This window comes from Felis catus, chromosome B2, assembly GCF_018350175.1.
Source record: "Felis catus isolate Fca126 chromosome B2, F.catus_Fca126_mat1.0, whole genome shotgun sequence".
Taxonomy (NCBI): Eukaryota; Metazoa; Chordata; class Mammalia; order Carnivora; family Felidae; genus Felis; species Felis catus.
In genome coordinates this window covers 41,366,752-41,593,493 of record NC_058372.1, presented here as the reverse complement: position 1 = coordinate 41,593,493, position 226,742 = coordinate 41,366,752, and the positions used below count along the sequence as shown (strand labels likewise).

The following is a 226,742-nucleotide window of genomic DNA, read 5'->3' as shown; positions in this document are numbered from 1 at the left end:
TATAAGTAGAAATGATGTGTGCTACCGACAAAGATGTGTCCTTAAAGGAAGGGCATGCCCTTCTCCCTCTTCTTTTCTCCTTCCCACTGACTGGACTGTGGGCATAATTGTTGGGGTTCAGCAGCCATTTAGGACCATGAGATGGAAGCTGTGTATTTGACAATGGTAGCATGACATCATTAGATAGAAGGCTGGATCCTCGATGGTTATGGGGATGCCCTACCAGCCCTGAATGACCTAGCTCTGAGTTTCATTTATGTCGGAGAAAACTAAACTTGTATCTTGTTTACACCACCATTATTTGTTGAATTTTTCTGTCACTCACAGCTGAACCTGACCCTAACACACTATTCTCATCCTATATGTCTCAGCTGAAATGTCATTTCAATGTCATTTCCTCAGAGAAGTCTTCCCCAATCACACAGACCCAGAGAGGCTCTTTCCCTTAAAGTTCTGGGATCATCTGCTCACCACAGCCAAGTTGGCCCTAACAGGTCTCAGGATTCCAGCTCAGCAAACAGGCTACTGTCTTGCTAGAAGTCTCCAGCAAGGAGGAAGATGGCACCCACCATCCTCCTCCCACTCAGGCACTGGCCCAGGCAGATGTCAAAAGGGTTCCAGGGTCAGGTGCATCTGCTGTGGGGCCTACTGTCTCCAGATCCCACTCTTGCTTCTTGCTCTGGTGCCCCCAGATCTACTCTGATCTCCAGACCCCAGAGAATCCCTCTGTCCACCTCTGTCCCCTACCTTTAGGGATCCTCCAAAGGCATGAGGGTGTGGCTAAGTGATAACGTATGGAGAGTAAGGAATGAGGAACTGATTTGGGCTCCTCAGGGCAGGAATCAAGCTTTATCCCCGTCTTCTTGCACCTGGCGTGGCACCTGGCACATAGTGGGCACTTAGCAAATCTACTGGATAAATAGAAAGGCTCTCCAGGGTGTGGTTTGGAGGGGAAGAAAGGGCTTAGTGCACAAGGAGGATAATTTGAGATGCTGCCCACTGGGTGTTCTGAGGACTGGAGAAGAGAAGGATGGAAGGGTAGTGAGAGCCAAGGGTCTGACCCTATCCCTACCACTGCCTTTGTGGAGGTGAGCACAGTCAGAGGAGGCTGGTGGGAATCAGATGCCAGCAGACCCTCTTCCTGCCCCCACCGCACACCCAGATGGGGGTCTGGGTAAGTGAGCAAATTTGGCCAATGTCTCTGATCTGTGACGTTGCTGCTCCTCTTGCTAGAAAAGAATTAAAGAGGCAGCCACCACAGGGACACACAAGAGCTGTCCAGACACATAGGTCTTTCAGGCCATTGTCTTCTCCTCAACTCCCAGCTGTTCCCAGGGGGCCAGGATGATCCCAGGGAGGCCCGACAAACAGGAGTTCCAAGCTAGGGGGGCACAATTCCAGGTGGCACCTGCAAGGTCCTTCAGGAAGCAGCAGGTTCAGTGCAAGGCCCGCACAGGGCAGATAAGGGAACTGAGGCCAGAGAACAAGGACTGGCCCACAGCCACACAGCATGCTAGAGGTCCAAGACCCCAAGGCTCCTGGCTCCCAATTCTGTGCTGTTTGCCACACCAGGTGGGACGCTGGGGAAGAGGAAGGGGTCTGCAGGTTTAGAGTAGGGACTCAGGACTTCGCAGGACATCTACCCCCACCCCAACATGGAGCAGAGAAGAGCATGAGCTCTGGAGTTCAGATGGAATGAGCCAAATCTTAGGCTCACTTCTCATCAACACTATAACCTTCAGCAAACATCAGAACATATCTGTGCCTCAGTTTCCTCAACTGTAAAATACAGATAACACTAATGGTATTAATCTTACAGAGATACCGGGGCGGGGAGGGGGGTGGGGATTAAATGAGTTGATATGCACTTGGAATGGCACTGCTATATAGTAAGTGCCCAATAAACACCTGCTGTCGCTATTGTGTGGCCATCAAAAGGTCCTCGTGACCTGCCAAAGTCTTTCCTGACTTAGCAAAAGGCCTTCCCCTGAGGAGTGATTTGCAGTGACGAGTGGGAGGTGGTTCGGCCACACCCATTTCTCAGGGTCCGGGGCAAGCCGAGGCCCCTCCCCAGTGCTTACTGACCGAGACCTCCAGTCTCTGGGACTCAGTGGCCCCTCGGCCCCCCTCCAGTCGCCAGCCTGTCTGCCGGGCTTTCACGCCTGATGCAGAGATAAACACATCCCACGATAGCATTGTTCCCCACTTCCCGAAGTTCTCAAGTACAATCCTAGAGGGTGGGATTAGCTTGGCATTTGGGCCGCTCAAGGGTCTGGAAGGATTGAGAGAGGCTGTTCCCAGAGCCATCCAGTCCCATCCATAAAGGTGGTGGAGGTGGCTGGGCATACAGGGAAGGGGCAAGGGAAGCAGCTGTGGCTTGAGCTTCTGGAAATTCTGCCACACCCTCATCACACACGTGAGCATTCACGCACACGCACGCGTGCGTGCACCCACACTTGGCTTAAGGTAGAAGGAGGGGTTGCACACCTGAGTAGAGAAATGAGACACCTGTCTCCCATAGTCAATTCTCTCTCTGCCCCCATATCAGAGCTGTCTGGTCCCTGCACTCCCTCAGGTGGCTGAACTGAATAGCCAGGTATCTCTGGGAGAGAGTAACTCAGAGCCCATAGCACTGCAGAGCTTATGAGGAGCCAGGCAGGCAGAGGGGAGGGGAGTCGGGGGGGATGGAGCATCAAAATGTGCTTACTTCATCATTTTGGGTAGAGTCAGCCTGGGGAGAGAGGCCTCCTTCCTCTCCCAGCCAGGGCGGGCCCCTTCCTCCTGTCCCCACTCCCCAGTGCTCCCAGTACAACCACTCGCATGACCTCACTGCCACGGCCAGGCCAGGCTGATGGCCAGGAGCCAGGGCCCCGCCAAAATCCACATCCCCAGAGACCGGCACGAGCCAGGCAGGGCCTGAATATGTCACTCAAGCAACCTCCACCCGCTGAACCCACGCCTGTGAAGACAGCCTGTCCCACTAAGTGTTTACTCCGGCCAGGCAGGCTCACCTCCTCTCTCAACAAGGCTGAACTCAGAGCAGTCTTCTACCCCTGATGGCGTCTGTCAGCCAGACCCATCCTGACTCTGACTTCTCCCCTGCTAAATCCCGCTCAGCTGCCCCATCACAGGACAGCCCCCCTGTGTCCCCTGGCCCACCTCTGGCCTCTCTGTTGTCTCACAAAGCCAAGGCAGCGGTGGCAGGGGTCGAGCAGAAGGGATGGGGGTGGCTCCCGGGACGTGGCAGTGCGGCTCTGACAGTGGCTCCAGCAGTTTCGGTGGCACTGATGGTGGTCATGGTACCAGCGATTACGGTGGGGGAGGATTGTTGGTGACAGTGGGGCTGGTGATGGTGACGGCAGTGGAGGCAGTGCGGCTGGGCAAGTAGGGGTGTGTCCCTCCCCTCCCTGAGGCTTAGGGACGTGAACAGACCATCACAAGGGTCCCTGAGGGCTACAGGAACAGGGGTGAGTAAGAAGATCCAGTCACAGAAGGCCCCCGGAACAATGGGGTAATGACCCCTGGCCCCGTTCTGCAGTGAGGCCTAATATGTTCCCCCTCCTGGACCTCTAGAGACCCTCCCCGCCACCCCAACCCGAAGCACATATCATCTGACCTAGAAGCCCCCAGAGCTCCCCTTGAGAGAAAGTGGGAAGAGGCCAGGCTTGGGAGACAGAGGATGCAATACTGGAATCCCAACTATTAGAGAACAAACTTGGGCCTGAACTTCACCAAAGAATGGGAATCATAATTCTTACTGGCAGGATCATTGTAAGAACTGAGATAAGTATCTCTAAAAGTGCCTGGCACAGAATAGTAGCACAATAAATAATAAATCTTTTTCATTCTATTTTCCAGGCCCTGTTCCCACATGCCTCCCTATACCAGTTTTCTGGAGGCGCTGTAGCAAACTGCCACAAACCCGGTGGCAACAGAAATGTATTCTCTTGTAGTTCTGGAAGCCAGAAGTCTGCAACCAAGGTTTCAGCAGGGTCATGCTCCCTCCAGGCGCCCGAGGGGAGAATCCTCCCTCGTCTTGTCCTGCTTCCGAGCAAGGCGTACCCTGGCTTGGAGCTCCAGCCTCGGCCTCTGTCTTCATGCGGATCTTCTTCACATGGCCTTCTCCCCTGGGTTTCTGTATGTTCCTTCCTGTTTCTTACAAGGATGCTTTCACGAGATTTAGGGCCCACCCTGATCCAGCACGATCTCATCTCAATCCTTACCTTAATTACACCTGCAAAGACCCTAGTTCCAACTAAGATCACACTCAGGGGTTTCAGGTGGATATAAATTTGGGGCGGGGGGGGACTATTCAACCGCTACACCCCCTCCTCAACCTCTGAGTGAGCCGAACCTAATTCCCCAACCACCACCCCCACCCCCCGCCACATGGCACAGTCACGGCCCCCGGCCCTCTATCCCTCCCCAAGCCTGATCCTGGACACCCCTACGCCACCCCGACCCCCATAGCATCCCAGGTCCTCAGACCTGGGCCCCGGGCTCCCTGGTGCCATGCGTGCATGTCTGTATGCATGTGTACAGATTCTCTTTTTCACTTGGCGATGATAAAGGGGGATTCTAGGCTTGAGTCGGAGTCCACAGGGGCCTCTCTGCTCGGAAATGCTTCTTCCTCTCCCCCTGGCAGCTGTTTGGTTTGGCGGGGGCCCAGCTGGCAGGCTCTGCAGCCAAGGAGCCCTGGGGGGCAGGGGGAGGGAATGGTGGGGGGCAGGCAGCTCCCTCCTCAGGCCCAGGCCCTGGGAGCTGGGCCAATCGCAGGCCTCCGTGCTGGCCAGCTCCAGCCCCCCTCACTCTTGGTTTTCCTCCTCCCTGCTCTCCTGTGCTCCCCATATGACAAAGGGGAATTCTGGAGACCCTCCACTACCCCGCCCCAGCCAAGGGGAAGACGTGCAGAAAAGGAGCAGCCACTGGCAACGCTAGAAACACACACTGAGAGAGAGATCGGTCAGCGGACCCTGGCGCTTTGCTCAGGGGGGGCTCTGGGTACTCTTTGAGGCCACCCCAGGACAGTCTGGACTCCTTCCAGCCTCTGGATACCCTGTCCTCTGTCCCTCCCACGGTTCTGAAATCTCCTGTTCTTAGTACCCTGCTCTAGGGCACCTGCCTTTTCCTTCCGGGGCCCCCTCTGGACCCCCAAACTGTTGCCAGCTTTTCTGAATCAGTCTTCTCTTCAGATAAGCGGGAATGAAAATGATTGCCTCCCAGTCCTCAGCAGGTCCTACAGCTTTTTACCACTGATGGAAAAATAGTAAAGAGGGGCGCCTGGGTGGCTCCGTCGGTTAAGCCCCTGACTCTTGATTTCGGCTCAGGTGATGATCTCACGGTTTGTGTTTGTGCGTTCGAGCCCCGCGTCAGGCTCTGCGCTGACAGCTCAGAGCCTGCTTGGGATTCTCACTTCCTCCCTCTCTCTCTGCCCCTCCTCTGCTCACGCGCTCTCTCTCTTTCTCTCAAAGTAAATAAATAAAGTTTAAAAAAATTTTTTTTTTTTAAATAGTAAAGAAACACAGGGAGGGACACAGGATCCTGAGCCCAGGTTTTAAGGTCTAACTGGCCTGGCTTTATGTCAAAGCCTTGCACTTAACACGTGTGTGACCCCGGACAGATAATTTACCTCTCTGAGCCTTGATTTCCTCTCATAAAAATGGGGGTACTCGTAGGTAACTTCCAGGTTGCAAGGATAAAATGGCAAAGCTTCTGAAACAAGGAAGGTGTCCTCTAAACGGTACTAACTTACCACATGCCAGGCACTGCGTTTAAGTGCTTTGCATAGACTATCACATTTAGCCCTGAGAATAACTTCAAGAAGTAGAAATTGTTGGAGCGCCTGGGTGGCGCAGTCGGTTAGGCGTCCGACTTCAGCCAGGTCGCGATCTCGCGGTCCTTGAGTTCGAGCCCCGCGTCGGCCTCTGGGCTGATGGCTCGGAGGCTGGAGCCTGTTTCCGATTCTGTGTCTCCCTCTCTCTCTGCCCCTCCCCCGTTCATGCTCCGTTCATGCTCTGTCTCTCTCTGTCCCAAAAATAAAATAAATAAATAAATCGTTGAAAAAAAAAAGAAGTAGAAACCGTTTCACGGCTAAGGGAGCTGGGCACTTTACCTTGAGTGTCGGAGCTGGAGAGCGGCTGGGGGGGGGGGGGGACCCGGCCCTGGGGCCCTGGGGCCCTGAGCTCTAAGCCACCGGGCTCTGTGCCTCCACCCCTGGTGGGATGGCCAAGGTAGACAGTGTTACTATTAATATCGTTGGGGAAAATGTGTATTTTATGTACGTTTTGGAAGGAATCTGTGAGAAGAGCATGATTTTACCCTTATTTCGGCTTCATTTTAAAACTTCTGGAGCGCCTGGGTGACTCCGTCGGTTACACGGCTGACTCTTGACTTCGGCTCAGGTCATGATCTCACAGTGAGTTCGAGCCCCTCATCAGGCTCTGTGCCGTCAGCACCAAGGCCTGCTTCGGGTCCTGTCTCCCTCTCTCTGCCCCTCCCCCCACCTCTCAACAATAAACGTTTGAAAACAATTAAAACTTTTTTTTAACCCGGCGACGTCACTTGGTTTGCTAGCCTCGGAGAAGAGGTCTGAATTTTTGACGGGGGCTAAAGGTTCAGTGTTGCCATGGCTTGTGCCGGCCCACGGTGCCACAGTCCCCCGTCGGAGATGAACCGTGACCCCAGCGCACATTCTTCCTTGTCAGTCCCGAACCCAAGATGTCACCAATCCTAGTTATTTGTCCCCGCGTAATTGGTGTTGATTGGCAACTTTCCCTGAAATGGGGCAGAACTGCTTGGTTGTCTCTTCCAGGCAGCTTAAGTGTAGTAATATAAATAAAACAATAGTTGAATGTTAAAAACGAAAAACAGAAAAAAAAAAACAAAAGCAGACCACAGAAAGCAGCTGGGCCACAGGGGTTTTCCCACAGGCCCCTGCAGGTGCAACACGAAGGTCTCCTTCCCTCTGCGCACATGGATTTGCATGCAGTTTTCGAGTAGGGGATCTGCCCAGCTGCCTTGGCAATTCTGAAGTCCTGGTCGCGGGGCCCAGCCCATCCCAGCCTCCCAGCCACGGCAGGAGACCATGGGGCTGGAGGCTCCCTTGGCTCTCATGCCCTGGCACATCTGGAAGCTGTTAGCTTCCATCCCTTCTCTCACTTCCCCCTCCCTTCTCCAGCTGTTCCTGGTGGCTGATTCTGGGAAGTACCCCTCAGTTGTGGACGCTTGCAGAGGACGGGGTGGGGGAGGGGGGTCCTCACCGCCGTGTTGGTGGGTGGGAGGGAGGTGGGCAGGCTGTAGAGGGTTCATGTGAGTCACCCAGAAGAGTTGGTCTCCTCCTCCCCTGGCCCTGCGGACAGCTGGTAGGGTTACTAGGGGTTGAGTAATGAGGAGGGGAAGACAGGGAGGAGGCAGGGGTGCGTGTGGAGAGAGACCAGGGAGCAGAGACCGAGAGAATGTTTCTGCCGGAAGAGATGGCCAAAGGGTCATCTGATAGCGTCCATTCCCCTGCTGCCTGGGGGTCACGACGACCGCGTAGTGGACAGAAGGCAGCCTTTGTGGTTGAACAGAGCTGGGTCACGAACCTAGCTGCATCGCCGTCGGTCTACGTGATCTTGAGCAAAGCCCTTATGCTCTCCAGGCCTGAGCAGCCTCCTCGGCGCAATGGACGGACGGCACCTCCCTGGCAGGCGGGTTCCGTGGCCCGGCCCACATTCAGTGTTTACTCAGTCCCTCCTAAGTACTGCCGGAAGTTGCACCAGCCACCTTCCCCACTCTCTAGTGCCTCCAGCCCACACCTGGACCCGCTCTGAAAGCCGCACCCTCCCCAGATGGAGTCTCACTCCCCCTCCCCTCGGCTCGGCTCTGCCCTCCTCACTTCCCAAACTTGTGGAAGTTGCCTTCCCGAGGGAGACTGCCCCCGAATCTCCCTCTACCTCATGGCACCCGTGGCCTTGGGGAAGCTCCTGAACACCTCGCCGAGACCCGATTATCCCAGAGGTTAGATGTCATCACTGCTGCAAAGATGTCTCCCTATGTGCTTTCGTGTGCCATCTTCCCAGCCATTCTGGGACACGGATTTCTCAGCCGCCCTCTTGGACATGTGGAGGGAAGGACGGATGCTAGCGCTCACTGAAGGCTTGCTATATACCAGGCCATGTGCCGGGCCTGAATGAAACCCTAGCTTCTCCCCTTAGACCACATGTGCTTTCAAGAGCCAAGGACTGGTTAACAGCTCCTACGGGTATTACTGCAAAGGGGCAGTGCCCCCAGGTGACCAGACAGCCTGCCGCTCATCATCCTGGCTGGGACACTCAGAGAACGGTCACTCGGTCCCAACCCAAGGAGCTGGTCTGTCAGCTGCAGTTAGGTGCCCTCTATGAGCCTAGCATGGAGGGCAATTATCTGGTTGCCACAGATTATTCCAGAGCGGCTCCCCTTGCTGCTGTCCCACAAGCTCCAGTCCCCTGGAACGATGAAGTCACACCACCCTGCTCCAGCCTCATTCTTGGCCCTTTCTCTCCTAGCCCTTCCCGGTCCACACCCCTTCCACCCATCCGAAGATTGACCTGCAGGAGTCAATCCACGTTGGTTCCTTGTTACATCGTCACTACCGTTCAAGTGCTTCTTTTGTGCCAGGCACTGTGCTAAATGCTTCACGGCTACTGTGTCATTCAATTCCCCACAACAACCCCCAAAATGAGTATTATTGAACAAATCTTGCCAAAAATGAAACCGAGCCTTAGAAATAGGGCCACCCAGGGCACCTGCATGGCTCAGTCAGTTGAGCGTCCGACTCTCGATTTCAGCTCAGGTCATGATCTCATGGTTCGTGACTTTGAGCCCCGTGTTGGGCTCTGCGCTGATAGTGTGGAGCCTGCTTGGGATTCTCTCTCTCCCTCTCTTTCTCTCTGTCTCTGTCTCTGTCTCTCTCTCTCTGCCTCTCTCTCTCATAACAAATAAACTTTTAAAAATGTGAAAAAGAAAGGAGAAAAGAAAAGAAAAGAAAAGAAAAGAAAAGAAAAGAAAAGAAAACAGGGCCACCCCATACGCCGTGCAGTCTCAGTCTATGGGAACAGCACCCTCTCTGCCCATCAGCAGCCCTGCACAGGTGTTCAAGAGCAAACTCGAGTCCACGCATAGCAAGGGATTCTAGGCCTGAATAATTAACTGCCTGTGTGCATCAGTGTCACCTTGTCCCCACTAGACTGCTCAAGTTCACATGTCCAAAACCAAACCCCTGATCTTTCCCTCTAGATGTACTTCACTCACAGCTTCCCCATTGCTCCTAATAGCAGCTCCATCCTTCCAACTCCCAGGGCCAGAAATCTTGGAGCCTCCATTGACGCACGTCCCCAAGATCTCACCTTCAAACATCTGAAAGCCTTGTTGGCTCTACCCTCAAAATATGTTCAGAACCCACTACTCCCAATCACTGCTTGCACCACCTGCCCCCTGCTCTCACTGGACGACTTCAATGCCCTCTCATAGCTCTCGCTTCTTCTGCCATTGGGCCCTACTGTCTACACAGTAACCAGAGTTAGAGTTGACCTTTTAAGCCAACCCATCCCTCTGCTCAACACCTTCCAGTGTTACTTCCCACTCAGAGTAAAAACCAGGGTCTCACAATGGCCTCCAGGACCCAGACCATCTGACCTCTGCCCTCTCCCCCCGACTCTGCCCTCTGTTCCAGCCTCGCTGGCCTCAAACACTCCAGGATACACTCCTGCCTCAGGGCCTTTTCTTCAGCTGTTTTCCTTGCCTTGAATGCCCTTCTCCCAAATATCTACATGACTCACTCCTTCACCTCCCTCAGTTTTCAATCCTAACTCTCATCTCTCAATTAGGTCTACTCTGACCAAGCCATTTTTTCCTGTAACTATCTCTCCCTCAATACTCTCAATCTTCTTCCCTTATCCTGTTCAACTTGATTTCCAAAGCCTTTATGGGTTTCAAATATACCTATGATTTACCTATTTTTCTTTTTAAAATTTTTCTAATGTTTATTTTGAGAGAAAGAGAGAGAGAGACAGAGAGAGAGAGAGAGAAAGCGCACATACACACAAGCAGAGGAGAGGCAGAGAGCGGGAGAGAGAGAATCCCAAGCAGGCTCTGTGCTGTCAGCACAGAGCTCGATGTGGGGCTGAGATCATGACCCGAGCTAAAATCAAGAGTTGGATGCTTAACTGACTGAGCCACCCAGGTGCCCCTATGATTTACTTATTTTTGTTTTCTTCTTTATGATGTCTCTTGCCCACTGGAATTTCAGCTCCACGTGGGCAGGCAAATCTGTTTTGTTCACTGCTGCATCCCAAGTACCTAGAATTATGATTGGCGCATAGTAGGTGCTTAATATTTCTTGAATGAATGAGGCAACTGAGCTGCTATATATCCTCAAGTCACCTTTGGGACAGCACATCTTGGGGGATTCAGGTAAATCCATTCTTTTGGTCAACACTTTTGGAGGGCAGCCATGTGTCAGGTCCTGTGCTAAGTCCACGAAAGTGATCAGGGACAGATGTAGTCCCTGCTTTGGAGACTCTTTATCCAGAAGAGGATACAAGTACCACTTCCATTATCTCTAACAATGGGGTGCTGCGGGGGGAAGGGCGGCCATTCAACTTAATGCAAACAGTAATCGTTGAGCACACAGCATACATAAGGCTTCTTGCTTAGACATCAGTTTTACTTTGCCCTTAAAATACATTTCACAATTGAAAACACCTTCATATCCATATCTCTTGGGATCCTCACTATCACTACCACTGTATCACCCCCCACATTCTTCCTTCCATCCTGCCTTCCTTCCTTCCTTCCTTCCTTCCTTCCTTCCTTCTTTCCTTTCTTCCAGAACACTTCCCAAGCACCTGCTCCTTCCACAACACAGCAAGGTGCGGGTTGTAGGCTACCAATGTGGTTCCAGAGCCTAGGAGATTTAGAACTTCGCCCACAACAATTTCAGTAACAAGACTAAGCTGTTAGATGAGGAACAAGAGAAGCTGTAGCCCTCAAGAGAAAGTAGGCTTGATCAAAGATACAGGAAGTTCTCGTGGAGAAAATCCATCTGAGGCAGATCTTTTAAAAAAGGATTTTCAGATATTCCAATGTTGAAAGGAGGAAGGAAAAGGATGCCAGGTGAAAGGCAGAGCTTGAACAAAGGTTTGGAGAAAAGAATGAACCTAGCATGGAGGGCAATAATCTGGTTGCCACAGCAAAGTCATCTGAGGGGTGGTGGGATTCAAGGAGCACTTTGCCCAAATGATGAATGGGAAGGCCAGCAGGTTGGCTGGATTTGCAGCAGGGATGGTGTGCAGACCTGGGTTCAAATCCTGACCATGCTCCTAGGGCAAGTGGCTTTCTCTCTGTCTTGGATTTCTTGCCTCTAAAATAGAGACGATAATTCCCTGCTCACACAGCATTTGTGAGGATTAAATGAGGTGACATATATGAAAACCTCTGGCATGGCGCTTTGTAGATGCTTTTTTTTTTTTTAATGTTTACCTAATTTTGGAGAGAGAGAGTGCAATTAGGGGAGGGGCGGGGGGGTACAGAGGATCCAAAGTGGGCTCCACGCTGACAGCAGCGAGCCCAAAGAGGGGCTCGAACTCACGAACAGTGAGATCAGGACCTGAGCTGAAGTCAGACGCTCAACCAACTGAGCCACCCAGGCGCCCCTGTAGATGCTTTTTTTTTTTTTGATGTTTTTGAATCTGAGAAAATTAAGGCAGTGGGTGTGAACCCTCATTCAAGAAGTTTAGTCACGAAAAGAGGGAAACATATTGCACAATGGCCACAGAGTGCAGAGCACGGTCAAGTGAAAATTTTTTTTTCTTTTCTTTTTTTTTTTAAGTTGAGGAAGACCTGCGGGTGTTGGGAAGCTGAGGAGGGTGGGTGCTGCCAAAAGACGGGCTGGTGATGAAAATGCTCTAAAACTGATTGTGGTGACGGTTGCACAATTCTGCCACTAGACTAAAAACCACTGGATTGTCACTTTCGGTGGGTGAATTGTATGGCATGTGATTTACATCTCAATAGACCTTTAAAGAAAAGGCGGGCTGGATAGAACCACAAGCTCCTTTGGGACTCAGGAAGGGGCGGGGCGGGGGGGGGTGGTACTCAGCAGGGGCCAGACTTAGAGAACAGAGGGGGAGATGCAGCATTCCTCGGAGACGCAGTGGCAGGCTGGTGGACTCACTAGTCACTTCCGTGGGCTTTAATGAGTGCCTACTAAGTGCCAGGCACCGTGGCAGGGGCTGGGAGAACTCAGATGCCCTCAAGTTGCTCACAGTGCTTGGGTGAATCCGACATAAGCAGAGCTGTGAAAGGGCACTTGGAGTGTGCTGGGAGCAGGAGGATCAGGTGGGAGCAGAGCGAGGATGGCTTCTCTACCCCAGGTCACAGTCTTCACCCATCGGAATGGGCTTGATCTCTCAATCACAGATAGACTTGCAGGTGGTCTCAGAGCTGCAGCAGACAGATGCTTGGGCTGTGACTGGGGGTCAGGGACCAGTAAGGCGGGGAGCTCCATAGCCTAACTGGGAGAGTTGTTGGAAGTGCCCCAATCTGAAGAGGTCAGACAGTCCTGAAGCCATCACCTCCAATTCCCAAGTCACTTCCATTAGCCCTTTTAAGGGGGGGGGGGGGCCTGAGAACATTTAGGAGTGCTCATGATGTATACAGTTCTAACCTGCGTGTGGTTTCTTTGTTTCCTTGAATAAAGGCTGCCCCCCACCAAAATCGCTATGGGGTCTGCTTATGTGGTAAAGCGATTCCACTGATGATAGGTGGGTAGAGAGGGACCTGGTGGGTTTGGGAACAGGGCAAGGAGCCAGTGTGGGCCACAGAGAAGCCACCAAGTGGACAAACTACGGTTGGGAGAGCACCGAGAGTCAGATATATCTCTTGAACCAACAGCAAGGGTCTTTGGGACACACCCCAGACCAACCTGTAATGTTCAGCATGACCCCGAGCACCAGGATGTCCCCATGATCACCACCCGGAACTAATCACAGCCTTTCTCTTCATCCTCACAGACCCGCACCCCTGTTGGCCCTTTCCCTACAGTTCATCAGGCAAACTGAGGCAGTGTGCTGGAGAGAGGGGGTTCCCAAAAGGGATCCTGGATTCTAGACCCCCTGGCTCTGCCCTCAGCTTGCTGTGCGGCGTCCTCCCTGGGCGCCGTCTCCTCACCCGTGTAAGAGGTAGAATGCGGAGAGGTTCAGAGCCTGGGTTCCACACCAGACTCCCGGGTTTGGATTTCCAGCTCTTCGCTTACTAGCTTTGTGAACTTCAGAATGTTGGGGCGCCTGGGTGGCGCAGTCGGTTAAGCGTCCGACTTCAGCCAGGTCACGATCTCGCGGTCCGTGAGTTCGAGCCCCATGTCGGGCTCTGGGCTGATGGCTCAGAGCCTGGAGCCTGTTTCCGATTCTGTGTCTCCCTCTCTCTCTGACCCTCCCCCGTTCATGCTCTGTCTCTCTCTGTCCCAAAAATAAATAATAAATGTTGAAGAAAAAAAAAAAAAAGAATGTGACGTATCCTCTTTGTATCTCATTTTCTGTATCTAAAATGGGGATAGTAGCCACCTCAGAGATTAGTGTGACGATTAAATGGGTTAATCAATATAAAGCACTTGGAATGCTGCCTGGCGCAGAGAAAAGTCTCAATACCTGTTAGGTATTTGTGTTATTATGACCGTGAGGGAAGAGTGCTCAGTGTTCTCCAAGGATCCTTCTAGCTCTGGCATTCTATGACCTTGAGATTCTGCCTGTACGTTCATATTTGTCCACATTTCTAATTCTGTTGCCATTATTTGAGTAACCCGGGCATCTCGAACCTGACTGATTACTTGACCTTGGGCTTCCTTGACTTACCTTTTCCTATAAACATCCCCTAGGATGCCTTGGGCCCCCATCCACATGCTGTGGGAAGTCAGGGCCTTTCCCCGAACCCCTGAGGGCTGGGATTGGGGTGTTCTCCGAAACCTTTCCTCGCGAAGGCCTCAGCTGTGTGGTGATCTGCTCCTCAGCCTCACCAGGCCCACATCTGTGGGGCAGACTTTCCTGAAGGTCCAAGTGTACAGTGGGAAATTACAGCACAGAGCAGGAAGCAACTTGAACGTCAAGGGGAGGCCATAGGAATCTGGGTGAATAAACCTCGGTGTGCAAACCATGCAGCTGTCAAAAAGTGAGAAAACTCTGCTGCTCGTGGACTAATCAGTAAGCAAACACTAAGCTAAACAAATGCTGAGTAAATACAAAGCTGGGTGCAGGATACGGTGAAAGACGTATTTGCGAAAGAAAGGTGGAGAAGGGGGAAGGAAGATATGTTTATGTACATTTGCCCTATATACATAGAATATCTCTGGGAAGCCACATAAGAAACTGGGGGAACCTTAGTGGCCAGGGGCAGGGGGAGAAGGAGACTTTTCATTATAGGCATACACCTCTGTGCTCTGAAATTTTTGAAATATGTAAATATATTATCTACTAACAAAAAATAATTTTTTAAAAAAAATCAAGACGAGACTTACTTCTACCTAGAGATTTCTTCACTGGTCCTCAACCGCTGGCCCTCTTTCGAGGGCCCTACCCACAGCCCTCTCTACCCAGCTGCCTCAGACTTGTCAGTTTCCTGACCGCTTCAGGTTATGCAAAACTTTCATTCTGCCTGAACCTTCATCTTCACCCATTGAGGCCATGCCTTTCTCACCCAAAGGGCCCATCGCTGTGTTTTCCCCACAAAAGAACCACTTCCCCAAGATGAAACATACTGCATTCCTAGAAAGCAGAAAGAACAGCAGTCACTCCTGCGTTAGACGGCCCCTTAGTTTCTCTGCCGGATCCATTTCCATGCCAGCCTCCCGTCTGGACTGTGAGTTTCTTTGTTTTTAATGTTTGTTTATTTTTGAGACAGAGAGAGACAGAGCATGAGCATGGGAGGGGCAGAAAGAAAGAGGGAGACACAGAATCCAAAGCAGGCTCCAGGCTCTGAGCTGTCCGCACAGAGCCCGGTTGGGGGGCTCGAACCCACGAACCACGAGCTCATGACCTGAGCCGAAGTCGGACGCTCAACCAACTGAGCCACCCAGGAGCCCCTGGACTATGAGTTTCTTGAGGGCAGAAACCTGTCCTGTTCACCCCCTATCGCCAGCATCACAAGTGCTCGCATGCACACCACGTCAGGTCTCCGGGAAGACAGTTGCCGTGGAATAAGAACAGCTCACACTTATTGAGTTTTTTACTCCGAACTGGGTACTCCTCTACATGCCTTTGGCGCATTAACTCCTTCGGTCTTCAGAACAACCCTAACATCAGCCCTATTACCATCCCCCTTGTATAGATAAGAAAACTGAGACACAGAAGATTAAGGAACTTAACCCAACATCACCGCTAATAAGTGGCAGAGCTGGGATTTGAACCCAGTCTGAGCCCAGAATATATGTTCCCGATTCCTCAGATCATCTCACGTGACCACAGTATGAGCCATATGCTATCCAGAGAGAGGCTCTCCTGGCGGGGCCACCACACAGATGAGTCCCAGCCAGAACCTAAGACTGAGAAGTGGGGAAAAGGTCTCATGGAGTCTCCTTCTCCAGAGACTTTTGAAGGGAAGGGCGGACCCCTCTCAGTCTCATCCTGCCTGGAGGCAGAAAGCTGGACAAGATCCCCTTCCAAGGTTTTCAGCATCTTCTGATTCTCACCTACGCTGAAGGCCCTAAGAGACGCCTGTATGCTGCGTCCGTCACTGGGTACCGCATGGAGCGGCCACCAATGCCAGAGGTTAAAGGTAGGGAGCAACACAGCTCCTGAGAAAAGACAAATGTTGGTCTGGTCCCAAACCCGTGCTTAGCAGAGACCCCAATGAGGCTACCAGGAAGCAGGCAGGGGGCAGAAAAAGGCTGGCCTTCCAGCTCCCAAACTGCCAACCCCTAAGTGGCCCGACGCCCTTCCCCAATGCCCACACTCTCAAGTGTGTGCTCACAGAGGTCCCGGCCCAAGCAGATGTGCCCCACATCCCCTGAGGGTGCAACACCCCTCAGCTTTGACATGAATCAGTGAGTACATGGGCCAAGAAATCCATGCCTCCCTCCATGCTTCATTTCACAAGTTTCCGCTGGGCTCGCAAGGGCGCAAGCCCCACGTAAGGCACCAGGGAGGCGGGCCCACGTAGAGGTCACCTGTCTAGTGGAGAAAAGCATCACCTGAACAAGGAAGCAGACTAAAGGTCCCCATCGGCTGGACGGCTAGAAAGGGAATAGGTGAGCCCAGTGATGCAGGAGCCCACAAAGACTTCTTTTTTTTTTTTAAATTTTTTTTAACGTTTATTTATTATTGAGAGACAGAAAGAGACAGAGCATGAGTATAGGAGGAGCAGACACAGAATCCGAAGCAGGCTCCAGGCTGTCAGCACAGAGCCCGGCGCGGGGCTCGAACTTACAAACAGTGAGATCATGACCTGAGCATAAAGCGAGAGTCAGATGCTTAACCGACTGAGCCACCCAGGCGCCCCCGCACAAAGGCTTCTTAAAGGAAGCAACGTTTGTGCTGAGCCTTAAAAGAAAAGTGAATGAGGGCAGGGGAGCAGGGGTGGGGATGAGCTTCCCAGCAGCAGCTGGAGCCCATCTCTGTCTGGATGGAATATGCTTCATATTGTGGGAGACTGAGGGCCAGCTGGGGAGGGTAGATCATCTGGGGCGACGGGCATGTGGAGCCCAAGAGTAACAGCCACACACAAGATGGAGAGGGGAGGGAAACAGAAGGCTGGGAGCCACGCAGGCCCTACAGGGTCCTGGGCTGATGCTGCCAGAAACAGTGAACTGTGGAGGGGCGGTAAGCAAGGGGGTGACATGGCCTCCTTTCTGGCTTAGAAAAACCATTCTGGCAGGGCAAACAAGGATACGAAGGGGGAGAACTCTGGGCCTTATGAGTCAGCCTCACGGTCTACAGGCCCCTCCTGCCCTTCACACCAAGCAGGACTCTGTCCACATGCGTGTGAGCCATGTTTTCATCCACAAGCGTGTTAAGGGAAAGGAAGATGGCCCCATACATGGCTGGTCCGGGCACTGTCTTGGGCCCCAGAAGTGCGCAATGCTGGATCCAGCTGGTCTCCAGCAGCAGCTGTAACCCCAGCAGGGGCTCAGAGGAGAGCAAGAGTGAGCCTTTCATGGGGGAGGTGGGGCTGGAAAAGGTTAGAGGTTTAAGACGGCAGCAAACACTTACTGAGGGCTCAGCATGTGCTAGGCACTGTCTCAAGACTTTATACATATTAATCCTATGAAGTAGGTTCAATTGCCGTCCCCATGTTGCAGAACAAAGCAAGCAAAGCACAGAAAGGGCCCGCACTGTCTCCCGTGGGGATTCAAACCCAGAGTCTGGCTCCTTTGGTTTGGTCAGTAAATACTTACTGAGCATCTACTATGTGCCAGGCACTGTCTAAGCCCTTAGAACACACTGGTAGATACATAGTGAATTTCCGAACGGGCCACACAGTCCACAACTCTGCTGTGCTACCTCCCTGGGGTGTCATGAACAGCAGCGAGGGTCATTCCTCATGGTCGACGAGACTGCTCAGTACCCCAGGGCATTATTGGCCCCGTTACCAATGAAAAAGAGTAACCGCTCTACTGAGAGGCTGGTGGTCTCCGGGGTTCACGACCCTGTCTGCTAGCTAGGCTACTAGACAGAGGACCCAGGGCTGGGGCCCTGTGGCACCCTCACCACTGGAAAGAGTGCCCCTCCGACCGCCTCTTGGGGCCGTGCCCAGGCTCTTGGAGGCCACCAGGGAGAGTCAGGGAGTGAGACAGGCAGAGAGCAGTTTGTTAGACTTCCTAGAGGAAACAGGGGTGACTCAGTTTCTCGCTCCCCCAGTCTGCTCCTGACCCCGTAATTCAGGGGGCCTCTCTCAAGTAGGCAGGGGGAAATGGCAGGACACTGGGGCAACTGGGCTGCTCTCCTGCCTGGGTGATCGGTAGCTACCTCTGCAACGGTCATGAGTGGCTGGCTGCTGAAGGAGGCGCACGGGAGACAGGGCTTCAGTGCCGCAATCGTGCGCCAGCTGCTCCAGGCAGGCGGGCTGGGGGCCAAGTCAGCCTCAATTATTCAGCAATCTGAATTTCCTGACTTCATAAGCCAAGGGCAAGAAAGACATTGTCCGAGTTTGTATTCCTGCCGCAGGCTCCAGAGAGCCCCCGCCCATGCCCTTCTCCCAACCGGTTCCTTTCTTCCCTCCCTGTGCCCGAGAACCTCTCTGAAATGCTGCCTCCTCCAAGAAGCCTTCCTGAACCGACAGGAGTTAATGCTTCCCCTTGCCGCTGATCCATGTGCTGATGCGTAGCCTGACTCAGGGCTTCTCCAGTGTTTTGCTCAAACTGTCAGGAAGTATGACCCACTGTCCATGCGTGGGCCCATGAGTCCTGACACGATGACCACACCGTGACATCTGATCTTTTTCTACCTTCCAATATACGTGAGCTTTGCATTCTACTCCGGGATATAGCCGTATCTCTTATCAGATTTTCAAAACTACCTTAGGTTTCTTAAGATGTGAAGCATGATTTTTCTCCTAAAATCTTCCGAGAAATTGATGCTCCAAGACGATGTCCCCTGTTCAACCTGTAACTTTGTAAACCACCTGGGACGTCAGCAGGACCATCACGTATGCCTCAGCTGGAGGACCAGTGAGGCAATAAACAGCCAGAAGGACATAAGGGTGTCTTGCTGGTACAGAGACATTTAAGCCCCACCGTTCTCAGGGGCAGCTGGGGCCCCCTCTGTTGTCACCTCTGTTGACAGGGCTGTCCAAATACAGTCTCGTTCTAGGGGTGCCATGACGTGACTGGGGTCAGGAAGCAGTTCTCGAGAACACTGCTTCTCCAACTTGACTGTAAATTCGAATCACCTGAGGATCCTCTAAATGCCCCCCCCCACCGCACCCCCCCCCCGCCCCTGATGCCCAGGCCACAGCCTCTACCAGTTAAATCGGCATCTCTGAGGATGAAAACAAGAGTAGTTTTTAAAGCCCTCCAAAGGATTCCAATGTGCGGCTGAGTTTGAGAACCAGCGATCTGAGCCAACCCCTTTATAATGCAGATGGGCTGCTGAGACCCAGGGAGGAGAATCGCCCAAGGTAACACAGCATGGCAGTGACTAAACTGTCTTCCAGTGCCCAGGGCAGGCCTCCTTCTGCCATGCCCCCACCCCGACCCTGCATGTTGCCCTGGGAACTGAGCCGACCTACGGCAACTCCCACTCGGACCTGACCGTGGAGTGTTTGGCTCAAGTGTAGCTCAGAGGGAGGAATCCAGGAGAGGCTGACAGAGCCCCCTCACCCCAATGTGCTCTCCTTCAAGCAGTCCCGAGGCTGGTTACCTTAGGGCAGAGCCCAGCTTGGAAATTCTCCAAGCCTTGACACCAACCTGGATTTAACGGGCCATCAGGGAGACTGGAGGATAGGGGAGGAGGGGTGGGAACGGGTGGGACTTGGGGCAGGGACACCAAAGAGAGATGGGCTATGACCACAGGCAAAAGCTGGGGGTGGGAATGGATGATGACTTCGCTGACCCCACCCTGTGGGGCCCTACTACTCCCCACTCCCCACCCTCTTAATGACGTCCTGACCCGTGCCCTCCACCTCACTACCTTCACCCCCCGTTTGGGGAGGTGACCAAAATGCCGGCAGCCTGAAGGCTGTCAACAACTGTTTTCATTCCAAGGTTTGGCTGGGCTTGGCAGGTCCATCCAGGGCCCCACAGCCCCCTGCGTCTAGGCTGCGGGGCACACACCCACGAAATAGAACCCCTGGAAACAGAGGAGGAGGCATTCCGGGGGTTCTGGGCCACTGGACTTGGGGCATTCATGACCCTCGGGGAGGGGGGGATTTGCAGGGGAAAATAAAGACCTTCTGTCCCCTTCCTCTCCTGTCTGCTAACCCTGCGATTCTCAACCCTGACAACACAGAGAAGCACCTGAGGAAATTTTTTTTTTCAACGTTTATTTATTTTTGGGACAGAGAGAGACAGAGCATGAACGGGGGGGGGGGGGGGGGGGGACAGAGAGAGAGGGAGACACAGAATCGGAAACAGGCTCCAGGCTCCGAGCCATCAGCCCAGAGCCTGACGCGGGGCTCGAACTCACGGACCGCGAGATCGTGACCTGGCTGAAGTCGGACACTTAACCGACTGCGCCACCCAGGCGCCCCTGAGGAAATTTTTTAAATGCGGGCGCCTGGGTTCCAGCCCCAAGGGAGTTCAGTTTAACTGCTGAACTCAACTCTGGGGAGAAGTTGGGGCATCTTCTGCTTTTAAAGCTCTGCACGTGAGGGGCACCTGGGTGGCTCAGTTGGTTAAGCGTCCGACTTCGGCTCAGGTCATGATCTCACAGTTCGTGATTTCGAGCCCCGCCTCAGACTCTATGCTGAAAGCTAGCTCAGAGCCTGGAGCCTGTCTACTGATTCTGTCTCTCTCTCTGACCCTCCCTCACTCATGCTCTGTCTCTCTGTCTCGTCTCATCTCTCTCTCTCTCTCTAATATATATAAAACATTAAACAACGTTAAAAAAAGAAATCAGTGCTCTTTAAAAACCACAGAATTAACTTAAAAAAAATTTAAAGCTCTGCAGGTGATTCTAATGTGCAGCCAGCAGCAAGAACCCCTGCCTGATGGAACCATGATGGAACCATGATGGAACCATGATGGAACCATGATGGAACCATGCAGACAGGAGGATGGATGCTCTCACTGGGCAGAGGGTCAAGGAAACAGTCTGCTCTTTCTGGGGCTGCAGGGCAGGTAATAGACCCTGAGACTCCTTCTTCAAGTCCACTGTAAGAGGTTGGGCCTAGAGCACGGGCAGGTGCTGGTCCTTGCTCCCCCTTGCCTTGCCTTGGGCAATCTGGCTTCTCAGGACCTCAATTTCCTCATCCGTAAAACAGAACAGTTGCCACCCGGCAGGTACTTGTGATAATGAAGTGATTCAGCCTACACACTCCTGAGCATAGAGTAAGCACCAATAAAAGGTAGGCTTTGATTATGAAAAAATACAAGCCGATGTGCACACCGGTGTTCACAGCAGCTTTCGTCACATTAGCTAAAACATGGAAGCAACCCAAACGTCCACGACAGATGAGCGGATGAGCAAAAGGTGGTATATAATACCCAGAATATCGTTCAGCCCTAAAAAGGAAGGAAATCCTAACTTCCACGGCACCACGGAGGAGCACTGAGGGCATTATGCTAAGTGAAATAAGCCGGTCACAAAAAAAGACAAATATTGCTGTGTGATTCCACTCATACGAGCTACTTGGAGTAGTCAAATCAGAGAGGCAGAGAGTCGAATGCGGTTACCAGGGGCGGGGACGAGAGTCAAACGGGGAATTCGTATTTATGGGGCCAGAGTTTCAGTTTTACAAGACGAGAAGATCTCTGGAGATGGACGGTGGCGATGCTCGCACAACACGAGGAATGTGTGGGGCACAGCTGGGCTTCACGCTTCAAAATGCGTCCGACGTTGAAGTTTCTATTGTGCGTGCTTTACCGCCGTGAAACAAAACGTGGCGAAGAGAGAAAATCGAAGCCGGAATCGGCGATTACGGCTGAGTACTGGTCTGAGTGCGAGTGAGGCCGTTCCCAGGGAAGAGCAGACACAGAGCCCTGCCTTCGGGCCTCCCCTTCTGAGATAGATGGAGCAGGACAGATGCGCAATGAACGAACCCAGGATTTACACCACTAATAAACAGGAACTAATACATGGGTTTAAATATTTACACGGCACGCAGGCTTCTGGGCAAGGACATTCTCGGGGCGGGCAGAGAAGAAGAGGGGGAGGAAGGGGCAGGAGATAGAAGAATGGAAGGCCTCGGGGGGAAAAAGTGGGGGTTGAAGCTGCCCAAACGCGTTTCCAGTGCACCCGGGAAAAGAGGGACAGCTACAGGAGGGGGAAACCCCTGTCCAGACCCAGGGGAGTATGACAGAAGCCTGGGCCATGCTGTTCCTTCCTTCTGTGGAGATCCTTGTTTACCCCGAGAGGCTGGAAGAGAATGTAATCAAATTATGACTCGTTATTCTAAATTACTGTCTCCAGTGGGAAAGACAGGCAGGCAGGAAGCCTGGAAAGGGGAGACAAGTTGTTTTCTAGGACATTGTTTGTTTGCTCATTCTCTGGCTCCCTCTGTCCCCAAGCCCTTTCCCTCCCTTTCTGCCTTCCCCCATCCTGGCCTCTCCCTCCCTCCTTCCTGAGCTCTGCTCCCTACCCCACCCCCACCCCCAGCTCTGGGGCTGACTCAGGGTGGGGGGTGGGCAGAGCAGACACTCCTTAGTCTCAGCAAGTGACCCTGGGTAGGACCACAGGAATATCCTGTCCCCCAGGACTACAGGACCAGCCAAACAGAAATTTTTCCAGCCTCCCCCACCTCCCGACCAAGGAGAACAAATACCGAATCTCTCTCTTTCTAGATGGGCAGGTCAGTTGGTTGACCAGGACTCTGTCTCTGATTTGCTGTGTCACCATAGGCAAGTCATTTGTCCTCTCTGGAGCTGAGAGGTCATTCCAGAAAGGGGACCACCCTCTCTGCCTGCCACTTCTTGCCTTCCAGGACCCGTGTAAGACAGGGGGTGACTCCCTCACCCGGAGACCCTGGGAGCCTGGAAGACTGAGGCAGATGACATGCACAGGCCTTCAGGGACAGGGACAGCTGGGGTCATAGAATGGCCTGTGCCCTGGCCCCCACAGAGATGCCAGGACCAAGCTCCCCTGGAAGCCACGAGCTCGATGCCCCTTGTAGGGAGCACCCCGCCTATCTCCTTGCCTCCACTCAGGCCTGCAGGCAGATTCTCAGAGAGCGGGTAGAAGAACAGATGTCCCACTGAGAGGTCAGATGGGCTAGAAAGGGGAAAGGAGAGAAAGCACTCCCCTCTCCCTCTGCTCACTGCCTTCTGGTCGTTGGGATTCTGTGTCTCCCTCTCCTCTCTGCCTCCCCCACTCGTGCTCTGACTCTCTCTCTCTCTCTCTCTCTCAAAAGCAAATAAACATTAAAAAAATTTAATAGGGGCGCCTGGGTGGCTCAGTTGTTTAAGCGTCCGACTTCGGCTCAGGTCACGATCTCGCTGTCCATGAGTTCGAGCCCCGCGTCGGGCTCTGGGCTGACTGCTCAGAGCCCGGAGCCTGTTTCCGATTCTGTGTCTCCCTCTCTCTCTGACCCTCCCCCGTTCATGCTCTGTCTCTCTCTGTCTCAAAAATAAATAAATGTTAAAAATTTTTTTAATTTAATAAATAAATAAAATAAATTCACCCTGAAACTATCAGATCCAAAGGTCACCCAGAAGTTGCCACGAGCCAGGAAGGACGATGTTGAGGGAGTCTCCTCACCTCCCCCATCTCCCTCCACCCCCAACCCCACCCCCACCCACCCCCTTCCAAAGCCTGTCTCCTGGAGTGCCCGAAAAGGCCTCTGCCGGAACAGCAGGGCCAGCATGAAGGAAAAGAGAAGGAAGCTTACTCCCCTGCTCCCAGCCTCTCCCTTCAGCCCATCCTAACCCCAGCAGCCGAAGAGCAAAGGAAGGACTTTAGCTCCAGAGTGATCAAGCCACAAAGTGAGAGATGAGCTCAGAGACTTCCTACCCGACCTCACTCTTCGGGGGAGGTCACAGGAGTCCAGAGCAGTCCAGGGACACCCCCCTGGTCACATGGCCAGTCAGGGGCAGGCCCGTCACCCAGACCCAGGTCTCCTGACTCTACTCCTCAACAGTGCCTCCCAGGTATTCTTCAGCTGCGCCCTTCCTCGCCTCCTACCACCACTGCCCTCGTCAGCCCCGCCTGCTGCCTTACGGCTTCACACACAGACATTCATTTCTCACAGTTCTGAAGGCTGGGAAGCCCAAGATCAAGGTGCCGACAGATTCGGCTCTTGGTGAGGGTATGCTTCTTGGCTTGTGGATGGCCCCATTCTCGCCAGGTCCCCACAAGGCAGAGAGAGAAAGCCCTGGTGCCTCTTCTTCTTATAAGGGTGCTAATCTCACCATTGGGGATCCACCTTCATGACCCATGGAAACCGAATCAGCTCCCAAAGGCCTCGCCTCCTAATACCATCACACTGAGGGTGAGTGCTCCAACATATGAAATGGGGGGGGGGCACAAATATTCAGTCCTTGACAACCACTCTGTGACTTTTGTCCCCCACCAGTCCTGTCTAGGACTCTGAGGAAAACCATTCCAAACAGTAAAGCTCCCAGGGACCCTTGCCGGCCGGTCCCTCAGGCTGCCCCCCTCTCACCTAGATGCCCACCCCTGGCCTGGGACCCTAGTGACCTCCGGGCCCTCTGATAACTCCCACAGTAAACCAGATAAAGCTGGAGATCATGGGAGGGTGTGGGAGTTACCTGCAGACTCAGAGCAGGTCGTTTAGCAGAGCTCCTACCACAGCTGGATCATGGCCCACGCTCAGCCCATCCCACCTGGTGACTCCCCCGACATCATTCTTTATGGGAAGAGAATCTGAGGCTCTGTAAGGTGAAAGGACTGGCCCAGGCTCACCCAGCAGAGCCCCCAGGTCTTCCACTCTGTGGTAGATGCCGTGATGCATTGTTCGGACCCCGTTTTAGGAACAAAGGACCTATTTTTCCAGCTGCTTAGAGTGCTGAAGGCAGAAACCCCTGAGCTGCCAATTCCTATCTGGCTGAAGAGGGACCCACACCGATGGCTGATCATCATCAGGACAGGAAGACCTGGCCATCTTGTCCCTACTTGAGACAATCCTGAAGGATCATCTCGGCTTCAGGGCTCCCTGTGGGAGACTGGGACATTTCACTGAGGCCCCACTGCAGCTTGACCCCTCCCTATGTCCAATCCTCCTTCCTTCCCTCCCTTTAGGGCAGACATCGGTCCTAAGAGCACTCCCTAAAAAAAAAAAAAAAAAAAAACCATGCCATGCTCTCCAATTGAGAGAAGGTTGGATGAAACAAAGTGATGGATCATCTATAGCTTTCCAAACCTATCTGTCTTGACACCAGTTCTGCTAATTTGATTATGTCATCATTTCTTAGAGTCTTTGTTAGACAAATAAAAATATTTTCTTTGGTAAACAAACAAACATTGCACGCTACCCTCCGTCTCAGAGGCCACTTCTAAGGAACCAAATCTGCAACATACTCTGAAGCCAGGGTGTTTTCCATTGCTCCGAGAGGCCCCATGCCTTACTTAGGGAAATAAGCTTACCCAAAGGAAGACAAAAAATAAGCAGCTCCGGGGGGGGGCATGGAAGATGGCTCCTGACCTGGCAGAAGTCAGAAGGAAAAGCAAATCTACCAGCTGACAATGAAGGCATTAAGGGAAGGCTCCACAAGAGCAAGACGGGCAACTGGCATAGACACTTGTAAAGACCAACTGTGTTGGCACAAAAACAGACACATAGACCAATGGAATAGAATAGAAACCCCAGAACTAGACCCACAAACGTATGGCCAACTCATCTTTGACAAAGCAGGAAAGAACATCCAATGGAAAAAAGCCTCTTTAACAAATGGTGCTGGGAGAACTGGACAGCAACATGCAGAAGGTTGAAACTAGACCACTTTCTCACACCATTCACAAAAATAAACTCAAAATGGATAAAGGACCTAAATGTGAGACAGGAAACCATCAAAACCTTAGAGGAGAAAGCAGGAAAAGACCTCTCTGACCTCAGCCGTAGCAATCTCTTACTCGACACATCCCCAAAGGCAAGGGAATTGAAAGCAAAAGTGAATTACTGGGACCTTATGAAGATAAAAAGCTTCTGCACAGCAAAGGAAACAACCAACAAAACTAAAAGGCGACCAACGGAATGGGAAAAGATATTCGCAAATGACATATCAGACAAAGGGCTAGTATCCAAAATCTATAAAGAGCTCACCAAACTCCACACCCGAAAAACAAATAACCCAGTGAAGAAATGGGCAGAAAACATGAATAGACACTTCTCTAAAGAGGACATCCGGATGGCCAACAGGCACATGAAAAGATGTTCAGCGTCGCTCCTTATCAGGGAAATACAAATCAAAACCACACTCAGGTATCACCTCACGCCAGTCAGAGTGGCCAAAATGAACAAATCAGGAGACTATAGATGCTGGAGAGGATGTGGAGAAACGGGAACCCTCTTGCACTGTTGGTGGGAATGCAAATTGGTGCAGCCGCTCTGGAAAGCAGTGTGGAGGTTCCTCAGAAAATTAAAAATAGACCTACCCTATGACCCAGCAATAGCACTGCTAGGAATTTATCCAAGGGATACAGGAGTACTGATACATAGGGCCACTTGTACCCCAATGTTCATAGCAGCACTCTCAACAATAGCCAAATTATGGAAAGAGCCTAAATGTCCATCAACTGATGAATGGATAAAGAAATTTTGGTTTATATACACAATGGAATATTACGTGGCAATGAGAAAAAATGAAATATGGCCTTTTGTAGCAACGTGGATGGAACTGGAGAGTGTGATGCTAAGTGAAATAAGCCATACAGAGAAAGACAGATACCATATGGTTTCACTCGTATGTGGATCCTGAGAAACTTAACAGGAACCCATGGGGGAGGGGAAGGAAAAAAAAAAAAAAAAAACAGGTTAGAGTGGGAGAGAGCCAAAGCATAAGAGACTCTTAAAAACTGAGAACAAACTGAGGGTTGATGGGGGGTGGGAGGGGGGAGAGGGTGGGTGATGGGTATTGAGGAGGGCACCTTTTGGGATGAGCACTGGGTGTTGTATGGAAACCAATTTGTCAATAAATTTCATAAAAAAAATAAATAAAAAATAAATAAAGACCAACTGTGGGGTCAGCCTGGCAGAGGAGCAGGGTACAGAGTGTGAGCATCACGGCACCATGATGACCACAAGAGGGTAAGTGTGAGGACAGCCAGCCAGCAACAAGCCCATCAGACACGAGATAGCACCTTCTCTGTCAATCTTGATGGATTGGCACGTTGACGGATGTAGCGTGTTGAGATGGGGCTTTACCAAAAGCCCAATTACATCCTCTACAGGTCACACGACATCTGGGACACGGGGCCCAGCTTAAGGAGTCACATTTTTAAGGAAGATACTGACCACTTTTTTTTTTTTTTTTTTTGAGACAGGGAGAGACAGAGCATGAACAGGGGAGGGTCAGAGAGAGGGAGACACAGAATCTGAAACAGGCTCCAGGCTCTGAGCGGTCAGCACAGAGCCCGACGCGGGGCTCGAACCCCCGGACCGCGAGATCATGACCTGAGCCGAAGTCAGCCGCTCAACCGACTGAGCCACCCAGGCGCCGCTGACCACTTTTTTAAAAAAAGGAAAAAAAAAAGGGGGGGGCCAGGGGAGGCACCTGGGTGGCTCAGTTGGTTAAGCGTCCAAGTTCAGCTCAGGTCATGATCTCCCGATTTATGAGTTCAAGCCCTGCATCGGGCTCTGCTGTCAGCACAGAGCCCACTTTGGATCTCTGTCCCTCTCTCTCTCTCTGCCCCTCTCCCGCTCGCTCGCTCGCTCACTCACTCTCTCAAAATAAATAAACTTAAAAAGAAGAAGGAAAGAAAGAAGAAAGAAAGAAAGAAAGAAAGAAAGAAAGAAAGAAAGAAAGAAAGAAAGAAAGAAAGAAAGAAAGAAAAATACTGACCAGCCTCAGCTGCACACCAGGGTACTGAGGTCTGGAACTTACGAGAGAAAAACAGAAGATAAGGATAATTGGAGCAAAACTTCCTTGGGTGCCAGTGCTGTCTTCTAAAAATTTAAAGGCCATAGTGTGGAAAAGAGTTAGAGGGCAGAGCAAGGACCAGCAGGTAGAAGTCAGAGCAGGGCAGATTTGAACTGTCCCAAAAACGGAGCAAGTCGCCTTGCGTAGCAATTTGTTCCCCGTCAGCTGGAAATGCACCCTCAAAGCACGTCATGGATTATGGTCATGGCACAGGCTGCTAATTGTCCAACGCCCATTCCATCCTTCTTCCTCAGCGCGTGACAGCACCTCTGTTTTTCAGCCGTGCCTATGGCTGCCCAGAATTAAGGCATTTCTCAGAAGCCCTTACTGCCAGGTATAGTTACATGTCTAAGTTCTGGCAATATGAGGGCTAGAAGCTGCAATGTGTACAACTTCCGGAAGGCGTCTTAAAGGATGGCGGGTCAGGCCATCCTTCGTGTATTTCTCCCGTCCTCTCCCTAGACTGTATGGGCAGAGTGGCTGGTGTTCAGGCAGTCTTCTAGAACTATGGCAGAGCAGCAAGCTAGAGGGAGCCTCTCTCCCCGGAGCCTCCTTTGCATCTTATTTAAGTCACTGTTCTTTGGGGTTTCCTGTCATGCATGGCTGACCCGACTCCTAACTAGCACAGTTAGCGTGACAAGTAGGTGATCATTGGTTAATTTTTCTGTCCAGCATTTTTCCTTTTTTTCTCATTTTTGTTTTATTTTGAGAGAGAGGCGGGGGGGGGGGGGGGACAGAGGATCTGAGGCGGGCTCTGTGCTGACAGCAGCGAGCCCAATGTGGGGCTTGAACTCACGAACTGCAAGGTCATAGCCTGAGCCAAAGTCAGACGCTTTAACCGACTGAGCCAGTCGGTTAAACAGTACTTCTCCTTCTCTGGGGAAATGTCCCCTCTTTTGCCTTTCCTGCAGTTTTTCCATACAGTTCCCCCGGGGCCTGCCAATCTTAATATCTCCACCCCTATGTCAAGGCTAGGAACCTCTGGCAGCCTTATGGAGAAAGAATGAGTGAATAAAGCCACAAAGCAGAGAGAAACAGAGACCAGAGAAGGAGGCGATGGGCCTGGTGTTTCTGAGTTTCTGGCTCCAGTTGCCCCAAGGCCCCACGGAACCGTGCCCATCCTGGGTCGGTTATAAGAGGTAGCACGTGTCCTCCTGCAGGCTTGATGACCGTTACGTACAACCCAGAGAGTCCTGGCTCATGTGGAATAGCGTGTAATCGAGTAGCCAGAGGTAGGAGCAGCCCAGCACTAGAGTGGCCGGTAGGCAAGGGAGAACACCCAGACAGAAAGATCAAATGCAGGAAGTCCTGACAAAGGAGGGGAGAAGTGGGCTGGGCCTTGAAAGCAGGGGAAGCGCCCCTGAAGAGGAACATGGTTGAGTTCAGGGTGGAGGTGGGGGAGGAAAATGGGCACAGGGTGGGCTTTGAGGATCCATGCGGGAGAAGGGGGAGGAAGTGGGGAAGGTGGCAGGGCCACACTGCAGAAGGAAGGCCCCGTATGTCAAGCTGCAGAGTTGGCCTTATAGTTCTCAGACTTTAGTATCCCAGGACTTCTTGAAAAAGGCAGATTCGGGGGCACCTGGGTGGCTCAGTCGGTTAAGCGTCCAACTTTGGCTCAGGTCAGATCTCGCCGTTCGTGAGTTCGAGCCCCGTGTCAGGCTCTGTGCTGACAGCTCGCAGCCTGGAGCCTGCTTGGAATTCGGTGTCTCCTTCTCTCTCTGACCTTCCCCCGCTTGCACTCTCTCTCTCTCTCTCTCTCTCTCTCTCTCTCTCTCTCTCTCTCTCTCTCAAAAATAAATAAACATTTAAAATTAAAAAAAGAAAAGCACACAGATTCAGAGGCCAGCTGTGGATAATAAGATGCCATCAAGCAGGGAAGTGGCCAAGCATGTTTGGGAAAATTAGACGGGGACAGTCGAGTAGACTGGAAAGGGGGAAACTGAGGGCAATAGGCAAACAGGGGTTTTGGAAAATGACAGATATGGAGATGGTGAAGGAGGGGAAATCAGAGTGTAACTGTGACATTTGCGAAACGAACGAAAACATTGGAAACTGGATGGGAGCAAGTAGATGGTGACTGTGCCAGTGACAGGGGGACTTCGAGCATTGCTGGCATTTATCAGGAAGACGGCGGTGGCCCTACTTAGGCACAGCGCACGCTTAAGCTCTTCCAGAAGAACGAAATAGAAATTTCTATAGACAGTTGGAGATGGAGGCTGGGGCTCAGAAGAGCATGGCTCTGGATGTGGGGCTGACCAGCATGGAGGGGGACACTAGGGTGAAAGTGAGGTCTCTGAAGGGGAGCAGAGTGGGGAGGGGGAAGCTGAGGACTGGACTCCCCTGCTCTGTGTCTTTATGGAATCAGAATCCTAGAACCAGGCGGGACTCCTGAGGGGGAAACTGAGGCCCAAACACATAAGTGACTTAAGGTGGCCAATGGGGAGAGCAGAGGTTCACTTTCAGTCTGCAGCTCTTCCCCTTCTGTATGTGTCCCCATGTGTGAGCAGGGGACAGCATCTGCCTAGGGTGCCATTTTGGTTTTTTGTTGTTGTTGTTGTTGTTGTTGTTTTAACGTTTATTTAGTTTTGAGACAGAGAGAGACAGAGCATGAACGGGGGAGGGTCAGAGAGAGAGGGAGACACAGAATCGGAAACAGGCTCCAGGCTCTGAGCTGTCAGCACAGAGCCCGACGCGGGGCTCGAACTCACAGACCGCGAGATCATGACCTGAGCCGAAGTCGGACGCTTAACCGACTGAGCCACCCAGGCGCCCCTAGGGTGCCATTTTGTACCTAGTAGAAACAATGTGCCAACAATCCCAAAGTGCTCTGAAAGGTAAAATTCTCCTTACGCAAGAATTGAATTCAGGCACCAAGAAAAAGAAATCTGATGAGTTCCTCAGTGTGACAGGGACACGAAGACCCTTTCAAAAGGGGCATCCGGCCCTCTGCAGAAATGTCCAGCCACAGCCAGGACTGCTTGTGGTCCAGCCTAGAAATGAATCGATTTTGCCTTATGATGACTCTGTTATATGGGACATTTACGTTTTATGTGCTTTTGCTGTTTTTTAAGCTTTTTAAAAATGTTTATGTCTTTTTGAGAGAATGCGGCAGGGCGGGGGGGGGGGGGGTGGTGCGCAGAAGGAGAGGGAGACAAAGGATGCCAAACAGGCTCCGTGCCGACAGCAGAGAGCCCGAAGCAGGCCTTGAACTCTCAAACCACAAGATCATGACCTGAGCCAAAGTTGGACGCTTAAGCGACTGAGCTACCCAGGCGCCCAAGCTTTTTTTCTTTTAAGTTTATTTATTTATTTAAGTAATCTCTACACCCAACGTGGGACTCGAACTCACGACCCCAGATCAAGAGTCGCGTGCTCTTCCAACTGAGCCAGCTAGGTACCTCTTATGTGCTTTTTCTGAACGTATTTTATTTTCGAGAAAAAAAAACATGCTTTTTAAAAAGTGGGGGAGGGGGAGAAAAAGCAAATAGATCCCAGGGCAATCATCTAGAAACAAAATAGTTCTTTGTCAGACAAGAGCTTTCACCTCAGGAGAGTATCCCCTGGTGCATGTAATCATTTGTTTTCAAAAGGCACATAGTAGCTCCTCAATTGATACTTGCCGGCCAGAGGAATCAATGATATAATCGAGGGGATCCGGTGACTAACTTGGACAGCCTGAGAGTCCCAGTGAGGAAGAGAAACAACTCTGAAAAATGGATAGGCAACACTGAATTACCCAGGACTCTACACATAGCCTAATAGTTCCTGGGCCCATTGAGTCAAACAGGGGACACCTGTGGAGAGGCTCCCACCAAGCCAAGGGGTTTTCTGTCCAAGGTCTCCTCGCCCACCCCTTTTCTACCTGTGGAGGCAGCAGCCCAGACAAGCAAGAAACTGCCCTTTTTTTGAAGGTCATGGGAAACACGGGTGAGCAGCCAAGGGAGCCCAAAGCAAGCAGCCCCTGGCTGTCCCCCCAACCTCTCATGCTCTCCATTGAGGTGCCGTCCCTTCCCCTCATCTGCACAAAGCCAGTTGGGGAGGAGGGGCAGTGACTACAAATGAAACCAAACCTTTCTTGGGAGGCTCACAGCCTCAGCTCCTGGCCTGCGCAGGCCAGGCCATGTGTTGTTATGGTTGAGTCAACCAGCTGGGAATCAGCAGGGGTTTGTAAGGAAACCACGTTAATTAAGAGAAAGCAAACAGGACAGTCATTCACTCTGTCAGGCCTTTCTTCTGACTTCTCTTGCAGCCTCCTCCCACCTTGGTCTCTATCAGCTCAGCTCTCTCCACCTTCCCATGCCTTTTCTCTGCCTCTGTCATTGTCATTCACAGGGAACATCTGTGTGGCTCTTGGCTCTGATCCACTCTTCCTGGGCGAGGTGGGAGGAAGGCTGAAAGAGCATCTTCATCCACAGCTGGGACCAGAACTTCCTCAGCCCCGAAGCCATAGACAGGCTGACCCACCCGTGGCTTCCCAGCTTTTGCCTTTGCTCTGGCCTCAGCTGGTTGGCCTGGTGCCTGGCAGCAAGTCTTCAAACCAGATCATTTCTGCCGCGAGTTTAAGTTTCTCTTGGCAAAATGAGCATTTCTGGGCTCATCCCTCGTGAATGTTTCCCCAAACATTTCATTAGGACAGTTTTCTCGGGACTTGAGTTATCTCCAGATTTTAGATATAGGGTCCAGAACAAGTAATGGACAAAAGAAGGAAGATATCCCTGGCAAATGGGGTAGAATTGAGGGGGCTGGGCTCCTCAGAAGAAGGGGTGGAGGGGCCCCTGGCTGGCTCAGTCCCTTAAGCGTCTGACTTTGGCTCAGATCATGATCTCACGGTCTGTGCATTGGAGCCCGCGTCGGGCTCTGTGCTGACAGTTCAGAGCCTGGAGCCTGCTTCAGGTTCTGTGTCTCCTTCTCTCTCTGCCCCTCCCCCTTCTCAAAAATAAACAAACATTTAAAAAAAGAGGGGGTGGATAGGAAATTTTGTCAGGATAAGGAGAGGTTCGTCAGTCTTCCTTCTCTCATGTATGTGCATACGAGGTCACTGCTGCTCTTCGAGTTCCAGAATTGCAACCGCAGCTGGAAACAGTTCACCCCATGCAGGAGAATGACTCGGCCAACAGCCCAGAAACTCTGGCTCTTGAAAAGACCCTTCCTTTGCATAGTAGCTACCATTCTACAGCCCCGAAGAGAAGGGTCCTCACTCCCTCTTATTCCACAGCACAGTTTTACTTAAAAAAAAAAAAAAAATCCACAACATACTGAGGGATAGGTAAGACTCACCAATGAAATAGAAGATGCTATTTTTGAAGCAGGGAGATCAGTCTTAGAAAATACGTTTAAATTAAAAGCAACTTAAATGTCTAGCAATTGGGGATTGGTTGAGTAAGTTATGACACTTCCAGACAATGAAATAGTATACAGCTATTTAAAATAATGTTAAAGATGGGGCACCTGGGTGGCTCAGTTGGTGGAGCATGTGACCCTTGATCTCGGGGTTGTAAGTTAGAGCCCCACATTGAGTGCAGAGATTACTTAAAAATAAAATCTTAAGGGGCGCCTGGGTGGCTCAGTCGGTTAAGTGTCTGACTCTTGATTTCAGCTCAGTCATGATCTCAAGGTTCTTGAGATTGAGCCTTCCATTGGGGTTCCCCACTGACAGCCCTGTGTGGGGCTCTCTGCTGACAGCATGGAGCCTGCTTGGGATCTTGGGATTCTCTCTCTCTCTCTCTCTCTCTCTCTCTCTCTCTCTGCCCCTCCCCTGCATGTGTGCATGTATGTTCTCCTTCTTTCTCTCAAAATGAATACACTAAAAACTAAAAAAATAACATTTTAATTAATTAATTAACTAATTAATATAATGCTAAGGGATAGAAAAAGAGATCAAAGAGAAATTCCAGGAACAGATCTACACCAGATAAAATGCAATGGAGGAATATATGATGCTTTTTTTTTTTTAATTTTTTTTTAATGTTTTTATTTATTTTTGAGACAGGGAGAGACAGAGCATGAACGGGGGAGGGTCAGAGAGAGGGAGACACAGAATCTGAAACAGGCTCCGGGCTCTGAGCTGTCAGCACAGAGCCCGACACGGGGCTTGAACTCATGGACCGCGAGATCATGACCTGAGCCGAAGTCGTCCGCTTAACCGACTGAGCCACCCAGGCGCCCCTATGATGCTTTTAATAAATGATGCCCAGTCAGTTAAATATTGCTATGAGAAAAAAAAAAATGAATCTTAATCCCAATCTCAGATCATATAATAAAATTCCAGGTGAGTTTTGATCTAATGTAAAAGGTAAAACAATAAAGTTTTTAGAAGAAAACATAAAAGAACATCTTCATGATTTTGAAGAGGACAAATTTTTAAATAAGGAGGGGTAGAAAAAAAAAGGGGGAGGACACCTGGGTGGCTCCGTCGGTTAAGCGTCCGACTTTGGCTCAGGTCATGATCTCACAGTTCATGAGTTCAAGCCCTGCACTGGGCTCTGTGCTGACAGCTCAGAGCCTGGAGCCTGCTTCGGATTCTGTGTCTCCCTCTCTCTCTGCCCCTCCCCTGCTCACACTCTGTCTCTATGTCTCTCAAAAATAAATAAACGTGAACAAATTTTTTTAAAAAAAGAAGAAGGGGTAGGGGCCTCGCTGGCTCAGTTGGTAGAGGGTGCAACTCTTGATCTCAGAGTCATGAGTTCAAACCCCCACGTTGGGCATGGAACCTACTTAAAATACCAAAAATGCCAACTACAAAAGAAAAAACTGATAAATTACACTGTATTAAAAAATTTTTTAATGTTTATTTATTTTTGACAGAGAGAGAGAGACAGAGCATGAGCAGGGGAGGGACAGAGAGAGAGGGAGACACAGAATCCAAAGCAAGCTCCAAGCTGTCAGCACAGAGCCTGACGCGGGGCTCGAACTCACGGACCGCAAGATCATGACCTGAGCCGAAGTCGGACGCTCAACTGACTGAGCCACCCAGGCACCCCTGTATTAAAAAAATTTTAATATTGCTTATCAGAAAAATATACTATAGAAGGCAACTCAGAAAGGAAGATGACATTTGCAGTACTTATAGCCAACAAAAAACAAGCATCCAGAATATACAAAGAACTTGTACAAACCAAGAAGAAAAAGACGGGCAACCTAATGCAAAATGGGCCAAAGACTTGAACAGACATTTTACAAAAGAAACTATCTAAATGGCTTACAAACATATGAAAAGTGACTCGTCTTCATTAGGCATAAGGGAAATGTAAATTAAATGCCCAGTGAAATCCTACCACATACTCACCAGAATGGCCAAGGTGAAAAGTACAAAAAATATCAAATATCGATAAGGAAGTGGAGCAACTAGAACTCTTATACACAAGTGGTACCAGAATAAAGTGTTTGGTAGTATCCACTATCTAGTATCTAAGTATATACACACCCTATGACCCAACGGTTCCACTGCTAGATCTATTCCTGAGAGAAGTTTGTTCTTGTGCTCACCAAAAATCATACAGAAGAATGTTCATCACAGCACATTTTGCAGTAGTCCCAACTGGAAACTATCCAAATTCTATTAACAAAAGAAAGGATGAATAAAGGACAGTATAACCACAGTAGAACATTATATAGCAATGAGAATGAACAGATGACAAGTGTACATAACACTTGGGATTAATCTCACAAATATGCTGTTGGTGAGTAGATGAAAGCAGACCCAAAAGTGTACATGTTACGTAAGATTCTGTTCATACCAAGTTCAAATGCAGGAAAAAGTAGTTTATGATGCCAAAAGTTAGGGTAATGATTACCCTTGAAGGGGGGATAGTGTCTGGAAGGGGACACCAAGGGGTCTTCTGAACTGCTATTAATGTTCTTTTATTTTATTTTATTTTTTAGTTTATTTATTTTGAGAGAGAGAGCACACGTGAGCCGAGGAGGGGCAGAGAGAGAGGGAGAGAGAAAATCCCAAGCAGGCTCCGTGCCATCAGTGCAGAGCCCAGCATGGGACTCAAACTCATGAAACTGTGAGATCATGACCTGAGCATAAACCGAGAGTCAGACGCTGAACCGACTGAGCCACCCAAGTGCCCCATGAACTGCTGTCAATGTTCTACTTGTTGGTGTGGGTAGTGTATTCCCTTTGTGAAAATTCATCAAGCTGCACACTGATAATTTGTGTACTTTCTCATACAGGTTATTGTTTAATTAAAAAAAAAATTTAAGCTAGTCTCCTGAGCAAAATAGGGTCTCAAAGAATTTTTTTTCATGTAGCAACTAATAACAAATGGATTCAGAAAAATATATATATTACCAAAAAAAGTATTATTTCATTTTGCTAAATGTACATAATGTTTATCTCTGGATTATGAGTGATATGTATTTCGTTTTTACCTTACTGTTTTATTTTTTCTATAATAATCACATTACTCAGCATTATATAAAATACAATTTAGGGGCGCCTGGGTGGCGCAGTCGGTTAAGCGTCCAACTTCAGCCAGGTCACGATCTCGCAGTCCGTGAGTTCGAGCCCCGCGTCAGGCTCTGAGCTGATGGCTCGGAGCCTGGAGCCTTTCTGATTCTGTGTCTCCCTCTCTCTCTGCCCTTCCCCTGTTCATGCTCTGTCTCTCTCTGTCCCAAAAATAAAAATAAACGTTGAAAAAAAATTTTAAATACAATTTGTTTTTTAAATATTTATTTTGATAGAGATAGAGAGTGTGAGGGGGGGGAGGGGGAAGGAGAGAATCCTAAGCAGGCTTTCACCGTCAGCACAGAGCCTGATGCAGGGCTTGAACTCATGAACCATGAGATCATGTTCCAAGTCAAATTCAGATGCTTAACCAACTGAGCCATCCAGGTGTCCCACAAGTTGTTTTTTAAAATAAAATTTGATTATAAGAAGTCAGGATAAGATAATGAGGAGAGGGTTGGCACTCAAAAACTTTAGCTCACTGTGCCCCAAAGACAGGGCTGTCTTACTGCCCTGGTTGTGACTGGATCCCCAGAAGCTGGAGACTTGTAAAGAAATGGGAAACAGGGATGCCTGGGTGGCTCAGTCGGTTAAGTGTCTAACATCAGCTCAGGTCATGATCTCTCAGTCCATGAGTTCGAGCCCTGCGTTGGGCTCTGTGCTGACAGCTCGGAGCCTGGAGCCTGCTTCAGATTCTGTGTCTCCTTCCCTCTCTCTCTGTTCCTCCCCCACTTGTATTCTGTCTCTCTCTCCCTCTCTCTCTCAAAAATAAATAACGATTTAAAGAAAAAAAGAAAAGAAATGGGAAACAGTACAAGCAGGAAGGGCTCAAGGTCAACATACAGAAGAAATGTGGAAGTTATAGGGAGAGGCCAAGGCTTTCCTGATCCTGGCCAGGACATTTCGACATACACCCCACCAAAACCTTCTCCTCCACTCCTAATCCATGTGTCTCACTCACTCTTACGGACCTTTCTCTCCAGGATCTGCCTTTGCCGAATGCAATGTTTTATGGTAACCCAATGCCACATTTCTACTGTTCTCCTTGTCCATGGTGGTATCACTCAAGCTCCCCATGGAGCAGCTGTTCTGCATCTCCCTAGTCCACCAGGGGTGACAGTCCCAACTGGAAGATGGATTCCTTCCCTCCCCTTGGTCAGGAAACATGCTCTGCCATTTAATGAGCTTGGTTCTCCCATTTATGAGTCAGAGTAGGAAAACTATAAAATCCCCCTTTCAGGTTAATTATGGAGAGTGGGAGAGGAATATCCTAGCCACCAAGTGGAAGAATTGAGCTGTGTGTGTTTCTTATGTAGCTCTAGGGGAGCATATTATTTATCCTGCAAATCCAAAAGAGAGAAAACCGGCCGTTGTGGTTTAAGTACTGCAAGCTTGCTCATTATGCAAGTACATCAAACTTATGTAAAGTACCTAGCACGTGGGCCATCTCAGTAACTGCCTTATAGTTAGCTTCTGTTTATTGAGCACTTAGGTCTTATCTAATCTTCGCAACCCTCTAAAATAGATTCTACTCATTCATTATTCAACAACTATACATTGCATTTATTATGTGTCAGCACTGCGCTAATTGCTGGAGATAGAAGTCAAAACAACAACAACAACAACAACAACAACAACAAAACAATATCCCTGCCTTCGTGGAGCTTACAGTTTGGTGGAGAGACAATATTATACAAATAGATGTAAAACCGCGTCTGTGCCAAGTACTAAAATGGAGTTATCCAGCGCTGAGAGCCAGTAATCCCTGTTAAGGAAGACTCTAATGTGGAAGTGAATTATGAGCAGGAGAAATAAGCAGGAGTTTTACCAGGGGGCCAAAGAGCAGGCAGAAGAAATAGCTATACGAAGGCTCTGAGGCCAAAGGGAAGTGTTAAATATAGGAGAATGAAAGGCAAGTGTGTATTGGGGTTGGAGGAGAGATTGATGGAGAAGGGAGGAATTAATTCTATGCCAGATCTACCTGATACCTGATGTTCCAGAACCGGAGTCCTAACCATTTCAACCTCTATTGTACAGGCCTACCCCCACCCACAAGGAGCAAAAAAATCCGCATATGAATTTTAAAAGCTTTAAGGAAATAGGTGTAGTGTATGTGATTTTACAACGAAAACCTGTCAGGGAACGAAAGAGACCTTGAGACTTCGAGGACTGGCATATGAGAACTAGAACACCTGCCCAGGACCCTCGGAATGACTCAGACTTCACACAGGGCTCCAGGCTTAGCCCCAAGCCGGAGAGGCGAGGAAGCTAGAAATTCAAGGCTACCGGGGCGAGACTCCCACAGCCGCACACTTCCTGCTCACCATTGCGGCTGCGCGCGCGCCGTTCCGGAAGCGGAAGTGCACTAGCGGTCACCGTTAATTTTCAAGATGGCGGCTCTCAATGTGCTGGTGTATCCTTGTGGACGGCTGCTCCGAGGGCTCCTGGCTGCTCCAGTCGCGACCTGCTGGGCTCGGCCTCCAGCTCGCGGGTTCAGGGAAGGTGAGTCCTGGGTCCCGGCTACCTTCCAACGTTGAGGGAAAGAGCGGGGGAGGTTGCTTCCCTCAGCCTCCATACGCCCCTCCCTCCCTTTCCTTAGCGCGGTTCTGAAACGCGGGAGATGCAGGCGCTCTGGGGGTGTTTGGAAACACTTTCCAGACCCTGAGGCTATTATCTTGACTTCCCACTGCTCGCAAGTGTTCTCACTAGTAGGGGAGGACGGGGGGGAGGACGGAAAGAAAGGCCTGCTTAGTTAGCAGGGCAGGAAGAAACCTGTCCCGGGGTTCAGAAAAGTTTTCGGTAAACGTCTGCATGTTAGTTTTGATTTCCGTATTCTCCCAGCTGCTGCCTCCCTCGTTTAAAAAAAAAAAAAATCCCTGAACCATGAGCGAAGGACATGTGGCTACCCTCCCCAGTTTCTCATCCGAAAATGCTGTGTTCTGATGGCGGCTTTTTCCGCCCTGGCCGCTAGTCTCCCAGAGAAGTGGAAGCTAAGGTGGAAAAGCCACCGATCAGCTGAAGCAGGCACATGCTACATGGTGGTTCTCCTTTTCTATAATCGTTAAGTCTGGAAAGGCAGCCTGCGTCCAGCATTGAACGGAGAGCTTACAGAAGGCCAAGTACTGGACTTCAAATTGTCAAGGGATTCTGTCTGGAAAAAGAAAAGATACAGCCCCTTTCCTGAGAAGTTAGGTTCTAATGAGATGATATGTATATGCTCCAACAAATGCAAGTTTTTACATGACTAAATATAGGGAGATTTGGTTACTAGAAACAGAAACCCAATTGAAAGTTTTACTGAGGGGAATGTGTCTTGAACAGGCTTTGTAAAAAAAAGGATGGACTGGCAGAGCGTGAAAAGGTCTTTTGGGACATAGCCTTCCTTTGTGCATTGCTGGAAGCAGGAAAGGAGGAGTGGCGTGCAAAAGAAGTGATAACTGGTTTTTGTTTTTGTTTTTTAAGATTCTGGCATACTATTGGCCAGCGTATCCTTCAAAGCTGAAAGGTATCCAGAGGGAAAGGGTAATCCTTATTGTCAGAGGGAACAGAAAAGTCCAAAAAGAAGAACCAAATGAAGCGTCCATTGGATTTGTCTCAGAAAGGGTCTCTTTTTAGCTTTCAGACAGCAGTGGCAGACCGGGCTCCTGGTAGGCCTGGCCCCAGCTAGCTGGGCTTGGCCTCCAGCTCGCAGATTCAGGGGAGGTGAGGGGGGTCCCGGTTTGGGGAAATCAAAGAGAGATCTCATGAAGAAACAGAAATAGGTATGTTAGAAGAACTTAGCTGTGAAGGGAAAATGGAACATTTACTAGAAAGAACAACATAATTCAGACTAATCCATTAATAAAGAAAGGTACCAAAGAGATCATGCTGATGACAGAAGGACTTGGTAAGATGTTTCATCTCTACCCATGCTGCACAATAAGCATATACCCATAAGATTTTTGAGGGTGTCTACCAAGCATCAGGCTCTAATAGCTGCTGTTTACATATCCATTGTGAAATTGAAAGTTGAAAACAGTTTTTTGCCATGTTTCCAGAGAATGCACGAGAGGAATCAGGGTTTCCTGATTCCTGATCAGAGTTTGTTTGTTTGTTTACAAAAGAGTAATTGAGATTCAAATTTTTTCAGCTGGAGATTTTGTGAAATGATGGACTGTATAATCAGATTGGTCTTTGAACTCTTTCTCTCCGTAAATATCTGGGTTGGTAACTCTTTGGTGTTACTCGCCGTCAGACCTAAAAGCTAAATCATTGAATCATGTGACCTTACATAAAGGCATTACCATATTTTTTATTCTGCTTGAGAACCACCTGTCTTCAAAGCCTTTAAATGAAACCACTTTGTCTTGATACACTATTTAAAGTTGTGGGGAGGAAGCTGGGTGTTTTGCTGAAAATACTCATCCTACTTTTTAGAGTATCAGACAGTACTCCCTAATTATAGGCAGAGTTCATGAACACCCAACACTTGCCTGTAAAGACTCTCAGGCTAAAGCAGTGGTTCTCAACCAGGGGTAGTTTTGTCCCCCAGGGAACATTTGGCAATGTCTAGAAACACTTTTGGTTGTCACAACTGGTAGTCCTGGCATTTGGTGGGTAGAGGCCAGGGATGCTGCGAAACATCCAGTGCACAGGATGGCATCCCCAGCAAAGGACAGCCTGGGCTGAAATGTTAGTTGTGCTGCTGGTTTAAGGTTGATAAGAGGGACACAAAAAAAGCAAAAAAGATCCTGGAAAAAGCAAAAGTGAAGAAAGATAAAAATGGAAATTGTGGTTTAGTATGCAACCTGCTGCAAGCACTGTGCTAGGTTTTCCACATACATTTATTCAGTCTTCTCAATTTTTTTTTTTAATGTTTATTCTTGAGAGAGACAGAGACAGAGTGCAAGAAGGAAGAAGCAGAGAGAGATGGAGACACAGAACCCAAAGCAAGCTCCAGGCTCTGACCGTCAGCACAGAGCCTGACACAGGGCTCTAAATCACAAGCCATGAGATCATGACCTGAGCCGAAGTCGGACACTTAACCGACTGAGCCACCCAGGCACCCCCTTCTCAACAGTTCTTACAGGTGGATATTACTGACATTTTTACAATGAGAAAATCTGGCCCAGAGGAGTTCAGTAGCTGCCCAAGATCACACAGCTAGTAAGTGATGGCCTCGAAGTAGAGCCAGCACTCTTCCCTCTCCACCATTAATATCACTGGGCTACTCGACAGAAGGGCTTCCCTGTGGTTCTCCCCCAGTGAAAACTCTCATCACTTAACTCACCGAGGACCATTAGTACTTTTTATGGGAAAGATTGTGTTAGATCTCATTCCTGCCTTATCACTCTTGGGAAGGAAATGTATTTAAATTTTTTTTTTATTTTAAGTTTATTTATTTTTGAGAGAAAGAGCGAGTGGGGGAGAGGCAGAGAGAGAGAAGGTGAGAGAGAATCCCAAGGAGGCTCCGCACTGTCAGCATGGAGCCCAATGCAGGGCTCGAACCCCACAAACCGTGATACCATGACCTGAGCTGAAACCTAGAGTTGGGCACTCAACTGACTGAGCCACCCAGGCGCCCCGTGGGAAGGAAATGTATTTAAAAGAAGAAAAATAAACAGACGTGACTATCTGAATGAATAATAATCATCTATCAGAAACCAGTGCAGAGTATGTTGAAATGAGTAAAGGCTGAGGGAATTTTCTTCATCTTTTCCAGTTAGCTAAGGGGTTTTCTGGAGGACTTAGCAATTCAGACAAGGATGTGCATGTCAAGTGGACATCTCTATAGCTAAAAGCTTTAAGAGACGAGTGTGTGAGTTGGGGGCTTTCCAGACTTGAAGGGACATAGTCCAGAGTAGCCTGCTAGTGGAAAAAGCATAGTAAAGTGTAATACACAGGGACATTCCCATCGGAGGTCCAAGGGAAAAGAACAGGCTAGGTGATTAGGGAATCAGAAAACTTTGGTAACAGGGGCACCTGGGTGGCTCAGTCGGTTAAGCGTCCGACTTCAGCTCAAGTCACGATCTCGTGGTCTGTGGGTTTGAGCCCCGCGTCGGGCTCTGGGCTGATGGCTCGGAGCCTGGAGCCTGCTTCCGATTCTGTGTCTCCCTCTCTCTCTGCCCCTCCCCCGTTCATGCTCTGTTTCTCTCTGTCTCAAAAATAAATAAAACGTTTAAAAAAAATCTATAAATAAAAAATAAAAAAAAGAAAAAGAAAACTTTGGTAACAGAACTAAAGATGAACAAAAGGGAGTGGGGAAGGAGTTTGAGAAAAGTAGTCAATAGCCAGAAGTGCTGCCACACATCCCAAACCCCCACTCGACTCCCTGGCCCTGCCCTAAGACTTGTAAGTGCCGCCTATTAGCCATCAGTGACTCCGTTCTGTAATACTGTGCTTGGGACTTGGTTTCCATGGATCCTGTCCAAGAAGGACTTGGTCTCTGGGCACTTGCTGTGGCAGCGCCCTCCACATCATTCATGGGTCCTCCTTCCAACTTTACTAAACAGTTGAGTCTTTATACTGCCGCAGTTCACTGTGTCTGTGTTTATGTGGCCATCAAGGTCTTTCTGCGTTCACTGCAATCTCACCACAGCGCTGTTTGCTCTCGACTGTTATAATTCAGTTATCTTGGATTCCATCCTAGGCGAGTATTTATTGAAGTACTCAAAGGACCTCTTTACAAGGCATGGACTTTTATTGTAGTGAAGTTCCCATACTTGGTTTCATTCCTTTTTCTCCTCTAGGCCAAAGACTGTCTTCCTGTTCTGTTCTAATTCTCCACAGTAGGTAGAGCAGGGCTGTACCCTCCACAGGTGCTCAGCGACTTGTGTTGCCTCACTCACATGGGACGGATGATTTGATGTGTATGAGAAGTGCCTATCTTAGAAGATTCGACCCCTAATTCCAGTTTAGAAAACTGCTTCATGTCTTTCCTTAGTTTACTTGATAATAGCCACACCTCAGAGCACAAGGGTGATTCCATCTTTTTCTAAACAAGTTTTCCGTTAGTACCTGAACTTCTTAGTCCAGCTTTTCATGGCCATCCCCATCTTGAACGGACAGGAGGTCAGGGACAAAATGGATCTTAGGGTTTGTTTGGTTTTGACTTGTTTTTGTATGCACACTGAAAATCAATACTATTTTGATTCCTATCTCCTGTTTTCAGAGGCTTAAAATCTGCTAGGGGCCTCTTCAGGCTCCAGCCAGGCCTCCTGCCCCTGCACTGAGACACAGCCCTGATCGCTCTCAATCCTGCAAGAGTTCTCGGGTCATTCCTTCTGGTTTGACAAGTTGTCTGCATAAGATAAGCATCTGCCTATTGTTTTACCCACTGGATTATAGTAAGATGATTCACTGGCTCAGGGTTGCTGTGTGGGGAGCTGGCCACAGGCTTTTGATCTCTCTTCCAGGGGCCAATGAGATGACTTCAGGGTTTGGTACTCTGCCGGGAGTGATGTGTGTTCTGTTAGATTTGTTTACCTCATGGTTAGGACCCAAGTGCCTCCACAGAGAGGGGAACCACATGTTTATCCGCTTCATGTTTCAAGACATCGTTCTCCTGCTGGCTTGAGTGTACCAGAATGTGTCTCTCCTTTTGTTTCCTACCGGGATTATTAAAAACTTGCCCCTCACCTGTTGCTGCTTAGATTTGGTTGCTCTCTGCCCCTCTCCCAAGTTGGTTTTTGCAAAGTTTCCGGGGCGCCTGGAAGCCCTGCTGAGCTGGGGCTGAGTCCTTTTTCTGCTCCCCCCGCGTTTGTACATTGACACGTTCCAGTGACCGTCTCCCTGCAGCTGTGCTGGCCTCCTGACTGAGCATCAGTCTGAGTCTCACCCACATCCCGCTTAGGCTGGTCTCTGTTCTGAACAAGTAGATCCGTGTGTGGGGTGACGCATTTTCTTTTACAGGGAGAAAACTAGTTTGTCTTTGAATGGATTAGTAACTACAGTGTTCTGGAGGAAGCCTCAGGGCCTTTCTGGCCATCATTACTTCTTTGTGTATCTGGAGCGGGAACATTGAGGGGCTCTCAGGTTGGTCGTTTTGGAGTAATGAGTCTTTCTGAATGGTCTTGCCCAAAAAACAAATGGGGGACAATTCCAGACAGTCTGTGTCCAATTAGGTGTTGGTCACAGAACTCAGTGATCACAGATGCTGCCCTGGGCCTCCAGTTGAGTTAGAATTGCCTCATTTTTTTCTTAGACATTCTCTTTCTCTCTTTTTCTTGTTTATTATTTATTGCAAAAGCAGTACGTGTTTATTTTAGAAACTTTAGAAAATACGGACAGGCATAAAGAGAATAAATTCCCACCACTGAATGAAAACAGCATTACCATTTGGGTACACAGCTTCAGGGGTCTGAGCCTCCTGAAGTCTACGTCTGATTGTATGCTCATCAGCGTGTTTCCAGGAAAAGATCCATAATTTTCACTAGATTTTTTTTTTAATGTTTATTTTTGAGAGAGACAGAGCAGGAGTGGGGGAGGGGGAGAGAGAGAGAGGGAGACACAGAACCTGAAGCAGGCTCCAGGATCTGAGCTGTCAGCACAGAGCCTGGTGTCGGGCTCAAACCCGCCAACCGCAAGATCATGACCTGAGCCGAAGTCGGACACTTAACCGACTGAGCCACCCAAGCGACCCTTCACTAGATTCTTAACATGAAGAACAACCTTAGGCTCTCTCTAATCTGCACTACTCCTTGCCTTGGCTGAAGCTGAGTAAAACTCATTATGGTAGCCAAGCTGCGGTTAAAATCCAGTTTTAGTATTTAGGGAGACAATTTGCAGTCTAGCTAAGTGGACCAAAGTTTTCAGTGACAGTAATTAGCAGCCAGAAGGGAACCATGACAAGTACTTCGTGGTCTTGATGCTAGCTAGCATTTATTGAGCATGTGCTGTGTACCAGTTCCTATGCTAATGGCAATGGTTTCTCTCTTTCTAAAGAAACTGGGAGAACAAGGAAGAATCTCCAAGAACTTTTTTTTAATTTTTTTTTTTTTAATGTTTGTTTATTTTTGAGAGAGAGACAGTGTGAGCAGGGAAGGGGCAGAGAGAGGGAGACACAGAATCCAAAGCAGGCTCCAGGTGCCGACCTGTCAGCACAGAGCCCGATGCGGGGCTTGAACTCCTGAACCACGAGATCATGACCTGAGCCGAAGAAGTCGGAGGCTTAACCGACTGAGCCACCCAGGCGCCCCTCCAAGAACTTTGTTTGATCATGTTTGCCGAACATGCACCATGGGCTTGGTTCTTCTTTGAATATTGTTGAAGTTGTCATTCTGCATCCTGGTTGAGTACACCAGGAGTAAATACATACAGCCTGATGGTGTGTGTGTGACTTACTGTCTTGCCCTCGAGTTTTCTTCTGACTGCCTCAGACCTTAACAGGTGGAGAGCTCTGTCTGGAATTGCAGTGCTCTCCTGAAAACTCAGCCTGGACCAGCATCTGCAGGGCCCTCTCCCCCCCCCACCCTCTCCAGTGTACATGCAGCAAAGGTGCAACCCTGCAGGAGAGGAGTGGAGAAGGACAGAGGAGTTAAGTCACACCGCTGCCTCATACAGCTGTAACCCGGCTTCCCAGGCTGAGTTCTGGGAGTGCCATCTGCTTGTCTGCTGTGGGGCCGCTGGCACAGCATTAGTTCAGTCCTGTGTCTGAAACGTCAGGGTCAGAAGCCATGTTTGTCTGATTCTTGTCATGAAAGGACACATGCAGTAGGTACTTTTGAAGACCTTTTAGATGCTTCTGTCCCCACCCCCACCTCACCTCTGAGGTCACATCGCTAGGCATGGTAGGGTAGGATCTTGCCAATTCCCCTGGTTTAGAACCAAGATGAATTTTGGCTCAGAACAACAAAAACAATGTGGAGACCCTTAATCCCAGAGAGATGATATTACTTGGGGACCTAGGCTTGTCCCCACCTAGCCTCAAGGGCATAGAGCCTTGGCACTTGGAGGTGAACCCTGTACCCTTTTCTCTTCCAGGTGGGGATAGTGGGAGAGTGCAGACTGAAAGCTCCGTTTTTCTGCATGTGTAGAATTTGAGCTATTATTTGAAACTCCCTGTTCCTTATTAAATGGCTGACCTAATTTTTCCCCTTTATCTCTGTAGTGGTGGAGATCCAAGAAGGGAAGACAACTATAGTAAGTATCATTGAGCTGGCCACTACAGCCTCTTTAATGCTTGTAGCTGCCTGGGAGGGACAGATGGACGGAGGCCCAAACTGGACTCCTGGCTTCAGGAGCAGCTCCCTCTGTCATCATGAATCCCACAGTCTACCATTTTTCAAGCTGTGCACTGTAGTGGTTGAATCAGAAACGGTCACTGTGCCTGGACTGAGGCCTCTGTTATTTGATTAAAGTGGCATTTTGTATGACAAGGTCTCAGAGGTCTTTGTTGATACGTTCTTTGGTGGGTGATTAATCAGTTTTCTAAAGGGGAAACTAAGGCAGTGGTGAGACTGGAAAGCCCAAATAAGCTGGCCCATGGTGGGGAGCCTGGATCTCAGTCCCTTTCTTTCCTGCCTAGAATGACCAAGCTACTTCTTAAGTGACACAGTTAAAAGGTGACACTGTCTGGGCCCTGGGCTCTCTAGCTAGTGCGCTGGCTTGTCTTTTGGTTAAGTAGTTAGAATGATTCTTCATCCACCTACTCCCCCCTTTCCCTCAGTGGGCCCATCTCACCTCCCTTCCTCGGGGAGTCATGGGGCCTAGATTATCCTATAATCCCTAAAAGACAACGTTGTTTTCACATGGCCTGCCATGCTTCCAAGAAACCCTCAACTACTCCACAGAGCTCCCAGAAGCCTCTAACTTCCATGTCAACCAGGGATTTAACCCTTCTGGCAGCCAGCCACGCTTGATCCTCCTCAAGGCAGTCTTATCCCCAGGACAAGCCCTCTTTGGGTTCCCTCTTTGGGTCTTCCCCAGAATACTTCCTCCAGCTTTTCACTGGTTAACCTCAAAACAGTTCTTTTTAGGGGGCTCCCACCCCTCTGAGCACCTCTTTTGGTTCCCTTATTCAAAGCCAAAAACAAGCATTCACCCTAGAAACTCCATGCTGGTGGAGAAAAATATATCTGACCTTTGAATATGGAGTGTTTTTCCATATGGAGCGTGAATTTGCTATTTGCAAAATAAACGTGGAGACATTGTGGCACTGTGAGATCCCTGGCTAACTTTGGGTACTGCTCACTTTCTGGGTCTCACTGTCTTCATCTATAAAATAATATTATGATGCTTCCCTCACTAGGTCATAGGGGTGAAATGGGGTGATACATGTGAACCATCATTAGCACAGAGCCAGGCATACAGTGGGGAGTCAATAAATGTTAGCTCTCTCCCCCGTCAGGTCCGCCTTAACTTTCTCCCAAGACCTACCATGCGTCTCCACGTTTTCCCCAATGCACTTCTCCATTTCTGGCATGGCTGTGGTAGCCTTGGTAGAAAGTTAGGTAGCAGTGCCCGCACAGCCTTGCATTGCATCCAACCCCCTTTCCCTTTTGCCAGTTCTCCCCCAGGAGACAGTATTGCTTTCCTCCCAGAGCCCAGCCTCGCTCTCATAATCCATGGCCTCAATCAGCAAGGTTTTCTAAACTCCCCCTCTTGTAATCAGAGCTGCCTCCCAGATCATTGGCTTATTAATTCCAAGGCTGTGTCACAGGATACAGCAGCAATGGCGGAGGTCATTGCACACGTGGCCTCAGCAGGATTTGAAAGGTGGCATCCAAAATGATGAAAGCAAGGAGGAAGGCGGGGGAGTGTATCTTCCCACGTGTGTTTTAAAAAGAGAGAGAAAAAGCAGGAGGGTACACGATACCTGCTTGTAGAGGCATAGATCAGGCTTTCTCAGCCTCAGTGCTGTTGGCATTTGGGGCTGGCTGAATCTGTTGTGGGGGCTGTTCTGTGCCTTGTAGCACAGTTAGCAGCTTCCCAGCTAGATGCCAGTAGCACCCCATCCCCCAGCTGTGGCAATCTAAAATGTCTCAGACGTTGTCCCACATCCCCTGGGGGACAAAATCCTGCCTGGTGGAGAACCACTGGCATAGACTTACCTCTGTAAGATGAAACTGGAAATGGCACTTTCCTCTGAGAAGGATATGTGGGATGGGAGGAAGACTTCCTTTTAACTGTGTATCCCTGCACAGTTTGAAACTTCTTAGCATATGCATTTATTACTTTTTCCCAAAGCACGAAACATGATGTTCTGGTGTTTTCTTTTGCTTTGTTTTGTTTGAGGAAGGGAAGATGGTGTTCAGCTGATAAAGCAAACCCCTCCCTCTTGCCATCAACATTAAGTCTAATTGCCACTACTCTTACATGCCACCGTGTGTCTCTGGCCACTCCTAAGGCCCAGTATACAAAAGCTGCAGAACCACCAGCACAGTTCGGGTGGAGAGACCTATCAGCCGCTCCCACAGGTCCCCAGAGATGAACTTTCCCCAGCAGCTCACCATTTTGGGGGTTGCTCAAGGATCTGAAGCCCCATGTGGCCTTCTCCTCACTGGCTCTCTTTCTCTGCCTCCTAGATTGAAGGCCGGATGACAGGGACTCCCAAGGAAAGTCCAAACCCCCCTAACCCCACTGGCCAGTGCCCCATCTGCCGGTGGAACCTGAAACACAAGTATGGCTATGAGGTGAGTCTACTCAGACACTCGGTTATGCATGTCATGGAGGTCATGGTCCCTGGTTCACTTAAGCAGCATCCCCACTCCCCAACCCCAACCCGACCCGCCAGCCACTGCATCTCATGGAGCCACCAAAGACAGGAGCATTTTGTTCAATGGCTCTCAACCCTGGCTGTGCCAGGGAGCTTAAAAAAAAAAAAAAAACCAGCCCCGCCCCAGACACTGATTCCATTGGTCTGGGGTGGAGCCTGGCCATCATGATTTTTTAAAGCTCCCAGGGTGATCCTAATGTGTAGCCAGGGTTGAGAGTCACTAACTTAGATCATGGTCTGGTTGCATACAGTTCAGACCACCAGGGCCCTGTAACCCAGTCTTGCAGGGCGTGTTCCCAAGGGGATGAAATCAGGATCTAGATTTGACTTTTTGCCTTTTCTTAGGAGGGTATATTTGGAGAGTCCTCACTATGCTCTGGGGACACATTACTGTCTCTTTCCATACAAAGCTATAAAGGCTCATGTTCGCTCCAGCTCTTCTAGAGCTGTTGTCTCCACGGAAAGGTGATAATGGTGAATAACAACAAGATGTAACCCGCACTGAGTGCAGGCTCCATGTCAGGCACTGTTGTAAGCATTTACATGTCTTAATTCACTTAGCTTTCACAATATCCCTGTGAAATAGGTATTTTTTTCACCCTTGTTTTCTAGATGAGGAAATTCGAGGCATGAAAAAGTTGATGAATTTGCCTCAGTTCACCCAGCTAGTATCAGAGCCAGGATATAAACTCTAGGGATACAAAACCCAGGCAGAGCCTACTATCCTGACTGCTGTTTGCCATCCTCTCTAGAAACAGGGAGGTCTTGGGGGAAGGGACGCAGCCCTAGAAAAATCCATACTTGTCCTTCAGAGTTCTATTGGTGACATTAAGCACCCTATTTTTAGCTTTCAGGTGATTCAGGCTCTGGGCCAATTTGACCTACAAGTTGTCCCTGTGCCCCTCTGTGGAATGGGATGACTAAGGGCAGAGATCCTGGTCAGGTGGTAAGAGCAGGAGAGGCCACATGCCCATGGGATCTGAACAGAATGACCCGACTAATCTCCTGGGCCGGGAGCCTTGGCTCCGGGCCACCCAGCAGGGAGGGGGGCTCCTTTCACTCTGCCCCGGGCCCTTCTGCTCATAACTGCCTGAAGTAATCGGAAGCCTGCAGGTCACGGAGCAGTGTTGACAGCTTCTTGTGACATGAAGTTAGTGGGGTTGTGTCCATACTTAGAATCCCAGCTGAAAATGGGGAAGTGAAGCCCACACCTGCCTAACCACCATGGGGCACTCTTTCTACCAGCCGTTTCCAGGAAATGGATTTGGCTGTGTTTATCCAGCAGAAGAAATCCAATCCCCTCCGAGGTAAAGGCTAAAGTTGTTTTCCTTTTACCCCTTTCCACTCAGGACAATGTTAGCCTGAGCTGCACAAAGCTGTCGGCTTGCTTGGCAGCCTGCAGTGAGGGGGGGGGGCTGGGGCTGTGGGCCCAGTTTATTAGTCCTGGATAATCTAATCCAAGTTCTTTTCACCAGATTCTAAAGATTACAGGGGTGGGAATTGGGGGCTCGGGTCCCTGAGGAGCTGTCCAGTGATTAAAACAAATCTGCGGTTATACAGTGAGGCGCCTGCCAGGGCAGCAAGTCCGTTTGTGGAACATGACTGCTGAGACTGGCATGCCAGGCCCCTCAGGTGGGCGGGGCTGCCATCTCCATCGGGAAGTAATAGCTTTTATTTAACCCCCTCAGCCACCCTCTGAAAGTTGGAAGGGGAACTCAACTCTGGTCTTGATTTTGGCTCTGTTTGTCCTTGTTTCCTTCACTTGTCCAAAGCGGTCTCACAGTCCAAAGGAAGCCTGAGGATCCATTCACATCTGCTCACAGGGGGCTTAAGAAGATGTGGCATTCAACTTCACAACCGTGGTCCCCTCCCACTCGGCTCATATGCTGCCTCGCACTTCCAAGGGAAGAGCATAGGTTGGAGGGGCGGTCTGTGTGTATTCTGGTCCCATGGCATGTAGGCTTTGGGGTAGAAATGGTACCCATTTTCCCACTTTCCCTCTTGTGTGGAAATCTGTGACGTGCCCCCTATCTCACCCAAGGAGAATAATAGACGTTTCATTACCAGAAAAGATGCTGCTGGTGCTCGAAAGATTAATGCACTTTTTTTTTTTTTTTTTTTTAAGAGCAAGCAGGGGAGGGCAGAGGGAGAGAGAAAATCTTAAGCAGGCTCCACGCTCAGCACAGAACCCAACATGGGGCTCAGTCTCACAAACCGTAAGATCATGACCTGAGCTGAATCCAGAGTCCAATGCTCAACAAATTGAGCCACCCAGGTGCCCCGAGATTAACCCTTCTTGAAGAGTTTGTTTTCTAATCTATCAAAGATTCTTATGGAGGAGCTGAGAGCCTTTGGAGTTGGTTATGGGTTGGAAAATCTTATCAAGTTGGGATTTAACTTTTGTTAGGGTAAAGGTGGAACAGTGTGCAAAGCTCTATATAGAAGGTGTGGTATCAGGTTGGTTCCTGAGGGAGACCTCAACCCCCTGGAGTGCTGGGGTGGGACGGCCTCCCCTGTAGGCCACAAGGCCCTGGTTCCCTATATCAAACACCTACCAGCTGAGTGTCTGCAGTTTTCCCTTTCCACCAGGATGTTCTGCTGCTCAGTCAGTTCATCCGGCCTTGCGGGGGCATGCTGCCTCGAAGGATCACAGGCTTGTGCCAGGAGGAGCACCGCAAGATTGAGGAGTGTGTGAAGATGGCACACCGGGCAGGTAGAATGCCCTCTCGGGGCTAAGAGGGGCAGAGGGCTGTAGGTGCCATCCCCCCGATCCCACCCCTCGCTGGCCACCCCATGTTCCAGCCCCTCCTGGAAGAGAAATGGACATCCAGAGTCTTCATTATACCCGCCACCTGGTGCCAACTTCCTGCCCCCCTGGGCTTTCCCTCTAGCACCCGAGAGCTGCAAAGGGAGCTACAAGACCATCCCACATGTGCTCTTGCTTCCACTCAGGTCTGTTCCCAAATCACAGGCCTCGGCTTCCTGAAGGATTTGTTCCGAAGAGCAAACCCCAGCTCAATCGGTAAGCAAACCTGGGTGTCAGCACCAGGAGCATTTGGCAGGCCCTCGGCTCTCACTGTATTCCACTGGGGAAGCCATTTACTGGAGCTCGTCCCACAGCTCTGAAAGCTAGAGGGCTGCTTGGCTGTCCGTTCCATCCCTCCCAGCATGAGCACCCACCGCCGCCACGGTTGACGCCGTGCACACTTCTGTGAGCCTCCCCTGCTGGCCTCAGCCTCTCTCCTCTTCCCTCCCCAGCTGGGCACTTAGCATAGGGGCAAAGAGGGTAAGAAGGTCTGCTGGTTGGGCATTAGAATGTGCTAATCCCCTGTTTATGACATCATACGAGTTGCTATGGGAATGTCAGAGCACTTCTACAAACTTCGGTATCCCAGCACTAGGGTTACTAAAGGGCAAAATGAGGCCTTAGAAATGGGAGGGCTCTTTGGGGTAGGGCCACTGTGCATGTCCTACACTACAGAGCTTTAGCATCCACATAGACCAGATTGCAAATGGCGCTCCCTAGAGTCCTACAGTTAACCTGCAAGGCTGTTCATGGCAGCCTGGGAGGTCCTGAGCTTATGTAGAGGAGAGGAAGGCCCCTAGATCCTGGAATCAATCAGTCTGCCTTTCAGCCTAAGCAGGGTGGCCCCCTCTGGTATAGAAACACATTCCTGTCTCACACTCCCAGACAGCTCCTTTACCATACTCATGTCTTCCTAGATCTGTAATACCCCCTTGTTGAGAGTAGATCTGGGTTTATAAATTTGATTTTGGTCTTCCTTCTTGTCCCCCCCCCCCCCCCCCCATCAGCAGCCCCTGCCCTCCGCAGTCTGTCCAGCTGCTACTATAACTGCTGTCTGTAGGGGACCAAAGATGGTTGAAGCAGAGCAAGACACCGCACCCACAGCGAACCTCTAAGGCTGATCCCCAACAAAATGGCAGACACAGAAGGTGGGAGGCCAGGCAGCGGACCGGGGATGCAGGGCCAGAGCTGGGTCTTCACTGACACCTCACCAGCACCCTGGCCCCATGCCCATCTCCACCTGTACCTCCCACGTTGCTAGCTGTGTCATTTGCCCGCAGCCCTGGGGGAGCAGATCATATTAACCTCTTCCTGCCTTTCCTGGACCATTTGGGGGTTGAGCCTACCCTCCCTTCTGACTTGTAAAGAGACAGCAGCCGGCCTGAGGACACAATCCATCCTGCCCTCAGGCCTTTGAAGCAAGGCCAGGCTCCCTCCCATATATCCGGTGTCCTTTAACGTGACACGGGATTGATGATGTGTGGGGGCTCTTGAGTTGCAAAAGGCCACTCTGGGGGGGGGGGGGGAGGGGAAGTCCTGACTACGAGGGAGTTTGATTCCCTTGCAAGGGACTTTATGATTCCATCCAGAGGTCCTTGAGCTGTCATATACTGGCCCAGGCTCTGCTGGGCCCTGGGGAGCTATACTTCCCTCTTCCCTGGCCCCTTCAGGAGAGATAGAAAGGAGCCTCAGTTCTTCCTAAAGCTGGAGTGTTCCCCAGAGAGCTAACTGGAGGCCACCTAGGCACTCCCCCCTGCCAGCTGGCTGTTCTATGTGGCACAGGCATCAGGCCCAGGGCTAGCCAAAGCCCGGCTTCCTGCTGGTCTCTCCAGGGCAGGGGGAAAACGGCCTTAGGGTAGCAGCTCTGAAGAACCTGGTCAGCCTCAAGATTTTCTGGGGTCCTTGATCCCAATGAGCATTCCTTTTGGGGAGCCTGTTCCCATACTACATCTCTTCACCCCTTCTGAAAACTGGGAGATGGCAGCTCGGGGACCTGCCGGGTGTTCCCCTCCCTTTACCTTTACTCTTCTGCTGTCCCAGCACCACCAGCCATAGACAGGCCATCCCTGGGCCCCACCTACTACACAGAAGTCTCCCTGATGGGGGCACTGACATTGACAGTATACTGGAGAGCCCTTCCCTCCCTGCCCATACTTGGAGTGTAGGCCAGCACTTCCCACAGCTTTTTACTTCCTCTCAGAGCTGATCCCTTTGCACGAGGCTAAGAGCAGGAAACCAAGGTCCGGGGGAGTTCAGCTGAAATGTATAAATCAGCAATCTTTTTTTTTTTTTTTTTTTCCAGTTTTATCCAAAAATTTTCAACCAAGGTGATTAATTTTTTTTAATGAAAAAGTTTCTCATATGAGGGTCTCTAGAGGTGGCTGGGTTGAGCCCCAGCCTCGAGTGGAGGCAGGGGAGGAGCCTGGCTTTGCCATAGCTGAGCTTTCAGGACGAAGGGTGGGCCTCTCTGGACAAGATCCAGGTTTCATTCTGGATGGAGTAAACCCCAGTCCCAGCCGGCATGAGCCACTTTTCCGGGAACTGTCAGGGCCCTGGCCATCCCCAAAGGAGGCCAAAGGACTGTGGGCGGCAGCCATCTTTCCCCACCCCCCTCCTGCTTACAGGAAGCTTCCTGGGCTAGGTCTGTGCCACAGGCCCTCACCCTTGACTCCCATCATGGGTTGGGTGAGGGGCAAGGGTCCTACACCAGTATGGCTGCCCAAGGGAGCTCCCGGAAGGCTGGGTTGGCAGAGGGAGCCAAGTGGGGAAGAGGGAAGGATTCCTCCAGGCCTTACATCAGCCTCTCCTCTCCCCATGACTGAGGCCAGAGAGGAATGATCTGCTCTCTGGGCAACCTCTTCCCCCGCCTCCTCCCCCAGCAAGTATACACACAAACACTGACAACTCATAAAGATCAAGGGAGCGCGTGGCCCTGGGCTGCCTGACCCTGGCCACACACACTTGAGGCAGCAAGAGCCCAGCCCATCTGTTTACAGCACACTCAGTCATTGCTCCCAGGAAAAGCCCCTGCTCCTCAAGAAGAGAAACTGGTGAAAGGCTCTGGCCTGAGGAGACAGTACCCACTCTCCCAGCTCTAGCATGGGCCACTGCCCTCACAGCCACCTCCCTACCCTCCCTCCACAGGTACCTGACCCGCTGGTCTCCCCGCTCCGTCAAGCCCATCTATAATAAAGGCCACCGCTGGAACAAAGTGCGCATGGCTGTGGGGTCACCCCTCCTGAAAGACAACATCTCCTACTCAAGAAAGCCTTTGGTGCTGTATCACTGACGGGGCAGAGCTTCCTGAGAACGTGACCAGAGCTCCTGTACTCTGGCCCAGCTCCTCCAATGGGCACGGCAGGCACAGGAGGCAATGGACCAACTTCAGTGCCCTCACCCTGCCTGGTGACAGCACTGGGAGGGTGGCGGGGTCCCTGAGCAGCAGTTGTGGTCCTATAACTGGCAGTTCTCCCAAAAAAGCATATCATAAACCAGGCTCATGGACTCCACCACTGGTTATGTGTGCTCACTGCCTGGGAAGTGCAGGGGCCTTGAACCCATTTCTAGCCAGTTACTGAACGTCGAGTCACTAATCCCTTGTGATAGGCCAAGATGGTTCCCTAGCCCTGTGTTGACCGCCTTCAGCTCTTCACCCTGCAGGGCTTCGAGGAAATAAGTTGAGCTGCCTTCCTCGGAAGGCTCCTGGCTGTCCCCTCCCCTCCCCCACTCCCAGTAGTTTCCACCCACCATCATCTCTCCATCTCTCTCTCCTCTCCTCTCTCTCTCTCTCCCTCCCCCTCCCTCGTTGGCACATTCCAGCCCTCTGCCACTTGCTCCAGAGCTGGGTCTCCCAGCGCAGTGGCCTCTCCTCAGAGTCTGGCCACCAGATGAAGGTGGAGGTGTGGAGAAGCAGCAAAACAGAACAGACAGAGCAAATCCACTGCAATTTATGAAAATAATGTTCAGACTCTACATAAACCCTCCAGGCTGACACCCCTGCCCCCCCTAGAGCATGAAGGGGAGGTCTATGTTCTTCTCACCGGTACCCACGTAGATGTAGCCACAGTTCTTGGTGCGGGGAGCATGGAAGAAGGTGAGGCCTGGCCAGAGCAGGCTGCGCAGCACCACCAGTGCGTTGCCCCTCTCCATCTGGATGCTCCAGGACCCTGGGAAGAAGCGGGCAGGAGGGGAGACCTTGGATGCCATGGAGCCAGAGCCCTACCCTGTGTGCAAAGGCCCTCAGTTCCTAGGCAGCCTGGCCTGGGTGCTAAGGTTCCGCTGGGAAAAGGGAAGACAATTTAATTATCTGGCGCTTTCCTCCTCCTGATTGCCTTTTAGCCATTTTGCTGCTCATTAAAACCACTTCCAGAGGGAGGGCAAAGGAAATGAAAAGAGGTGAAGCACACCCTAGTCCATTTTGTTCCTGTCAGCAAGTCTAGTTAAAGGTTGAGTGGGGGAGGAAGTGGAGTCTGCAGGCCGGGGAGATGGGGCCCAGCTCGGGGAGGCTTTCCCAGGCTTCCTCGCCCTATTTGAGAGGTAGTCACCAGTGGCCTGCAGTCCTGGTGCAGTCTGTCCTCTTAGCCACTTTGCTTTCTCTTCCGCAGCCCCAGAAGCCTCTGCTCCGGGACGGATTAGACCTGACCGGGGACGCACAGAAGTTGGGCTGTTTCGGGCCTCCCAGCTCAATAGCCCTTCCTGGCAGCTGGGAGCCTGGGAGCCATGCTTGGCAGGAGGGGACTTGGGCTGCAGCTGATGAGCCTTTGTGTGTGCTGGGTTCTGCCCTGGATTTTTGCTCCCCAGACAGAAGCGGCCCAGCCCGGGGCTGAGTTGTGCAGCCATGAGGACTTGGCGGGAAGGGCCTGATCCAGCTCCAGAACCAAGGGAGGGAGCCCCTGTGTGGGAGGAAGGAGCCTGGGAAAATCGCCTCTGGATGCAGATCTGGAGCTTCTATTCCCCTGCGCACTGAGGCCTCTCCCCGGCCCAGCCACAGCTCTGCTCCGGGCCCTGCCAGAAAGGCAAATGCTTTGAAGGTTTTGGTGTTGGACCAGCCAGTGATGCACTGAGAGCTGCGCTGAGGCCTTCATCGGCTGCCAGCTCAGCCCGGCTGCTTGGCTCCCACCACCCCAGCTTCCCACAGGCCTCCTCCAGCCACGGCCCACCCTGGTCACTCCACACCCAACAGCCTCACGGCTCAGTCCGCACCCACCAGGGGCCACCCTGTGTCTGAGAGACCTGGCCACCGGGAGCCCCTGGGCCCAACGGCGGCTCAACCCTGCTCAGGGGGCCATCACCTTCCCCAGGTCAAAGCCAGAGCTTTCCCCGGGTGCATGTAGGTCAGCTGGCACAGGCCTGCTCAGGAGAGGCCGCCGGCTCAGAGCCCAGCTGAGCACTGCAGCAGCCTGCGCCAGGTGCCACCACCCCTTCAGGAGAAGGTGAAGTAGGAGCCACAGTGTGGGCTTCACTCCACTCCCCCAAGCCCACACGGTGCTGGCCAGCGGCGTCGAGAAGGAAGAGGGCCCCTGGGTTACCAGCCCCGACTGGGGCACTGGCTGGCCAGAAAAGGGGGTAGTAGTTCCCCTAGCTCCTACAACTTTCCTGTCTGGGCACCTGAGGTTCTCTGCCTCCCAGACCTGCCCTCAGAGTTCGAGAGGCCCTAGCCTGCTGCTTTCCCAGTCACTCGTTACAGAAAACAGGTTGCCTGAGGGTAATGAGAGCAAGGGTGTGACAGAACAAAGTGTCCCAGCGCACCGTATTCAGCTTTTGGCCAGAAGCACAGACCCCAGGAAGGTACGTTCCCTAACCACCCCCCCACCCAATCCAGTCACACACAGTACCCAGAGCATCATCTGGGGACAGTCCCTGCCCTTGGAGCCCACAGTCCCACAGCTTTCTTGAACTGAAAAGGGTCAGGCTCTGCCTCACTTGTCTCTGCCCACCCAGGAGGGCAGCTTACAGCCTGCCTGAGCCAAATGCCCTGGACAAATGAAATCCTGGAGTCCCCCAGCCTAGACTGCTCTCAGTTCACAGTTGCCAGCCCTTTGACACACCCTGGCAGGGGCCGGCTCCTGACCTTCCCTTGCACAAGGCTGCCCACCTACAGTTTGGCCCCCTACCTCCTGCTCCCCAGTAGATGAAGGGGCCCCACCCCCACCAAGAGCAAGGGGAAAGATGGCAGCGATGCTAGAGAAATGCAGTGCCCCCACTGGGGTAAGGGGGCAGTGCCAAGCAGGCTGCAGGGTGCTGATGGAGAACGGAAGTGGCGTGTGTTGGCCCGGCCAGCCAACAGCACTGCCTCCCTCCCTCCCTTGCATTCCTGTCACACTCCTGTCCTCCTTGTCCCTGGCTCAGCTGGTCGCCCAGGAAACACAGACTCTCAACGTGCCAGGAGTCACGTAGCGTCTACCTGGAGAGCCAGGCACTTGCTGTCACCTTCACCCACTTTTATTGCAAATGCTGGAAAGGCTGGACCCAGCCACTGCCACCATGTCCTCTCAGACTCCAGAGGAAGCAGCCTCCTATGGTCCTGGTCTCTCCCAAGTCCCCAAAACGCGCGTCCTGCTCCCTGGCAGCCAGCCAGTCCTCTACAAGCTGTTTTTTGAGGATGTGTTGGGGGGCAAGTTAGTAAATCGGGAATGGAGCCTCTTGGCAGGAAGTCCTCCTGGGTTGCCCCAGGGTCAGGGGTCTCACTTTGCTAGTGGAAGCCTCAGTCTAGGGTACGTGTCATAATTACATTCTCCTGCCCTCCTGGAAAAAAGGGTAGCAAAGCTCTGAGATTACATTTGAGGGGGAGAGTGGGCCAGACTAGGGAACAGGGCTCTCCAGCCACAGCAGATGGTTTTAAACTTTCTCCTCAAATCAGCCCCACACTTCTCACACACACAGAAATAGCCATGGGTCCCTTTTCTCAGAGCAGCCGCTCCCCCCACACCAGGGCCACAAGTTATGGGCAAGCCCCCTGGTCCAGAAGCACCCATCAGCCAGGCTTCCAAGGGACTGGGTGGAAGGAGCCACCTGCACACAAACCCCCAAGAGAAAGCTGATCTGGGCACTGTGTTCCTCACCTGTCTTCAGCATTCCTGACTCCTGTCCCCTGCCTCCTCCCCAACCAAGGCCACGTTTGAAAGGTAGTTCTCCTGGCAAGCAGGCATCTTGCTGCCCTCTGCTGCCCGAACTGGGCGTTGCTGCCTGGCTCGCAAGTGCTGGAGCCCAAGCGGTCCGGCACCTGGCAGTTTCCTGAGATCTGTGGGCTCCAGCCTTCAAGTGGGGTAAGGAGAGGAGCCCTGCTCCCCAGGGCACCGGTGACCTTTTGTGTGAGGCACCTTCTATTTTACATTTTCACTACCCGTCCAGTTTCATTTGATCTTTCAAAACTCTGCGAGGCAAAGACTGTGTCGTCTCGGGCACGACGGCATCCTGCAGCCTGGCACACGGCACCTGCTCAGTGGCTATCTGCTCAGTGGAAGGTTAAGGAGCACTGAACGGCAGAGTGCTGCCGAGAAGTCTGGCCTGACCTGGTGCTCCATCTGTCCCGCCTGACTGCAGCCCAAGTTCCGAGAACCCTCGGCTGCTGCCCTTCATGCACAAGGAGGAAGGCTGCCCCCAAAGCTACCCACTCCCACAAAACTCTGCAGACCCCAGGGCACAGCAGGACAGCCAGGGAGGGTAGTGGTGGCACCAGGCAACGTCCCTCCCTCCCCATCCTCTCTTCAGCCAGGGCTTGCCCAGGAACAAGCTGCTGAGCTGGCCCTACCTCCACAGGCACAGAGAGCAGGAGTCCTGGGGACAGGCCCAACCTAAACCATACCTGCTAACGGGTGACAGAGTCCCCTAAACAGTCACCTCAGTCCCAGAAAGGAAACTGATCCTACCTGGGCAGAAAGCGACTGCCCAAATCCATTCCTCCAGCCAGTGCTGACGTCCCAGGGAAGAACTCCTGGGCCCCACTTAGCAGCCAGGCCCTGTGGCCGCTATCTGCCTTGCAGACAGCCTCCCAGCACCCTCTCCTCCCTCCCTGGCAGGTAAGGGAGTCTGGGAGCAAAATCAGAGTGTCTGCTTTTCCCCTGACCCCCCACACTTCCACCCCCCACACCATGGGCCCCTTTCTAAGCTCTGGGAGGTTTGACTCGGGTACCCCCGTGTGGCAGCGGCCAGAGTGGCCATTCCTTGCTGGCAGCCCTTACCCACTTGGGACCATCACTGGCCCCTGGGGTGCTTCAGTAGCCATGAAATGGCCTCCAGATCCTTGTGTGGCCCTATTTCATCCCTCCACGCACCAGTGCCTTATTGTCACAGACCTGTTCACGAGCCGCTGGCAGCTCCTGCCGCCTTGCCCTAGGCCTCCTACCCCTTGGCCTTCTCCATCCTCCCTGGCCTGCCCCAACTCCCCTCTAAGGCCTTTTTGCTGCTCAAAATAGCACTAATAGAATTCCTGATTTTCATTTGAGTCCCTACTGTGTGTGAGGCACTGCTATAAGCATTTTGTGTGCGCACTAACTCAGTTCTCACGACAACCCAATGAGGTAGAAAAGGACAGTATTCCCTTGGGGGAATGAGGAAATGGAGGCACGGGGAGACTGAGGAGCTTGCCCGAGATTACACAGCGAGTAAGTGGCAGATTCGGAATCCCAGCCCAGAGCCCTTGCCTCTGCCATCCCGCTCTCACCCTGACTGGGAGTGGCCGTGGCTCCTCAGAAGTGTTTCCCCTGTGTGGTGGGCGTGGGTGTTGTCCTGCTGTTCCCACTACCTGCTTAGAAGGAAACACTAATCTACTTGACACCACAGTTCATGCCAGAGGCCTGGAGTCTAAGGCTCTAACATTTGCTGTGTCGTGGACTTTAGCCCTGTTTCTTCACCTGTAAAATGGGGACAACAACGGTCTCTACCTCCCAGGTTGGCTGTGACGATAAGGGATGGAGAGGGCTGAGTGTAACGCCTGGCACACAAGTAGTGCCGTTGCTTTTATGCGTCGTCATTACTATCCTTATCGCTGTCCCTAGCGTTGCCATCATCAACAGCAGGTCCCTCAGGTTGGAGAAACACCAAACACGGGGAGGAAAAGAGGCAGGGGTGCTGCATCAGCACCTTGAGTCTGGCCCCCAGTTGCCCAGAGCCTGGCAACTGTCTTGGGCTAGGGCATCCGAGCAAGAGCGTCTTCCCAGGGCTTGCGAAGCTCAGAGGAAGGAAATGGGGTCTCTGTGACCCCATCCCCCAAACTCTGGGTGTGTGCCTGGGCCAGGTGGGCCCTGAAGAACGGGAAGACCTCGGAGGCTGCACGTCTTAAGATTAAAAAGTACCACACACATAGCAGGAAGCAAATGTACAGAACTCATTTCCTTAGCAGGTGGTTTGCCCTTCGGTCGGTCAGCAGCCACTCACGGAGCACCAGCTATGTGATAAGCACCGGATCTAACCGCAGAACTTACAACGGAGATGGATGTGTGGCTGGTATTTTCAGGGATCTTTTCAGAGATGGTTGGGGGAGGATTCTCAACCTGCCTCCTTCAAGACCAATAATGGAAATCAGAAGAGGCACCGAGGGACTTCCTTTCTGTGGAAGACAGTACTTCCTTTTGTCTGCAGACACGTACCGTCTGTTTATTATGAGCTGAGCCTGTATTGGGCCCTGGGGAAGCCCCCACCCTCAAGGACCTCCAGTGAGCCACCCGTTCCCACTCGGGCCCTTGGTTCCAATCTCAGAGGAGAATGGCAGATAGCACGGCGCACTGCTCTGACCTGGGGGCGGACCCAGTGTCCTCAAGGTAACGGGCTACTACCTTTGGGGATGTCATGCTCTAAGGAGTCCATGAAGTCCAGGGAGGGATCCAGGTCAGCCTTCTCAAGCAAGGTCTTGTTCTTCAGCTGAACAGGCTCCCTGAAGTGGAAGTAGGAACTGAGCTTCTTGGCTTCAGACAAGGAGAGTCCTAAAAGAAGGTGGTATGGTCAGCCCCAAACCACACAGCACCCCCTTTCTCCACGCACAGGGACCACATGGAGGGGCCTGCAAACGACTGAGTCAGAGACTGACCGAGAACTAAAGGGAAAAAAAGGAGTAGTGTTCTGTCAGCCAAAGCTTGCCCCAGGCCCTGCGATGAGGAGAGATCAAGGAGGAAGAAGGTGGGAAAGGCAGGGAGCCCAGACCCACGCAAAGCCTGGGACCCAGGTAGGAGAACCCTCAGGCAGAAAAGAGTGGGGTCCAGTGACTGGGCAGCCCATGCCAACCACCGATGCCAGGCCATTGGGCACATCTTTCCAAGTGATATGGCCACAGCTGTTCTTTCTCTGAGGAAGTGAACAGTTTCCCCAGAATTCTCAGAACGTATCCGACTATGCTTGGAAAGAGATGCTTTCCTGCCCTTGAGAGGGGCCCTGGAGAACTCACCTTCAAAAGTCCGATTGACATGGATAGGTCCAAAAGGGGTCTTAAAAAGGGCTCCTCGGGGGATGATAGCCACAGCCTTGTCAATCTGGTCGATGATAGACACCAAGCGGGTCTCTTCCTTGATCTGGACCTAAGGAGACGGGATGAGCCATCCTGCCAGAGTACTGTGCCCACTCACCACTGGTGCAAAGGCCCTCTGTATGACCATCCGACCTGGGTCACCACAGTGTAATGCCAACTCCATGGAAAATCATGCTGGGCAAGCCCTCGCCTTCCCTCCGCTCAAGATTTTCTTCCGTTCGTTCTTCCTTCCTTCCCTCCCTCCCTCTTTTTTAAATTGTTAATACAGACTGGTCGTGCAATATTCAAAACTACTATAAAAAAGTAGTCTCTCTTGCCCCATCCCTAGCCCCCCAACTGCCTTCACTGGAGACAACCACCATTAACAGCTTCTTATATTTTCTTCCAGAAACATATCATATTTAAATGTTCTTATTTTGCCTTTTTAAAATACAAAAGCAATCATGCTTGTTGTAGAATATTAGGTAATATAGAAATCATTTATTAAATACTTAAAGGAGGGGTGCCTGACTGGCTCAGTCGTTAACCAGCCAACTCTTGGTTTCTTTTGGTTCAGTTCATGATCTTGTGGTTCATGAGTTCAAACCCCACATCAGACTCTGGGCTGATGGTGCAGAGCCTGCTTGGGATTCTCTCTCTCCCTCTCTCTGTGCCCCTCTCAACTCTCTCTCTTCTCTCAAAATAATAAACTTTAAAAAATAAATAAAATACTTGAATTAAAACCACTTAAAATCCCACCTCCTAAAGAGAATCACTAATAACATATTGGTATATTTCTATATATATATAGAGTCACAGTTCATATTGTTTCAGATCCTGCTCTTTAAGTTAACATTATTTCTCAAGCATCACCTCATAACATTTTTATGCAGATGAAATTTGGTTACAATCAATATCAAGGGCCACCCTGAATAAAAGGACTTCATAGAGGTGTCTGTGGGAAAAGCAGCACTTGACAGGGAAAATGTGTCACCAGGGACCCTGAGAGTCACTCAGCCACCTATTTCCCATGAGCTGCCAACAAGAAATTTTATAAATTAGATAGAAACTAAGACTCAGTATGTGGCCAGGCCAGGGGCTTCAACTGTGTCACCTCATGTAATATGCACAAGCCTACAAAGTAGTTATAATTATCCCAATTTTACAGGAATAAGACTCAGGGGGGTTAAGTTTGTCAGGGGGAAAGGGGAAGAGGAGTGGGGATGCCAGGTGAGGCATCACAGGCCTAGACCTAGACTTTTGGTATCATCCAGGTACAAGGGCAAAGACTGTGTTTTGAATTCCAGGTTTGTCGAGTTTCAATATGTTGAGCTCCTTATGTTTTGACCTAGCAATTCCATTTGTAGGAATTGAACCTTCAGAGAGCGTGCACATAAAATGGAAATGACGTTATGTACACGGTCATTCACTGTGCCCCTGCTTGTCAGAGCTAAAACTTGGAGACTTGCATTTCATGAATAAGACTCGTGAAATTTGGTACATTCATGCAATGGTAAAAAGAATGGGGAGGCTCTTTAGAGCACTGACATAGAAAGACCCCCAAAATATATTAGGTAAAAAAAAAAAAAAAAAAGCAAGGTGCAGAGCTGTGTTCATAATATGCTGCCACTTGTTTTCTCTTAAGATAAACAGAGAATATGTAGAGGTAAGGTATTTGCCGAGGCTTGCATTTGCATAAAGTGCCTCGGAAGTTGAGCTTCTGAAACTTTAATGTGTATTCGAATCCCCTTGGAATGTGTTAAAATTCAGATCCTGATCCCAGCCCAAGATTGTACATTCCTAACTTGCAAGACATGATGATGCTTCTGATCCAGACTGCAATTTGTGTAGCAAGATTTGGACACGCGCGTGCACATACACATACAATGGTTACATTGATGCCCCCCCCTCCCAGAAAGTGGGCCTGGGTGACAGGTAGACAGGGATGAGAGGGACATTTTCGCTAAATTCCTTTTTGTCTTTGAATTTTGAGCCATGTGGATATATTATCTAGAAAAATAAAAACATATAAAAAGATACAAGAGGCTATGCACATCCCAGTGCCCCAGAGCGCAACACAGACCCCCCTCTCCCCGCCCCTGCCCAGAGCCAGGTGGCTGACAGAGTGGCTCATCCACTCTCCCCCGTGTCGCTCAGGAGCTGAGTGGGGTTATGCTGATGCCCCCACAATTTCTATTGGGCTGGGTTCTGGATAGCCCAGGCTTTCTTTGTCCTCCTCCTCTTGTCTTCACTTACCACCACTTCCTCTTCAAAGACCTTTCCGCCCTCGTTTATCTTCTGCAGCTCAGTGTGTTCATACTCATGTGAGGGGTCCCCCATGAAGCGGCCCTTCACCACAGACGTCTGTGCCATCATCTCCTCCGTGGCAGGGGGCAAGAGGCTCCACTCCATGCAGTTCAGGCTGCCAACAACATCCCCACGGACCTGGTTCCCAACTACCCCTCTCACTCAGGCTTCCTGCCACTGCCCCTTCTCTTGAGGGATGAAGCTCAAGAAAAGAGTCAGTCACAGCTCTGCCCTTGGAAGGTGTACCCCACCCCCACACGTGATGCAAATTCCATTTTATTTTGTAAAAGTTCACAAAAGCTTCATGTATGCCAAAATTCCAAAAACTTCTTCCTAGATATCTGCACTGTGAGATTCCTGATGAGTTTCTAGAACCTCAATTACAGGCAACTCCGCTTTGCTGAGCCCCAAATTCATGCTCAGCCTGCCTACTGAACCAACAGCATGGCTGTCTTCCCGCATTTCTCAGGGAAGCCAGCTCAGGCCGCAGGGCCCATCCTCTGAGGTCTCCAGCGCTGACCAGCCAGATGCTTCTTTCCCCTCCCACCAGGAGAGGGCATCCTCCCCTCCACTCTAACCCACTTGGCCTGTGTCGCAGGCTGCTCATCTTTCTGCCCTTCCCTCTCTGCTGGCTCCTTTCTCAACATCAAAACTTCTCAGCTTCCCAAATCAACACCCCCCAAGTCCATGGCCTGCTAAAAAATATCCTCTTCCTGTCCCCCTCTCCTCTCTCTCCAGCTCTGAATAATCATCTCAGAACAGGGGTGCCTGGCTGGCTCAGTCCGTAGAGTATATGCTACTTGATGTCAGAGTCATGAGTTCAAGCCCCACGTTGGATGGGAGGCCTACTTTAAAAAAAAAACAAAAACAAAAAACAAAACAAAAAACACCTCAGGGGCACGTTGGTGGCTCAGCCGGTTGAGCATCTGACTCCTATTTTTGGCTTAGGTCATGATCCTGGGGTTGTGGGATTCAGTCTACTTGGGATTCTCTTTCTCCCTCTGCCCCTCTCCCCCATGCTCGCTCTCTAAATAAATATCCCAAAACAACTTGCTCTGTGAAAGCCTTTCTTCCCCTCCCCTTCACTCTGCCCACTACATGGTCATTTCTGCCCCCACCATCCCCAAAAAATGGCTTAGGAGGTCATTCATGGGACCTAAAAACCAACAAATGCATTCCATTTCTGTTTCCTTTGACATCTCCCTTCTCCCTCCTTCACTGCCCTAAATATTCCCAGGGATCTATTCTTGCCCCTCTTTTTCTCTCTGCAGGCTGGCCCACCTGACTGTTAAGAGACTTAGGTACTGTCTAGTTGGTATCCAGAATCCAACCACCTCTTACCACTCCACTGTTCCCCACTGGTCCAAGCCCCTATCTACTCTTACCTAGATATTACAGTAGCCTCCTAACTGGTCTCCCCAATTCCATGCCTGCTCCCCTTTCAGTCTCATTCCCACCCAACTGCTAGATCATGTCTCCGTGCACAAGCTTCCCACACTTCCCATGAAGCCCACTCCTTGCAATGCCCACAAAGCCCTGCAAGATTGTCCTCGGTCCCTTACCTCTCTGACCTCATGTCTTACAATGCTCCTGCTCACTTACTCCTCTCCAGCCGCACTAGCTTCTATGGGGTTCCACCAACACTAAACACACATCTGCCTTGAGCCCTTTTCACTTGCCTGGAATTCTCTTCCTTCAGATAAACACATAGCTCACTTTCTCAGTTGCTTCAGGCCTCTTCACAAATGTTACCTTATCAGAGAGACTGTCTCTGACCGCCCTATTTAAAACAGTACCCCATCCTGTATTCTCTATCCCTCTCGGCACTGCGCACCAGCAGACATGCAATGTATGTGTGTTTATATATTGTTTCTCACACACACACACACACACACACACACACACACACACACACACACTATAATGTAAACTCTATAAAGGCAAGGGCTTTGTCTCATTTACTACTGAATTCCTGGTGCCTAGATCAATGCCTGGCACATAGTAGGTGCTGAAGAGATAAAATCTTATGGAACAAAATGAGTCCCAAATCTTTATCTTCAGTCCAGATAAAAAAATCTGGACTTCAGCTTTGTACTTTAATATGCCTCCTTATGACCCTGCTCCCCAGTCACCTCATATCAAGTTCACTGGGGCTTCCCTAGTCCTGCTTCCGGATTTCTGTCCCTGTGGGTGGCACCAGCACTTACCCAACTGCCTTAGCTGGAAGGAGGGTCAACCTTGACCTCTTCTTCACCTGCCCCATTCAGACCCAAGTCCTGACAGTGCTACCGTCTACATCTTTCCCACCCATCTCCTCCCCTATTCCCTCAGCTACCTCTTCCTTTCAGTCTCCTTCATCCTGACACTGCAACACACTCCTGAATGCTCACCCACTTCCAGGCTGGCATGCCCACTCAGATATAAACAGGCTCTTGTTGCTCAAGGCCCCTCAATGGCTCCCCATAGCCTACAAACAAAGTTCAACCACCCCCTCCCCGAGCCTCTCCACCCAGTCTGCATAAACACCCTTGCCCGCCACTATCATATTTACCTACCTGCTGTTCTCCCAAACACTCCAAGTCCATTGCAGCCAAGATTGCAGAACCATTCCCTCTAACTGGCATGCCTTTCCCTCACACCTTCCTGAGGAACTCATCAGCTTTCAGATCTCAACAGATCTCTTACTCCCTTAGCAGTCTTGTTTAATTGCTCTCTAGAAGGCCTTGGTCCCCCTTTGTATACATTTCTGTTCAGGTGTTAACACACTTTGCTGTAATTGCAGGGTTATGTGTCAGTCTTCCTTCCTAGGATGTGAATAACTTGGAGACTGGTGAGACTTGGCCATCTTTGTAACCCTGTCTACACAGAACGCATCCAATCAATGTTGCATTGATGCACGACAGATACATGAAGTCTCCAACTCCCTGCGGCCTGAAAGGGTTGTTTTGTAAGGTGGTGAGCTTCCCAGCATCGCTGCGGGTAGTCAAGACTGGCAGGATGGCCCTGTATGGTAGCGTCCAGTGAATTTTCCCCAGTTTGATATCCCTCTTCTGCTATTCTGCATTGGTTCTCTACTTCCTAGACTGCCTCCTTTTGTGAGCCAACTCCTACTCCACCAAAGATGCTCCTGCATCCCCTTCTAAACAGCACCTCATTACCCTCCAGGGCTTCTAACCCTTTCCAAACTGCCCTCAATACCAGGACGTACCTAGCGTCCACTCCAGGTCTCCACTGTCCAGGAACTTTCACCTTGCTCTGCCTACGTTCTTAGCCCGGCCTCTATTATAAACCCACCAGCCTCCAAATTGTTCTCCTCCCCCTGTCCCGCCCCTGCTCTGCGCTGTTCTCATGCCCCCCACCCCCACCCCACCTTGCCCTATAGGCCTCGCTCCTTTCGATTCCATCCACACCCACCCCATCCCAGCCTCCTAGTGGCGCCCCCTTCAGTAGCCCGGGGCCTCTGCCTCCACCTGTAGAGGGTCTTGCGTGGTGCGAGCTGGTCCTCACTCAGGCCCTGCGCGATGTAATAATCCGCGACAAGGCCGAGGATGCGGCCCCAGAAGAGGACCCGATCATAGCGGTAGTCGCGTTTCACCAGCGGAAGAGAGGTAAGTAGAGAGGCCCGACGGTCCGGGCTGAGGCCCTGCCCACTGCCGGACGCCAGCTCTAGCGACAGCAGGAGGCTCTCTGCGTCCATCGTGCCCAAGGCTCGGCTCAACGCCTGCCAGGTTGCTAGGAGAAGCTGTCTCCGTGGAGACCAAAGCCCTGCCCTCCGTAGGGCAGTAAGGATTCCACTCACCGCCTGTGGGCCCCGCCCTCTTAGAGCCTCAGGCCAGCCCTGCTCCCCACCCAGCCCTTCAGAAAAGCTGGGTCGCACACTAGCTCCCATACTTTCCTTCTTGCGTTGGGGACCTCATGTGTTCAGCTGTGACAGTAATGGCGTAGTTTCCCCTAACATAGGTAGGCTACAGTGTGGGATTGAAGGTCCCCAGTTCCATAGATATTTTTGCCTTTCCCTGAGCCCTTCAAATAGTTATTTATTGAGTCCTCATTCTATATGGAATGGGGGCTTGGGAAGAAAACAGAACAGTGACATTAGCCGTATTATTTCACTCCAGTTGTGTCCCTTCTTAGCCTCAGAATTGTGTAAAGAATTTGTGATCCTCCTGGCTCTAAAAGTCTAAGAATCTGGAGCACCTACGTGGCTCAGTGGGTTAAGCACCCAACTCTTGATTTCCACGCAGGTCATGATCTCGCAGTTTGTGAGTTCAAGCCCCCCATTCCGCTCAGTGCTCACAGCGCAGAGCCTATTTCGGATCCTCTGTCTCCCACTTTCTGCCCCTCCCCTGTGCATGCTCTCTCCCTCAAAAATAAACAAACATTGAAATAATAATCCCCCTGCCCCCACCCCCAAGTCCTACAGAATGGGGTCCATCGTTCCATTCTCTTCAGTCTTCATGAGATGTCTATTTACTCCTTCCATAGGACTATTCCACCCAAGTGACAAATGGAAACCTAGGCACTGGGGCAAGGTACAGAGCTACACCTTGGGAAAACAGGATGTGAAGAGAAATACAAAAAGGATGACATTTACAAAAAGGATGACATCACTTGCCACCTACATTTAGCTATCTCGGGCACCACAACAGTTGCCTTTAGGCCCAAATGGTAGCAACACATGAAAGGCCAGAACCCCACTGCAGCTGGGGCTCTTCACTCCCTGGGCTAGAGAGACTACTTCACACCCACCTCTGGAGTCCCCAGCCAAGGTCAAACAGATGAACAGATGCCTACAGCAAGCTTGTTGTCAGGGAAGGAGATTGGACTTGTTAATATTAACTGATCTCATTTCTGGATTCCTTTGGAGAGGACTCATGGAATTAGAATGACCTGAGCCCCAGTGCCAAGCCAAGAGAGAAATAAGTGTCTAAATTACCCAGATAATTACTTTGTTTTGATTATCTGGACATTGTTTATAAAGACTTTTAAAATTTGAGGGAGCTGATGGTCTAATGTGTCTTCCATCTCAAAAAACAATTTGTAACTCCCCTGTTGAAAACTCTCCCTCTGCTCAGACCCTTTGGTCTATCCATTCCCAAGTGGGAGGTATGGCCCCGTTCCTTTTGTAAGGCAACATCCTCAGATAGAAAACTAGCAGAAATTCTAACTGGTGAAATAGGCTTCAATTGGTCATAGCCCTGAAAGTAACTCAGACCTTTTGTTCTCATTGATTCCAGATTTACTTACCACTTATTAATGGCAGGTGCCTTGTCAGGAACCATTGTGAAGCCAGAAAAGGAAGTCCTGAGGCCTTCCGGTGCTACCACTTTTGGCAGACTGAATCAGGTTAACTATTTCAGAGTAAGACCACACAGTACTAAGCCTCTGGAGCCAAGTGGACTGGGTTAGAATCCAGGTTTCACCATGTAGGCAAGTTGTTCAATTTCCCCAAGCCTCATCTATAAACTGGGAACAATACGTACTATGGAAGGTTGTTACGTGAGATAATGTATGTAAAGTGCTTAAAATGTAATATACAATATAAACTATTTTTTTCTTAAAAGACAAAAACATTCTTCTTAAAAATAAAAAATAGTAAATATTTATATTGTCCCCATTTACACACACACACACACACACACACACACACACACACACACACACACACCTACCTACCTACCTATCTCCAACACCAGCAAGGTAAGGATTCTGTCTTCAATTCGCTTCCAAGAAATAAGCAGGTGTTCTCAGGAACTAAGAGCATCAGTGCTTAGCAGTCAGGACACCATCAAGCCGGAGAGAACAGCAAGGATCAGGAGGGCCAATTCAGAGGTGCAGCTGAGGAGGAACTGCCACAGGCAGGAGAGCGGGGTTTGCCTAAGGACAATACTGCCAACAGTAACTGCCAGCGGTGACCACACAGCTGCAATGCAGACAGGCTAGGCAGAATCCCCAAAAGGCCATTTGGCCTCAGGAGCAGATCCCACAGGCTTTACAAAGACTCTCTCTTAGCCCAGTCTCTCAGCCCCCTTCCCCTGTGTGACCTGGGGCACACATACTTTAATGATCACAAATACCAGTATGTGACAAGGAAAAAATGCCAGGCTAGGAGTCAGCTGATGAGGACTCTAGTCCCAACTCTGACATCAAAGTGTTATAGAACTTTGGCCAAGTCACTTAACTTCCCAGATCGGCCTGGGGCTGATAAAGAGAAAGAACTGCAGTCGGAAAAAATCCTAGAAGCCCTGGAGCATAAGAGACCAAGGAGAAAGATAAAATATTCCATCTGAACCCTGGAAATCTTTAAAACAAGAGTCTCAGATAATTTAATATGGATCCATTCATTTTTACATTTAAGTTCATTATGTCCCTGGTAAAAATTCTGAAAGGCCACAGCAAAAAGCCACTTCCATAAGAGTGTCTGTCTATGGACTCATACTTGTTTTCCATCCCTGAACAGAAATGCCTCACCCAGCACCTTCTGGGAAAATCAACCTTTGATTCAAAGAGATGTTGTTCAATGATAATTATGACAGCCACAGCCATACAATCAGCCCACCAGGAAGTCTGAGGAAGGGAGGCAGGCAGCCGGAAGAACAGAACATTCCTCTCACCAGGAAACAACTCTAGCTCTAAGCAAAAGATGGGTGACCTGGTGCCAGAGGGGGGAAGATAACTGAAGCCATTGTGTTCATGATTAAGAAGCACCCCCGTTCACTCATGGAAGCCTTTAAGTGTCACTGGTGCCTGGAACCAAACGTAGTCCTCCCAGGCTGTGGTTGGGATAGAGGGCCTGCCACAGGACAGGGTCACAGTCAGTTTGTGACCCCGGGTAGGCACTCGGTAGTTGAGCTTGGGTTGAAACCAATCTTCTCCACAGTCACGGTGCCCCTGTGCCATGACAATGGTGCCCATGAGTGGAGGAGCCTGTAGCTCACTGAAGGCATCAGCCATGAAAATGGCTCGGAAGAGACGGCGCAAACAAGCTGCTGTGCTCAGGCTCTGGTCCATGCTGTTGGGGGCCAACCGGGACAAGTCAAGCTCGTAGAACTCCTTGGGATTTAGGGCACTGCCGCCAAGGAGGATTAGCACTCGGGGTACTAGTGTCCGGGCAAAGAGACCCTCTAGGTGGCTGAGGACACTCTCCAGTTCTGCCAGGGATTGTTGGCATTTCCTGCTGCTCACCTCAACAGTGGCCCGAGGTTTCTTCTTCATCACCTCTTCTGCCTGTGAGGACAAAGAATGGTGAAAGGGAAGGACAAGATGGGGGAAGCCATTGCCCTCTGAAGATACCTGTTGGGATGCAGTAGACTTCTGGGACTGGGCTTCCACAGCAAAGATGCTGGATTTTATCAGAGGGCAATAAATCAAAAAGGAAAATGTATTCTTTGTACAAAACCATATTTTTTCCCACATTTAGAACAGAAAGACAGGTAGGAATACAAACTGGTGCAGCCACCCTGGAAAACAATATGGAGATTCCTCAAAAAATTAAAAATAGAACTACCCTATGACTCACCAATTGCACTACTAGGTATTTATCCAAACAATACAGGTGTGCTGTTTTGAAGTGACACATGCACCCCAATGTTTACAGCAGCACTATCAACAATAGCCAAAGTATGGAAAGAGCCCAAATGTCCATCGACAGATGAATAAAGAAGATGTGGTATATAAATACAATGGAGTATGACTCAGCAATCAAAAAGAATGAAATCTTGACATTAGCAACTACGTGGATAGAACTAGAGGGTATTATGCTAAACAAGATTAGTCAGAGAAAGACAAAATCATATGACTTCACTCATATGAGGACTTTTAAGACACAAAACAGATGAGCATAAGGGAAGGGAAGCAAAAATAATATAAAAACAGGGAGGGAGAGGGGCGCCTGGGTGGCTCAGATGGTTAAGCATCCGACTTCAGCTCAGGTCATGATCTCGTGGTCCTTGAGTTCAAGCCCCGTGTTGGGCTCTGTGCTGACAGCTCAGAGCCTGGAGCCTGCTTCTGATTCTGTGTCTCCCTCTCTCTCTTTCTGACCCTCCCCCATTCATGCTCTGTCTCTGTCTCAGGGTAATTAAAAAAAAAAAAAAAAAAAAAAAAAAAAAACAGGGAGGGAAACAAAAACATAAGAGACTCAAATATGGAGAACAAACAGAGGGTTCCTGTAGGGGTTGTGGGCTACAGAGGTAAGGGGGCATTAAGGAATCTACTCCTGAAATCATTGTTGCACTATATGCTAACTTGGATGTAAATTAAAAAAAGAAATAAAAAGAACAGAAAGACAGTACTCTGAAGCAGGAGAGCATCCGGAAATAAGCAACTAAAATAGTCAAGGAGATCTGGTGGCATGGCAAGTAGCAAATTTTGCTGTGCCATGAGTGACAACAGGAAATGGGGATAATGTGGCTTGAGAAAGGTGATTCTGCAGTTGGTCTTCCAGTTAAACATGAGAAATTGAACACATGCTTATTTGTGGTCCCATCTGAAATACTAAATGAGGGGAAAAGGAAGGGGAAAAAGGAAGGGGAAAAAGGAAGGGGAAAAAGGAAGGGGAAAAAGGAAGGGGAAAAAGGAAGGGAGGGAGGGGGGGAAGAAAGAATTCCCAAGGGCAAAGAGAACTGGGAAACAGACAAAAGCAACAACAAATTTTTGGAAAACAGAAGGCACATGGAAGAGTTCAAGGGAGCTTATTACCAAGCGCTAACAGATGGAAGGCCCATGAAAGCAAAATGATTCATACTGCAGAACCCCAGAAAGGCTTAGGAACTGGCAATTCAGTCATCACAGAAGAATGAAAAGAGGGGGACTGCATGAAAACCTCTGTGAGGACCCTTAGATCACCTGCCAATTTCCTCCACCCAGTCTTCTCCAGAGAGAAGACTTTCCAATACTGATGTTTTAGAGTCCTCCAAAGAGACCACGAGATTCCTACCCAGTATCCTTGAAGTGAAGTCTATCAGCTCACAAGGCCCAGCCAGGCATACAGAGCTTTCACCAATTTATGGTTTTTTTTTTTAAATGTTTATTTAGGGGCACCTGGGTGGCTTAGTCGGTTAAGTGTCCGACTTCAGCTTAGGTCATGATCTCACAGTCCGTGAGTTTGAGCCCTGCGTTGGGCTCTGTGCTAACAGCTTGGAGCCTGGAGCCTGCTTCAGATTCTGTGTTTCCCTCTCTCTCTCTGCCCCTCCCCTGCTCATGCTCTGTCTCTGTCTCAAAAATAAATTTAAAAAAACATTAAAAAAAAATTTTTTTAAATAAAAAATGTTTGTTTATTTTTGAGAGAGAGAGAGAGAGCAAGAGAGAGAAAGGGGCAGAGAGGGAGACACAATCTGAAGCAGGCTCCAGGCTCTGAGCTGTCGGCACAGAGCCCGATGTAGGGCTGGAACCCATGAACATGAGATCATGACTTGAGCCAGTCGGACACTCAACTGACTGAGCCATCCAGGTATCCCTCACCAGAGACAGAATAAAAGCCTCTAACATGACCGAGACCAAAACAGGAAAATGAATCTAAAAGAAACTGAAAGGAACAGAGGACAACTTCAAAAATACAGCAATTAATATTCTCAAGTAAAAGAAAATCATATAGATGTGAAACAACAGGATGCTATTTAAAAAAGAAACATGATGGGGCACCTGGGTGGCTCAGTCGGTTAAGCTTCCGACTTCAGCTCAGGTCATGATCTCACAGTCTGTGAGTTCAAGCCCCACGTCGGGCTCTGTGCTGACAGCTCAGAGCCCAGAGCCTGTTTCAGATTCTGTGTCTCCCTCTTTCTCTCTCCTCCCCGGCTCATGCTCTGTCTCTCTCTTCTCAAAAACAAACAAATGTTAAAATTTTTTTTTTTTTTTTTTTTTTAAGAAACATGAGAGGCATCTGGGTGGCTCAGTTGGTTAAGCATCCAACTCTTGATTTCCACTCAGGTCATGATCTCACAGTTTGTAGGTTTGAGCCCCGTGTCAGTCTCTGTGCTGGCAGCATGGAGCCTGCTTGGGATTCTCTCCCCCTCTATCTCTGCCCCTACCCCGCTTGTGCACGCACGCTCTCTCTCAAAATAAATAAATAAGCTTAAAAAAAAAAAAAAAAAAAGAAACATGAAAAAGAGCTCTTAAGACTATGATTTCCAAAAAAGAAAAAAATTATAGAAGAGTCAGAATATCAAGTCAAGGAAGTCCCCCATAAAGTAAAACATAAAAACAAAGAGATGAAAATTTGGGGAGATGGGGTGCCTGGGTGGCTCAGTCAGTTAAGTGTCTGACTTGATTTTGGCTCAGGTCATGATCTCACAGTTTGGGAGTTCCAGCCCCAAGTCAGGCTCTGTGCTGACCCTGCCAAGCCTGCTTCCCTCTTTCTCTCTCTCTGCCTCTCCCCTGCTTGCATGCTCTCTCTCTCAAAATAAATAAACTCAAAAAAATATTAAAAAAAAAAAAAAACTGGGGGAGAAAAAACACTAAAACTACAGGGCCAGTTCATGAAGCCAAAATGCAACACAATAGCAGTTTTCCAAAAAAGAAAATGAGAAAATGCGAGAGGGGTTAGGCTATCAATATCAAAGACTGGGGTGAGGAGAAACTAACTAAAGTCCTGGGGCTGAAACACATTCCTTACAGCTGCTTAGGCTGACAGGCCCTGAAGACTCTTCAGAACCCCTTTACAGCTGTTTACGGTCTAATCATCACAGTCTCCCCACCAGCTTTCTCCCAAAGCCTGTGCCTACCTGGGGAGAAGGTTTTCGGTAGAAGTGCTTAAGCTGTTCATAGGGCAGAGGCAGTTGTTGGCGTTGGTACATGATATGCTTTAGAAGTTCACAAGTAAACCGACAGCAGCCTTCCTGGCTCACAGGCCCGGGAAACACCACTGGCACCATGCAGTCTCTGGGGCGAAAGGGCTCCGAAAGGTTGGAAGGTTCTTGAGCGGAGGTAGTCTCAAGTAGTTCTATCTGGGGGGCGTGGGTTTCCTCTGACTTCTCATACCATTCCAATTCTAGTAGGTGCGCAGAGGAACAAGGCAGACACTTGAAAAACTTAAAAGCCAAAGTCAGTCTTCTCATTCCCTTGTACTGCGGAGGGAACAGCCCGACACATTCCCTCCGCAAACTCCTGTGTGGGTGGCGGCTAGGAGACTCCCGACCCCAAACGCTTACGGGGATTTAAGTGACGCCGGATGGAAGCTGGGGGAAAGGAGAATTTCAGACACCGTGACCAGGCCTCCGCTCAGAAAGTGGAATCGCTGATCTGGGGAAATTAGTTTACTGTAACTGTAATCAAGCGGGGTCCAGAGTGCCGCCCAGAGGAAGACAACAGTGGGGACCAACCAGTGGGATCCAGGACCGAGGGGGCGATGGAGTCCGTGGGGCCGGGCGGGAGCCAGGAAATGGGGACAAGGAAGAAGGGCCAGAGAAAGGGTCATGGGCTAAAAGGCTGGAGAGCGGTGTAGAGAAGAAACAGGTCCCCAAGGCTCCCCGAGCTCCGGACCCCAGTCCTTACCAGGTACTGTGGCCGGACACAGCACTTCCGGCTCCGGAGCCGCCATCACTACCTCCTCCCTCTTCTCCGTGCGGTTTGAACAGGCGCCCCGCGAGGTATCATGGGAAGCCCACGCCTCCACTTCCGCTTCGGCGGTGGAGGGGCGGGGGCACTGCACCGCTGCAGTAATGGAGGCTGGGCCGAGCTAGGTTTTGATCCCTGTGCTCCCTAGCAACACTCCCTCACAGGTACGCCGAGCCCTAACTGTACAGAGAACCCACGCTGTCTCAGACACTAAGTTCTGCCTTCCAGAGGACCCTCGCCCTCACGCATTCTCTCCTGCGTTCACTATTCGCTGGGCACCTACTTCGTGCCAGGCCCTGTCCTAGGTGCTGGAGACTGTGGCAAACAAACAGGAGGCAGTCGCTGTCCTCAAGGGGTTTGAAACCTATAAATACGATCCCACGTGATGAATTATACACAGTACGGTGTGCACGGGCTGTGGATGCGAAGAACCGAGTGCCTAACCTAGCTGATGTGGAAGAGAGGGGTGGTCCCAGAGGAAATGTGCCCAAGAAACTGTGATCTATAGAATGAGTAAAGGTAAAGAGGAGGACCTACCTATCCTGGAGACCTTGAGAGACAAGAGCATCCTTCATCCAAGGAATGAAAAGGGTTCACATTATAAAGAGTTAAGCCTGTGGTAGACAAACAGGATCCAGATTATGGCAACGCTTTATAAGCCATGTTAAAAAAGTTTAAACTTGATCCTGTAGGGGGATGAGGAAGCTTTGAAAGCTTTAAGTAGGGGAGTGACATGATTAAATTTATAAATTTAATCTCTACACTGGCTGCAGTGGATAGATTATATTACAGGGAGGATGAGAGAGGAAGCAGGAATACCAATGAAAGCTAGTGACTGCGGTTACCCAAGTGCATTGATAAAAGAGGCCTGAACTATGGCAGTCACGGTAGGGTGGAGAGAACTGGGTGAACCCTAGAGATATTTAGGATGTCCAATGACCATGACTTGGTGGTTGTCCCCAGGAAGAGGAGAAGGGATAGAGACTACTAAGACAAGCAGGTTTTTTAAGATGAACAACTATATGGCCAGTTGTGCCATTCAATGAAGGGAGAACACTAAAGGAAGACCAGGTTTACTGGTGTGTAGGTATGGAGAAAAGATGAGTTCCATTTTTTACATAGTGAGTTTCCTGTTCCAGTGGACAGTAAAGAGATATTTAGGAACACTATTGATAATAGAGATGTGTTTGAGAGTCATCAGTATAGGTGTGTATAAGATCACCCAGGGAAGGCAAGTAGAATAAGGATGAGCTAGGATCCTGAAGACACTAATATTTAGGGGATGAGCAGAGAGAGAAGAGACTGTGGAGGGGAGTAAGGAGTAGCCAGAGAGGTATAATGAAGAATAAACAAGTGTGTCATGGAGGCCAGGAGGGGTGTGTCTCAGGAAGTAAGGAGCAGAAATCAAAACATACTATAAAAGTACAATGATTAAAATACTGTGGTGTTGGATCAGGAATAAACAAACAAATAATAAGACAGGAGAGAGTCCAGAATCAGATCCATGTGTATGTAGATCTTAGTGTATGATGAGGGTGACTTTTTAAAACAGGTAACTTGAGACAGCTCCCTATCTGTTTAGAAGGGAAAAAAATCAAATTAGTTCATACATAAGGATAAATTCCACATGGATTAAAGATCTAAACATAAAAATAAACCTCGGGGCTCCTGGGGGGCTCAGTCAGTTAAGCATCTGACTCTTGATTTAGGCCCAGGTCATGATCTCACAGTTTCTGAGTTTGAGCCTCACATCGGCTCTGTGCTGGTGGTGCAGAGCCTGCTTGGGATTCTCATTGTCTCTCCCTCTCTCTCTGCCCCTCCTCTGCTCGTGTGCTCTCTAAATAAATAAATAAATAAATAAATAAATAAATAAATAAATAGCTTAATTAAAAAATTGGGATGGAGGAAGTGTGTGTTGGGTGGCTGAAAGACCCAGGAAGATGAGAGGACAAGTGTTATCAGGTGAGTGCAGCAGGCCCTGGTTATCAAGAGAGCCCAGAGCTGGTGGTGGTGAGAATGTTGGGGGAATGGACTTGGCTCTCCCAACCCCCATCCTTCTTGAGATCTCTTCCTGAGTTCCTCAGTCTCAGCCTCTATTAGCAGTTTCCCTGGAGGGGTTGTGCCACTGGCTGGAGTTGACCTCTGCAGTATAACCTTCCTTCAGTGGAACAGAGTCGAGAAGAGAGAAGTCATGTGTGCTTTCGACCACTGAAGACCACAAAATTGGCTGGATCTGCTAGGCCCTTTTACAGATTTTGGTCCTTCTACTCCCACTGCTTTGGGGAGTTATGCCACGTGGACAGCAACCACCCTGCCTCCCTCCTTGTGGTCGAGGGGAAGCCAAGGACTCCACCAGGTCTGAACTCCTGAAAGGATCACCAGAGGTGAGCCACTGCTGCTGCTGCTGCTTCTAGTTTTCCAGGAAAAACTGAGATCTGGAGGGAAGGGCCTTTTTACTTCTTGGCTGTGTGAGAGCATCTCGATGTTTGTGAAAGAGGGGAAGTGGGCACAGGGTGAATGGTGAATCATGAGACAGCCATGGGGCTAGGAATTGAACCTTGGCGTCCTGACTCCCAGCGCAGCAACGTGCTTCTCCACTTTGCCTTTCTCGTGTCTTGTACACTGGTTTCTGTCGCTGTGTTTCCTCTTTGCCGACTGCAAGAGCCCTAAAAAGCAAGAGAGATAGCTTGGCAGGAAAGTCAAAAGTCAATAATCCCCTGGGCCCTTGGCCAAGTTTCTATTACCTGCTACTTCCCCCCAGCCACAACCTTAGCAGTGGCTGACGTAACCGGAGCCCCAGCCCCGCCCCAAGTGGGGGCCAGGCCCCTCCCACAGCCCTGGTTATTTTAAAACTAAACTCGCTGTGCCGGGATTGGTTCTACTTCAAAACAAAGGGGAGGGGTAATTCTCGCTGTGGGCATCCATGTAGCCCTCAGGCTGCAAGGCTGGTTTACGGGTTTGGGCCTCGTGTCGATGGCACCGCGGTGTCTCGGGTTGCTAAAACCAGCCCCCGGAGGGTGCCAGCCTGGTAATAAAGCAGTGACTACTGTGTAAAGGTGGCATAATCATCGCAACAATAACAGCCGTAATTAGGCTAACCACCATCTGCCTCCGCCCTGGCATTCGCCCTGACTCACCCCGACGGCACGCCAGCAGTCGGGGAAGAAATTGAGGCGGGGTGGAGCCAGCCGGCTGGAGGGATCAGTCTCCGTGAATTTTGCAGCTCTTCAGGTCCAAAACCTGTTGTCTGGGATCTCGCTAAGGGCCCAAACCCTGGAGCGCCCACAAAGCTCGATTCTGATGTAAGCCCTCGGTTTCGGGTGACTGTCCCACCTCCAGGCCGCCGGGCTCCTAAACTTCCCCTTAAAGAGGCCCTAAGAAAAGACCCACTCACAGCACCGAGATTGAAAACCAGACTACAGCTCCCCTAGGCCTTTGCGCGCAAAGGCTCGCTCCTTGCCTGCGCCCCAAAGCCGCCCTACGGCCCCTTGAGCCGCAATGCCTCCTGGGAGCTGTAGGGCAGCAGGCAGCTCATTTAATGGAGATCCCAGACTTGAGGACTCTATCTCCCGTGGTGCCCCGCGGCTGTTTCTGACGCGACCCGGGGCCAGAGAAGGGTGGGGGCGTGGCCTGCGCAGGGCCCCACCCCGCTCTCCTCTGGCTGGCCGGACGCGGCGGTGGCAGTAGGGGCGGCGGCGGCAGCGGCGGCGGCGGCGGCGGCGGCGGTGGTGGTGGCGGGGGGGGAGGGGCCGGGCGGGGGGCTGGCGGCAGCGGCGGATGGACTCGCGGGTATCGGAGCTGTTCGGCGGCTGCTGCCGGCCCGGAGGAGGCCCGGCCGTGGGCGGAACCCTTAAGGCAAGGGGGGCCGGCGGCAGCAGCGGCTGCGGGGGCCCGAAGGGGAAAAAGAAGAACGGAAGGAACAGAGGAGGCAAAGCCAACAACCCTCCGTACCTGCCCCCCGAGGTGAGCTCCATAAGAAGTGGCGGGTGAGAGGAAACCACTCTTTCCGGTCCCGGTACTCCAGGGAGGCGGGACAGAGGGAATTGATACCCCCTTCCGGTGTCAGAACACGGAGGGGAGAGGAGAACCCTTCCTTCCGGTCCTAGGACCCCAGGGAGTACCTTCCCTCTGGTCAGACAGACCCCAGCGAGGAAGAGTGGGGAGGGAAGATCCCTCCCATTCTGGTCCAGTAACCTCAGGAAGAGTAGTGGGGAAAGATGATCCCACTTTTAACCCCTTGGAAAGAGCGGAGTAGAATACCCGCGCTTCATCCTTGTGAAGGGAGGGAGATTCAATCCTGGGATGAGGAGAGAGTTTTCTAAACTTGTTCCACAGGGGAGTACTGGGGAAAAGAACAATATGTTCCGTCTGTATCGTTGAGTACACAGTATAAAAACAGACAACAGTCAGGCTTAGGTCTTCCCGCCCTTTATCCTATGAGGAAATAGGGACAGCTTCCACATTCTTGCTCCATCTATCCCTAAGGCAGAGAGTAACTGCTATTTCGTCCCTCTTAGGAAAGGAGGACTGAGGGGAAGAGCTGAGCCAGTGGTTATCAAATTTTAGCATGTATCAGAATCCCCTGGATTGCTACCTCACCCCTGGAGTTTCTGATTCAGTAGGTCAGAGGTGGGCCTGATACTCTGCATTTCTTACAAGTTCCCAGGCAGTGCTAATGCTACCTGGTCCTGGGACCACACTTTGAGAACTATTGGCCTAGACCGTCATCCTTCTACCACTATTCTGCAGCCACCCATCCTAATTTTTCATTTTTAGCAAGATGATAAAAAGGAAGGTCTTTGCTAATGGGAAAAGATCTCCCTTATATTCCATGAAGTAGAGATTATGGGTGAAGACCTGTGAGAGCCTGGAAGTCAGAAGGCGTTGGGAGAGATGGAATGATGACAGGAAGGAAAAAAAAAAAAAAGAAATGGCCAGGGAGCAGTGCCAAAATGCAGGACAGGCAGAACAAGCAAATCTCTTACCCCGTTGCTCCCTAGAGGGGAAGGCTCAGGCAACAGGTTGCTTCTCTGGTGGGTCACCTGATAGAGGGAAGAGGTAGAGGAAATTATGTGGGTGGATTCGGGATTTCATCATCTGAGGCATGTGAGTCTGGTTGGTGGAGTCTGTCCCCTTTATTGCATTTTCTGAGTTTCTTCTCTTCATCTCAGCCCCAGCTTTGGAGCCCTGCCCCTCATTTTACCTGGGCTCCTCTCTCATCAGGCTTATAGTGACCAGTACTGAGCTCCCGCTTTGGCCCTGATCCAGAACCTCTTGCAGCCTCTTACTCTTGAGGACATCAGCGGGGAGGGGTGGGCAGGAAGGAAATGGTGTCTTCCAGACCAGTAGCAAAGAAGGACCTCAGCAGCCTGAACACGGAAGAGATCTAGACCCCTGGGGACAAAACTTTGAGGCCCCAGGGGAAAGGAGGGGGTGAACTTGTGTCTAGGAAGAATGTACCACCATTGATCAAAGAAAGGAGGGGCTAAGGGTTCGGTTTCTGGCTTAGATGGGTGACTCAGTATTCTTAGAGGCCTTTCCTTCAGAGAGGTCCACTGGGGCTGAGTAGAGGGTTTGTCTGCCAATGACCTTTGGCAGGCACCTGTCTAAGCAGGTGCCACTGAGCTTCCTGCTCTCTCAAGTTAGCTGCCTGGGCCCCAGCAAGAATCAAAGGGAAGCAGAAGTTGGGTCAGGACAACGTGTGGTAACTGTTCTCTCTTTCTTTTCAGGCTGAAGATGGAAACATCGAATATAAAGTGAGTCTTAGGCTCGGGTGTGTGTGTGTGGGGGGGGGGTTGCGTGATTTTTCTGAGATCCTTTCAATTTCATTATCTATAGCAGTTTAGGAATAGGATTCAGGGTAAGGGCCCTGCACCTCATTCTGATGGAGGGGGACTGACTGTTAGAGGAGGCCAGGGATGGGGGGCGGTTAAGGAGGAAGGGAAGGTCTTGGTCCTTGGAGCAGGACAGGTGGGAAGCACGTGGGTTTAGGAGGAGTATCTCTGACCTTATTTTCTTACGATACCTCACCTGTCCTAAGCTGAAGCTGGTGAATCCATCCCAGTACCGCTTTGAGCACCTGGTGACACAGATGAAGTGGCGGCTCCAGGAGGGCCGCGGTGAGGCTGTCTACCAGATTGGGGTAGAGGACAATGGGCTGCTGGTGGGGCTGGCCGAGGAGGAGATGCGGGCATCCCTCAAGACCCTACACCGGATGGCAGAGAAGTATGCTTCCCATTCTCCCTCGGTTCTCCTCACCAGCCTCTGGAGAAGACCTGTGAATACCCAGTTATCTTGGGCCCGAGGGGCCAAGGAGGGACTTTCCCTCTGCTGCCTACTCTTGACAAAAGGCTAAAGTAGGGAAGGCTAGTGTTCTGGGCTCCTCCATGTTGGACCTAGGCTTTTTTGCTCCTTGATTTAAGATTTGTTTGTTTCAAAGGATGTAGGATAGATTGAAGGGTGATAAGAAGTGAAGTAGGGTGTTTGGGAGGTGTGGGAAGGCCATTTGGTCCAGAGGGCGGAAGGTGGGGGGCAGGAGAATAAAGTTGAGGTGTGGCAGTATGGCTTTGTGATGACAGGGTCGGGGCAGACATCACTGTTCTCCGGGAGCGAGAAGTGGATTATGACAGCGACATGCCCCGGAAGATTACCGAGGTGCTGGTACGAAAGGTCCCTGACAACCAACAGGTGAGCACACACCCTTCCCTATCTCTCACGCCCACGCTCCCAGGAGGGCCTCTGGTGGCAGGTTGTTCACTGGCCCGGGAACCTGGGGGTGTCCAGGTCATTATTTGGTCCCCAGGGAGTGTCACTGCCCTTAACTCAACCATCCATGGAGCGATGTAAGGGATTGGAGCCCTTACCTCTGGCAATTCATCCACAGTTCCTAGACCTCCGTGTGGCCGTCCTGGGCAATGTGGACTCAGGGAAGTCGACTCTGCTTGGAGTCCTGACCCAGGGAGAGCTGGACAATGGGCGGGGCCGGGCTCGACTCAACCTTTTCCGCCACCTGCATGAGATTCAGTCTGGCCGAACCTCCAGCATCAGCTTCGAGATCCTGGGCTTTAACAGCAAGGGAGAGGTGCATGAAATCAGCGGGACCCAGTGGGGCCAGACTCTGAGGATGGGATGGTAGTGGTGAAGGACAGAGTCCGAGGGCAGAGTGTGGAGACTTGTCGGAGTAGTGTAGAAGACGACCCTGAGGGCACTGAACAAGCTCTGTCTCCTTAGATAACAAATGGGGAATCAGCTGGATCAAATCAGATATGGGGTTCAGGGTTAAGAGGCAGGGTCACCCAGCGACCGGTTTAGGTCCTGGCAACTCTTAAAGGGTTGGGGAGGCTGGCAGGGGGCACTGAGAGCCCTGGGCTCTGGGCCAGGTGGTGAATTACAGTGACTCACGGACGGCAGAAGAGATCTGTGAAAGCAGCTCCAAGATGATCACCTTCATCGACCTGGCAGGCCACCACAAGTACCTACACACCACCATCTTTGGCCTCACCTCATACTGCCCTGACTGCGCCCTGCTCCTCGTCAGTGCTAACACTGGGATTGGTACGAGGCATCGGGGCAGGGACGGGGCTGGAGGGGGTGCTGACTCTCCTACCCTGGGCCTCCTCAAATCTGGGAGCCAGACAAACTCTCCTGTTCCCTCTGCTCCCTCCCATGTTCTCACCCTTTTCTCCTACTGCCTGCCTTCCTTCTCTGAGGCAGCTGGCACCACAAGGGAACATCTGGGGCTAGCCCTGGCCCTGAAAGTGCCCTTCTTCATCGTGGTCAGCAAGGTGGACCTGTGTGCCAAGACCACAGTGGAGAGGACGGTACGACAGCTAGAGCGGGTCCTCAAGCAGCCTGGCTGCCACAAGGTCCCCATGCTGGTCACCTCCGAGGATGATGCTGTCACGGCTGCCCAACAGTTTGCCCAGTCACCCAAGTAAGCCTTTCTCACCCCAGAGCCCTGATCCACAGGGAAGGCTGCCATGGGGCCCCAGAGTGTGGTGTCCCACCCCAGGTCCAGACCAGTTCTGGCTCAGTTCTGTGGTTTTTCTGGTTGGCATTGTGGGAGGGAGTCTGTGGTAGCCAGCCTGGAGCTTTGCTAGTGCCTGGAACCCAGGAGACAAAATGCTATGCCAGGCATTCACTGTTTCCCTTGGTCCCTGAGATAAACCTCATGAGCTACACTCCTTGGCTGGCTCACAGAGGACTCAGCTCCTGAAAAGGTGAGCAGATAGGAGAGAGGTACCCCTGCCCCCCACCCCTGCCCCAGAAGCTCACTTTTGCACGCATGGAGCTCTAGCCTCTGCTTCCTGTTAGAAGTTTCCTTATCTGTCCATTTGCTGCCTTCCTTTACAGTGTCACTCCTATCTTCACACTGTCCAGCGTGTCTGGAGAGAGTCTGGACCTGCTCAAAGTCTTTCTGAATATCTTGCCACCACTTACCAACAGCAAGGAGCAGGAGGAACTCATGCAGCAGCTGACAGAGTTTCAGGTAATTGGCCACCTGAACAGGCAGTGAGCTGAGGAACTTGGGGGCGGGGGGGACTGTTTATTTTTATTTTTGAGAAAGCATGCATGTGAGGAGGGGAGGGGCAGAGGGAGTGGGGGAGGACAGAGGATCTGAAGCAGGCTCTGTGCTGACAGCAGAGACCCTGATGTGGGGCTTGAACTCGTGAACAGTGAAATCATGACCCAAGCGGAGGTCAGACGCTAACTGACTGAGCCACCCAGGCGCCCCTGGGAGGGACTATTTCTGACTGAGCCCTGAGCCTGTTTTGAGATTTTGGGCTTGGCTGGTTGTTGATAGCATTTTCTTTGGCTTCAGGTGGATGAAATCTACACAGTACCAGAGGTGGGGACTGTTGTTGGAGGAACACTTTCCAGGTGAATTGCTTTGATTTGCTTGCTGCCTACCCCATTCAGCCCTCACATACCCATATGCTGGGTCATGGCCTTAAGGACCCTGGAGTTGAACAGAGCCCTTCAAACTGTGTGCTTGTTTCTGGATTGGGCTGTCACAATGAGAAGAGCTAGAAAAAGCTAGTCTGTTGGTTCACGAGGGAACAAGCAGTATTGCTGCTCACTGGGCATCTCCCGGCCCCTGAGGGAGAAATGTGGGTCTTGAGCCCCAGATGTATTCAACTGACTTCATTTGCATGTAGGGAAATAAAAGATCCCTTAAGACTCTTTTCAAAGCAGAGAGTGAAACCCAAGGGAATAATTTGCTCTTTCAGAGACCGGGTACTCAGTGTCAAAGCAGCAGGTATCTCTCTAGCCATCACTACTGGCCTTTCCAGGTATTAGCCTTCAGAGTCTGAACCTTGAACTGGGCCTCTCCCCTGCCTACATGCCAGAGTTTAGGGTCTTTCCCCCCCACCTGAGGGAGTCAGCCTTAGAAGGGAAAGAATGTTCTGGGTGACCCTCACAGAGAAGCAGGTTGGTGGGGGGGGGGGGGGCCTAGGCTGATGCTGTGCCACCTGCCCTCTGGGCTACAGTGGGATTTGCCGTGAGGGAGACCAGCTGGTAGTGGGCCCCACGGACGATGGCTGCTTCCTGGAGCTGAGAGTATGCAGCATCCAACGCAACCGCTCTGCCTGTCGTGTGCTGCGAGCTGGTCAGGCTGCTACGTTGGCCCTCGGGGACTTTGACCGTGCACTTCTTCGCAAGGTGAGGTGGGAGGATGGGTTGCAGAGGGAACACAGAGAAGTGCCTGGGACACTGGCTGCTTGAATGAGAAGCACCTAAGATGCTTCAGAGGAACTCAAAGGAAACACAGTCTCTAACCCAAGAAGCTGGTTCCACAGACTGTTTGAAAAAGGCTTAGAATACTCAGGATACTTAAATATGGATCGTTGTCGTGCAACCTGAATATCCAGGACCTTGCAAATACTAAACATTAGCAGAAGGATTAGAGGACGTGGGAGGGATAAGGAGGGGTTTTAAGTGGAGAGTTTTGAATATTGTCTGTTGATGTCTTTGTGTTTGAAGTCCTAGAGGAAGAGGAAATTCAGGAGCTGGAAAGGGTGTGAGGGTGGTGGGGGAGGGAGAGACTAATGCAAGGTCTGCCCTTGGTCTGGGGGCTGTGCCTCCCCAGGGCATGGTGATGGTGAGCCCCGAGATGAATCCCACCATCTGCTCAGTGTTCGAGGCAGAGATAGTTCTACTGTTCCATGCCACCACGTTCCGGCGAGGCTTCCAGGTGACAGTACATGTGGGCAACGTACGTCAGACAGCAGTGGTGGAAAAGATCCATGCCAAGGTGAGAGGGACCCAGCCATGCTGTTTTTCCAGGGGAAAGTCATAATTCTTCTGCCTCCAGAAAGGAAGGAGGCCTGGCCCCAGACTCCTAGAGAATTCCCTGATCCCGTAAAGGGGACAAAGCCCCACTCTGGGTGGGTAGAAGCCTGATAGGCCCCTGAGGGTGGAGAGCCAAGGCTGGTAGAGAATGGGATGGGAGGTACTGCCCAGGACCCGTGACGGCATATCTGCTGCAGGACAAGCTGCGGACAGGGGAGAAGGCAGTGGTACGTTTCCGCTTCCTGAAACACCCAGAGTACCTGAAGGTGGGCGCCAAGCTGCTGTTCCGGGAGGGTGTCACCAAGGGCATCGGCCATGTCACTGATGTGCAAGCCATTGCAGCAGGAGAGGCCCAGGCCAACATGGGCTTCTGAACTCCTCCAGGCAGGCACAGCTCTACTGCCGTCCCCACAATATATAAGGTGACTTTTGGCCATGCTGCCCCCGCTGTTGGCGGCTCTGTGTGTTAATAGGCTAGGGAGAGACCGGTGCTCTCTGCCCCTTGCTCCCTGCCACCTTTCTGGAGAGGTGCCAAGCTTGTTGTGGCCAGGGAGGGGCAGTCCTGAGGTTCTCAAGAAGACAGGAGAATTCAGGGCAGTGCTCAGCAGCTTTGTGTCCACCTGGTTGGCTCATCAACCCTGGGAACTCCACGGCCTGTCTACCGGAGGGAGCTGACCACCACCACCTTGGCCCCACTGTCTGGACTGGGCATGATCCGCCTGTGTGGTCCCTGCACTTCAGGAATTGTCACAACAACTGGGGGTGGTCCTCGAAAGCACTCCTTTTTGTATACCTCTTCTCAAGGCCATGTAAGTTGCCCATCTCTACTTGACTGTGGACAAAAGACAGCTGCTCCCGGGTCTGAAGCTGGCCTAGCTGGCCCAGCTGGCCCAGAGTCTGAAGAAATGGCACAGGGGCAGTGCTCCCACCTTGTGCTGAGACATGAGGTCTTGGCCCAGAGTCTGAAGAAATGGCACAGGGGCAGTGCTCCCACCTTGTGCTGAGAGACATGAGGTCTGTTCCTCAGCTTTGTCTCCCTTCCCTTCACTCAAGGGCCATTCTCCATTTTTCTGCTCATAGGCCCCACAGGTGCTATTTGTTGTGCTGGCCCAGGAGTGGGGCTGCCGAGCTGAGGCTTGGCATACCGAAGGTCAGCTGCATGTCAATCAGTCTCGTCCCTTCCTCTGCAGTGATTTGTTGGTTTTAATGCTGGATCAAACAGTGTTTTACTTTCCCAGACTAGTGACTGGGGACCTGACCCACAGCTCCCCATCCTGCCATCCTTTACCCCCTCCACCCTTGCTGCTCCCATGTTAAATCCTCCCTCTGTTGCAGGGAGCCTGGGGGAAAGGGAAAGATGTTGCCATATTTCCTACACTTTAGGGCATGGACTCCTTCCTTTCCCTTTGTTAATGTCCTGGGTTCCCCGGACTCAGGGATTTGTTGGTTCAGGTTTCTCTGCATATACATATATATATATAAATATAAATATAAATATATACATACATATATATATTTAAATACACACATATATATTGTACAGAATAAAAATGTTTTATTGAATACACTGTGCTTATGCTTAAGATACGGGCTCAGCTTCCAGAGCTAGATTCCTCTTCAGGATTAGAGACAAGTGAAACCCTAGCACCACTGAGCCCTGGATGGAGAAAAGAGCCCATCTGGTATCATTTACCATTCTCCCTTTCCTGTCCCTCCCATGCGATCAGCGTTCCAGTATTGTGACCTGGCTATTCTGGCTTATTTGCATTGCTCTTGAGCAAGCAGAATAGAAAGTGAAACCGCTGCCTTTTCAGCTGAGACAGGTAACCAGCCCGCACTTGAGGAGTTGGCCACTTGCTACGGTCACAGTGATGAGGAGCCCACTTCTGTGCCATGTCAGAGATGTGGAGATTAGCCTGTGAGCTACTTAATGAAGAGTGGAATTTAAGAGTCACGTTAATCTGGCCCTCACGCTCTCCCTAGCAATGCAGAAAAGCTCGAAGTGAGGTTTACATAGCCTAAATTGGCTTCTTGGAACCACCTGGCCACACCTTAGTCGTTTCTTCGTGTTTCTGTGTTCAGAGTACCTGATGGTCATGTTTTATGGGACTGCGTTTTGAGCAGTGATCCTTGCAAAAGAAATTTAATGATAAATGTGGCCCAATGTCCAGCGAGGCATTCTGTCTCCAGGGTATTAAAGTAAAAGCTTCCTTAACTATTCAAGCTTTGCTGCTTTTAAAATTACCACCGGCTTGACTGGCTACTGTAAGTAGCCTGTGGTTGAAGAACTTCCTCCTGTGTCGGGGACTAAGAGTGGTTCGTTTCCGTCTGTACAGTTGCTGATAAACGGCTATGAGAAAAGCTTGTGTTCAGCAAAAAGGTACTATAGCTTTCAACCAACACTGACCTTTGCATGTCCGTCTGCTCGTACCTCCATGGGCTTATTGCCACTATGCTGGGGCAGGGTTGGCATTTCCAAGAAAATAGGTGTGCTGCTTGTATTGTTGTTACTGGTTACTCACTACTCCCGCCCATCTTGGCCTCTTATAAGTCCAGTGAAACTAAAGTTTCTACTCACAATTTCTCTTTCCAATCAAGCAAAGTGTTAAAAATTTGTTTCACTTGATCTGTACAGTACCCAAAGGAGAGTATTGCTTCTTTAGGCTTTAAAAAACAAAAGAAAACAAACTTTTCACTGGATTAAGAAAGGAAATTTTAGAAAATGATCTCAGTATTTAATGAGATATCTTCAGGAACCACTGAGCTATACCTTGCTACATCAATGGAATGTTTAGGAGGATAAAAAGATGTGTAAGGCAGCCCCTCACCCCCATCAGCTGTATGTACATTTTTACTGTTCCAGTTCTGGTAATCATCTAAAATTGCTTACTTCATATGTTTCATCCAATGAATATCAAGTACCTATTATGTGCAAGAATTCTTGCCTTCAGGAAACTATAAATCTAGCAGGGAAAGGGCCATGGTACACAGCATTCAACTACCTCAAAAGAGGAAGATAGTTTTGAAGAGAGTTTCCTGCTAGACTCAGGGTTTTCAAATGCTCCCCACTTTCTTCAAACTACATACAGACCCCTAATTTATAAACAAGCTTTAAAAACAGTTGATTTTTGTGTACATATGAGAGATGGGATGTGTACACCATTCTTCCTACCCACTTCCCCCAACACACCACCTAATTCAGCTCATCTTCGGTTGGGTTCTCTGTGTGACTCAAGGTTTCCTATATCAAAAAAGCTGACTTCCCACATATAAGAACAGAGATTAAGAATACAGTACTGTAAGGGCACCTGGGTGGCTCAGTTGGCTGAGCGTCTGACTCTTGATTTCGACTCAGGTCATGATACCAGGGTCGCGGGATTGAGTCCTGCGACAGGCTCCGTGCTGAGCATAAAGCCTGCTTAAGATATTCTCTCTCCCTCTATCCCCCCACCTCTACCCTGCTCGCGCACTCTCTAAAACCAAGAAAAAGAAAAGAAAATGGAACTATCAGCATGGACAAGTGCAGAAAGCTACGATAAGCCCTAAGCTAAATATTCAAACATCAAAAGGAAAGAGATGAACATGCCAGTGACCCTGAAAGCCAAGCACTACCTCACATTTGTACTTTAGGGTTTAAGGAAATGTCATGGCCCTCTACAAACCTGGCTTGCCATTGGCATCTTCTAGATCAGTAGTCCTCAAACACCCTGGAGAATCTTTAGTATACAGATTCTGGGTCAGTAAGGGTGAAGGTGAGGCTGAGACAATTTCTTAGAAGTTCCCTGATAATGCTGATGCTCCTGCTCCTCAAAATCACACTCAGACCAGCAAGATAATTTTTTTTTAAGATTTTAGTTTTAAGTAATCTCTACACCCAACACGGGCTCGAACTCACAACCCTGAGATCAGGAGTCACCAGCTGAGCCACCTAGGTGCCCTAACTAGCAAGATCCCAGAGAGGATCTAGTTCTGATCATGACTTACCCGACCTAAACAGAGTTCCTGAACTAGTCCACGAACACTCTCATTCTACGTTAGACCAAACACAAGAGATAGAAGGACCAGTGGCTAAAATTGTGGTCATAATAGGGTTTACTTGTATGAAATTCAGTATTTATTGAGTAGGTTCTGTGTATAGAGCCCTGCCCTCAACTAGTTACCACTTTAGGGTTTCAGGCCTTTACCTCACGTTCTCAACCTCACATTTGGTCAAAGCGTTATCTAAACTGCCCCTGTCGCAGAGCTTGAGGAAAAATCTTTTTAAAACGTTTTTTCTCCGTTACTTTTCTGTTCCAATCTTTAAGCTACAGACTTTAAGTACCTTGTCTTTGATTTCCAATAATCAGTAAGGTATATCAGTTTTACAGATGAAAAATAAAGTGCCTCTCGTGGGCTTCAAGGCCCACACATTTTACCGACACTGCGTCCCTAAACTTTAATGATTAAAAACTCCGAGCAGTTGTATCTCTGCAAGATAAGTCAGTTTTTACATCTCTGTCAGCAATGGAATTAGAATCCATGCCCGTGAAGAGATGGGGGTCTTAACTCAGCATCTAACTGGATTATTTTTCTTGTATAAAAGTTACAGGTTTCCTTGAGAAGTAAACACGTTTCCATCTCCTAGTTTACAGGTAAAATATTAAAACCCTGCAGCAAGCCTGAGGGCAGCACTAGTGTGTTAACGGCTTGAAAAATGATTCCAATGTCTGCATGCCCTCAGGCCTAGGGCGTTTATTACTGGAGGCTGAAGGGCTCTTGGGATTTCTTTTGCCCTGAGGAGAACTGGCAGGAACCACCTGTGAGTTTGAGGAGCGGGACTGCATAAAGGATTTCTGTAACTCCAATGCAAAATGATAGTCCGTATGTTCTGGCATTTCCCATACAGGCACCAGAGAGCCACACTTCTCACAGGGCACTTGGTCCTCAGCTGCCACAGGACTTGGGGTAGTAGTTGACTTCTGAGCCACCTCCGGAGCAGACTTGGAAGTTACAGAAGCAAGACTGCTGGGGCTATTCTGGGCCAAATCCATCCCTGCAGGAGTTGTTTTAGAGGATCCCACCTTCAATACTGCTTGACAGATGGGGGTGCAATCTGGATATTCTGTTGGAAAAGAGTTTGTTAACTTTTTAGGGCTGGACTGGGGATTTTGTGGAGGGAAGACGGCTGGAGGATTATTAAGCTGTTTCTGCTTTAGAAGTAGACTCTTCTGCTTAAAGAAGGGCTCGGTTCCTGTAGCATGACTGGTTTGGAAAGGTAACGAGGGCTTGGATGGTGAATTGCTCGTGGGGGCCTGGGTAGTGGCAGTAAGAGATGACACTGAAGCTTCTTTGACTTTCTGCTTTTCTGCGGCTTTTTGGAAGAATGATTCCAGAGAAGTGGCTGCTTTCTTAGTGGCTGTCCCTGCCAGGCCACATTCCTGGGTCTTAGCTTCTGAACTGGTAGCTGGCACCTTTGGCAGAGAACTTGGGTCACTGCTCAAGAAGGTGGTGATGTCTGTGCAAGATGAAGGGGCAGAGGCAGAGAATTTGGTAGCACAGAGGAAAAGCATTGTGAGGGGAGGAGACCTGTATAGAAAGTAAAGGAACAAGATTAGCACCAGGTCACAGATTCAGTTTGTAAGTGACTGGGATTATGGTTCTAGGATTTATGGTTCTTAAATATTAGGGTATCAGATTAATACTGATTCAGTAGACCTGGGATAGGCACTCTTCACAAGTTCCTGGGTGATGTGGATATTGCTGGCCTACGACCACATCTTGAGAACTGCTGATTTGGTGAACATCCAACCAGGTCAGACATAGAAACTGGATCCTCTGACTGCTAGGTATTCATAAGGTATGTCATAACATATGTAAAAACAGCTATAATCCTGGGTTGAGGCAAGAAATTTTATTCAGGGCAATAAAAAAGCTTTAGAGTATTCAGACTGGAAAGTCTCTTGAAAAAATCCTCTTAGCCATTCCATTCTGTTTTTAAAGAGGACACCATCTAACCCTAATTTTGACAGACTTTCAACTCAAATTTCTAGAGCATGAAATCCCACAACTGGGATTACCTATCTTAGTCTCAGAAACATTTCAAGAAATTCCTGTCACAAAGTTACTCATTTTGTTTACTCAAATACATTTTCACATGAGTTGAATTTCAGAAGATAAAATGTGCTTTTATAAACAGATTAATCCCTCGACGAGGTAAGGAGTAAGTGCTGTTTTAAAATTATTATAACAGTATATCACTATCCTCTGGTTTCATGCTCTGGACAGTCTTACAATCGGATCATTTTGATGCTTCCCTGTCAATAGGTTTCACACTCCTGGTAAGTGTTAGAGTCTGTTAATTTATAAGGTTTCATATGAACATAGTATCATAATTTATCATTTGGTTCAGTGAAACTGTTCAAAATTTGAAAATAAACATATATATAAGGAAGTATAAGTTAAATCATTCCAAATAAAGAACAAAGGACTCCAGCTTTAGAGACCCCACCGTATTGTAGGTCTGCACAAACAACAGTAGTATCCACATGTTTAGATAAGCAATAACTTAGGTGTTCAATGAAACCTTTTTTTTTCTTTTCTTTCCTTTATTATTTTTTACAATCTCTAGTATAGATCTATAAGTAAACAACCAATTTATGTTTCCCACAAAATTATATTTCCGTTGTGAATTAGGAATACTTTTCTCAATGTAATAGGCTATGTTAAATAAATAAATAGAGGATCCCAATACTGAAAATCGTTAATATCTGAACAATAAATGAACACGTTCCAATCATATGTTTGGTTATTTTTCATGACCAAATGAAGTGCAATGTAATACGACATTTGGTTTTATACCAGCGGAGCTTGTAACTGAGTTGGGATGTTAGATTGAGATTATCAATGAACATAGGTCACTTGCATTGTCAAGGAAGATGTTTTTAAGATAGAACAATTAAGTGCTGAAATTCCCAAGTTCAAGATCCTTAAAACTTGAGTTTCTATACTCCCACATGCCATTGCTTGTTCCTCCTGACTGCAGCAAAGGCGGGGATAGTACTGGATTATTCTGCCCCTGGAACCCACCCCTGAACTGAAATGCACCAAAGGCAGGCAAAGAAGCTGTAGGCAAGCTGCCTTTTTTCTGGTGTGCTGTTTTCTTCCATTCCTCTCTATGATAGGTCCCACTAGCCAGAGTCACCAAGAACCTACCCCAGCTGGAAAGCTATATACCCACTAAATTTAGAGAAAGACAGGGTACAAGTGTCTTCTGAGAAGACAAGCTGGAATTAAACTCACCAGCAAGTTTGGATTCCTGAAGTGTTACAGTTCCTGATGACAGCAAATGCGTCACGGCTCATCTTGTGAGCATCATAGTGGGTAAGGGCACAGCAGCGGCGTAGGCTGCTGAGACGTCTGTCTCCTTGTACACGAATGCTCACAGCCAACTGTGTGGCCACCCTGTCATTCTGTGGGTATAAAAGGATTGAGACCAGAAAGTTACTGTGAGCATCTGGGTTCTATATATTGAATTGTTTGAGAGGAAATTAAAAGAACCAGGGTGACGAAATGGTTTGGAAATAGTCATGTTTAATTTTTTTTTTAATATTTTATGCTTGTTTCTTAGTGCAAGAAGTAATTGGAGCAGACAGAATTGAAGGATGAAATATTAGAATATCTAGGATATTTTGACAGGTGATGGGAACAGGACAGAATAAATGAAAATGGGAACTCTTTCCCTGAATGTTTTTTTGTGCTGTCTATGCAGGAAGATTATAAAAAATACTTATTCTATTTTGTGACTGAGGGAAGGGTTCATTTAAGTAATTGTCTGAGAGGAAGATCCAAGCTAGGATGTCAAGATTGAGTAGTAGGTCTATTATTTAATCTGCTGGCGATGCTCTTATACTTAAGCACAGAAGTTTCCATTAGCACCTCTTCCTTATATCCTGTCTATAGAAGATACAGTGTAGTGAGCTTGCCTCTAGAAAGCAAGATCATTGACCCAATTTTCAGTGAAGTCTAGATATCCAAATGAACACTATTGATGCAAGGCAAACTAAGAAATAAAGGTCAAGGGGCAGAAATATAAGAAGGCAAAAAGTCTACATAGGGATCCTCCAGAATCAGGAGATGGTGGTGAGAAGAAATAGCCCTAAGGCAAACAAGCCAACAGCAGCAAATATTTTGTTGGGTAAAAATGTATTTTGTATTTTTGTACGTTTTGTAAATACAGTTCATAAGAATTTATCTTCAGAGAATAGAAATAGGCAATTGACTAAAACCATGTATCAGCTACACCAAAGAGACATAGGAGAGAACAAAATAAAGTTCAGGCCCTCATGGGTCTTATCTTGTAATAGGAACTGCAGAAAATAAACAAGTAGGCATGTAATAGAAATAAGAAATTTCTATTTTCTTTTTTTTTAAAGTTTATTTATTTTGAGAGAGAGACAGACTGAGTACAAGCGGGAGAGGGGCAGAGACAGAGGGGGAGAGAGCGAGAATCCCAAGCAGCCTCTGCACCGTCAGCACAGAGCCCACCGTGGGGCTTGAACTCACGAACTGTTGAGATCGTGACCTGAGCCGAAACCAAGAGTTGGATGCTGAGCCACCCAACGCCCCTGTATTTCTATGAGAAAAAGCAGAGTAAGGAAGAGAGTGATGAAAGCTGCTGATGTGATGGGGTAGTTGGGAAGGTCTCTTGAAGAAGGTGACTTGAATAAAGCAAGAGAGGAAATTTTAAGAATATATGAGGAAAGATTCTCCAGGCTGAAGGAATGGCAAGAACAAAACTGCTAACGTGGGAGTTTGGTGTGTTAAATAAAAGGGAAGGCTGCCAGTGGGGTAGAGGCTACAGCAGAGAAGGAAGGGGGACAGGACAGGAGATAAGGCCAGAGAAGTAGCCAGGGACGAAATCATTTTGGTCATGACAAAATAAAAATACAAAATTAAGTCTACACATGACTTAAGTATGAAGGGAAACCACTAGAATACTTTAAACAGTGAAGTGACAAGGATCTTCTATGTCCAGAATTACTTTTGACATAAAATCCTTTTAAGGTTAAAGAGAAAGAGATTTTCAGGGGTCCCCACTGTGTTGCATGTAGGCTTATAAAGAGAAATGAGAACGGAGCGACACCTAGTGGGCAAAGGCAAATTGGCCCATAACACAACTGGGATTGCCCACCCGAGAACAAACATTTCACCACCCCAAGGGGCAAACGGGTAGTTTGGGATGATTTCTGACAGTATACAGTTGACCTGTAGGACCCCTAGATGCTGAAACATGAGAGAACACATCGAACAATACCATCAGGAAAGTGAAAAAACCCACTGAATGGGAGAAAATATTTGCAAAATAAATATCTGACAAGGGACTTACATAGAGTATAATATATATAGAGAGAGAATATATATTATAATATATACATAGATAGAGAATTTTTAAAACTCAATAATGAAGAGACAACCACTTCAAAAATGGGCAAAAGATCTTGATAAATTTCTCCAAAGAAGATAAGAAAATGGCCAATAAGCACCTGGAAACCACAGTGAGATACCACTTCACACCCACTAGTATGGCTAAAATAAAAACACAGTAACAAAGATAGTAAAATTAATTTTACACTGCTAGGAGTGTAAGTCTGATAGCTCCTCAAAATGCTAAACATAGTTACCATGTGAACCAGCAATTCTAATCCTAGGCATTTACCCAAGAGAAATGAAATATGTCTACCCAAAAATCTATACATGCATGTTCACAGCAACATTGTTCGTAACAGCCAAGAAGTAGGAACAACTCAAATTTTCACTCACTGATGAATGGATAAACAAAATATATCCATATAATAGAATATTGTTCATTCATAAAGGGGAAAAAGATACTGATACATGTTACAGTATGAGTGAACCTTGAAAATATGTTAACCAAAAGATTTCAAGCAAGTCAAAAGGCCACATACTGCATTCTTCCACTTATATAAAATGTCCCGAAGAAGTGTATGAAGATGAAGCACAACAGCAGTTTCCTAGGGCTAAGTAACTGCTAATAGGTATAGATCTCTTTTCTGGGTGATGACATGTTCTCAAATTGATTGTGGAATAGCTGAACAACTCTGGAATATCCTAAAACCACGGAGCTGTGTATTGTAAATGGGTGAATTTTATGGTATGTAAAATATCAATAAAGCGATTTTATTTAAAGGAGAGGATAAAGAAACTAATCAGATGTCAAGTCTTTGACCTCATGCGCTGTCTCTAAAACTGCCAGCACTACTTTGTCACATGGACTGCAAGTTCCAATAATTTACAGTCTAATCCCTGAGTGTCTTATTTAATGGCTTTGTACTCTGATGAAGAGCCACTGTATATTCAGGATTGTAGGAGGGATTAAATAAGGAATATACAAAAGAGTAGAGGCAAATGGCAATGAGGGAGATGGGGTACTCAGATCTTGTGCTGAATTTTATGAAAGAAAAAATATTTTTTTTAATTTTTTTTATTTTTGAGAGAGAGAGACAGAGCAGGAGCAGGGCAGAGAGAGAGAGAGAGAGAGAGAGACACAGAATCTGAAGCAGGCTCCAGGCTCTGAGCTGTCAGCACAGAGCCTGATGCAGGGCTCAAACTCACAAACTGTGAGATCATGACCTGAGCTGAAGGCGGACGCTCACCCAACTGAGAGCCACACAGGAGCCCCAAAAGATTTCTTAAAACTTCCTAGTCTGGTATCTTTTTGTATCTTTGTTTCTACTCCTTAAGATACACAACAACTGGTATTTAAATCCCCAAACTCACCCCAAGAATAAAGAAAGAAAGTCTTACATCATTTCGGTCCTTGGTTAGTCTCTCCTCTAGTTCCTGGGCTAATTGCAAAAGCCACCACTGTACCTAAAAAAGTGTTGAGACTTTAATCTTTCATTTAAAAATTCTAGGTTTATTACAGTACGAGATGGAGGATTTGTTCAATTCTCCCACAAATGTAAGCGTGCAATAATGTCTCCCCTATAACCAAAAGATCACAGATGATAGAAATCTTCAGTACTCTGACCTGCCTTAGCTCAAGATTCTCATTTTCGTTTCCTGCTGGAATGCCGTCAGGTGAACTTCAGGCATGTTCCAGCTCTGAGAAAAAAAATAACACACAAGCTTGAGGCATAATATCCCAGGCCTTCCAAGTTATCATCTACCAAAAAAATGAGTAATTCCATTTCAAATTTCAGTCAGTTTCATCTTATTTCTTTTTGGATAGAAAAAAATAAATCATGGAAAAAATAGTAAGTTTAGTCCATTTTCAACACAAAAAAAGAACTTCATACTTTACAACAGAATGGCCCCGTCTAACTTACTAAACGTTCTGCAGTTACCCAAACCTACCCACTAACCCCCTCAAGAGAGGCAATGTTCTCTCAAGAATGCTTGCCTACCTGTTCCCGAGTAGCCAGAGCTGTCTTTCCTGGGAAGTTCTTGCTGCAGCCAATGGTTTTAGGTATTTTTCTGGGTCTAACTGGATCATGTTCAATCCCACGACACATGGCATATAGCCAAGATCTAATAAAAGCAGGAAAAAAAAGTTTAAGGTGAAAGCAAATGATAATTCTTGTTAAAATAAAATGCCTACATTGCACTACCTTTTTGTCTCCTTCATAGGAATGGAAAAATTTGTCCAGAATTAAGTATACTTCACCTCTGACAGAATCCCTGCCCTTCCCAATGAATGCTAGTGGAATATATTGCCAAGGAGAGGGATACTGGTTGTGCTTTTTAAAGCCAACTCATCATTTGTATTTTTGGAAAAGTGCTGAGCAAGCCACTGATTCATATCCCCAAGTTTTTTGGTATAAGTCTAAATACAAAGATTTTAAGGGAGGGGTGCCTGGGTGGCTCAGGTGGTTAAGGGTCTGACTTCCGCTTAGGCAGTGATCTTCCAGTTCATGGGTTTGAGCCCCACATTGGGCTCGCTGCTGTCAGTGCAGAGCCTGCCTTGGATCCTCTGTCTCCTTCTCTCTCTGCCCCTCCTCCCACACCTCAAGATAAACATTAAAAAAAAGGTTTTAAAGGAATTACCAGCATTTCAGCACACGGAAATGCTCTAAATATCCAAGCCTATCAACCTACTTAGGTAAATGAAAAACTACTCTAGAATGACAGGCCACAGTGACCTAACATTTCAAAGCAAAAGAACCAAAGAAATTATCTCGAGGAACAAATGTTAAAGATAGGTCTAAATTTTACTGGATGCTTTTGTCTGTGTTTGACTTTAGCATCTCCATACAGGTCATGATTGAAAAACATTAGGAATCACTTACCCATTCTTCTCCCCAAAATGACTCTGGAGCTGGGATTCAGTGAACTGGGTCAGTTCACCCATGTATTCCACCCCCAGGATTTCAATGACAGAGGCCCCTAGCTTTCCTCCAAGATTACGGCTAACAAGACAAAGAATTTATAGGTCACATCATAAATATCTGGTTATCAGCAGACATAAGACATTTTGCTTCTGTAAGTAGCTCTCCACAGGGTTCAGGGACAATGAGAGCACGTACTGCTCCTGTAAACTATTAATTTCCTAGTATAAGACTAGATGATTCAAATACTCTGGGAGTTAGGACCTGGGAAGATTAACAATAGCATAAACAAAAGGTTCAAGTCATTGATTAGTTATCAAAGTCAACTGCATAAAAATTTTTCAATTTTACAGGATCTACTGTCCCATTTAGGGATTGAAATTCCAACCCCAAGACAAATCTTTTTCATGACTAAAACCTTTTATATTTAAGAATATAATAAAAAGTCTTAAGCTTTGCCTGTAAAGCTTCCTATAATATGTCTTCAACCTACCTTTTCAGTCCTATTTCTATCACTTATCTTCTCCAACATGGTCCAGTTAACCTGGTTTATGTCCCAGCTCACCACAAATACCTTATACTTTCCCCCCTTTCTGTTCAAAACATTATCAAAATCAGAATTGCTCTTCAATTATCATCTGGCAAAATCTCATGCAGTTTTCATAAATGTTTCTCAGATTTCTCTTCTCTGAACTCTGATAACTACCTGTATAGCTCATTTAGCAAATATTCACGTACAGTCTTAATAGCACTTTCACTGTTCCTTTGAACTGTCTTGTCCCTTCATCTTGTCCCTTCAACAATAGTGTAAGCCCTTATCAAGGACACACAATTGGTATGCACAGCCTAGTTATTTGTTTTATTTGGATTTTTCTCTCATACCTACTTTGGGAGCAGTTTGGTAGCCCTGAACACCTCGGGATGATATTAGAAGAAAAAAAAGAAGTAAATTCCTATTGCTTTTGTTATTTAGTAACAGACTTGAACAAAAAGGCTAGAAGGAAATTAAAGACACAGCTAAAAATCAGTTCATTTTTTTAAAATTCAGGATTAAGTAACTTCCATAGATAATCCAGAATTGAAGCCTCATTAGGAAAAAAGTCTGTGTTTTTCAAAATTTCCCGTGTTCTCTCTCTTCTACCTTCCTGGTTACCTACATTTTCTTGCTCCAATCTCTCATAAGGGACAGAAGAAACCAGAGTGCTTTCACAAGTATATGAGCGCCACTGAAGGTACTCCCTGAGTACTTACATTTTGTAGATAGGCATTTGACTGAAGAGCTGTGGGACTGACCCATGTGAGACCAGGGTCTGGCGGTTGGGCTTGTTAAGTCCACAGGCCAGTTTTGCCAGGACCTGGAGCATGGAAAGCATAAAAACTTCGTAACTGTCAACCTCACCCACACAGAGAGCTGGTGAATATTAACATACACATAAAAACACAGGCACAGCTTAAGGGCTGTTACTAATGGTTTCCACATTAAAAACAAAAACAAAACCAGAAACTCAAGACATCTCTAAACCTTGGTGTCCCACAACATCCTCAGTGGAAACTATGACCCACTATCATCATCCTCATTGTTCTTTCCACATCTATTCTCGGTTTCCCTTTGGTCGTTTTTTTTTTTTTTTTTCTCCATTCCCATCAATTCCTTAAGGTTCTCCCACTTCAAGAGGGGAAAAAGCCCAGAGAAGCTGCAGACGACACTTACATAAGGTGCATTTCTAGGCATGTGCATATGAAAATGCTGAAACAAACCTGTTTTACCCTACCACATTGATCTACATTTCTTTAAAAAAAATTTTTTTTTAATGTTTATTTATTTTTGAGAGACAGAGACAGAGAGAGACAGAGACAGAGCACAAGTGGGCGAGGGGCAGAGGGAGAGGGAGACAGAGAATCCGAAGCCGGCTCCAGGCTCCAAGCTGTAGCACAGAGCCAGATGCAGGGCTCAAACCCACAAACCATGAGATCATGACCTGAGCCGAAGTCGGACGCTTAACCGACTGAGCCACCCATGTGCCCCTGATTTACATTTCTTGATTAATGGTTAATCCATTTTGAGTCCTAGATTTAACACAGATTACCATAATTCAAGTATCTGTGATAGAGATTTCAAAAATCATCCTCCAATAGCAAACATCTTCTACTAGAAACAAGGCTTCAAAATGGGGGGGGGGGGGAACAACAAAACAAAAAAAACCCAAACCTTAAGTCCTTGAGAACTCTTTTGAAAGAATAAGGTGCTTCAGTGGTATCAGTTCACAAATTATAATTGGTAGGAAAAGTATAAAATCATCCTTTAAATTCACTGGAGAGATTCTCTAGAACTTCTACTGGGCAACATTTAGTCTTGTTCAAATTACTACAATGGGACTTTTGTTTCCCCTCCCTTCACTCAACCAGAAGAAACCTCTAAAACTCTGTGGGATAGTTTGGCAACTTTCCTCTTCTTGGAGGAAGGGGGAAAAGGTAGTAACCAGGGATAATCAGCCACTGCCCAATTATTGAGCCTCGTCAGAAGGGGACAAAGATTCCAGACCCTCACAGCACTTTAAAAAGAAAACCAGTTATTCTGCCCCTATATTATTGACAATTGTCTATTCTCTAAGTCAAAATAGGGGTCCAAACTAATAAAATTTTACTATTCCATCTCTCTTATTGCTCTCATTAGAAAGGAGGAAATAGGCAAAAGCAGAAAATAACTCAGGCAATTCCACAAAGGGAATGAGATAATACAGGGATATTCAGCAAGTGAAAAGAAATAGGTTCCCATATAAAATGCAAAGACTAACCTCCTCCTTTCTACAGATAGTTCAAGTCATTAAGGAAATCTTTTGGATACAACTGTATAAGCATTTTCTGCAAACTTTTCAGCCTGCTTCTTAGGAAAGCGCATGTTTAATGACATTTCCCTTGTTAAGGAATTACGAACGCATTTATTTGGTCCTCAAAATGAATTTTATTTTATTTTTTTTTAATTTTTTTTTAAATTTTTTTTTTCAACGTTTATTTATTTTTGGGACAGAGAGAGACAGAGCATGAACGGGCGAGGGGCAGAGAGAGAGGGAAACACAGAAACGGAAACAGGCTCCAGGCTCTGAGCCATCAGCCCAGAGCCCGACGCGGGGCTCGAACTCACGGACCGCGAGATCGTGACCTGGCTGAAGTCGGACGCTTAACCGACTGCGCCACCCAGGCGCCCTCAAAAGGAATTTTAAATAGAAGCCCATTTCAAAGTGTACACGTAATGATTTAAATGTCCCAGTCATATCCATCCTTGCTGTATTTAACTGCAGATATCTATGTTTCGCCTTGGAACCTGTAATTAGCCTTCACCTTATTGTGTGAAATCCCAGCTGAACACTGAAAGCCCGTCTCCCTCTCTATGGCTGCTCTCATTTCTTCCACAATCACTGCTCCAACAGTGAGCTGCAGGTCCGGAGAGGTGGTGTTACCAGTCTGAAGAGAATCAAGCCATTGAAATAAGCCTTGTTTTCGCATCTCCTCTGAAAAATTGAAAGGTTATATTTAGACACTTTTTTTTAGAGTCAGGATTTTATTTGTGTTATCTGATAGAAAAATGCTTCAATTTCAGGGTACTTTAAGAATGTACATTTTCACACACACACACACACACACACACAAATGGCAGTCATTTACAAGATTTCTCAGTACTTAAGAGATCAATTTCTCCTTCCTATCAATTCCAGCAGCCTTAGCTTCAGCATAGGCTGAACCTTATAGTTCTAATATGCAACACATATTGTATATTCATATTGTCTTTCATGATCATTGATTTAAAAGTACATCTGTTTTCTCTCTCTGGTTTTCTGGAATTTTCTCCCTCCAACTTTCCCTTGCACACCGCCAAGAATCCTGTTACTTAATTAGAAAATATTCAGAATTAACTCACACTTTAAAATAAATGTATTTATATATTTTTGGAGACTGGTTCTCCTGATGAGTAGCTAAAATCCAATCAGAAACACTAGTTTTATTCTTCTGATAAGCTATTGAAATTAGATATAGCTTTGGACTCAGGGCCTTGAAAATATCTTACTATCCAATTTTGAGTCAGTTTTGAAAAAAGCCTAAAAAAAGATTATATATAGCAAGGGAGGTAGGTATATAGAAAATGCAGACATGCTGGTTTATTTATTTACTTATTTAAAAAATTGTTTTAAATGTTTATCATTTTTTGAGAGACAGAGCATGAGTGCGGGAGGGGCAGAGAGAGAGGGAGACACAGAATCCGAAGCAGGCTCCAGGCTCCGTGCTGTCAGCACAGAGCCCCACATGGGGCTCAAACCCACAAACCGCGAGATCATGACCTTAACCAAAGTTGGATACTTAACCGAGTCACCCAGGCACTCCTAAATATTTCATTTTTTTTTAAGTTTATTTTGAGAGTGAGTGGGGGAGGGGCAGAGAGAGAGAGAGAGAGAGAGAGAGAATCCAAGCAGGCTCCGTGCTGTCAGCACAGAGCCTGACACAGGGCTCCATCCCACAAACGATGAGATCATGACCTAAGCCAAAACCAAGAGTTGGACCCTTAACCAAAAGAGCCACCAGGGTGCCCTAGGAATGCTGGTTTAAAGAGACAGTAATGAGGGGTGCCTGGGTGGCTCAGTCATTTAAGCATTCGACTTCGACTCACATCATGGTCTCATGGTTCATGAGTTGAGGCCCCACACTGGGCTCTGTGCTACCAGCACAGAGCCCACTTCGGATCCTCTGTCTCTCTCTCTCTTTTCCCCTCCCCCATTTGCACTCTTTCTCTCTTAAAAATAAATAAAATATTATAAAAAGTAGAGCGTAATGAGGTATGAACAAGGCAAGAAAATACACTCAAATATCTATGGGGAGGTATAGTGAAGGTTCACGTATATAGAGGAGGAAGATGAGCACATAGAAGGAAGTATTTTCCAACTCTTGATAACTGCTGCTTCTCTCCTTTGCAGGCTTGTCTTCTTCCTCTAACACCCTGGTGGATACTGAGCAACATTCTCCTCATCCTCCTCCTCTCTGTATACATACTTTTTTCTTTTGGTGAACTGCTACAGGCTTATGTTTCAATTTGCTTATGCTGAGTACCTGCAAATCCTAATTTCTATCCCCAAACTCCTAAACTCTAATTCTTATCTCCACCCCCCTACAGAATAACTCTTCTTGAACTTTTCATTATAGTTTCAAACTATAGTTCACTAAATTTTCTAAAAATAACTAAAATCAACCTTTATTATATCTTCCTTCTCAAAGATTCCCTTTCCCAAACAACTCCCTTTTTTAAATAACCATATTTTTTATTTTGTTAATGTTTATTTATTTTGGAGAGAGACAGAGAGTGAGTAGGGGAGGGACAGAGAGAGAGGAAGACACAGGATCCGAAGCAGGCTCCAGGCTCTGAGCTGCCAGCACAGAGCCTGACGTGGGGCTCGAACTCATGAACCGCAAGATCATGACCCAAGCTGAAGTTGGATGCTTAACCGACTGAGCCACCTAGGCACCCCAACAACTCCCTATTTCTATTAAAGGTTTGAAGGTTAAATAATATTGGCTTCCTTTTGCTTTCATTCCCCATTTAGTCAACGAAACCCACTTTAAAACATTTCGCATATCCACCCACCCTATTTTATTCAGGTTTTCTTCATTCTTTCCCAGACCACCTTAACTCCTAAACCACCCTCTCCCTAAATGCATTTTACACAATACCCATGAATGAAATGTTCTCAAATACCCATGTTATCCATCTTATCCCCTGTTGAAAACTGTTAGCTCTCTCATACCTACAGAATAAAGCACCAACTCTAAAAACTGGCATTGAAGACCATCTGGCCTTTTCAATTCATCTTCCACTAATCCCAAATTTATTATATCCTTACAATTTCCTGAATATCCAATGTTTATTCTATTTCCCTGTTCTCACTTCTTAACTCTGTTCTCCCCTTTGCTTAAATAAATCTTATCTATACTTGAGGGCTTATTCAAGTCTCATGTACCATGTGGTCTTCTCCAGCTATTCTAGCTAACTTTGGGGTGCCCACTAACGTCCTTTAGAACTTTTTAAAAATGCTTATTTATTTTTGAGACGGGGGAGGGGCAGAGAGGGGGGAGACAGAGAATCCGAAGTGGGCTCCGCGCTGTCAGCGCAAAGCCCGATGGGGGCTTGAACCCATGAACCATGAGATCATGGCCTGGACCAAAGTCAGATGCTCAACCAACTGTACCACCCAGGCACCCCTAAAGTGTTTTAGCTCTTATCTGTAACACATATAGCATAATTGTTAAAAGAATATTTTGCAGTCAGGCAGTGTTCAAATACTGGCTTTTGAACTTACTATGGGACGTTGAGCAAGTTCTATAATTCTCTAAGATCCAGTTTTGTTGTCTATGATACGAACATAGTACTGTGTCTCATAGGATTGTGAGGTTTTATATACATATATATGTATATATATGTACACATATAGATGCGTACATATATATAATCTTTAATCCTTTAAGAATTAAATTTTAATGTTTTATTCATTTTTGAGAGAGAGAGACAGAGCAACGAGCCAGGGAGGGGCAGAGAGAGAGGGAGACACAGAATCCAAAGCAGGCTCTAGGCTCTGAGCTGTCAGCACAGAGCCCCATGCAGGGTTCAAACCCATGAACCATGAAATCATGACCTGAGCTAAAGTTGGAGGCTTAACTGATGGAGCCACCTAGGTGCCCCCAAATCTAATCCTTCTTTTAAAACCACCTATTATAGGGGTGCCTGGGCGGCTCCGTCGGTTAAGCATCCAACTTTGGCTCAGGTCATGATCTCACAATTTGTGAACTCAAGCCCCATGTCGGGCTCTGTGCTGACAGCTCAGAGCCTGGAATCTGCTTCCAATTCTGTGTTTCCCTCTCTTTCTGCCCCTCCTTGGCTCACACTCTGTCTCTCTCAAAAATAAACATTAAAAATTTTAACAAAAAATAAAAAATAAAACCACTTATTATAGGGGCACATGGGTGGCTCAGTCAGTTGAATGTCTGACTTCTACCCAGGTCATGATCTCACAGTTGGTGGGTTCGAGTCCCGAATCGGGCTCTCTGTTGTCAGCACGGAGCTCACTTCGGATCCTCTGTCTCCCTCTCTCTGCTCCTCTCCTGCTTATATGAGCTTTCTCTTTCTCTTTCAAAAATAAACATTAAAAATAAATAAACCGCCTATTATTGTTTGGGAAACAAAAAAATATGAATTTATTGAAATTGTGAGATTTTCTGGACTCTTTTCTCAACTAGTAGAGCTAAATTTTCTCCGCTTTAGATTTCATTATTGCTCTCCCAGATTAAGTAATGTTACAATCCTGTCACTCTACATCCATGTCAGTTGAACAGGGCGACAGAAGACAAGCAGCATTTGTTTCCTTCTCTAGTTGGTAAAAATCTATACAACTTTGGTTTTTCTCTGATACACTAAAGTGGACTAGGGGGAAAAGATTCAGGCAGTTTTTGGTATAAAATGCCCACTAGAACTGAAAGACTTTCCTTTCCTATTGAATTATCTGGGTAGCTTTGTGGAAACCAACTGACCAAAACTGTGGGGATCTGTTTGCACACTTCCTGTTCTCTACCATTGATCTGTCTCCTCTTACACCAATACTACACTGCCCTAGTTACTATAAGGTTATAATTAAATATTTTTTAAGTTTATTTATTTTGAGAGAGAGAGAGAAAAAAAAAAAAAAACACAAGTGGGGAAGGGGCAGATAGCAAGAATCCCAAGCAGGCTCCATGGTGTCAGTGCACAGCCTGACCCAGGGCTCAGTCCCATGAACTGTGAGATCATGAGCCAAAATCAAGAGTCGGATGCTTAACCGACTGAGCCACCCAGGTGCCCCTAATAACTTTAAAACCAGGTAGTGTTTAAGTCTTCCAACTTAGTTCTTTTTCAAAGTTGTTTCACTATCCCCACATCCTTTGCATTTTCATACAGATTTTCAAATCAGTTTGTCAATTTCTACAAAATCCTGCTGAGATTCTAGAAGGGAAAACAATGAATCTCTAGGTCAATCTGGGGAGACTTGAGCTCTAATATTTTATTTAGTCTTTTGATCCATGAGCATGGTATGTCTCTCGTTGATTTCATCTTTTTTACTTTCTCAGGAATGTTTTGTAGTTTTCACTGAACTAGTTTTTCATATATACGTATATACATATATGTGTGTGTGTATATATATATATACATTTCACAGTACATATTCATGTACATATATATATATTTTTTTTAAGTATTCATTTTTGAGAGAGAATGCATGAGAGGTGGAAGAGCAGAGAGAGGGAGACACAGAATCTGAAGCAGACTCCAGGCTGTTCCAGCCCGACACGGAGCTCAAACTCACGAACCGTGAGATCATGACCTGAGCTGAAGTCAGACGTTTAACTAACTGAGCCACTCAGGCGTCCCTTCACATATATATTTCTAATAATTTCGTAATTGTAATGCTATTGCAAATAACATTGCTTTTAAATTTCAAATTCTCATCTAAAATTTTAGTGTATAGAATTGCTATTGATTTTTGCATACTGACTTTGTCACCTGCAACCTTGCTGATCTCACTTACTGTATTTTTTTAGGGCGGGGTGTAGATCCCTTAGGATTTTCTACAAACACGGTCATGACACCTGCAAACAAAGTTTACCTCTTCCTTCACATCTGAATTAGCTTTTATTCCCTCTTCTGTTCTGATTACACCATCTTGTACCTCCAGTGCAATGATGAACAGAACAGAAGACTGAGCGCTGATGACTGGTGCCAAAACTTGGGGCTAAACTGATAAACCTCTACCTAGACTCCACAACTCCAGAAACCAAAACTACAAAAGAGAAGTTCCTGCACTGATAATAAGTATGCCCTCCTCTGTGCTATGAGCTGATTGGTGTCTTCCAAGCTCCCTCTGGTTGTTGGCAGAATTTGGTTTCCATTTTCTTTCTGGCTGTCAGCAGTGGGCCAATATCAGAGCCTAGCCATGAGGGCCTTCTCCAAAGGCCCTCTCACAACATGGCAGCTTACTTCTTCAAAGCCAGCAGGGGGTCCCACCAACCCCTGCAACTCTCATCATTAAAAAGGGTTTATAATTTTATTTATTTTTATTTTAGAGAGAGTGTATGCAAGTAAGGGAGAGGGGCAGAGAGAGAGAGAGAGTGAGAGTGAGAGAGAGAGAGAGAGAGAGAGAGAGAGAGAGTGAGAGAGAGAGAGATAGAGAGAGAGAGAGGAGAATCTTAAGCAGGCTCCACGCTCAGCATGGAGCTGTTACAGGGCTCACTCCCACGACCCTGGGATCATGACCTGAGCCAAAATCAAGAGTTGGATGCTCAACCGAGCCACCCAGGCACACCAAGGTTTATGATTTCTTGTACTATTACCCAACTGCTTCACGTCCTGGGCATTCAAAAGATGTTCAATATATGCTTTAAATGAACTATATTAAGACCAAAGGGAGGAGAAAACTAAGGCATTCCTTAGCTAATACAAACTAGTTCCCAAATGGCCCTGAAGGGAAAGTTTTCACTCTGGCAGTTTTTGAGTATTATCTTTAAGTAATCCTACCACTTAAACTTTCCATGCATGTAACTATTTCAGAAACAGAAAATACAAAGTTGCAAACGCAGTATGGCTGAGCAGGACTGCTAGCTTTGAATTAAGGGGCAGGATGGGAGAGTTGAACAGAAACTTCAGTTATCAAAATATCACAAGCGCCTGGCTTCTTTTCCTAGGTTTGAAATATGCCACATCCATGAAAAACAATTTCTGGAAGATTATATGCACTTAGATAAGCTAATTTCTGTTACCAGTTTTTTGGTTGCACACATCATATGAAGACTCAGGAATACAATATGAAATATAAACCATTTACTAGACATTATACTGTTCTGAGCACTATAAATAAAAAAATGGTATCACTCCATCTGGAAACTAAATACTTAAACTGGACACACTAAGGCAACAGATACATAAGACGTACAGAAATAAACATTGGCATTTTTAATAAAAATGTACATAGATAAGAAAGATGGGTATAGAAGAAAGAGGAACATGTCCATTTGAGTTGAAGTAAACATTTTCCACCAGTGAAGGTATACACCATCATCTTCAGTCGGAGAGCTCTTTAACAATGAATTGCAGCCAAAAATACCAATATAATGTGTAATAACACGTCTTATTCTGAGGTATGCGGGATTCAGAGGGTCTGTGAATCTCCTGAAAACTGCACACACAATTGTCTTATGTGTAGATACGCATTTTTCTGAGGCACGCAAGGGTCAACAAGCTTTCAAAAAATTTTCAAAAGGGGATACAGCCCTCAAAAAACCCTTAAAGACTTAATGACTTAAAACCATTATAAACCAATTCCAAGTGTTTTAAAGCATTAGACACACAGCAAGATGTGGTACACAAAGTTAAGACCAAAGAAAAACCTTCCTTATTATGACCGTTAAATTTCTGACTCGGGTCCCAAAATAATAAAGAAAATCAGGACATATTTCATCGAATGTTTATGTACCATAACTCTGCCTCCTTTAAGTGGCACAATTTTTATTGTCCATGTATTGCCCTGCAAGAACTGAAGGATATGCAGCCTCCAGCTTATAAACTCTGCTATAATTCCTTAATGGTCTTTCTCACAAGCTTCCCTAGTAGAACAAGCAGTTCTACTACTGCCCTTCAATACAACATATTAAAGGCGTATCCTACAACTGTTCAACAGCAAAAGGAAACTTTACATCTTATGTCTCATTTTAAAACATGGAACCCGTGGGAAATTCACCACTTTAACCAGAAGTAAGCTAAACTCTCTTGGACCTTTATCTGGGAAAATCTGTATTGTTTCTACAAGTAATCACAGACTGCCTTAATGTCCTCCCCCCCCCCCCCCCCCCCCCCCCCCCGAGAAGCTAACTTGCTATAATATGGTATCCAGACAGTTTCCTTTTGGTTACTGGCCAGCATTCAAAATGTTTTACTGAAAGAGCACTTACAAGAATAATGTTACAAAATAATAGTTGTAAAAGTACCAATGTTCATGTTACAAATGAAGGGGAGATCCACTGTTTTGAAGAGAGCTATTATGAAAAGTACTAGAAAATGTCTAGGAAAAACTGTAGATACCCTGTTCAAAAAGCCTCTAAATGCCAATTGTTTTGTTCTGTAAGATCCAGCTGAATTCAAGTTTCATAATATCTGATTTAAAACATTTAAGACCCAGGGGTGCCTCGGTGGCTCAGTTGGTTAAGCGTCCAACTTCAGCTCAGGTTATGACCTGATGGTTTCATGAATTTGAGCCCCATGTCAGGCTCTGTGCACTGACTGTGTGGAGCCTGCTTGGGATTCTCTCTCTCCCTCTCTCTGCGACTTTCCCGCTTGCACCCTCTCTCAAAAAAAAAAAAAAATTAAGACCCAGATCCTCTTAGATCTGGTATCTAGAAATATTACAATCCAATATTACCACAAAAGCAAATTTTCATTGCCTTAATTTTATTTTTTAATTTAAGAGCATCTTTTTAAATGTTTATTTTTGGGAGACAGAGTGTGTGCATGTGTGTGCGTGTGTGTGTGCAAGCAGGGGAGAAGCAGAGAGAGGAAGACAGAGAATCTGAAGCAGGCTCCATGCTGTCAGCGGAAAAGCCCTTCGTGGGGCCAGAACCCTTGAACCATGAGATCATGACCTCAGCAGAAGTTGGACACTCAACTAACTGAGCAACTCAGGTGCCCTGCCTTAATTTTACTTTATTTAAGAAAGTATTTTTAACCGTTGAATACATTTTACTTATCAAAAGCATTTTCATGCAGATTACAGGCACACCTTGTTTTATTGTATCTTGCTTCAATGTGCTTTATAGATACTGCATTTTTAAAAAACTGAGTACTTGTATCAACCCTGTCAAGTAAATCTATTGGCACCATTTTCCAAACAGCATTTGCTCACTTTGTGTCTCTAACTCACTTTTTGGTAATTCTCACAATTATCTCAAACTTTTTCATTATTGTTTTATTTGTTATGGTGATCTGGAATCAGTGATTGTAACTTCCTGAAAGCTCAGATGGTTAGCATTTCTTAGCAATAAAGCTTTTTAAAATTAAGGTATGTTCTTCTTAAAGATCTAATGGTATTGTACCCCCAATAGATTACAGTATAGTAAACAAAACTTCCCTATGCACTAGGAAACCAAAAAATTAATTTGACTCAATTTACTGAGATACTTGCTTTATTGTGGATGGTCTGTAACCAAACACAAAATATCTCTGACATATGCCTACATATCAAAAGTTTTTGTCAGATAGGTAAATGAAGCTGAATTTAAAAAAACAAAAATCACTTATCACTCCCCTACACATCAACCAAGTATAAAATAAAGAAAAAAGTAAAACAATAGCAATAAAAAATTAAAGCATGTATGAACATAACAAATGAATGCACAAGACCTTTATAAAAAACGTAAAGCTTTAATAAAGATATAATTGGATACTCACATAATAAAAGGAATTTGATCCCTCTCTCACACACACAATGGATTATAAATAAAAAGCAGAATAAAGCTTCTAGAAAAGACAACAGAATTGCTTCATAACCTTGAGGTAGGTAAGTATTTCTTAAACAGGACATAAAAAATATTGTCCATAAAGAACAAAAAAAAATACATGGACCAAATTAAAATCAAGAACCTTTCTGTTTCATCAAAAGCCACCAGTGATAGAGTGAAAAAAAAGTCACTGACCAGAAGGTATTTGCAATATATTTATATGCAATATAATAATACATCATAATATATGCAAATAAATATGCAATATAATTAATAAAGGATTCATTTCAGATTATATAAAGAAGTCCTATAGATGGAGATAAGACAATCCAACAAAAAAAAATGAGCAAATGATTTAAAGACGTACTTAATGAAAGAAGATATCTAAATGGTCAATACATTTAAAGGTGGTCAACTTCATTAAGACCAGGGACATACAAACTAAAACCACTGATATCACTACACACCCATCAAAATGGCTAAAATGCAAAAGAGAGAGAAAAAAAAAAGCATGTGCTGAAAAGCATGTGAAACAACTGGGATTTTCATATATGCTACTAGTGAGATTATAAATTGGTACAACCAGGGACACCTGGGTGGCTCAGTTGGTTGAGCGTCTGACTCTTGGTTTCAGCTCAGGTCATGATCTCAGGGTTTGTGGGCTTGAGCCCTGCATTCGGCTCTGTGCTGGCAGCGTGGAGCCTGCTTGAGATTCTCTCTCTCCCTCTCCCTCTCTCTCGCTCTCTGCCCATCCCCCACTCATGCTGTGTCTCTCTCAAACAAATAAACTTTAACATTTACTCATTTTTTTGAGAGACAGAGACAGAGCACGAGTGGGGGACAGGCACAGAGAGAGGGAGACAGAATCTGAAGGAGGCCCCAGGTTCTGAGCTGCTGGCACAGAGCCCGATATGGGGCTCGAACCCACGAACTGTGAGATCATGACCTGAGCCAAAGTTGGATGCTTAAGCAACCAAACCACCCAGGCGCCCCTCAAACAAATAAACTTAAAAAATAAGTAAATAAATTGGTACAACCATTTTGGGTAACTGTTTGGCAGTAAGTACCTACTAAAGCTGACTATAAGCAAACTAAAGCTGATTTTAGGTAAATCCTACAATTAAACACTTCTAATCCTATACCCAACAGAAATCATACATTTGTTCACCAAAAGACATTTACAAGAATATTCATAGCAGCACTATTCTTAGTAGCCCCAAAATGGAAACAACCCAAATATCCATCAATTATAGAATGGATAATTTGTGATATACTCATGTAATTCAATACTACACAGCAATGAAAGTAAACAAACTCAACTACATACAACAGAATGGATGAATCTCACAATGTTGACCAAATGAGGCCAGAATCAAGTATATATTGCATGATTTCAATTTTATAAAGTTCAAAAATAAGCTAAATAGAAATAAGGACAATGGTTACTGTCGGAAGGGGAGAGGAATGGATAGTGTCTGGAAGTGTAGGCAGGTGTGCCTTTTAGGATTCTGGTTTTGGTTTTGATTTGGATGCTACTTACAAATGGGGTTTACTTTGTGAAAATTAGCCAAGGTGCACTTACAATTTGTGCACTTGATGTGTATTACATCAATTAAAAGTGTAGATGAGAAAAAAAAGAAAATATACTGGATTCCAGATCTCAGAGGAAGTAAAAATATTATAACAGATAAAATAAATAATTTTAACTTAAAAAAAAATAATTAAAAGGGACACAACTGAAGACCTAAAAAATTCAGTGATATGTTTACGGATGGCAAAAGTTAACATTAACATAACTATTCTCTCTAAATATATAAATTCAATGTAATCCTATCAAGATTTTTTGAGGAATTCAACTATTGTATTCTAAAATGCACAGTGAATAACAAAGGTACATGTATAGGTAAGACAAGTTTGGAAACCAAAAGCAGAGGGACATCCTTATCAAATAGAACATACTACAAAGAGTAAAAAACAAAAACAAAAACAAAAACAATGTGTTTCTGGAGCAGGAGCAGAGAGACAAATGGGATACTACAGAAACTGACCCACTTCTACATGGGAAGTTGAGAAAGAATGGATTATTTAATAAGTAATTGTCAGGAAATTATTATAATAATAATAAAAAATAGGGGCACCTGGGGTGGTGGCTCAGTCAATTAAGCGTCTGACTTCAGCTCAGGACATGATCTCACGGTTCAGGAGTTCAAGCCCCACATCAGGTGAGTTTGAGCCCCGCTTCGGGTGAATTTGAGTCCTGCTCCAGGTGAGCTCGAGCCCCACTCTGGGCTCCACACTCTCTCTCCCTCTCTCTCTGCACCTCGTGGGATTCTTTCTCTCTCTCTGCCCCTCATTCACTTGTGCTCTCTCTCAAAAAAAAAAAACAACATTTTTTTTAAATAATATAAATAAGATTTTTATAAAATCAAATAAAAAGGTTGAACTCCATATGGCCAAAAGACCTAAAAAAAAATTACAAGGCAAACAGAAGGGTAGAAAAGGTCTTTGTGAACTTCTAGTAGAAATGGATATCTAAAACACGATTCAAAATGCACAAAAGATAAGGTGAAAAAAAATGATGGACTAAAAGAATCGTGTTCAACAAAGTACAGCATAAACAAAGTTAATGGATGACAGATTTGGGAGAAGATATTTGCAGTGTCAAAAACAGACACTAATAACTGCAATATATGAGGAACTCTTGCAAAAAAAAAAGGCAGGAAATCCAATGATAAATTGGGTAAAGATTATAAATAAGCAATTCACAAAGGTATAAACTAGCAATATACGAAGAAACGCTCAACCTCAACTAGTAAATAGAGAAATATAAATTTAAACAAACTGAAAACATGAAATAAAATTTCATATTTTTACTTTTCTACTTATCCCAAATCTGTCATCCATTAACTTTGTTTATGCTACACTGTTGAACCACTTTGCTGTTTAAAGGCTTTTTTTTTAAGTTTATTTATTTTAGTAATCTCTACACCCAATGTGGGGCTTGAACTCACAACCCCGAGATCAATCGTCACATCACATGCTCTTCCAACTGAGCCAGCCAGGAGCTCCTTATGAAATACTACCTTATTATAGCCATCATATTGGTGAGTACTTTTAACCATTCAAAAATACCACCTGCTGGCAAGAATATGAGGGCAACAGGAATTCTTGTGTACTACAGGCATGGGGTAACCATTGATAGCCACTCTGGGGAATGATTTGGCAGTTATTTAGTGAAACAATGTATGTGTATGCCTTATGACCTAGCAGTCCACTCCTGACAACATTTTCAGAAAAACCTCTGCATAGGTCCAAAAGAGGATGAATGAGGACATTTATCAAATAAATATTAAAAAAAATTAGAAGTAACAAATGAATTAATAGCTAGGAGAATTGTCTGTAACTACCATAGATCCATACCATGGATTATGCTGTAATTAAAAGCAATCAATTACACATAAATACAACTACATGGAAAGACCTATAAAATCACCACTAAAGGAAAATTAAGAAAAGGAACGGAATCTACACTAGATGTTAATGATACTGGAATTAAAATAAAAAAATTAGTAAAGTAAGAATGAAATCTATAAGATAATACTATCTTTTAATTAAAGAGCACAAATTTTTTTTTAATTTTTTTTTTTAACATTTATTTATATTTGAGACAGAGAGAGACAGAGCATGAACGGGGGAGGGACAGAGAGAGAGGGAGACACAGAATCGGAAGCAGGCTCCAGGCTCCGAGCCATCAGCCCAGAGCCCGACGTGGGGCTCGAACTCACGGACCGCGAGATCGTGACCCGGGCCGAAGTCGGATGCTTAACCGACTGAGCCACCCAGGCGCCCCAAAGAGCACAAATTTTAAAAGCACACACATAAAGCAACACTGTGTAATTTATAAAGACATATACAAATTTAAGAAGATATACCAAATACATCAGTGGGTGCCAGAGGGAGAGTTAGATAGGGAGGGGGAAATCACTATGAAAGTGAAAGTAAGGAAAAATAAAATGAGACCCTGAAGAGTCCACTGATATTTTTCACTCTAAATTGATCAGAAATTCTGAGTGACTCAACTCCCTGTCCTTGAGGTCCCCCTTAAAAAACTTAGATGATGAAGAAACCAAGTTACAACACTATAAGTTAACCTACAAATGACAGAAGTGCTCAGTCTACTGATAACTCTAACCTGCTCTAGTGATATCTAAGGAGAAACTTGATTTCATACAGATTTCATAGCTTCTCAACATCCATATACCTGAAAAGATAAAAGAATTTGTATATCCTTCCTTGTCAGTCCTTGTGATTCATTCAGGTTGTAGTGTAAGTTTCCTTTCAATCAATCCAAGAAGGATCAGCGTGACCAAGCAAAGCAGGTTCCAAAGGCAGGAAGCAGAAGCAATACGATGCTATGGAAGTACCTTTCTGATCAGTCCCTTCTGCTGTTGTAGGGCCTTGGGGCAACCCTTCAATGTAGGTGGTTGGCAACAAGTCGGCCGAGATAGGTTGACCTTGTAGCTTTTGTAGTCTCTCATGAACAGCACTGGTCAGGTCTACATAAGCCTCATCGATGCTGCCACGTTCAATCCCAGCAAAACGAGACATTACCCCCATCACTTCCACACTGGCTTCCCGGTACCTAAAAAGTATAAGGATTGTTATATATGTAGGCAATAAATGAACACAACAATTGAGATAGTCAGCCCCATCCCCTCCATCTCATAATGGAATCATCATATACATAACCAATGTAAGATCTCCTTTTTTTTTTTTTAATGTTTATTTATCTTCATTTTTGAGACAGAGGGAGACATCATGAGCAGGGGAGAGGCAGAGAGAGAGGGAGACACAGAATCAGAAGCACGCTCCAGGCTCCGGAGCTGTCAGCACAGAGCCTGACGTGGGGCTCAAACTCGTCAACTTCAAGATCATGACCCAAGGCAAAGTTGGACGCTCAACCGACTGAGCCACCCAGGTGCCCCTGTAAGATCTCCTTAAAGAGAGGAATGGCTTGGCAGATGAAGTGGTCAATGCGCAGGCAGATGGTCAGTAACAGAAGCAAAGAAAAAGAAGCAGCACAGAGGCAAACATTTTTAGTGTGACTCTAGCACTATGAAGGTGGAAAGTGTCCAGACCATGAATGTGTTTATGTGACAAGGATCTCTCCAAAGATGAAAGAAATGCTTCAAACTTGTTTAACTACATTTTACTAAGATCACCTACTCTTTCTGTTATTTTCATATATCTACCATGTAGTATTCTGCTTCAACTTTTGTCTTCAAATATGAGATTTACAGGAAACACTGCCCTGATCCCTGAACCCAAGTATTTGGTCTTCCTCAAGATAGCATTTCTCAATATATATATGTGTGTCTGTATATATATGTATACACACATATATATTTGTATACATGCATATATATACACATATATGTTAATATGTTTTTTGAGAGGGAGAGAGAAAGAGAGAGAGAGGGGTCATAAGTGAGGGGCAAAGAGAGAGAAAATCCTTTAAGGGACAGAGAGAGAGGCAGGGGGAGGGAGGGAGGAGGGGGAGAGAGGGAGAGAGAGAGAGGGAGGGAGAGGGAGGGGGAGAGAGAGAGAGAGGGAGAGGGAGGGAGGGGGGAGAGAGAGAGAGGGAGGGAAGGAGGTGGGAAAGAGAGAGAGAGAGGGAGAGAGAGAGGGAGAGAGAGAGGGAGAGGGAGAGAGAGAGAGAGAGAGAGGGAGAGAGAGGGAGAGGGAGAGAGAGGGAGGGAGGGAGGGAGAAAGAGGGAGGGGGAGGGAGGGAGGGAGGGAGAAAGAGGGAGGGGGAGGGAGGGAGGGAGGGAGAAAGAGGGAGGGGGAGGGAGGGAGGGAGGGAGGGAGAGAGAGAGAGAGAGAGAGAGAGAGAAAGAAAGAAAGTGGGGCTCACCCGAAGCAAGGCACGAGCTCATCTGATGTGGGACTCAAACTCACTAACTGTGAGATCATGACCTGAGCCGAAATCAGATACTTAACGACTGAGCCACCCAGGTTCCCACACTATATATTTTCAAGTTTTATTTATTTTAGGGAATCTCTACACCCAATGCAGGGCTCGAATTCATGACCCCAAGATCAAAAGTCTTCTGACTGAGCCAGCCAGGAGCCCCAGTGTTTCTCACTATAAATTAACAATGTGACATTGAAGACTTTAAGACACAGAACAGATGAACACAAGGGAAGGGAAGCAAAAGTAATATAAAAACAGGGAGGGGGACAAAACGTAAGAGACTCTTAAATATGGAGAACAAAAACAGGGTTACTGGAGGGGCTGTGGGAGGGGGGATGGGCTAAATAGGTAAGCGGCATTAAGGAATCTACTCCTGAAATCACTGTTGCACTATATGCTAACTTGGATGTAAATTTAAAAAATTAAATTAAAAAATTTTTTTTTAAAAAGTGACATATTGGATTTTATACCTAGTCTACAGTAAGTCTGACCAACATGTGAGCTGGTCCTTGCTACATATATACACACATACATATACATGCACATGCGCGCGCGCGCACACACACACACACACACATATATACACACACACATCCAACCAACCAAGTCCAATCACTTCTGGGTATACTAACATTCAAATTATCAAGCTGAAGATAAGTGCCTAGAATGTGGTGACAGCCTTCCCTAGCGGATACCCGTTTCACCATACACCTTCTATTTAAACCCTAACAAGCAGCTCTTCTGGCTGTAGATAGCTAGTTTCCTATGGCAACATGTATATATTTTCTTTGCTTTGAACCTGCTATGGAATTTAAAGTAGGTACTGTATTCCTATTGAATCTATCATAAAAATGAAATATTTGCACCATTTCACAAAGATATCTATAAAAAACCTGCATAATTATTGCTGTAAAACATTCTCAAAAGAATTGGAGAAAAGACTTGGCTTTTTTTTCTTTTAATCATTATTTGTGTTGGAAAGAGGACAGTCAGACTTCAAAGGAAAAAAAAAAAGTGCAAGCACGTGCAGGAGCATGAGGGCACGATACAGTCACACACAGAGTGAGAAGAGGATACTCTTGCGATAGTTGGTGTTCCTTCACAGCCTCTTGAGCAAATTACTCCAAACTATTTTAAGAATATTTGATAGGGGCGCCTGGGTGGCTCAGTTGGTTAAGCGTCCGACTTCAGCTCAGGTCATGATCTCACGGTTCGTGGGTTCGAGCCCCGCATCGGACTCTATGCTGACAGCTCAGAGCCTGAAGCCTGCTTCTGGTTCTGTGTCTCCCTCTCTCTCTGCCCCTCCCCTGCTCATGCTGTCTCTTTCTGTCTCTCAAAAATAAATAAATGTTAAAAAAAAAAAAAAGAATATTTGATAAACTTCAATATGCAAGTTATTGAAGTTGGTTTTGCAAGTTATCAAAACAGTAATTTTACATCTCTCGGTCTTAATAACTCTTCGTCTATAAACTCCTAAATTTGATAAAACTGGCTTTGCTCATTATTTGATGAAGACTTTAAGAGTAAGATAAATGATCCAGTTTAAAGTTGGTGGCATGTGGCCTTTCAAAATTACATTGTGATGTCAACCATTATTTCCGGAAAGTTACACTGTCTTTACCAGCATAAAATTCCCTTCAATGCAATGTAGCGTATGTCCATTAGCTGAATTTAATTCTACTTTAGGGCTGAGGTATTAATCTTCAGTCAAATCTGTCTTCTTTTCTGGCAATAACTCCAGTGTGAAGTTGGTTACGGCATGTCACTTTTAGACTTAAAATTTATCTTTTTTTTTTTAAGTTTATTTTTATTTATTTTGAGAGAGAGATAGACAGCAAGTGGGGGAGGGGCAGAGAGAGAGGGAGACAGAATCCCAAGCAGGCTCTGCGCTGTTAGTGCAGAGGCTGATGAGGGGTCGAACTCACGAGCCATGAGATCATGACCTGGGCCAAAATCATGAGTCAGATGCTTAACTGACTGAGCCACCCAGGTGCCCCTGGAATATCTCAACTCTTAAGTCAAACCATAATCCCTACACACCACACCTACATGGCAGAATGTACTGTGAGAATGTGGATACTGAAATCCAAAAAAACCCCCCTGAATCCTTAGTCTACTTCCTAGCTGTGTGAACTTACACTATTTACCCTCTTTAAACTTGCTTCTTCATGGAGGTAGGGGGTGGGTAATACTAGAACCTACTTTATAATAACGTGAAATTTTTAAGAGCTGTTGCCTGTGGAGAGCTTAACACAGGCTGGCATGGGACATATGCTCAATACACATTCTCTATTAGGATTATTATAGTGGCTAGAGCTTGTACCTACCTCTAACTTGGTTATACCCAGACATACCTCTATTCTAAGGCTAAGACTCTAAAATCTGGGGAGCAACAGTGCACTTTAAACACAGAGAAGGTAGTCTCCTTTGAGATTGTTCACTTCTGGCAAGTAATTCTATTTTTTTAAATAATTTTAGTGTTTATTTTTGAGAGAGAGAGAGAGAGAGTGCACGCACATGTGCAAGTAGGGGAGGGGCAGAAAGAGAGGGAGATAATAGAATTCGAAGCAGGCTGCAGGCTCTGAGCTGTCAGCACAGAGCCCAACGCAAGGCTCAAACCCGCAAACTGTGAGATCATGACCTCAGCCAAAGTCAGACGCTTAATTGACTGAGCCATGCAGGTGCCCCTGGTTCTGGCAAATAATTCTAGATACTGCACTATAATGTCAGTTTAACTTAGCCTTCTCTGGAAAAACTTAGTTTCAGTCAATTTAATTACTTCAAACATTTCAGACTTTTGGCTTGAGAACATGGAAATTGGTATTAAGTTTTTCTTTTTTAAAGTTTATTTATTTTGAGAGAGAGGGAGGGAGGGAGAGGGAAAGATATGCAGTGAGGGGGGGCAGAGAGAGAGAGAGGGAGAGAGGGAGAAAGGGAGAGAGGGGGAGAGGGGGAGAGGGGGAGAGGGGGAGAGGGGGAGAGGGAGGGGGAAGAGGGAGGGAGAGAGAGGGAGAGAGAGGGAGAGGGAGGGGGAAGAGGGAGGGAGAGAGAGGGAGAGGGAGGGAGAGAGAGGGAGGGAGGGAGAGGGAGGGAGAGAGGGGGAGGGAGGGAGAGGGAGGGAGGGAGAGGGAGGGAGGGAGAGGGAGAGAGAGAGAGGGAGGGAGGGAGGGAGGGAGAGGGAGGGAGGGAGGGAAACAGAGAGAGAGGGAGGGAGGGAGACGGGGGGGGGGAGAGAGAGAGAGAGAGAGAGAGAGAGAGAGAGACAGAGACAGAGAGAGAGACAGAGAGAGAGAGACAGAGAGAGGGAGACAGAGAGAGAATCCCAAGTAGGCTCTGTGCTATCAGCATGAAGCCCGATGCAGGGCTTGAACTCACAAACTGTGAGATCATGACCTGAGTCAAAGCTTAACCGATAGAGCCACACAGGCACCTCTAAGTTTTAATTATAATACCAATTTTTAAATAATTAAGGAACTGAAAGGGTGTTAAGGGCACCAATTGTTACAGGTTGTAACGACTCTGAACTGTTCCTGAAACATGGTATCAAATCTATTTTCATTTCACAGAGAAAAGCTGGCTGTCGAAAGGGAACTTTTTCAGACATTATTTACACCAAACAAATTTGAAACTTCAGTTCCTCAGGGCCACATATTATATTATTTCCAATTCTTCCATTCCCTTAAACAATCTTTTCTTCTTACTTGGTAAGGTTAGCTTTCCCACGAGACTCACGAACTTGTGCCAGTAGAAGATCTGGACATAACTTCTTAGCATCATCTGCCCACATGCTCCTAGCGACCCCAAATGCGCGAGCTTCATAACTCACTGAAATTATTCTAAGGTTAGGAAAAAAAAGAAAACAGAAAAGTGTTAAATGAATCACAAGCAAAAATAACTAAAATTTAACATCAAGGCTATATAAACATAATAGTAGAAACTTTTTGGTCACAGATGCCACTATTACATCTCAAACACAGCAGCTGAGAAATCTCAAAACAGGACCTAGCATACTGCCATGTATTCTTATAGATTAAAATAGTCGATAGTTATAATAAGTATGATACATACCCACCACCCTTCCATGATTTGTACTGTACAACTGCACAAGGTTTATTCTTCAAATGAGGATTTTGCCGCTGTTCCACTTGAACAAAAAAACAGTCCATGTCCACTAGAGCAACTACCCGGTCCTGTCCAGTAGCCATTTTTCTGTAAGACGATTATTTTATGATCAGAAAAGACATCTAATCCAAAGCACCATAGAAAGCTGTATTTCCGTACTTCTATTGTTGAGTTATCCTGAACATGAACAGTAACAAGAATGAAATAGCCATTTTCATATGATGCTGGTAAGAGAATAATAAATTGTTATAATTTTAGGAAGGCAGTATATATCAAAAGCTTTAAAAAATCCCCACCTCCCAAAGGAACTGAACACACAAAAAAGATATACATATAGTCAATAAGCACATGAAAATGGGCTCAACATCATTAGTTATAGGGAAATGCAAATTAAAACTATAATGTACACTGGGGCACCTGAGTGGCTCGGTCAGTTGAGTGTCTGTGTTTGGCTCAGGTCATGATCTGGCAGTTTGTGGGTTTGAGCCCTGCATCGGGCTCGCTGCTGTCAGCACAGAGCCCACTTCCAATCCTGTCTCCCCGTCCCTCTGCCCCTTCCCTGCTTGTGCACTTTAAAAACAATAAACATTAAAAAAAAAAAAAACCAAAAACTATAATGTACATCAACAGAGGGATGAAGTCAATAGTTAATCTAGTTGATAACAAATCTAGAGTATAATTTCAGGGAAAAGAGAAACAGGAAATGACATATAACATGATAGCTTTCATGTGATATTTTTTAACTTTTTATTTTGAAATAATTTCAGACTTAAAGTTGCAAAAATGGTAGGATTCTCTGAAATCCAGCTTCCTCTGTTAACATTTTATAAAGCACAATTATCAAAACTAAAAAATGAATGAACATTGGTATAATGCTCAACTATACACTTTACTTGAATTTCACCAGTTATTACACTAATAATCTTTTTTTTTTTTTCTTTTTTTTCCAGGATCCAATGTTAGTCATCATGTCTCCTTGGTCTTCTCCAATCTGTGACATTTCCTCAATCTTCCCTTATTTTTCATGACACTTTTGAAGAGAACTAGTCAGCTACTTCAAGAATGCCTCTCAATTTAGGTTTGTCTAATGCTTTCTCTTGATTAGATTAAGGTTATATGTTTTTGGTATTTCTTTTTCTTTTTTTTTTTTAAAGTTTACTTATTTTGAGAGAAAGAGAGAGACAGAGAGAGAGAACTGACACAATGCAAGTTGGGAAGGGGCAGAGAGAGAGGGAGAGAAAATCCCAAGCAGGCTCCTCACAGTCAGTGCAGAGCCCGATGCGGGGGCTCAAACCCACTAACCCTGAGACCATGACCCATGCTGAAATCAAGAGACAAATGCTTAACCGACTGAGCCACCCAGACGCCTCAAGGCTATATATTTTTGGCAAGAATATTATGGAAGTGAAGTGTTCTTCTCAGTGTATCATACGGAGAGATACATGATAACAAGTCTTATTACTGGTGAAGTTAACCATGGTCCTTTAGTTGTGATAGTATTTGTCAGGTTTCTTGTTGTAAAGTTACTATTTTCCCTTTTGTAACTATTATCTTAGGGGGAAATCTTTGAGTTAATGCAAATATCCTGGTTCTCCTAAAACTTTCAACCACTAAGCACCTATCACTGGATCTTGCCTGTAACACTTACTTGATAACGGTCTGATGGTGATTTTCTATCCATTTATGTAAAGTTTTGAAGACAAAAGAAAACAATACTACATACTATTCACAGATAGACATACATAAAGGTATGGATGGTAGACTGGAAGAACAAACCTTATGTACTTGACAGTGGATACAGACTAATGTTATCATTTAACATTGTAAGAAATCTGGAAGAAATACAAACTAAAGCAGTAGCTCCCAAACTTTGCTGCAGATTAGCATCACTCAGGAACATTTTTTTTAAGCTCTATGCCCAACATGGGGTTTGAACTCATGACACCAAGATCAAGAGTCCTCTACTGACTGAGCCAACCAGGGTCCCCCAACCTAGGAATATTTAAATAATACTGATATCTGGCTTCTCTCACCCGACATCCTAATTTAATTGGTATGGGTGTGTTTTGTGCTAGCTCAGCTATCAGCTGAGAAATGCTATCAGCTAGAAATGGCTAGGGTCACTCACCTGGGCTTCAGTGACCTTCCCACAGACATCTCCTCTTTCCAAAAGAAAAAATACAACTGACCAACCCTTCTGATTCTTATTGTGATTGCAAGATGCCCTTCAGCAATAACCATCAGCAAATGGAAAAAAATAAAGGTTTAGTACTTACAGGACTGAAAAGTACATAGCATACCTGGGGCCACACAATGACATCATAGGTAGATAAAAAGAGAATACCTTATGTAATCAAGCTGGCTAAAAGTGAATTATCATAAAGAGTTTTTTAAAAATAAGTTTTAATATCAAGGGGTGCCTGGGTGGCTCAGTCTCTTAAGCATCCAACTCTAGATCTCCTAAGTTCAAGCCCTGCCTTGGGCTCTGAGATGACCACACAGAGCCTGCTTAGGATTCTCTCTCTCCCTCTGCCCCTCCCCACTCATGCTGTCTGTCTGTATGTGTAACTCTCTCTCCCCGTCTCTCTCAAAATAAATAAACTTTTTAAAAAAAGCTTTAATGGGGCGCCTGGGTGGCTCAGTCGGTTGGGTGACCACCTTCAGCTCAGGTCATGATCTCACTATTCTTGGGTTCGGGCCCCACGTTGGGCTCTGTGCTGACAGCTCAGAGCTTTGAGCCTGTTTCAGATTCTGTGTCTCCCTCTCTCTCTTTTCTCTCTCTGCCCTACCCCCACTTGCTCGCTTGCTCTCTCAAAAACAAACATTAAAAAAAAAAAAGAAGAATTCCATAGGACTGAATGAACTGATGAGGATGATTATAATTCTTATGACTTTTCATTAGAAACACTGTTGGTTCTTTAATGTTGTTTCTTCCAGATTTAAGGAAACCTCTTCTCTTAACCTATCTCCAACTTACAGCAATTTGGTAAAATATACTTTTGAGAACAAACTTTTTCTCCTTACCTGATCCCTCCAGAATTAGAAAACTCTCAGTGAATATTCTTATTTTTATGGCAATGTAATTATCTGTATAAGTTCAATAAGGATCTTTCTCCTTCTAACAGGACACGATTGGAAACATTGGTTATACTACCAAACTTTGACTAGAATGATGTATTTAAGACATACATATGTAGATATAATAGTTAAGAAACTAAGGTTAACTTTGTGGAATCAATAAAGCCCCATGGAAAAATCAGTCTGGCACCCTGCTTACCAAGTTCCCAACAGCCTTACCAGGTGAGTAAGGAAGGTCTCCTCCTGGCAGGCCTAGGAACCTCAGGGTATTTTAGGAACCTCAAGAAGAGAGGAATTCACCCAAATCTATACGTATTGCAGGCAAAGCCTAATGGCAAGTTTCTTGATTGGCTTCATAGTCTCAAAAGGCTTTTAAAAGTTCAATCTGAGATTCCTTATGAAAAGTTCCAGGAAAGCAGATTTAAATGTCTATATGGTCAATCACTATTCTTGCTGTACTTATGTAAATAACCAGGCCTACTTTAATGAGACTACACTTATTTTTTTTTAATTAGCCTTATTTTGATTATCTCTGAAAGAAATGGGGGTGATTGTGAGAGAATGACTGTTTCAGTAATATAACTTTGTGGATATCACAAAGTTAATGGTCTTTGAGGTTTTATTTTTCCACCTCTAAACTGGACTGGATCCTGAATTCTTCTAGTTTCCTCCAATATTTGGCTATAACTCTCTAAACTAACATTTCCAAATGTTCTCCCACCCTTCTGACTTGGAAACACTGAGAACTAAAACTGCCCTTTCCCAAAGTCATGCAAGCTATCGTGGAACAACTTGACATAAACTTCAAAGAAATCACTCAACAGCTCATGCATAGACAATTTTGGTGGCTGTTGCTGCGTGGGCCACTCAGAAAAGATCACCAGAGACATTCAAACTGCAAACCAGGAAAATCTAACAGATTGCCACCGTCTGCCCTCACTCCATCTGAAGATGCTTTGAGTCTGACATCTAGAAATCTTCTCAACTGACTGCCTTCAGAACTCACAAACTGGGATTATAATCTTAATCTGTCAGTCTGGAATTTCCTGGTCAGCACTATCTGCCTGATAGACCTCTGCCTTCCCCCAAAGGAAGGTGATCTTGCTTGAAACAATCTACTCTTTGACAGTAACTTCCTTGTCATGCCCCCTTCTGCCTTGCCTTTCACTTTGTACAGCTCTTAGGAGCTCCTTTTTATTTGTTAGAGGAGATGCTGCCCAATTCATAACCATGAATAAAGCCAGTGTAGATCTTTAAATTTAGTCAGTTTTTTTTTTTTTTTTAAACAGGCCTAACTTGAGGAACCCACCAGCACAACCACTTCCTGAAATAAGACACAACACTTTAATTAAATTAAGTTATTCTCAGGACCAAGAGATTGGTTCCACTGAATATGAAACAATCTACCAACACAAGACAGGCTCAAACCTATTTATACCATGGGGCACCTGGATGGCTCAGTCAGTTTAGTACCCAACTCTTGATTTTGGCTCAGGTCATGATTTCAGGGGTCATGAGATGGAGACCCACATCAGGCTATGCTGACAGCTCAGAGCCTGCTTGGGATTCTCTCTCTCCCCCTCTCTCTACCCCTCCCATATTCATTCTCTGTCTCTCTCTGTCCCTCCCTCTCAAAATAAATAAACTTAAAAAAAAAAAAGCAGACTACTTATTACCCAAATCCGTGAACAGATTTCCAGGGCTAGCCTTCAAGATCACTGACCCATTTTCATGGCTGGACTCTTTCAAGATGGCTACAGACTGGATTTCAAACTATTGCCTGTATAATTATTTAACCCTGACTTTTAACATACCAACTATCAGGGCAGTTAACGTCCTCATCATTGGCTCTGGCATCACAGGGTAGATTGTCGTGTAAACCCTGACAGTGGCTCCCGCCACCCCTTTCTCATAATGCAGGTGGCTGATTTAAGCCGGGATTGCTGAGGCATCCACTTACTTTAAAGATGACTATCTTGGGGGCGCCTGGGTGGCTCAGTCGGTTAAGCGTCCGACTTCAGCCAGGTCACGATCTCGTGGTCCGTGAGTTCGAGCCCCGCGTCAGGCTCTGGGCTGATGGCTCGGAGCCTGGAGCCTGTTTCCGATTCTGTGTCTCCCTCTCTCTCTGCCCCTCCCCCGCTCATGCTCTGTCTCTCTCTGTCTCCAAAATAAATAAACGTTAAAAAAAATTAAAAAAAAAAAAAAAAGATGACTATCTTGAATAAACACACAGGCAGCCAAATGACTAGATAAAGTGTCAGGCCACGTTCCCTAACTGAGACTCCTTTGTTTTAGAGTTCTTGGTTGATTTCAATAACTGGCCATTTTGGAACACTTGGTTTTTTGTTTTCCCTTTTCTCTCTTCCGGTACTTTAAGTTCCCGCTCTTATTTTTTAAATTCACCCGTGAAACCCTTGATCCCCACCCTCAAGCAGAACTCCAGGCCTGTCCTAGCTTGCTCCCTCTCTACCTGTAACCTTGCTGTGTGCTCACTGGTGTGTCTTGTGAGCTTCAGGGCTTATAAGGAATAAATTGTTTTTCTTTCAAAAAGTTTCCTGAGGGTCACTGCTAAAGGGTGTCCTGCAATCATATTAAGAACCATAAGAACATTGGTTTCAAAACGGGACAGGTCTGTGGGAAGCTCACAGGAGCCCAGGTGAGTGTCCTGAAGCATTTCTAACCACAGCATTACCACCGATAGGCTGAGATAGCACAAAACACGCATATACCAATTACATTAGGATGTCTGGTATTAGAAGCCAAATATCAATGTTACTTAGATATTATTTTATTTAAACTTATTATTTTAAAACATTACTATTAGGCTGAGATGGCACAAAATGGGGTGTGACTTGAGCACTGTGATTTTTAAAAGCTCTCCAGGCAGTTCTAATATGTAGCAGAAATTGGAAACAACTGACCTAAATAAGATACTTATGGAAACACCAGTAATTCATGATTTAAATATGAAAGAAAAGGTTATACAGTTCAGTAAACACTCAACTGTTTTCTAAAAAAAAAAAAAAATCAAAAATTAACATTGACGTTGACAAGTGGCATGGAACTAACAATGACAGAAGATTAGTGGAAAGAAAACATGAATTAAAAAGTCTGAGTAGTCAAGGCATTAATTCTTTATAAAAATTCCTTATAAATTCCACTCACTGAAACTTGGCATAAAGTGTTAAGTTTAAACACTTAAAAGTTAAAACCATAATATGTCAGAAATTACCTTACCTTGAGGCGACTTTTGCGTAGTGCTGGAACAGATAATGCCAGAATAAAAATAGTAAACACATTTTAACACACACACACACACACACACACACACACACACACACACACACAATCACCAGGGAAGTACCATGCTAGATACAAATAGAAATAGAGTAAGAATAGGAAGCAGTGATTTAAGTCCAGCAAACATTTTACTGCGAAAAAAACACAAAACCCAATATGCAAACTTTAACCGCTGCTGAAGTTTTCAGTTTATGCATTAGGTTGGAGAAAGCAAGAACTTTTCAAAGATAGGAAATGTAAACACAGTCGCTGCCAAAAACTCCCCTTTCCGAATAAGGATCCCACTATTCTGAAGTCTTATATGTAGCACTTTAAAAGATCCAAACTGCAAAAGCCTTCAATAATTGCAATTATTGATCTTCAAGGGTCTCGACTTAATCAGGATCTTTAAGTTTGGTGCCGATCAGGCGATAACACATCTAAGGAAAATGAACACAAGTGAAGAAGGAGATCGAAGACATAGCGAAGATACTATTATTCCACCTTTAAAAAAAAAAAATCCTCTTAGAGGACCATACCAGGGCCTTTACATCTCAGTGAGTATGCATTTCTGTTTCCCGGAGTCTCGGTCCAACGTCCTCACCAGCTACTACTATAGCATAAAATTAACAGACAAAGCATGAAATGTCTGAAAACGGCGATACAGAACGGTACTCAATTCTTACCAATGTGGCAAGCACCTGGAAGAACTGCCAATCACGGACGCCGAAGATGCCGGGCTCGCGGTCCACTGGAAGGAAGATGAAGGAGTCCTGAATACCCCCTCTCCGGAAGCGGACCAGTCGGTTTCGAGAGATTTATTGCCGGTGATGACGGAGAAACGGACCACGGGTCACAGACGACCCTGCCCAGGAGGGTAGCCACCGCACTGCCCGGCGGACCTAGACAGGGTTTGAGCGCTCAGCAGCCAGACCTTGAAAAGCAGATCAGACAGCGCGCGCGCAGCAAAACAGCCGTTGACGCGTCTGCGCACTGTACCCCTTCCGTCCCCCGCCCCGCCCACCGAGGAACTACAGTCACACGGGAGCCGCCACTTCCGCGGGCGCGTGCGCAGTGGCGGGTCGGGCGCGTGCGCAGCCCCCGCTCCTTCCAGGCTGGAGCTTCTGCAGCTCACGCTCCTCCTCCCTCTCCCCACCCCCCAGCTCGCCGCGGCCCGGTACCAGCGTGTGGTCCCGTGAAGGGAGCCGTCGGTGCCTCGTGCTCCCGGGACGGCCGTGGTGCGCGCTTGCGGCGCGTAGCACTAGCCATGGCGATGGATCAAGTGAACGCGCTTTGCGAGCAGCTGGTGAAAGCGGTGACGGTCATGATGGACCCCAGCTCCACCCAGCGCTACCGCCTGGAAGCCCTCAAGGTAGACGGGGTCTGGCGCCCCGGGCCTGCCCCAAGTCCCTGCCCCAGCTCCAGCGGTCCCCGCGCGGCCCCAAACCCTGCCCGTTCCCCGCCCACGCGGCCCCTGGACCTCCCATCACAACCGCGGGGGGCCTTTGCCTTCCCCCTCCCCGCCCTCCGCGCCTCTTCTCTTGGCTTTCTCTGCTAGCCTCGCCTGCCCTTCTCTCGGGACCCTCCGGTTCCTTGCTGATTCTCATCTCACCACCACTTTCCACTGCCCTCTCCTCTCCTTTCCCTACTTCACTCCTGCCCGCACCAAAGCCGGATGCTTCTATTTTATTATTGCCCTAAACTCCACACACCGTAGCCTTCCCGTGGCGCACGTGCCCGTCTCGTCCCCAACACCAGCTACATTCTTTACGGTCTCCTCTGCATTAAACATTTCCTTGCACCCTCCTGACCCATCCTAGCTGAGCTTCAGTCCCTCTAGGGCCACTTTACTTGCATTCGTACTCCTCTTACTAATCCTCTTCTGTGTCTTGGGGATTTCTGGGCTAATTCTCACACACCTTCCACCCATGTTTTTTCAGTGTGTTCTATTCTCGGGTAATTTTGCGCAAAGATGAACTTCTACCACTTACTTTGCATTTTTAACAAGGGCGCTTTGGTTTCCTGAAAGTAGTTTTTCTTGAATCCGGATGCTCAGGTCCTGGGACTTATTCCTGTGTTGCAGTTCAGGAATGCTAATATAAATTGGGATGCTAATAAATTGCAGACTTATTCGCGCATCACACCATGTTATATGGGATGTGAGAAAACACTTGTGCCACGTATATATTTTTTTCTTAAGTTTTTATTAATTTCAGTTAAGTGCTGTGTATATTTTAAATGATGTGACTTTATAGAGTGAACATCACTTGAGAAAAACTTTACTTTTTAAAAAACATATAGATGTATGCCACAGGATTTAGAATCAAACAGTTGAGTTCTATTTATTTGCTATGAAATATCAAAAATAGACACAAAAGTAAAGGGAATAATACTGCAATGATCTTGTGTATACCTCTCACCTAAATTCAAGAGTTATAAAGAGTTTGTCGCATTTGCTTTATTCCTTCCCCCAAAGTTTTTATTAATCTTTAAAAAAATTTAAATGTGTTTAATGTTTATTTTTGAGAGAGAGTGCGTGTGCGCGAGTGGGGGAGGGGTAGAGAGAGAGGGAGACACTGAATCCAAAGCAGGCTCCAGGCTCTGAGCTGTCAGCACAGAGCCCCATGCAGGGCTTGAACTCACCAGTTGTGAGATCATGACCTGAGCCGAAGTTCCTGAAGTTCCCGCATCCAGCTCTGTGCTGACAACTGGAAACCTGTTAGGGATTCTCATTCTCTCTCTCTCCCTCTCTCCCTCTCTCCCTCCCCCTCCCCCACCCCCCTCCCCTTCTCCACCCCTGTGGGTGTTTTCGGTCTCTCAAAATAAATAAGCATAAAAAAGAGAAACTGGGGCGCCTGGGTGGCGCAGTCGGTTAAGCGTCCGACTTCAGCCAGGTCACGATCTCGCGGTCGGTGAGTTCGAGCCCCGCGTCAGGCTCTGGGCTGATGGCTTAGAGCCTGGAGCCTGTTTCCGATTCTGTGTCTCCCTCTCTCTCTGCCCCTGCCCCGTTCATGCTCTGTCTCTCTCTGTCCCAAAAATAAATAAACGTTGAAAAAAAAAAATTAAAAAAAAAGAGAAACTTTATTTTTAAAAAAAAAAATTTAAAGTTTGAGAGAGAGAGTGCATGAGCAGAGGAGGGGAAGAGAGAAAGGGAGAAACAGAATCCCAAGCAGGCTCCGAGCTGGCAGCACAGAACCCATTGCGGGGCTTGAACTCGGGAACTGTGAGATCATGACCCGAGCTGAAATTAAGAGTTGGATGCTTAACCAACTGAGCCACCCAAGCACCCTTAAAATTTAAGATGAAATTTTTTTTTTAATCCCACTTTCTCTTGGCTCCTAAGGGAAATACTAACTTTTCTTGTTTCAGTTCTGTGAAGAGTTTAAAGAAAAGTGCCCTATCTGTGTCCCCTGTGGCTTGAGGTTGGCTGAGAAAACACAGATTGCCATCGTCAGACATTTTGGCCTTCAGATCCTGGAACACGTTGTCAAGTAAGGAGCTTTTAGATGGTACCCCCAAACCCTTGAGAGAACATATCTTTATTTCTTATGGTAACTCATAGAGCTGATCTTTAGGTGAGTAGAAAAGAACAATCACCGTGAAGAAAGGAATGTTCTCCAAGAGATTATCACAGCCTCATGAGAGCTCTCATTCAGGACTTAACTTTCCTCTTCCTCAGTTCTTTCATCCACGTAAAATACATGGTACATACTAAGCATTCTACAAATGTTAACTGGTTCTGCCAGCATTTATTGAGCTCCTGTTGTGTGCCAACAGACTTCAAGGTCTTTTTTGGAAAAATACAGTGTATAAGTATAATTACATCTCTGATTAGGCATTGTGCTTTTAATTTTTTTTTAAGTTTGGGTGTGTTCCTTCTCTGAATGGCAAATCCAAAGGAGGATTTATATCACAAAAACTGAAAACCCTTCCTAACTTGAGTTTCCTATCCCCCCCCCCCGCATCTATCATAAGAATCACCTTTCAAGACTTTGCCACAGTTTTTGTGGGATTGTACTATTACTTCCTAAGCCAGCACCAAAAAAAAAGGAGTTAGTGGTATCAACATTGTATTTTCTGAAAAGCAACTACATTTGTTGCAATTGTCTCAGGTGTATATTTGCTTTTGGCCTGTCAGTAAAATCAAGCCCCGCCCCCGCCCCCCCCCCCCCCCCCCCCTCCAATCTGTGCACAAACCTTGTGTGAATTTCAGTTAGTGGACCACTGCCTATTTCCCAAGGCATTTTTCTGTTAGCATTTTGGTTGGATATGGACTGTTATTGTCCATTCTTTGAAAGGTACAAAATCAAAAGTATAGTTTCTTAGTGAAATTGCCAGCATAATATAACACAAACTCAGAGCTATTAGAGAAAACTTCTAATGTGATTCTCTGACTTTATGCATTTTGGTGGCCAGGTTTCGGTGGAACAGCATGTCTCGATTGGAGAAGGTCTATCTGAAGAACAGTGTCATGGAGCTGATTGCAAATGTAAGGAATGAATGGTTGGTTGGAAGACTTGTGTTTCAAAGGTAGTTTAGACTAAGTGTAACCTCTTTAATGTAGCATTTATGTAAAAATTCAGTAGTTCTACATAGGTCAAATAGCATGCTTGACAGGGCAGAAGAGATTAAACATTTTCAACAAATGAACATGATTCTTAGTTCTAAATTAGATTGCACTTTGCTGTTTGTTTCCTTTCATTCCAAACTGGACTACTGTATGATTCTGCCAATATAAAATATGCAGAATGAATTTGTGTCAGGAGTTAGAATATGACTTTAAACATGCTTAAAATCCATAGCTTGCTTTTTTTTTTTTTTTTTTTTTTTTTTTTTTACACACATGGCATGAAAAGTTGAATTCCCATTATTTCATCTCCAAAATCAGTGCCTTTATTCCTGGGGTGCCTGGCTGTCTCAGTTGGTAGAGCATATGACTTTTGATATTCGGGTTGTGAATTCGAGTCCCATGTTGGGTATAGAGGTTACTTTAAATTCTTAAAAAAAAAAAAATTCTCTTCAGGGCACCTGGGTGGCTTAGTTGGTTGAGTATCCAACTCTTGATTTTGGCGCAAGACATAATCACAGGTTAGTGGGTGGAATGGAGCTCTGCATCAGGCTCTGCACTGAGCATGGAGCCTGCTTAAGATTCTCTCTCCCTCTCCCTCCCTCCCCCCATCACCCACCCATCCTCTCCCTCCCTCCCCCCACCACCCACCCACCCTCTCCCTCTCTACCTCCCTCCCCCGTACCCACCCTCTCCCCCTGTCTCTCCCTCCCTGCCCCCCACCCACCCTCTCCCCCTGTCTCTCCCTCCCTCCCCCCACCCACCCTCTCCCTCTCTCTCCCCCTTCTCCCCTTCCCACCCTCTCCCTCTCCCCCTCCACCCCTCTCCCACATCCACATGTGCTTGCTTTCCTCTCTAATAAAATATGAAAGTTTTTAAAATCGCTTCAGAGTTATTAATCAACTTAGGATTTATATTTTGCTAGTTTCGGGGAAACTTGATGGGAATCCTAATTCATTAATTTTGATATCAAACTTTATTTTTGTATTTATTTAGAGAGAGAGAGAGAGAAAAAGTGCATATAGGTGCATGCAGGGGAGGGGGAGAGGGAGAGAATCTTTTTTTTTTTTTTTTTAATGTTTATTTATTTTTGAGACAGACAGAATGTGAGTGGGTTGGGGCAGAGAGAGAGGGAGACACAGAATCTGAAGCAGGCTCCAGGCTCCGAGCTGTCAGCACAGAGCCTGATGCGGGGCTCGAACTCACAAGCTGTGAGATCGTGACCTGAGCCGAAGTCGGATGCTCAACCGACTGAGCCATGCAGGTGCCCCATTCCTGGGAATAGTTTTTCTGTGTCTTATAATGCTAGAACTATCAGTCACATGTTCAGTTGCTTCTCCTAATTCTCTCATTTTATCAGCTGCTTCTTGTCCTCATTTTTGTACTCTTCACGTTGGCGCTCTTACAAAATGAAAGTCAGTATGAGAGCCTTTTCACTTGGGAAAGGAGAACAGTAATGTCTTCCTTGCTCTGTGTGACAGTCATTTTTTTAGCTGATGCAACCCTCACTTAAGCTTTAAGTGGGGAAAATGATTCGTGAGAATGCAGGGCAGGTGACTCAGACCTGGAGAGCAGGTTTTATTCTGTTTAGTTTAGAAGGAAGCCTGCTGAAGTTCTGTATACTTTCACAGCCCAGGTGGTTGGTTTTTTTGTGTTTTTTAAATTCAGTCTTACAGACCTCTTACTATCTCTTTTTGTTTTTCAGGGAACACTGGACATTTTGGAAGAGGAGAACCATATTAAAGATGTTTTGTCTCGAATTGTAGTAGAAATGATCAAGCGGGAGTGGCCACAACACTGGCCTGATATGCTAATAGAATTGGATACTCTTTCTAAACAAGGGGTATGAAATATAGCTGTATCAATTCAGTTTATTTTGGAGGGGCTCTTTTGGAGTTCATTTTGTCAACAGAAAAGAGTCTTTGGGCTCACCCATAGTGAAAATGATGTTTCTATTTAATTTAATTACTTTATTTCTTTGATCTAGGAAACACAGACAGAATTAGTGATGTTCATCCTTTTACGACTGGCAGAGGATGTAGTGACCTTTCAAACCCTACCCCCTCAAAGAAGAAGGGATATCCAGCAAACGTTAACCCAGAACATGGAAAGAATATTTAGTTTTCTACTTAACACGCTTCAAGAAAATGTAAACAAGTACCGACAAGTGGTAAGGGATACCTCACCTCCCAAAAGTTCTATTTTCTTTTAAATGTTTATTTACTTTTAGAGAGAGAGAGAGAGAAAGGGTGTGAATGGGGAAGGGGCAGAGAGAGAGGGAGAGAGAGAATCCAAACAGGCTCCGTGCTGTCAGCACAGAGTCCGACACAGGGCTTATTCTCAAAAACCATGAGATCATGACCTGAGCCAAAAACAAGAGTCAGACACTTAACCAACTGAGCCACCCAGGCACCCAAACTTCTATTTTCTAATATGAGTGGGATTTTGTTTGTTTTTCTAAGTTAAAAGTTCAGCGAAAGAAAACCATCAAAAGAGAAACTGGAACTAATTTTCCAAGAAACTCAAGTCAATGAGTTTCCATATCTATTTTAAAAACAATAAGAAAATTCTTAAATCCGTATAAAAATGATTAATTCTTAGCATTTAAAATATTTAAAGCCCGGATTTCTGGTAGGTCAGATGCCTGTTTAGTTCTGGTCCCTTTTGCAGTGGAAACTGCTGGGTTTTATTCCTCTTGACTATATGATTTTCAGTACAGGTTTACCTCACTACCTGAAAGAAGAAGTTCCTTTGAAACCTGTTCTAAGCCCAAATGGCATAGTATGAAGAAATTACCATTAATTTATGTGGAAAATTTTTTGAGCATTCCCATGCCAAAAGAAAACACCTCTCGTTGGCTTTTCTGACATCTTAGGACACGTCTTGCTAACAGATGCACAAAATAATCACAGTAAAGCACAGATGCCCACAGACAGTCTAAGGCTATAGCTGCTTGACTGAGATGCTGACTGCCATTTTTGGGGAAGGAACTTAGTGGTGCCTCTATAAGGGCTTGCTCTAACAAGGCTGAAAGTTATTCTCACTTTGTAAAAGCAAATAATCCTCTTCAGATTTCTTTCAGTTAGAGAAAACAGGCACTAATGCGGGTCATTAAAAACAAAGTGGCATAACACAAAATTTTGAAAAATGGGAAATACCTGTGTTCTGTTCTTCCTGATAAGATCTCTCTTCTGCAGAAAAGGGCAAGCCAGATACTATCTTTCCAACCATTGTCTTTTTTTAGTAGAGAGCTTTCAGAAGGATGTCATGTAAAAGTTAATGTAGTACAGTAGTTCTCAGCAAAGGACGGTTTTGCCCCCCACATTGTCACAACTAGGGGTTGCTATTGGCATCTAGTGGGTAGAGGCCAAGAATACTGCTAAACATTTTATAATACACAGAATTGTCCCTCACAATACTTATCCAACACAAAATGCCAAAGTATTGTGGTAAAACCCTGATCTAGAATTCTTGTATGTGTTTATTTCACAAAATAGGATTAATTAAAATTATTTTTTACCCTGATTTCCTTCTTTTCTTTTCTTTTTTTTTTTTTAAACATTTTATTTTTGAGAGAGAGACCAAGACAGATTGTGAGCGGGGGAGGAGAGGCAGTGAGAGAGGGAGACACAGAATCCAAAGCAGGCTCCAGGCTCTGAGCTGTCAGCACAGAACCCCACTTGGGGCTTGAACCCACAGACTACGAGATTATGACCTGAGCCAAAGTTTGACACTTAACCAACTGAGCCACCCAGGCACCCCTCATTCTTTTGTTTTGTTTTTTAAGTTTTATTTATTTATTTTGAGAGGGAGAATGCACACAGGGGAGGGGCAGAGAAAGAGAGAATCCAAGCAGGTTCTGTGCTGTGAGCACAGAGCCCAGTGTGGGGCTCCATCCCACAACCCCAGGGATTGTATCCTGAGCTGAAACCAAAAGTTAGATGCTTAACCGACTGAGCAACCCAGGTGCCCCTTCGTTGTATTTTTAGAGGAATGGTAGATACTAATGCAAATGAGGAGAAGGTACTATGAGCTGTTGGGGTGGGGAGGAACTCAGTAAGTACCTAATATATGCTATATACTTGTTTGCACTTTATGTGTTATTTAATCCTCAAAACAACCCTGAAAGTATAGTCTCCATTTTATAGATGAAGGTACAGAGAATAATTATTGAAGATTCCCTAATGTTTGTGGTGGAACTCAAGTCCCGTTCTTTACACTAGAATGGCCCATTTCCCCCAAAATATCTCCCCAAGATTTTTCAAAAGATACCAGGAAAATATTTGCATTTAGAAACTTATTTATATTGAGAGTGAAGGAGGTATTGTTTTCATTTTCCCCTAGGAGATCTGATCTGTAGGAGAAAGGGAACACATTATGACCCCTTAGATGCTCTAGCAGTCTAGCCAACATGCCCGAGCTGAGACATTAGAAACATATGCTGGTGTTTTTCTTTAGCCTCAGTTTCAGTTCCCTCCATCTACCAGGCTACCACTTGTGTCCAAGACCAGAGCACAGCCAAGAGCCATCTTTTGTACCTGGAACAACTTCTTTTGCTCGAGAAGTTGCATCCCTTCTTCCGTCTCTTCTCTCTGTCCATCCCTTCACCTTCCTGATCAGGCGGTTGGTTGAATGTTAACAATGATCAGATGAGTAAGCTCACTCTCCCTGGCCCATGACCTGGCCCCTGAACTGGTCTGAGGGGAGCATAAAGGGTCAGAGTGGGAGTGAAAAATTGTTGGAGAGGAAAGACTAGACTTGGCTATTGTTGTTTGGATTCCTTTTCCTTCTTGGGCAGCATCAGTAGATGCTGGTAAGAGGGTTCTACCTGTCTCCACCCATTAGCACCTCTGCTCAGTCACTGTTGATGAAGGTTTAACATTTGTCCTTTATTAACAAGTGCATTTTTAAAAGTTGAGACGAGGAATTGTGAAACAAATCCTTTATAATCCTAAAGGCAGTGAGTTTTCAGGTACTTCACAAGTTGTTATTCCTGCTTCTCTTCCCCTTCAGCTCCCCTTCAGAAGTTTTTTTGGAAAATAATTTTGTGCATGTAAATCATTAGCATTGTGTAATATTTGTAGAATTGGACACGGAAGGGTAAAAATCAGTTATAATTGTACATTTACTGAACAGATGTTATTTTTGTCTAGCATGTAATATTTGTGTGTGATTTGTAATATCCATATATACATGGTCATAACTTGTATTTAATTTTGTTTCTTGTTTTTTCTCCATTTACATTATTTCAGTATACTTTTGCTAGGTATAATTTGTTTTTATTTGAATGTGGAAAAAATGCTCATGCTTTGTTTTAAGCTAGATTTCTTTCATCACTAACACTGTTGATCCTTATTATGTTCATCTGTTATATTTCTTTGTAAGCCGTGTGTTTTGAAACTATCTTTGTGGACTTTATGTTGTAACATCTGTGTAAGCTCTTTCAGTACTAACTTTTTGTCATACTGCTAAAATAACCTTTCTTTCTTAGGGGGAACATCAGCTATATGTTCTTAGTAAAGTTGTATTTTTTTCGAAGGTTAAAAGTTGAGTCTGTATTTAAAAAGTCATTATTCAAGGGACTTCATTAAGTGGGTGGAAAATTATTACATAGCTTTTTACTCATTAAAAACATTGGATTCTTATACTTCTTTTCTTTCAGAAGACAGATAATTCTCAGGAATCAAAGGTAAGAGCTCTTGTGGAGTTGGAAGGAGACTTCTTTGAGGCTTTCAGGTACAGAGATGCATACACCTAGTGGAGGGTGACCTCAGCCTTGGTTTGTGTGATCTTTGAGTTATGGTAGAAGGGAGTTAAAATTATAATATTTTCAGTTTATCAGAGGAGACGAAATGGCCACATGTGCCATATGGTCTTATTGACAGACATTGAGAATGCTGTTGTTTGAGAAGTGGTTGTGTGTCAGACCTTCGAGTTCCCTGTCAGTTGCTGTTACATGAGTACATTTTCTAAAATCATTTTCTTTTTAGAATTAGAAAATAGAAGGAGCTCAGGTATGACCATAGCCTCTTTGTCTGTTAGTGAGGACTTAATGATCAAAAGTTACTTCTTTGCACGCAGGCCCAAGCGAACTGTCGAGTAGGAATTGCAGCACTGAATACTCTAGCAGGCTACATTGACTGGGTGTCCATGAGCCATATTACTGCTGAAAACTGTAAGCTCTTAGAGATGCTCTGCCTGCTTCTGAATGAACAGGAACTTCAGCTGGGAGCAGCTGAGTGTCTTCTCATTGCAGTCAGCAGAAAAGTAAGTTACCACTTCAAACTGACTTATCCTCAGAGCCTCTGCTGGGGGTGGGGGGTGTTTAATTGTATGTTGTAGCAAAAAGACATTGAAAAGTTTGGGATTTATCTGACATCAACTTAGCTACTTGTGTCCAACCCTGTGGATAAGAGTATGCTGATATTATAGGGATCCATTGGCAGCATGTAGAGATTTGTCAGGCTACTTGGTTCTTGAAACAGCTATGAATCTTGGCACTTCGCACTTAAGAAACACGATAAAAGTAATGTTAAAATTTAAAACTCGGTGTTAGGTCAAAAAATCTCAGACGGTGGCAGCGTTGGCTTTATATTGGTCTAGGCTAACAAATGGGACTATGACAGCTTTTCTCCACAGGAATGTTGCTTTCAGGTGTAATTTACTTTGTTTTCATATGAGCATTATTGCCTGACACATTTATTTTTTTTAAATGTTTATTTATTTTTGAGAGATAGCGAGCAGGGGAGAGGCAGAGAGGGAGGGAGATAGAATCCCAAGCAGGCTCTGTGCCATCAGCACAGAGCCCGATATGGGGCTTGAACCCATGAACCATGAGATCATGACCTGAGCCAAAACCAAGAGTTGGATGCTTAACCAACTGAGCCACCCAGGTGCCGCATGACACATTTAAAAATAGAAATCTTACAGGGGTTCCTGGGTGGCTTGGTCAGTTAAGCATCTGACTCTTGATCTCAGCTCAGGTCTTGATCTCAGGGTCATGGGTTCAGGCCCCACGTTGGGCTCCATGCTGGGTGTGAAGCCTACTTAAAAAAAAAAAAAAGAAAAAAAATAGAGGTGTTATCCAGATTTTATTTTAAAGAATTGGCCTTTTCTCTAGTGTTCAGTTAGCCCTGGGATTGAGAAATTGTGAAATCAGTGTATTTGATTATATAGGTATAGAAGATGTTAGTACTTGGAGACTTTTAGTAATAGAGTTTGTATTACCTGTGTTTCCCTAAAATTGGTTCTAGGGCAAGCTGGAAGACCGGAAGCCCTTGATGGTCTTATTTGGGGATGTTGCTATGCATTATATACTCTCTGCTGCACAGTGAGTATCTGCTTTTCTATGTGTTTTCTAATTTCTTTGCCATTTACGTATATTATATAGATAAATCTGAAGTTCTACCTGAATGTTGGCAGTCAGTTGACAGTGTTTTTAATAAAGAAGTTGGGTAGTCTTAAAGGGACTTTTTAATCTTTTTAAAGACCTTATGCTGCAAGTAAGTTGTGGCCATTGACTCTGCACCCAGCCACTTCCACAGTTTTTCCCATTCTTCCCAGATAGCTCATCTTGATTCTGTCTGCTTCTGGTGATCCCCAAGCCTCCTACCAGCATTGGTGCCTAGGCCTGAGAATGCTCTGATCTTCTGTACTAGAGTCTGCCCCAGGCCTGCCTTGACTGCAGAACTTCAGATGCTCCTCCTTCCTTTCCTGCTCAAAGTACTCAATGCCTGAAGTGCTGAGGCTCTTGGAAACAGCGGGAACAGTGTGTTTGATGAGAAATGTATGCATGGGACCTTGTAAACACATTATCTGTCTTAAAATAATGGCTTCTACTTACTTTCTTTTAATTGCTCTGGAAAATATTTGAGCATTTACTGATACATGTTTCTTACCCAGGAAGGCAGATAGAACTGTATTACAAAGACAGTTGAACCTGTCACAACATCCTTTTTTTTTTAATGTTTATTTATTTATTTTAATATTTTTATTTATTTTTGAGAGAGAGACAAAACGAGCATGAGCTCACGGGGGAAGGACAGAGAGAGATGGAGACACAGAATCTGAAGCAGGCTCCTGGCTCTGAGCTGTCAGCACAGGGACTGACATGGGGCTCAAACCCATGGACTGCAAGATGATGACCTGAGCCGAAGTCAGATGCTTAACTGACTTAGCCAAGTGCCCCCTGTTTTTTTGTTTTTCTTTTTTTTTGTTTGTTTTTTTGATATTCTTAGTACTAGGGACAAATGAAAAGATATGAGACAGACACACATGTATTACTTAAAATTTCTTATTGTCTGTTTATTTTCTTTTTTAATGTTTATTTTTGAGGGAGAGAGAAAGAAAGAGTACAAGGAGGGGAGGGCAGAGAGAGAGGGGGACAGAGGATCTGTAGTGGGCTCCACACTGGACAGCAACAAGCCCCATGTAGGGCTCAAACTCATGAACTGCAAGATCATGATCTGAGTTGAAGTTGGATGCTCAACCCACTGAGCCACCCAGGTGCCCCTCTTGCTGTCCATTTCAACACGGCTTTTATGATGGCTTTCTTTCCTGTAAAGACTAACTTTGTTTTTAAGGGGTTCTCTTCATTAAATTCATAACATGTCTTTTGGATGGCCACTGTAGTTACTGTTTCCAAGGCCCATTTCTTTTTTTTTTTTTTTAATGTTTATTTTACTTTTGAGAGAGAGAGCGCAAGTGGGGGAGGGTCAGAGAGGGAGACACAGAATCTGAAGCAGGCTCCAGGCTCTGAGCTGTCAGCATAGAACCCGACGTGGAGCTCAAACCCATGAACTGTGAGATCATGCCTGAGCTGAAGTCAGATGCTCAACCAATTGAGCTACCTAGGCGCCCCTCCAGGGCCCATTTCTTAGTTCCGTAAAGACCATGACATTCACACTGAGGTGTCCCATCTCCATTTGTGTTACTTACTGATACCTGTGAGTAAAGGTGTGATTCAAACCCAGGCGGTTTGAATCAAGACTCAAGAGCCTGCACTGGAAACCATAATGCCATATTGCCCTTCAACATCACTAGAGCCTAGGTCTTGCTTACCTCGAGGCCCATGCTTTTTACATTATACTCTGCTGGCTCCAGAACACAGCTAACATGGCTGCTGTCCACACTAGTTCTTACTCTCATCAGTGTGAATATCCCTGCATCATTTCAGGTTAGGTTTTGCCACCAAGTAAGTTATTTTTTTTTTAAGAGCTATCTTGATTCTGAAACAGTAGATAAAGGATTATAGATCTGAACTAAATTACTTGGAGAAACGACACACAAGGTTATGTTTTTATTGCTTTTAAAAAAAGAAACTTACATTGTTCAGAGCAATTTCAGGTTCACAGCAAAATATAGTGAAGGTACAGAGATTTCCTGTATACGCCATGCCCCCACACACGCATAGCCTCCCCCATTACCAACATCCCCGACCAGAGTGGTCCATTTGTTAGAATTGATGAACCTACGCTGACACATTATAATCATCCAGCCATAGTTTTAGGGTTCACTCTTGGGTGTTGTATATTCTATGGGTACATTCTGTGGGTTTCAGCAAATTTGTAAAAACATGTATGTATGATACAGACTATTTTCAGTACCCAAAAAATCCTCTGTGCTCTGCCTATTCATCTCTCCTCCCCCATCCCAACCTGTGGTAACAATTGATCTTTTTACTTTCTCCATAATTTTACCTTTTCTAGAATGTCACATCATTGGAATCATATAGTATATAGCCTTTACCGATTGACTTCTTTCAGTTAGTAACATGCTATTTAGAGTTTTTCCATGTGTTTTCATGGCTTGAAAGTTCATTGCTTGTTAGCAGTGAATAATACCCCATTGTCTGGATGTACCAGTTTATTCATTCACCTACCAAAAGACATTTGGGTTGCTTCCAAATTTTGACAGTTAAGAACAAATCTGTAAACATCCAGGCTTCACATGTTATAAACATGCAAGTTTTTGTGTAAACATGTTTTCAATTTCTTTGGGTAAATACTAAGAAGTGTGATTGCTGGACTATATGTTAACAGTATGCTTAATTTTGTAAGAAACTCAAATTGTCTTCAAAGTGTCTATACCATTTTGCATTCTCACCAGCAATGAATGAGAGTTCCTGTTCCACATCCTTGGCAGCATTTGGTGTTGTCAGTGGTCTGGATTTTGGCCATTCGAATAGGTGTGTAGTGGTATCTTGTTTGAATTTGCAATTTCCTGATGACATATGATGTGGAGCATCTTTTCATATGTTTGTCATTTGTATATCTTTGGTGAGGTGTCTGTTAAGCCCTTTGGTCTATTTTTTTAATCAGGTTGTTTTCTTATTGTGGAGTTTTAAGAGTTCATCGTATATGTTGGATAACAGTCCTTTATTAGATGTGTCTTTTGCAAATATTTTCTCCCAGTCTGTGGCTTGTCTTTTCATTTTCTTGATTATAGTCCTTTTATTTTTGTCAGCGGTATAAGGAATTGTTACATGCTTTGCCTAGGGATCTCTTGTTAAGTCCTCCCTGGGTACCAACAAATGTCTTTTTGTGCAGCTTTTCATGCCTATAAGTGTATGTATGCATTTTGTATGCAGTCGTGTTCAGAGTTTATCTTATTTAACCCAAAATACTCAAAGACCATATAATGTGCAAAATTAGAGTGCTTCTTTGAGGGATAAGATTGCATTGAACCTTATTGCTCATTGATCTTTCAGTGTTTGGAGGTTTTTTGTTTTTTTGTTGTTGTTTTTTTTTTTTTTTAGTTTTTTAACTTTAATAATCAGCAGAAATTTGAATGTTGAAGCACAGACCACATACAGCTGCATTTGGTGGGAATCCTTTTGGTTCTCTTGATGGACACCTAATCACACTATTTTCTCATCTTACAGGACTGCTGATGGAGGAGGCTTGGTAGAAAAACACTATGTCTTCCTGAAGAGACTCTGTCAGGTCTTATGTGCTCTGGGCAATCAGCTCTGTGCATTGCTGGTGAGCACTTTCTAGCAAGTTTCAGGACCATTTGAGTAGAACGTTTAGAAAGTTACATTTGTATAGTGAGTGAAACATGCCATTGATTTTAGCCTTGTGGAAATTGCCCTACAGGTTATTTCATACGATTTTATAGATTAAATTCTTGTAAAAGGGTTTGAATGATGTAAATTTCTCTTAACAAGTCAGTTATCGATGTCAACAGGAAACATCCGCATCTATTATTCCATAAAGTCAACGTTGCCGTTCTTGTGAATTTTGGTACCTGTAGAATATCAGTTTGCTGAATGCATTACCCTTTGAGGTTTATTAGATTATGAAATATTATGCATTCAAATAAAGAACTCTTTTCCCAAATTTAAAGGATATTATTGGTCATAAAAGAAAACTTTAGTCTGATTGACTTAGAAATACCTGTGTTTAGGGAAATACTTAAGAACTCAAGTCTTACAAGTTGAGAGGACAATTGGTATAGACGTTTGCATCTAATGTTACGTCTTTTTGTGGTGGTTTGAATGGTTAGTGAGGACAGATCTTCAGACATGAGATGTATACCATCAAGTGGTTGTTTAATAGATTTGGTCACAGAAATCTGAATAGACCAGGTCTGAAGCAGTAATACAGATTTTTTTCTTTCTGTGATTTGTGAAATGAATGCTCTTTTTTATTTTCATATTTGACCACAGAATGAGTTTTAATGATAACGATTAAGGAGGTAAATCCTTGAGTTGATGCCTTAGGTCACAAGGAAGTATATGGTCCTTTTAAAACTGAACTTTGTGGGGGTTTAAGTTCTGTACAGTTGCCCCTTGAACAACAAGGTTTGAGCTGCATGGGTCCATTTATGCTCAGGTATTTTTTGACAATATAGTGCAGTTCTATAGATATATTTTCTCTTTCTTATGATTTTCTTAACATTTTTTTTTCTTTAGGTTCCTTTATTATAAGAACACAATATATAATATATATACATGTATGTATTAATTGTTTATTTTATCAGTAAGGCCCCTGGTCTATAGGAGGCTGTTAGCAGTTAAGTTTTGGGGGAATCAAAAGTTATATGTGGATTTTTTACCCCTAACCCCTGTGTTCAAGGGTCAGCTGTATTTGTTACTCTTCTTGCTGTCCTCTTCCACCCCACCCTCGCCATTAGTGTCATTAATGTAGTGGTCTTTTTGTCCCTCAGGGTGTGGATTCTGATGTAGAAACACCAGCAAACTTTGGAAAATACCTGGAATCTTTTCTTGCTTTCACAACCCATCCAAGTCAGGTAAACTTTATGTAGGCAACATCTCAAAATTTTAGTTAAGTAAACCAAAATGAAGCACTATGACCTGAAGTAATTAGGAGCTTGTGTATAAAATATGACTCTTAAGGCCCTAGGAAGTAACTATAGTGTCATTTCATTAAAGAATTATTGAGTCTTCTTCCTGAGCCAAGCATTGCGTCATGTAGGTCAACAGCTTTTCCCCTCAGGTAATATTCTGCTAGTGTTCTATCAGATGTGAGCTATATCCCAGGTGATTTGCTCCTAAAGGTATTTTAAGTGCAAAAGTCTAATTGATTGTGTTATAAAATTAATTTCTCACATTTAAGGTTTTCCTTGTAATACCACCCTGAGATTCCTGTATCCTTTTTTGCCATTAAAGAAAGTGGTAGAGGGGCACCTGACTGGCTCAGTTAGTAGAGCATATGACTCTTGATCTCTGGGTTGTTCGAGCCTCACATTGGGCATAGAGCTTACCTAAAATAAAACAAGAAGAAAAAGTGGTAAAGCTCAGTTCACACTCCAGGAATTGCACCTGACCCATGGTCTGTCTCATTAGTATGTGGTCTGTAACAGGCCGTCATTACTGATGCAGTACTGCATGGCCAGTTTCAAAATATTACAGAGATTTATTTCCATGAAAAAATACTGTTGATAATTGCTGGGCTAAGTCATAATCTTGGTTATATAAAATGCAGACCTTAAACTGAGGTTTCTCTTTTTTTTCTTTCCCTTTAGTTTCTGCGCTCTTCAACTCAAATGACTTGGGGGGCACTTTTCCGTCATGAGATCCTATCCCGTGACCCTTTGCTGTTAGCAATAATACCAAAATATCTTCGTGCTTCTATGACTAACTTGGTCAAGGTATGCATTGGGAATCAAAATGTGCAGTGCGAATTACACACAATAAGACTTAGATTGGCCTCCAAGTGACAGCCCAGTCTTGGTCACTAAGATCTCTTCCTTGGACATGTCATTCTCTTATTCACCAAGAAGAAAACAGTCCAAACTGGTCATTATAATCTACTTTTTCATATTTTGGAGCACTTTTATAGTAAGTATTGGGCTAGGTGCTAGGAAGAAGTAGGACAAGAGCAATGACCATGACCATGCAACGGGATAATGCTTTTCAGAGATTGAAAGCAGGCAGGGTAGAGTCAAGATTTTAAGAGGAGGTAATAGGTGATTGTTTCTGAAGGTCCATGAGAGTATGAGGGTGACTGAGAAGGGAGGAGGGAGAGTGGAAGCAAATTGCTCACCACCTCTGTAAAGTTGCTTGTGAATTCCTTGAGATCAGCTAAGTGCTTTTGCAGCTGACAGATGCTTAATCTTGATTTGTAAAATCAGAGAATGGGACCTATTTAAGTGTCCTCTTATTTCCTCAAGGAATATGCTAGCACATGGCACACCCTGCTCTAATTCTTTGCCATGGTCTTCATTACCATTTAAGTGAAACATACAAAGTTCCATGCTTGTTCCCCGGGGGTCAGCATTTAAGGAGACACATAGTTCTAGATTCTTTTTTGCTTATTGCCTACCGTATTAGCACATTGTGTTGAGACAGCCTTATACTCAGGCACCCTAAGCAAATTCTAGAATTTAATTCTCCCTGAGGAATCTAGAGGAGAGTGTCAAATGAGTGTTCTCTTTTCTACTGCTGTCAGGATTATTGGAACTAGGAGAAAATGGTGGACTTGGGGTAGACCAGAAGCAGTTACTTATTTACAAAGATCTTATGCAGACCCTTAATTCTTCTTTAAAAACTTCTTCAGCTCCTAGAGTTTAAGACTCTTTTGATAGGTCTGTTTTCATCCCCTACCCCAATTATCTTTCTCTTTGCAGATGGGCTTTCCTTCTAAAACAGACAGCCCTAGCTGTGAATATTCTCGATTTGATTTTGATAGTGATGAGGACTTCAATGCTTTCTTCAACTGTAAGTGATAGTGGCCTGGAATTTCTCCCAGTAGTCTAAGAATGGCATCAAGTATTATGAATCATAGTGCATGACCCTTGGGGTTCTATATTAAAGGCCCAAAATCTGGACAGCAGCCTGTTTAATCTCTAGTCTCATATTGCAGAGGGTACTGGGATTGCACTCATTCTAGGTATAGTAGCCTCTCTTGCACACGTATTACATGCACACACACGCATGTGCACATACACAACCTTTGGACTTTGATGTTTAGGTAGTAACAGTGTGTTAGGCACTTGAATTTTTTTTTTATACTTGGGATTAAATACCATCTTACTTTGCTGGTCCTCTAAAAAATACAGGCTATCTAATAGCCTAGTTGCGTTCTGGGTTTTCTGTAGCCTGGCTGGTTCCACACCATTCTTTTATTTTTTCAACTAATAGCCTTATGAGATATAATTTGTTTACCATATATTTCACCCATTTATAGTATACAATTCAGTGGTTTTTTATATATTTTTTATATATTTATACTATTGCCACAATTTTAGGACATTTTCATGACCCCCAGAAACCCTGTGCCCGTTAGCAATCAATCATTCCCAGTTCCCCCATCCCCCCACCAGCACCAGGCAACCAGTAATCCTCTATTTCTAAATTTCATATAGAACAGATTATACAATATATGATCTTTTGTGACTGCCTCCTTTCATGTACGGTTATGTTTTTAAAATTCACTCATGTTATGGTGTAATCAATACTTTGTTTCTTTTTACCACCAATATTTAATTGTATGAGCATACCACATAAGTTGATGGATATTTGAGTTATTTCCACCTCTTGGCTGTTAAGAATAATGCTGCTATTAGGGTGTCTGGCTGGCTCAGTCAGTAGAGCATATGACTCTTGATCTCGGGGTTGTGAGTTCAAGCCCTACATTGGGCCTAGAACTTACTTAAAAAAAATAATAATAATGCTGCTATACCATGTGTGTACATGTTCTTGAGTGGACAGACACGTTTTTTATTTCTCTTGGGTGTATGCCTAGAAAGGGAATTATTTGGTCGTATAGTAATTTTATGTTTAATGTTTTGAGGAACTGCCAGGCTGTTTTTCACAGCAGCCACATTGTTTTCCATCTGTACCAATCTAATCTTTTAATTCCAACAGAAATGGGAGATCACTTTTAGTTTGCCTCTTTGAGGATTGAATGGTAGGGCAATCCCTAAAATTTGAAATTTGAAATCCCTAAAATTGAAAATTTCTGGATTTGTTCATCTTTATTGAACATTTGTTACATTCAAAGCACAAATCTGCAGAACAGAGTCTCTGAACATTCTTCTCCTGGGATGGATAAATGAATGAACATTAAGCACCTATTACATGCTGCTTATTGATTTACATCTTTCTCTTGGCAGCCTCCCGGGCCCAGCAAGGAGAGGTAATGAGGTTAGCGTGTCGTCTGGATCCAAAGACTAGCTTCCAGATGGCTGGGGAGTGGCTGAAGTATCAGCTGTCAATTTCTGTTGATCCTGGATCCATGAACTGTAAGATGTTTTTATTTCTAAACATTAGTGAAGTATTGTATCAAATATACATAGGAAATAAACCTTCTGAGTCATACTTAGAACATGCTAATAGTGTTAAAAAATAAATTAGGGTAAAACCATGCTCCTGTCAGTTTTGTCTTCACATTTGTTTTCTAACAGCCAATTGCACATTGTTGATTATATTACTTCACTTTGGGCACCATCTTAACAAATTGCATGTCTAGACTTAATTTTTAAAGCTTTTCTACCAAGTTCTTGCATAGAACCATTCCTAAACTCAAAAGAATGTCTTGTTAGGCATAATAGGAGCAGTACGGGGACTTTCCATATCACTCAGCCACCTCATAGCCTTTGGAAATGCCACTTTATATAAAATCCTAATAGCTCTGTACCCAAATGCATAAGCCAGGTAACTTCTCTATACTCTATATCATCTGTTGTCTTGTTAATGCATGCTATGTGTGACAAGATTTAATAAAACAGGAAAAGCTAGAAGCTACTCCTTTGAAAAGGCTCCATATTTACGGTCACTTACCAACCACACTAGTTAGTTGACATTCACAGGATTTAACATTCTGTTTTGCATATTCACAGTTGACTCTAAAGGTCTTGGTATCTAGTAAGTTGAATGTTGGTGGAGGCCAAATGTGTTGCACCAAGAGGAAGCTAGGAAATGGAAGCACTATATGGAAACAAGGAAAGTAATTTGTAAATCTTTTTGCCTGTGCTCTTCAGTTTGAGTGATATGCTTTAATGTGAAATTGGAGGGTGGCGCAGTTCTTTAGATAATAGCCCTTGAAGTTATCATGAGGCTACTGGATGTGAAGCAGCATTTTGTGTATTAGTTGTTTATTTGGAAGGACTCTTTGTGGTCTCAAGTATCTTAATTAATTCTATAGGTTTTCAAAGACAAGTTATAAAGGGCAAGGAAAGGAGAGATTAGTTGATATATTTCAGTCGCCTGTGATTGACTAGGCACAGTTCTTGATGCTTTCAAAGTGGTTTTATAGATATGACTCACAGAGGTGAATTCACACAGCTCATTGTTAGAGGTGGAGGCAGAATAGAACTTCTCTCTACTTTTAGTTCTTTTTTTCTCTAGGCTGAGAGGGGTTAGATTACCCTGTTCCTTCAACTGTGAAATTAAGTGGTCTTAGTCTAAGACCCCATTGCCTGTCTTCTGTGATCCTGTGACAGTAGTGGTGGTAGTGGTGGTGGTGGTGGTGTTTGTGTTAAAACCCTGTTCTCTTACAGCTGGAACTGGCGAAGGCAGCCTCTGCTCCATCTTCTCGTCTTCGTTTGTGCAGTGGGAAGCCATGACCTTTTTTTTGGAAAGTGTGATCAACCAGATGTTTCGGACACTAGATAAAGACGTAAGTAACTGTTTCCTGTGCCGATGGCGTAGTGGTTTTGATCTCTTTAAAATTGACAGAGGGATTAGAAAATCTGTGGATGTGCATCCTACAGAAGAGGAAATGGAGAATCAGGTTAAATAACATACTCAAGTTCAAATAGCTAGTAAACAGCAGAGCTGAGCCTCAAATTCAAGCCTCTGTCTCTAAGTGTACAGTGTTCAGTCTTTATTTTAAGGAGATAATAAGACAAACCCTGTTAGTACAGTGAACAACAGGTATTGCAGGGAGGACAGTAATGGTAATCTTGAATTGGAAAATCTTCAGAGATGTTTGCCATTAAGCATCCTTCTCAGTTTACGGCAGGTAGACCAGAATATTCATGTTAGCTTATCAGTGTCCTCTTTCCTGAATATGAATAAATTGATCTTGTTTCTGTGTGTTTCATATGAACTATATCATTCTTCTCTTATCTACCTTAGATGCAGCTATAATTAAGTAGGTGATAGTACATACTGTATTAACTAGGTTTACTAGGTTAAAATCATTGGATCGCTCATTTTAAAGTGATTATGTCTTAGTATGTTCCAGGTTAGTTGTAGGAAGAATCTAAATCCTTTGAAGATAAGTGAGATATATAGTGCTTTTTCTCACAAATGGCATATTAACAAATTAGGTTTTAGAGTCATTAACGTCATCTGCTTTTCCGTTGATTCATTTCAGTTTGAAATGATGGTATTCAGAGTTTGTTCCAAAATTTAGGTGGGAAATTGTACTTAGATTCTGCATTTTTACTAAATGCGCCCTTTTTCAGATTTAGATGGAACTGTCAAGAAAGCCCTTTTTTCACTGAATCAAGGGAAATGGTTGTGGGGTTTCCTTTCCTGGCATTTTTAATTAGACACCTTGATGGAGCCAAATATGTGGGTATGACCCTGTTGGAAAGCAGGAGAATGAAGTGGTCACGGTTTGTCAGGTACTTGTCTTTAAAATATATGAAAGGACTGGCAGTGTCAGGGGAAGGGTGCCTCGTAGGTTGTAGGCTGGATTGTATGCTAAGTCATATAATATGCTGGTATTTGGTCAAAATGCCAAATATTAGTTGGTCAAAAGGTACAAAACGTTGGGTTGTGTATAAGGGAAAGATGGGGACTGGAAACAAAGTAAAGGTAACAATTAGAAATTGAGCAGGTGCTCACTTTGGCAGCACATACACTAAAACTGGAACAGAGAAGGTCAGCATGGCCCCTGTGCAAGAAATTGAGTAAGAGTCTGAACAGTTAGTGGGGAGAGGAACAATAGAACGAAATTCTTTTTTCCTGAGGAGGTTCCTAGGTAGTAGTATTTAGGTTTGTTAGTGACAAACCTCTGACTCTAAAACCTTTTTTTTCTTCACCAAAATAAAATGGGTCAGAATGAAGCATTCCTAAAGTGTTTGGTGAATTGTATATGATGAAATTATTCACCAACTTATTAACAAAGCTGTAACACGTTCTATGTCCCAGAAGTGTGCACATGACGGATCTCAGCCTGTTACACTCCCACTTGCTGCTACCAGTTTCTGACTCTGCGTAGTATCGCCTAATCCAGTGGTTTTACAAACTGCTCACATTGTGCTCTTGGTCCCCACCCTCACCCAGGGTCCATCAGAGCAGCTCAGCTTTTATCCTGTGAGAGAGTTTGACCAAGAGGTTCTTTGGCTAGAAAGGACTTTTGAAAAGCTACTTCTCATTTATAGTGGCATTAGCTGAGCTTATGTGTCCAGAGGACTTATTTTAGCAATGGATTAAGGTATGGAATAGCTTTGGAGGGGGAGGAAATCACATTTTGAAAATGAGGATTGATTTGCCTCAGACAGTAAAATATAAAGCTACATTATTTTAAAGCAGTGTGGTACTCACATTAGATACGGCTCATTGGAACAAAATAGACCGGAAACAACCTGGAGCTTGTATAAGCATCCCAAAGAAATTGAGAGGGATTGGGGTCATTTAATAACAGTATTGGGGAAAATTAGCTGTTTGAGGAAAGGTCCCTAAGTTGAAAAGCAATGAAAGTAATGACAAAAAAGTGAATTGAATGACTATAACTACGTATTTTTTTCTTAACTTGGCAAACTTTGAAAGGCAAACTTGGGGCAATATTTGGAGTAAATACCGGTGGGATTAATAGCTTTACTATAAAAGCTTATATCTCTTAAACAATTGGTATCCCAACTTTGGAGAATAATTTGGCAGTGTCTAGTGGAGATGCTTTGCCTTATAACCCAGCAACTTCACTGCTAAGTCTGTACTCTGAAGAAACCCTGCATGTGCATCAAGCCCCAATATTGAAGAGAATCCTTGTGTGTTGAGCCAAGGAAAAAACTTACTATCCCCCAATAGACTGTACAGAATAGAAGATAACATATTTATAGAGCAGTAAAAAAAGAACTAGGGTATACTTTGAATAAGGATGATTTTCAGAGCACCTGGGTGGCTCGGTCGGTTCGGCATCCAACTCTTGATTTCAACTCAAGTCATTATCTCAGGGTTCTTGGGATTGAGTCCTGCATCAGGCTCCATGCTAGTGCAGAGCCTTCTTGGGATTCTCTTTCCCTCTCTCTCTCCCCCTTCCCAGCTTGTACACGTGTGTTCTCTCTCTCTCTCTCTCTCTCTCTCTCTCTCTCTCTCTCTCTCTCTCTCTCAAAATAAATAAACTTTAAAAAAAAAAAAAAAAAGGATGATTTCTCATGAACATAATGTTGACCCCCAACAGCAAGCTACAAAAGTAGGCATACAATTCTGTGTAACTATGAATGTGTATATTTGTGGAAAAATATACAGAAACGAGGGAATCCTTGAAACTGTGAACATCAAATTCAGGATAGTGGCTACCTCTAGTGTATGCACACAAAACAACCACTCTGTCAGTAACATTGTACTTCTCAAAGTGGTCATATGGAGAGCTATTAAAGTATTGCTTACACCTTTTTAAAGGCCTGGGATATTTCATAACTGAAGAAATGCAAATTTATATAAACTCCTTGTTTTACTGCAAAGGTTTTAGGGAATAAACTCAAACTGCTGCTGAGAACATGGTAAGAAGGGCACATGGGTGGGTAGAGAATCAATTGATGCAGCTTGTAAAGAAGAAAAATATTAATTCAGAAATACCCATACCTCTTGATTAAGTAATTCCAGTCATCCCCAAAAATTTCTTCTTCAAATGAAATAACTGAAAATGTAGCCAAAATCTTTTTGCAGAGATATTTATTAGCACTGTTTTTAGTAGTAAAGAACTAGCAACACTCTCAGTGTCTAGTAGTAGGAAAAGCTACATCTTTACGAAAGCACATAGCATCATTTAGGAAAAGTTTTAATAACATGGGGTACTGCTTATAAAAAGCAGTATATAAAACCGTATGTGGTGAACCATATTATGTATTTATAAACCAAAACCTAAAGGTTAATTTACCACAAGTGCTTATTAGCCCTGCCAACCTCCTTTTCATGTCTGTATTATAGGCACTTCCTGTTAATGATGGAATAGAGCTGTTGCAAATGGTCCTGAACTTTGACACCAAGGATCCTCTCATCCTGTCCTGTGTCCTCACTAATGTCTCTGCACTCTTTCCATTTGTCACCTACAGACCAGAGTTCCTGCCCCAGGTCTTCTCTAAGGTAAATGCCATCTCCTTTATAAACTTTGTTTTGGCATTTTTGAGCTAATTATTGTTTTTTGTAACTATTTTTGAGAGTCTTTGAGACAAGCTAATAAAGAGTCATTTATTCATTCATCAAATATGCAGTACTTACTGTGGATCAGGTACCATGTTAGTAGAAAAGGCTTACTTATCCTTTAGATGCTCTGTTTGGAAATAAAATCACATAAACGGTTGTTGTGCCCATGCGGCATTGCAGTTAATAGCCAGGTGTACTGAAAAGTGGAAAAGAATATCTAAAGAAGGATATCAAAGTGTTCTATCAGATTATTAGGAGGGGATTTGTGAGAGGAATGGTCAGTGCGGATGGTTTTTGGGTTTCCTGTTTAGGTGAGTAAGTGGAGCACCATCTGAGTGAGAATACTGGATTTGGTAAGAGTAAGGAAGAGGAGTAAGTTCAGTTTGGGGATACTACATTTGAAGTATATGTACAACATCTAGGAGGCACCTCACAGAATACTATTTGAGGTTAAAGGTCTGGACTCTAGAAAATTATATTAAGGTGGCATCATCATAGAAGTGCCTACAGTAGAGGTGAAGCTGTAGGAAAGAGGGTGATATGTATGTAGAGATGGACATGTAGCTCAAGCAGAGAACCCAGGGGATCGTCACTGGGGGAGGAAGGCAAAGAACGAGAAGCCCCCAAAGAAGAAAAAAGAAATGAGAACATGTGTTACAAAGTTCAGTAGAACTTCAAAAAGGTGGACTCATTTGTTGCAACAGAAATACTCTATGGATTGGGGAATATCCATGGGGTTTCTTGATTAGACCTTTGTTAGAGTATAATTCTGTCCTAGTGACTAGGGCAGTAGTCATGCTGTATTAGGTTAAAGAGTCGAGAAGTTACACCATGGTGAGGGAATCACCATAGTTGAGTGTTTGGCTGTTGGCTTGGATTATTCGGGGTTTCTGGGACCTTCACCTTTGTGAAATGGTTGATAGTAAAGTTGTGAGTCTCAAGCCTTTTGTAGAGTTATCTGAGAAAAAGTCTGAAATTTCGTAACACTGATTGAAAACCCTTTTGTTACACTTTTGGGATTTTGTGGGAAACCTAGATCTAAGTATTATTTTTAAATACTTTATGCATTTGGTACTGATGAGTGACTTTTTTTTCTTACCCTTAGCTATTTTCATCTGTCACTTTTGAAACTGTTGAAGAAAGTAAGGTAAGACCATTAATTCAACAAATCCTAACTTCTGGAGAGCAAAAGTATGAATGCCTAACCCATAAGGCTAGATTTTTTTTATAAGTAGAAGGGGTTATTAGTAAAGGCAGGACATAGTCCTATGGTATGGTGTTTATAGTAGAGATACTCTAAGGCAAAATCAGTGAACATGTGTATTCATGGTGACTATAAATGTCACTCCATTAAACTCCCACAGTGTGAAAATTGTGAATTTGTCTCTGAAGGAGGTATTTTATGTGATTCTGTGCAGCATCTGTAAATTACATTAAAAGTGGCCCCAAGTTTGTTGAATGTCTTTCCAGGCCCCCAGAACCCGGGCAGTGAGGAATGTGAGGAGACATGCTTGTTCTTCCATCATCAAGACATGTCGTGACTACCCCCAGCTCGTACTGGTAAGCCCCTGGACTCTGACCAGTAGCCACTGAGACCTGTTGAGTTTAGTTACACTATTCTGTAAATCCAGCCCTAAGTATACCTCATATAAAGAGAAAGCTAGGAACTGTATGTAGCTTTGCTTCAAGTAAGTATCCCTGAGTTGATGGCCTTCTTCCTCTCCTACTTAGTAATGGAGTTAAAAATGCAAATTATTCCCTCAAAATGTGTGGTTCTTTTCCATATAGATGACCAAGTTTTCCCTGTCAGTGTACACGTTTTTACCGTACTAGGTGGTATTCTTTAGTACTGCCAAATGGTGTGCCTAATCTTGAGAGAAGCCAGATGCAAATCCCAGCCTGTTTTGGAGGGTTGCTAGAGGAAATTTTGTACTATTCCAGATTACAAATTAACCAGAAATTTCTTCTCAATACTGGCAGTTATGTATCTTCCTAACATGTATAAACAAACTGATCTTTGTAAATATACTATAAAAGTTGATATAGAAAAAAAGACATTGTTTTCACAGTTGTACTGTGGGGAAGTACAGTTACCCAAATGAGACAAGAACCACCTTCTGCCTGAATTGCCTTGCTTGTTCAGGCAAAAGGACGCTATAACTAAATTACTAAGTGACAGTCTTATAGGCCTGACCTTCCTAGGAATGCCTTGATCCTCTTTCCACCTTCCTTGAGTGACCCACCTCTCCTTGAAAATCAGACCTTCATCACCTTTGGGTATTTTTCTTTGTAATCTGCAGCCCAATTTTGACATGCTTTATAACCATGTGAAGCAGCTCCTCTCCAATGAGTTACTCTTGACACAAATGGAGAAGTGTGCCCTCATGGAAGCCCTGGTTCTCATTAGCAACCAATTCAAGAACTACGAGCGTCAGAAGGTGTTCCTAGAGGAGCTGATGGCACCGGTGGCCAGCATCTGGCTTTCTGAAGACATGCACAGGTAGAGGAGATCCTTTGCCCCTGATCCTCACTGCACTGGAGCACCCATTCTATTTTAAGAGCTATTCCCAGGGTGGGAGTATGAGGATATCAAGGCGTGATGACCCCATTGGTGATATTTGAAGTTCAAAAGCAGTCTTTAATTCTCATTGTTGAAAATGTCACCTTCAGTACAGAGGCATAAGGAGAGAGAAGAAATGAGTAAAAGTAGGTAGTATGGTCAGGAGGCCACAGAGTCAGAATTGCTATGGTGTCTACATTGCAGCATGAACCAATGTAGAGAAATGAGAACAGCCAGTAGAGGCTATATAGTAGGCATCGCATAGACACTTATGTGTGCCCATGGAGCATTCTCAAGCTCGCATTCTTTTTGCTAATGACATTTAGAAGTGGGAAGAGAAGTAGGCGCCCAGGTGGTTCAGTCAGGTCAAGCGTCCAACTCTTGATTTCAGCTCAGGGTTCCCAAGGTTCGTGAGATCGAGCCCTGTGTTGGGCTCTGTGCTGACAGCATGGATCCTGCTTGGGATTCCCTGTCTCCCTCCCCCTCTCTCTCCCCAACTTGAGCATGTGTGCGCTCGCTCTCGCTCTCTCTCTCTCTCTCAAAGTAAATATTAAAAAAAAAAAAAGAAGTGGGAGGAGAAATTTAAACCTTCAAATGACAGCTAACAATATGATTAGGTTCCTTTCACTTTATAACAACTGCTCTTTGGAGCTAAATAATCATAGCTTATTAGCTTTTGTGGAAGAAATTCACTTTGCTTAAAATCATGGTATAACTTGTCTTTGCCACTGCAACCTTCAGAGTGCTGTCAGATGTTGATGCTTTTATTGCCTATGTGGGAGCTGATCGCAAGAGCTGTGACCCAGGCCTGGAGGATCCCTGTGGCTTAAACCGTGCACGAGTGAGTAAACGGCTGGGAATGGGAAGCTGCATTGGCCCCAGGTGGGAATAGGATGTTGTCATTTGTTGAGTTTCTTAAAGATGTATGTTTTTTTTAATGTGCATGAGAAATCTGGGAGTCTCCACTTCCCTAAGCTTCTCCTTTCTTTTCTTCTTTACTCTTGAATTCTTGTGTTAGTTCCTACAGCAAAGCAGATGGTCTTTTCTTTGAACTCATTATTTTGACTTTAAGGATCTCTAACTAGCTCTGAAGAGTGAAGTGTAATGAGGAATTAGGTCAGAATTTGGTGGGCAGTATGAGTCCTCCCTGCCACTGCTGTCTGGGAAGTAGAGTCTTAAATGATGATCTAACTTGCAAACCTGAGAGTTTTCAGTTCTTTGCTATTCAAATAAACATTGTTCTTGGTTCCAATATGGCAGAATTCTACTTAACCTGGCAAGTAGTAGGTTGGTTGAGAGTGCCATGAGTGAGGATTAGAGCAAAAGCTGTGAGGGCCCAAGATGGAGGGTGGGTGGGGTGCAAGGTCAGCCAAAACAAGACGAAATGTTGGCAGTCTAAACACTTGGTTGTGAAGCATGTCCAGGCCACCTTCTAATTGGGATCCTACAAGAGGGTCAGTGCAGCCTCTGGAAGGACAACCTCATGTAAAGGAAACTTCTAGAGCCTACCACTGGTCCTAAAGATGGCAATGAAAGGATTCCTCTTAGATTGACCTTAAAAGAAGGGACAGGAATTTATTTAAATAAATGGGGCTCCTTTCCTTCTCTCTGGCTTCTGTATCACGTTTGCCATAACATTGCATACGCATAATAACACTTGTGGTTTTTCTTGCTCTTTATGGGTATCTTTTGTTTTATGTTTTTCTATAGATGAGCTTTTGTGTATATAGTATTCTGGGTGTTGTGAAGCGAACTTGCTGGCCCACTGACCTAGAAGAGGCCAAAGCTGGGGGATTCGTCGTGGGTTATACACCCAGTGGCAATCCAATCTTCCGTAACCCTTGCACAGAACAGATTCTGAAACTTCTTGACAATTTGCTTGCCCTTATAAGGTGAGTTGGAATAATAGTTTTTCTGTTGTCGGTGGGTTTCTTTTACCTTAAGAATCTCAGAAGTGTAATCTCCTTACATTTCTTCAGATCATGGTGGAAGTAAATGGGGGATTAGGTCTTCTTTCTCTCTAGATTGGGGTCTCTTTTTAAAAATAATTCTAGCTCTCGCTTTCGTAAGTGTTGCTGTCCAAGTGAACACGTGGAACCTAATCCCAAAATGGCTTTTCTCATTTTGAGCCTTTCCTCTGTGTTCCTCTATTCCTTTATACTTTAAAAAAAAAAAATTTTTTTAATGTTTATTATTTTTGAGAGAGAGACAGAGTGCAAGCAGGGGAGGGGCAGAGAGAGGGAGGGAGACACAGAATCTGAAGCAGGCTCCAGGCTCTGAGCTGTCAGCACAAAGCCCAGTGCACAGGGCTCGAACTCATTAACTATGAGATCATGACCTGAGCCGAAGTTGGACGCTTAACCGACTGAGCCACCCAGGCGCCCCTTTAATTTTTTTTTAATGTTTATTTATTTTTAAGAGAGAGAGAACGTGAGCAGTGGGGGAGGGGGTGCAGAGAGAGAGAGGGGAAACACAGACTCTGAAACAGGCTCCAGGCTCTGAACTGTCAGCACAGAGCCGGACATGGGGCCCGAACTCCGGAATGGCGAGATCATGACCTGAGCCAAAGTCGGACGCTTAACCTACTGAGCTACCCAGGCACCCCGACTTCTTTATGCTTTATCCCTGCTTTTTACTTTAGGTTTTATTTGTCCAGATTTTTGTCACTAAACAAATTGTTGGAAGCAGGACAGTTGCTTTCTCTAGTAGTCCTTCTGGGTGGTATTCAAATGAGCTCATCTGAATTTATGAATAATGACTCTCAAATGGACCAAACATGCAGTGGCTGAACGTGGCAGAGGAAAGCATGATACATGTTCCTCCTCAGACCAGCAGCATTAGTGTCACCTGAGAACTTGTCTGAACTACAGAATTGGGGCCCCACTCTAGTATTAAATCTGAATCTGTTTTTTAACAAGATTCCCAGGTGGTTTGTGCGTACACTAAAGGTTCAGAGTCACTGTTATAAATCATAGGAGCCTAGTGTAAAGTGGAAGTAGGCCAAGCCTAGGCTTGTCGGTTACCTGAGGTATATTTGATGATTCAGGGACATTCGACGGTGAAAAGTAGGTTATAGCTAGAATTTAGTTCTTACTGGCCAAGGCAAAGTTTGATTCCTTTTTTTATATTTTATAGTATTTCTGAGTTATATGTACGTTAGAGTTCTGTTCCAGTGCTTTTGGCCTCTTACTCGGTGGGAAGAGCAGCATCTCAACTGGGCGAGCCAAATTACTCATGTCTTTGGGACGCTGCCCTAGAAGCATACTCCCTAGATCATCAGCCTAAGAATCAAAGGTCTTAATGTTGACCAAATTGGAGAGCTGGAGTATCTGAAAGGGTGGTCACTGGGGATATGTCTGTGGAAATAGGCAGTATTTTGTTCTGATTTCAAAAAGAAGAAAGATTTCAATAAAGAAGTAGGGCGTGCATACTGAGAAGGTAGTAAAATATTTAATCAAGGAAAGTTTTTTTTCCATATTGATGTTTTTAAAACCAAAAGGTTCTTCTGTAGCTTGGAGAAAACTGGAAGTGATGAGGCCGGGTAGCAACACACACATCAACTGGGCCTTTCTAGGCTTGTGGCTGGTGGCCATGTGGTAAGAACCCAGACTTGGAAAGATGGTTCGTTTCTGTTTTGGCGAGACCTCAATAGTATGGTTGTCCCAATACTTTTCTAAGAGTTCAGTGTTTTTGGAAAATCCCAAAGTCAATCAAAAGAGATTTTGAAGGGGCGCCTGGGTGGCGCAGTCGGTTAAGTGTCCGACTTCAGCCAGGTCACGATCTCGCGGTCCGTGAGTTCGAGCCCCGCGTCAGGCTCTGGGCTGATGGCTCGGAGCCTGGAGCCTGTTTCTGATTCTGTGTCTCCCTCTCTCTGTGACCCTCCCCCGTTCATGCTCTGTCTCTCTCTGTCCCAAAAATAAATAAAAAAGTTGAAAAAAAAAATTTAAAAAAAAAGAGATTTTGAAAAGTGTTTACCATGGTTATGGAGCAGTTCCATTCTTTTAAGTCATGTACATCTGGAGCTATTAGAGTTTTGTCTTGTTTTTTCAGTAAATTTTATCTTGAAGTATATAAGGGCACAAACAGATACAAGAAAAGGATAGGAATTACAGGTGCACGTAGATGAATTTTCACACAGCGGACACATCCGTGTGATCAGCATCCAGATCAACAAACAACATTAGCAAACGGTCATTAACCCACTCCTCAAGGGTAACCACTATTCTTGCCTTTCAACATTTTGCCTGGTTTTCTGAGCTTTATTAGTCAGAAGCATGCATGCCTTCTTGTCTGGCTTCTCTTGCTCAGTGACATGTTTGTGAGAGTCATCCAAGTTACTGCATGTAGTTGTGGTTTGTTCGTTCTCGTTGCTGGTGTGGTAGTCTATCATGTAATTATGCTGTCACTTAGTCATTTAGCATTGACTTTTCAGTAGTTTCCAGCATTTCATTGTGACAAACAGTGCAGTGGTGCTGCAGTTTGTATTCTAGTAAATGTGTTTGGTGTACACATAATTTCTGTTGGGTTGGGACGGAATCCTACATGTAGGAGTGGAGTTCTTAGTTTATAAGATATGCATATTTTTGGTTTTATAGACATCTAGAACCAGATAGTTTTCTAAAGGGATGTACTCATTTACATTCCCTCCAGTTGTGTATTGGAGCTTTGAGTTTTAACTCCTTGTCAAATAGTCTTATAACACAAGACTGGCTCTTGAGCACTTGAAATGTGGTTAATCTGAATTGAGGTAAGGTTTAAGTATAAAATACACACCAGATTTCAAAAACTTAGTACAAAGAAGGAATGTGATATATCTTGTTAATAATTTTTTGTATTGATGTTGAAATGATGGGTTTTTTGTTTTGTTTTTGTTTTTTTTTTGTGTTTTTTTTTTTTGGTGCATTGGGTTAATTAAAATATAATTAATGTAACTTGTTTTTGCTTTTTTAAGTTTGCCTGGCTAGAAAATTTTAATTGGCTTATGTGGCTTACATCATATTTCTGTTGGACAGTGTCATTCCTAGTGGGTCAGATGGAGACCACTGAGCAGTACAAAACATTCCTGAAATTAAAGATGATCTAAATAAATGGAAAGGAATCCCATAATCATGAATTGGAAGATTTAATTTTGTTAAGATAGAAAACTACACAAAGCAAACTGCAGATTCAATGCAATCCTTGTTAAAATTCCAATGGCCTTTTTTGCAGAAATAGAAAAGTTGGGATCTTCAGATTAATATGGAATTGCAAGGGGCCCCAGAAAGCTAAAACAATCTTGAAAAAGAAGAACAAAGTTAGGGGACTCAAACTTCTCAGTTTCAAACTCCTCAGTCTCAATTCACTATAAAGTTAATTCTCAAAATAATTTGGTGCTGCCATAAGACCTGTAGAATGGTGGCCCAATCAGAAAATGGGCAAAAGAGGGGCACCTGGGTGGTTCAGTCAGTTAAGCGTCCGACTTCGGCTCAGGTCATGATCTCACGGTTCATGAGTTCAAGCCCTGTGTCAGTATCTGTGGTGACAGCCTGGAGCCTGCTTTGGATTCTCCCTCTCCCTCCCCCTCTCCCCCTCTCCCCCTCCCCCCTCCCCCCCCTCCTCTCCCTCCGCCCCTCCCCCGCTCATGCTCTGTCTCTCAAAAATAAAAATAAATATTAAAACGTTAAAAAAATGGGCAAAAACCTGAACAGACATTGCTCCAAAGAAGTTATCAAATGGCCAACAAGCCCATGAAAATATGCTCATCATCATTAGACATTAGGAAAATGCAAATCAAAACTATGAGCTACCATTCCACATTCAGTAGGATGGTTGTAATAAAAAGTAATAATTTTTTAATTAAAAAAATGTTTTTTCATGTTTATCTTTGAGAGAGAATGTGAGTGGGGGAGGAGCAGAGAGAGAGGGGGACACAATCTGAAGCAGGCTCCAGGCTCTGAGCTGTCAGCACGAAGCCCATCGCAGGGCTCAGACCCACAAACTGTGCGATCGTGACCTGAACTGAAGTTGGAGGCTTAACCAACTGAGCCACCCAGGTGCCCCAAAAAGTAATAATTTAAAAAAAAAAACAAAATTTTACCTGTTGACAAGGATGAGGAGAAACCCTTGTTCATTGCCTATGGGAACGTAAAATGGTTCAACTACTATGGAAAATACTTTGGCAACTTTTCAGAAAATTAAATATAGAATTACACGACTTAGCATTTCCACTCACACGTATGTACCCAAAAGAATTGCCAACAAGTACACAAACGAACACTTGTTGACGCAGACGAATACTTGCTGACAGTTGTTCTTCCAGCACTGTATCACGGTAGCCATTTGGTGGAAACAACTCAAATGTCCTTCTGTGGTTGAATGGATGAACAAAACCTTGTACGTGCACATAATGGGATTTTGTTCAGCCATAAGAAGGAATGAAGTACTGTTAGCATTTTATAATGTAGCTGAATCTTGAAAACATTATGCTAAGTGAAAGAAGCCAGACACAGAAGACCACTATTGTGTAATTCCCTTTGTGTGAAATATCTAGAATAGGTAAATCTATAGAAACAGTAAATTGGTGGTTGCCAGAAGTTGCGGGAAGGGAGAAATGGAGATAACCTGCTACTACTTAATTGTTCCTACATTTTTAGTGCAAGTGTGCAGGGGAAGGCAGAGGGAGAAAGAATCCCAAGCAGGCTTCACACTGACAGCACTGAGCCTGATGTAGGGCTCCATCTCACAAACCGTGAGATCATAACCTGAGCCAAGATCAAGAGTAGGATGCTTAACCAACTGAGCCACCCAGGCCCCCTGTAACTATTCTACTTAATGGTTATGGGGGAAGAATGTGATCTGTCCTTGGCCCCTATAGTTCCCCGGTGTGAAACCTTTAAAAGTTGAGCTGGTGATTGCACAACATTGTGAATGTCATAAATACCACTGAATTGTATACATTTCAAAATGATTAATTTTCAGGGCGCCTGGCTGGCTCCGTTGGTGGAGCATGTGATTCCTGATCTTGAGGTTGTGAGTTCAAGCTCCACATTGGGTGTAGAGATTACTTAAAAATAAAATCTTTAAAAGGAAAAATGTAGTCTTTTGTGTTACTCTTCATTCCAGGAAATGAGCACAACCTTGGGGCACAACTGCATTTAGCAGCAGTTCAACAATTGGCTATTAGTGTATCCATGCCCATGGCTTAGTGACTCTAGGCCACAGCCAGGCTCAGAAAGCTCAGATAAATTAAAGAATGACCACAAGGCCACAACTTAGGATGCAGTTTCCTCTACCCCTGCCTTGGTACAGGAGGAGGGCTATGAGACTAGTGTGCAATATATGCGTATCAGCCCCCACCTTGTTTCTAAGTGTGCCATCCTCTTGCTCACCTTTGCTCATGCTGTTCCCCCTCACCTTTCCTCTTCTTTGCCTCAAATGCCTATTAAGTCATCAGGCTTCAACTCCAATGTTACCTGACCCTTCATTCTCTCCATGAGAGTTAACTGCTCCTTTCTGAATGTTCCTGAAGCCTTTTTTAATGTGGCCGTCAAAGATTTGCCTGCCCCGTGAATGATTTCTTAAACAAGATGCAAGAAAAACCATGGTAAAGGTCAGTACCTTTGTGTTAAAACAAAAGCCCAGGAGGGGGCGCCTGGGTGACTCAGTTGGTTAAACCTCCAGTTCTTGATTTCAGCTCAGGTCAATGATCTCACGGTTTCGTGAGTTCAAGCCCTGTGTCGGACTCTGCGCTGGCACCACGGAGCCTGCTTGGGATTCTCTCTCCCTCTTTCTGCCCCTCCCCCACTCGTGTTCTCACTTTTTCTCTCTCAAAATAAATAAATCAACAACAGCAACGAAAAAACTAAAGCCCAGGAAGATGACAGAGTAGGAAGCACCAGGAATCTGTCACCCCATCTAGAGAACAGTTGTATTGGCAGAATCTGTGTTGATTTTGGAACTCTGGAATCTTGAAGGCTTGCACCTTCCAGGGGAAGATTTGAACAGTAAATTGTGGTAATTTCAATCAATATGAGCTCCTAGCACAGTAGCAGCTACCCAGACCCCAGCCCTTTGACAGGCAGCTGGTGTTTCTGGAACAGTTTGTACACAGCTTGCAGAGCCAGGGTGAGCAAAATGGATCCAGCTCCGTAAATATTAGAGATCTGTGCTCTGATCACTGATTGCTACTTCTGATCACAGAGGTGCAGATACAGAAGTTGGCAGTGGTTATTGTACCTTCTCCCATTGTTGTAAGCCTCTTCCCTTCCTACTGAAGTAACATTGAGGAGATTTAAAGAGCCAGTCCCTCACCCCCTTCATTTTTTTGCCTTTCCTTTTTGTGAGCCACACTCACAAAGATTAGGGCATTCCAAAACAACCGCATATATGGGGAAAATTAAAAAGTGGTCATGCATGACCAGGGAAAGGCTCAGAAAAGACCTGAAAAACGATTAAGTTAATACCTCAGTGGATCTTTGGCACAGAGATAGCCTACAACAATCAAACAACAGGATGGGGAAGGAGAAGAATATGATTTTCAGAATTAACCACAACATTAGACCCAAATGTCTGGTGTTCAGCCAAAAATCAGAAGGCCTGCAAAGAAACAGGAAAATATGACCCATTCAGAGGAGAAAATAAATTAACAGAATCGGTCTCTGAAGAAGATCTAATGGGAGATCTGGACAAAGACTTTAAAACAGCTGTCTTGGGGCGCCTGGGTGGCTCGGTCGGTTGAGTGTCTGACTTCGGCTCAGGTCATGATCTCGTAGTTCATGGGTTCAAGCCCCGCGTTGGGCTTTTTGCTGACAGCTCAGAGCCTGGAGCCTGCTTCAGATTCTGCATCTCCTTTCCCCTTCCCCATTTATGCTCTCTCTCTCTCTCTCTCTTTCAAAAATAAAGATTAAAAAAAATTTAAGAAAATAAAACAGCTGTCTTAAAGATGCTCAAAGAATTAGATAAAGATGTGGAGAAAGAAATAATGTGTGAACAAAATGGTAATATCAATAAACAAAACCTAAAAGGAAGCAAAAAAATGCTAGAGCTGAGAAGTACAGTAACTGAAATGAAAAATTCACTAGAGAGATTCAAAGGCGGATTTCAACAGCAGAGTGCAGGGATGCCTGGCTGGCTCAGTCAGAGGAGCATGTGACTATTGATCTCAGGGTCATGAGTTCAAGTCCCATATTGGGTGTAGAGATTACTAAAATATTTTTTTTAAAGAAGTGCAGATAGGACAATGGAAATTAATGAGGCTGAAAATGAAAAAAAAAGATTAAGGGAAAAGTAACAACCTAAAGAACCTGTGGTCACTCAAACAAAGTAATATGAATCGTGGGAGTACAGCATTGGTGGGTATATAAAAATGGTACAGCTGCTGCAGAAAAGAACAGTTCCTCAAAAAAAAAAAAAAAATGCTATATGATCCAACAATTCCAGTTGTGAGTTTTCAAAAGAATTGAAAGCAGGGTCTCAAAGAGGTATTTATATACTCAAATTCATAGCAGGACTATTCCCTCTAGCTAAAACGTGGAAGCAGGAGTGCCCCGGCTGGCTCAGTCAGTAGAGCATGTGACTCTTGATCTCAGGGTTGTAAGTTCGAGCCCCACATTGGGTATAGAGATTATTTAAAAATAAAATCTTTTTTAAAAAATGTGGAAGCAACTCAGGTGTCCATCAGAGGATGAATGTGATAGATTAGGTGCCATAGAGTATCATTCAGCTTTTAAAGGGAAGGAAATTCTTCAATATGCTACAACATTAATGAACCTTGAGGACATTGTGCTAAGTGAAAAAAACCAGTCACAAAAGGACAGATCCTATATGGTTCCAGTTATACAAGATGCTTAGTATGGTCAGAATCATAAAGACAGTATAATGGTTGCCAGGAGCTGGGGGAGAGAGGAATGGGGAGATATTGTTTAACAGGTACAGAGTTTCAGTTTTATAAGTCAAAAATGGGGGGAGGGGGTGGTGAAGGTTGCACAACAGTATGAGTGTATGTAGCACCACTGAACTGTATGCTTAAAAATGATAAATTTGGGGGTGCCTGACTGACTCAGTTGGTAGAGCATGCAACTCTTAATCTCAGGGTTCTAAATTCAAGCCCCACGTTGAGTGTAGAGATTACTTAAAAATAAAAATGTTTTTAAAAAATGCTCAATTTTATATGTATTTTACCCAAATGGGAAAAACGGGGGGCATAAAGCCTACTGGAAATATCAATGTAAGCAAGTCAGCCACAGACCGGGAGAAGGTATCTGCAACCCATGAGTTGCAAAGCACCAGTATCCAGTGATTCAACAGACTCTCGCACATGTACCCAAGGATACCTCTGCAGAAAAGCTCATTGCTAGAAATGGAGACAAACTTACTAGCTCTCGGGGAGTAAACATACTAGTAAACTTACTAGCTCTCAGGGAGTAAACTTACTAGCTCTCAGGGGAGACATACTGGAATTAATTGGTATTCTAAAAGTTTAAATGATTGTACTGAGTGTAAATGGTTAGATGTACAATGTTGAGGGTACCTGGCTGGCTCAGAAGAGCATGCGACTCTTGATCTCAGGGTCATGAGTTTGAGCCCCATGTTGGGTGCAGAGATTACTTAAAACTGGAAGAGAAAACAGTGCTGAGCATTTTTTTTAACTTAAATAAGCATGGTCTAAAATGATCTGGTCGGTGTGCTGCTTAAATATTTAATCCTGATGGTGTCTCTTATGTAATTTTCTCTCTGCTTGAAATGTTTTTATAATTAACTTATAGAAGAAAAATAAGTAGATATGCTCTCTGGCTGTAGATAGATGGTTCAGTGGTGCCGTTGGTTATGGGCAAGGGGCTGACATCTGTGGATGGCAGGTAGCTCGGGGCCTATGGTCATTGCTCCCTAGCAATGCACAGCCAGTGAGTGCTCCGGTGAGTCATTTTGGTCTCATGTTGGGAACTGTGACTCTTCTTTGAGGAGGCAGAAACAACTGTCAGAGCATTCTAGGGTCCATGCTCTTAGAGTGAGACCCAAATATCTGAAAAGTAGGGGCATTTTATTACCTTCTCTGTGTTCCTGCCTATAAAAACACAGTGCCTCTGACATTTCATCCTATATCACCTGCAGCCTGCAAATTGGGAGTGTTTAGGCAATTGTCTCAGGATTAAAAGAATTTCCCTTTCTGGCTTTAGACTGTGAGGCCATCCAGCTGTCTGTAGGATTTGCTTCTCGTCTTGATTGCTTCTAGGTGTTGAATACTATACAACCAAATACTCTATTCCTGTTTCCAGGGAAACATTTAAATGTTTATACCCTATTTTCTTTTCCCTGCAGGGAGCAGTGTTGACAGGGAGATCCTGTCTATGTAAAGTATTTCACCTGAATTACAAGGTGAAACCCATTCTTTCCTTCTGCAGCAGACTAGGAAAAGTTCACATAGTATCCTTGTTTCTTGCAGAACTCACAATACTTTATATGCACCAGAAATGCTAGCCAAGATGGCAGAGCCTTTCACAAAGGCTCTGGATATGCTTGAAGCGGAAAAATCTGCTATTTTGGGTAAGAAATCTAACTTTTTTTTTCTTGTCTTGAAGTTTGCCTTATCTCTCACAGACTCCTCAGGCAGCTTTAGTGTGCTGTGTGTCATCACCTCCTTCTCACCTAGCACTACTTGACTGTTTTTGTCATGGAGTTCCTACAGGGTCTCTAGGAACAAGTGTGTTTACTTCATTATCTTAGCATATAGAGGTCTTTGGAGGCTGTTTCTCCCCGGTGTTAACCCTGTGTAGTGGCATGTGTCAGAGCCTTTAGATTATAAATAAACCACGGTTTTTTGCCATGAAGGATATTAGCATACCTTCCTGGTTTCATATGTGAAGAAAAAAGGTGTTAAAATGGTTAAGTTCAAATTGCTTTAATTAGCAAAATATTATATGTGTTACCAAAAATTTCAAAGGAATAGATCCTAAACCATGTTTCCCATTTGTTACCTTGATTCGAGTGTTGCTTTAACTCATTCTTCCCGTTAGCAAATAACTGCAATTGTGTGACATGTGCTGTGAAGGAAAGTGGCCATGTGTTTATTGGGAGACCTCACCCAGTGTTGGAGAGGAGTCAGAAGACTACCTCCTAGTGGAGACTTGAAGGAGGAGTAGGAAAGATCTCATCAGGCTGGGGGGCAAGAGAAGATGTTGAGCATTGTGGGCAAGCAGAATGGCAGGTAGAAGATCCCGAGGCATGTAGGAAAGAACTTGGTATGTCTAGGGAATAGAGAATGGTGACTCATGTGGCTGGAATAGAGAGCAAGGCAGTGGTTAGAAGTTAGAGCCAGAGACATCCAGTGTTGTCTAAATAAACCGTGTGCCCATTTCTAAAGCTTCATGCTGGCTCACCATCACAGTCCCCACAGTATCTCTTCATTCCCAGCCATAACCTCTGCCTGGGCCTAGTTGTGATTAAGCAGTGAGCATTCCCCAGCCGTGACATTCATGAAAGGAAGGGTGTTAGTTTGCCTTTCCGGAACTTGTGTCTGTCTCGGCCTACACGGTCCTGGACTATTTCCTGTAGCACCACTGCATTAAGGTCCACATTACAGGGGGAAAAAAAGAAGAACTTCCAAGAAATATCTTGCAATCAATTTAAAAAGTAGCTGTCGCTTTACCACCCATCACCCTCGCCTCCAGTCAGCCATTCAAACTAAGCCAGGAATTCCTGTTGTAGAAATAGATGGTGACCCAAAACATACTAGAATGGACAAACAGTTCCCCTCTAGCAGCTTCCAGCCATGAGCAAGACTTGAAATATAAAACTGTCTCTGATAGGATGTATAGATCTTTTGGATCTTATAGAACTCTTAAATTATACTATGATTAGTTTTCATTTTGGGTTTCATTAGTTTCATGATCACATCATTTTGATCTGCTATATATCTTGGGCTTTTGCTTAAAATGTTGCTTGAAAAAGAGGTTCCACAACTGAAAAAGGGAAGAGGGCATTCCTAGTGCTTTTGGAGAGATCATTTTGAGCTGTCATTGTGTGTTTTGGTAGAAGTCCCATCTGGAGAAACCCCCCAGCAAAAGTTGGAGTGCCCAGGTCTAGTCTGAAGTCCTGCATACTTAAATAGTTTCCACCTTTCCCCACCAAAACAGTGTTGTAACAGTCACTTTGAGGGAAGCTCTTAGCACCTCCAGCTGGTAGAAGACTCGGCCAGCTGTTTTGCATTTACAGCACTTCTCACCCCCACTTCCAAACCATATCTGCCTGCTGTAGGGTGTTGGCAGGTAAGACCCTTGGCAGCAGAACAGCATGTTCCTGACCCATCTTTCTCCATAGGATTACCTCAGCCCCTCTTGGAACTGAATGACTCTCCTGTCTACAAAACGGTCTTGGAAAGAATGCAGCGTTTCTTCTGCACCCTCTATGAAAACTGGTAAGGAACTGACGCTATCTCCCCATATTTTCTTTTTGTTTCTTTTTTTTTTTTTCAACGTTTTTATTTATTTTTTTGGGACAGAGAGAGACAGAGCATGAACGGGGGAGGGGCAGAGAGAGAGGGAGACACAGAATCTGAAGCAGGCTCCAGGCTCCGAGCTGTCGGCGCAGAGCCTGATGCGGGGCTCGAACTCACGGACCGCGAGATCGTGACCTGGCTGAAGTCGGACGCTTAACTGACTGCGCCACCCAGGCGCCCCACTTTTTATTTCTTTTTAAAATTTTTAATGTTTATTTTTGAGAGAGAGAGAGAGAGACAGACAGAGTGTGAGGGGGGGAGGGGCAGAGAGAGAAGTTGACAAGAATCCAAAGCAGGCTCTAGGCTCCGAGCTGTCAGCACAGAGCCCGATGTGGGGCCCAAATTCACAAACAAGTGAGATCATTACCTGAGCCGAAGTTGGACACTTAACCAACCGAGCCACCCAGGCGCCCCTCCATATTTTCTTTTTAGACATGCATAGTAAAGGAATGTCACGGATAGGACTTTCGATGTAGAATTCTAGTGTACAGGTAAGATGAAGCAAGAATTTGACAGGAGACCAATGATTGTAGTGTCACATCAAAATGAACTGGCTGGCTTTCACGTGTATGCTTTTTTATAATTGTCATAGTGCCTCAGTCCTAGCCATGACTTGAGTGAGATTTCATGCCTAACTTGTCTGCTTCCAGTGCATAAAATGATGAGACCACAGTATAAGATACAGTGAGTGGTGATGCATTTTCTCAGAGCCCTCACTACTCATAGCTGCTTTTTTTTGTGAGAGCATGAGCAGGGGAGGGACAGAGAGAGGGAGAGAACCCCAAGGAGGTTCCACACTATAAGTGCAGAGCCCAGCTCAGGGCTCGATCTCAAAAACGGTGAGATCATGACCTGAGCTGAAATCAAGACTCGGACACTTGACTGACTGTGCCACCCAGGCTGCCTCTGGAGGCAGTTAGCCGGACTTTGTCTTTGGGACCTGGTTGTAGGATGGGGAGGTAACTTGCCCTCCTGTAGCACACCACACTCCAGGCATTGTCCTTAGTCACCCTCCGCTCCAATCAGCCAAGCTAACAAAAAGAGAATCTTCATTGACAATCCATATTGCTTATGAAGTAATGATTGCTATTGTTGCTCTTGGGTGCCAACATCTGTCTTTAAAAAGATGATACATCGGGGCACCTAGGTGGCTCAGTCAGTTGAGCATCCAACTCTTGGTTTCAGTTCAGGTCATCATCTCATGGTTCATGGGATCGAGCCCCATGTCAGGCTCCACACTGACAGCACAGAGCCTGCTTGGGATTTTCTTTCTCTTTCTCTTTCTCTTTCTCTTTCTCTTTCTCTTTCTCTTTCTCTTTCTCTTTCTCCTCCTCCTCCTCCTCCTCCTCCTCCTCCTCCTCCTCCTCCTCCTCTTTCTCTCTCTCTCCCTCCCTCCCTCCCTCTGTCCTTCCCCCTGCCCCTCCCCCACTCACACATGCTCTTGTGCTCTCAAAATAAATAAGCATCTATCAAGTGTCTAAGCTTAAAGGTGGGTGAGGGGTGTGTTACTGATTAAGCTTAAGTTCTCTTAAGGGGTAAATGCAGTTTCTTTTCTAGCTGAGAAGTGTAGACTAGAAATTCCTGGGGCATTCAGAGCTAATAATAACAAATGTGGGATGTAAATGCTGTGGTTTTTCCCTTACAGTTTCCATATCCTAGGGAAGGCAGGTCCTTCCATGCAGCAGGACTTTTACACCGTGGAGCACCTTGCTACTCAGCTCCTCAGCTCGGCCTTTGTCAACTTGAACAATATTCCCGACTACCGACTCAGACCCATGCTTCATATCCTTTCCAAAGTCCCTAGATAACCCAGAGGGCCAGAAGATTGAAGACAGGAACAGCTGTCAGACACCGGAGGAGGCAGAGCTGAGCAGTGTGGAATAGATGGAATCCTTTATCTATGCGTGTGATAACCACATTAAACAGAAAAAAAGATTCATATAAACGGCAGGAAAAATAGGAAGGCAGTCCAGGGGTCTTGAAAGTGTTCTCCTGAGGGGTAGATCTTGACCATCCCACTTCTTGGAAATGTGAAAGATAAAAGCTTTTATCTTTTTTCTGTATCCTGTCAGGTGCCTCCTCATACTTCATTCTCATTTGGACTCTTTCTGTTTTCGAGAGTATCTCTCTTCCCAGAAGTTACAAGGAGAATGGTAAAAGAGAGTTTATTATGAAGGTGTCCCTCTTCTTTTTTCCTTCCAGGCAAATAAGTGCCCACAGTGGGCAGCCTGGGATTTCTGGAAAAGAGCTTGAAGAGTTTTGCCTGTTAAGACAGAATGTCCATGGCATCTTGCAGGTCCTTTGGGGGTTGACTCTGCCCGAGGGCATAGCCTGCTGCCTGGCAGGTTTCCAGCCTGGCAGGTGAGGGGATGCCTTGGAATGGGAGGGGTATGTGCTCATGTTCTAAAACTTCTTAACCTGCCGCGGCATGGGTCTTTGTGAAGCCTCTGGTGCTCTTCTGTCCCCCAGAGCACTATGAAGCCCTGGTGTCTCCAATCCTTGGACCTCTTTTCACCTACCTCCACATGGTAAGAGATCGGTCAGAAAGGATAGCAAAGAGGCCTCTTGGGCAGGTTGGCCTCTCATGAGTCTTGCAAGTCAGGAGTTCCTGAAAGTATTTCCTGGCTCTGTCCAGATGGCCACACAGCTGTCCCACTCCAGCAGACTTTCCTTGCTGCAGTGGATTGAGTACCCCCGAGAACTAAACTGGTTTGGTTGCCCTTGAAGACCTGCAGAGTCCACTTCTGCTCCTGACCTCCTATTAACTGAGGAGAGGTGGTCAGGGGAGTGCTTCCCCTGGGTCTGTTTCCCTGATGGTGGAATTAAGCAGGAGGACCAGCTGGGTGGAGAACAGATGTGTCCAGAGAGACCTGGGAATTCTATAGTATTGTTGATCCTTTTGAAGCAAAGAAGTGTTTCGTACACTGTCCTCGTCACTTTGTTTACCTTATGGGGTCTCCCAGGGCTCTGTCATTGAGATCTAGAATCATCCTTGGCTAATTCTAATCATGAAGTGGACTTAGATATTGTGTGTTCCAACCTCCTCACCACTACTGCCATTTATTTCCCTTTTGTTTTCCCAGAGGCTTTCCCAAAAATGGCACGTCATCAACCAGAGGAGCCTGCTGTGGTAAGGAACATCTCTCCTCCTGTGGAAGTACTGGCAGCCAGCTTTGGGGTGGGAGATGAGAGACAGTGGGAAGGGGAAGTTCTGCCATTCAAGGCTAGAAAGCACTAGGTTATGGTCATCCTCAGCCTGGATGGTAGATGGCTTGTCTGTGACCATTAGGCATACTCAGGTCAAGTCTTCATAGGGGGCATCTTCAGCTGCCTTAGGAGGATACTGAGACATCCTTATCCACTTTGGATTTTGATCCAGGACCTCTAGCCAACTGGATATTGTCAAATAATAATGTCTTCCTCAGTGGATCATTGCTGTCCGTTCCCAACATTTGTGTGAAATGTAGACCAAAGGGAGCCAGGAGAAGGAAATGAGCACAGAGGGTCTGGTTAAGGTCACTGTTTTCCTTGACCTTCCCTTTTGCACTCCCATGGAACTTGGCCCCCTGCTTTTCTGCAGTGGAGAAGATGAGACCGCAGATGAAAACCCAGAGTCTCAAGAGATGTTAGAGGAACAACTGGTGAGGATGTTAACCCGAGAAGTCATGGACCTAATCAGTAAGTGGCATGTGGGAATTAGGGGTAGTAAAGAAGACTTTTTCTAGAAGAAGAACTGGTCACTCACCCAACTCCCTTAAGGCATGTTTACAGCAATACTGACAGATTAATTAAGAAATAATTAACTAGAGAGAAACCAGGTAGTCAAATCAACTTAAGGACATTCTACGAATTGCAAAGCAAGAGGAATTTCGATTAATGGTAGGAGTAACTTCCTAGTTTTGTCAGAATATGGAGAATTCTTAATTCTTAGACATGAAGATGCCCAATTTTCTTTGTTGGTCATTTCATTTGTTTGGGGTCCAAACAGGCTTCCTCTTTTGGTCACTTACTCTCCGAGAATCCTATAATTTCTCTCTAGTTAGCTGAACTTAAAGAGGGACCAGAGCAGTCTGGTCAGACACCTCTGTTTCTCCTGGTAAAAGTGATTTTGTGCCTGGACAGTGTCCCCACTTTCCCCCATCTTCACCTGCCTGAAGACCGTTTGGAATTCATTGGCCTGAGGTGGCTATTGTTCAGTCCAGTAACCCCACTTTCTTGCTTTAGCGGTATGCTGTGTTTCAAAGAAAGGTGCTGACCATGGTACTGCTCCCCCTACAGATGGAGATGGTAAGTGAGCTTGTTGTTTGACCCTCAGAGGTCTGCCCTTAGACTCCTAAATATCATCCCTTTTGTAGCCAGGTCAGTTCCTGTAGAACTAGCAGTTTGGGGTGGGTGAGATGTACATCTAGCTTTTCTCTCTGTTGGCTCTTTTGCTGTGTTCCTCCGGGATACTCCCACCTCAGAGCTTTTGCACTTGCTATTTCCTCTATTAGGATAATTTTCCTCCCAACTGTATACGTGGCCTGTTCCCCTGCTTCATTCAGATACTCTGCTCAGTTTCACCTCCGAGAGGTGTTCCATAACCAACCTATAAAAACTAGTGGGGTGCCTGGGTGGCTCAGTCAGTTGAGCATCCGACTTCAGCTCAGGTCATGATCTTGTCATTTGTGAGTTCGAGCTCTATGTTGGGCTCGCTGCTGTCAGCCTGTCCACGCAGAACCCGCTTCAGATCCTCTGTCCCTCTTTCTGCCCCTCCCCCACCCATTCTCCCGCTCTCCCTCTCTCTGTCTCTCAAAAAATAAAACATAAAAAACAACCCAGCCACGCTTATTCTTCCTTTGCTTTATTTTTCCTCATAGCACTTATCACTGCCTGACATTGTTTTATTTCACTTGTTCATTTGTCACCTGTCTTCCTCATTAGAATGTAAACTATCAGGGAAGGGACTTTTTCCTATTCCTGTTACATCCCCAGTAACTAAGTGTCTGCTACAGTGGGGTCCTCATTTTTAAGTAACTGTCCAGAGTTTCCCACTATTTTCTCTTTTGTTTTTGTTTTTGTTTATTTTTTTAAGAGAGACAGAGTGTGAGTGGGGGAGGGGCAGAGAGAGAGGGAGGCACAGAATCTGAAGCAGGCTCCAGGCTCCGAGCTGTCAGCACAGAGCCTGACACAGGGCTCAAACTCACGAACCGTGAGATCATGACCTGAGTGGAAGTTGGATGTGTAACTGACTGCAGCCAGATGTGTCTCTAGACCTGCCATGAGCTGGGCTTCTACACCCTTCCATGAAGTTGGGGGGCTGTCCAGGACTACTTACTTACCAGTCAGCCCAGGTTACTCAGGTTTCCTTTACTTGGTGGACTTCTATCAGAACAGGATCCTCTTCTCTGTTCTGAAAGGATGAAGCTTAATATCTCTCTGCTTACAGATGAAGAGATGATGGCCACAGAGGTAGCCCCCTCAGCCACGGCGGAGCTTACAGACCTGGGCAAATGTCTAATGAAGCATGAGGTGTGTGGAGGGGACAGGTGATGTTTTTCTCCTTTCCTGGTATGGCACCAGTTTCCACTTTTCTCAATCTGTGATGCCATCAAAGAATTTCGGGGGGCTAATGTTGCTTTATTAACTTCCTGGTTCCTAAAGCCTCCAGAAAGCAGTAGAAAAGGTCAAGGTGTCTCCCATGCTAGCATGGGCAGAGGCTTTCAGAAAAATACACGGGCACACTGTGGTGTTCAGCCTCCCCCAGGCCTGAGCTTGGTCTCCTTGCACATTGGTTTTCACTTCTATATTGGTGGTTTTTTTCTTCTTTTTGACTGCTTGATACACGTAGAGAGGAAGTAAGTTTGTCCTCAGTTGCTAATTTTTGTCATGTTCCTCCTCACCTGTTAAAATCCCAGCTCCTCATGTATAGGAATACTCAGAAAATTAATGTGTAAATTTTCTCATTGTAATCCTTCATCCTTTTCTGCTAGGATGTTTGTACGGCGCTATTAATTACAGCCTTCAATTCCCTTGCTTGGAAGGATACTCTGTCCTGTCAGAGGACGACCACACAGCTCTGCTGGCCTCTGCTCAAACAAGTATGGTTATTCACCCCTTCTCACTCCTTATGAAAGGCTGGGGTCATGAGGATTGACTGAATCAGTTGGAAGAATCGGGTTGCTGGGGCTTTCAGAGAGTAATCCTTTGGCCCTGAGCACAGCTGTGTCCCCAGGTGCTGTCGGGGACACTGCTCGCAGATGCTGTTACATGGCTTTTCACCAGCGTGCTGAAGGGCTTACAGACGCACGGGCAGCACGACGGCTGCATGGCTTCCCTGGTCCACCTGGCCTTCCAGATATACGAGGCACTGGTGAGTGCAGAAAGCACAGAGGCAGGGCTGGCTGCAGCTTCATCTTGAGGGGCCTGCTCCCAGGCAGTTGGGCCTTCATAAAAGTAGACAGCTGCCCGAAGAAGTGGGTGTGGTGGGGTCATAGGAAAGGTGGCAAGGCCCAACCTACCCCATTGAGTGGTTTTATATCCCCACTCCACAGCGTCCCAGGTACCTGGAGATAAGAGCTGTGATGGAGCAGATCCCTGACATACAGAAGGACTCTCTGGACCAGTTTGACTGCAAGCTGTTGAACCCCTCTCTGCAGAAAGTGGCGGACAAGCGCCGGAAGGACCAATTCAAACGCCTCATTGCTGGCTGCATCGGGGTAGGTCATGCGCCTTCCCTGGTGCTCCCAACCAGCTTGACCTACCCTAGTGGACTTCTTAGACCATGTGTACAGGCAGACCGGACACCAGCTGTAGTCATAATCTTTGAAACAACCCACTACTCGGGGCCCAGCATCAATTCTTCTCCTTTGTTTTCCACAGAAACCCTTAGGAGAACAGTTCCGCAAAGAAGTCCACATTAAGAATCTTCCCTCACTTTTCAAAAAAACAAAGCCAATGCTGGAGACGGAGGTGCTGGACAACGAGGAGGGCGGCCTGGCCACCATCTTTGAACCCTGAATCAAACTTTTGGGCATTCTTCCTTGGCCTTTATTGTCATCTCTTCTTCCCCTTCATAGCTAATCTCTAGGCCCCTCTCCACCGCCACTTCACTTTCCACCATTGTCAGCCTGGAGAGAAATCCAGGTCTGGAGCTGGAGAGAGTGGGCTCTGTGCAAGGCACAAGTAATGATACCTAAGGTATCAAGAAAGGGAGTTTGCGCTCACACCATTCTGTCTAGATCTCCCATCATTCTACTTGGAGTTTCACCTTTTCTAAGAAAGAAAAGCTAGAGCAGACTGGCCCTACTCCCCAAGCCCTCCCATCCCCATGTAGCCATACACCTGTGTAGAGGGGTCACTAGGAGTGCTACACCCAACACTGAGACTAGCGGGGCTTGCACAAGGGCTCGGTCCCGCATTGCTTATGCCAGAGTTTCGCCTGGGCCACTGCAAGCCCCACTGAGTCCCTTTGCTGCTGGGCTGTTGGAAAACCTTCCCCATCCCTCAGGGGCATGTCTGGGTCAGGTGCTGAGTGCTGAACTGAATCTGGCCAGTTTCCTTTCTGTTTTGAGCAAGAATCTGGTCACCTGATGGGATCCATGGTACAGACTACTGCTAGGCAGTGTCAAGTGTGGTACCATCAGGGACCAGCGCTGGGCCACTCTCTGGAGTACTTTCTGGCATCCCCTTATAGAGCTCATACATATTCCACACACAGTCCCTCAGTGTGGGTTCCCCAGCCCCAGGGTCCACTCAGGCATAAGAGCCACAGTACCCTATCTAGTGTCACGTGATGCCATTGGCATCTGAGGATAATGCACACCAGCTAGGCTATGTCTGTGACAAGCAGCTGGCAAAGCCACTGGTCTTCTCTCCTAGGACTAGTTGAGTCCAGGTGCCTTCAAAAATCTCCTGGTCTTTTGGGTCCCTGGTCACTTCTCTCATGGACCATTTCCAGAAGAAAAAATATGCCTTCCTGTCACAACCTGTATTGTGAGGCTCCACTCTGTTCTCAAGGTCACTAGATGGCCCTGTAAGCAGAGGGGATGTGAATGCAAGACCCTAGCCTTGAGGTCACTACTGGCCATATACAGGCTTCATTTATACAGAAACCATATAGAGATGTCTGCATTCTGTACAGAGACCTGTCCTCAATCCAGTCCACTGATGACAGTTTTGGTAAGGACTGTGCAGAACAGCCTGGGCTCAAGCTCCACCTGTGAGCTGGTGGTCCCTGGGCAGGGTCGGAAAGAGGCCAACCTGGGAAAATGGGACTTGGAAGTTCTATGTAGCTGTTTCTATGGCACAGGTTTGCCCCATGCCCTCTTTCCGGGTGGTGCTTTGGGCTGCTTCCTGTTGACTATGAAGGCCATCTCAAAGCATGTTTCCCTCCAAACTTGATGGCTGCCTACTCCTCTCTATGGTTGGGGCTGTGGAGGGCACAGTTGTATTTATTGTGCTGTAGTATTTTTAACATCCTGTGACTTCATGCTAGAAGTTTTCTATTGTTTATAGAACCTTTTTGTAGAAACATTAACTCTAAAGCACATCTGCATGTCAGTAAAAATCTCAGTTTCATACAGAAAGGTCCCCATCTGCCTTTTTCAAACCAGTGACATACTCTAGGGTCATTGTTCTGGAGCATCCTGCTAAAGGGACTGGACAGGAAGAACTGTGACCATGAGCCTGCTGTCAAGCTTTCTCAAACAGCATGCCAGCCAGAAAAAGACATCTATTCCTGACAGACCCAGACCAAGCAGCCCATACCGCTCTCCCAGTGTTTTCTGTGGCCACTAGACTGGACTCTGAAGGACTGTCCAAATGGAAGTGCTGCTGTTCCTTGTGTCACTTTTTTTAAAAGATTTTTTTTTTTTTTTTAATGTTCTATTATTTATTTCTGAGAGGGAGGGAGACACAGAATCCAAAGCAGCTCCAGGCTCTGAGCTGTCATCACAGAGCCTGATGCGGGGCTTGAACTCACAAACTGTGAGATCACGACCTGAGTGGAAGTCAGATGCTTAACCAACTGAACCACCCAGGCACCCCTAAAAGATTTTAAGTAGCCTCTACACCCAACATGGGGCATGAACTTACAATCCTGAGAAGGAGAGTGGCATGCTCTACCAACTGAGGCAGCTAGGTACCCATCCCTCCTTGTGTGACACCTGATAGCCATGTGACTTGATGGGTACGGACCACCCCTTTTCCTCAGAAACTTGTAGTAATCTAGGAAACGGATTAAGTGGCGCAGACAATTTTCTGTGGTCTGCCTGAGCCCCCAAAGACCACCTCAATTTGGTAGGTTTTTTTGTTTTGTTTTACCTGAGCGTGTGAGCAGGTGAGAAGGGCAGAGGAGGGGAGAGAATCTTAAGCTGGCTCCACCCTCAGCACAGAGCTAAACGCGGGGCCTGATCCCACAACCCTGGCATGAGGACCTGAACCAAAACCAAGAATCAGACATTCAACTGAGCCTCCCAGACACCCCTGGTATCTCTGATGAGGCTTCAGAGGACTTGGCCCTGACCTGCAGTAACACCCGAACCCTGTGTTCCTAAGTGCCAAATAATGCCAAACCTCTTCTAAGGTGAGGCCCCATATATTGGGGCTAAAACTCCGGAAGTAGTCTCTGGCAAAAAGATTTTTTATTTGGATGTGAGTTTATTTACATTAAGGCCTTACAAAGGCAGGAAGTCACATTTTGTGGCACATTTAACAAAATGTATTGACTCAAAATAAGGCTGGGATTGTCCCAGAAAACACTGGACTCTAGCAGTCCTGTGACCAGCAAGTCAGGACCCAAAATCTTCAGCTAGGATACTTGAGTATCCAAGCACAGCCATGCCGGTAAGTCCCATGCAAACCTCAGTCCATCTGAACTGCATCTAGTTCATCCAAGAACCGTTGGCACTTCCCCATCAGTACCTTGATGGCTTCACTCACTAGCACCTCTGGTGGCAACACCCCTGTTGACTCGACAGAAACTGGAAACCAAAGAGACACTTCAGCTCAGGCAGGGCTCGCAAAAGCTCCTGTATTAAGCTACGCAGATTCTACATCTGGACTCTACAAAGAAGCGGCAGCACCAAAGACCTGCCCCACTTCACCCTACGCCCCCAACCTGACACTCACAGATATAGTGGTCCCGAACTCGAGCAAGTCGTACAACCTTCTTTAGCTTCTCGTTCCGGAACACTTCTCTGCTGAAGGTATCTAGGCGGGGATTGGCAACTCTGGCCACCTTTTTACCTAGTGAAAACAAACCGTGTTCTAAATACACGAGCCCAGAGCTTTCATTTATGCTACCTTCACAGGAAATATACTTTAGGTCCTGACCTGAACGGGTATCCCAAATGTCATACCTTGGACTTCCTGCACCTCAATAACACCAGGCGAGAAGCACCGCCTCAGCTCCTCCGCTGCATCCCCTTCCACAGGCTCAAGCAGGGTGATGTCTGGCAGAAGCCTGTAACTGGCTGTTGCCACAGGTGAAAACTTGGCATGATCCTTGCCTGGAGGGAAGAGAGTAAAACAGCCTGGGGGGAAACCTTCACATTCTACAAACCCCTAACGGCAGAGGCCCACCAGCTTGCTCCTTGTTAGGACATCTCAGCTGAGCCCTTCAGTCACACCTCACTCCACTGTAATCAAACCACTCTGCCCAGGACAGCCAACAAAGTTCTTACCAATGCCCTTGACACAGTGCATGAGTAAGTCAATCTCCTGGCCAGGCCGTAGCTGAGCGATGAGAATATCATCATGCACTGGTCTGATCGTGCCCTCTGGGAAGAGGTCAGCCTGATTCCCCAGGGGCACCCATGTCATGTGCCTGGTGTACACTGGGGAAAGAAGCACATCAGAAAAGCCTCACTCCTTAAAACCAGCACCTACCAAGAAGTGGGCCTCTTGCTCGCCCTACCGCTACTTACCTTTATGGTTCACATAGAGTTCATTGGGGTCAGAGGAATCTTTAGCAGCATGGGGGTTCCGAGTGCACCTGACCTGAAGCCGAAACTGTAGAGTATCTATCTCTGTACCTTCTTCATCTCCTGCACAAAGGGAGAAAGTAGAAGCTGTTAAAGAACTACTGAACATTTGGGTGCTAGGCACTATGCTGAGTGCATTAACCTAAATTTATCATTTAGTCTTCCGGACAAGTTACAGTAGGCAAGGGCAAGTGTTCACACAGATAAGAACAGATACACACCAAAAGATCAGTAACTTGCTCGAGGTCAGACAGTAATCAATCCAGGATTTGAACACAGGCAGTATGACTCCAGAATCTACTTCAGAAGAGAGCTGCTCCCATTTTCCCAAAATTTCATTTTCTCTCTCACCTTGGTTCCGATATTCAAAAAGACGGGGATCGGCATGAATGGGAATGAGCCCCAAGCGATGAGCAAGGATCTCATCCTGGACAATGGACGTGTTGTTGTACACCAGAACCTTTTCCACAGCCATGGTTGGCACCTGCCCAAGAAAACAGAATCGTTCTCCAACAAAGACCCTACAGATTCCCCATTTACTCCCACTTCCTGACAGGGGGACCTCTTCCTAAAAGAAGAATTGCTTAGTAAAAAGTTTATGAGGAATGCTCAGCAAAACTGCAAGAAAACTAAAGGAAAGGGGCACCTTGAGACAATTCTACAAGTATGGTGATGGCACAGTTTCCCACGCAACTCCACCTTTGTCACCAAAATAAATACCTCAGCTAATAAAATGCGCCGAAAAGCATTGGCAATGGCTGCATCAATTCCCACCATGTCAAACTCCAATGAGTTTTCATCCAAGTGCACTACATCCACACGGAAATTCTGCGGGGACAGAAAAAGCACTAAATGAAGCCTGCTCCCTGGAGTCAACACCTTCCCCCCTGGACATTCCTCCCAGTGTATTAACATTCACACTCACCCAAGAACCTCCCTTTGACCAGGTGTCCCTGATAAATGTTCCTTTCTCCCCCAATCCCTTATTAGGCTCTTGAAAAGTTTCCCTGTTTTCATCCTCTACTTATGTAAAATTCTCTGTAATGTGGCTTCCAGCCCAACTATCCTCAGAAACTATTCTACTAGAGAATAGGCTTCCATTCTGCTTAACGGAGTTGACATTACTCAATCCTTATCCTACTAGACTTCTCTGCTGCATTCAGCATTGACAGAATCCCTTCATTTTCGAACTCTGCCTTGACTTCTGAGTACCATCTTCTGGTTCTCTTCCTCCTTCTCTGATGAATCCTTCTAAATTCACTTTCTTCTACCCACTTCACCAATGTCACTATTTCCCAGGTTTTTCTGTCTCTCTCCAAGATGACCTCAATCACACTCATGGTTTTAACAACCACATATACTAAAAAACCCCAAATTATATCTCACTTCTGATCTCATTTCAAACACACCTAGTACTAGCCTGCTAAACTTCTCCATATACAGGAAACTTAAATGCAGCATCATTCCCTTCCCCTAGATCTCTCTCTCATCAGTAAATGACACCACCAGCCATCAAAGCAGCTCCTCAAATTAGGTCCTTTTACATTTCCTCCTCAAAGCCCACGCCAAAGCAATTATCAAACTTACCTTCTATATCCCTTTTGCTCTATTTTCCTGATTACAATCTTAGTTCATGTTTTCAACCTCAGTTCCTCTATACAATTCTGTCACAAATCTGACTGCCCTATTGGATCTTCAACTCGTTCTGTCCCAATCATTTAGGCTGCGGATCATGTCCACTTCGGAGCTCTTCAAAAACTCCCTATTACTTACAGGGTCTAAGATGCACTTCAATCTTGCCTACCACTCATGCTCCCCATTTTACATTCTAGCAATAATAAACTGCTTGGACGTTCCTGGAACACAGTTCACAAAGCCTTTATAATTTCACTTCTAGTCTTAGTCCCTCCTCACCCTTCCCTGTTCTCAGATTCTACTCATCAGGGCTCAATCCAGATGTCATCTTCTTCAGGAAGTAAATCTTCCATACCGCTGCCCCCAACCCCATTCCCCTTCTAGATTAAGTGCCTTTGTGGGATCACCCCATTCCCGGTTGTCCTTATCTCTATCAACCGCCTTTACCGCATTACACTGGAATCACTTACGTACGCTCTTCTCCCACAAGACTAAACATCTTGCTCCTCGAACAGGGCAGAAACCGTGTACACGAAGCGCCTTAGCACATTGCTCAAACGTTTTAGGAACGGAGCATACCACAAGGGCTGCTTCTGAGGCACAGGCTGCCCAGATACACGGTCGGTTCCTAACACCCTCTCCAAATCCACGTACCTTCTCGAAGCAGTCTTGGTCCCAGGCATCATCATAACCCGAATAGTTACCAGGAAAGTCAGTGGTATGAACCTAGAGCAAAAAGACGGGAGTCTGCGAAAGGGCAGGTAGGGCAAGCCCGCCCAACCCCACCCCATCCCTGTCCCATTGTCATTTTCCTTCCCGAGTTCAAGGCCATAGGCTTACATTGCGAACCCCGAACTCCCCTAGAACCACGCGGGTCCGCATTTCTTCCACCGCCTGAGCAGCCGCCATCTTCAGCCCCTCCACGTGACTAGGGCAGCAAACTGGCGCGTGCGTCCCCTACCTCCGTCTCCGTGGCAACGCACCCGGGATCTAAGTATCGCGAGACTCTGCCCAGACTCCGTCCACGTCCCCAGCTTCCGGAAGTTTTGGCCAAACATCCGGGTTTCTCCTTTTTGCGTTCCGGTTGAACTCACCTCTCTTTCTCGCCCCTGGACATCTCCCTCCTTCAGGCCCGCGTCTCTCCCACTCCTCCGCGCGCTGGACTAGCGCGGGCTTCAGTGACGGGAGCCCTCGAGGGACATGGCAACTACAGCGGCGCCGGCCGGCGGCGCCCGAAGCGGGGCTGGTCCGGAATGGGGAGGGTTCGAAGAAAACATCCAGGTAATCGCCCCAAGGCTCCGGCTGCTACCAGCCCCGGGGCTGGCAGTCGCCCTGAGGTGTCGTGGAGACTCTCCCTCGGAACTTGGAAATCTGTTCCATTTGCAACACTTGTTCCCTCCTTTGGATCTTGGTATACACGAAAGTCTGTGGGACTAGTGCCGACCTGAAAGGTCCAGCCAGAGGGCCTCAGCTCTCTGCGCCCCCCCTGCTCTGGCTTTCCAGACAAGTTTGTGTTGGCCGATCGGGGTCAGGCATGGCGAGGGAGCGGGCGGTATTCCCTGGCACTGGCTAAAACCATGCTGTGTGCACAGCCTGGTTTGGGGGTTGGAAAAGACAAAGGAAATGGGTACTTTTGCAGCCCTCTGAGAATTTAACTGGGAAGGTAGAAGAAAGACATATATGCAAGACAGGGAATGGGTTTCCCAGGCTAGAAAAGAGAACCAGACAACCAAGCATTCTGAGAGCAAATGAGGGAAAGAGAGCGGCCTGATCTATGGCGATTCCAAGCCATATCCCCAGCAGTGGACTAACAAAGTCCCAAACCCTGCGACAATAGGAGGACATACAGGTGGAGCAGAAAGATCTTGCACTCCAGAAGCCATTGTCTTCACAGGGTGGAGGCTCAGCTGTGATTGACATGGAGAACATGGATGATACCTCAGGCTCCAGCTTCGAGGACATGGGTGAGTTGCATCAGCGCCTGCGCGAGGAAGAAGTAGATGCCGATGCAGCTGCTGCGGAAGAGGAGGATGGGGAGTTCCTGGGCATGAAGGGCTTCAAGGGACAGCTGAGCCGGCAGGTGGCTGATCAGGTAAGCAAGACTGGATCCCTAGCAGGTGGAAAAGTATGCCTAGGCAGGCCGCAAGTTCTGAAGTTGTGTTGAAGCTCACCGCACGTTGTCTGACCCCATAGAACCATGTAGAAATCCAATGGAAAATAAGCAACGGGGACTATAGTCCAGAGTCTCACAATCCCAACCCACCCCACTTCTGTCTTCCTTACTTCAGATGTGGCAGGCAGGGAAGAGACAAGCCTCCAGGGCCTTCAGCTTGTACGCCAACATCGACATCCTGAGACCCTACTTTGATGTGGAGCCTGCCCAGGTGCGAAGCAGGTGAGGATCCTTCTCCTGATAGAAGCTGCCCTCCTAACACCTAATCCTTCATCCAAACCACAACCAGATACCGAGCCCTTAGGCTCCCCTCTTCATGGCCCCACCAGCCCTCATCATTGCACCTGTACCTCAGCTACACTGTATGTCTTACCAGTCACAGAACGGGACATGGCGATAACACATTGCCTTCCTCCTCTTCCTTGTGTAGCAAACTACTCTTCTTCTCTCAACACCTAGCTCAGATGTCACCTCTGTCCCCCATTCCTCAGCCCCATTCCCAGTTTGTCCTCTCCTGGTGTTCCTACAGAACTCTGTGCTTTCCTCTAACAGGTGACACTTGGGCGATGCTGATTCCGGGTCAGTCTCCCCAGAGACCTCAGAAACGAGCTCAGTTTTATTTTATTTATTTTTTTTATTCCCACCACCAGAACAGTCTCTGAACCACAATATCAGCACGTAGTTTTGAATGAGTTTTCAAGAAGTGGATCTAATTTTGGTTTGGATCTTTTGTTCATCCTTTAAGCAATATTTATCAAATACCCAGTACCACTTAGCAGCCATTTGTTAAGCATTTGCTCTGTGCTGGGCCCTGTAATACTTAGGTCTCATTGAAGACAGAGGGTGAAGATAGCTGGGAGCCTTGCCTTCGAGTGCAGTTACAATAGAGCATTTATTTGCTCTGATGGAACACACAGAAGGGACACCTGACCCAGAGTAGGTAGAGGGAGGGACAGGATAGGTTTTCCAAAGGAAGTAAAATGAAGCCACAATCCAAGGTATTATTAAAAGTTGGCCACCTAAGAAGTGGGCAGAAGTGACTTGTACTTTTATTCCTTCTGTGTGGAGTTTTCATACCAGTTCACATGTACTTTCTGAGACGATGTTCAGTGGTGCCTGGAGAAATTGGTAAGCAGGAAGATGCAGGAGACACACTGGTTCCCTCCAGTAAACCTTTCCCTCTAAACCTCTCCCAGGGCTTCATCATCACAGCCCTGAATTCTTGGCATTCTCTGCTGAGGTTTGCCTGTCTTTAAAGGGGAGCAGGTCAAATAGGTAAATCGCCAAGCCCTCTCACAAGGCCCAGGTGGGCTTTCTGAGTTCTCCATACTGCTTCTGCATGTTAGCACAGTATCCGAAGGATGTCCTTCCTGGGAGCATTTTTAGGGACAAGGAAGTTATTTTCTCGTTCCTTGTCTGTCTTTACTACCCTCTTTTCCCTTTGCTATCTAGCATGTTTTCTGGAGTTAGAGATGTAATAAGATTCAGGCCCTCCAGAACTTCATAGCCTAGGGCTACTCATCTCTCCTCTCCCCTCTTCTCCCAGGCTCCTGGAGTCCATGATCCCTATCAAGATGGTCAACTTCCCCCAGGTGAATACCCAAGGTAGCATGTCTGGAAGAGCTGGGGGAGGCACGAGGGCAGAGGGTGGGGCCACCAGGCAAAGCCAAGGAAGACATAAACAGAAGAGCCATTGTACCCTCCAGCCTGAATGAGTTGGTATATTGACAGAAAATCGCAGGTGAACTCTATGGACCTCTCATGCTGGTCTTCACGCTGGTTGCCATCCTCCTCCATGGGATGAAGACATCTGACACCATTATTGTAAGCAGGACAAAGGACTTTGGGGGGTGGCTGAACTAAGTTGAAAGCTGCCCACGATGGAGTGAGGTAGAAGCAGCCCCTGAGGAAAGCCCTAGGTGAGGCTGAGTCCAGAGGCCTCCCAGGACTAAGCAGAGCCTTCACCCCACAGCGGGAGGGCACCCTGATGGGTACAGCCATTGGCACCTGCTTCGGCTACTGGCTGGGTGTCTCGTCTTTCATTTACTTCCTCGCCTACCTGTGCAACGCCCAGATCACCATGCTCCAGATGCTGGCATTGCTGGTAAGGAGTCCAGCATGGTGGTGGGCAAGGGTGGTCTTAAAAAGAGCAGCCAGGCCTTGCTCTGCATCTGTCCTAGGGCCCCAGGGCCTGGAATGGGATGAGCTGGCCAGTGGATCATTTATTTCTCAGTCTCCATGAGAGCTCAGAGGCCAGCCCAGCCTGAGTGATTTTCCTCCCCACCATTTTCTTTCCTAGGGCTATGGCCTCTTTGGGCACTGCATTGTCCTGTTCATCACCTATAACATCCACCTCCATGCCCTCTTCTACCTCTTCTGGTTGCTGGTGGGTGGACTGTCTACTCTACGCATGGTAAGCTGGGCAAGAGGTTGCCAAGGGTGGGCTAACCTCCCAGGGAGTTAGGGAAAACTGCCCAAACCTTGGGCTGAACCCCACAAAGGGCTCCCAATGGCTAAGAGCCCAAAAGTGGTTCCGCTCTGGGTAGGAGTGTCTTCTCCACACTGCTCACTTTGGAGCTAGGCCCTCTGAGCTGTATTCCTGTGGCCCTAGGTGGCAGTGTTGGTGTCACGGACTGTGGGCCCCACACAGCGGCTGCTCCTCTGTGGCACCCTGGCCGCCCTACACATGCTTTTCCTGCTCTATCTGCATTTTGCCTACCACAAGGTGGTAGAGGGTAAGTGACAGGAGGGCCTGAATGTGGGGGAAGGGAACAGCTTCCTCGGGCAGGGTCGAGCCAACTCTCACCTTCCACTCTCCTCCTTTCAGGGATCCTGGACACGCTGGAGGGCCCCAACATCCCGCCTATGCAGAGGGTCCCCAGAGACATCCCTGCCGCGCTCCCTGCTGCTAGGCTTCCTGCCACCGTGCTCAATGCCACAGCCAAGGCTGTTATGGTGACCCTGCAGTCACACTGACCCCACCTGAAACCCTTGGCCGGCCCCCTCTCCCCCCATCTTCGGAGCAGAGGAAGATTAAAGAACAGTATTGATGACATGTGTCTTTTTGATGGGGTCTGCAGCTGCCTCAGAGCTGTAGCCACTTAAGCAACTCCCTGATGCCTCTTGGGGCTTCTGAAGGGCACAAGGCCAGGAACCCCTGGCCAGGACTGCAGGGCTCTGCAGCCAGTGCAGAAAGTGGGTCAGCTCCTCTGAGGCCCTCTCTCCACCTACTCCTTCCTTCCTCTTTAACTCTCCCACGGTGTCTTGCTAAATATAGACTTGGTAATTAAAATATTGATTGAAGTTTGGAACTGCAGCTGCCATTCCAGTGGTCCTCCCTGCCACCCTACTTCCTATACGCTTTGCTGTTTTTCTGTCACTGGTGGTAATGGCACGTGTTCTCTCTTTTATACCCTCATCCAGGCAGGATGATGGTGGGACAGCCCAGACTACATTGAAAGCAGTGACTGAACCTGGAACCTGCCCCTGAGGGCAGGGGACACCTGACCCATGGAGCAGCAGGGAGGCCTCAGACACAGGAACCATTAAGTCTGATGGAGGAGTGCACCCAGCTTGAGTGGGCTCAGCCTCACTCGGGACACCAATGGAGCAGTGACAATTGGTCAAAAACTTCAATTCAACCCCATGTAATTACAAGGTTCTTATGTACCTGGCCCATTGCCTAGGGATAATTTTCCTGTGGGAGCTCACATTTGAAGCCAAACTTGGCTTTGTGCTGGTTTTACTGGGGCCAGAGGAACAAAGCCATCGGTTTCTTCCGTCCTTTTCAGGAGTGCTATTCGTTCCTAAAAACAACCAGCACCCCAAGCATAGCACCATCCACCCCACCATCCATTTAATCGGCTCTACTTAACGAGTTAAATCAGGTGGTTAATGAAATAGAATTGTCAACCTCCCTTCACTATGCTTATGTTCTTTTTTTTTTTTTTTTTTTAATCTTTACCCGAGTTAATCTGGGTCAGCATCTTTCCCTCCTAGTAAAAGGCAAGAAAGATGTGCCCTTCATTTGCCCTATGTGGCCCCACGTTGGGGGCACTTTGTCCACTTGGTGATGGTGTGGATCAGGTAACATGGGGCCTCAGGTAACTCAGGTGACATGCCCTTATGTGGACAGAGTGCGAACAGAACAGCACTGTGCACCCTCTGCAGTGTACTCTTCCTGAAAGTTCCAGCCCACTTAACAGTTGTCAGCACTCTGGGTCGCCGAATCTAGCACGCCCTTTAATTGGGCTACCCCAATGTCACAGGTACTGAGAGGCTCGGTCACTGACGTCAGCATCTGGGGAAGGGGTGGCACCAGCACCCTGCACCTACTTGAGGCTCACCTGGCCCAGGGACCCTTCAGGGTGCCCGTGTGCCTGGCAGCTACGACCACCTCTGCCCGTGGCCCCCCGAGGCCTCCGCTGCGGGGCAGCCATCTTGGCGAGGGGCGAGGGGAAGTGCTCACCTGCCGCCCCGCCCCTCCTCAGCGTGCGCGGCGCCGCTCGTCAAGGAGGGCGGGCGAGGCCCGGATTACGGGGTCGTGGGGGCCTCCAAACTGGATGGGAGGGCGTGCACAAGATGCAGGCGAAGACACCGAGGGTCTGTCCCTTAGGGAGAAGGAACGACGGCGGAATGGGCAGAAGCAGCTGGTAACAGTCCCAAATGCCACCTCCACGTGACGTGACTGCCTTCTCCCTGCCACACCCCCTGCTCCTCCCAGGCCTCAACTCTACTACCTACTTTCCGAGCGGTGTTCGGGCCCACGCCCAGGGGAAGAGCGGCCCCACCGCTCCAGAGCTCCCGGTGTGCGCAAACCCGGGGCCGCGTGGCCTAGGCCGGGCAGGGGGCGGGGCGAGCGGCGGTGACGCGACCGTTGCCATGGGAACCCACCGCCCGCTCAGGCGCAGGAGCCGCAGCCCCAGCCGGTGCTGCCGCCCGCCGCCGGCTGCCCGCTGCCCGCCCGCCCGCTTCGGGCTCTCCCAGCGGGGCGGTAGGGGAGCCGGGCTGCAGGAAGGGAGAGAGCAGATGCGGCCTCCGAGCCGAAGCGGGTCCCGCATGACCTGAACCGAGGCCCCTAAGCCGCCGCAGCGACCGCGAGGAACGAGGACAAGCGCGAAGCAGCGCCCTCCTGGCCCCGGACCGCGCGCTCCGGCCCTTCTCCCAGACACGGACGGCACGGTCCGCCCCGACCCCAGCGCCGCGCGGTCTCAGCCCAGCCGGCGACCTCAGAGCCTCCGCAACCTCCGCGGGCCCCGAAGCTCTTCGCCTTCGCCGCCGCCGCAGCCGCAGCCGCCGCCCCCGCCCCCGCCGCAGCCGCCGCAGCCGCCCGCACCTCTGCCACCGCCTCTGCCCCCGCTCCGTCCGCGACCCAAGCCCAGGCCCCGACCCCAGCCGCGACGCCGCCCTCGGCCCCGCCAACCTCGGCCGCGGCCCGCGCCCCGGCCCCGGAGGCCCAGCCGTGGGTACGATGCTGCCCAGCTCCATCCAGATTTCGGGGGAACCGCTGTCAGGCGCCGAGGTGCGGGACATCTGCCGCGGCCTGCGCGACAACGCCGTGCGCCTGCTCTCACTGCGCGGCTGCCGCCTCTGCGACCGCGACTTCGGCCGCATCTGCCGGGCCCTGGCCGGGGCCACGTCCCTGGCGCAGCTCAACCTTAACCTAGGCGTCGTGTCCAGTCCCAGCCGCATCAAGCAGCTGGCAGAGGCGCTGCGGACCAACCGCTCCATCCAGTCCCTCTTGTGAGTGCGCTCCCTCGCAAGGGGGTCCCGGGCACTGCATCCCTCTTCACACGCCCCCTGCCACCGCCTGTTCCTCCACACACCTTCCTGTAGCTGTCTCTGCACCAGCCTGTCTTCTCACCCCTGTACACCACCTCCCCATCCCGCTGCCCATGCCTCCACGACCCCCTCCTAGCACATCCCTTACCTCCGGGCTTTGCACCCGCAGCCCCACCCCAAATGCGATGGGATACCCACCCCTTTCTGGCAGGGCACGTGTACCTCCCCACCTAATCACCGGCCTTGACTTCTTGGGAGCAGCTCCTCAGGTCTCAAGAAGGAACTCTCCTGGGGATTAGACCCCTGCCCCTACATTTGCCCACTGAAGAATCCCAACCCACCAACCCACCACACTCCTCTGTGCTCTGTCCTGGATCTCAATCCCTAACCTAGAAAAGAAGCCAAATTCCCCTTCTACCTGTATTCCTTTAGAATCTAGAATTTTCTTTCTTCCTCCCCAGGGCCTCTCCCAAGTGCTATGACAGGTATCCTTCTCACCTTTAGGGCTCACATAAGGGAAGGGGATCCTTCCCTTACAGATAGGGCTGATGACTGCAGTGACCTTTGCTCTCTGGTCTCACCCCCTCAGCCTACATGGGAGTCCCCTGACAGATGCAGGGCTGGCCTTGCTGAACCCAGCCCTGGCCCTCCACCCTGCCCTTGTGGCTCTGGACCTGGGGGACTGCATGCTGGGTGATGAAGCCATCAACCTCATCTGTGGCCTCCTCCCCCCAGATGGAGCCAAGTCAGGTGAGAGAGAGGCCCTGCTGAGGGCATGGGCTGGTATGGCCTTGATGAAAAAACCAGGTGCAGAGAGCAGGGGGTGTGGTCCAAAGCTGAGGGCTCTGAATGTGGGTGAGAATGTGTTTTAAATCCTCTCAGGAAGGAGATGGATTGGGGCCTCAGCAGAACAGAGACTCAGGCATCCAGGCTGCAGTGGACAAGGAAGGCATGTGTCTCTAATGGCCCTGGAGCTCTGTGGTGGGGGAGGGTGGCTCTCTGCCACCAGGGAAACCCCAGAGATCCAGGGCAAGGGAGGGGCTTGAAGAGGAACAGACTCCATCCTGGTTTCTCCCTTCGATTCTGCCCAGGCTTGAAGGAGCTAACGCTGAGTGCCAACCCTGGCATCACCCCTAAGGGCTGGAGCCGCCTCGCGATTGCTGTGGCCCACAGCTCCCAGGTCCGCGTCCTCAATCTGGACTACAACCCCCTGGGTGAGGCTCAAGGAAGCCCCCTGCGAGTCTCACCACCCCATCCCCATCCAAGAGCTCCAGTTCAGGACCCTTTGGTTGTCATGGTAACCCCACCACGGTGGGGGGGGGGGAGGAAGGGGGATCTGGAAGATAGCAGAGAAGCCACTTATGTGGAGGACCAAATGACCAACAGGTGCATCAAAGTATCCATCACCACCCCTGGGCCTGGCTTGCTTCATCGGTTCACTGGCCACAGTGCCCCCCTATTGGCCACCTACCAACTGTCAGCATTTGCTGGCGTGGGGGTGGGATCTAGGGTTGTTAGGACACTGGGGAGGCTGTGGGGAGGAAGGGTTAGCAGGCCCGCTCACAACTGCAGGTGACTGTGCATGTGTGCTGCCTCCCCAGGTGACCATGTGGCAGGGATGCTGGCTGTAGCTGTGGCCTCCAGCCGCACCTTAGAAGTCCTAGACTTGGAGGGCACAGGGCTCACCAACCAGTCAGCTCAGGTGAGAAGTTCTCATGTCTGGGTATGGGCTAGAGGTGGGGGTGCAGGGGAGCTCACGTGTCTGTGGACATACTGAAGGGGTGGCAGGCTGGAGTGTGAAGTCGCCTTAACTGTGTTCCTCCTCTTCCGCATTCTTCCCCCACCTCAGACCCTGCTGGACATGGTAGAAAATTACCCCACAGCTTTGCGGAGCCTGGTGTTGGCTGAGAACAGCATTAGCCCAGAGCTGCAGCAACAGATCTGTGACCTCCTCTCAGAGGGAGAGGAGGAGGAGGAGGTGGCGGGAGGGGCTGGCGACACCCAGGAACGAGAGAGAGGGCGGGAGCCTGCTGCCCACCAGAGGAGCAGCAGCTCCTGGATGTGCCCCAGTGGTAAGAGCCCCAAGGGTTGATCAGAGCCAGATCTGGAAGAGGCCCGGGACCAGGGAGAGTGGGTGTGGGAAACCTAGGCTGTCTCTCACCAGATTTGTGTCCCTGGTGGAATGAATGGCGGTCTGAACACCCCTCTGCCCTTCCACAGATCCCAGCTCTCAGATGGTGCTCATGACTTCAGGACTCGGTGACAGTCTGTTGGCTGAGACCGAGATGTGACTCTCCACTTGGGCTTCTGCACATCATTACATTTTGTCTATGTCCCCAGCACCTTGTCCCAAATATCAGGGTCAGGCCCTGGGGCCTGGGAGGGAGGGAAGGGGGGGGTGGCTGGGGCTCTGGTAGCTCCCGGCAGTGGTGGGAAGCTCTGGAAGCTGACTGAGCAACAGCCTCGGGGGCACTTGAACCCAAGGCAACGCCTCTGGACTTGTTGGCAGCTCTGGCTGCAACCCGCTGGCTCGGAAGAGATTTTATTAACTCTACAACCTGGTGTGTGGCTGTGGTCCCTGGGGGGCTGGCAGTAGGGGAGGAACTGGAACTATTAGACACTAGGGGGCAGTGCCACCCCACAGCCCAAGTTCCAGCCAGGCAGCATCCACTGGCCCCAAATATCTAACCGGTCAGGCTCAGGTCTCGGACTTCTAGGACCTGGGGTCCTGGGGCGACACCTTACACAGGCCCCCCGTAAGAATCGTAACTGAGGTAAAGAGCCCGCCTCCACAGGTGGGCTGGACCCTACCTACCTCAAGGGGAGACTCAGGGGCCCTGCCAAGGTCACTTGAGGTGCACCTTCTCTCACTGCGTGACGCTCTGTGGCCACGGACATCCCAAGCAGAGAAGGGCAGGGGAGACTCACTAGCAAAGGGCAGAATTTGACTAGAACTGGGAAGGCTCAAGAATGGCACCAGGAAAATCATTAAGAGACAAATTGGGCCATATCAGTAAAATAGTTTTAATTTTAAAATAGTCATCGATGTGAAAACTTCCCAAAGCTGGGAGTAACAGTCTAGAGCCAAGGTCGGGAGGGGGCCAGGCCTCACCTAGAGCCCAGCTTGAGGCCCCTGAATCCCTCCCTCTCCTCCCTTCCAGAGGGAGGATGGACACAGCTGAGGCGAGCCCTGAGTGAGTCCTCTCCCTCATCCCCCAAGGGCCCCTTGAAGGCAACAGCTCGTGCAGAGGACTTGAGGGGAGAGGAAAACAGGCAGAAAATAGAAATTAGAGGTTAATCGTCCCCGACGACGTCCCCCTCCCGACCCCGGGGTGGGAGGGGGGAACCACAAAAAATAAAACTTGCGGGTACGAAAGTGGGATGGAAGATGAACACTGATACGATAGACCCCTCCGCGGCCCAGAACAGCCCAACTTGGGCCAACTGGAAGAAAGGTCTTGGGCCCCAGCTGCATGTTACCCTTGGGGAATAAATATTCCAAGAAAAGGGAAAAGCCATGAGACAAGCTGGTGCCAGTCACAGGCAGCGCAGCTACAAGGCCTGGCGTGGCCCACCTGACACCACTGCACAGGGAGCAGAGCAGCAGGGGCAGGAGGGTGACGGGGGGGGGGGGGGGGGGGGCCTAGTTGAGCAGGTTGCCCTGCTCTTGGGCCTGGGTCAGGCTGTCCTTGCGGTGAAGGTGGTGCACCCCCATCCTCTTGGGGCTGCGCTGGGGACGGCTGGAGCTGGGGAGTGCCCAGGCCCTGCCGTCAGTGTGGGAAGTGACAGGCCCCTGATCTGTGCCATTATCACCGGGCAGCAGACTCTGGCGTTCTTCCTCAGGGCTGATGGGCAGGTTCAGCTCTTCTTCCTCCTCCCTGGGAAGGCCAGAATCAGCTTCTGTTGGCAGCAAAAGCCCACTCTCACCAGGTGGGGAAGAAGGCACCAGAACCTCCTCATCTCTGTCAGTGGGGCTAAGAGCAAAGTGGCGCTGCAGGTCAGGGAGGGCATCACGTCCAAAGGCTGTGCGCTGGGCCACGGCGGCTGGGGGTGGAGTGCGGTCCACAAATGCTCGCTGCCAGCTGGCTAGCAGGTCCTCCTCAGAGCTGGCAGAGCTGGCCGGGGCACTGAGTGCCGGGGGGACAGGGCTGGGCTCGTGGCGGGGGGAGGTCTGGGCCGAGGCAGGGCTGCTGGGCACTGGGCTGGGGCGGGCCCGCTCACCACCCTCCTCCACTAGGCTCAGGGAAATGGCCTGGCGGGTGGCGTAAGTGCAGTTGGGCAGGGGGCTGTTGCGGGGGATTCGCACCTTATCCTCAGAGAACTCGATTACCTTGCGGCCAGGATACAGCGGGTGTGGTGGAGATGGGGTGGGGTAGGGGCTCAGCTTCTCAAAGGCTGGCAGGGGCAACTCCTCCTCTGGGGAGCCCCCAGCAGTGCCCAGGGAGCGGCATTCCCCATTGGGTTGTGAGGTGGGGCTGCCAGGGGCTGGGGGACTGGCTGGGTCACCCGGCCCCCCCCCACTCATGTCCACGTGCACAAAGACATCCTCGGCCAAGGGGCGCCCGGCACTGCCTGACTGGGCTGAGTTGAGCAGTAGAGACTCTGGCTTCTCTAACACCCGGGCAATGACCGAGGTGGGTACCACAGCCCCTGGCATCAGGCTAGGGGCGGGGCCCGGGCTGGCAGCCTCTTGACCACTGTGCAGATGTTTCCGAACCATGTCCTGTAGCTCACAGGGCAGCTGGGGAAAAAGAGTGGGAGAAGGGAAGAGAGACATGAACGATCCCAACCTCAGAGCAAAAATAACGACCGGCACGTACAAGCACCACTGCGCGCTCAGCACTGTGATCTTCCGGCCCCCCGACATGCCAGGGTATAGCCTCATTTCACAAATAAACTGAGGCTCCGCAGGGGTGAAGTAACTTGCAGCTTTTGATGAACACAGCCAGCATCTGATCCCAGAACTGGTGCTAAGGCCCACATGCCCTCAAACGTCCATCTCCCTGCATCTCAGCAGTGGCTTCTGCCCAAACCAGACAAGTTTGAGGACCTGTACTGGCCAGCAGCCTCATGAGTCCCTCCACTCCTTCTACAGACCCTATCAACCTTGGGCCTGAAGCTCTGGAGTCTAGAGCTTGCCCCTTGGGGTAAAGGGATCAGCTGGGCCTCATCCTCTCTCAATATTCTTATGACTGATATCCTGGCCAACCCCACCTTCCCGCATGGGATCCCGAAATTGAGTGCCTCTCTCCCTGCTTCTGTTCCAGAAATACCAGCAGGGCCAGCCCCCCAGTCCCAGTGACTATCTCTTGACAGCACACGGAACACCGACCAGTGGCAGAGTTGACTGGCTTGAGAGGAGCCATGCAGACGAGGGCAGGGCAAAGCAGAAAGGAGGAGTCAAGGCAGGAGGATAGAGGGAGGTGTGAAAACTCAAGTCAGAGGAGTCCTGAGAAGGCAGGACTAGCGCTGGCAGGAGGGTGGGGGGATTCTGCTCACATCGGCGAACTTGTGGTTGCGGAAGTGGGACTTGTTGCACTTGAGGAGCTGCACAGCCAGGTTGCAGTCCAGCCGGTACCGCTCCTACAGGTACAGGCAAGGGTCAGAGGCCAGCCCCGCCCCAGGCAAGCAGGGCCTAGGCCAGGGCAAAGCCAGGGACACGGGAAGGGTTCCCCCCGCCATACATTGAGCTCCTCCAGCTTGTTGATGGTGTTCTTGGCGTCCAGCAGCTTGTTGGTCAGCTCCACGATCTCCCAGTCCAGCGTCTTCCTGTCCATCTCCGCTTTCTTGATCTGAGGCACAAAACGTGTGTGAACCCCGCCCTCACCCCAGCCGGCCTTCCTCCCCTCCACTTCCTCCCGACCCAGAGACACAGGAAGCCACAGGTGCTGGGGCAGCCAAGGCGGACGAAGTAGACAGACGATGGACAGACAGAAGAAGACCAGCCACCTCTCCTGTTCTCCGGGCTGGCTGTGGGGTAGGGGCTTTCTGGATATAACCTGCTGCCACCTGGGCCAGGACAGAGGCAAGAGCTGCCCCTCAAGGGGCTCTACACAGGAGGCAAAGCAGCTGGACTAGAGAAGTAAGTGTGCAAACCCAGGGACTGAAGCCTACGTGTGGAGCTGCTTCCAGGCTCAGGCCAGGAAGAGGGAGGGGTGGGGCTGGGAGGCAGCTGGGGGCGCCTGTGAGATTATCTAGTTGAGCCAGGAGGGAGCGGCAGGCTCAGCAGCGGCCTTCTGATCTTCAGTTCAGGGACTGGCTCTACAGCCCCCCCTCCCCCCTCAATGGCTTGGGCTTGTTGCCACTGCAGCGGAGAAGCTGTGAGTGTTCAGTGGTGACATCAACCGGTTCCTCTGCCAGAGCCAAGGAGGGAGGCACTGTACCGAATGGGCCTCACGTAAGGAAGAGGAAAGCAGTGGGCAGAGGGACAGGGAAGGGGCCCCGGCAACCCCAGAGCTCATCTGAGGAGAAGGCCAGGGCAAGGGAGAAAACACACAAACTCAGACGCAACTGCAAAGATCCAGCTGTGGCTAAGAGAGGCCTGACAGGAGAGGGCGGCGGCGGCGGCGGCAGCATGAGGGGAAGACGGGAGAGAAGAGAAACAGTGTGAGCACTAAGACAGTCCTGACGCGCACAGCACACTGCGGTCCCCTCCCCGCCGCCGTCCCAACCCCTTCCCCAAGCCCCAGTGGCATTCCCCCAGCAAGTCCCAGCCCCCTGCTCTGCTATGAGCACAGTGCCAGCGAAACCGCACCCCCAACCCCGGACAGATTACCAGTGTGTGCAGCTTGTCCTCCAGCTCCTGGTTGGTCCTCTGGGAAGCCGTGTAGCTGTTCTGAAGCCTGTGGAGGAACACGAGGCAGACCCCTGGGTCAAGATCTGCTCTTCAGACCCTGCTCGCTCAGCCCCTCCTTGATAGGGGATCTTGGGCAGGCTGTTCTCCCCAAACCGCAGTTTCCCCATCAGAATCAGATGATCTCAGAGGCCTCTTCCAGCTAAAATCCTATGAATGGTGGGGGCTGCATGCAGGTGTGTCCTGGCCCCTCCTTTCCACACCTGCGGAACTTGTCCTTAAATTTGTCCAGCTCCTCGCGGCTCTGGCCCAGCTCCAGCTCCAAGCAGTCCTGCCCGATCTCCAGCTCGCGCTCCAGGGCCTCGGTGCGCCTGGTGGCTGAGGCCAGGCGCCGGCGGAGCTCCTCGTTCTCCTGCTGCAACAGCCTGGCGGGGTGAGGGGGCAAGGGCAGAGGAGCATCAGAGGTAGACGGACCAGCCCTGGAACCCCAGCCTGGACTCAGGAAGGAAGGAGTAGGGATGACATGAACACAGGCACCTGGGGACAGGGGACTCCTTGAGACTGAGCCTGAGTCTGGGGCAGCATATCCCATAGGCCTGCTGGCCCTGAGAACACAGCCTGGCTTGGGGGCAGGGGCGGGAAGCAGAGGGGATGGTAGAATCCACTCCCACCCGGAAGAAGAACGAGAAGACGGAATTGGTGTGAGGCGTGAAAGTTCCCAGTCTGTCTCTGGTTACAGCCCAAGCCAGCCGGCCACCAAGCCCTCCAGCTCCAGTTTCCCCACTGCACAATCAGGCTACTCCATTATTAATCTCCTGGAAATCCAGCCCAGCACTGCCCTCCTCTCCAAAGGCCTCACGTGGCTGACAGAAAAGGCTGCAGGGAGGCAGCTGGCACAAGAGAGCCAGGAGCTGGGGGAAGGCTCTTTGGCAAGAGCAGGCCTCCAGAGCACCTTGGTTCCAGGTTCTCTTGGAGCCATGGAACAAAAACTCTTTCCGGAAGGAATATCCATATCCAGCCTCCTCTCAGAGCCCTTTACGGCTCCACACCAACCTTTACTTCTACCTAATCCAATGAAACCCCGACTATACCAACAGCCTTGCCTGGCGCTAAGAGGGAAGTGCTGAGGCAAAGCAGGGCAGGCTCTCAGGCAGCAGATACTCACTTCATCCTCTCTGCATCGGTCAGGGGCTCCTGTGCACAAAAGAACAGAAGCCTGAGGCTCAGCCCTAGACCACTGACCCACCCTGCTTGCCCATCCTCCAAAGAGACCTGGAAAGGGCCATGTCTAAAGCCCAAACAATCTCACAAAGTGGGCCCTGTAGAGATGGAGGCAATCCAGTATCACCTGGATGAGCCTAGACTACTCTCTGCCATGCCAATGAGAAGGTTCAAGAACCCCTTCCGACCTTCACCCTTACCCACACCACTTCCAACCCCCCTCATAACTTTAGAGCAGGCTGCAAATGAGTCCTGGTACCCACGCCGCATCTCCCAGGGATAAAGAGAGCCTCTCGACTGTTCACTGGGCTCCCCGTGGGCCCTACAGGCATAGCAGAGACATTCCAGAGAAGTGAAGAAGTCAGGCAAGCTACAGTAGGGTTCTGAGCTCTAACAAAGCCCTCTTGGCCCTGGAGGAAGTGGGGGCAGAATCAGGCCCTTACAGAGGCCCCAGAGGAACAAGTACATAGATGAAGGACAGCCTTTGGGCCAAGCCTGACTGAGAGGAGTAAAGAGTCTCATCCTTATCCGGCTTTTTACCTCCTGCCCCATCCTCCCCAAGCCCCCACACTGGTTACGGCCCAAGAGCCAGAGCTCAGCCAGCCACAGAGCAGGGAAATGTCAAGCAGCCCACTCTAAATGGAGCTGACTGCTGCAGAATGCCAATCCCAGGCAGGAAAATGAGGGGGTGGCCCAGACCATGGACTTTGAAGCTAATGACACCTGGATCTGATCCTATTCTGCCACACTCTGCTTACATTAGCCTTGCTGAGCCTCAGCGTCCTCATCCACAAAACCAAGGGAATGCCCACTGGGTGGCATCTAGCACAATACCTGGCCTTTTTATTTAATGTTCCCTGAACTGAAAACAGGCAAGTCACAGCATTCCTGACCCGAATCTGACCAAAGCGGGCCATGGTACGCCTGATGTATGCATGTATGATGATCTCTCAAGTTCTGTGAATGTGCTCAACATGCTGCAACAGGGTAGAAACACAGTAGCAAGGGACCTAAACTGCAAGCTCCTTTCCTCCTGAGAGTAAGCTGAATGAGGGAGGCCTATTTGGACAATGTTTTACAGTTGCCTGAAGAAGGCCTCCTAAGAACCTAACAACAGTTCCTGGCTGGGAGCATGTATTTAACAAATGTTGGCCAAACAAGGCAAAGCTGGAGGAAGGGCCAGGACTTCCGGGGGCAGCAAAGAACAGCTGGTCTGTGGGGAAGCACGACCTCCTCCACAGAGACCCAGCCTCCAGCAAGTTAGGACCCCTCAGTCTGGTGGGCTGCCTCTTGCAGGAAGAATGATACTGCCTGGGATCATTTCTGTTGAGCCATGAAGGCTCTGGGTTCCCTGACATGTGGACATGTACTCACAGCTGTCCCCTATAAGCCTACATTGCCCCCACCAGCAGTGCTGCAGCTAGGAGACCCCAAACATGTACCAGCAATGCCACACCCACACCCCAACTTGGGGGGACTAGAATCTCCTCAGGTGGGAGAAGTCAATCAGACACCCAGCCTCAAGGGCCTACATCTGGCAGCCAGGGCAGGAGTACCAGTCTTCTGACCTCCTGCTCCAGCCGGGATCCAGGAACCTCCAGCCGCAACTCCCGATGCTCAGGTGGGGCCTTACGGTACGGTTTCTTAGCAGGGGCTGCGCTGGTCATCCTGGGAGGTGAGGGCTCCTCAACCTGCTGAGGGGAAGCAAGGGAGGGGAAGGCTCAGAGACATGGGCAAGAGGCCCCCAGACTGAGGGAAAAAGGACAGTAAAAGGGACGTGTGTAGGAGCCACCAGGCAGGCAGACAGGCCTGGACCATTGCTGGGATCATTAGAAACCTGGACTTTGGTATCTCAATGCCCAAGGGTCAGGGGAGTGCTGGAGGCGACAAGGGCCCAATGCGCCAGGTGGGTGGGAAAGGCAGGGCCTAGGTTCTGGGCACCAGGAAGAGCGGATTATGGTCTAGGAGTGGGACAGTATATCTAAGAATGGCCCACCACTCACCTTTGTGGGCTTATAAAAAAATGCCTCAGAGGGAAAAACTGTTCCCTATGAATCGGTTTCCCCAACTATAAACTGGGGATGAGGAGAGCACCAATTTCATACACCTTCTGTGAAGATTACATAAACCACTAACCTTTTTTACAGTTACCTGGCATTTAGGAAACATTCGTGTTAGCTCAAAAAAACCAAACCAAAACAAAACACATCAGTAACCAGAAAGTGAGGGTTTGAGGGTACTCCTCCAACCCAGTTTCCTCAGTGGGGTCTCTAAGCTTGTAAACCCTGAAGGCCAATCCTCTCTGGCCTCCACCGTTCTCTTTTCACCAGCCCCCACCTAGAGAGGCCACCTGCCTGCCCCCTTACCTGCCAGCCTCCCAGGAAGGGAGCCCTGGGGGTGGGGGTGGGGAGCAGGTCTCACAGGGACATACCGTCTGATCGTCGGCAGCTCTCTCTGTTCCGCTGTCCCAGAGTTAGCCCTCGGCTCTCTGCATCCCACGGCCCCTCCACTTCCTCTAGCCAACAGCTCCTGAAACCGGAGAAGAGAAGAAAGTGGAAACCAGGTGTCAGCTGCGTGTCTGTCAGGGCCACGGACTGACCTACCCAGTCCAGGACTTGGAAGGCCCCCCAGGAAGAGCCAGGCAGAAAAGTCATGGACCAGGAGTTCTGGAAAAAGGAGAGGAAGCGGGAGAGGACTGGAAGCACTGGGCTCCTTTCCCCGTGAAAGCACTGTCACAGGCCCACACAAGACACATGTGTGTCTTGTATGTGCTCGTGGTCTCTGCTGACCACATGCCTGATTTGGGAATAGGTCTGGCCCTGTTCTGTCCCGATCCTACCCCACACCTGTCCTGTTCATCTCTCAGGCTTCTCAGAGTCTGGAAACTAAGAGATTTGGGGAGCATGGCTTGCAGAAGAGAACACCAGGAAAAAGCCTAGCAGAGACCAAGAAGATGTGGGGAAAACTTCCTAGCAATGTTCCCAGGAGCCCAAAGACTGCTTCTGTGTGTAACGGTGGTAAACAGACTTTGCAACTAGGGAGGGGAGGTCGAGGAGAAAAAATTCTGAAAAAGCAGCAGAGCAATGATTGAGCAATCTCAATGGGGGAGATTTTGGTGTCCCACACCCCCTCTCACTTGCCCCCTCCCCCTCCCAGATACCTGGCAATGTCTGAATGGCTGTCACAATGGTGTGGGTGCTAATGGCATCTAGTGGGTAGAGGCCAGGGATGCTGCTAAACATCCGGTAACACAAAGAACAACCCCCCATGATGAAGAATTCTCAGCACACAGGGTTGACAGTGCCCAGGCTGAGAAGCTCTGGGGCAGAAAGCCCAACTCCGGGGAGCTGAGACACAGGGCTCCAGGCTATGCTGCTTCTGACACACTGTGTGGCCCCAGCTAAGTCCCTCACTGGTTTCTCTTCCACACAGAGGTGGCTAGACTGAGTGACCCGTGAGGTCCTGTCCAGGTTCGTGGGAGCACTGAGCTGAGCCCTGCGCCTACCTGTAATAAGCGGGGCCACAGCACGGGGGCAGCAGCCACCACAGGGACCAACGGAGGCAGTAACCTCAGGTGGCCTTCTGGGCATAAACAATCTTCCCGCCACCATTCACATAAATAGAGCTGGGGGCTGAGGGAAGCCTTGCGGGCTAAAGCATGTGTTCCTGCTGTCGGGACATGCCCTGGCCCCAACTCCTGTCACATTCCAACAGAGCCCGAGGCAGGAAGAACAGTGGGGGTAGGGAGGGCGGGGAAGCAGGAGTGGCCTCCCTTCTCTGTCTGGGCAGCCTGGTCTCTCCCTTGGGGTTCTGGGGGGAGCTGGGGCATGGCAGCAGGCACGAGCCGCCAACCTCCACCCCTTTGATGGTGAGGCGGACATGTCCCCACAGGGCACAAGCAGCGTGCTGTGTCGGGCTGACTCCCTGCACAGGAATCCGGGCGGGCCCAGAAGGACAGCACATTCCTGGGGTGTGGGGGAGCAAACAAGACACCCCCGCAGGTTCCCTGGGGCCCCTCCTGAGGGCCCCAGGGTGGGAGCTCCTATGGCCTGAGGGAGAGGCCCAGAAAGTCGCAAGCCATCCTGGATACCCGGGTGCTGAGACTCAGGGAGCCTAAGTGTGGGGACATGAGTTAGAAAAGGACAGCCAGAAACACAGAGTAAGAGATACAGTAGCCAAGAACCTCTGCAAAATCCAAGGAGGGAGACTCTAGAGTTGGGCCTGCTCCCTTCCTCATCTGCATCCCCATCAGCTGCAGGCCACGTTGTGGGCCCCCTCGATTCTCAGCCTCTTCTTTTCTTCCTTAGCCCTATTCATACCAATACCCACACTGGCCTCTAGGCACCAGGACACCTGACTGGGTGGCACGCGGGCAGGCAGGAAGCAAACTGACGCACTCATGTATCTGGGGATCTTCGCTGGAAGGAGGGAGGCCTTCACTCCACAGCCCACAAGCCCTAGCTCTACTTGTCACACATCCTGGCTCATCTTGACCTCAAGTCCCCACTCCTGGGCCCCACAGCACACACTCCCAGGGCTTTCCCAGCTGGATAACCTGGCTTGCTGAGGGAACAGACAGTGTGGAAGTGGCTGGCAGGGAGACAGGGAGACAGGGAGACAGGGAGACAGGGAGACAGGGAGCACCGCAATCACCCATGCTCCAGGATGAGTGGTGCCAGCGATGGCAGGCAGTTCTCTCTCCCGGCCAGAGCCTGCTCTCTCCATACACAGCAGAGACACAAGAAAGGGAGCCACTCCCAACTGGGGAAGCAGAAGGCAATGCCCACCAGGGAAACAGTCTGCTAGGGAGCCTGCAGTGTCCCAAACACAAGCCCACGAAGGAGAGTCTGTCTCACTCCCTGCCCCATGTCCATAAATACCAGTACGTGTTGGGGCCCACAGCAGCAGGGGGTAGGGGTGGGGGTGGGACGATTCCATCACTGAACAGGAACGCAACAGGGCTGACAGGCCACTGTCCTTGACTGGAGTGTGGCAGGGAAGGACAGACCCTAGAGTGAGAGCAACGCCAGGTGCACTGGAGAACAAAGCAAGAAGCAGCTGGACACCAGGCTCACAGCCAGGGGAAGATAAAAGGTGGGCTGCAAGACAGCAGGGCAGTCCCGCCAGGAAGACCCAGCTACCGGTCTCGGCCTCCAGTGGTCACATCTCCTTCACCCAGATTCCCATCTTGCCTTGGAGTGTTTCAGCCCAAACAGGATTTCCCAATCCCATGTCAAGAAGAGGAAGTCCCCAGGGAAAGTAGCCAGATAACTCGGAATGAGATATGGGCCACCGTAAGCAAGCAAACAGCCTTTGGGGTCTCTTGGCCTCCGGCTGCTGGGCTGGTTCCAGGGCACCTCTAAGAAAATGGTCTTTTGGAAAGTCTAGAAACTGACCGAGAAGAATCCCACTCCTAACCCTCACCCCAAACCACCTGAGCTTCAAAGAACTGGGGGCAGAGGACTCAGGACGTAGGGCTACCAGGTCATGGGCTGGGTTTGCACTACAAGAACAGCTGTGCACCAGGAGAAAGGCTGAGGCCTAGGTTAAAACCTCTGGCTGACCCAGTGTGGTCTGGGGCTCCTCTGGCACTGCTGAGGGAGACACCCACAGCAGCAGTGGGAAGGGAAAGCTGCTCTCCTCATACCCAGGCCCCGCCTAGCCCTGCCTAGCCCCGCCTCCCCCTTCCTCCTCTGCATAGCATTCATTCTTCACTCACTCAACTCAGTTCAGATAGACTCGGCCTGGCTCTGCTGGGGTGGAAAGGGGGGTGGATAGCTTCCTAATTGCCATGTTGCAATCTGCCAGTCAGTGCGGCCGCCTGTTGCCGCCTGCCCTGTGTTAAATACCTTCTCCCTGATTACAGCCCATGGGGCACGATTAGCTGCCTCCTGAGAACAAAGTCTACTTTCATTAGAAATGGGACTCGGCACGCACAGCAAACCTGCACTGTGAACCCACTGAACAGCTGAGCAGAGAGCGTAGTCGGGGGCAGATATAAGGAGAAACGTGTGCCAGACTCTGGCTGAGCGGTATCCTTTAATCAAAGGACAAAAAAATCTGCCAAGCATCACTCTTTAAGTCAGGAGATGGGACTCACACCTGTGCCCTTTCATGGGTAAGTGCCCATATGTGACCTGGGCTTCCACCATGGTTAGGAGTCACCGCTGCTGGAGATGGAGTAGGATAAGGAAAAACCTTTAGCATCCTGATTTTCTCCAAACCATATCCTTACTCCACTCTCTGCCAACACCCAGAGTAGGCAACAGCAAGAAGGTTCAAGCCCAAGAGCCAAAGATGCCCTCTCACTTCCTTCCGCCATCCTTTCTGCGGGTCTGCCCAGGGCAAAGTCAAAGGTGCAGGAGAGGAGGGGAGGTCCGAGCACCCAGCTTTCTCCCTACTGAGGGAGACGGGAGTGAAACCAAAATGGGTGGGGCTCTTTGGCTTTTCAGACTTGAGCCTGCCCCCGTGGACATCTCATCCAGCTCCCCCAAGTTCTGCACTGCTACCTCCCTCCACCCTCCCCAGTTCACTTGCCCTGCCCTTGAGAGACCAACCGCCTCCCCTGCTCCCCACATCACCCACACTCTCTGTAAGAAATTATGGCCCCAACAGTTTATCTGGGCTCAGACCATTTCCTAACCTACTGACACTCCTTTCTACTCACAGCTGTCACTGACTCAAGCAAATGAGGGACCATCAGAGAGAGGCCACACAGCACCACTAAAAACATTAAAATTCTTCATAATTCACCTGAAGAAGTCAAACAGAATCACTCATTAGCAATCACTACTGCTTTTAGAATAAAAGGAAACTGGCCCTTTTCCAGAACACTCAGCTGTGTTCTATACTGCCTTAATTCCCATGGAACCCAGCAGGATACAAATAAGTAATAAAAATAAACACAGGACCTTCCTAAAGCCCCTCATCAATGGCTACAACATGAATGTCTGATCACACAGGGACTAGTGTCTCCTCCGTAGGAATCGCCCTCAGCTATAAGCCCTGGATATAGAGTCTCTGAACTCTGTAGGCCTGGAGGAAACTGCACCTCTGGGGGCAGGACACACTCCAGCCATACAAGTCTGGCTTCTTCTTGAGCCTCTGAAATTCAGGGTCTGCATCCAACTGAGGCCCAAGAAACACAAACCCCCACCTGCAAGGGTCAGCCCTGTACCCAGGTGACTGAGCAGAGGCCCTGGGGATCGCTCGCAAGGGCTCTCCTGCCCCATTAACACAGCCCCTCCCGACTTTGGCTGTCAGTCCCTCAGATCCCACCAAAGCTGGCTGGGTTCAGCCCTCTCCACATTGACCCCTGGGTGCCCCTCCTGCTTGCTACCAGCCCCCAGTTTCCGGCATGCAGCTGCTCCTGAGGTACATGAGCAAAGCCCTCAGCAATCCTGGGCGCGTGGCAGGCAAGCAGCCAGCAGAGCATGGGGTGGGGCCTGGGCAGGCTCCGCTCTGGGCCGATGACTAGGCTGGGAGATGCCAGTCTGTGCCCAGACCAGCCCTGCTGCCCCTCCAACAGCCATGCCTGCCACCTTTCTGGGCAAGTACAACCTCACCCTCTTGGGACAAGCTGCCTGCGGCCCTGACCTGGCCCTCTGCCTGCTCTAAGCAGAATCGACAGACAGGTTTTTAAAAACCAAAATGGGTGGGAATTATTCTGCCCCAGAGTAATCCTGAGGACTCCAAACTACTGCCGGGGACCTGTAAAGAGCTCACCTGGCTCCCACCTGAGTAAATACCTCAAGTCTATCCAGCTGGTGTCTCATTCAAGCAAACACCTGACAGAACAAAGGGGCTGAAGACAACAGTTGATGATGATCCAAGCAACCTCCCCTAAATAAAGGGAGGGCCAAAAAGTCCCCAAGATCAACCAGCACTTGACAGCAGTCCCCAAGCCCTCACCTCAGGAAAGGCAATGTAAGGGGTGGTCCTGAACCAGCCTTCTGCTCCAGGCCCCTTTTGTTTTCCCGGTCAGCCCAGCCACCAGGCACCCCTCCAGCTTGCTCCTCCCTACTCAGGGTCCCTACACATCTGTGCAACACCTATACCCTCTCCCGTTTACACATTCCCACCTCATACTCACAGGAAGCTCCCTGCCTCTCCCTCCTGAGCCAAGGGAAACAGAGCCTACCCAGAGGGCCTTCGGATCCCAAGTTCCCCCACCCAGTTTACCCCGTACTGCTCTGCCTCCAGAGGCTGCAGCCAGAGAGCCCATCTAAGGAGCTACCTGTGCAGAACACCAGAGACCCCCGAGCACTCAGTCTTCCTGCTATCCCCAGAGCCCCCTTCTTTCCAAACCTGGAAGGCAATCTGGTGGGAACTTCCCCATGGCAAGCTGTTCACCAGTCTCCCAGCCTGAGGCCAAGGCTTCTCCCAGGCCCACTGTGGAGTCCAAAGCCGGGTCCCGCCCGTCGTGGCTAAGGCGCCCTTCCAGCCCTTCTTGGCTAAAGTCCACCTGAAGTTCCACATGTGAAAGGCAGTGGGGAGCCTGACTCCACCCACTCCACCTGCCGGAGCAACGGACACCACGAGCTACGTCTCAGGTGGGTACCTGGTTCTGGGCTCCAGCTTTTAGTCCTAAGTAGCTTCACTCAAGGCCCTGGGAATTTCCCACAGCCAGACCGCGGTTTTCTTCAACAACAACCTTAAGGAGAACCTTGCAACTGACCCTAAATTATTATCCCGGGGTGAGACTAATGGGGACACCATTCAATCTTCCCCTTTTGACAAAGGGAAGCAACTATCCAGTCGAGAAGAAGATCCCCCTCCCACTCTAGCTCCATCTATCTCTGAGGTGTGAAACAGAGCGTGGTAACTGCGCAATGTTCTCAAACTCCATAACGCTTAAAGCAGATTGAACAGAAACTCCAACCAATTCTGTTTTAAGGGAGAACCGGGCAACGCGGTGCTGAGGGGATCATGAGGTGGGCAGAGGCCAGCAGGCTGGCTGGCAGGTGTCTGTGCATAGGAAAGCCCCCTCCTCTGGCCTTAGAGGGAGCATGTCCCCACCCACAGCAAGGAGACTGGGAAGATGGAGGGAACCCAGCAGTAAGGACAAGAGAGCAGAGGAGGTGGCATGAGGCAAGCCAAGGGGAGGAGGCAGCCAGGCTAGGGGGAGGAGGGGTGAGAGGCACTGCTGGTGGTACCCCCAGGGCAGGTTAGCTGGCCCAGGTCAGACTCACAGGGTTAGTGTCTTCTCCCCAACCAGCCAGCTCTCCTGGTTAGCACGGTTAGCGACAGACTCATGGCAGACGCCCTCCAGGCACTCCATATAAACAGACAGCTTGGTTGAGAGCAGCCCAACTCCGGAGCTGCAAAGAGAGAGCAGAAGGAATGCCAAGCTGCGAGATGCCCGAGGGTACACACTGCGCTCTTCCGACAGGGGAAGCTCCTGCAGACTTACCACTAGAGCCTCGGGGGCTTTCTCCCATCTGAAAACCATGCCAGGTGGAAGTGCAGCATGCCCCCTGCCAACCAGGGAGTCCAGCTTGCTGACCCCAGGTAACAGGGCTCTCTGGTTGGTCAACAAAAAGAGAGGAGAGCTGTGGTGGAAGGGGGCACTGCTGCGGGAGTGGGGGTGGGGAGCTCCCCCGTCTTGCCTTTTCCCTGGACCCGGCTGCCAGGCTGCACCACAGCTCTGAAAGCTGGGGTGTCAGAACAAAGCCAGCCCCAGCTGCAGCTGCCGCCCATCCCCTGCCTGTGCCAGCAGAGTCCACCCCACCACCTCCCACAGGCTCTGAGGAATGGGGCCGAGAGGGAACCGGCCCAGGGATCAGAGGCTGCAACAAGAACTGCATCGAAGGCACAATACAATGGGGCAGTGTATGACCCAGCCCGGAGCTGGGCCAGCCAGGGAAGGGGTGGCACACTGCCACCTTTCAGTTTCTGAAAGGGCCGGGGGGATGGCGCTTCCCAGGAAGCTGGCCCCAGAGGAACCCACAGAGCAAGGATACTGGCTATGCTGCAGCCAGGCTCCTCGGACTCCAACAGCGACTATTCCACCCGCTCAGAATGAGCAATGCCAGAGAGGCTAGTGTTCCCATCACAGAAAGCCCAGGAAACAGCAGAAAACACCTTTCCTGAAGCCTCCAATACCATCCTAGGGGAAGGGACACACCCTGGCTTAGAGATCTCAAGGAAGATGGAGCCACAGGAGTGGAATCCCCAAACCCCCACAAGATGTGACCCATGGAGCAGCAGGAGAGGAAAACTACAGCAAATGTATCAGCAAACACTGCCTGTGCTTATGGAGAAGGGCAGCATGTTGGCGAGAAAAAGCAGAAGGATTCCCCTTCTGTCTGGAAAGCCCCGCAGATGATGAGATGGCTCAGGGTAGAGGAGAACAGTGACCACCCTGGCGCTACTTATGGGCCTGGCCCTTCTCCCAAGCCCAAGTTAATCATTCCGAACTGCCTACTCCTCGGGCTCCCAGTATTACTCTGACAATAGCTTCGGAGCTCCAAAGGCCAAGGCCTTACCACAGAGGGGGAGATAACCATCTAGAAGAGAAAACAACTCTTCCTGTGGGCTCTGACCTCTTCCCTAGACCGGGAAGAATGCATGGCCATTGACAGGCTACCTTCAGAATCCTCACCCACAAATAAGGCCAAAAAACATCAGCTGGGTCTGGCTTGATTTCAAAACACAGAGCAGCAAAACACCTAGGAAACCCAAAGGTCCAGAAATCAGTGACGCTCTCTGCATTGAAACAGAGGTTGAGAAATCAGGTAAGTTTACTCTCTTCCCGGCCACAGGTAACACAAGAGCAAAGGGGAGAAACACACGGGAGACGGAAGTGGTGAGGCCCACGCCGCGTATACAACCGTCCCGATTCCCACTCAAGGGCACTCCTGCCAGACTACTTCACCTCAGAATAAAAAACAACCCCTCAGATAACCAGGGTACCTGCTGTGGGGAGAACCCCTAGGGAAGATTCTCTACCCCTTCCAAGGAGCCAGCCCCAGAGGAAGGCCCAATGCTGGGAAGGAGGCTCCAACACGGGGCTGCTCAACGTGGAGGGGGGCACCCTCCTCCTGAACTTGTTAGGTGAACAGAGCAAGCTGAAGAACAGAGCATGTACCACTATTGAGCCTTGTTTATTTTATAAAAGATACATGATGAGGAATGTCTAGAAGCACACAAAAGTGATCAGAAGGATACATGATAGTTCCCCGTCTCTGGGAAAGGGAGAGAGGGTCCTTTTACTTTTTCTTTTGTATATTTGCCCATATGGTTGGTGTTTTCTACAAGGACATATATTATGCTTATGGTGAAAACACAGAATTCCTAGACAAACAGGACAAACCCCTCCATCTGCCATGTGTTTTTACTATCCTGAAAACGCTTCCCCTTCCACTGTACGTCCTTTGATCCTCGTGGCCTACTGAGGCCCACAGAACAAGTGGCGTTCTCCTATTCTGAAGGGAAAGGACAAGTGACTTGCCCAAGACCACAGACAGAACTGAACGAGAACCCTCTGTGTCCAATCCCAGGGCAAAGATGCCTCCTCTAGGGAGCCATAGGAAAGCCATGACAATTCTGCTCTGATGGAAACACCCTCAAAGGCTTCTGAGACTGAAGTCCCCATGGGCTTACCTGTGAAGGTGCAAAGAGGTTGAGTACCCAAAATGGTCAGCCCAGCATTCTATCCTACCGTCAGCTGAGCACCATCTAGACTGCCTCCCGCCAGGCGGCCCCGGCCCTCAGGGAGTCCCCCCTCCCACAGTTCACTGGGAAAGCACAGAAGCTCTTCACAAATAGAGTGCATGTCCTTTACAGATTCCAAGTGTTACCTCACAGACAGCCGGCACCTATGAGAGAGTATTAACAAAGAAGAGGTCCCACTCTTCCACTCATGGCCAGTCCAGGAGACTCAGCCTCTTTGAAACCGAAAAGTACACAGCACAAGCCAGTCCTGCTGGCTCACCCAATGTCCTCTCAAATCTGCCGAACATACGATGCAGCTTACCAGCCCTGCCAAAAAATGCCACACTGCAGTGTACACTCCCACACGGAGCGACAAGGAGTTGAGCCCAAGGAAAACCCCATCCATCCCTCCACTTTCAGCTACTGGTCTCATTCTTTTGATGTGTCTCGGCATTAACAAGGTCGTAGTAGGTCCTGGCTGTGAGCGTGGAGCATACCTGGACAGAATGAGCAATACAGCCAGAAAAGCCAGCAGCTTATGGGGCATGAAAAGGAGCTTAATGAATAACAAAAAAGATGCCAGCAGCCAGACTTTTTAGAAGATAGTGATTAGCAAGAAAATATACGGGAGCGTACTTCACCTCTGCTCTTAACCTTTTCTGCTGGCTTAGGGATGTGTTATTAGACGATAAGAAGGCTAAAAAAAAAAAAAAAAAAAGAATATAGGGCTGAAAAGGGAGACAGCTGAAGCCAAGCACCTGGATGATCATTTAACCACCTTAACTCTAGAAAATAATTAGTAATGCTATTGCTAATACTATCACCTTTTACTTATGCAGGACCTTCCTTCCTAAGAGTTCAAAGGATTTTGCCAATCGGATCCTATCTGCTTTCTGTTTCAAGAAGGAAGAACGGGTTTGGGTCACACAATAACCAAGACTGCTCAGCACCTACTGCATAGGGCCCCAAGAAAGATCTTACCCCAAGTGGAGGAGAGACAGGTTAACAGCCATTTGGATTACAGTTTGGTATGTGCTTGGAGAGCCAGAGGAGAGACTCCTGGCTGGGGCAGGGGTTCAAGGACCAGACAAGAAGGCTGCCCTCTGAAAAACTCAAACACATCTTCCTCTTCAGGACTGTAAACTCACACTGGCGCACCACCTGGCATTACACAATGAAGAGGTCTAGACTTCTGGAAACACATTCCTTTGGTGTTTGTTGGGAACTGGTGCCCTAAGAACTACCCCCATTAACTACACTAAAAACAAGAAGGCAAAAAGAATGGACAGTGAACTCCCAGCTACCAGCCCTATTTCTGGGGAACATCTAAGTTAAGCCTGTTCTGTGACACAAGATCATCAAAGCCCTAAGAAAACTAGGGCCAAGAAGAGTAGCTTCCTGAATGCCCAGATGTGTTCTATCAGCTTCATCCAATATTTTTCAATCCATAAAACACCAGGGAACATGAATCCTTAAACACCCCATCCAGTCACCCACAGACTTAACTACATTACAAATCTACCACCTACCCACCCCCACCTATATCCACTAAGGTCACTACCAATCTCACATAAACGTGATCCATCAAAGGAATCATTACAACACAAAAAATGGGGAGAAACATCAACTGTTTTGCACAGGTTTCTCATTGATGATGTCCCCAACCTCACCTTTTATTATTGCTTCATCACAAGAAAAGAGACTCTCTCAATTTTACTTCCACCTCAAAATGCTCCTGGCTACCTGGCAGAAATCAAAAGGCTGATTCTAGCTTGAATAAAACAAAGCCTGGGGCGCCTGGGTGGCTCAGTCGGTTAAGCGTCAGACTTCAGCTCAGGTCATGATCTCGCGGTCCGTGAGTTCGAGCCCCACGTCGGGCTCTGGGCTGATGGCTCAGAGCCTGGAGCCTGCTTCCGATTCTGTGTCTCCCTCTCTCTCTGCCCCTCCCCCATTCATGCTCTGTCTCTCTCTGTCTCAAAAATAAATAAAAAAACATTAAAAATAAATAAATAAATAAATAAATAAATAAATAAATAAATAAATAAAACGTTAAAAAAAAAACAAAACAAAAAACAAAGCCTTTTCTTATCCACTGTGTTTTCCAAAATGGCATTCATTTATTCAACAAATATTGAGTATCCTTCACATGACAGGCACCATGCTACATGCTCAATACTCCTACAAAAAAGATAATGTCACCCTCATTTTATATGGGACGAGACAAAGAATCCTACCAGTTAAGCAACTTGCCTGAAGTCACACAGCTGGTAAGTGCCAGAATCAAGATTTAAACCAGGTCTGCCTCCCTCCAAAATCAGACTCCTTCACACCCCTCACCCTCACCCCACAATCAGGGAGGGACCCTCCTCTACAGAGGGTCAGCTCAGTGAAAGAGGCCAACAGGCACCAGAGAAATCACCACACAACATGAGAAATGCCAGAACTGAGGCCGCTCACACAAAGTGCTGCTGGGGGTCGAGAGGAAGAAAGGAAAGCAGGAAGTCTTCTCACTGGAGGTTACACAGGAGCTGGGTCTTGGGGGATGAGCAGAGTTTTAGAGACAGCATTACGGAGAGAGCAAAATGCACAAGCAAAGAAGAATACAGTAAACGGATGGCCATGACAGGTCCAGGAGCAGTGGGAAATTTAGGAGCAATGATGCACAGGACAGAAGTAGAGGTGACAGCATCTCAAGCCAGAAGCTGGAGTCTGGGCCAGAGTATAAACAACCTTCCCGCATGCTGAGCTAGAGTGTGGACTTTATCCTAAACAAGGCAGAAACCATGGCATTTTTAAGGGAACAGAACATTGTTTTTCACAGGAAAATAATTCTCACAGCAGCTTGGAAGCTACAGGAGTGGAGAGAGTCTGCCCACCACATTTCATTCATTGTCTAAGCCCCACCGCATGGTAGAGCGCCTATTAAGCACCACACACTATTCTAAATGGTAGAATACAATAATGAATAAGACCTAGTACCTGTAGACAGGACACTCACAGCCCTGTAAGAGTCAGACAAGTAAACAGATAATCACAATGCAGCCTAAGTGTTAAAACACAAGCACAGAGGAAAGGCAGAAGGAGTGAGGATCCCCACAAAAAGTGACATTTGTCTAGAGGAAAAAGAGGTAGGTAAAGGGTGGAGGGGGAGCGCATCCCAGAAAGGCCAGAATGTGCAAAGGCCCAGAAGCTAGAGAGAACAAGTTCCGAGAGCTGTAAGGAGGCTGAATCCAGGTGAGAAACAAAGACCTGGTTTACCCAGACATCTTCAGCACTCAAAATATGGAGGTGAGAAAAAGGTGGTGAAGGGATTAGATGCAAAGATTACACATGATTAAGGGGTGTGAAGAAAGTGGCTTTAAGAATGACAAAACCAGAACAGTAAAGGCAGAGAACTGGCTCCAAATCTATCAGCCTTCACACCACAGTTCATTCATTTGCAAAAATGAGACCTGAATCCTGAAAGTCTGAGGACTTCTACCAAAACACAAAGGTGTAGGGGCACCTGGGTGGCTCAGTCAGGTAAGCGTCCCACTCTTGGTTTTGGCTCAGGTCATGGTCTCGTGGTTTCGTAAGTTCAAGGCGCATGTCAGACTCTGTGATGGCAGCACAGAGCCTGCTTGGGATTTTCTCTCTCTCCCTTGATCTCTGCCCCTCCCCCCCCCAACTTGCGCTCTCTAGGTCTCTCTTAACATAAATAAACTTAAAACACACACACAAAGGTGCACTCTATGGAGATTACACGTTTCAGCACGCTGTTTGCATCACAAATTGAGATAAAGTACATTCTTCTGAGATATATGGCTCCTCAGGTAATGGTGGAGGGCAACAGACACAGACAGATACTAATTCCAAACTTCATGTGCCGTAACAATAGGAAAAGGTCATCTAAGGGCTGGGTCAGAATTCCCAGAAAAAGCCCTAAGTCCTGAGCCCCCAATTACCCTGAAATCTGGTCAGACTTCAGACGCGTGCCTAGTCTGATGGCAAGTTGGAGAGTCATTTACTAAAGAAAAAGATGGGCCCTGAGGGTGTGTTAAATAGACAGGACATGACTCAGAAGGAGGGGAAGAGTGAGTCTTAAGTGCAGGGCAAAGGAAAAGCCAGTCAATCAAACCTTGGGCACACCTCTGCCCCAAGGCTACACACCAGCCTCCTGCTTGGCTAAAAGAGAGAAGCACTAGGCCAGGACCTTCCAGAACGACACAAGTTTCAGCAGAAGCACATCTGTTTTCCATTTCCCCTCAAGCTGGAGGGGGAGGATGGTGCGTATTTAAAATGCCACCTATTTTTTTTTCCTCTGTAGTTCGCTACCTGCTATTTTTAAAACAAAGATGACATCCAGATTGTCTATGAATTTAACACTATGGTTACTTCAACACTTCATGTCAGTAATCAAAGTCAGAAATGAGCCTTAATGTCCACACTAATACACACACACACACACACACACCCCTTTAAGGTATGCTAAGAGTGGATCCTTAGGTCAGTCTGCTCACCCAACCCAGGCCCAAGGTTTTCCAAAGGACAGTCACCAAAGCCAAATCATGAAGAGGGAGTCCAGATGTGGCTACCATGGCAAAGGGCTCCCTCACCACAGTCCCTGCACCAGTTTTTAATCTCTGGGGAGAGAGCTGTGGTGAAGAGCTCAGCATCTACAACATTTTTTAAATAACTGAAAAAAGTCTACTACAATCTAACAATCGTGACAAACAAAAGATACAAATTGCCACTGGGCATATTTAATAAAGTTAACTTCATACCAACCCCCCCCCACCCCCCTCAAAAGTTCAATTGCTGAAGCCGGACAGTCAAATCCTAGCTCTGACCCTTACTAGCTGAGTGACCTTGAACAAATTAACCACTCTTCACCTCTATTTATTCATCTGTAAAATGGGGATAATGAAAGTATTTCCTTCATAAGGTTATAAAAATTAAATTAGTTAATACATTTAAAGCACTTCCAACAGTGCCAGACACACAGAATGTGCTCAGTAAGCACCACTATTATTACTGTTCAAATGCAAAGATAATCCTAAAGCCTCACAACTTCAAACAGGAAATCATGGGCATTTTTTTTTAATTTTTTTTAATGTTTTATTTATTTTTGAGACAGGGAGAGACAGAGCATGAACAGGGGCGGGTCGGAGAGAGGGAGACACAGAATCTGAAACAGGCTCCGGGCTCTGAGCTGTCAGCACAGAGCCCGACGCGGGGCTCGAACTCACGGACCGCGAGATCATGACCTGAGTGGAAGTCGGCCGCTTAACCGACTGAGCCACCTAGGCGCCCCAAATTATGGGCATTTTAATGTCACTTTAAATAGTTTGATGAAGATGCTCTCACTACATCCAAAAGCTAAGCCCCATTTCTCTAACATCAAGACAGCAGCCCAAACCAGTACGGGGCCTCCAAAGAGAGACACTAGGTTCAATCATAAAGCAGAAGTTAGTACTGAGATCTGACCAGCGTAACAACAAATACATATAGAGAGTCAGTCACTGTTCTAAATATATTAATGCATTTAGGTTAAGGTTGTTACCTTATGAGATGGGTACTCTTACCATCTCCATTTGATTGATGAGAAAGCTGAGGCATAGAGAACTATGCAATTTCTAAAGGTCACAGAGTTACAAGTGGCAAAGCCAGAATTTGAACTCAGCATTCTGGCTCCAGAGTCAGTGCTCTTAACCCCTAAGTGTGCTCACCACACTGCCCTTGCTGTTCAGTTTCCAAGGGGGCATCCATAAATTGTCCTCAGAGAAAGTTCCCAACCTTCTAGAGTCACAGCTAAATAACATCAGTTGGTCAGATACCTGAAGGTATTGAAGCTGAGTAGTGACAATGATTTGGGTTGGTCTGTCTGTAGCAAGCCTCTTTTTTTTTTGGGGGGGGGGCAGGGAGGGAGCAGGAGATGGTCAGTGAGGAGTCCTGGATCAAATGAGATCTGCTAATCTAATCATGCAGCAGATACCAGTCATGAAACAAGCTTCAGTAAGCTGTCCCCAGTTCTGGCTTGGGCATACCCACAGGGCACGGAAGGAAGTGAGGACCATATTCACTGCGCTTTGTGGCTCCAGACCCCTTCTTCCCTTTTCTCCAACCCCAAATCCACCATCTCTTAAGCCATGCTTAGTTTGGTTAGTGAAACTGATTTTTTTTTTTTTCTAATGTGGTTTGACAGGGAGACTACAAAGGAGGAGAAGAAAGCTACCCGAAAAGTTCTACAATCCTTTCCTTCCATCACCACACTGACCCGCTCTGTAAAGCAGCTCTCGAATATCAGGGATCTCAGGGACACAGATTGATACAATAAATATTCCCAGAGCCTTACACCAGTCAGTTTGACCCCTTACCATAAACTAATCTGGGTTTCTTCTCCCTAATCGCAACCTGATTTTCCTATCCCCTGACCCCACCTACCCACCAAAAATCCACATCCCCAAAGGAACATTAATGAGCCCTTCTTACAAAAAGAAAGATCAAAAGAAGTAGACCTGCAGCAAGAATGAATTCATGAGTTGGTGACAGACCGCAACCACACTTTTTCTCATGACTCCCCCTCCCCCCAATCTGTCACCACAAATCTCTATTTCAGGTAGGATGACAAAGTGAAGATGTGATGGGGAGACTGAAAAAGACACAGGGAGCATGTAGGAAACTGCTTGTGACAGGGATGTGTTCAAGTACTTTCAGCCTGATCTCTAGGCCCCCCACCATGTTCATTTGCACAGGTGACAGCACCCAAGGCTCAAATCTACACCCAATTCTCAAAAATCACCATACAATCTAAACAGAACACTAACTTACAGACCACAGGCAAAAGGTAACCTCTATAGAAGAGAGCCCTTTTCAGATTAAATGATTCTCAGTATCACTCTGAACTCATGCATCCTGCTTGCAGGGAGCATGCCAGCCTGTCACTGGAGGCCACCTTACCCGCTCTGGGGTTGAGCTGGGGCAAGTCGCTACCTCTTCTTCTTTCCAAGCGGGCACTGTGATTTCTTCCAGTCCCTGGGGCCCCTGAGTCTTCAGCTGAAATTGGGGCAGATGCTATAGGAACTCTGGAAAGGCTGATCTAAGTCTGGAGAAGGGTCATCTGACTGGGTTTAGTTCCCTCCTTACCAAACCTGCCCAACATCCTCCAGGTCTCTCTTCTCCCCTTCCCCACTATCCTCCTCCACGGGAAAGACCTCTCTCCTACCGGCCGGGTACAGTCGGGCCTCGGCCACAAGCTCCAGGCTTCTCTCTTAACTCTTGGTTAAGAAATTCCCCTCCAATTCGTGACTGCTTCTTCAGGGTCTGCACACCTACTTCTTGTTCCCCGGCGCTAGACCGCTCCCCCAGGGCCGCCACTGGATCCTAGGCCCCCTCCCCTCCGCCCGTCTCCCTCTTTATTTCTCTCCGCCTCCAACCTTCCCCCATTCCATTTCCTCTTCTTAACCCCGGAGCTAGTGCCTCCTCCGCCGCTACTCCGCGCTAGTGTCCCTACGATCCCCCCCCACTCTAGCCTCCCGGCCCAACTACTCCAACCCCACAACAAACTTTCTGCCGCTGCCCGCCGCCTTCACGCCGCCATCTTGCCGCGGGGCAGGCCGGGTAGCGGCCAAGGCCGCGGGAATCCCCACGCACTGGGCGCGGAGCGTCATCGGGGGGTGTGGCTAGGGGCGTAGCTTCGGGATGGCGAATTAGGGCACCAGGTGAAGAGGAAAGATGGGATCTCCGGAGAGTAGGGTTTGGAGGCCAGGCGGGTGGAGAAGGAAGGAGGTGTCAAGGGTAGGGCAATAGCGGGAAGGGTGAGGAAAGATTCTGATACTAAAGAAAAAAAGAGAGAAAGAGAAAAAACGCAAAAATATGGTGGAATAGTGTTAGCACTGGTTCCCCATCATCCAAAGAATGAAAGCAGCTTCTCAGTTTGCCACGCAGAGGTCCGTGTGACCCACCCTCTTCCACCTTCACCCGACTAATTTCCCACCTCTCCCAGAGACTTCAGGTTCCCAACTATCCTGTGTTTTCAGGCCATTAAGCCCTCAAAATGTCCAAGCCCTCTCCTTCCCGTTTATAATCAGTTCTTGTGACTCCTTCAGCCCTCAACTCAAATTGTCACCACCTCTAGAAAGCCTTCCCCAGGCCCCAAGACTGGATTTGGTACTCCTTTGGCTGGGCATCTCTAGCCACTTGCGCATAACTTCATTGCAGGTACCATATGCCATAATTATTTAAAAGGTGCATCCCTCACTAAGCTGCTGCTCCTTCAGGGCAAAAACTGTGTCCGATTGTATGTTCATATTCCCTAGCAGGTGCCTGGCACACAGTAAATGCTTAATGAATAAATAGCGTGGCGTCCTCCAATGCACGAAGCATACTCAGGGCTTTTTAGGTTTGCTGTTCCCTGTGCCTGGAATGTTCTTCCTCTAGATATTACTCCCATTAGTATCTCTGTTCAAATGTTAGTGCCTTAGAGAAGCCTTCCCTGGCCACTCTACCTAAAACAGCATCCCCAGTCACTCACCCTTACCCTGCTTTAATATTTCTTTTCACAGCACTCATTATCTGATATTTGTTTATTGACCATCTCCTGCTATAATGCAAACTCCAGAGATCTAGAACTTTTTCTCATTCACCGCTGCATCCTCAGTGTCTGAGACAATGCAAAGCAGAGTAGGTGCTTAATAAACATTTACTGAATGAATGAATGGTATGGAGATGAATGATAGAGGGATTTGGGGATATCTTGGTGGGGAGGAGGGGCTGAAAATACTACAAAATGGGGAAATGCATCGTTGGAAGTTACAGGCCTCCAGGGCCAGACTTGGCCCTATCAGGAATGGTAGGAAAGACAAAAGCCAGGCTCAGCAAAGGAGGGAGGGGGATGAGAGCCAGATGGAACTCTGGAGGTGTGTACTCTGGGAGCAGAGCCCTCTTGGGAAAGCCACAGTTCAGGTAGAAGGAATGGGGCAGGCTGGAGGCTGAAGTTTACTCAGATCTAAAGACAACATCCACCCCAAGCCCAGGCCCCTCTTGGCCAGATGGTTCCGGAGAAGCCTTAGCATCTGTTCCTCTGTAAATTATCCAGTGCTCCCTCCTGCCTGTCCTCTCTGGTGACAGCTGGAACAATTGTCCAGGAATTCCATCTGCTCTCTTGTCCTTCTCCCCTCCACGGCTCATCAACAATTCAGAACGGAGAGGTATCCCATTTCCCTGGGCCTACGGGTGGGAGCTGGGTCTGTCCCTTAATGGAGCTGGCCTCAAGCCCTCAGTTCTCCACCAACACACACAAATAAAACCTTGGCAGAGACTCCCAGGGTCAGTCATCTTTATTTGCCATCCTGTCCATGGTTGTCAGTCCCATACAACTTTTTATTATTGTTAACTTAATAAGATTACACTAAATGAATCAATCATATTGGTTCTTGCAGAGCTGAAAATAAAGACTCCCAATCATTATACATCTCCACATGGTTTCCCTTAAATTGCCCATACAGTACTTTCAAAATGTGACATTCATTGCGTTGCAAGAGCACAAACTCAGTTTTTTTTTTTTTGAAATATGACTTTTACCATTTTCCTAAAAGAAAATTTCCTAAAAGAAATTTGTCTGAAAGGAAGAACAGAGGAAGCTGGTTTTCTTTTCTAAATAGGTACAACCTTCAGATCCCTGCTCTACCTTTCCAAAAATTGCGTTCGGATCCACATCGGGAGGGAAGCCCATGAACTCTCAGGTAAACAAACTTACGATATATAAATTTGAAAAGTAATCCAAGTTTATATTTTGTAAACAGGAAAATGATCAATAAACGTGAACATACCTTTGAAAAGAAGGGGAGCCACAGCCCTCCACAGTTTCAAGCTTCTAGGATATGTGAGATGAAGTTCTTTTTACTATGACACTGTTTTACCTCATCACTCCCCACTCTGTGGATATAAAAATGCACATGTGTACGCCTCTATACTCATTAAGCCACAATTACATCATTGTTCACCATCACTTAAAAGACCCGCGAGGAAGGGGGTGAAGATTAAAGACCCCTTCTAGGCTTTCAGGGTTTTACGAACTAGATGCAATTTACAGAAGAGTCAGGTTCACTATGTTCTGATGGCAGTTTTCATATGGTTGTGCCTTGGTGTCCACAGGACTGGGGGGCTGCAGGGCCCATCTGTACGAGCATCATCGAATATTTCCTAACACACAATCCACCTAGATCCAAGATGATTCTTTCTCCTGATTTCACTTATGTAGACCTAATCTCCCAGCTGCAAGGGATGTGTCAATGTGGAGTCCAGGGTTGGCCTGACAGACTACGTAGGTGCAGAGGGCCTTGGACTAGAAGTACATCTTGGACAAGAACAGCAATTTGAGCTCCAGGTGTTGGAGGAAACTGTTGGGGAAAGACTTGAAATTGGCCAGGGCTCAGCCCCAGAGTCTTCTGAACTGTTCATCATGATAGCTAGAAGGGCTATAGGTCATATGCAACTTTTTTGGTTGCAATTGACGTTGTCTACTAACATTTTGAAATCTATATTCTTATTTATGACCCTGATTGCACATGCTGAACCCTATTTACGTGGTTTTTTGGAGAATGATTTCAAAACTTCAAGAGGTGATAACTTAGTGTGCTTCCCTAGATTTAAGCTGTACACATTTCCTGGGGCACTTGGGTGGTACAGTTGGTTAAATGTCTGATTCTTGGTTTCAGCTGACATCATGATCTCACTGGTCACAAACTCGCCGTTCGTGGGTTCGAGCCCTGCATCGGGCTCTATGCCGCCAGTGCAAAAACTGCTTGGGATTCTCTCTCCCCCTCTCTCTGCCCTTCCTACACACACTGTCTCTCAAAATAAATAAACTTTAAAAAAGTTATCCATATTTTCTAATTCTTATATTCATAGAAATCTACCACTGCCACCCAGGTGGATAAGCTTTTATTATAGGTAATTGTCTTTTCTTAACTTAGGGTATTGAATTTGATGGGAACCTAAGAAATATCATTTTATTTTTTTAATTTTTTTTAATGTTTTTATTTATTTTTGAGGCAGAGAGAGACAGAGCATGAGCAGGGGAGGGGCAGAGAGAGAGGGAGACACAGAATTCAAAGCAGGTTCCAGGCTCTGAGCTGACAGCACAAAGCCCGATGTGGGGCTTGAACTCACAAACTGCAAGATCATGACCTGAGCCGAAGTCGGACACTTAACCGACTGAGCCACCTAGGCGCCCCAGAAATATCATTTTAAAGACCTTGAAACTTGGTGGGATCTTGCAGCCTTTAATATTCTTAGAGCCACTTAACTCTTGGAAAATACTTATGGAAGGCAGAAATCCAAAGAAATATTTCTACACCCATATATGTAATAATGCTATTCAGATCAGCATTATTACCACAGCCAAAATGTCCATCAATGGATAAATGGATAAAGAAAATGTGGTCTATACATACAAGGGATATTTTTCCAGCCTTAAAAAGGAAGCAAATTCTGACACATGCTACAACATAGATGAATCTGGAGGACATTATGCTAAGGGCAATAAGCCAATCAGAAAAGGACAATGACTGTAGGATTCCCCTTACATGAGGTAGCATCTAGAGTAGTCAAATTCTTAGAGACAGAAAATAGAACCGTGGTTGCCAAGTGGTGGGGAAGGGGGGATAGGGAGTTAGTGTTTAATGAGTACAGAGTTTCAGTTTGGAAAGATAAAAAAATTCTGGAGCTGGATAGTCAAGCTGGTTGCCCAGTAGCCTGAATGTTGGCAATCAGTTCCAATGCCACTGAACTGTGCACTTAAAAACTATTCAAATGGTAAATGTTATATTATGGATATTTTACCATAACGGAACATATTTCAAGGTAAAAAAAAAACTACTTAAGATACATATTCCATAAATTTTACATGACACCAAGTCTTGTTTTCTGGCTTCTGGTGGAGTCTTACCTCTCCCAACTCTAAGGCAGGGATTCCCTGGGGCAGACTTTGGGACTCTCCCTTCAGACTTTGGGTACCCTGAGATAAAATCCTGTGCCTCCCCTCTCACACTTCAATTTTGAGTCCTGGGGAAGCTCAGAAAATACAGAAGAAACAGCTTATCTCGGTCTTCTGGATGGTACTGGGACCCATTCACCAGGCCCTGCTTCACTCTGACCCAATAGGGGCTGGATAGTTCTGCAGCCTCCTGGTCTCTTTGTTGAACCCAAAACTTGGCTTTGAATGAATGTGCTATCCCATAGATTAAGCAACTCTTCATACATGAAAGGTTACGAGAAGAGGCTCAGGTTCTAGAAGCCTCAAATAAACCTCTTTCAGCAGCTGCTGGAACAGCTGGAGCATGTCTTGCCTGGGCTATTGATGCCTCTTTCACTCCATCATGGGCATCGGGTGGTTCCAGGGTAGCAAGGGCTTTACGTGTGTGTGTGTGTGTGTGTGTGTGTGTGTGTGTGTGTGTGTGTAAACAATTGGTATTATTATACTTTACACCATAGTTCTGGATATAGGTGAACCTCTTGCCTCTCCAGGCCTATGCTCATGGTCAGCACACCCTGGTGGTTCCAAATAGACATGTTCCCTCTCTTGATATTTAAAAAAATTTTTTTTAATGTTTATTTATTTTTGAGAGAGAGAGAGAGAGAGAGAGAGAGCATTGCGAGGTGGGGGAGGGACAGAGAGAGAGAGGGAGATAGAAGATCAGAAGCTGGCTCTGCACTGACAGTACAGAGCCCGATGCGGGGCTCAAAGTCACGAACCACAAGATCATGACCTGAGCCGAAGTCAGGTGCTTAACAAACTGAGCCACCCAGGCACCCCTACATGTTCCCTCTCTTGACATTTTGGACACTGGCTACATGACTGCATACTGGGTTCACCAGCAGGCAGAGTATCTCCCCTCTGCCATTTCTCAAGTAACACCAGAGCACAGAGTCAGTATCTACCTTTCCCAGCTTCTTCCCTTTTTGTGAGCTGGTATCTCCTGGTACCCCAAGCATGGCATCCCAGGGCCTGAGACATAGCAGTCCAGCCCCTGAGGCACACAGCGGGCCCTGCCAACACACACACACACACACACACACACACACACACACATCGTCACACACCGCCCAAAGGTGGGACACAATGGCTGGTTTGGATTTCAGCCCTTGAGCAGCCGGCTCCAACTCCTGCTGTGAGATAGGAGTGGGGGTGGAGGACAGGAAACAACGAGGGGGGAGGACACTGGTTTTGGGACCTAAAGGTCCCTGCTCTGGCAGAAAGTATCAAGGGAGTGGACTACCTGGATATGCCTGACATCCTTCCTGCACCAGCTCCGCTCCCACTTGCAGCCTCCGCTTTTTGGGTTGGTCAGACTGGCTGGGAGAGATGGTAGTAGGACAAAAGAAGCAGGTGGGTGCTTGGCCCTTAGCTGGTGAGGACTAGAGCCAGGCCTGCATGCCCCTGGGTCTCCATGAGGTCCAGGGCCCTCAGGTGTGTCTGGTACCCCTTTTATCTGAAGTGTATGTATGACAGTGAGTGGGTGTGCCTGCCCTACTAGGCTATAAGCTGCTTGAAGTCAGGGCCCAGCACTTCTTTTCAATCATATTAATTCATTCGCTTATTTAACTCATGCTTATTGAGCTTCTGGGGTCCCCTCCTAACCTCTGGCCACAGCGCTTACTATCATGCTAGGCTCTGAGAGGGACGAGGAGAAATATTTGTAAGTGGGTCAACGAACGTGTGAATGAATGACCGCCTCCCCTTGCGCCCCATTTTCTTCTCTCTGTACCCCTATTTGGTGTTGGTAGTACCCAAAACTTGTTTGGAAAGGAGGCTAGGGAGAAAAGAGGGTAACTTGGGAACCCACCCCTCAAGTGAGCAGCAGAGAGGCCAAGAAAGATGAACCCATGTAGCTGGGGGCCCTGGAGGAGGGATTTATTGACAGGTACTCAGGAAAGAAATGCTAGGAAAGTGGAGAACCCCACAGGTTTGGGAGAATGGGGTGTTCTAGAGCATAGTTACTGTCCAGGTCTGGGATGAAAGTCAGAAGGGAACCTCCTATGTCTATTGGCACCTACCCAAAACAGAGGCCACTATTAGGGTAGGCTTAGGAGGACCCTAAAGTGATCAGGCTCCCTGCCCAGTCCACTGCCAAAGTCCTCCCTAAATTGCACTGTGAAGCAAAAATTAAAGCTAAGGTTTGGTTCGCATCAGCCAGAGGGCTCTCAGCACCGCATAGCCCATGCCAGTCACTTCTCCCAAGGATAGGCCAGTGCTTAAGAACAGGATCTCTGAAGCAGCCTGTCTGGGTTCATAACTTGGCTCTATCACTTAACGAGCTGCATGAACATAAGCAAATGACTGAAGTTCTCTGTGCCTCAGTTTCCCCATCTATAAAGTGGGTTAAGCACAGTACCTACCTCACGGCGTTGTTGTGAGGCTCAAAGGCGTTCATGCATGTAAAGCGCTTTTCTATTTACCAGCAAGAACCTCGGGGCTCAGAAAAGCTGGATGTCTCCTGAAGGTCACGCAGCTACGAATGCTGGAGCTAGGATCTGCAGCAGCTTGTGGTACCCTTGCCTTGACATTGCACAGCCTGGAGAGTAATCAGAGTGATCCCGGGCTGCTCTGAGCCAGGGAGTGAGATGACAAGGGTGGTGTGAGAACATTTATCCTCAAGACACCCGGCAGAATGGATGCACGGGAGAAAGGGGCAGGCCTGGACCCGAGAGACCACTTAGGAAATGCTTGTCATGAGTCTAGTGTAGCCAGGAAGGTGTTAATAAGGCCTGAGGCAGTGGGATCGAATGAACCCGGGACCACAGGAGGAAGACCCAATGACATCTGGTGAGCAGCCAGAACAGGGGAATGGGAAAGAGAGGAATTAGGGATGGCCTTAAGATTTTAAGCCTCAGTTATCCAAAAATTAATGGGAATCTCTGCCAGAAACTGATGATTGGTCCCGGGGGGTTCTTGGAAATCCAAGCAGTGAGACAAGCCCTCTTTCCTGGGTCATTGTTAAATGGGGGAGGGAGTGTAAGTTAGAAGCAGTTTTGCAGGGAAAAAAAGGGGGGAACCTGGGTGGCACAGTGGGTTAAGCGTCTGAATTTGGCCCAGGTCATGATCTCAAAGCTCATGAGTTCGAGCCCCACATGGGACTCTCTGCTCGATAGCAGAAAGCATCGTTTTGATCTTCTCTCTCCCTCTCTTGGCCCCTCCCCTGCTTGCACGAGCTGTTTCTCTCTCTCTCAAAAATAAATAAACATTCAAAAAGAAAAGCAGTTTTGCCGAGACGAAACGCTGCCTTTTATATCAAGGGGCCTCCATCCCTAGTAGTGGATGGATTCTCAGAGATACTGCCTCAGAAACAGTTGCTAAGAGACAAGCACAGCTCAGAACAGCCCAGTTCAACGTCCCATTTTTTTTTTTGTTCTTGTTGCCAATCCCCTCCCTACTCCAGGGCAGGACACTGACTTTACCAGGAACCCCCAAAGCCTCAGTAACCACTCACCCCCAGGCCTCACCCTCCCGCCACCTGTTCACATACCTGGACTTTCACGTTCACTATCTCATTCTATCCTTATAGCCACCCTGAGAGAGAGTAAGGCTGGTACTATCCTCCCCATTTCACAGATGAGTAAACTGAGGCCCCAAAAGATTATGAGACTTTCTCAGAGGTCACACAGTCAATGTCAATCAGTGACCAGATTCCAAATCCTGTTCATTTTACTTCCATACGCCACACCTTCATTTCAAGATATCTCAAGGAAATTGGGTCCAGAGGCGCCCACTTCTTTTCCCCAACAGATTCACAGACATCCGTTGGTGCCCAGGGGTGTTCGTTTCTCTCTGGACATAATGGAATGGGGCATAATGATCTAGTATTAACGGGGGAGTGAAAATGGATAGTGGAGGATGTGGTAACATCATAGATAAGCACTAAACATCAGCATTGGAACCACTCTTGGAGACCATGGATTAATGCCTACTGTTTACAAGGGAAACTTAAGCCCAGAAGGAAGTGACTTGCCCGCTGAATACTTCTGACATTTTGTCATCTCTTTGTTCCAGTTGTTTACCATTGCATATAACAAATTACCTTAAAACTTAGTGGCTTAAGACAACAATAGTCTTTTCTCTCTCAGATTCCTGCGGGTCAGGGATTTAGGAAGGGCGCAGCTGGGCAGTTCTGACTTTGTCCCTCATGCCTGCAACTGTAGTTAGTCAGTGGCTGGAGTTAAAACAGCAGACACACTCAAGGACTGCCTGGGCCTCTCTCTTTCTCCACGTAAGTCCTCTCCTGGTAGCCTCTCCACTGGGGCTAGTTTGGGCTTCCTCATGGAACAGTGACCTCATGGTAATCACATGCTTTACACAGCAGCTCAGATCTCTGAAAGCAAGTGTCTCCAGAGAATCACATCAAACCTGGATCATCTTTTGTGACCTACCCTAAGAAGTCACACAACTTCACTTCCATCATGGTTCCAAGACTGCCTGAAGTCGAGGAACAGGAACACAGAACCTACCTCGCAATGGGAGGAGTGTCAAAGTCACATTATAAAAGGGGCACCTGGGTGGCTCAGTCGGTTAAGCACTTGGTTTAAGTCAGGCTCTTGGTTTTGGCTCCAGATCACGATCTCACGTTTCACGAGTTCAAGCCCCAGATCAGGTTCCGTGCTGACTGTGCAGAGACTGTTTGGGATTCTCTCACTCCCCCTCTCTTTGCCCTTCTGCCTGATCGCTCTTTCTGTCTCTCTCAAAATAAATAAACTTAAAAAAAAATTTGTTTTAAAGTCACATTATAAGAAGAGCATGTGGGGTGGGAGATCTGTGGCAGCCATCTTTGGAAAATGCAACTGCCACCCCCGTGCACAATTGCCTAGGAACAATGAATGGCACGGGAGAAGCACGCCTGGGTCTGACACCTGGCTTCATCACTCACTCGTTCTGCGACCTTGGGGAGGGCACCCAAGCCCTTGTTATCTTCTCCTCCCTCATCCACAAAGTCGAAACAATAGCAATGCCCATCTTGCAGGGTTGTAGGGAGGATGCAACAGAAGGGCCCGGCCCATAGAAATTTTGTTTTTTCTTCTTCCAGGTTATGAGAAAGCAGGGAGCACACCATCAACCTAAAGCCTTCCTCCTGCCCATGAAATAGACTTGAATCTCAATAAAGACAAAAACTAAGGCAAATAAGAGTGCAAATTCAGTGCCAAACAGTATAAGACATGACATGATAAATCAAGAGCTACTTACAGAAGTAAACAAAACAGGGCTGGGCCCCTGGTTGGCTCAGTCAGAAAAGCATACCACTCTTAATCTCGGGGTCATGAGTTTGAGCCCCACCATGGGTGTAGAGATTACTTACATAAATAAATAAAAGCTTTTAAAAAAAATCTTTAGGGGCCAAAACAATTTTTAGGGGCGACTGGACGGCTGGATCAGTTGGATTGTCCAACTTTGGCTCAGGTCATATCTCATAGTTCGTGAGTTCCAGCCTCGCTTGGGCTCTCAGCTGTCAGCATGGAGCCCGCTTCAGATCCTTTGTCTCCCTCTCTCTGACCCTCCCCGCCGTCTCGCTCTCAAAAATAAAACAAAATATAAAAAAGA

General features: G+C 47.3%; 10 protein-coding genes and 1 long non-coding RNA gene across 44 annotated transcripts; 6 read left to right on the top strand and 5 right to left on the bottom strand.

Moving 5' to 3' along the window:
* Nucleotides 1–38,489: 38,489 nt before the first annotated feature.
* MRPS18A (mitochondrial ribosomal protein S18A) lies at nt 38,490–55,155 on the top strand. 3 transcript variants are annotated; one of them, XM_006931750.3, is made up of 6 exons: nt 38,490–38,648; nt 46,234–46,265; nt 48,650–48,757; nt 51,430–51,553; nt 51,732–51,862; nt 54,791–54,853. In XM_006931750.3, exons 1-5 carry the CDS (start codon nt 38,537–38,539, stop codon nt 51,824–51,826), a joined length of 471 nt encoding a protein of 156 aa, XP_006931812.1. In that variant the 5' UTR covers nt 38,490–38,536; the 3' UTR covers nt 51,827–51,862; nt 54,791–54,853. The 3 variants fall into 3 exon arrangements, with proteins under 3 accessions (XP_006931812.1, XP_019686203.1, XP_003986226.2); XM_003986177.4 differs by having other exon boundaries at nt 38,491–38,648; nt 51,793–51,862; nt 54,791–55,155; XM_019830644.2 differs by lacking the exons at nt 51,430–51,553; nt 51,732–51,862; nt 54,791–54,853 and adding exons at nt 50,086–50,147; nt 50,613–50,914.
* Nucleotides 55,156–55,577: 422 nt separating this feature from the next.
* On the bottom strand, nt 55,578–68,663 carry RSPH9 (radial spoke head component 9). Of its 3 annotated transcripts, none has more exons than XM_003986176.5 (5): nt 67,862–68,199; nt 64,341–64,506; nt 62,025–62,154; nt 61,420–61,566; nt 55,578–55,812 (listed from the first exon to the last, which is right to left on the bottom strand). In XM_003986176.5, the coding sequence occupies exons 1-5, from the start codon at nt 68,086–68,088 to the stop codon at nt 55,652–55,654; spliced, it is 831 nt and encodes a 276-aa protein (XP_003986225.1). In that variant the 5' UTR covers nt 68,089–68,199; the 3' UTR covers nt 55,578–55,651. The 3 variants fall into 3 exon arrangements, with proteins under 3 accessions (XP_003986225.1, XP_019686195.1, XP_006931813.2); XM_019830636.3 differs by lacking the exon at nt 67,862–68,199 and adding an exon at nt 66,947–67,187; XM_006931751.4 differs by lacking the exon at nt 55,578–55,812 and adding an exon at nt 58,101–61,193 and having other exon boundaries at nt 67,862–68,663.
* Nucleotides 68,237–69,391, top strand: LOC123385377. The gene is made up of 2 exons (XR_006597795.1): nt 68,237–68,351; nt 68,877–69,391. It is a non-coding gene; the product is annotated as an uncharacterized LOC123385377 (long non-coding RNA).
* A 1,298-nt stretch (nt 69,392–70,689) lies between these two features.
* MAD2L1BP (MAD2L1 binding protein) lies at nt 70,690–82,105 on the bottom strand. Of its 8 annotated transcripts, XM_019830638.3 has the most exons (6): nt 81,972–82,105; nt 80,927–80,983; nt 78,499–78,607; nt 75,879–77,515; nt 75,110–75,562; nt 70,690–71,618 (listed from the first exon to the last, which is right to left on the bottom strand). In XM_019830638.3, exons 5-6 carry the CDS (start codon nt 75,440–75,442, stop codon nt 71,106–71,108), a joined length of 846 nt encoding a protein of 281 aa, XP_019686197.2. In that variant the 5' UTR covers nt 75,443–75,562; nt 75,879–77,515; nt 78,499–78,607; nt 80,927–80,983; nt 81,972–82,105; the 3' UTR covers nt 70,690–71,105. The 8 variants fall into 8 exon arrangements, with proteins under 8 accessions (XP_019686197.2, XP_044913542.1, XP_006931815.2 ...); XM_045057607.1 differs by lacking the exons at nt 80,927–80,983; nt 81,972–82,105 and adding an exon at nt 79,893–80,034; XM_006931753.4 differs by lacking the exons at nt 80,927–80,983; nt 81,972–82,105 and adding an exon at nt 79,079–79,500.
* GTPBP2 (GTP binding protein 2) lies at nt 79,684–103,855 on the top strand. 3 transcript variants are annotated; one of them, XM_023254013.2, is made up of 12 exons: nt 79,684–79,904; nt 81,671–81,697; nt 81,982–82,166; nt 82,520–82,628; nt 82,825–83,022; nt 83,321–83,495; nt 83,655–83,874; nt 84,294–84,429; nt 84,763–84,821; nt 85,433–85,604; nt 86,032–86,196; nt 103,525–103,855. In XM_023254013.2, the coding sequence occupies exons 1-12, from the start codon at nt 79,719–79,721 to the stop codon at nt 103,651–103,653; spliced, it is 1,761 nt and encodes a 586-aa protein (XP_023109781.2). In that variant the 5' UTR covers nt 79,684–79,718; the 3' UTR covers nt 103,654–103,855. The 3 variants fall into 3 exon arrangements, with proteins under 3 accessions (XP_023109781.2, XP_003986223.3, XP_023109782.2); XM_003986174.6 differs by lacking the exon at nt 103,525–103,855 and adding an exon at nt 86,432–93,009; XM_023254014.2 differs by lacking the exons at nt 82,825–83,022; nt 103,525–103,855 and adding an exon at nt 86,432–93,009.
* Nucleotides 87,768–128,568, bottom strand: POLH (DNA polymerase eta). Of its 3 annotated transcripts, XM_045057602.1 has the most exons (12): nt 128,255–128,568; nt 127,527–127,549; nt 121,158–121,298; nt 120,791–120,925; nt 115,540–115,757; nt 101,900–102,069; nt 99,812–99,915; nt 98,522–98,641; nt 97,640–97,763; nt 97,038–97,103; nt 93,513–93,682; nt 87,768–91,799 (listed from the first exon to the last, which is right to left on the bottom strand). In XM_045057602.1, the coding sequence occupies exons 3-12, from the start codon at nt 121,292–121,294 to the stop codon at nt 90,905–90,907; spliced, it is 2,139 nt and encodes a 712-aa protein (XP_044913537.1). In that variant the 5' UTR covers nt 121,295–121,298; nt 127,527–127,549; nt 128,255–128,568; the 3' UTR covers nt 87,768–90,904. The 3 variants fall into 3 exon arrangements, with proteins under 3 accessions (XP_044913537.1, XP_019686192.2, XP_011280512.2); XM_019830633.3 differs by lacking the exon at nt 127,527–127,549; XM_011282210.3 differs by lacking the exons at nt 115,540–115,757; nt 121,158–121,298; nt 127,527–127,549; nt 128,255–128,568 and having other exon boundaries at nt 120,791–120,908.
* An 80-nt stretch (nt 128,569–128,648) lies between these two features.
* On the top strand, nt 128,649–177,514 carry XPO5 (exportin 5). Of its 3 annotated transcripts, XM_006931756.5 has the most exons (32): nt 128,651–128,940; nt 130,938–131,059; nt 131,985–132,057; nt 133,841–133,978; nt 134,123–134,305; nt 137,798–137,824; nt 138,217–138,402; nt 139,389–139,465; nt 143,018–143,117; nt 144,304–144,387; nt 145,123–145,248; nt 146,227–146,317; nt 147,715–147,843; nt 149,101–149,219; nt 152,705–152,860; nt 154,026–154,067; nt 154,391–154,480; nt 155,221–155,420; nt 156,222–156,321; nt 157,191–157,372; nt 166,900–167,000; nt 168,774–168,870; nt 170,597–170,733; nt 171,382–171,479; nt 172,035–172,081; nt 172,532–172,629; nt 173,176–173,238; nt 174,380–174,462; nt 174,924–175,031; nt 175,166–175,303; nt 175,485–175,649; nt 175,813–177,514. In XM_006931756.5, the coding sequence occupies exons 1-32, from the start codon at nt 128,836–128,838 to the stop codon at nt 175,948–175,950; spliced, it is 3,603 nt and encodes a 1,200-aa protein (XP_006931818.1). In that variant the 5' UTR covers nt 128,651–128,835; the 3' UTR covers nt 175,951–177,514. The 3 variants fall into 3 exon arrangements, 2 of the variants coding, with proteins under 2 accessions (XP_006931818.1, XP_019686190.1); XM_019830631.3 differs by lacking the exon at nt 137,798–137,824; XR_002157091.3 differs by lacking the exons at nt 175,166–175,303; nt 175,485–175,649; nt 175,813–177,514 and having other exon boundaries at nt 128,649–128,940; nt 172,532–172,592.
* A 1,043-nt stretch (nt 177,515–178,557) lies between these two features.
* On the bottom strand, nt 178,558–182,550 carry POLR1C (RNA polymerase I and III subunit C). Its single transcript, XM_003986171.6, has 9 exons — nt 182,391–182,550; nt 182,205–182,276; nt 180,636–180,743; nt 180,267–180,399; nt 179,859–179,978; nt 179,616–179,768; nt 179,292–179,441; nt 179,062–179,178; nt 178,558–178,913 (listed from the first exon to the last, which is right to left on the bottom strand). Exons 1-9 carry the CDS (start codon nt 182,457–182,459, stop codon nt 178,795–178,797), a joined length of 1,041 nt encoding a protein of 346 aa, XP_003986220.1. The 5' UTR covers nt 182,460–182,550; the 3' UTR covers nt 178,558–178,794.
* A 51-nt stretch (nt 182,551–182,601) lies between these two features.
* On the top strand, nt 182,602–187,645 carry YIPF3 (Yip1 domain family member 3). Of its 5 annotated transcripts, none has more exons than XM_006931747.5 (10): nt 182,602–182,831; nt 183,445–183,642; nt 183,839–183,945; nt 185,270–185,315; nt 185,455–185,547; nt 185,696–185,827; nt 186,023–186,136; nt 186,335–186,458; nt 186,551–186,678; nt 187,151–187,645. In XM_006931747.5, the coding sequence occupies exons 1-10, from the start codon at nt 182,751–182,753 to the stop codon at nt 187,211–187,213; spliced, it is 1,086 nt and encodes a 361-aa protein (XP_006931809.1). In that variant the 5' UTR covers nt 182,602–182,750; the 3' UTR covers nt 187,214–187,645. The 5 variants fall into 5 exon arrangements, with proteins under 5 accessions (XP_006931809.1, XP_006931810.1, XP_019686189.1 ...); XM_006931748.5 differs by having other exon boundaries at nt 187,147–187,645; XM_019830630.3 differs by lacking the exon at nt 186,335–186,458.
* A 959-nt stretch (nt 187,646–188,604) lies between these two features.
* LRRC73 (leucine rich repeat containing 73) lies at nt 188,605–192,058 on the top strand. The gene is made up of 6 exons (XM_019831588.3): nt 188,605–189,465; nt 190,094–190,254; nt 190,596–190,718; nt 191,106–191,206; nt 191,354–191,576; nt 191,725–192,058. The coding sequence occupies exons 1-6, from the start codon at nt 189,194–189,196 to the stop codon at nt 191,793–191,795; spliced, it is 951 nt and encodes a 316-aa protein (XP_019687147.2). The 5' UTR covers nt 188,605–189,193; the 3' UTR covers nt 191,796–192,058.
* A 456-nt stretch (nt 192,059–192,514) lies between these two features.
* TJAP1 (tight junction associated protein 1) lies at nt 192,515–216,827 on the bottom strand. Of its 13 annotated transcripts, XM_023254002.2 has the most exons (13): nt 216,719–216,827; nt 216,113–216,208; nt 206,931–207,041; nt 206,710–206,838; nt 199,950–200,047; nt 199,087–199,212; nt 197,463–197,491; nt 196,561–196,722; nt 196,280–196,346; nt 196,016–196,045; nt 195,189–195,296; nt 195,004–195,087; nt 192,515–194,245 (listed from the first exon to the last, which is right to left on the bottom strand). In XM_023254002.2, the coding sequence occupies exons 6-13, from the start codon at nt 199,183–199,185 to the stop codon at nt 193,148–193,150; spliced, it is 1,677 nt and encodes a 558-aa protein (XP_023109770.1). In that variant the 5' UTR covers nt 199,186–199,212; nt 199,950–200,047; nt 206,710–206,838; nt 206,931–207,041; nt 216,113–216,208; nt 216,719–216,827; the 3' UTR covers nt 192,515–193,147. The 13 variants fall into 13 exon arrangements, with proteins under 13 accessions (XP_023109770.1, XP_023109769.1, XP_023109774.1 ...); XM_023254001.2 differs by lacking the exon at nt 206,931–207,041; XM_023254006.2 differs by lacking the exon at nt 206,931–207,041 and having other exon boundaries at nt 199,087–199,209.
* Nucleotides 216,828–226,742: the final 9,915 nt, after the last annotated feature.

Coding starts and splice junctions, on each gene's coding strand:
- MRPS18A (XM_003986177.4), top strand. CDS start 38,537: ATGGCGGCTCTCAATGTGCTGGTGTATCCTTGTGGACGGCTGCTCCGA. Junction 38,649..46,233: donor AGCTCGCGGGTTCAGGGAAG/GTGAGTCCTGGG, acceptor TTATCTCTGTAG/TGGTGGAGATCCAAGAAGGG. Junction 51,554..51,792: donor GAAGATGGCACACCGGGCAG/GTAGAATGCCCT, acceptor GCTTCCACTCAG/GTCTGTTCCCAAATCACAGG.
- RSPH9 (XM_006931751.4), bottom strand. CDS start 68,280: ATGGGAGCTAGTGTGCGACCCAGCTTTTCTGAAGGGCTGGGTGGGGAG. Junction 64,507..67,861: donor CCACGCAAGACCCTCTACAG/GTGGAGGCAGAG, acceptor TGTTGTTGGCAG/CCTGAACTGCATGGAGTGGA. Junction 62,155..64,340: donor TCTTTGAAGAGGAAGTGGTG/GTAAGTGAAGAC, acceptor CCGTCTCCTTAG/GTCCAGATCAAGGAAGAGAC.
- MAD2L1BP (XM_019830638.3), bottom strand. CDS start 75,442: ATGAGAAGACTGACTTTGGCTTTTAAGTTTTTCAAGTGTCTGCCTTGT. Junction 71,619..75,109: donor ACCGAAAACCTTCTCCCCAG/GTAGGCACAGGC, acceptor TTGTCCTCACAG/GCAGAAGAGGTGATGAAGAA.
- GTPBP2 (XM_003986174.6), top strand. CDS start 79,719: ATGGACTCGCGGGTATCGGAGCTGTTCGGCGGCTGCTGCCGGCCCGGA. Junction 79,905..81,670: donor CTCCGTACCTGCCCCCCGAG/GTGAGCTCCATA, acceptor CTTTCTTTTCAG/GCTGAAGATGGAAACATCGA. Junction 82,167..82,519: donor CTACACCGGATGGCAGAGAA/GTATGCTTCCCA, acceptor TTGTGATGACAG/GGTCGGGGCAGACATCACTG.
- POLH (XM_045057602.1), bottom strand. CDS start 121,294: ATGGCTACTGGACAGGACCGGGTAGTTGCTCTAGTGGACATGGACTGT. Junction 97,104..97,639: donor CTCTGGCTACTCGGGAACAG/GTAGGCAAGCAT, acceptor ACACTTTTTTAG/GTACAGTGGTGGCTTTTGCA. Junction 91,800..93,512: donor TCAGGAATCCAAACTTGCTG/GTGAGTTTAATT, acceptor CTTTCTATACAG/GTCTCCTCCCCTCACAATGC.
- XPO5 (XM_006931756.5), top strand. CDS start 128,836: ATGGCGATGGATCAAGTGAACGCGCTTTGCGAGCAGCTGGTGAAAGCG. Junction 172,630..173,175: donor AGAAGTCATGGACCTAATCA/GTAAGTGGCATG, acceptor TTCTTGCTTTAG/CGGTATGCTGTGTTTCAAAG. Junction 175,304..175,484: donor TCCAGATATACGAGGCACTG/GTGAGTGCAGAA, acceptor CCCACTCCACAG/CGTCCCAGGTACCTGGAGAT.
- POLR1C (XM_003986171.6), bottom strand. CDS start 182,459: ATGGCGGCTGCTCAGGCGGTGGAAGAAATGCGGACCCGCGTGGTTCTA. Junction 179,979..180,266: donor TTTTGAATATCGGAACCAAG/GTGAGAGAGAAA, acceptor CCCTTTGTGCAG/GAGATGAAGAAGGTACAGAG. Junction 179,769..179,858: donor ACTCTATGTGAACCATAAAG/GTAAGTAGCGGT, acceptor TTCTTTCCCCAG/TGTACACCAGGCACATGACA.
- YIPF3 (XM_006931747.5), top strand. CDS start 182,751: ATGGCAACTACAGCGGCGCCGGCCGGCGGCGCCCGAAGCGGGGCTGGT. Junction 185,548..185,695: donor AGACATCTGACACCATTATT/GTAAGCAGGACA, acceptor TTCACCCCACAG/CGGGAGGGCACCCTGATGGG. Junction 186,679..187,150: donor CCACAGCCAAGGCTGTTATG/GTGACCCTGCAG, acceptor TCATCCAGGCAG/GATGATGGTGGGACAGCCCA.
- LRRC73 (XM_019831588.3), top strand. CDS start 189,194: ATGCTGCCCAGCTCCATCCAGATTTCGGGGGAACCGCTGTCAGGCGCC. Junction 189,466..190,093: donor CGCTCCATCCAGTCCCTCTT/GTGAGTGCGCTC, acceptor TCACCCCCTCAG/CCTACATGGGAGTCCCCTGA. Junction 190,719..191,105: donor TCTGGACTACAACCCCCTGG/GTGAGGCTCAAG, acceptor CTGCCTCCCCAG/GTGACCATGTGGCAGGGATG.
- TJAP1 (XM_023254002.2), bottom strand. CDS start 199,185: ATGACCAGCGCAGCCCCTGCTAAGAAACCGTACCGTAAGGCCCCACCT. Junction 195,088..195,188: donor ACAAGCTGGAGGAGCTCAAT/GTATGGCGGGGG, acceptor CTGTACCTGTAG/GAGCGGTACCGGCTGGACTG. Junction 194,246..195,003: donor GCAACCACAAGTTCGCCGAT/GTGAGCAGAATC, acceptor CTTTTTCCCCAG/CTGCCCTGTGAGCTACAGGA.